The sequence below is a fragment of the Quercus robur genome, chromosome 4, assembly GCF_932294415.1.
Source record: "Quercus robur chromosome 4, dhQueRobu3.1, whole genome shotgun sequence".
Classification (NCBI taxonomy): Eukaryota; Viridiplantae; Streptophyta; class Magnoliopsida; order Fagales; family Fagaceae; genus Quercus; species Quercus robur.
In genome coordinates, this window is record NC_065537.1 from 78,422,107 (window position 1) to 78,710,464 (window position 288,358).

Here is a 288,358-nt window from a genome sequence, read left to right on the forward strand (position 1 = left end):
AAGAGAACAAGTATATCACCGATATTGCCTTCGACATGTTGCTAGCAACTTTAACAGACACTTTGATAACCCGACTCTAAAGGCATTGGCCTTGAAAGCTGGATATGCGAGTCATGAAGCTAAATTTGAGTCCATAATGCAAACCATTAAGGAGGCTGAGATTAATTTACTGAGTAGTGTAGACCCTACTGATTGTCGGATTGAACGTTATATGCCATACACATATCTAGTGAGTGAGGATGTGGAGAAATGGACCCAGTCACATGATGGTGGAAGACGTTACGGGGCAATGACAACCAATATCTCTGAGTGCTTTAATGGAGTACTTAAAGGTGCCCGCGGTTTGCCCATTGCTGCAATGGTTCAGTTCACTTGGTGCAAACTTGTTGCATATTTCCACGATTGACATAAACAAATTACTTCTGATCTCTCTCGAGGTAAGCTGTGGAGTGATTATGCAATGAAGATCTATAGCAAAAATGAGCAGAAAATTGCAAGACACACTGTGAGGAATTTTAATCATGCAGAGGGTGTATATCAAGTGGTTACCTCGTACAATGACCATAGAGGTGGAGGGGGAAACCACAGTCATGAAGTGCGCATATTTGCTAGACATGTGGTTGCAGAAAGTGGCAAAACATGAAAATCCCTTGTTCACATGCAATTAAAGTTCTTCAAGGTCTGCATCTCAATGCGACCAGCTATATTGACCCATGTTACAGTTTGAACAACGCCATTCTCACATATTCACATAATTTTGTGGTGCCAAAGTCAGAGTCATTGTGGAGGGACGTTTCCGGACCACGATGGGTGCCTGGCCCACTACAGTTGCGGGGCATAGGTCGTCCTGTGAAGTCAAGAATAAGGAATGAAATGGATGGGGTACGGCGAGAACGGGAAAGCCGGAGGGAAGATCCGGACTTGAGGGAGACTTAACCGAGGCAACGATGCGGAGTGTGTCATCAAGAGGGGCATAACCGTAGAAGCTGTCCCAATTCCCGTGGGGCATCGACAAGTAGTAGTGCTATAAACTAGGCAAGTGCCCTCACTGTTTTTATATAATATATTCAGAATTTCATTTTGTTATTGTTCTTTGCATTTGGAAACTAATGACCGTATTTTAATTTTTGGCAGGCAAGCGGAGACTCGATTTTGCTAAGTGACATTGTACGTGGGACTTGTGGTTATCTTCTGTATGGACAAGTGCTAGGTGACTATGTAGAGTACGTTGTATCAGTATGGACAAGTGCTTGGTGACTATGTAGAGCATGTTGTATCAGTATGGTTTAGTATGGACAAGTGGTAGGCGAATATGTAGACTATGTTGTATTTATTAGTTGTTATTTTGGTTATTGTTGAATGTTGTTGTAATTGAACTATTTGCTGTCCATTGTACTTGTTACATTAGTTGCGTTGTGCAGCTTTTGCCTATAATGCCAGCAATGATATTACTTTGGCATTAGTAGCTACTACTTTGGCAAATTCAACCACAGGGCCCTCCTTTGAAGCGATGATAGCTAGTATTGAATGTTTTTGTGCGTTAACAGGGAACCTATAATGCCCATGAATAGTAACTGTTTTAATCCAGTTGTTTGCATATGATGTACGAGCCATTGACCAGTATCATCTGCTTGTATCTACTTGTTTACCGCTACTCATGTTATGTGTTCTGGATCTAGTTTACTGCTGCAGGGGAAAGGAAACCAATTCTGGTTTACTGCTGCAGGAGTAGCTGCCAAAAAAAAAAAAAAAAAAAAAAAAACCCAGTGGAACTCGAGTCTTTTATAGTTGATTTCCTTAAATGGAAATCGACTCTCTGATACTCGATTTCCTTAAATGGAAATCGAGTATAAGATGGTCGACTTCCACTGCGAATTTTTTTTTTAATCCCAAGTTGAGAACTAATTTCAACATGCAAGTAAAAAGGGGTATTTTTATAACTTATTGCTTTAAATAGAAACGTATAGATCTAAAAAGTCACGAGAAATATAACAATTAAGAAAACTTTTCTATTTTGTGTATAAAACTAACTACAATGCAGAAATTGCAAGAGTCAAATTCAATGAATTAGGTTATTTGTCTCCATATATTGCAAGGAAAAAATAATGAAATTATAGACTAAAGAGAACCACACCAAGTCTAAAAGCTCAAATTTGAAATTTGTTTACTTTATCACACAGGCTTTGATATAAGGCTTTGATAGACGGTACATTGTAACCATTAGAAAACAGGTACTAAGCATAAAAATAGAATTCAAACGCCACTCATTTCAACGAATCATGCTATATTATTCAAATATTTGCGTTCATATTCATGATAAAATCACAAGGCTGGTACAGTTTATGTGCCAAAAGAGAGAAAAAAATTTGAGTAATATGACAACAGAAAACAGCTTAAAGCAGCTCACTAAGACTTTTGAACAGCCAAAACGAGAAAGTAAACCATCTATGAACTTTCAATTTCAAGAAAAAAAAAAACACTATTTGTCAACACTACAAGTATTAATAAAAAAAACAACCATCCACAGTTCATTATGTAATGAAAACTATCTCCACTAACAGCTTCCAAAAATAGCTTTTAACTGAAAACCAGTCAATATATTGTGAAGAACCAAATTCCTGCAGCTGCAATCTATAGAAGCCAGTCTTGTGTACATTGAAGAAAAGATTATTTCTCCGAGAAGATACCCACACAGGTGAAAAAATTCCAATCCAGGAAACAGATCTTAGAACGATTCCCCGTGCCTTCGTTAATTTATTCTGACATTCTGCCTTGTCTTGATCATTCGCTTTACTGTAGCTAGCCAGAAGTTGCACTCATCCCACTCACTAGTCGGAAGTAGTACCTGAACCAGGCAGAAACAAAAGCAAACAAATAGAATTTAATATTTCAAGTTTTGCAACCTAAATGAAGTGTGTGAATGTTAAAAAAATGTACCTGGATTTGAAGAGCAGTACTGAAATCGCCACCATCCAAAGCCTGGCAGAGCTGAACAAGCTTATCGGAAGCATTTTTCGATATGTCCCCACTGTTGAGTTTTGCAAACAAGGTACCCAATTTCCTTGAATTGTCTTCTATTTCACGCTTCTTTGCTAGATTTGCACGTGAACCTCCCAGTGCTTCTGATGTCTCATTGAAAAGTCTTGTCAATGTTGCAATGACAGATTTTTGGTGCACTGGGGCAAGTTTAGCAATAACAAACATAGGGCATTAAATAGTGAAGTGAATGATAAGAGCATAGGAGGAAAACAAATAAAGCAGAAGCGAATTTTTATTAGGATAAATATTCAGTTTTCAGAAATTTACCTAGCTGAAACTAACTCAAGATGTTAACCATAGACCACTCAACCGAAAATTATAGTAAACAATTGTCAGTAGGCGTGGAAGCATGGAAGGGCTTCAAAAGAATCAAAACACCATGCAAGAGTAATAAGATACTTGTTTAGCTTCTTTTTAGTTAATCACTTACTATTTTCTTTTTTGCATGATATGAGACAAAATGTCAAAACTGGTGACCAACAATTATTTCAACCAAAATGGCCTACTTCCAAGATTGGTTCCATGTATGAGAACACTATTCTGTAAAAAAAATTTATGAAATCAATAAAACCCAGCTAACCTAGCAAAACAAATCATCAGTACAACACACCGAGACCCAAAATTCCAAAATTACTAGGAGAAGCAGAACCAGAATGGAATAAATTCTGACCACACAGGACCAATCCAACTTTTGTTTTTCTAAACCACCATTTTGCTTGGACCAAAAAAAATAGAGAACATGAAAAAGCCTTTTTTCTGCTTGCATGCATGGTTTATCAAGATCCAAGATCCAGCTTTTCCCTCAGGTACATCTGTTTAGATGTCAAAAGATGTGCAGAAATAAAAAATGCATAAAAACCTCTATTGATAACATGAGACATGCATCCCATTAATTAACAAACTAGTTTGTATTACTATCCAGACTGTCTAAATTTTTAAACACAAAACCTTGAGACAGAGAAAAGATTGCCACTGCTACCTGTCACCACTCACTACCTTAAGAGTTCCTACTGTTGACATCTAATGCCATCAGAATCTCCAGGATAGTGTGTAATGCTGGCTATTCTTTTTATATTTTTATTATATTAGTTTTTGAACAAGCAAGGCTATGTGAAAGTAAATTTTATTATTCAAAGAATCAATGGATTAATCAAGTAAAATTTATAAATATATAAAATAAATACCTGGCACATTTGAAGTATCAACTGTCTGTACGGTAGGTGGTGGAGCTGCAGGTGTAATGGTGGGTTGCACTGATGCTGCCTGAGTGGGACTGTGTGGTTGCATTGAACCCATACCAGATCTTTGAACAACCGCTGAATTAACTGGCATAAATCCCTTCAGGGATGGGGTGGGAGCTACAACATGTGGCAATGTATGGCCAGGAACTGAGCCTGGTTGTGATGTAATAGGGGCAGCTGGAACATTCCCATATGGTACAAACTACAAGTAGGGTTAGCAGTTCCCTGAAACATATACAATGAATTTTTCGGTATATCACTCACAAGTTGCTTACAATATTGCATTTTGACATCAAACTACAAATCTCACACACGCACACGCATCAAAAGGGAATATACTTACAGGATACAACTGAGAACCCAATGTGGGCTGCTGATATTGCCCTGCATTTTTCAGCATAGCAGGAGTTGTGGGAATAAAGGGCCTCGCAACAGGCGCAGTAACGGGAGGTGCAGCAAAATTTGGCTAGAAGAGTAACAAAAAAGGTCATAAAACTCATGTCTAAAAGTATTATTTATAGCAAGTGACAGGAAAAATTTGTAAAATAAAATCTAGACAAAAAATATGGTGAGAATTTCATGACCAACATTATGTTAAATGCCAGAAAGGACAACCCAGAACAACTTTATAGATTATAAAACACAGATGGAAGGGAGATTAAGTTTGATTCAGAAGATTTATAAGTGAACTACTACCAGCTCGGACAGACAGGATATAATTGGTCCATGTAATAGTTGGGCAGCATATAAATACGATACAAACTACAAATAAGCATAATTTAGCAGGTCTATAACATTGCTAAGAAATTTTATATACTAAACACCAAATAAAAACCAATACTACTAGATGAACCATATAACAAAAAATACCTGGGAAGGTGTCTGTGATGGAAGGAATATGTTTGGGGGCTGATAGGGAGCAGGAGTTCCGTATGCTCCATAAGGAGAACTTGAGGGAGGTTGATAATTTCCACCATATGGACTGCTGGGAACACTAGGCTGCATTTGTGATGGCGCAGTTTCCTAAACAATACACATTAAAAAAATTCAAAGGATAAAAAAAAATTACACATTAGAATAACTGGGAGAAATGCAACAACGTTTGCAATTAAACAGCAGCTGAGACAACAATATCACACAGAAAAGAGAGTCACAAATAAACACCTGATAATATGTTTGAGAGGTATCATAGCCATAATTGGATTGATCAGCACCATACACTGCTGCACTTTGTGTTTGAGAGTTTTCAAGAGGCATAGCCCTGGCTTGTTTCTCTGCAACAAACAAAATCATCAACTGAAACCATATATTGAGGCAAAAAAAAGCTATATCATAGAGCTGGCCCCATTAAAATCAGCATATTCAAAAGAACAATTTTAGCATCCAATTCTATGCTATTAAAAGTCATCTATATTCAAAAGATTTGATGGAAACTAATTTGTTCTAATTACCTAGTGAAGTAGATCTCCTAGTATAATAAATGAAACTAACCAGGTCTCTTAGATGATGGTTGCTCATCCCATGTCAATGTAAATGAGATTCTCCCAATTTCTTGATATCATTATGTATGGCAGATTGGAAACAGAAATACAACTATTAAACACTAAAAAACAATTTTCCATGAGAGATAAAAGATCACACATGGGGGCTCCTAGTTGGTCAAAACCCACACCAGTTGGCTAAGGCAAAGGCCATGGGGCCAGACATTTCAATTTTGACTCACCATCTTATTCCATTCATGTCATTTTTTGGGTTTGCGTTCAGGAATTAGCCTCTCCAAAACAATTGAGGGTAAGGCTCTTTACCATTCAGTTTTTTTGATTGATAAGGCTGCCTACCAATCACTTTTCTTTTTCCAGTTCCACAAAGGTGACTGGAAGCCACTGCTTACATAAAAACAGCAGCATAAGAAAAGCAAGAATGATAGTGTTTTGAAAATAAAACATGCCAAAATTATATGAGAAAAGAATGAACCACAAATTTCATCCAGCAACCACCAGGGTTCTAACACTACACGAAAACAAAGATGCACAAGCTTACACAAAGATGCACTAAATCGCTTCTGCCCAATTGCCAAGGCAAGGACAATAGTCTTTTCCATCAAATCCTAATCAAATGATTAAAAAAATAAATAAGTATTGTGGCCAGAGGTATATCATAATTAAACTCCAAAGGTACAATGATCAATGAAATCTAATAAGTTTGCAAAAAGAGAAACGTTTCAGAACTTTTTATGAAAAGAATTGATAAGTCCTTAATTTATTTTACATTGCTTACAGAGACATGTGCAAGACTTTTCCATGACAGACCGAGAGTAAGGTTAATTCTAAGTAAAAGCAACAGAGATATACTTTCAAATTTGAACAGTTTAAGGTTATGCACAAGATAGATGTGACATTCATGTCCAAAGGTGCCTGGCACTCATTCATAAACTCAAGAATTTCAGAGCAACATTTGTTTCATAGTGATAAATTACCAATTGTTCCAAAAGCTTAAACTGTTAGAAAGTGGTTAATTTAATCATTTAACTAATATTCTTACACTCCCCTTCATGTGTGGGCCGAGACTCCCCCTTATTAAGTGGGACCTAACCCATGGGATTTTTAACTTTTTAGATGGTAGGAAGAGCAAAGTTAGAGTTCGAACGCAAGACTACCTTCTCTAATACATTGATAAATTACCAATTGTCCTAAAAGTTTAAACAATAGGAGCTAGTGAATTTAATCATTTAACCAATACTTTAACACATAATTCAACAAAATTATGAGTGTGTCATGTGTTTTGTCTAGTAACTTTACACAATTATTACTTCCATTCATAAATTTAAAGAAATATTTTTCAATTGTAATTCTTTCGGCTACTTTATGTTTTTCTTCATAAAGTAATCTCTTTTCAATAAAGTTATTCTTACCTATAAAAATAAAAACTTTACACAATTATTACTTTCATGACTGTTAATCATTTATTCTTCTTTTGCACACAAAAATATATTTCAAAATGTAATAAGCCATGTTCAATATTATCAAGTTACAAAGACACATATGGCTGTTTACTTGTGTGTGAATTTTTGTGAGTTGTCTCTACAAATGATAGGTGCAAACAAAATACTCCCTCCGTTCCAAATTGTTTGGCTTGTATTCCATTCTGGGATGTCCTAAAATTCTGTCCTGTTTGAAAAGTCAAACACCATTAATTTATTAACATTCCCTTTATATCCTTAATTTATTTGTGGGAGCATTTTTTTTAAATTAAAAAAATTAGAAACCTAAATTTTGAAATCCACTAAAGCTATTGTTTTGCAACCAGTAGAGTTTCCAGTCTCCTGTATTAAAATTTGATTTAAAGATAAAGATTGAATTTGGATTAGGCTTGGTGGCCATAGAATTCAGATTTGAATATAGGTTTGCAAATTGTAAGAGTAGTACACTAATTGAATTTGAAATCTACAATAACTTTGAAAATTGCTTGGCGCCACCAATAGAGTTTCCAATCCACCTCTTAAAATTTGATTTAAAGATAAAGATTGAATTTGGATTAGGCTTGGTGGCTATAGAATTCGGATTTGAATATAGGTTTGCAAATTGTAAGAGTAGTACACTAATAAAATTTGAAATCTACAATAACTATGAAAATTGCTTGGCAATTGGCGCCAATACTAGAAATGTTTTTGTCTTAAATAATTTTTTGATAAATTTGTTTAAGGGTAATTTAGGAAAATTTTAACTTTTTTTTTTAAAGAGATAAGACAGTTAATGATGTTTCCCTAAATAATTGGGTTTTTCTAACTAGGCCAAACATTGGGACGGAGGGAGTATAATCTAATTGATTTTATATCCTTCTCACATTACAATGGCTAGCCTATTTTATAATGCATTGGTAATCAACAGATCAACTACATTATTGATACAAACATTACCTTTCCTCTCCTTCCCTCATAAACGTTTGTATCTGATCTAGAGTGGTGGGACTTCGCAGTTATTTCAAAGCTTGAGTTTGGGTTGAATATGATTATATCTGCATCAGATCCAGGAAGAATCGCTCCTTTTCTTGGATATATATTGAAGATTCTAGCACTGAAAAAATTGCTGATGGTGAGATAACTTCAACATATGTCAGACAGCTTAGTGGGGATCAGATCATAAAACGCATAATCCCACACTTTCTAGGATAGATTCTAACTCAAGCTGATTATTTTGAAGGAATGAGCAAGAAATCCATTGCAGCTTACCACCATTATATCCCATACCATATGCATTCTCTCCTCAATACCTAAAGATTACCAATTGCCACAGAGAAGTATTAGAAAGTGTAATACAGTATTGACCCGAAATAATTAGTCAGAACAATGTCATTTCAGAAATAGCAGGGACTAAAACTTGTGATTACCATTAACACCATTTGGAATATTTCGGAAATCATCAATCCCTACAGCTTTCTGTGTAGAATTAAAGGAACAATGATCGGTTCCTACAAGCTGCAAAATGCAAAAGTTTCCTGAGAAACAAGTTCAAAGATCTCCATAAAACCAATATATTAAAGGTCACATTGTAGGCAATCAATCAAAAGAAAATATTCTGAATTTGAGGTTATATGGTTTGCTAGCACATAGTTATAAGCTAAAATTTTGGAGAGTACTTGTATAGACAATTGTTTATTAAATTCATGTCACAGATAATAAGAACACCAATGTTTTTTTTTTACTTATCAATAAAAATAATTTTTTTCTTGTGTCTTTAAGGTCCCAGCTGTTATGATTGCACTATCTTCTCTAATGGTGAGGTAGGAACCTGCAGAATTCCTGTTGAAAGGGCAGCTTGAAGGGCCTTATCATGTCCAGATGCCCTAATAGGCGGACTCATGACAAACCTGAAACATGAAGATGATACTGTTTGTAAAAGTTGACAGAATATATCTAAATATAAAGATACAAATAAATAAAAATGAAAAATGAAAAGTAATGCAGGATCTTACTTTGCTGCAGTGACGAAGTCAGGATCCCAAACCCCAGATTCATCAAGGGCTAACCCAGAAACTACTGGTTCTCCAATAACCCTCTGCCCTGCAATTTAAAGACGAGTTCTTTATCTTCCTTCAAAAATAAATCATCTAAAAAAAAAGAAATCTGGAGATCAGCATACGTGAGTTCTAGAGCTGAAGGCCAATGACTTGAAGATGACACTTAAACGAAATCAATCAGCTAGGATGGGGGAAGATAAAATTCTTGGGGTCTTGATCACCCGCGTACATATTTATTGGGTGTTTGAGTGTGTGTCTATATCAGTGTCTGTGTGTCTAGTTCATAACCTTTAGAGCAATATGAAAAGCATTTTAAACTTATGACCACATCCTATGAAAATCGTTTTCATGTCTTAGATTAATATTTTGTTAAGAATGTTTGCAAAGAATGTTCCCCCAAAAGAAGTGAAAGCCCAATTTCAAATGTAAAGATGCAACTTTTACTATTAATAAAATGATTCTCCATAATTGTAGAATAAAGCTGCCATCAAATAAACTTTATTAAATCAAACAGAATTTGTAAGATAAGAGAATTGAAGACCTTTTCTCCGAGCTGTAGCTATTTCTTCCATAGCATCAATGCTCATTACATGAACTACATAGAGAGGAGTATTCACAAAACCTGCCAAACGAATTGCTCGAGCAGTTGCCTCTGCTTCCAGCTGTACTGGTATTATTATGGTCAAATCATACAAGGAGAATTTCTCCAAAGATATTCATGGAATAAATTTTTAAGGAAACAACCATGATAATTAGAACAGATCAACTGCTTTATTCATTAGTCTGACCACAGCATATGTAGGAATCACAGACAGAGGGAAAAGCCCAGTGTGTCTGTGTCCATGGAGTCTGGCAAAAACAAATTTTTTTCATTTTTGCCATGGTCAAGAGAAGCCTGGGACACGGTTGCAACACGGTCCCAGCCGTGTCTTGAATGAGAATACAGGAACATAGAGCAGATTCACTTCTAAGATGAATCTAGATGCACTGGTTTCATCTTGGAGTATCATTGTTACCTTACCATCAGACATCTCAGCCTTCACTGATCTCTCCTAACTAGGTCTTGAATATGAAAGCAGGAATATCAAGATCCAACTCTCAACCTGAACTTGATCACCTCCTTCACCAAGAAATACTCACTAACCACTCCCAAATAGGATGCTTGCTCAATGTTTCCAAACGAAAAAAATAAAGGTTGATCTTCCCTTAATTTAAAATCAAGGTTGTTTTCACTCACTATCCTCTATAGGATAATTTCCTTCCCACATTTTGAGTGTTGTCTACAGCATGTGGCACAACCACATGTATCGTATGCTCCTCACTAATTTATAATTAATTGTCCTCCTAATGCATTAATGTAATTGGTGAAACAGTGTAAAGTCCCTACAAAGCTTGAGCGCACATAACTCATTCTTTTCTGTCCTTCATATACCGCATCTCCATTTTCTGCATGGACCATAGCCAAAGCACCAAGGGACTTGCACTTCTTAAACCCTTCTAATAGAAGCTCATCATTAATCATAAGTGCCCCCTTGTAGGCCAGGAAGAACTTGAAAGAGTTTATACCTATAAGATGGCATATACATGAAAAGAGGAAATCAAAGAAGCATTCGCAAAGGTCCAAATAAGAAGAAATCGGGACAGTACAAACAGAATATATAAGAAAACTAACCTTTCTCCTTAACCATGATTTCCACTTCTTTTGAAACAACTTCATCCCATTTTGTAATTGCCATATGGAAACCATAATCCATGCAAGATTTCTTTGCTTTCTTTTCGTAGGCTTCAAAACCTGCTGTTAAACTCCCACTAACTGGAATAACAAAGTCAATGTGCATTGTTGTTCCACCAACTAAGGCTGCAGCCTGACCACTGAAGAAGTCATCAACTGTCTCGGTACCCATAAACTCAAAAGCTAGGTGTGTGTGAGGATCAATTCCACCTGTTGAGGTAACAAATGTAGTCATAGAGTACATCAGGATCAGATCTACGTAATTACAAATTGGTGTTGGAAACAGAAAAGAACTAAGCTATTAAACTCAGATAAAATGAACAGACCTATCAAAAATAAAATAAAATAAACTGAAAACCCAACTGACAGCTTGTGATTATTAATAATAAATCTTGTCTTTGAGAGGATGAGTGCAGACAGGCTGAAGAATAAAATTAGGAGCTATTGCCAACATGCAAGAAAGACTGCAACTCAACTTGATGGATCCCACCATGGTGGCATGCCATGCAAGACCAGAAACTATTCATCCAACTTCATAAGATATGGCAAAAGGGACATTGTGGATCTGGAAGCCTTTTGAGTATGAAATTTTCCATCCCATTTCATATATGAGGTTCAAAATAAATACAACAAAGAAGAAATAATCTATCTCTTCCATTTAGATTGTAGAGTGTATGCTGTATTCTGAAACTGTAAATGTCATTGAAAAGTATTACATAATAGTACACTTAGGTTCCAAATGCTCCCACCATACTCAAAAGAGTGAAGTCACTTATAGTGATCTAACCTGTAATTATTTTTATAATAAGAAAAAATAACCTGGCATGACAAATTTTCCAGTGGCATCAAGCACAGTAACATCATCACCAACCTGCAAAAGGCCATCAGACAAGTCAGACATAAATCAAACAATAGAAAGCATAGAATAAAAGATTTTTTTTATAAAATTAAGAAAAAAAAATGAAAGGAAACATAAAGGTAAACAACCAACTAGGCAAGAAAGGGGTATATATGCATGAAAGAAAATTTATAACAGGGTAATTATTGCCTAAAAAAACATTTGTGAATGGAAAAGGCATGTGTTGATAATGCATGGGAGCTTAAAATCTTAGTCTGCCAGTAGCCTAGAGCTACAATGAGCTAGAAATTGTTTCTTTTGGTATTTCAGTGCCCTATGACAGATGAGTTATTTATTTCGCATTTTTTTTTTTCAATAAGAATGAACTCAGTATTGTATAGTACACCAAAAGTGTGGATCTTAAAGGGCTATTTTCAAATGTCTCCGCATGGCTGGCTGAAATAGCCAATAGCATGAAATATATCATCCACCTTTTTCAACATTAGTTACTCTAAGAGAAGGGAGACAGAAAACATTCAAGGAAGCCATCCAGCCCAAGACAAAACAAGAGCTTGAGCATGTCCAAAGGAGCTCAACACCCTCAAACATGTTATTACTATTTTTTCTACCACAAAGATACCACAAAAGTATCAATGTATAGCTTTAAAACTTCACAAAACCTCATGCGCTTGAACCCTATTTCCAACTAGTTGGAATATAAACCATCAGCAAGAATACATTAACCAGAAGCTCCTGAAAATAATGAGACCACATCTCCGAGCTACAAAACAATGTACCAGAATACAACTATCATCCCTTTGCTACACTTAAATGCAATACCAAATGATAGTTAACTGTCTTTGGTAAACAAAATTCTCCACCATAAGAACCTTTTCCAAACTAGCCAGCATCTCAACTACCACCCTCAGAGTTACCCATGAGATCCTAGAAAATGAAATTGTAGAGACCAAATCTCCCTTAAAAATAATAAAAGAACAATGTAGCAGAAGATGATCCATCCTCTCTCCATTGTGCTTACATCTTACACACTCTTCTAGATTCTCCATCATAAGAATCTTTCAAAAAACAACTATCCATGCAAAAAGAGTCACTTATAGGGAATGTCAACACAATTATACTCTTCCACAGCCACACACACACACAAACACATAAAACACCCTGGAATGCCCCCTTTGGAGTCCTTGTATACTTTAGCTTGCTATCCTGTACCGATCTAGCTCAAATGTCTAGAAAAGCTGCTTTAAGTAAAGCCTCCCCATACAAAAATCATGCCAAAATTGGAATTTCCTACCATCAACTACATCTTACACAAGAATCTTATGGACTTCCTAGCCACTCCTAACATCATCATAAGGACATCCTACAAGAACTTTCCATAAAAGCAGTCCATCAATCCAGCTCTTCCCACATTACAAACCTAGAACATGCCTCCAAAGTGTATGTCTCACTTATACAGACCACTATAAGAGTTTCCCTAAGAGAGTTTGGTTATGTGTAGTGTAAGGTAAGTTCTATAGTACCCCCAAGTTTCTTAATTGAATAAGGGAAAAAACTATCTTCCAGTCTGCCAACTGGTTTTTAACTCAATTTCACTAACCATCCAAAAGACATTTATTCTTCGACTTTTCTAGTCTGTCAGCCAACAAATATATGCATCAGGAAAACAGACCAAAAGAAAAGAAAGAAATATGTAGGAGTGACAGCTGAGTGAGTCCAACAAGACAGCCAAATAGCCCCTGAATAAAATTTTGGGTTTTCCCTACAACATTTATTTATTTATTTATTTATTTGTAAGTAACATCGTTTTGGTTCTATGCTGAACACCTTCAAGATATGCATACAGGCATACAAATGAAAGATGGATAAAAAATTCATACAGGGTCACAAGACTAACAAAACATCTGTCATACTACATGGACAATCTCTAACTACATCTGGAAAGGTAAGAGCTTGTTCAAGCTTATGCAATTGAGGTCACAAATGCAAAAACACATATAAAAAGAAAGATAAATTATTGAGGATAACAAATTTAACATAATCTTCTTTATACTGTAATTTAACACCTCAAGCTGTAATAGGAAACTTGGGTAAGGACCAGACAAGTTTATAGCTAGTCCTTTTGTCATCTTAGGTCTGTCCTAAATTTATCTGCGTGGTTGGATTAAACTGGTTCCTAAGCTGATGATCCTAGCTTGGCTTAGTTTCAACTTTCAAGTATCAATGCAACTAAGTTTTGATGGCAATATACCCAAACCAAAACAACTTTACCCTTTTGAGTTGTAAAGACAAAATGCCCAATAAATTCAAAGTACATTCATTGAAAAAGGGGTAACACCTTTACTCCTCAAGTTAAATAACAAGTGCTTCAAGACAGTCACGATTTCCAAGAGAAAGTGAATACGGATTTTATGAATCATAAAACCAGGTAAAGCAATTGTAATTGAATTTGCAAACAAATGATAAACAAAAAGCTGATGAATGCAAACCTTAATAGAGAGCCATGACCACCCACAAGAGAATTTTGAACGCAGGGAGGGCTGCACCAGCAGGATAAAACAGCACATTATAAGATCAATTATGCAGCTCTATACAGAAAAATACTGAGCAATATGCATTCAAAACAATAAGAGTGATATATATATATATATATATATTCCCTGATAAGTGAAAATATAAAGAATTCTTCTAGATTAGTTGAGAAGCGATCATTTAAATTGTTAGAAGAACATTGACATGTAAGGGAAACATAATCGCCATTGACATCTTATTTTTATGTATATTCAAGTCAAAGTCATCACGTGTTGTAACATTAACCCATTGTCCAAGCACACTTTTTTACTAAGTTTTAGTACTACACATAATGATTTATTGGCAGCTTTATTCAATTGACCAGCATTGTCCCAGTTCTGTTTAGTGTGAAACGAAAAATTTACCATTGCTTGGGGTAGATACCCCATCTGCCAGATCTGTAAGATGGTAGTAAAGCTGGAAATGTTTATCCTTATAAAAATGATAGGCTAACAAGAAAAGGCTAATGACCAAAAAGGAGAGCATAAGAACAACTGATACCCCAACTTTTGCATGAAGTACAAATTCAAGCAATAAAGATTAATTACCTAAGCCACAGATGTTGCACCATGCCGTTTTGACAGCTTACTCTGATCAGGTGCAATAATTGGGCTCTCAAAGTTACTCATGAGTTCATCTTTTGGAGGTTCATATGGAGGCACGTTTTCAAGTTCTGCTTCAACAGCAGCAAGATAAAGTTAGCTTTAATGATTCTTTGTTGCCGAGATTCTTCTTGCAACCTCACGTGTTCCACTTTTTTATATTTCTTTCTAGTACCCCCTAGGAAAAAATATAAAGAAATGGAAGACCTGAGGAAGCAAGAAGAATCTCGGAAACATAGAATCATTAAAGCTAACTTTATCTTGTTGCTGCTGAAGCAGAACTTGAAAACGTGCCTCCATATCAACCTCCAAAAGATGAACTTGTGAGTAACTTTGAGAACCCAATTATTGATTTATGCTTCAGGTCGTGGGTTATGACGTGAACCCACGACCTGAAGCTTTAAGCCCATTTTGATGAAAAGATTTTTCAGTAAAAAAAGATTAGAAACCTATTAGAAATAAGTCATGCCATGGAAAACAACACACCCACCAACCATTTACAAATTTAATTGTATTAAGTAACCAACCTCAGTATTAATCCTTGCTTTGGATATGGCATCATCCTTGAGCAACTTCTTCAATACCTGCACAAAGTTCACTAACCATTAGCATCACAAGTTGAAAATCTCTATACACTGCCAATAACCAAAAAACCTCAAAACATAGTCACTTGCCTTAGGAAATGGAGAAACTATAAATAAATAGAAGAGCTGAGGAAACAAGAAGAATATTGTCAACAAAGAATCATTGATGCAACAAGTTTGCAGCTGCTGTTGAAACAAAACATGAAGCAAGATAGTTAGCTCTCGTTAATGCATGCACACGGAAGCGGGAATTAAACTTGTATTCATTAAGAACAAGAGAACCATAGATAACCACAAACACATGAATATGTACCTCCAAGATAACAGCAACAACAATTGTATCATTCACAAACACATGAATATCTACCTCCAGCTAATGTCCCAATTGTATCATTCACCTAGTTCCAATAATGTACATTAAAACCATTTTGGCCACAAAAATAATTTCATGAACTTTTCAACACCAGCTTGAAATGTCCAGTTAAAGGAATAAGGTATCATTTGAGTTACCCTTTTTGAACCTTACGCTTTCTCGTATAATGAGGAGGAGGTCTTGCATGTCCTTCATCAGATGCCTTGGGCCTAGCTTTGTGTCCATGTTTGTGCCCCCCTGTCCCACAAGGAGGTGCCTTAGATATGCGTTTTGGCCGACCTTCTGCCGCTGCAGCTAACCCAACAAGCTGCTCAGCCTGAACATAGGGTGGGTCGATGGCTGAAGAAGGGCCAGTGGACGTACTATGGGAAGGTGGGTCCTGTTGCAAGTCAGGAGGGGTTTGATCAATACCCAGGTCAAAAGATAGAATAGGTGACAGCTCAGGAAATGACCGTGGGGTGGGTGGATGAATGTCAGACCCAGGACAGGGATGTGGGGTGGGTGGAGGGATGGTAGGGTTAGGGGACTCATGTGGAGTGGATAAAGGGATGGTGGAGCTAGGGGATGGATGTGAGGTGGGTGAAGGGATGGTGGGGCTAACGGATGGATGTAGGGTGGGTGAAGGGATGGTGGGGCTAAGGGATGGATGTGGGGTGGATGGAGAGGGATCGAGGGTAGAGACAACCTGAGGGGTAGCAACAAGCAAACGAGAGCAACGTCTGGCAGGAGCTGTGCTCGTGCTTGGGCTCTCAGAAGTGCTTGGCCTCTGAGTAGGCGCTGCCGTAGGAGTAGCTACCTCCTCGTTCGGGGCCTCAGGTTTCGGAGATCGTACACGGCCAATCTCATGCACTACCTCCAGCACATCAATAATGTCCTTGTGGTCCTCCGTGCCCACTAGGTGACGCCTCAACATACGGACATATCCTTCAATCTGCACATGGAAAAACCAAGTATATTAGTAATGCAATATCAAAATGAAGAAAGCCAATCAATAGTAAAATAAAGGTTGGTTCCAAATTGATACGGCAACTAATAATTGCAAATTATAGGGACACCAAGTGTTACATTGGACTAAATTGAAATTATCTTTTGTATTAAAGATGTAGTTAGCGGATATCGTGTTCTCAAAAATGCAAATTAAAAATTCAAATGAGGAAAAAATTAAAAATAATAAAAATGGAAAGAAGAATGTATACCATAACTCTAAAGGCTGAAATAGGAGATATGACCTTAGAACATCCCAAATTAGATTTGTATATGAACAAAGTTCTCTATAAGGTAAATTAACAAAATTGTCTATAAGCAATCTTAAGCAGACAACAATTTAAAAGGGAGGTTTGATGCTAAGCAGACATTGGACCACATAAGAAGAGTTCTCTAAACAGTGGTAAACTAAGTAACAAGTACGGTAAGACGTAGAACACATGGAGAAGTTACCATTAGAATCAATCTAGCACCGGGGATATCGATGAACCTTTGAGTTACCATTTTGAACCAACCAAAGTACTCGTGCTGTAGAGGCATATCACCAAGCATTGCTTGACAACACCGTTGAAGGCGATGACCCCACTCCGTGATATGCATAGCATGTCTCCGCATCCAATCAACACCGACCTTCCCCCTCAAATCAATGGCATGAAGCACTGTGTCCGTGTCAACATGGCGGGGAATTTCTTGGATCATCCCAAATTGCCGAACGACACAATCCGGTGTATGTATCTCTACTAGATGGAAACAGACAAGCGGCACCATTGTTGTCCACATTGCCCTCCCTGCAACGCACCACGGCGGAAGGTTCTCGTATTCATCTTCATACGGCTGCCACACCACCTACAACAGCCCAAAAACAAATATGCAACACATTAGGCAACTATCTTTATATTTCAAAGTTCAGCAAATGTATATCTTGTTCTTGAACATGTTGAACAAAACATTTTCATACCTTGCTTGGCAACATTAAAACTATTTGCTCCCGATACCTATCCCTGAAGACCTGGGCGGACCTATTTTTCTTGTTTGGGACCCACACCCACCTACAATCAAGAATAGGGGATCAATATCTACAACTTCCCAAGTAAGATAATATTATGATTAAAACTATAATGTAATCAGATATAACTACTAAGAGAATCTTATAGAAATTTACTCAATTAATAATATCACTAGAATAAAAAAAGTCCTTATAAAAACAGAGCACATACAAGTCATATGACAATCACAAAATTAGAGTATATTAACGTAATCATATATATTGAAACTCTGTTTAACATTTTTAAATGTTGACATAAATGATTCGTACAACCCTTTTAAATAAAAATAAAAATTTATATTTTAAGTTACATGATTGTAGGCTTAGGTAATGATCACATATTGTATATGAAGTTACTAAGGTACAGACTTACTTAAGGGACAGTGGACCATGCATTGGAGGACCATAAGCACCCACTGGTGGGCCATGCTTAATTGCTGGGCACAAATAGGGGAACCTGACCCACGCCCAATACTGGACCAACAATAAACACCCACCAATCTGACTGGCTTTCTTATCACTTGCCCTGCATAACTCTCGGTACAACCATGCAAGGCAAGCACTTCCCCAACTATACCTTCCTGGGTTGCGAAGGTCTTCCAACTGCTGCACCCACATTAGATGCACCCTATCACCGGATTTGTCCATGAAGATTATGTCCCCCAATAGCGCTAGGATGTAGCATCGTGCGTACTTATGCAGTTGATCGTCTTCAGCATTAGGCGGCAATGGATCGGCAACTTGCTCCAAAAGCTGTTTGATGAGAATCCTCTGGCCAGTAAGTTGTAGATGGTCTTGATTTGTAGGTCGAAAGCCAAGGTACTCATGGCACACATTCTCCCATTCTTTTTGTGTGCTCCCTATTATAGCGTCACCATCAACAGGAAGCCCAAGAAAAACCTCCACATCCTGCAATGTGATGGTGACCTCACCATGCGGTATGTGGAATGTGTGAGTCTCAGGCCGCCATCGCTCCACTAAGGCCGTTATCAGGCCATGATCAATCTCTCTACTCGGAGTCCTGAGAAGTCCCTCCAAACCAAGTGCTTTAATGATGTCAATGACTCGATCGTCCACCATTGGCTCTCGATTGGAGAACTCTTCACTACGGGTACGACAGGTAAGGGACCCTAGATCCTGCACAAAACATAACCATGGATTAACAAATGACAGCAAGTGCATGTACATTGTATGAATTAAATGCATGTACATTCATTAAATCTTTAGTGGTGTGTTTTACCTGCCCATTCCAAATAGCTTCTGATCGATGGTTGGGCTGCAACGTCAACACTAACGTGTCAATGGGGCCAGGCTGCACATAGTTAATCTGTCCAGCATTTGCAGCAGCCATATTGCACAAGAATGATAAGCAATTAGCACATACTAGACATTATTGAAAATAAAAACAAAAACAACCTAAGAAATATTGTCAATAATAATACATAATGAAACAAGGAAAATGGATCGAATGAACTTATTACTATAAGATTCCCCTAAAAAAAAAAAAAAAACCAAAAATTTATAAGAATATCATGTTGTACTTGTACAAGGTCAAAATGTTACTACATGTAGTAGGGAAGAAAGTGATAATTAAGATATATTACATATATGATATAACTAGTCATGGACCTATGCGATGCGCGAAAATTTTGAAGATTTTTTTTTTTAAGTGAAAAATGAAAATATTATATAAGACTTATAAGTGTTAGTTCCAAACCCTTCTTAAAATGATATGATTATTTTCCAACAAAGCATAATTGATACAATATATTATATTTTTTAAATTAAGCTATCTGTATTTTTTTTTAAGTGTTTTAAATATTATAAGTTTTTTTTTAACGAAACATAATGCATTTTAAATTCATATATTACATAAAGAGAGATATTTTGTAAACAATATAATGTGTGGTAGAAATTTTTTTCTAGTACTCCTCAGTCCTTACAAATGGTTCATCCTCTATACATCTTGAATAGCCTAATTAAAGAAGAAGCATATATAAGTTCATCACTTATATTATATAAAAAAATTTGAGACTTTAATAATGTAAAATAAAAAATGTAATTCAATTAAGAACCTATCAACATTATGCTGAAAATGTGACATAATTGTCAATGAAGCATATTCCCTTTCAACATAAAACCTCTCCTCCCAAAGCATCACTAAAATAGACCAAAATGAACCAAAGTGCACTGAAGTACGCCACAGTGGACCAAACTAGACTAAGTGGACCAAAATGAACTGAACTAGAACTACTGCACCGGCTTGACCAAGTGGACAAAAGTGAATTGAACTAGAGCGAATGGACCAACTGGACTAGACCAAATGGACAAAAGTGGACCAAAATAGATTGAATTGAACTAATTGGACCAAAGTATACTAAATTGGATGGAATTGACAAAAATGCTACGTTGATGTGACTCAACAAAAGTGTAGCAACAATAAATGCTATATTTTCAGTTCAGCTTTTAGATATTTTATAGATTATAAATTAAAGAAGTTAAAATGAAATAACTAGTACTATTTTTTTTTTTATAATAAATTGATAACACTAAAATAAAACTTTAAATATGTATTCTGGTTTCTCTCTTTGATGATTTTTTCTACTTGATGTCCTCATAAAAAACTTCATCCTATCCATGGATCTTATTGCGGATGAAGACTACACCATTGTCAAATCTCCATTATCTCATCATAACTTTCAAACCATTAACTCTTGCTCCACAAACCATGTTGTCTATATTTACACAGACATCATCGTCGAGACTTGCTTTAACATTATCGAGGAGCCAATATGAGTATATGACTGTCTCTAGCTGTTGATACTTCTACAAAACCCAAGGTTCCAACATTCACTATGATTGACTTGAAGATGTTGGACGCTTGTTGTTGAATGTTACCGATGACGAAGGTCAGGCCAAAAGCTATGGCTAGCATAAGAATATCCCAATGGCAATGAGTTGGTTAGTTGAAGGAGAAAAGTATCTAAAAGTGAAGGTTCCTGACTTTTGGGGAATGAATAGCTATCGCTCAATTTTGGAGAACTACTATTATTCTTTAACTATATATATATATATATATATATACATACATATATACATACACACACATATATATAGCCAAAACTTAAAGAAAATTCAATTAGATTTTAATTAAATTCTCAATTTTATACTACATATCCCATTTGATTTTTAATTTTGTGTCAAGTAAATTATTAAGTGTAAAAATCGAAGAGTCCAAATCCAATTGGATTCTAAATTGAATTTTAATTGGAGTCCATTTATCTACCGTGTCCATCTAAGGTTTTAATTTTTGTGGCAAGTGAATTATTAAGTGCAAAAACCGAAGAATCTAAAATCAATTAAATTCTAAATCACATGTATATAATGAGAAATCAATACATATTTTAGAAATGTATCATTTAAAAAAGTGTAAGCTAAAACCATGTATAATTTGAACCTTTTCTAAAATATAAATATATATATATATAATTTGAACTGTATAATTGTAATTTTTTTAATTATACTCGTGCATGTGCATATGCATAGGACTACACACTAATTTTCCATAATAGAAGTACAATCATACAATTGAATAGTTATTCAAAAGTGATATTATTCCATTGTGGAGTTTATTCTTATGTATCAAATAAGTGCCAGAGTATAACAAAACAATTGAACAGCTACTATGTTCACATTTTACAAGAAAATCCATATCTACCTATTTTCAAGAGAATCCATGTTCCAACAAACCATAAGGTTTTGTGACAACTGACAACCCGATTACTTGTAGGCAACTAGATTCCTTGAGCTAAAATGCAGTCAAATAACAGAGGTCTGAAAATAAATTTTAAGAATCTAAACATATATCACAAACCAAATATCAGTTTAGAATTACCAACTGATATTACCAAATATCAGTTGTTAATTGAGCCTTATAGCTCAATTAACAATTCCTAGTGTTTCAAAGAAGACATTAATGGTTCAAATTCCCCCACTCCCATTGTAACTACATCAAATTGCGTGTTCAATTTGAATGTTTGGCCTCCCCTTGCATTAGAGAGTATCTTGCATAAATTTTCCATTAGGGAAGAAAACAACAAAACCATTTGGCCAGAGAGACTAGCTGTCTAGATTCGTAGCAGGTACTAATTGGTACTAATTATTGTAGCTGCATGTTTTTTTCCACCTAATTGATTGATTTAAAACTAGTCTTTTTTGGAGCTTCAATCATTTATAAAATCCCAATAACACAATAATATAACACCGACTCCCTGCTTCAATACAGTCCAAAACGAGTTGGCTCACTTGAAATGAGTGTATCATCATTTAGCAACCTAAAACATCACAACATTAGTCAATTTTTTTTAATCTACCTTCTTTGTCCAATCTCCATATTTCCCGAATCATGTAGCTTTTCACTTTATATAAATATTTGTTTTCATAGTTAATGTTCAATTAATGTTTGAGTACATATGTAGGATCCAAGACCATTGAACAATCGACACCAATCAGTCAATTAGGTTGAAAATGAATTACCAACCTCTTTAAAATATTGTACTTACCCACATATGGGTAAACATAATTACTCTTGAGCTTGTTGGACAGAAGAAAACTAACACATTTGCAAGATAAAAGAATGAAGATAAGTTGATTCTGCCTCGACCATACTTAGCACACTTTCAACAAAAAGCTAAATAAGCTAATGCCAAATGCACACTAAATTGCAGCTTTAAAGCTGAAACGCAATCTATTAATCCTTATATTTTTTGATAAGTTATGAAAAAATAAGAAAAAAAAATGTACGAGCATCTAAATGCAAAAGCCACATAGAAGTGAATTCATGGCAAGTGCAAGCATATCTGCTTGCATCAGTACCCAAAGTACTAAAAATGATTTCGGCAACCAAAAGGGTGCTGTATACACTATCCATCTCAAGCGCATCAGTGATGCTAACTAATTGCCTTTTTCTTAAACAGAATGCCCAACAAAGCTTATCTTCATATACATAATACATGTACTAGTCTAGAACTTAATTTCAGACAGAGAGAGAAGCATATGCATAATTCTTCGAAAAGATCTATGAATGAGCCATGAAGGTGGCTCTGCTGTCCTTTGGTCAACTATTAATCCTAATATTAAAACCAATTTATCTCTTTTATCATGCAGAATTAACATACTCTAGCAACATATCATACAACAAAAAACAACTTAAAATACCAATTTATAGCAAGTGGAGTACACAGTTTTTTTTTTTTTGCTGGATATGTAGTTAATTAAGTAATCAGTACAACAACCATTAAAAACTAATGGTAAAACAAGAATATTTTACCTCTATTAGAAATTCAATACAGAAAAAAAAAAAAAAAAAAAAAAAGAACTGATTACATTGCAAAATGCATAAAGGGACTCACCTTTTTTTCTTCTTTTTTTTTCAAATACTGCGTAGACTGGAGACTGAGTGACAGTAGAGGGCGAGTGAGAGAGTAGAGAGGGTGACAGGGACGTGCGACAGTGGGTCGGTGAGCGAGAGAGTGAGAGGGTGACTGAGACTGGGTCGGTGAGGCTGAGAGGGTGAGTGGGTTGGGGTCGGCATTGGCGACGGTGACGCTGAAAGAGTGAGAGAAGGAGAGGGTGAGTGAGAGTGGGTCGGTGAGGCTGAGAGAGTGAGAGGTCAGACCGGTGAGGCTGAGAGGGTGAATGGGTGAGTGGGTCGGTGTCGGTGACGGTGACGCTGAGAGAGTGAGAGAAGGAGAGAGTGAGTGAGAGTGGGTCGGTGAGGCTGAGACTGAGAGAGGGGTTTGATTGATGAGGGAGAGTGAGTGGGTGAGTGAGATTGGAGAGAGCGTTAAATTCAAAAAATTCATATTAGAAATCGAGTGTCATAGACTCGGTTTCTAGGTGGCTTCCACGTGGGTCCACGTCAAGGGCACGTCACACCAAAATGGAAATCGAGTCTCTAAGACTCGATTTCTAGATGGATGCCAACTAGCAATAACGCCACATCAGATGTCATCGACCATCAAAACCGACTCTGTGAGACTCGATTTACACCCCCAAAATCGAGATGTTAGTAACTTAATTTCTTTCGAAAACGGACCTACTAACTAGATAGTTGGGAAATTATGCCTAATTTCCCATTTCGTTCGTTCTCAGCCTCCACCACGTTGTAAAAAACCAAAGGCGAAAAAAGAAAAGAAAAAAAGAGTACAAAATAAACAAAACTACTTCTTCGTTTGGTTCTACCGTTCAAAATGGAGTTATTACAGAACTGAGTTTCGTTGACCACAAAACTCAATCCTCTGAAGAACACAATCAAACCAAACCAAACCCATGTCTAATTCCAACTCCCTCTTTCCACTTTTGATTCTCACACTCACACTCACATTGCTACTACCAACAGCTTTAACTTTATCACAGCCAAAACCAATACAGTCTTTGCTCAAACACTTGGACTCAAAGAGGGCATCTCCTTCTGTTCAAGAAGCTGCAGCCAAAGCTGTTCTCAAGAGATTGCTTCCTGAGTGCTATGTACTCAGTTTCCAATTCAAGATTGTCCCTCGTGTAATGTCCCATTTTTGGCGTTTTGTTCATACTTTGAATGCTTTATTATTGCTTTGTTTCATCTGGGTGTTCTTCAATTTTTGTATTCTTGTATGCTGTACTGTGTTCTTATATACTGCTTTTGGTTCTAAAAGATGAAGCTTTGCTTAATACTCTCATGTAAGTTTTGATTGTTGCTTATTTGATCTGGGTGTCCTCAATTTTCTGTGTTTTTTATTTGCATGCATTAATGCTTAGAATTAGAAAATCCAGGAATAGAATAGAAATTTAAGTTATTTAACTTTGGATGGTTCATTTTTAGTTAAAATAGTCTACTTCTGTACCTATTTTTTATTTTTATTTTTCAAAAATTTTCCTTGCATCCTAGTGCTACGAGAATAGTAAGGGGGATTTTGTTTTATGTTTTTCCCTTGACTTTAAAGAAAGAAGAAGAAGAAGAAGTTCAACCAATTGCTCATTAGTCCATTTAGCCTCTTTTGAGGATTTTATCTTCAAGACTTCAACTCTTTTACATTTCTCTATTAGACTGCTTTATGAATGCATGGCTTAATTTCTATAAATTATTCTTGGCAAAGTATCATCATAATAATTATACTGACAGTTTCAATTTCAAATATCAGGATGTTTGTGGTGGACAAAGTTGCTTTTTGATAAGTAATTACAATTCCTCAAGCAAGAATGGGCCTGAGATTGTGTACGTTGGATATAATTCTTGCTGAAGATTTTATCCCTTTATAATATTTATTTGTTTTGTCATTTAAGGATCTTTATTTGTCCATTTCTAGCAATTTTCATCTTCAAGAATGTTATGGCTGATATAATTAATCCCTCCCATTCCCCCTCCTCTTGGGCTCATTGGATGAACTGATTTGAACTTAAAGTTTTAAACCTTTAAATTTATTGTTTTGTGCATCGGAAGATGTCACCATTGAAAGAGTTATTTTTTAACCCCTTCTAAAGGATAGGTAGGTATCTGGCTATGAAAGATTCCTGCTGGTTTTTCTTTCAGTCATATCTTACACTACCCCCTTCTCCCCCAAATGAGAGAAAGCAATATATACATTCTGTGAGCATTTCTCTTTCAGGATTAAAGGAACCACAGCTGTAGAAATTGCATCTGGCCTCTATTGGTACTTAAAGTATTGGTGTGGTGCTCATGTTTCATGGGACAAGACTGGTGGTGTTCAGATAGCTTCCATCCCCGAGCCAGGATCACTGCCTCTTGTAAAAGACGATGGGATGATGATTCAGCGGCCAGTCCCATGGAATTATTACCAGAATGTTGTTACATCTAGTTGTGAGTATTGAATCTTTGCTTACCTTTTCAGTTCTACCAAAATTTTGGAACTAAATGTGCTATTCTTCAGATTTAAGTGATTGAGAGGACAGGAACTGTAAAATAGATTATATATTAATTAGGAATTCAAGAATTCACCTATTATACACTTTAGAGAATGATATGAAGTGGACTACTTTAGAGAATGATAGTGTACTATTTTGTTACTTCAGCTAATCTTTGTTGTAGTAAATTTGCTGGTGAGCTCTGACTCAAATGTCAATACCTCCTCACACAAGAATGGTGAAGAGTGAGGTCATGGGTTAAAAAAAGCCAATGGGTGTGCATGTAATTTACCAATCCAAAAACCAGAGTTTATTGTAGAGAATTCCTTAGGTAATTTCACATTTTTTCTTTGCAGATTCCTATGTTTGGTGGGACTGGGAAAGATGGGAGAAAGAGATAGATTGGATGGCTCTTCATGGGGTGAACCTGCCTTTAGCATTTGTTGGCCAAGAAGCCATTTGGCAGAAAGTTTTCATGGTGAATGATTAAATGCATCATTATAGGTGTCAATGGTATTCACCCATTTGTTGTGTGCCACTTTATAAGCCTCCCACTGTGTAGCAACTTGTACATAGAATTCATATATATTCTATAGCTTGACTGTTAAGAGTTTAAGTTATTTGGGTAAATTACACCAAACTTCCTCGAGGTTTGGGGAAATGTCAGAAACGCTCCCCTATTTTCATAAACAACACTCCACAGTTGAGGTTTTGATTTATATAACAAATAACCCCTACGTCCATTTTTGTGTCATTGGATATTGAGTCAAGATACATTTTTTTCAAATTAAATTTTCACCCATAATAACCTTAAAATAAATAAATAAATAAAAATAACTTCAAGGGTCTAAGTGTCAAATTGGCTGCCAAAAAAAGTTTATTTATCCAAAAAAATGATCTTTGTTATGGAAATATGAATATGACATTCAAGCCTAAAGCATGTCACAGAAATTTGAAATTCAACCCAGAAGGCTCCATGAAATTATCACTAAATAACTTTAACGAATATGCTCCTCTGCTTATATGATGTGGAGAATCACTTTATTATATATATATATATATATATATAGACACACATTGAAGAACATGTGATGTGTATCAGCTTTGAGGATGCCAACGAAGTAAGAACTAATTCTATATTCTGTTAAGAATTTTATATTATGAATACAACCAGTGTGCTTTCTTTTTTATATAAGTACTGAAGCCTTGTAGATCTGGTCTTGTCTTCTCTTTCAGCTTTTGAGATAAAAGAGGCAGTGTCTCTATTTGTAAAAGATGAATTAATTACTTCTATTTTTCAATTTTTTAATATCATGAGTTGTTATATTGACTGGTATTTGTTACTTCCATATATGTTAAGTTTGACTTCTACTTCTGATTTTTGCCATGTGACTTGTATTTTTTATTGTAGGATTTTAATATTAGCAAGGATGATTTGAATGATTTCTTTGGTGGACCTGCTTTCCTTGCTTGGGCTCGCATGGGAAATTTACATGGGTGGGTTTGCATGATATCTATTGTTTGTCTAGTGGTGTTTCCTTAGCAAGTACTTGAACTGTGGACGAGAGGATGATGTTGGGTCAACAATCCTGTATTACATTTTAAACATTTATGTCAATCATTTGGATACCATCCTCTAGAATCATGCTTATGGGAGATTAATTAGGATATTTAATTAATCGTTAGTTTTAACACATACATATAGACATACTGACATATATGGGTGTGCATTTTTAATCATCTGTGAATAACCTCTGAAAGATGTTGATAAATGGTTTAAAAAAAAATGTGGAGAATTGTTGTTGGGGTTCTGCTTATATCATAACCATATCTCACTTAAAACCTTGCATACAATTCTTCTGATTGGTCTTCCACCCATGCTTATGGTCCTCTTATACAGGTGGCTGTGTAGCTGTGACATGGGTTTATGATTAGTTCAGCAGTCCAATTTATTATTAAGTGATACATTTGGGCCAAGTTGAAATTAATTGTACCTGTTTCAAATTTTACACAATGTTATTTTCACTTATGGATGATATATTCTGTGGATGAGAAGTATATAGATCTGTCATGAATCTTGGGATAGTATCACAAATTTGAAAATTTGAATTCTACTTAGTTGGATGCTGTATATGAGTATCAATGATGATGTTGTCATTTGAAGTTTGACAATAAGACTGCCAGCTGGTGACTGACAGTAAATCATATATCACGTGACTTGTTCATAAGTTTGCCATATTGAGATGGCACTACATGTGACTCGGGTAAGGGTGTCCCCACTGTGTGATGAGTGGAGCCTAATAACATGTAGCTTGGTGTAGTTGCCTAGTTGAGTGATGGTTGCAATTCTTGTCCAACAAAGGTACAAAGCATCAGATTCTGTATTGGAAACATGCAGTGTTTATTTGATGTCCCTTAAAGAAGGATGATTAATTGTTATACTCTCAGCTCTCAACCAAATAAGAGAGACCATTATTGCTCCTATTTTTTTGTGATTGGTTTTAGAGGTGTAAATTTTTACGCATATAACTTACGAAGTCACATGTTTTGAGATTATGCATGTACATGAGATTCGTGAAATGCATTTTAACATCTTTTGCTGGACAGGCTGGATGTTATGCTGCTTGTTGTCTTTATCATCTTCCTTGAGTTTACAAAATCTAATATTTATTCTATCATAGGTGGGGTGGACCCTTAACTCAAAATTGGTTAGATCAGCAATTAGCTCTACAGAAACGGATATTATCTCGGATGCTAGAGCTAGGAATGACGCCTGGTATTGTTACCATAACTGAATTCCACAGCAACTTTGCCTGACTAAAATTTTTTGGGAGATGTTTTTTAGTTCTTGTTAGATGAAAAGGTTTTTTTGAATTGACAAATTATTATTCCCAATGTGATGACGTGGCTAATCAAAAGTAATGTCTCTTTGTTTCAGTGCTGCCATCATTCTCTGGGAACATTCCAGCAGCCTTGAAGAAGATATCTCCTTCAGCAAACATAACTAAACTTGGAAACTGGTAATTCATATTTCTTGTTCCTTGATATGCGTTGTATGACTTGTGGTCTATGAATTCCAATTGTCTGAAGTATTTTATATTAGACAACATGAATTAGACAAATCATATATGGGGTTCCTGAATATCTTCCATCTGATTTGGAGTCTGTTGTGTGAAAATGTCATACTATTCAATATGTTGAGGTTTTCCATCTTTTGTCATTAGGAACTCTGTTGATGCTAAGTGTCGTTGGAGCTGTACTTACCTTCTGGATCCCTCTGATCCTTTATTTGTTGAGATTGGGGAGGCTTTCATTAGGCGACAAGTTAAAGGTGCTCCTTTTTTCTGTAGATCGTTTACTTGGAATAGCACTATTCTTCGCACTGTAGCATTAACAAAGTTTTCCATATATATGCGTGTGTCCTATAATCACTTCATTTTAGTCCTTCACGACTGCAATGGAAAAATGATTTTAGACATAAAACTCGAATCATTTGATAGAAGATGATTTTAATCAGAATTTATTCGCTTTTTAAAAAAAAGGTTGTACCTTGTGCACAAAGCTCCCACTAGAGGTCATGGAAGGCAGTCTTACCTTGGCCAATTTTCTTTTTTTGGAGAGAATGTATTCATAGTCTATGAGTTTCAAATTCAGTTCAATTTCTAGTCTTCTTGGTGACTTAGTGGACCATCAGTTGATTCACTTTTTTGCTGCCAAGTAGCACATGAATGGGTTTGCATAGTCTTTCATGGAGACCTTGGGATTGGACTGAGTTTCATTGGTATAATGATTATCTGTAGAAACTTGGAAGTGGGCTACAGTTTCACACTGATTGATACTATGAACGTGTATCAACCTTTCTGTAAATGAATATAATGATGGTTTAAAAAAAATTGTTTTAGTTACTAAAGGATCTCTCCTTTGAGTACAGATGCTTTTAGCTTCATCAATGATATAATTTTAATGGTTCAGTTGTATATGAAGAGTTACTCTTAAAAGATGACTTGAATGGACTAAAGTCGTAATTTTTTTTTTCCTTTCTAATTTAGTGACTGATTTTGTTAGTCATGTTTGTATGCATTGATTACAGAATACGGGGATGTGACAGACATTTACAACTGGTAATTTCTCTCATTCAGATTCTTAGTAGAATGTTTCTTAACATTTTTGGATATATAATTGAACACGGTTTCTCCAAGTTACCTAACTTTTCTTTGTATTAAGTTGATTTTCTGTTTTGTTCCCCCACCACCACCCCCCCACCCCGGCGGTGGTATTTTTGGAAGTAGTTTTATCAGTAGTTTATTTTGGCTAATATATATATGTGTGTGTGTGTGTGTGTGTGTGTGTGTGTGTGTGTGTTTGTGTGTGTATGTATATATATTGTTTTGGCAAATATATTGTTTAGTTTAGGACAAAAACAAAATTTGTGAAAACTTTTGGTATAGAAGCAATAACTTAGCCCTTTTTTATTTTTTATCTGATGTATCTTTAGCACTCTCACTTGTTACAGAAACTTTTTCAGAAGTGCAAATCTATGAACATGAAACAGATGTGACCAAATCTATGTGTGTATGTGTGTGTGTGTGTGTGTGTTTGTGTATGTATGTATATATATTGTTTTGGCAAATATATTGTTTAGTTTAGGACAAAAACAAAATTTGTGAAAACTTTAGGTATAGAAGCAATAACTTAGCCCTTTTTTATTTTTTATCTGATGTATCTTTAGCACTATCACTTTTTACTGAAACTTTTTCAGAAGTGCAAATCTATGAACATGAAACAGATGAGACCAATTTTTTAGGATTGGTAGAGATATAAAAAGATAATTTGATAAGTAAGTTTGATCAAGCCAGAGATTTTCTATGCAGCATTCTGCTCCTATAAATGACAAACCTGTGGTACATGGTACATGTACACAAGTTGTTCTCATGATCATTATGTCAAACTGAAGCTTGGGCATTTGTGTTATCAAATTCTGACATTCCAGAAGTTTTTATTTGTAATTAATATAACCAGTTTTATAGAGGGTGAATGAAATGACTAAAAATCCTCTTTCAATATGACATCATTGTTGTTTGATGCTCACAGCGTGGATCATGAAAAACTGAGGAATTAGGAGCCTTTCTTATTTTTGTGATTATATACATGAACAATCTTGTGTCTTGTTGGATAGCGTGAGTCCAGTGGCAATGCTTTTTCTTGAAGGTTTCAAATTTTAAGTGTTGACATGTAAAAGTTGGGTTTAAGAGTGATTAATCATTGGGTTCTTTGAAACTTGCATTCTTAGAGTTTGTCAGTTAGAATAGTAACATTTTGTTCTCTGGAACCTAAGGTTTGAAAGATGATGTAGTCAGTGATCTAAGTAAGATTCATAAAGCAGTTCTTAGTGAAGCTTTTCTTTTTTTTTTTTTTTTTTTTTTTTTGGTGGCCTTTTACTGTTGAAATGGTTTTGTTAGGCCAACAAATTAATCTTAGTTACCAAATGTCTGTGGCTTTAATGGGACTTGAAAAAAATGTAATTTCACTTTGATATTTTCATTTCACAGCTTTGGCTTCATAGTTATAGTTCATATTTAGACCTGTTTCGTTGTGGACCTCCTATCCAGATCATTATTGTGTTCTTCTATGCGGCCGTTGTGCATCCTATTTCTTCTTTGTGCTTTATTTAACAGTTGAAATAAGGCAATTTTTTCCCAAGCAATTGGGGGAATAATCTTACTAGCAATTATTAGATTGTTCTATGCCCTTTTCTTCTTTGGTGTGTTTATAGCATACTTGCTAATGTGGGTCACTGAATCCCCTGTTACCATGTCTTCTATTTAGTGATACATTCAATGAAAATTCCCCACCTACAAATGATCCAACATATATATCGTTGCTTGGAGCTTCTGTCTACAAAGCAATGTCCAAAGGTGACAAGGATGCAGTGTGGTTAATGCAGGTAAGCTCCTGAAGTTACCAACCCACCCTCCCCCCAAAAAGGCTTATCGGAAATTTTGTTGGAGAATGTTATGTGATTTACTTGTCATGTTTAGTCAATTACTCAATTGATATTCAAACCTTAAGAACCTCATTGTTCAAATGATGTAGCAAGTTCAGAATGATTAGTGATTGTGATGGTGACATTGTTTTCCTATCATGCATTCTGCCTGGTTTGCTTATTGTGTAATGTGATAAAATGTTTAAAGAGATAACTGGGTTTGTAAAATAATACCCCTTTACTAGATGCACTAAGTACTTCTATATAACTTTCAGTTTTATTGCACCTTTAACTGCCTACTAAAATATGTGAATGTGCATTGGATATGCGCATTTGAGTGTATTTTATCAATGTGTCGCTCTCATGCTTATCGGAACTTTTTCTATTAAATAGTTAAAGCATGAAAATAGAGGTCAAATGTAGAATATCTTTGGAATTAAAAAAGAACATCAACTCAAATGATTATTCCCTCTTTAGTTAAAATACTGATGCTTATCATTTCGAAGTTTCATCTTGTTAAATGAGCTACTCAAATGCCCACTCTTGGTTGCTGTACTGAACAGAGGTTTTCTTTTTGCCGATTGATAAAAATCAACTACAAAATCTAAAGTGAATATATATGGTGGTTCAAGAAGTGGTTCATGTGAACCTTGACATTGTATAATCATAGATATTTATAGTTGACAGTTTTATGAATGTCCAGGGTTGGCTCTTCTCTTCAGACTCTGCATATTGGAAACCACCTCAAATGAAGGTATGTATGTACATAAGATGAACTATATTCTAAGCATTCTGTTTTTCTTAGTTGTGATAAAGATGTTTTTTTCATTAAATGGGGTGCTGCAAACAGAATACTTAAAATCATTTTTATTTCTAAAGTATGTGTGATTGTGTAATTTATTATTTGGTAGTATGTAAAGATTATCTCTTTTTCCACGGCAGTCTTACATTGTTTCCTAAATCAAGTTGCAAAGCCTTCCAGATGGCTAATCGAGAGTCTAAGCTCTCTTGGGCAAGTTGAGAAGTATCAGCAGATAAAAGGTTATTGTGACATTTTGTTTACTGTACTGACCCATCCTCTTTGGGGGATATAAAAACTGTTATTCTGCCAAGTGCCAGTTTGTTTGCTTCTTTAGAGCAGCGACTTCATGCATTCATGCTGAAGGTTCAAACTCTATCCATATTACTCCTACTGTGACCCTGCTTCTCACATTGCATAATTATATTCTTTGACAGAATGGATATAGCTTCCAATTTAGAATCACTTGGCAGTCCAATAATCTTAGGAAATTCATTTTTTGGAGAATTTGTAATCTTTGTCTCAAATCTCTATGATAAAAGTGCTCCATGATTGAAATCATCAGAGTTAATAAAATTATTCTCTAGTATGCTATTGTTCCCCGTTTGAAGCACTAGGGATAAAACTGTGATTAAGAAGAACATATAGGAGGTGATAATGCCAAAGAATGGCCTGCAAAACTGTCTGTCAATTAAGATTAATACCAAAAATGGTATTTAACTTCTTCAAGGGTGTTTCTAGTTTCTAATTACACAAAACCTAAGAACAATGGCCTGATAGACCAGTAAAAAATAATGCTGATGAACACTCGAAGTGTTCAACAGCACTTCCATGGAATACGACAGGGCTTTGGTATGGCAGCACCAGAGTAAAGAGGGCATGGTATTAGTGAAATAAATGGAGAACAGCTGTCCTCTAAAAGAATTATGGGGATAGGTTGAAAAGCTACCCAAAGAGAAGTTATCAAAAACCTTCAGGATTTGTATAAAGTGGTTTTGAAAACGGGATCTGATGATGCTATTTTCCTTCAGTTTCTGAAATATATTTGTCACTCAACTTCTTAGATTTTTACATTACACTTACTGATCCCAGAGAAAAATGATATTGTGCTATAACTTTATTCCTTTTGCATTGGGGTGGTTGCTAATGTTTTCTGCTGCCACACGTTTTGTGTGTGTGCTATAACTTCAGTTATGGTGATTAACTTTCAACTTGGTGATATCTGCAGGCACTTTTACATTCTGTTCCATTTGGGAAAATGATAGTTCTTGATTTATTTGCTGATGTCAAACCAATATGGAAAAATTCATCTCACTTTTATGGTACTCCTTATGTCTGGTAAGTAGCTCTTTAACATAGTAGCTGTTATTTAATTCTCAAAGGAGATGTTTAATCTTCATGAGATCTCACCCTGGAGATTTAATTTTATAGTAAATATATATACTCATAATATGCTCCAGGTGTATGTTGCATAACTTTGGTGGAAATATTGAAATGTATGGCATCTTGGATGCGATCTCCTCAGGTCCAGTTGATGCCCGTGTCAGTAAAAATTCAACCATGGTATGTTCTACTATTGTGAAATTCAAATATTGTTCCTAGCATGTATAACTTGAAAGCCTAAACTCCAGGAATTTTTTTATTTTTGATCTAGACTTTCTAACATTGTAGTAAATTTGGAAAAGCAGTTCAATTGCTAGTTCATATTTTATACAGCAAAGTATCTGATTCATAACATTTGCTATCTTCTTGCTTAGTGTGCATTTGGCATTGGCTTAAAAAGCCAGTTTTTTTTACTATTTAGTTAATTTTTGCTACTATTTATGGGTCCCATTATACTTTTTGGTACTATTCATGGATTTTACTGTACTATTTCAGCTATCTTTTAGCTTTATTTATGGTACTTTCAGCAAAAAGTTTTCAGTTTCAGCTAAATTAAGCTGTTCCAAACAAACTCTTAATCTGCACTTACTTCCACTGAAAAGAACACTGGTTGTGAAAATTATAAACCTTGGTACTCGTTTCTTTTGTTGCTGTAGTTTTGTGACTTTTTTAGAGCAGGTTGACTTAAAAACTTATTATAACAGGTTGGTGTTGGTATGTGTATGGAAGGGATAGAGCAAAATCCAGTTGTTTACGAGTTGATGTCTGAAATGGCCTTTCGGAGTGAAAAAGTTCAACTTCTGGTAATTATAGATTTTCAACTTCTATTAATTATTTGTTTTGGGCAGGACTGCTATTCAATACTTATTTTAGCAAGGACTATTCAGTAATTAGCATAGAAGGGTGCAGAAACTTTTTAAGACTCACACATGTATTAAAAAAGTTTTTATACCTTCTGTCCCCCTTACCTTGCTTCACCATTGGTTCTTTCTGTATGTTACTCTAATAGTCTAATGTTATTTCCTCTCTTTTTACTACGAAGTAATCTATCCTCCAGGTTATGTCAAATTGTGAATGTATAGCAGGATTAATATTGGATCATTATCAATTCCAAAAGCTTAAGTTGTTAGGAAGTAGGCCAACATTGTAAATTATTCATACGATATGCTTACTCCCTCCTGCACATGCAGGCCCACCCAAAACCCCTCAACTGATTTGTGGGCCTTGCACGTGCAGTCAAAAGAAATCACCAAGAAGAGAGACACTAAAATTGGTAAACAAGACTAGAAGGACTAAGGAAGCTTGCCATATTGGTAAAACATAAATCTTAAAGCTTAGGTTGTTAGGAAGTAAGAAGAAAAATCTTTATCAAGCCTACCACCAACCGTTACAGAATAAGGATTTATTTAACTTTTGTGTATTACCTCGTATACTGTTTTGACAATTATTTTTGTATACATAATTGGGCTAGATTATGCGGCTACTTGGCATTTTTTAAAAAATTTTAATTTTAATTTTTAATTACTCGCAAATAGGTGCACATGAAAAATGCATGCTAGATTCAGATGAGTGTAAAAAATGCTTCTACTATACTTATCAAAAAAGAAGAAATGCTTCTCTGATGGTTCACGATTGCTGACATTTTAATGCTGTATGGTTGTAATTTAATGTTATTACTATTGTAGGAGTGGTTGAAGTCCTATTCCCACAGACGCTATGGCAAAGCAATTCATCAAGTTGAGGCAGCTTGGGAAATTCTTTATCACACAATTTACAATTGTACGGATGTCATAGAAGTATGTTTTTTTTATTATTAAATTTATTGGATAGGATATCTCAACGTCATTTTTATCCCTAAGAATAATTTGAAAAAGATGACTAGAAAGGGAAACATAATATAGTGTTCTTTAATATTTTGGTTCTTAACATAACAAATTTGTATTGCAAACAACAACCACCAAGCCATAGTCCCAAAGTTTTGGGGTTGACTATGGATTATCAACAAATTAGTCAAGGCCACATTTATTTTTTTCGCCATTCTATTCTATCCAAAGTTAGGGTGGTTGTTAAATTTACAACTTCTAGTCAAGGATATCCATTCCATATTTAGTTTCTTTTGAGAGCATATAAACTGAAATGTAGTGATGAATCCTTGAAAGAAGAAATTTTAGCGTTGTTCTCTGAACTCGTGGAATGAACAATATAATATTTCTTGTCAAGAGATGAATACCAGTAGGTGACCTTAATGTGGTGATCATTCACAGCTTTTATTTGCAATAATCAAACTTTGTTGATTGCTGCTAGTTACTTCTCTTCTCTTAAGGCCTTATCCCTGAAGTAATTTTCTCTTCTCACAAATGCTTTAACATGACTTTCATTCTAATAGAGGATTTGCAAGAATTCCCTATGATGTTTGCTTGTGAGTTCACTGTAATTATACCAAAAAATTTCACCATGCACTGAGAAATATGATGCTCCTTTTGTTGCTGCAGAAGATATTCAATAATATTCCTATTAAAATAATTGAGCACCAAGAAAGAACTTGTCTACTTCTTTGAAGAAATGATTTTAAAAGTATCTTTGAGAACTGTAAATAAAGAGTAATCTGAGGCTGATTCTTTTCCTATGAAAATATTCTAAAGTTTTAACGTCATGAAAGATTCTTTAGTGAAAATTTCTCTATGACTTATTATAGTTCTCTGTGTAGGTGATTTATTGCTTTTATCTTCATGGTGTCTTATAAACATAAAAGGAAAAAAAGAAAAAGAAAAAAAAAAGACGCTAATGTTGTTGTGTGGACCAAGAATTAAAGTATTATTTGGTTATGTAAATGTATTGTGTTTTCTTCTGCTAAAGATTTTAGTGATTCTATGATCTTTTTGAACATGATCACTTTGAGGTATACTTTTATGAAATGAGCGTTTGCTATAATATAGATATTCATTCAACATTCCAACTTAATAAATTACATTCATCAGCTATGACAACTGTTGCTAACTTTTTGGCTCCTGTAGTTAGGACAGCATCTTACTAAATGCTTATTACGTGGCCTTTAACTCATTGCAGGATCATAACACTGATTTCATAGTCAAATTCCCAGATTGGGATCCATCAAATACCAGCTCTCCTTTGCCTCAGGCACATTTATGGTATTCTACTCAGAAGGTGATCAAAGCCTTAAGACTTCTAATTGATGCTGGAAATAATTTTGCTGGAAGCATTACATATAGGTAAAATAGAAAAGATTATATATCCATAAGTTGCAATACTCTTCTTCTCTTTCCCTGGCATGATCGTAATGATCCTGCATAAAGTGAATTCTTTTGAATTGATCCTTCTGCTTCCATTCCCTAATCAACATGTTTTATTTTATTTGGTCATAAAAGCTTGATAACATGCCATATTTGTGATGTGGTTTAGTTGGATCAACTCTTTTTATATTATGCTACATTCTTATGATACAAAATACATGGTAACTAATCTTAACTTGCCTTTATCGACTTGTGATAGTGTCATTTTCCCCCATTTATGAAGAGTGAAGAGATAAGCAGAATAAATGAGCTACGGTGCATAAATACTACTTAAACCTGAAATTCTAAGTCACTAAGTAGCACTTTGCACATTGGATCTGATATGTGAACCTTTATGGTATCAGTGACCCAACAAAAACTGCTCAGAGTTTCTCAAACTTAGGTACGGATCTATGTAAAGTGTATCTGCACAAATTTAAGCAGCCTCTAAAAAACCACTCAAATTTGAAGGCAACCACCACACAAACACAAGCTGCCTAATCTAAAACTCTCTAAATATATAATTGGGGTTTTATGCAGCTTAAGCTATTCTATTGGGCACCTTCAGGTCCTGAATAATGCCACATGGTCTTTACAATTAAGCTGTGAGTGAGCATGCCTCATTGTTATGTATGAAATAATTTTCTCTTCCTTCATGCTAAAGTCAGGTCCCTCTTCAATATGTACATTAATGGATATCATGATTCAATTACATGGATACCATTGGGTTTGTGGTTTTTGTGTCTATGATCAATGTATCTTTTTCTTCTCTGAAAATTCCTTCATACTCGAAATCACTTAGAATTTAACATGGTTAGAAGTTTATGTTGAATGTCATGTGCATCTAAGAATCAACATTGTATTGTTGTCTTTTACAAACTGTGATTGTAAGATGTTGATGCTAGGTTGCGCCCATAATAAGGGAACTGTGGCAGGATTTTTCTAGTTGACTCTGATGATTGAAAGGTCAACTCTTGACCTAGATAGAGCATCAGAAAATAATTATTAGGCAAAGAATAGAATCCATTTTAATTATCCAAGGAATTTTGACAGGTATGACTTGGTGGACTTAACACGGCAAGTACTATCAAAGCTAGCAAACCAAGTATATTTGGATGCTGTGACTGCTTTTCGACAGAAGGATTTAAAAGCTTTAAATCTTCATAGCAAAAAATTTATTCAGCTCATAAAGGATATTGATATACTTCTTGCTTCTGACGACAATTTTTTACTTGGAACGTGGCTCAAAAGTGCAAACAAGTTGGCAAAGAATCCTCATGAGTTGAAGCTGGTAAGAAAAGATATCTTTATTGGCATATTACTTAGCTAGAGCATAATTGAATTTAATTGGGAATAATAACATGTTTCAACTTCATACATATTGACAATCCGCAAGATCCTTAGACCTTACACAAGTCACAAGGTATGGAGGTCAGCTATACATTATCCTTTTTTTTTTTTTTAATGTGAGGATTGTCGGGCCTATGTGCTATACTGGGGAGGTAGCCTTCTCTCTTCCCATCTCTTTTACAGTGTCATGAGACATTATCAGTTGAACCAACTTGCACCTTCTAGGCTTCTATACATTTTTGTTTTACCATATCTGATCTATCTAAATAGGATTAAATATTGGTTAAGTAAAACGCATCCTTGTCTTTGTGCATGAGTTATCTGCACAGTATATTTCCCTTGCCCACAAAGCTCCTCCAAAAGAATTGTACCACTCATGTTCAATGATTTACTGTGCATTACAAATCTTTGCTAACTTCAGGCACCTAACAGTCTCTCTTGCTTCTTTTATTTGACTAATAGAGAAGTGGTTCTGTCTTATCTCTAGTAATACCAGCATTTTTTAGAAACACTTGGTAGATAAGATGATTTGGATTGATTGGATGTACTTTCTAATGCTCTCTTTCAGTATGAGTGGAATGCAAGAACGCAAGTCACAATGTGGTTTGATAACACAGGAACCATACAGAGCAAACTTCATGATTATGGTAATCTTTACATTCCATCATATATTACTACTTTTAGTGGTTTTTATTGGATGTCCCTGAAGAGACTGTCATATATTATTTATGTAATGCTTCATCATTTTGTTACGTAACATTTTTGCCTGGCCCTAATCAGCAAACAAATTCTGGAGTGGACTACTTGAAGGCTACTATCTACCTCGAGCTTCAACCTATTTTGATCATTTGTTAAGAAGCATGAGAGAAAAAGAAAACTTCAAGATGGAGGAATGGAGAAAAGAATGGATTTCATTTTCGAACAAATGGCAAGCAAGCCAGGAGCTTTATCCGGTGTCGGCTGAAGGAGATGCACTTGCTATTTCTAAAGCCTTGTATGAGAAATATTTCGTTAAGAAGGATAGGAAAAAGAATAAGTATCATTTTGAAACAAGCAAGCGGGTACTGCACTTTACCCAGTGAAGGCCAATGGATTGCACTTGCCATTTTTAAAGCCTTGTATGAAAATATTTTATGTTACATACTTGGGGGGTTCTTTATAAGGTCAAATATGACAAAAGGATGATGCAAATTGTTAAATAATCAGATATGTTCTTGATATCTTTATTTAGTAATAATCTTACTCTAAGACCTTCAAAATTCTGGGGCTAGTAATTAACTCTCATTGTCATCTATTTTTGTAACTTGACACGACGATATGAGCAATTTCTGTGACTACTGCATATGGATTTCAAAGATTTTGGGACTACTATGGTAGAAAGGCAAGCGGAGTGTTTGTAGAGGTTTTATAGAGAGTCTAGCCTACGAAAGGGGCTTTGTAATTCCTTGAATATAGTAATTGTTCTTTATATAGATGTTATTGTTCCATTGGAGAGATTCACCTTTAGTCTTCCACTTCTTAACTAAATTGCTTCAAGGAGCGTTTGGTAGTTAAATTTATCAATTCCACATTATAAAACAAGTAGGGTGTTAACTAGTATTTTTCATTATTGCTATGATATTAGTGGGTCAAATTTCCAACTCTCAATTTCTTTTCACATGTGATGGTGGGGTTTCTCCTGATGTGAATGCTCAAAATTTGTTGACAAAAGCTCTGTAAGACAAAATAGATTCTTTATAGATTGCGATAGCCTCTGCCTTTTGAAGTGGCTTATTATAAAAGACAAAACACCAATTTGTGGTCCTTTTTTGCTTTTTGATACTCGCTTTTCAATTACACAATGAGAAAAAGAAAAAGGTGTGGTCCCTTTTGCTTTTTGATACACACTTTTCAATTGCACACTGTGAAAGGAAAAATTTGTGGTCCCTTTTTCTTTTTGTCACGTAGTTTTCAGTTACACAATGTGAAAAGGAAAAAGGGGGCAATAATACCGATAGAAGGAAAGGGACTATAAGAGCCTTTACATGATTAAAAGGGAGGAGAATGACAATTCTGGCCATATAACAAGACAACATATTTTTTAAATAATCTTATTAATTAGAGTCCCCGCACAATTATGATTTGTGCAAACCTTACCCTTTTTTTTAGGGCAAAAAAAATGAGACATTTAGTGTGGATTTAAAGACCTAATGTCACGTGACGTTAATGAATAATATCACGTGTACTGTCCTGATAGAACCATCACTAGAACTGCTCACTAAGTGAAGTGATATGAGAACTTCTACCATCAAGTCACGCTTTTATGATCTCTTACTTTTGCGTCATGTGGTCACAAGTCAAAGTCTTTATAAATTTGAAATCAAGAGAATAAACTAGTTTAAGGTGAATTAGCTCTAATATAATTTAAATATTAATACCAATGAAGTGTGAAGTATATGAGGGCCAGGCCAGCTCCGCAGCCCATGTGATGCTTTTTTGACTAGTCAAACATGGCATACAGCCATCTAAACAGTTACGTCCAAATAATTATTCTTTGTATATGTTGATCACTCTGCCTAAGCCAGTCTCCTCACAAACCATTGCTCTCATCTTACCTACCTTTAACTATTTCAAGGATTCATTTCATTCACCTTCATTGAGAAATGGCTGAAGGAGCTCTCTTCATCGTAGCTGAAGGAATCATTGGCCAACTGGGCAACCAAGCTCTCAAAGAGTTTGGACTGATCTGGGGTGTCAAAGAGGAGCTTCAAAAGCTCGAGGACACTGTTTCAACCATCAAAGCTGTCATTCTGGATGCAGAGGAGAAACAGGCGCAGAATCATACCATCAAGAATTGGCTGGGAAGGCTGAAAGATGCACTTTTTGAAGCGGACGACTTGCTGGATGACTTTTCCACTGAAGTTTTACGACGGGAAGTGATGACTAGGAATAAGAAGGCGAAAGAGGTACGCGTCTTCTTTTCCAAATCGAACCAACTTGCATATGGTCTTAAAATGGGTCATAAGATTCAGGCCATTAGGGAGAGACTAGATGCTATTGCAGAGGATAGGAAGAAGTTCCACTTAGATGAACGTCCTAGGGAGACACAAGTCACAAATCCGATTAGGGAGACTGATTATTTTGTACGTGCTGAAACTGTTATTGGAAGGGAGTTTGATAAGAAAGTGATCTTAGAGCGTTTATTGGATTCCAATATTGAAGAAAATGTTTCAGTTTATTCAATAGTTGGAATCGGAGGGCTAGGCAAAACCACATTAGCTCAATTAGTATTCAATGATGAAGAAATCAAAAAAGAATTTGAGAGAGAATTTTGGGTGTGTGTCTCTGATGATTTTGATGTAAATATAATTGTTAAGAAAATCCTAGAATATGCAAAAGGTAAGAAACTAGAAAACCTTGAAAGGAACGCATCAATAAATGATCTTCAAAAAGAGATTGATGGAAAGAGATTCTTACTTGTATTAGACGATGTGTGGAATGATGATATAGAAAAATGGGATAGGCTAAAAGAAATTTTACTGGGTGGTGCAAGAGGCAGTAGAATATTGGTGACTACACGTGAGGAAAAGGTTGCAGAGAGTTCAAAAACTATTGAAACACACCGTTTAACGGGTTTAAATGATGGGGACTCTTGGTCTTTATTTAAGCAAAAGGCATTTAAAAAAGGACAAGAACAAGAAAATTCAAAATTTAAGGAAATTGGAATGGAAATCATTAGTAAGTGCAAAGGAGTTCCAATTGCCATAAAGACTATAGGAAGCCTATTGTACTCTAAAAAATCTGAAGAGGAATGGTTGTCCTTCAAAAATAATGAATTTTCAAAGGTAAATGAAAGTGATATCCTACCAACCCTAAGGTTGAGTTATGATCATCTCCCATCACACTTGAAACAATGTTTTGCTTATTGTAGTTTATTTCCAAAGGATTATGAGTTTGAAAAAGAGGAATTAATTAAGCTATGGATGGCACAAGGGTTCATTAGGCTATCAGGTCAAAACCAATGCTTAGAAGATGTTGGTCATAAGTATTTTATGGAATTACTTTGGAGATCATTCTTTCAAAAAGACAGAAGATCTATATTCAAAATACATGACCTCATGCATGATCTTGCGATATTAGTAGCGGGACTAGAGAGCACCACTTTTGAAATAAATGGGAAAAGAATTGAAGAAAAAACCTATCATGTGTCATTTGGTTTTGATTTAGGCTCATCAAAGCAAATTCCAAACTCATTGTTTAAAGCAAGCAGGATAAGAACATTTCTTTTGCCTAGTCAAACTTATGATCCAAATCAAATGGTATGGAACAAGTCAACTTGTGATGCATTTGTTTCAAGTTTTAAGTTCTTACGCTTGTTAGATTTGAACAGGACTGGCATTAGGAGTGTTCCACATTCTATTGGAAAGTTGAAGCATTTAAGGCACCTTGATCTTTCATTGAATGGCATAAAGATGCTTCCTAATTCAATTACAAGGTTGCAAAATTTGGAGATACTAAATCTCTATAACTGTGATGAACTTGTAGAATTGCCAAGAAATATTTCTAGATTAGTCAATCTTAGGCATCTTATCACTGTAAGATGCTATAGATTGACTCATATGCCACGTGGACTTGGGCAATTGACTAATCTCCAATCACTAGCTGAGTATGTGTTGAGTACGGACTCTAAGAGTGGTAGTGGGTTGAAGGAACTTCACGGATTAAACCAGCTGAGAAAAAATCTAAGGATTAAAAATCTGAGACACAAGAAAGATGCTGAATTAGAATATAAGTCATGTTTGAAAGAAAAACAACACCTTAAAGGTTTGGTGTTAGAGTGGATAGAAAGAGAAGTGGATGTTGAGTACGATGAGATGTCAGTCGAAGCTTTGGAACCAAACCAAAATCTTAAAAGTTTGGAATTAAAAAGCTACAGGGGAGTAAAATATCCAAGCTGGCTTTCTTCACTTAAAAATCTTGTAAGGCTTAAGTTAGATTCATTGAAGAATAGCCAAGATGTGCTACCATTGCATCAATTTCCTTCTCTCAAAACTCTCTATTTGAAGGATATTCCTTCTCTTGAGTACGTAACAGAGAGTTTTAAACTTCCACCCCTAAAATCCCTCGAAATTTGGAATTGTCCTAATCTAAAGGGATGGTGGAGGAGGAGCGACTCCATCGAGGAGGACGAAGATGACGCCGATAATTACGGTGAAATATCGACGATAACAGCAAAGAATTATTCTCTTCCTTCATTTTGTCACCTTTCCACTCTAGACATTTTTGGTTGCCCTAAACTATCTTCCATGCCTTTATTTCCTTATCTTGAAAAACTAAAGCTGCGAAACTCTAATTTGAGGCCATTGGAGCGAACAATATCGATGGGAATGATAAATACGACATCTCAGCAAAACCCAACAACAACAGCAGTAGCAGAGTCAACCTCGTCTGCTCGTTCTTATTCTTCTTCAACACTTGCCGCCTCATTCACCCCTCTCTCCAAATTAAAATATTTGAATATTGGTATGATAGAAGGCAGTGATGGTCATGTCCTTCAATCTATACATCTGACTGCACTTGAGGAATTTTGGTTATATAATTATAATGGGGATGGGATGGAATTGGAATGGCTTCAACAGGCCACCTCTCTGCGAAATCTCAACATTTATATTTGTCCAAGTTTGACGACATTGACGGAGTGGATCTGTGAAATCATATCTCTTCAATCACTCAGTATTTATGGTTGCCCCAATTTCACTTCATTGCCTGCCCTAACGTCTCTTCAATCACTCTCTATTTCTGGTTCCCCCAATTTCACTTCATTGCCTGCCCTAACGTCTCTTCAATCATTCAGTATTTATGGTTGCCCCAATTTCAATTTCACTTCATTGCCTGCCCTAACGTCTCTTCAGTCATTCAGTATTTATGGTTGCCCCAATTTCACTTCATTGCCTGCCCTAACGTCTCTTAAATCACTCTCTATTTCTGGTTGCCCCAATTTCACTTCATTGCCTGCCCTAACGTCTCTTCAATCACTCGATATTTCTGGTTGCCCCAATTTCACTTCATTGCCTGCCCTAACGTCTCTTCAATCACTCCATATTTTTGATTGCCCCAATTTCACTTCATTGCCTGCCCTAACGTCTTTGAAGACACTGGACATTCGGAGGTGTCCCATTTTAGTAGAAAGTTGCAAGAGCCAGGATTGGGTTGCTCGCATCGAAAACTTGAGAGGAGATCTAGCTCCACCAAAAGAAGAAGATCCAGGTATTGAATTTCATTATGCAAAACAAAATTATTCTTCTTCACCATCTTTAATTATATAGCTAATTTTTTCCTGGCTATTTAATTTCATTATGCAGAACAAAGTCGGGGCTTTACCAAATTTTTTGGGCGTTGCAGTGGTTCAACAAGTCAATAGCTCAGTGGTGAATAATTATAATTATTTAGAGGTGGTTTCTTGTTTTATTTATCTTTGCCAATAGAATTTTCATTCCTCACATGCATGCTTTCTTCACATATTAGGATAAAGAATATGGAATTCTTTCCTCTGTTTCTTTTTGTATCTCAAAATAAGTTGATTTGGTGATGTATTTTGGGTGTTTTTCTTCTCATCTTGTCAGGTGAGGATCATCAATTGCTGATAAGGAGATAATATTTGTGGGGAGAAGTATATCTGGCAGAAGAATTAGCTTATGCAGGTATTTTTTATGCTTCGGTTATAAGCTCCACCATGTTTTCTTTTCTACAATTGAATAAAAAAAATATGTTTTATGTTTTTTTTTTTCTGGCTTGTGCATGAGTTGTTTCATATTGAATCACAAATGTTTCTTTCCTATCTTTTTTTTGTCTTGTGCAGGAATGAGTTGTTTCATATTGAATCACTAATGTTTCTTTCCTATCTTTTTTTTGTCTTGCTTAGCTTGCGTTGGATTTAGATCATAATTCATAAGTTGATATTCGTGGTAGCAACACTTGGATAAAGGAAAAGTGGTTGCTTATTGGCTTTCTCCTTGAATTCAAATGCTACAAAGGTAAGCAAATAATAGTCTTTTATTTACTTTTACATTATCATTCTTTGTTCGAAGGGGAAAAAAATAAAGAAAAAGATTTTCACTATGGCAGATTCTTCATAACGCTTAATACTTTATGATCAAAGTTGGGATCTAGTGTCTTTTTATTACTACTCTTATCCATATAGATACAAGTATTGCCAACAGAACTAGATGCCTCATTTTCAAATGTGTGCTGTAGGCTTTGATCATCTTCATTTATAATTGCAACTTCTCTAACAATCTCTGGCTTGTAATCGATTTTGGTTACTTTGGTTCTTAGAAGTCTTCTAGTAACCAAAATATAGGGTAAGTCATTAATCATATATTAGGTTTCTCGACCTTTCCAAGAACTTTGAAACCAGTTAATAAATCACTCTCCAGAAGTCCATTTTTCTCCTGTTTTCTATGTTTCTTCCTTCTCCAAACAAGAACCTGCTTGACATTCAACTGTATGCCAATTTATCTGGGTATCCGGGGCTATCTTCTTACATACTAAAAGCAGTTCTCATTTCATTGTAAAATATGAAATGAAGATCAAATATGAAAAAGTGATCTTTGGTAGTGGTTCTTTTCACATCTTTTGTGAGAGGTGAGCTCTAGGATTTTAAAAACTTAATGGTTTAATTGATGATTCTGCATATTTAAGCTTATGAGATTTACTGTCAGTAACTTCTATTTCATAGAATAGTTTGCATCAAAACACAGCTTAAATTTAATGAAGACATGATATTTTTGAGGAATGGTATTCATTTTATGCCCCTGGTTAGTGAGAAACTTTGGGAAGACAATGATTATACAATCCTAACTTCTGTTTTTTTTTTTTTTTTTTAGTCAAACTCTATAAGCATCCTGCAGAATTCTTATTTGAAAAGAGGAGCTTAGATTCTGAAATCCATACTTATTGAATGATGCCAGGTGAAAATGCTCCGGAATGACCTGAGACAGCTTATATCCCTGAGACTAAATTGAATGTATATAGACCGACCAATACCATAACTCCATAAAAAGGTTGAGTGCCACACTTCATTTTGTTAGTTTACAAGTTATTTTGAGTTCTAAACTTTCTCATGTTGGATGACAAGACCGACCAATACCATCCCCTAGAGTTGTGAGATTGCCAACCCAATAGTTTTAGAAGTGCTCAATTTTTTTCTACAGTAGAGTGGCAAATAAATGTTAAGGGAAACTAACTATCTAACTTTATCATCTTTTTCTTCTCTTTAGATGACTGATACTAATAGCATGCAACTTCTCCCATGATTCCCTTTTATATGCAGGCATTTAGCTAACATTTTGGTCACATGTTCAGGCAGATATGTAGATGATAGCCACAACCTAAATGCAGTGGATAGTCACCTGTGAAATGTAGAAAAAGCATCAATTCATGGGAGGAGTGTGGAAATTATTGGGATTCTACAATGTGCTTGGATATGACAGCCTTCCTTCTTAATAGCATTCAGCCTATTGATTTCACACATCATCAAAAAGAATAAGTATCACTGGCTATCCCAATTATGGCTACAATGGTAGAGGCAAACAGGAAAATTTTGGCATAAATCTGTTCTTATATTTGACTGTGGAACTGTATTTATGAGAATAAGATTCAGGATTTGTTGCATCTTTGACTTCTTTTGGTACGTATGTTAGTCATTAACTTATTTGTCAAAGGATAAAACACAATGAGGAAATGTCAATGCTATGCTTTCTTTTTTATTATCAGTGATTTGATATTTTGAGTATTTTTCACTTGTCTGATTTCATATGCCATATTTCTCAATTTGTTACCCTGCAACTTTGCAATACATTGAAATTACATTTCTTTACTTTCATATGAAAATTATTCATCCTGAATTTGATTTCTCATGTGTGATGTGGAAAAATATGCTGGCTAAATTAATACTTTAATAATTATTATTTGGATTACAAAATGATCTCTGCTGCATGATCTTTCTCTTATTGACAGTAATCTATACTTATTTCCTATCTTGGATTTTTTTTAGGTTTAAATCCTGGTTTTTGTTTATCTTTTGTTGCCTTTTCCAATCTGAAACAAGTTCAATGTTAGTTTGTACATCAGTTATGACAATGGTGGTGGCAATTATCTCTTGTTAATTGCTGTGGTGTTTTTTAAAATATTAGCCATTGATGCTCTGACATATCTAGCCACTGTTGCACTATTTTAAATTCTACAAGTGGTTGCATCATCACAAGTTAATAAAGGAATAAGTAAGTTTTATCTATTTTAGACTGCAAGATTCCTGCACTATAATTCCAACCTCATTCTCATAAGTATTCAATACAAATTTTGCTTTACTATGTTAGGATTTTATAACTATCAAATTTAGATCTTATTGACCTATTTGGACATTATTGTGGTCTATTTGGGTTCTAAGTACGAGTGGTTGTGTTCATGGATTAAATTCAGTGTATTTATTGGAAAGTTTTGAGCTGTTTTTGAGTTTATTCACTTGGTTCTTTGATTATCAGTGGGAAATGTAGAGACCAGCAGCAATTCAGGAGGTGGATGGGGAAATCAGTGGGGGGATTCTGCAATTTGCTTGAACCAGATTCAGAATTTTCTGCCACTTTGACTTCTTTAGGTATGTATGTCTATCATTAACCTAGATCCTTCATAAAAATATATATTGTAATCTTGTGTGTTTGGAAAGAAAAAAAACAAATTGAAATGTCAATGTTATTCTTTCTTTTCAATGTTGCTATCATGTTATTGCTGAAAATGACTCAAGTGCTCCTATATCGTCCTAAATCCTTTTTGTCTTGATTTTAAATTTTGGCTTCTAGAATCAATTTCCCCATGTTCTTCTACTTCTATTGTGCATCGAGATCATCCCCTTTTCTCTAGACCCTCTCCCTGCTAAAAAAATCTTATTCTGCAACAGAGTCCAATGAGGGAGTTCAAAACTGAATCTAGTTTTGACCCTCATTGAGGATACCAAGGAATGAGGCAAAGCCAGAAGAGGTGCCCCTAATGAGGTATTTGGATAATCATCCCCTTTTCACTGGACACCCCAATGAGCCTCATTTAGATTGGATTAATGCACTATTTTGACATTTCAAGTTAGATAATAAAAAAAAAATAGTGATGGATTATTTGAATTTATGCACCATTTGGTTACAGAAAAAAGTATGAGGAAAAAGAAGAGAAAAAAATTGAAATAAGAAAGTCTTAAATTCTTTATCATGGGGAACAAGAAACTACAATGAATACTACTTGTAATGATGAGTTCATTTTCTTTTAGTCAACAAAACATCATTGTACAGGTTTATACATTATATGAATCCATGTGACTGTTCAAATCCAAGACATAGAAACTAAGACCATTAGGATCTAAAACTCCTAATACTTGTATAGGTTCATTCATATCATTTTAAACTCAGTACTCTATAAATTTCCAAATATAATTGAACAACTTCACTGTTGTTTTTTGTTTCAAGTATTGCTGATTTTTATTATATCTGATTATGCCTATTCTTCCAACTGGGTTGGTTCCACAGTTATACATGCAGAAATAGAAAAAAGAAATTGAAAAAAGAAGTATTAGATACATTATTGGCTTAAGTTCCTTGATGAAGATGTGTGCATGCACAACATATGAATGCATGTGTGCTGGTATTATGCCTTTTTTTTTCTCTCTCTCTCTCTCTCTCTCTCTTTATTACCACATGGATGTTTCAGGTCTCTAGCCTGGCGGCTTCCTACACAAGTGCATTTTCTTCGAGATGAAACTACAAACTTTAAGATGTATGAAACCCTTAAAGAGGAGGTCAGACATTGATGCTTATGACGCAATAGGAAAGATATTAGATGACATAAATGTAGATACAGAAGTTAATTATGTTTATTTCAGTCAATTAACTTTATTGAATCAGAAAATATAGTTAATTGATTCTAATTCTATATTCCAGCTGGCAAAACTTGAGCTTTGGCTGGATAAATCAAAAGTGGGAAGCCAATAGTTATCAGTTCTCCAAATTGATACAATGATCTTCAGGTGGGCAAAGCTCTTATGGATAATATGAATCTCAAAAAGTTTCAGATTAAATGGAGTAAGGTAAATTTGGTCTTGTCAGCCAATTGACTAAAAGTTCAAAAGACAATGTTAATACTTTCAGCATTACTGTTTGACCTTGTCTGAGAACATAGACCCAAGTAGCAAAAGACAAAGCTTTTGATGCTTCCTTATTAGCAATGATAGATTCAAAGTACAGGGTACAGGATGAGCTTCATCATGTAAGCTTTAGATATCCAACTAGGCTGGATATTCAGGTTTTCCAAGGCCTCATCTTTGCCATTCATTTTGGCAAAGTTAAATTTTATTTTCAAATTGTGTTTTACTACCTTTTTACTTCTATACAGCTTTAGCACCAAAGCTTTGCTGGATTTTTTTTTTTTAAATGATCAAGTCATAATTGAAAAAAGAAAAAAAAATGAAAGATTCATCAAGTCATAATTGTATTGTTGTCACTCTCTTCCTTCAATAAGTCACAATTGTTGGAAACAGTGGAAATGGGGAATGCATAGTGACTGCAATATTTCAAAGATCTTTTAATCCTAAATCCTTACCTGATGGAATTGAAAATTGTAAGGTTAAATGGAAGTGGATGAGCTGGTAGATTGGTCTTGTCAGTCAAAAATCATTTTTGTTCAATGATGCATCCATGCCAACACTGCATATGAGAGAAGGAAATGCAAATGAGGTGGAAAGCAAAGCTGCATCAAAGTTACAAGCGCGCAAAGGTTTGTTAGTAGCTTCCGACAGGTTAGTACAGTAAAATATTTTGCTAAACTCATCATTTGATAGTTCTTAATGATCCAAGTTACTAAGTCAATTGAGCTACTTTAGAGTAAAATAACATTAAATAGCTTTCAATGGATAAAGCAAAAGTGGAAGTATTATTACTTCAATCTTTTTCCTCTCTACAATTGATAAATGTAGGATTATAATTTTTTTTTTCTTTTTTTGGAGTTCAGCATTTGCTTGTGACTCTTACAGACTCATTGGACCATACTGCTTCATTTAGTTTCTGTCAAATAAAATGCAGGACTGTCATATCATGGTAATACTATGACAATTCCAATTATCCAGCAGGCAGACGAAACAGGTAGCCACCAGTTGTCCAAGATACTGCTTTAAATAAGGCTACAAATACACTCAAAGCTGAACCTGAACGAATAATTCAAGATGCACTGAACCAAGTGATGGTGAACCAGGCTACAACTGTCATGGCCTGTCCATTATCTGAAGGTGATCAAAATTAAATTATCAGAGAGAAAGGAGAGCTGGAGATTTTGATTGTGAATTTACCAACTTGACAAACTGAGAAGGGCCAGCATTTTCTGCTGCGGAGTTGCGAATAATAATAAGGTAGAAATTAATTAGAAACAACTCTATCAAGTACTTTTTAAATGATTGATCCTATGTAACATGCAACTTGTCTCATGGTTGAATTTCAGGTCCAGGTATTTCACAAACATTTAGGTCACATGTCAAGAGGATATGAAGTTAATTGCTATCACCTAGTGGTGCAATCGGATGCAGACAAATCTGTTACTAGCTTAATGGAAATTCATCTACTATCAATGTTCTTGCACTTCAATTCTATAAGAGAGGGAAACTATATACCTAGTTATTAATCTAAAAGCTAATGAGGAACAACTGGAGATTAGATCTCACAGAGTCTTGCATGTGTTCAACAAAAGAAATACTCCTAATACACTCTGCAGAGGCACCCTCCCACAACCAAGTGCAGAGCTAAACCTGAAACAATGTCTAAGCCTTTCAGGGGTAACAGTAGGTGTGTCTCGTCTACATAGCATTGTAGTACCATGCAGGCAGAGGAGAGAGGACATTGAGGGAGCAAAATGTTTCGTTCGCATGTAACAATGGCCTTGGCCAATAGAATTTTACCTGATGTGGTGTACACTCTTCGCCTTCCCTTTATATAAGAGGAAGGAAAACTTGTATTAAGACATACCTTAAGAAAATAGTGCACAAGAAGACTGGCTTGAGCCCGTGGTTTTTCTCTCTATGTTCCTTTTCATAGAGTTTTCCACGTTAAAAATTGTTGGTTGCTCTCGTTTTCCTTTGTTTTTCATTTATTTTTCATGTTACTTCGCATTCTCCTACAAACCATTTGAATTTGGACGTCCAAGACATTGCTATATAATGCTACAAATGCAATCAATCACTCAATTTTAATAACGGTGGTTAAAAATAGTGTTATATAATACAGAAAGGGAAGCTTGAGACTTTGATTATGCTACAAATTAGTGTTTCTCTACAGTAGTGACAAATAATGGTAATGCGATTATTAATTAAATACTTTTTATTTTTTAGATAAGTGATTATTGTACCTAATGTGCAAATTGTCTCATGATTGTCATTTTGGTCCAGGCATTTTTAGCAAACAATATTTTAGACTTTTAGTCATGTTCAAGAGAGTATCAAATCCACAGTTATGTAGTTTTGATCCTAAGAGCTAGTAGCATAGAGCACATCTGACAAAATTGCCAACACTAAATTTTGGTCATCAATAAGAGTTGTGATTTACGCTATGTACCATTTTTTTCTTCATTTAGGAAGCTTTATTTCCAGTCGGCTTGATTCCAACTTCAAGTTGCCAAAATCAACTTTTTCTCTGAACCATTAAATCACCATTGATTCCCACTTCAAGTTGCCAAAATCAACTTTTTCTCTAAACCATTAAATCCCCAAAAAGGCAAATATTAAATTAAACTCCCAAAATAAATATATCAAATTAAAGAAGAAAATTCTCATTGTTTGATCTTTAGTTGATTTAGTGCTTCTTGATATTACAGACCAAAAAAAAAAAAAAAAAAAATTAAATTAATAAAGAAAATTCTACTGTTATTTTGAATTATTTGATATGTCGTTGATTTAGATTTTCTTGATCTTAATCCAATTGAAAACTTTTATGTTTTATTAATTGAACAATAGTTTCCAAAAGCAATAAAAAATTTGTGTCTCATTTTTTATGTTCCACTTTATGTACCACCAACCACAGTTTGCTACATATAAATATATTTTTTTCTTTCATTGTAAGTTGTAATTGGTGAAGTATAAAGTAGATTAGTTTATACTCCTAGTCCTAGCATCTCCTAGTGTTTCTAATAGAGTTGGAGGTGAAATTTGTCTTTTTCCTTCTAAATTAACAATTTAAGCATTTTGTCATTTTCAAGGAAAATTATTAAATATTTCTGGAATGAATGGTTATTTCATATTCGAAATATGACCAATAATGGATCCAGTTCTCAATCTTAAAAAATAAAATAAAACAAAATAATGAATCCAATTTTAGTATTTTTATCTCAACTTGATTTATTGGTGTTATTCTAATAACTTAAATGACAAAAATAGATTTGGTGTTCAGCAGAGTATAGTATCAACCATCAATTACTAATTGAATTTATTAATGTCAGAGGGGCCTCTAAAAAATCATATTTTTAAAATTTTTTTTTTATAAATTAAAGCAATGACAAAAAGAGTATGATTGATAAATAACTCAAAAAGAGTGATTCCTCCTACTCTTTTTGCTTTTTGTTCTTCAGATTGCAAATAAAATACACAATAGACTGCGGTATTTTGGACATCATAAGCAAATTTTGAATGTGCAATTCTGGAGTCCCCCTTACAATAGTGTGTCTTTCCTTACTGAAAATGGAAAAATCAAATAAAATCTATAGTTTGTTATCTTGAAAAGAATGTGTGTGCGTGTATATATATTGTAGAAGCTAAGGTTTCTAACAGGTGGTCTTTTATAATTTATAAATTCACCTCAGATTTTAGTACACAACATAGGCAAATTGAAAATTTCTCACATATTAATAGCTTGAACAACTTAATGATTAGAGATGATTGGATAGTTGCTGTAGCTGCAACCTGTTATTCCACCAGCGTGGCACTAGAGTAGTTTTTAATCCAAAAGCTAGCAAAAAACATTATTAATACTACCATATAATATTAATTCCTGCAATCCTGATTTTTCTTTTTCTCTGGTTGATTTTCCATTTTAAAGCATGTTCAATTGTAAGCTAGACCATGAGCATTCATAATAAGTTGCTTATTTCTTTAATTTAAATCATTCAGATTTCGTTTAATTTGTTTTATGTATTTTATTAAATTCTATTATTAGTATATGTGTTATTGTTTTATCAAATCGTGAGGAGAGTAGAGAATAATATCTATACAATTTAAAATTAGTCTATTAGAGACCAGGCAATGTTAACAATAGCTCTAATAAGTAACAAGAGGGAAAGAAACATGAATACGAATATGGATACAGATATAATATGATATCTGATGTTATAACTTTTGCACTTTAAAATGATGGGCTTTAAGTTCAGAGGACCCAGGTTGAATGGCTACATGAAGTGGTTTTTGTATTATTATGGACCTTATGGCAGCTTGAGTAATTGACTTGGGCTTTATAAATGGGCCTTCATGTCACAGTTGCACTACCTCTTCAATAAGCAATTGAGTTTTAGTTGAGTAATTGAAATAATGAATGCAAGCATCTTGAAAATGATGATAAGTAGGAAACACCGAAAGCAGATCAACTTGAATGGGTAATTTGCACATGGTTGTCTATATGCACAAAATTCACATTTTTGCAAGGTCTGGAAATCATAGACCATTTCTAAATTGATGAGTAGTATTAAATCATAGACCATTTTCTAAGTAGCCCAAAAAATAACAAATAATTAATTGAAGGCTTTTGTTAATGAATATTCCATTGCACTCGTAAAAAACGAATCAGGTGAGTCCAACTTTATTGGAATGTAGTAAAAGTTAATTAACAAATATCTCTTTTAATTGAAAGCTCTTCCTCAAAATATATATATATATATATATATATTCTCAAAATTATAGGGAATCAAATTATTTTCTCAAAAAATAGGTTTGGCTAAAAGCTATAATAAATAAGGAATATATTTATCAACTTCTTTTTACTTTTGTGTATATATAAATAGGAAAAAAAATATTGTTTTCATCCCTAAAGTTTTCATGTCATTTTTCTTTTGTTCCTAAACTTTAGATAGTTATTTATTTAATTTTTTTTTTTTGTTTATAAATTGTTGAAAACATTACATTTTTTCTCCTTAAGCTTTCATACCATATGTCACTGGTATATGGTTTCGTGCTACTAGTTCACCTCCTGTGTCTTTTTTATTTATTTATAATGTAACGTAATGATGGGATCATGTAGGAAAAACGTGTCAAACTCTCTAATGCTAAAGATAATGCTACTTAATTAGACATGTAGGATTAAAGTTAATGAAATTCGACAGAAGAACCAAAAGTATAATGTTTTCTATAATTTAAGGACAATAAAAAAAAAAAAAAAAAAAAAAAATTTAAGTTTAGGAACTAAAATCAAACTTCAAGCTCTTTATATGGACTAAAATATATTTTAGAAGTATAAATACAACGACAACATTTTCAATAAGAAGAAAGCCAAGTTTTGCTTCACTGAATTTACTGTCACTAAACCTCAGATATAGGGGTATATTATGTTATTCAATTAAATTCAAATATATATTTGTATTAAATTTAATTATTCTTAGAAAAGATATAATTGTTTATATTTTATTGGTTAATGAAACCATGTATTTGAATTTGATTGAAAAACTTAATATATTACACCTAAATTTTGCCATAAATATAATGAGGAATTTGTTACTCAAAAGAAAGGCAATTTTTGCTTTTCTAAATTTACTGCAATTAAGAGAAAAATCATACGTGTACCCTCAAAAAAGAACAGAGGCAAAATGGATAGGTAGAGTGTTCTTAAAGGAATCCTAAGCATGCAATTGGTGATAATGATCAGCATGAGTGATGCTTCACCAAATTACTTTGCTCCTTCACTTTTAGAAATAAAAATTGCATGCATTTGAAATATATCTTTAAGGGTTACATTTTTAACCTAAACCATAACATGACTATATATAGGGTGTGTTTGGATAGAACTTATTTTGCTGAAACTGAAAACTGAAAACTGAAAACACTGTAGCAAAATAATTTTTAAATGTGTGAATAGTGCTGTGGGACCCATTTTTAATGAAAAAATTGATAAAAAATGAAATTTGTGGGTCCATGAACAGTAAACGGACCCACTGATTGACAGAAAAGTCAAAAAAATCAGGCCAAACAGTACTAAACAGTGTGCTACTGTTGCGCTTGTCTCCTGAAAGTCTGAAACGCGTGTAGTAAAAAAAAAAAAAAAAAAAAAAAAAAAAGGAAGCAAAACGCAAAACGCAAAACGCAAAACTTGGACGTGGATCCAAACCCAGCCATAGTAGACTAAACCCTAGACTAATTAATATACTTTTAGTACAAGTAGGATTCTTAGCTTGCACACATAGAAGGATTGGAGTTGGCTCTATGCTATGGTTGGTTAACTAAATGAGAGCTACCAACTAAATGAGAGCCATTCCAAGATTGACACCAAACCAATAAGTTGGACAAAAAAAAAAATCACCAGCCCACCACATCCTAACTGCGTGTCTTAATTCTTATATTTAATCTTCAACCATTTTATTATTATTGCAATTAGTTGTGAGCTCATAAAGTTAACTAGTACTTCCTAGCATTTTTAACAAAAACTTTTAATTATTTATTTTAAATATTAGCGTTGATATACAATGTTGAATAAGCTAGAATAAATGTAGAAGTGGAAGCATAAAATAGAGAACACAAGAATACACAAAGATTACGTGGTTTAGCTTAATGGCTACATTTTCAACATATGAGAGTGTAGTACAAATCAACTTCTAGTTGCCAAAATCAACTTTTTCTTTGAACCATTAAATCCCTAAAAAGGCACATATTAAATTAAAACCTCAAAAAACATATGTTAAATTAAAGAAGCTAATTCTCCTTGTTTGATCTTTAGTTGATTTAGAGTTTCTTAATATTATAAACAAAAAAAAAAAAAAAAAAAATGAAATTCTAATGTTAATTCGAATTATTTGATCTATCATTGATTTGGAGTTTCTTGATCTTAGTTTAATTGATACTTATTGGTGTTTTCATCTGAAATATTTATGACTCAAATCTCTCATCTCTTGACGTAATTATCAAATTATTATCTCTTAAGAAAAAACAAAAACAAAAAACCAAAAAGTGGAAATTGAGTCGTTTTATTCAACCTATTTCTCAAATTCATCTAAAATAGAGCCCAAAACCTATTTGTTTTATTCTTTACCTACCTATAATAAGAAACAGTGCAAGCAACTCCTCCTAATATTAAACAGGGCCCTTTTTGTACCTGCTAGTGCAAGTTTGAGTTGTTTCATACTGAATTGCTAATGTTTCTGTCTTATCTTCAGTTTGCGTTGAAAGCAGAATGTAGAACACTTTTGTGGGGATGGGGGGGGGGGGGGGGGAGGGGTAAAAGACTAATAGGCCCATGTCAATGTCTACACTGGGCCAGGTGCCCAGCCCAAGGAAAACCCCTCCTCGGCCATGGGAGAATCCTCCTCGACTGAGATATAGCTTAGGGAAAAAGAGGCAACATACCACCAGTAGCGACACTCCATATCGTTCCACGGGGTAGGAAAAACACTAAAGCAGAAAAAGACAACGGAGAAAATGGAAGCGTTTAAGGGAAAGGCTGCCACTATTGCATTCAGTGCCTTGTGCCTGATAGAGCCATACTTCTCTGTCCTTACAACCACTCTCAACAACTGAAGGGAGAGGCTGATGGGACAAATACCTACCCTAGGGACCCTATTCAGGAGGAAGAAAACGACTATAAAAAGGGAATAAAGAGAAATAGAAAAGGGGATCCTCCCCTCCCAACATACCAGGGATGCCAGGAAAAGCTCCTCGGATCATGCCGATAACCAATTTTCTTTGGCAAACTCGGCCTATGAGGAACATCGTGATAATCGTTGTCCATGAGGAACATCGTGATGATCGTTGTCCATACACTAAAGCCTAACTCTTTGGCCCACTCTCTACAAATTCATTGTATTAGGCTCACTGGTCTAAGGTCCTATGCATCTTGGGCTTGGCCTGAAAAACGTGTCCCTACAATTGGCGCCGTCTGTGGGAAGAGCTCGTGCGTTAGCAAGTGCAACGGCTAATCACGGTGGGATCAAGCTCCTGCCAGTAGGAGTCCATCAGGAAGACCGTTATGGCGATGGTACAAACTACACGAAAGCCTCCCTCTTACTTCCTAAAACACATCGTCATTGTCGTTACTCAGCTTCCACCCAGGCCCACACTTCGAAGCGTTGATTACGTGGGAAGGGTTGTTAAGCAAAATGTGGTCCTAGGGGCTTCTGACATCAGACGTATGCCTCAGGCACCTGACAAGGGGCTAATTCTCGCGGGCCTAGTAGTCCAGTCCGCTGGATCCCCTTCCGAGAGAGAAGTTGATGGTCAAACCAAGTGCTAGACAGAACCAAGTGCTAGATAAAACCAAGGTCTTGCATGGTCTTCGGACTCAAGCCTATGGGGAAACTAGACACTGTAAGAGCCTAAGCCTAAGTGCTAGACAGAACCAAGGTCTTGCATGGTCCTTGGAATCAAGTTTATGGGGAAACTAGACACTCTAAGAGCCTAAGCCTAAGTGCTAGATAGAACTAAGGTCTTGCATGGTCCTCGGACTCAAGCCTATGGGGAAACTAGACACTATAAGAGCCTAATCCTAAGTGCTAGACAGAACCAAGGTCTTGCATGGTTCTCGGACTTAAGCCTATGGGGAAATTAAACACTGTAAGAGCCTAAGCCTAAGTGCTAGACAGAACCATGCTAGACTCAAACCTATGGGGAAACTAAACACTCTAAGAGTCTAAGCCTAAGTGCTAGACAGAACCAAGGTCTTGCATGGTCCTTGGACTCAAGCCTATGGGGAAACTAAACACTCTAAGAGTCTAATCCTAAATGCTAGACAGAACCAAGGTCTTGCATGGTCTTCGGACTTAAACTTATGGGGAAACTAGACACTGTAAAAGCCTAAGCCTAAGTGCTAGACAGAACCAAGGTCTTGCATAGTCCTCGGACTCAAGCCTATGGGGAAACTAGACACTCTAAGAGCCTAAGCCTAAGTGCTAGACAGAACCAAGGTTTTGTATGGTCCTCGGACTCAAGCCTATGGGGAAACTAGATACTATAAGAGCCTAAGCCTAAGTGCTAGACAGAACCAAGGTCTTGCATGGTCCTCGGACTCAAGCCTATGGGGAAACTAGACACTGTAAGAGTCTAAGCCTAAGTGCTAGACAGTGGCGGAGCCAGGATTTGACTCGAGGGGGGGCAAAATTTATATACACTATGCATGCATATTGAAACACACACATATTACATATATGTTGGATAGTTGTAAAGGAATTTTTTTTTTTTTTTTTTGCATAAATAAGCCATCTTCTTTTTATATATATATATATATATATATATATATATATATATATATATAGTAAAAATTCCATTTATAAATGAAAATATTTTTAGTAATTAAGTATGAACACCAAATACAACTAACGTAAGTTTGTGTTATTATATAATTATCTCAAAGTTTTGGTTTATTATACAAAATTTTATGAAGTAGGATAATTATTACATAAAGAATTTTTTTTAGTAAGGATCCACAAGGTGAAGTGGAGAATTGACACCAAGTCCCAGCCAAAGCTAGAGAAAGAGATGCAACTTTGAGATGTATATATTGTCAAACCAAATACAAACCTTCTTCTTACTAAAATTTAAAAGCCACCCTACTATTTTTTTTGCCGAGCCAGGGGGGGCAGTTGCCCCCCCTCGACCCCCCTGGCTCCGCCCCTGGTGCTAGACAGAACCAAGGTCTTGCATGGTCCTCGGACTCAAGCCTATGGGGGAAACTAGACACTCTCAAAGCCTAAGCCTAAGTGCTAGACAGAACCAAAGTCTTGCATGGTCCTCGGACTCAAGCCTATGGGGAAACTAGACACTCTAAGAGCCTAAGCTTAAGTGCTAGACAGAACCAAGGTCTTGCATGGTCCTCGGACTCAAGCCTATGGGGAAACCAAACACTCTAAGAGTCCAAGTGCTGAACAGAACTAAGGTATTGCATGGTCCTCGGACTCAAACCTATGAGAAACTAGCAACTTCAAGAAGGTCCTAAGTCTTAGGCAGAATGGAGGTATTGCATGGTCCTCGACCTCCGGCCTTGTGGAAACTAACACATAATGGTGCATTTCTAAGTTTAGACCAGGTACAGTCACACCTCGGTCCTCGGACCATACACTTAAAACAAGTTAAAGCTACAAATTTTTCGGAAACGTGGAAAAGAACCCTAATACCCAGCGACCCCCTTGGACGGTTTATTTCGGATTACACATCCTTAGGCGGTCACCCCGTTCGCAATACAGAACCTGCGGCTATTATCCCGGTTAGTCTTGTATAGTTAACTTATTTAAAGTCGGCACTGTTGTGCTCGTCGATTTCGATAAGTTTAAAGTAATAACTCTACCGACGAAGGCATCGGTTCTAAGTATGGTTCGAAAGAAAAGACACCAACACATCCATTCACAAGATAATTATTGCAGAAGAGAAAGGATACGTAAGATGCAATAAAATCATCTTTTATTAGATAAAGAGATAGTACAATATACATAAAAGGGCTTAGACAAGCCTGTAATCTTAAGCTAACTAAAAAAAAAAAAAAAAGGAATACACAGGGATGATAGATCCTTCAATTTTGCTCTAACAACGACTAGGCAAGTCTAGATGGCACCAGTGATGGAAGAGAAGAAGAAGCAGAAGCACCTGGGTGGCACTAGTGATGGAAGAGAAGAAGAAGCAGAGGCACCTAGGTGGCACCAGTGATGGAAGAGAAGAAGAAGCGGAGGCACCTGGGTGGCACCAGTGATGGAAGAGAGGAAGAAACGGTGATGCCCAATCCCTATACCTGCTCTAACATCAACCAAGCAGGTATCATTCTAGCAGCAATCGAGCAAGCATGGATGGTACTGGTGATGGGAAATCCAGGCCCTCACGTGCATGACATACGACACCGGATGGAGGTCCTAATGCTATAGCACCAAAAATCTGATGCGACCTCCACCCGCTTCGGATTTTGGCTGAAGGAAGAAGAGGCTCCTTTCTTGCCTTGTCGAGGAGAAAAAAGGTCTTGAGCCTTTGTCTCCCTTGTCCAGACTGGGCCATTCTGAATCTCAAAAACACCCAAGGCTTCTGAAGAGGGTTTGTTTCCTTCACCCTCACCCTAATAATGACCATTTCACTCCCTAAATCTCAGTCACTCTCATAGTAAGGACTTTGGGAACATTTGGGGAGTTAGAAACCTGAAAAACTCAAGGGTCTGCAAATAAAGGGGGACTATATCCCGCTGCGCGTCTTATATAGGGGACGAATATGGAGGCAATCAATTCGCCCCAAAACCCCAAGAAGGAATTACAAATAAGATCATTCTCGCTCGAATTCCAAAGTAGTCTTCAGCCATTGGATTTATGTCACCTTGTGAAAGGGCCCTAATTAAAGTACACCTCATGTACCGAAACGATAGGGACATGGCTTGGATAGATTAAAAGAATGTCTCACAGCCAGGAACGCGCCTCGGGCAAACGAAGAGACTCTGGCATTAATGGAGGGCAAGATTTGGCAAACCGTGACAGAGGCCCGATGTCACCAAAACCATCCTCTCTGTCCGAGAAGCTGGACAGCAGGATTTTGAGGGGTTATTGTGTGGGGGGGGCAAAAGATTAATAGGCCCATGTCGATGTCTACATTGGGCCAAGTGCCCAGCCCAAGGAAAACCCCTCCTCAGCCATGGGAGAATCCTCCTCAACTGAGATATAGCCTAGGGTAAAAGAGGCAACATACCACCAGTAGCGACACTCCATATCGTTTCACGGGGCAGGAAAAACACTAAAGTAGAAAAAGACAATGGAGAAAACGGAAGCGTCTAAGGGAAAGGCTGTCACTATTGCATTAAGTGCCTTGTGTCTGACAAAACCATACTTCTCTGTCCTTACAACCACTCCCAACAACTAAAGGGAAAGGCTGATGGGACAAATACCTACCGTAGGGATCCCATTCAGGAGGAAGAAAACGACTATAAAAAGGGAATAAAGAGAAACAGAAAAGGGGATCCTCCCCTCCCAACATACCAGGGATGCCAGGAAAAGCTTATCGGATCATGCCGAGGACCAATTTTCTCTGGTAAACTCGGCCCATGAGGAACATCGTGATGATCGTTGTCCATACACTAAAGCCTAACTCTTTGGCCCACTCTCTAAAAATTCATTGTATCGGGCTCACTAGTCTAAGGTCTCATGCATCTTGGGCTTGGCCTAAAAAACGTGTCCCTACAACTTTCATCTTAATTTTTTTAATTAATTCTTATATGGTAGATTGCGTTGGATTTAAATCATAGTTTCATGTTCATATCAGCTAGTATTGACAATGGACCTTGATAACTCATTTTTATTTGTAAGCTTTAGGCTTTGATCGTCTTCAATTACAATTGCAACTTCTCTGACAATCTCTGCCTTAACAGGTTGATGACTTGGCCTTCCAAAATATCATCTATTGCCAACTCACTGCTTCACAGAGAGAGAGAGAGAAAGAAATTCTTAGTATGCGTTTGACATTAGCTTAAAAAGCCTCTTTTTTTTTACTATTCAACTTATTTTTGGTACTATGCATGGGTCCCATTGTACTTTTTGGTACTAATTATAGGTCTCATTATACTATTTTAGCTATATTTTAGTTTTATCTACAATACTTTCAGCAAAAGTTTGTAGCTTTTGCCTTTTGCAATATTAATGGACGGACTCTATATATTATGGGCTCTATGTTCAGAGGCCTTAAGAGTTAGGACAAATGGTTACATGGTGCGGTATTGGTATTGTCATGGGCCTTATGGCAGCTCGAGTAATGAACTAGGCTTTTATAAATAGGCCTTCACGTCACGTCCCAATTGCACTTCATTGAAAATGATGCTAGCTGGGAAACACCGAAAACATATGGTTAGATCAACCTGAATAGGTAATTTGTACATTGTTGTCCTAATGGAGAATGCTAAAGGAGTGAGTAATTTTATTTTATCAGTAGATGCCATAGGATGAAAATATTTCTAAAAAAATTAAATTAAATAAATAGAACTTACAAATTGATGTAATAATGAATATAATTAATGGGCTTCATCAACCACCCAATAAATAAATGTTTGAATTTTATTTATTTATTTATAATTTTTGGCATATAAGTTCTGTAGTGACACAATCTATTTGTCCGCTTTGGGGATTTTCGCCTCACCTTAGGCCAAGGGCTTGCCTTGTAGTCGATATTGGATTTTGGCTTGACACCCGCACGGCTTTGTCCTCTTAGCGAGTGTGGGCATGCTCATTGTGCAAGAGTCCCACATCGCTTAGAGAAGCGCTCCCCCTATGCCTTATAAGCTTGCGCTGAAGGCAATAGGGCAATAGGGTACCCTATTGCCTTCAGCGCAAGCTTATAAGGCATAGGGGGAGCGCTTCTCTAAGCGATGTGGGACTCTTGCACAATGAGCATGCCCACACTCGCTAAGAGGACAAAGCCGTGCGGGTGTCAAGCCAAAATCCAATATCGGCTACAAGGCAAGCCCTTGGCCTGAGGTGAGGCGAAAATCCCCAAAGCAGACAAATAGATTGTGTCACTACAAGTTCAATATGGTAAAGCTTGTAATACGCCTAACATCACTTTGTCCTTAATATTTCCAATATGAATTATGTTTCTTCCATTGGGGTCGGTCCTACCACTAGGCCAATTAGGTAGTCGCCCAACCTTCCTAAGGCCCCCAAATTTGAATCAATAGGAAAATTTCTATACCAATAAGAGTATAATTGAAGCCTAAAATATTAGCTAATAGATTAAAAAAAATGTAATGATGTGAACACAATAAAATTTCACAATAATTTTACAACATTCCTAAATTAACATGTCAACTCATTCATGGGCCACCATAAATCTCTAATTTAAATTTCTCGCTATGCTAATTTAAGAATGTGGTGACATTTAGTTGAGTCCCTAACATTTCTCAATAGAAATTGTTTTTTTAATGACAACGACAAAAAAAAAAAAAAAAAAAAAAAAAAAAAAAAAAAAAACCCTAAGCTTAGTTGGACGATGGACCACAATCCACTCATTTCTTTGTTCTTTATTTTTATTTTTATTTTTTAATTTATCTTTGTAGTTATATATATATATATATATATATATATATATATATATATATATATAACACACACTAGTTGTTAACAACAACAACAAAAATCAAGTTTTGTGAAAATTAATTAAGTCTCAAAAGGGTTCACTAGATAATTTGTTGGTAGCATTGAACAAAATATTATAAATAAATATAAATAAATAAATATATATATATATATATGTATGTATGTATGTATGTATATAAATTAGGTGAAATCACACAAACAAATAAGAATTTTTTAAAAAAAAAAAGTTAAAAAAAATTTAGATGAACAAATCACAAATGAATAAGAAATTCAACAACAAAAACTAAAAACTTTTGCATCTAAACAAATTAGAAGAATTTAAAAATAAAAAAAATTTAATATATAAAAGCTTCAATTTAGATGTTGCTTGAGGCCCAAAATCCCTTTGGTCGCCTTGTCTTCCATGCATGATTTTTGTTTTGCAATAGCTAGCAAATCCAATTAGAGAGAAAGAGACAGAGATAGAGATTTGAAGGGTTTTTCTTTTCATCTTATTTCATTGTTACTAATTTTAAAAAATAAAATAAAATATTTATACTTAATTGGGCACTCTTTTGTTTCATTATTTTTAAGTAAATAAAAAGGGTTTAACTAAAAAAATAAGTGTTCCCTCAAAATTATAGAGAATCAATATAGACTAATTCAATATAATAAAATATTTATACTTAATTATAAATCTCTTGATAAAAAGTCAAGATTTTGCTCTTTTTATAATGTGAAGTTATCCATTTTCATCATTAGGGGCGAAACTAAAATTTTAAAAATGAGGGGTCAAAATAATAAACAAATATAAAAATTTAACCAATTTAATTTAAGGTATTGATAAAAGAAATATGAAGAGTTCTAGGGAAGAGGGAAACATATATTTGTTAATAACAGGGGTGAAAATTTAATTCTTGAAAAGTTTGGGGGCCTTAATCTTAGAAAAACACCCTTTCGACCTTGAAAGATAATGCAATAAAATATTAAGATACAAAAGTCATTGAAAAAACACTAACTAAAACAGATAAACAAATATATACTCTTTGCAAAGGAAAAAAAGAAAAGTTTAATTTTGATTAATTGTTTGACTAAGAACAGCTATGTTACAAACTATGAATCTTTCTTTTAAATAACTAGTTTTTCTATTCATGTCTTCAAAACTCCATGTCTTGTAGATCGAGTTGACGAGTCATCAAACTTAATCAATATCCATATCCGTAACCGTATCCGAATCCGAATCCAAATCCATATCCACAACCGAATCAACATCCGAGCCCAAATTCAAACCTGAATCAACTCGACGAAAACGATTTGAGCCCGAATTAAAAACTTGAACGCGATACGGACCGAGAAAGTTGGCATAAGTATGTTCTCTTATATTTGATAGTGGAACTGTATTTGTGAGAACAAGTTTCAGAATTTGTTGCACCTTTGACTTCATTTAGTACATATGTCAATCATTAACCGAGATCCTTCATAAACACATATATTCTATTGTTATTTGTCAAGGATAAAACACAAGAATGAAATCTCAATTTTATGCTTTCTTTTTATTATTCTTTATAAGCGTTCTGACGTTTTGAGTATTTTAAACTTGGTCTGATTTCATATGCTGAATTTCTCAATTTGTTACCTTGAAACTCTGCAATACATTGAAATTACATTTCTTTACTTTCATATGATAATTATTCATCCTGAATTTGGTTTCTTCACGCATGATATGGAAAGTATGCTGGCTGAATTAATACCTGACTACTTATTATTTGGATTACAAAATGATCTTTGCTGCATGATCTTTCTCTTATTGGGGGTAATCTATACTTATTGCCTATCTCGGATTTTTGTTGTGTTTAAATCCTGGTTTTTGTTTATCTTTTGTTGGCTTATCCAATCTGAAACAAGTTCAATGTTAGTTTGTAAAGCAGTTAATGACAATGGTGGTGGCAAACATCTCTTGTTAATTCTTGTGGTGTTTTTCAAAATATTAGCCATTGAAGCTCTGACATCTCCAGCACTGTTACCTGCACGTTTCATATCTTATTTTACTTTTTTTTTTTTAAAATTCTACAAATGGTTGCATCATCACATATTAAATAAAAGAATAAGTAAGTTTTATTTGTAATAGACCACAAGATTCCTGCACTATAATCCCAACCTCATTCTCCTAAGTATTCAATACAAATCTTGCTTTACCATCTTAGGATTTTATAACTATCGAATTTAGATCATATTGACCTATATGGACATTACTGTGGTCTAGTTGGGTTCTTACTACGAGTGGTTGTGTTCATGGATATAAATTCAGTGTGTTTATTGGAAAGTTTTGAGCTGTTTTCAAGTTTATTCGCTTGTTTCTTTGATTATCAGAGGCAAATGTATAGGCAAGTAGCAATTCAGGAGATGGTTGGGGAAATCAGGGGGGATTCTGCAATATGCTTGATTATGATAACCTCACTTCTTTAAAGAGATTGAGTATTTTTTACTGACTCAAGTTGTTGCTAAGATGGTAGAGTCAAACAAGAAAGATGTGGCATAAACCTGCAACCTTTTATTTGTCAATGGAACTGAATTAATGAGAACCAGATTCAGAATTTACTGCCACTTTGACTTCTTTAGGTATGTATGTTAATCATTAACCTAGATCCTTCATAAAAGGATATATAGCAATCTTGTTTGTTCTGTAAAAAAAAAAATGTCAGTGCTATTCTTTCTTTTCAATGTTCTAAGGAGGTGATGTATTTGGCTTGACTTTTGAGCCTCATTGAGAATACTAAGAAAAGAGGCAAAGTTGGAAGAGGTGCCCCCTAATGAGGTATTTGGGTAATCATTTAGATTGGATTAACACATAATTTTGACATTTCAAGTTAGCGTCAACAATTTTAGTGATTGATTATTTAAATTTAAGCTCCATTTGGTTACAGAAAAAATGTAGGAGGAAAAAAATAAGAAAAAAAATTGAAACTAAAAAGTCTTAAATTCTTTATCAGTGGAACAATAAACTACAGTGAATACTCACTTGTAATGATGAGTTCATTTTATTTTAGTCAACAAAACATTTTATACATCTCTTTCTCTCACTTATCAGTAAAATGCCAGGCATTAATGGGCAAGGTTCATAGGTTACATGAATCCATGTGGCTACTCAAATCCTAGACATAGCAACTAAGACCATAAGGATCTAAAATTCCTAATACTTCCACATGTTCATTCATATCATTTTAAATTCAGTCCTCTATAAATTTATCAATTATAATTGAACAACTTCATTATTGTTTTTTGTTTCAAGTATTGCTGATTTTTATTGTATCTGATTATGCCTTTTCTCCAAATAGAGTTAGTTCCAAAGTTATATATGCAGCAATAGCAAAGTATTAGATACTTTAGTAGCTTAAGTTCCTTAATGAAGATGTGTGCAACCACAACATATGAATGTACATGTGCAATTATTATGCCTTTTTTTCCTTTTTTTCTTACCACATGGATGGTTTAGTATTGGTCTCTAGGCCTTGCGGCTTCGTACACAAGTTCATTTTCTGCTGGATCAAACATCAATGCCTATGACGCAATAGGAAAAATATTATATCACATAAATTTAGAGACACAAGTTAATTATGTTTATTTCAATCATTTAACTTTATTAAATGAGCAAATATATTTAATTGATTCTATTTCTATATTCCAGATAGCAAAACTTGAGCTTTTGTTGGACAAAGAAAAAGCGCGGGAAGTCAGCAGTTATCAATTCTTCAAAGTGATACAATGATCTTCAGGTGGGCAAAGTTCTTATGAATAATATTAATCTCAAAAATTTTCAGATTAAATGGAGTAGGGAAAATTTGGTCTTGTCAGCCAAGAACCCTTGTTCTTTGCATATGGAAAGGTGGTGCAAGAATTGAAGAAATAAGAGCTGCACCTGAACTTGCCTATGCTGGTCTTTTACTAATACATTGCTTGAGGTTCTAAATTCTGGTCCATGACTGTACTTTAGATGATCCTTTCATCTTGATAATCATCTAAATTGTTAATATATTTTGGAATTTGCAGCTGAGTGGACTCCATGGGTGGTGAAGCACAAGACTAATTTGTCTTGTGGATTTTAACTTTTAAATGTCGCTGAAAGTGCATTTGACGCTGGTTTTGAGAGAATAGCACAATAGGCATTGGACATGAATGTACGCAAACTATTGTTTTGATTGCTTATCATTTGAGCATGATCGAGAATGCCAATATGATTGATGTCTTTCATAGACGATAGATGTTTGAAAAAGTAATGTTAAAAGTATAGTCATAACATACTCTCTTTAATCACATCTTGAGCCATTTTCACGTGTCTCAACTAGTAATTTTATTTTCTATAAACTATAGTCTTTGTTCACCATAGCGGCACAGTATATCTTTTGACCTAGGTATATGAATTCTGAATTTTACGTTTTAACAAAAAGAAACTATAATATTGCATATAATTACTTCTTTACATTATCTTTATGAATTATTGGTCTATGTCCTAGATATTGATAGCATTTCTTTTTTTCTCCCAAATTTTTATATGAAGTAACTCAATTGACTAAAAGTTCAAAAGACAATATTAATACTTTTAGCATTACTGTTTGACCTTGTCTGAAAACATAGACCTAAGTAGCAAAAGACAAAGCTGTTTAAGCTTTTTAGGTTGAGGGGATATTTTGGTAATTTTAGTGGTTTTGGGGCATTTTAGAGTTGGGTGATTTGTAGAAATGATAGTTGGATCATAATTGGGTTAATTGGGTACCCAATTAAAACCCAATAAAAATTAATGTTAATTGGGTTTAATTGGGTTAATACCCATTTAATCCAATTAATAATTGGGTGGATTTGGGTCTAATTTAAGTGTGTAGGTTTGGGTGGGCAAGTGGGTTTGGGTGGGCAAATGGGTTTGGGTTGATTTTGCCACCCGTACTTATTAGCAATGATAGATTCAAAGTTAAACATAGACCTAACTAATGAGTCCAGGATGACAATGAATCATACAAGGGAAAAATTGACCTTCATCATTTATGCTCTAGATATCCATCTAGGCTAGATATTCAGGTTTTCCAAGGCAAAGGTTAAATTTTATTTTCAAATTGTGTTTTACCACCCTTTTACTTCTATACAGCATTAGCAACAAAGCAGTATTAGTTTTTTTATTTTTTTAAATTGCTCAAATGATTTTGGAAAAAAAAAAAACAGATTAATCAAGTCATAATTATAATGTTGTCACTCTTTTCTTTCAGAAAGTCATAATTGTTGGAAAAATTGGAAATGGGTAATGCATAGTGACTGCAATATTGCAAAGATCGTTTGATCCTAAATCAGGTCACCTGATGGAATTGAAAATTGAAAGGTTAAATTGAAGTGGATGAGTTGATAGATTGGTCTTGTTAGTCAAGAATTAGTTTTGTTCAATGACTCATCCATGCCAACACTGCATATGAGAAAGAAGGAAATGCAAATGAGGTGGAAAGCAAAGCTGCATCAAAGTTACAAATGCACAAAGGTTTGTTAGTGGCCTACGACAGGTTAGTACAGCAAAATATTCTCCTAAACTCATCATTCAATAGTTCTTAATGATCCAAGCTACTAAGTCAATTGAGCTACTTCAGAGTAAAACAACATTTAATAGCTTTCAATGGATAAAGAAAAATGGAAGCATTATTACTTCAATCTTTTTCCTCTCTACAATTGATAAATGTAGGATTATAAATTTTTGTTTTGGAGTTTAGAATTTGCTTACAGACTCATTGGACCATATAGCTTCATTTAGTTTCATCCAAATAAAATGCAGGACTATCATATCATGGTAATACTATGAGCATTCCAATTATCCAGCAGGCAAAAGAAACAGGTAGCCATTAGATGTCCAAGATACCAAATACACAAGCTGAATCTGAACGTATAATTGAAGAGGCACTGAATTGAGTGATGGTTAACTAGGCTACAACTATTGTGGCCTATCCATTATCTGCATGGTGATCAAAATAGAATTATCATAGAGAAAGGAGATCTTGAGACTTTGATTGTGAATTTGCCACCTTGACAATACAAGAAGGCCGTGTGTTTTTCTGCTGTTGAGTTGCAAATCATAGTAAGGTAGACATTAATTAGAAACAACCCCTTCAAGTACTTTTAGATGATTGATCCTATGCAACATGCAACTTGACTCATGGTTGCATTTCAGGTCCGGTCATTTTTCAAACATTTAGGTCACATGTCAATCAGATATGAAGTTAATAGCTATCATCTAATGGTGCGATCGGATTCTCAGACACATCTGTTAATAGCTTAATGGAAATTCATCTACTATCAGTTTTCCTGCACTTCAATTCTGCAAGAGAGGGAAACTCTATACTTTGTTATTAATCTAAAAGCTAGCGAAAAGCATTATTAGGACTATAATATAATATTACGACTTGATCCTTTCTTACAGTCATCTACAAAAAATTTCCTATACCAAATTTTTGTTATATTTCAGGAGGTAAACTTGCAATCCTGATTTTTTTTTTTTTTTCTTTGAATATGTTTTCCATTATGGAGCATGTTAAATTGTAAGCTAGACCATTAGCATTCATAAGTTGATTATTTCTTCTTTAGTTTATATTATTCATATTTATTTTTATCGTGATTGTTTTATTAAATCATGAGGAAAATTAAAATCTGTATAATTTTAAATTCATCAATTGAATCTTTGACTTCAATCAGCTTGATTTTAACTTCTACTTATCAAAATCAACTATAGTTTCTTTTTCTTTTTGGAAATTGTTATTGGGTTCCAAATCATTCATGAAGTGGCAACCAGAAATACCAATGACAATCCAATCCTTGTTATAGGCAAAAATCATAAGAAGAGGAGTTCAGTGACATTAATTTCAACCACGTTTGAATGCGTCTATATGCATACTTTTTTCTTTTTTTTTTTTGATAATCTGCAATGATATTGAAACTCAAGAAAGAGAACAAACGGGGGATTCTTTTTTACAAACAGACTCAATGACCTCAGGAAGATTACCCTTATTAAAACACAAAAAAGGACTAGAAAGTAAAGCAAACTTGGCAGTAGCATGAGCTGCTGCTGCATTACAACTTCTCCTGACCCAAACGAAATTGCAACAAGAAAAGGAGTGTGCGCATCTATATGCACACTTTGACATTAAGGATGAAGGAACAACAAGATTTTATAATTAGTCTCTTCTTTTTCACTTATTCAAGAGGACAAATGAGAGCCATTTTTGTTTTACGCGTTAGAGTTTTCTTTAAAATACCAAAGTCACCTTGACACTTTATATATATATATACACACACTATTTTTAAGGAATTCATTTTTAGTAAAGAATTTTGAGGAATTCACATAGAAACATTGTTCAAAATCAAACATATTCTATACAGTTATTGTCCATATGTTTATAATGTACAGAAATTGTGTCTTTCAAGTTTCAACCTCTTATATAAACATCTTTCTTCTTCATATTTTTCTATTTTAGTGACCAAAACCTCATCTTTAAATGGACACTATCTAATTTATTATATAACGCCAAAAAATGGAACAAACAAGCAATATTGACTAACTAATATGCAAATTAAAAACAAAAAATAAATAGAGGAAATGGATAGCTCAAGGCTTCTTATTTCTTTCCATGAACGTATGAAATTACATTACTAGGAAGCAATATTGTAAAAGGAATTTTGTTGAACTCTAAAGTCATACTCCATTTATTTATTTATTTTTGAGATAAATAATTTTTATTATTAAATTAATGCTATCTAAATAAATACTCAAAATAGTGACAATTGATTCAAGTAAAATTAAGATATAATATATAATATTATATTTGGTTCTAATACATAACTCTTTACTTAAAACAACAAAAATTAAGACATAATTTCTAATATTATATTTGGTACATAACTCATTTGGATTCTTTTTTTTTTTTGGGGGTGTGGGGAGAGAGGGGAACCCTCTCTTTTAAAACTTTTACAACCTAAAAACACATTGATTTATACTTTTTTTTGTATAGATAAATTGGTAGTTGGTGAAGGAATTTGGATCCTAACGGTCTCTATTAAAAACACCAATAAATAACAATTAAGTTACAAAACTCTTAACGATTTAAACTTTTTTAAATACAAGTATTTTGATATGAATTTTAAAATGTATGACATCCTAACCTCTATAAAATATAAGTTTTTTTTTTTTTCCCCTTGTCACAAGTAAATATTTGGGTTTATGGTATCAACCTTGAGGCCCATTAAATTACTTTTGGGCCCTCAATCTCACGACTACTTATGGGCCCTTATTCTCAAATTGCCCAAGAAAAAAAAAAATGTATATGGAGGCCATTCATAAGGAATAAATGTACTACAAGAGATCCTCTTTATGGCCATAAAAAATGGATGTATTCCTTTTTTTTACTTTCTCTTTTTAAAAATACTTATTGTCACATTCTTAATGTTAATTAAAGACAGTTAACTTAATTGATAAAGTTTTTTTAATCATAAAATAATTCATTATCTAAAACTAAAATATTTAACTTAGGAAAGTGAGACAACGTAGCTTTGCCCTACTTAAAGCCAGCCCTAACATTGGGCCTATTTTCCCTTTAAGGAAATCAAAAACTAAGCAAGTTAGGTATGGAATTTTTCAAGCTTGGAATTGCACGATCACAGCCCAAAATTTCATTACTTTTCCGCATTATTATATGGAACATTTGTCAAGCTTCTTCCAACCCCCCCCCCCCCCCCCCCCCCCTCTCTCCAAATTCAAGGAAGATGAACCTCATTCCTCGATCTCTTGTACAAATGTCAAAAAAAATATTAACTTAACTTGATGGTATTTTCATTTCACCTTTCACATCCTTAATACTTATTCTTATTTATTTGTTTTCTGACTTGGTTCTTATAAAGGACAATAAGTCCATTCCCCTTTATATAATAGGCTTACCTGTTTTTTGGTAGAAATAATGTACTTACCAGAAGTTTGATACTTAGTCCTTTATTTATTGGTGTGTTGAAAATGTGGTGTTCAATTTTTAAGGTAACTACAGTGCTACTTATCAATTACAAGGACAAAGTTTACCTTCAAATTGAGTTGGAGGAATCTCCTCCTCATAAATTAGTATGTCATAAGACCATCCATATGTATTAAATCACATGATTCATTAAAATATTTAAAAAATTCATATAACTATTGAGTAAATCATATGACTTCAAGCAAATACCAAAAGAAAAAATCAAACGACTAAATATAAACATGGAGAGTCTGTTAAGTTGCCATGTGATGGGTTAGAAGAACATTTCTCCAGTTTGGAAGTAAACTTTACCCAAATTCATACATAGTCTTTCACACTGAAGCCAAAATTATAAAGAAAAAAAGAACTCACCACCACCATACCTAAAAACAACAATGGTAAATTTATGCTAAGGACAAATATATATTGCATTGAATTTTAAATTACCTTTTTTTGAATCTGAGTCTACAATGATAAAAGTATTAATACACTTATGGCCTCATTTACTAGCTTAAAATTAGATTGCCATTGGGTTTGATGGGACGAATTAGAAATCTCTGCATAATCAATTATTCAAATAGAATTAGAAATAAGAGTGGGTCAAGTGAGACTTGGTACATGTAAAATTAGAATTGTAAGGCCTTTCCTATTCTTAATCTCAGTCCTTCCAATAAACAATCTTTTATACGTATGCCCAAACCAAAATCCCTTCAAGAATCCAAAACTCGGCTCTATTATGATCATGAATGTAGCAGCTACACATATGGTCCAAGCAACCTTTTGCATTTCTTCCGTAACCTGCCTTTTGTATCTCAATTCATCCTAGCATATGGATGGACTCAAGGGCTTGAACTGAATGCAGAACCAAATCCATTAGGCAAGCAGTCTCATTGGTCATATTTTTATCGTCATCATCATCATCGACAAAGTGCCATTTTTGTATAGGTCCATATAGTCACAATATAGCTTCTGGAATATTGAGTTTCCCACTAAGATATAATTGAGTGGGAATATCACATTTGTGCAGACTTGAGACTGCATCTGCTTGCGTCAAAGTTAACGACCCAGTCAATGCTAACAAGGGCTCTAACAAATGATTTTGATTCTCAGTTTTTCTTTCTTTCCTTATTTCATCCAACAGAGCTTTACTAGTGTCGATACCCGGTTAGTTGATCAAGAGAATAACATAGCCCGAATAAGATGTTAGAAGTCATCCTGATAATTGGAACCTACAATTCAAAAATACAAGATACAATAATCTACTTACCTGCTAAGTATCCTCCATGGACATAACCACTAAATTGTTCACTTGTGTGTTCACCGGTGAAGAAGATGCGTCCCACTGGGGACTTAACAAAAAGCATAAAACAATTTCAATACAAAATCATAATGAAAATTTTTTAATTAAGTTCAAACTTTTTAACATGATTTTCAGACTTTAAACAAGAATTGCATAATTCCTCCCACTCTGTTTTGCTTTCTATTCTTCAAGTTGCAAATAAAATACATAACAGATATGCACTATTTTGGGTAGCAGAAGCAAATTCTAGAGTCCCCTTACAATAGTGTGTCTTTCCTGTCTGCTAAGGTTTCTTATCCATAGCTTCTTATCTTGGAAAGAATATATATATACGTTGAAGAAGCTAAGGTTTCTAGCTGGTGGTCATTTATAATTTATAAATTCAACTCATATTTAGTACCCAACATAGGCAAATTGGAAATTTATCACCTATTAAAAAAATTTATGGAATGTAAGTAAGAAACTATACCTTAATATTGTGAACAAGTTGATTATTAAAGATGATTGGATAGTTGCTGTAGCTGCCACGTTGGAACCTGTTTTTATACCAGTGGGGCACTAGTATATCTGTGGCATTAGGTATGTTGGGTTCAAACATGTTCTTAAGAACCCCCATAGCTTCTTTCAATGTTTCTTCATCTGACTGGGCTTCTACACGTTTTGATTCCCCATTCGTCAACGTTACAACCAGGATATTTGAACCAGGGAATGCATTCTCCATGTGCTGATGACATAGCAACAGATCAGCAACAAAGTTGGATAATTCAATGATTAATTAAGAATGAATAGTTGATCTAATCCCATAACAATATTATATGATATTGTGTTTAAAAAACTTTAACACACTTTATTTGTTATATTAAAAATAATTAGGATCTACTTATACTGCATAAAAAAAAAAAAAAAAAATGAATTTGATGGACATGTGAGATCCTGAAGTGCCTGCACAAGAGGCCACATATAGTCCTCTAAATAATTCAATCTTCTCTTAATTAAACAGAGAATTTTGTTTAAAAATGCATGAGTCTAGAAAATTTAATTATACTTTTTTTAAAAAAAATTTCAAAGTTCTCTCAAAACGATGGAAAGAAAAGAGTCAAATTAAGATTTTCCAATTGGTTCCCATCGGGCAATTAATATTGCCAGCTCCAAGAGAGTGACAGAAACATCATAGATGAAAAAATCATTCAAAAATAATTAATATTTCTTATCAAATCATAAATGGAGGCACTTGCAACAAGACTATGAAAAACGCGCACAATACTTTGAATGGTCAACATTCTAATTAAGAAAGAAGTCAAAATTATCTTTAAAAATGATGCAAACTAGGGGGACTAACTCAACCTAAACCTATATTCCATATCAAACAATAACAAGATGTCTTCTTTGATTATTGTTACAGATTTTGCATTTTGAAATAATATACTCAAGAAAGCTACAATGATAGCTAGCTGCAATCATATGACACACTTGAATGAGATGATTCCATCCATCTGAGAATGAGTTTTCCATAGGCTTATAGTGATAGTAATCATAACAGATCACAAGAATTATGTGAAGCCTGTGATGCAATAACAAAGCCTGATTGTTATCAATGCACTAATCATGTGGCAATAGGTTAATGATTTGGTAATGATGCAATTTAATATATTAAAATTAAAGAAAACAGCAAGTGCTGGAAGTTAAAAATGCTAGATCAAAACACATGTACCCCTCATCTACATTACTTTATATCCTATATATCATAATGACAAATTTAATAAGATACACCTAAATCCCAATTGCAAGATATGAATCCAATTATTAATTTTGTTGATGTTGAAATAGTTTAGGGTGCATATCAAAGATATGATGCATTTGTCTTCACATCTGACCAAAAGCAGCAGCCAACTATGATCCTATGCTAACAAATGATATGTGTGTCGGTGACAATCAAAAGTAGTAATTGAAGATATCATGTTGAGGTTCTTCTTTAATTCTTTTTTCTTTTGTCAATTGCACTCAAAATCAAGGGTAGTAATTAAAGATATCATCTTAAGGTTCTTCCTTAATTCTTTTTTCTTTTGTGAATTGCACTCAAAGTCACAGCAAACCACTTCCACTCCCCTCCTCTCTGCCTTTAACTATAGCTACAATACATAATTGACCACCATTGTGAATTTGCATAAACTCCCAGAACAAGCTTAACTCACATACAAAGAACACTAGCAGTACATAATGACTCAAAATCCATTTAACTGATGCAGCAAAAGCCGGCATTGGACAAAAGACATTTCAATGTTAGCTGGAAACAATAAAAAAAAAAAAAAAAAAAAGAACATATATATATATATATATATATAAACAAACCTGCCAGAACATGTAGTATCCCCCCCTCTCGTGAGCATACATGAAGAACTCTTTTCCGGGTCCACATGACAAGAACTTATGTGGAAATTTTAAGAAGATCTTTGTGTACACCATCACTTCACATGTCTGTATGGCCTCCATTTTCCACCTCTGTTTCATTATTTTATTCATTATGTTAATATTTAATCCAACAATTATAATATTAATTGGAACTTCCCAGCAACAAAGCTTAGGCCAAGGGACCATAATTTATATACTGAGAGTCCCAACAAATTTGATATATATTTATATAATAATAATAATATAATAAATAAATAAATAAATAAAAATAGAGTCCCAATGGATTTGTTTAAGCACATATATGTAAATAGCAGATCATGTGCATCAGTTAGCCACTTAAACACCCAAAGCAATGAATTTGTAAGCACCCTAACTCTGGCAGTAAAATTTTCACAGCATATGGAAGAACTTACACAATATTGAATTTTTGTTAGCTCTTTTAGCATTGAAAGTCTAACATGTTTATTTCTCAGCCTTGTTTCATTTTAGAGTGAAGCACCAATCGCTTACTTGCAGCCTTGTTTCATTTTTTCCAGCAAGAATACACAATAAACCCAACTAGTGTCTAATTCTTTACCAAACTATAATCTATATAGCATGCAATTAGACACTTCTATCATTGGGGCTCCGTCAAGTACTCAAGTATCAATGTTCCTACAATTCTATAAGAGGAAAATTTTAAATTAAAAGTAGTTTTTAATCCAAAAGCTAGCGAAAGGTATTTTTAGGATTAAAATATAATACTACTATCTGATCCGATCATCTTACTAGACTTATCTACAAAAATTTCCTATACCAGATTTGTGTGTTTTTTTTTTTTTTTTTTTTTGAGAAAGACCGGAAAATTTTATTAAGATAAAATAGTTAAATCGGCCTAAAATATAGAGTAAACATGTTGGTAGAACATCTTTCATTCACACAGTACAATCTAATACATAATTGACAAATCTAGCTAGAGCAATTTTACTACCATCTCTCTTAGTGTGAGAGTACAGTAATTTAGTAAAAGAAAAACCATAAGAAGCTAGCTCCCTGTTCTCATTAGCCATACTTGTGTTTTATCTAGGGAGGTAAACTTGCAATCCTGATTTTCTTTAATGCAAATTGTGTTTGGTTGGGGTGAAAACAGGGAAGATGGAAAATAGAGAGAGGAAAATAGGGTGAAAAATGTCATTTTCCACTGTTTGGTTGAAGAAAGAAAATAGGAGAGAAAGTTTTCCCTCCAGGCCCACTTTTTTTATCCTCCCAATTTGGGAGGAAAATGGAGAGGGAAAAGTGCTGAGAAATGCATTTTACACAAAATGCACTTTATTCACGACCTGATGACTCTTGTCTCTTCTCAGTAATGTTGCTTTGGCTTTTTTTTTTTTTTTTTTTTGGGAACGTTGCCTCTTTTTTTTTTCTTCTGATTTGCTAGGCTGCCTTTTTTCTTCTTCTCGGTAGAAACGTTGCCTTTCTTTTTTCCTTTTTTTTAAGGCCTGGGCGTGCCTTTCTTTCTTCTTCTGGTGGTAAAGTTGCCTTTTTTTTTTTTTTTTTCCTTTTGATTTTCTATGGGCTGGGAGTGAGTTTTTTTTTTTATTATTAATTTTTTTTAACTAGACGTGATTTTTTTTTGGGACACGATTTTTATTTTTTTAATAAATTTGAGAGATTGTTCTTTTTTTTGTGTGGTTATTTGTCACTTTTTTGTTTTAATTGGACATCATTCTTTAACAAGGGTATATGAGTAAAGTTATTCAAACCCATTTTTTCCATATCTCCACTTTTTTCACTCTCAACCAAACAAATAGGAGAGAAAATAAAATATTTTCTATTCTCTCACTTTTCTATTCTCCCACCATTTTCTATCCTCTCACTTTTCTACTCTTCCAACCAAACGAACTCTTAGGGCCTGTTTGGGTAACCTTTTTTCATCATTCAATTTCCGTCACTCAATTTCCATCACTCATCACTCATCACTCATAACTCATAACTCATCACTCATCACTCATCACTCATTTTTTCACACTCATTTGGCAACATCACTTTTATTTTCATCACTCAATTTTTTCACACTATTCATGGGTCCCACACCTGTCAGCCAGTACAGTAGTTTTTTTTATTTTTTTTTATTTTTTTATTTTTTATTTTTATTAATACCCAACTCACCGAAGCTTAAAAAAAAAAAAAAAAAAAAAAAAAAACCGAACAGCCAACCCAGGAAAAGAAAAAGAAAAAGAAAAAAAAAAAAAGAACAACGCCAACCCAGAAAAGAAAAAAAAAAAGGAAAAGAAAAAGAAAAAAAAAAAAAAGAACAACGCCAACCCAGAAAAAAAAAAAAAAAAAAAAAAAAAAAAAAAAAAAAAAAAAAAAAAAAAACAGCCAACACCAACCCAGAAAAAAAAAAAAAAAAAAAAAAAAAAAAAAAAAAAAAAAAAAAAAAAGTCAAAAGGTGGTCAAAAGTTGCGGCTGTGGGTCCCTCATGTGTGTTTATTTACGGAAATGCCATTGAGTTATGAGTTATGGAAACTGAAAACAGCCTTTTGTTGTTTTCAGTTTCCATAACTCATAACTCAAAAATCAGAGAATTGAGTGATGGAAACAGAGTTATGGAAACAGAGTTATCGTTTGGCCAAACAACCTTTTTACTATGGGTCCCACCATTTTTGAGTTATGAATTATGGAAACAGAGAATTGAGTTATCAAAAAACTCAATCCAAACAGCCCCTTAGATTTCGTTTTATTTTTTTCCTGTATTTTATTAAGATAATCCAATTATTAGTACGTGTTATTGTTTAATTAAATTGTGTCGACAGTTGGGAATAATAGCTGTAAAATTTTAATTCGTATTAGAGACCCAGACAATGCTAATAATGGGCTTTAAGTTCAAAGACCCTAGGACAAATGGCCATATGGAGTGGTTTTGGTATTGTCATTGGTTTTAGTTGAGTAATTGAATGCAAGTATAGACCATTTCTAAAGTGATGAGTAGTATGAAATCATAGACCATTTTTAAAGTGAGCCCAAAAATTTAGATATATAATTAATGAGATGGGTTCAAGTTACACCTGGTGTAACTTTAAAGAGTTACACATGGTGTAACTCTTTTAAACTATTGGATTTAAGTAGATCTAACAGTTAAAAAAAATCTTCATTATTACAAATATTTTTATTAGAATCTCATTAATTATCTTCATTTATTATATTCTAAACCTATTTCTAAACCCAACAAAATTTGACCTCTGACTCTCTCTCTCTCTCTCTCTCTCTCTCTCTCTCTCTCTCTCTACGTTTCTCTCACTCTCTACATTCTAACCTACGTTTCTCTCTCTCTATCTCCTCCTCCATTGCTCCTCCACCATTGGATGCCTGAGCTTGAGCGCCAAGAAGAGGTTGCTTTGGCTGTCAAGGTCTTGAATTTTTGCTTCCGTTGTACTTTCTATTTCACATTCTCATTTGGGTTGCTTTTAGATTTTCAATTTTTGGGTTTATGATTGGTCACTCTCTCACTCACAATTGAAATAGTCATTGCTGGTCTTCTGGATGGGGAATTTACTTCGTATGATATGCAAACAAGTAATTTTTTGTGACCAAGTATATTAAGAAGAGCAGCAAATGGGGATGTCCTGGAAGTGTTTGATAAAATTCTTTAAAGAAAATATCTGCTCTTGGGAACTTCTAATATGCTTTGATTTGATGATTGTTGAGAATTATTTTACTTCCCTGTAAAATGGAGGCTTCATAGAAAAAGGCAATCTAAACTATGTCCACTGAAAGAGGTCCTTTTAGTGGTCATTTCTATTATTGTCAGGGGCGTAGCCAGGAATACATGCTTGGGGGGGCCGGGTTGTAACAGAGATATACCAAATATAATTTTTAAGTCTATTGGATACAAAATTATCAACTTTTATATATTATTATATACTTGAACATGTTGGGAATTCAACCGAAATTTCAAACCTGTGAGAAACAAAAAAATAGAGAAAACAAAACGCCAAAAGTAAAACAATCACACGCGACCTAATCTTTCACCTTTTTCCAATTATTAAAACCTGTTGAAATGAATACATCTGATCCGAGACGACCTATTGGTTTCTTACTAAAAAGGTAGCAAGGTAGACAATATAATGCATCCGTTGTAGGTGAGTATTCCAACCAATCCTTATGTGAAACAAACCATGAAGGTTGAAATCAACGACGATGAGTATCATCATTGTATGGACAGACTATATCTTCAGGTTGGTATGGACCTTTTATGAGATAAGCTCGTCGAATTTCATCTTGTTTGTTGATAGGAAATTCACATATTTGTTTACGTGTTCCTGGATCATGATCTATCTCTTCAGATTGAAGTTTTGGACATTTGGAGGTGTGTTCATCAGGCATCGAAGTATTAACATTTGTTTCTACAGCCACAGGTATCCTAATTTCTGAATTGCTAACATCTTTTTTCTTAAAGAATGCATCAATTGTTTTTCGTTTGCTCATAATTCTTTTAGCTTTAAGAATATGACTCAATTAACCTGAAAAGAATTCTATAAAATAAAATTTTAATTAGAAATTTTTGCTTAGTTATATGAATATTATTCATACTCAAGGAAAAAACAAAATTTTCACTATAATTTAAACAGTCAACCCATTTTTAATACAACTTTAATTAATAATAACCCCTTAAATAATTTAATTAATTTATCTTTTATAATGTATTGGTTAATTTAATTATATAACTTTAATTATTGTTGTTTAGCATAACAATAAACTATATTGCTTTAATTTATTTGTCATTAATTATAATGCTTTAATCCTAATTGGTAATTACGCAATATAGTTTTAATTTATTTGTCATTAATTTTAGCATAACATATCCTTTGTTACAATTCCTAAAATATAGCAATAAATAATTAAACAATTCTTAAAAAATTGCAATAAATAATAGCTAATAATTTAATTATTAAATTTTGAATAAATATTAATTATTATTTAATAATGTTGGTTTACACTAAAAACCAACACATTGACCATTGACCAACAATGAGGAATAACCGGATAAGATAAAGACAAACAGGAAAAAAAAAAAAAAAATCAACCAATGAATGATTGAGATGTATTCAGCCAAAAAAATAAAAAGAATGAGTGAGAATGTGAGATGATATTAAAGTTAAAAGAATAAAAGGGCTCAGGCAGAACAGGATTCATAAACAGTCTAAACCATTCGGAGAGAGAGAGAGAGAGAGAGAGTCAGAGAGAAAAACCTTGAGGGAGGGCCGGGCTGCCGGAGCCGGAGCGGAGGAAGCAACTAGTCAACGGCAGATCTCCGACGGCGATGAGTGATGACCGATCTACCGTCTGGCGTCGACGATCTACAAAGATTTCGTTCCATTTTTCATTTTAGTGACAGTGAGATAAAGAGAGAGAGAAAAAGAGAGAAATACCTTGACGGAGGGCCGGAGGGAGCACCGGAGCAGAGGCCGATCTCCGATCTGCGATGAGGGGCGAGCGACGACGAGCGAGCTGCGGCGTCGCGGAGACGTGACCGTGGGTTTGCTGGGGTTTGGTTTTTATTTGTGTATTTGGGAATTTTTTTTTTTTTTTAGATAAAAACCTCTGTCTCTCTGTGTTCGTTGTGTTTCTCTCTGTGTTTGGTTTGCTGTTGAGTGTTGAGTTTGGTTTGCTGTTGAGCTTGATTTGCTCTGTATAGGCAGTATCGGGCATTGTGGTATCTGCCACCGATTTGATTTCTCTGCCAGCGACATGATGGTTGGATTTTCTGATTCTCTGTAATATATATATATATATATATATATATATATATATATATATATATATATTTTTTTTTTTTTTTTTTTTTTCGGTTGAGAATGCGTGGGCTTGCCGTGAGCGAGCTACTGGGCTCACCGTGGGCTGAGCTTGCCGTGGGCTTCTCTGTGAATTTTTTTTTTTTTTTTTCAGATTTTAGTTCAATTTTTTTTGGGCTTTTTTTTTTTTTTTTTTTTTTGCTTGAAAGTAGAACAGATAATTTTTTTTTTTTTTTTTTAATCTGAGGATGTTACTAATTTTTGATTGAGGCCTGGGAGAATGGGTGAGAAATTGGGAGGGGGGGCCGGCTGCCTAAGGTTGGGGGGGCCTAATTATTTTTTCTTCATAGTCTAATGGGAAAATTTTTTTTTTTGCAGGGGCCTCGGCCCCCCCAAGCCACTATGTGGCTCCGCCCCTGATTATTGTGACAAGGTCATAACTCTGTTTTGGACCTGCTTGGGAGTAGAAATGGAATTTGATACCAACCTGAACCTGATTGACTTGGTGCCAGCCAAAAACCACCCACCTTATCAGGTTATCAAGATAATATATTGAAGATAATACACGAGCAGTTTAAAGATGTCTAGAAAATAAGCCAAGAAAAACATTCTGTAAAAGACTAAAAGTTGCTTCCTCCATTTCTTTTAATAATAGTAGAAAAGATACGCCCAAAGCTTTTAACATTTGGAGACAGCATTCTAGTACATAATTGTCTTACTTCCGTGATATCATTTATGATAAACAAATTCAATTACTCCTTACGACGATAAAATACTCAAAAATTTATATTGAAGAAAATATTTTCTGCTGCCTCTAAGATTGACCTCAGAATCTTAATTAACTGCTTCATACTTCAGCCTTATGGTGGGCTCATGCTGGTTTATTACTCATGCAACTTTTTGTTGTCCTTTGAAGCGTGAATGCATCACACTTATCAGCTTGGTTAAGTAAATGGTGGTCTGAAATTGATGACAGATAAATCGTTACTTCTCATGTATTCAACATGTAGCACTGGTTTGATCATTAAATGAAGCCAGAGCTTTCCTGTTCCAATTATTGCCCACATGCCTATGTGTTAGCCAGTGCAGTCTTGCATCGTGCTCTTAGTGGTCAGAGCTTGGATTATCAGACAGTTGGATTCATCTAGTATGCAGATTGGTTTCTTTTTTTATGAGGACATGATCAAAATTCATTTGAAGATAAATTATTATCCTCTTTTTCTTTTTCCTTTTATTTTCTTCTTTAAAGGGACTTCATTTTGGTTTCAGGGCTTGCTAGTTATCCCTCATATTATTGAAGAGCATGGTCAAATCTGAACCAGTGAATGGTTGACCCTTATTTTATAGGAAAAATGGAAACTAGAGACGGACAGTTGATGCACATAGATGAAGCATTGCTATATTTTAGAGCTCCTATATTTGGATTTCTGAGCTTCACACCCCTCCCCCACCAACCCAAAAAAAAAATAAATAAATAAATAAATAAAAAGGAAATCTTTTGAGTAATCTGTAATGTATTGCAAGGGACTTTTTGCCCACCCCCTTCCTGAATAAAATGCCACAAATTTCAAGCATCAAATCAAAAAGTGTTGTAACCCCACCTTTGAGCGACTGTAGACTTGTTCAAAAGTGAATTAATGTGGAACTAGTCTTTACAAATAATCAGATCATTACACATGTATATAAATCACAGCTATCAATTAAAAACTAATCCTAAAACTACAGGTAGTATAGCTACTTTAAGTTACTGCATTGTCTGCTCTGTTTACTACACTTTTTACAGCAATGTTTGCACTGTCGTTTAGACAGTCTTGGCTTGAACTCTTCCAATGCACTATTCTGGCATTCTGCCTTTCTGCCTGAGTCTCTGTCTTGATACACTCCAATACCAGGAGCAAAAAGCCTTTCCCCGTATGTACAAGACCTTGTGCAATTCGCACCTATAAAAGAGGCAAAGGAACTCCATCATTTTCATAATACATATATTAAAAAAAAAAAAAAAAAAACTCCATGAAATACTGTATAGAAAAGTATAAGGAATTCAATAGAAGCATCACATAGAATTGACTATTATTGTCATTGGAAGATTAGTTCCAGAACCGTATATTTCTTTTATGCTAGAAAGAGTTGAGTTCTCCTCAACCCATTCAGGAACTATGTATCCAAGATTGTAGTGTGGCCAGGGCTCTTCATTTTACATTGCTCCATTGCTGAATATGTATGGTTGAGCACTAACCAAAAACTATGGTTGAATACACTCTTGAATCCAATTCTTATAAAGTATAAAATAAGCTAATTAGAGCCACAACATCACATATCCTGCCCAACCAATAGCTTAAAGGAAATATAAAAAATCAATTTTATCTAAATTCTAATAGGTTCATACTTCCAACAGCTTACTTGAGTATTATTAACTGGTAATCATCATTAAAATTGTGCATATAACCATAGTAAGGTTGACATAGAAGTGATTTCACAAGCATTAAGAGAGGGAAAGAGCTCTAATGGAACGTTGATTGTATTGCTAATTTGCAATCTAAAAGGAAAAAAAGAGGTTCAACTTATTTCTACATCTTTCTATTGTTATTTTTAAAAGAACACCATGGGTTTTCCAACCTGAGAAATTTGTTGGAATCTCAATCTTACAATCAAGAAATTTTCAGGCTTTCTCAAACACATGAATAGAGATTATAAAAAAATTTTGTTTCCTATCAATTCAAATCATAACTATTAATCTACACTTTCAATAATTCTGTTACAACTTGGACCTAAAAGCTTACACCACAAGTTCCTCAGAGGGCTCTGGAGACTTCATCATGTCTTCATATATGTTCATTGCATCTGCAGGAGATCCTTGCCTCAAGAACCCCCTTATCATTTCCATGTATGTTTGACAATCAGGGAACAAATTCTCCTATCTAATGTCTTCCCACAACTGCATTGCGTCATCCATTTTTTGACACTTTGCTAATGCAATAATCTAGTCCTTATACAGATAAGCATCAGGCCTGTACCAATATTGCTTCCGTATCACTTTAAACACCTGGAAATTCATTGAGTTGCTTGTAAGCTCAAGTGTATGGTCATAGTAAATGGAATGAGGCATAATTTGATGTAATTTGACAGAGACCACTTTATTGAAATAGCCTATCCAAACTGTGCATTCTAGACTATGAAGAAACATAACTTTAAACAATATAAAGCCCACAATAAAATTGCAGAAATGGAGGATGGCAGGCAAGAGCGAATAAAGAAAAGTAACTATAAAAGTCATTATTTCCATTGATATTGAAGGAGCGTACTAAACCCAAAATGTAAAAACAAACCATCTCTTTTTCAATTGCTAATAATTTATCAATTTAGAATGATTTAAAAGAGGGGAAAAAAGACTTCTTTTATGATCTTTTATTTCTTTGCATGTTAACTAAGATCCTTGTTTGAGACAAAGAACTGACAGACGCAATTGACAATATCACAATAATAGAAATGACTACTAAAAGGACCTCCTTCAGTGGACATAGTTCGGATTGCATTTTTCTATGAAGCCCCCATTTTACAGGAAAGTAAAATAATTCTCTACAATCACCAAATCAAAGCATATTAGAAGTTCCCAAGAGCAGATATTTTCTTTAAAGAAATTTATCAAACACTTCTAGGACATCCCCATTTACTGCTCTTCTTAATATATTTAGTCACAAAAAATTACTTGTTTGCGTATCATACGAAGTAAATTCCCCATCCAGAAAACCAGCAATGACTATTTCAATTGTGAGTGAGAGAGTGACCAATCATAAACCCAAAAATTGAAAATCTAAAAGCAACCCAAATGAGAATGTGAAATAGAAAGTACAATGGAAGCAAAAATTCAAGACCTTGACAGCCAAAGCAACCTCTTCCTGGCGCTCAAGCTCAGACATCCAACGGTGGAGGAGCAATGGAGGAGGAGATAGAGAGAGAAACATAGGTTTGGGGGGGGGAGAGAGAAAGAGAGAGAGTCACATGTCAAATTTTGTTGGGTTCAGAGAGAGGTTTAAAAGGTAATAAATAAAGGTAATTAATGAAATTCTAATAAAAATATTTGTAATAATAATGGTCTTTTTTTAACCGTTAAATCTATTTAAATTCAATGGTTTAAAAAAGGTGTAATTCTAAAGAGTTATACCAGGTTTAACTTGAATCTCATAATTAATTGAATATTTTTGTTAATGGGTTTTCCATTACACTTGTTAAGGAAGAATTGAGTGTCCAACTGCATTGAAAAGTAGTAAAAGCTAATTAACAAATATTCCTTTTAACTAAAAGCTAGAACTTTCGCATAGAGGAGTATCTATATCACGCATGATATTTCCTCCGATCTTTAAACTACTCAAAAAGAAGATTTGCCTTTTTTATATATTTTTTAAAAAAAATTTATAAGAATGTTGTGTGACTCCCTTGAAAAAAAAAATTTGATTGCCAAAAAAAACCTCAACCTTAACCAATATACTTTGAAACTCATTAACTGGATCTTTAATTAAGTTGAATGAGTCAAGCATGCTAAATTGATTCCCTATAGTTTTGAGAAAATAAATACTTTTTAGTTAAAATGTTGGGGATTGATGCGGCACCTTCCACCAAAAAATAATTGGAGAATTGATCTATTAACAAACCCTAGGGAAAAAAAAAAAATTTCTCAAAATTTTAACTAAAAAAATATTTATTTTCTCAAAAATATAATTTGCTGTTTTTATAATCTAAAGTTATTCATATCATTCCCATAATCTTAGAAAAACACAATGTTTTCAAGTTGAAATGCTATAAAATAAAAGAACTATATTTGTCAACTTTTTTTTTTTTTAATTTTGTGTTTATACTTTTGTGTACATACGTAGAGGAAAAAAATATATATTGTTTTTTTCCCTAAAATTTTCATAACATTTGTTTTTTGTTCTTACACTTTATATAATTCTTTTCTTTTTTTTTTTTGTTCATAAATTATTGACAACGTACACTTTCTCTCCTTAAACTATCATGCCATGCATGTGACTAATATAAAGTTTCATGTTACCAGTTAACCCCATATGTCTCTCTTTTTTCTTTTTTTTTTTTAATTTTTATGTAATGGGGCAATCTTGAAGGTTAGACGCATCACCACTGCAAACCCTTGGTGCGATGGTCACTCCACAAGTATAAGTGCTTGTGGGGTATGGGGGGCAAGGGCTAGGTTTCAAGTTTCCAGGAGAGAGCTTCACACACATATTTATTTAGATTAGGTCAGAGTAGAATTCTATCTTATAACAAAAAAAAAAAAAGGTTAGATGCGTCAAAATTCTCTAACGCTAAGGATAGTTCTACTTTTTTTTTTTTTTTTTTGATGATCAGGATAGTTCTACTTAATTAGACCTGTAGGATTAGAGAAATTACAAGGTTCATATGATGGATAAGTGACGTGGTCTATTATTCCACTAAAAGACTCTCACTTATTTAAAATTGTTGAGTTAGAAATTTTTTTTTAAACAGAAACTAATTACTAACTCAGCAATTTTAAACAAGTGAGAATTTTTAAGTGAAATGATGGACAAGTGACGTGGTACACCATAACACTGCATAATTTCTCGTAATTTCTGGTAGGATTAAAGTTAACGAAAATTGACAGAACAACAAAAAGTAGTTAATGACATTGACTATTGAGCATGAAATTATGAACCACGTTTGCAGTGCTTGAGCCCATAAAAATAAATTGCATTAATTAAGTGAAAGGCTACCAGAGCCTAGAAAGCTACAACTCATGTTTGTTAATTAAATGAGAGCTACCAATAACCAATTAACCAATGCACATACAGTTGGTTAGGGCTGGGGTCCCGCGAGAGCCATTCTGACTCCTGAGATTGACACCAAACCAAGTTGGGCAAACCAGCAACCACCACCACCATCCCAACTGTCTTAATTCTAACATTTAATCTTCAACTATTTTCAATGCCCCACTTGGTTGAGAGTTCGCGAAATTAATAAGCTAAAAGTTTTGTAGGTGAATTGTTACTGTGTTTCTAACAGAAATATCCAAGTTCAAATCACCTTTATGGTTACGGCAATGGAAAGATAGTGATACGTGGTCAAATGAGCGTCTTACGTACACATATGCTCATAAATAACCATTAGTACATTATAAAAACCAGAAGTTTAGAATAGAACCGGCAAGCAAATCACTCAGCCTAAGTCATCCTACTTTCAAACAATTATTCTCATATCTTACCTGCATTTAACTGTTTCAAGTGAGAAATGGCGGAAGGAGTTCTCTTCAACGTAGCTGAGGGAATCATTGGCCAACTGGGCAACCTAGCTCTCAAAGAGATTGGACTGATCTGGGGTGTCAAAGATGAGCTTCAAAAGCTCAAAAACACGGTTACAACAATCAAAGCTGTGATTCAGGATGCAGAGGAGCACCAGGCGCTGAGCAATGCCATCAAGGATTGGGTGGAAAGGCTGAAAGATGTATTTTTTGAAGCGGATGACTTGCTGGATGACTTTTTCACTGAAGTTTTACGGCGGGAAGTGATGACCAGGAATAAGAAAGCGAAAGAGGTACGCATCTTCTTTTCCAAATCGAACCAACTTGCATATGGTCTTAAAATGGGTCATAAGATTAAGTCAATTAGGGAGATACTAGATGCTATTGCAGCGGATAGGAAGTTCCACTTAGAGGCACGTCCTAGGGAGACACAAGGCAGTAGTAGGGGGAGAGAGAGTCATCATTTTGTACGTGCTGAAGATGTTATTGGAAGAGAGGTCGATAAGAAAGTCATCATAGAACGTTTATTGGATTCCAAAATTGAAGAGAATGTTGCAGTCCTTCCTATAGTGGGAATTGGTGGACTAGGTAAGACCACATTAGCTCAATTTGTATTCAATGACGAAGAAATTAAAAGTTATTTTGAGAAAAAATTGTGGGTGTGTGTTTCGGATGATTTTGATGTAAAAACAATTGTTGAGAAAATCCTAGAATCTGCAAAAGGTAGTAAACTAGGAAGCCTTGAAATCAACACAATGATAAATGATCTTCATAAAGAAATTGATGGAAAGAGATACTTGCTTGTATTAGATGATTTGTGGAATGATGATTCAAAAAAATGGGATGGTTTAAAAGGACTTCTTAAAGGTGGTGCAATAGGTAGTAGAATATTAGTGACTACACGTGAGGAAAAGGTTGCAAAGATTTCGAAAACTATTGAACCATACTTTTTAAAGGGTTTAAATGAAGAGGAGTCTTGGTCTTTATTTAAGCAAAAGGCATTTGAAAATGGACAAGAACCAGAAAATTTAAGAATTAAGGAAATTGGAATGGAAATTGTTAGTAAGTGTAGAGGAATTCCACTTGCCATAAATACTATAGGAAGCCTGTTGTACTTTAAAATCTCAGAAGATGAATGGTTGGCCTTCAAGAAAAACGAATTTCCAAAATTAGATCAAAAGGAAAATGATATCCTACCAACACTTAAGTTAAGTTATGATCATCTACCATCACATTTGAAACAATGTTTTGCTTATTGTAGTTTATTTCCAAAAGATTACCAGTTTGAAAAACAAGAATTGATTAGGATATGGATGGCACAAGGGTTCATTAAGCTATCAGGTCAAAACCAATGCGTAGAAGATGCTGGTCATGAGCATTTCATGGAATTACTTTGGAGATCATTTTTTCAAGAAGATAAAGAAGATTGGTGGAACACAAGACCTATTTTCAAAATACATGACCTCATGCATGATCTGGCGATATCTGTAGCGGGACGGGAGAACATCTCATTTGGCATAAATGGTGAAAAAATTTGTGAAAAAACACATCATGTGTCAATTGGTTTTGATTTAGCCTCATCATCCCAAATTCCTGCCTCATTGTTTGAAGCAAAGAGGATAAGAACATTCCTTTTGCCATGTCAAACTTGGCATCCGGAAAAAATGGTAGTGAACCAGTCAATGTGTAATGCATTTGTTTCAAAATTTATGCTCTTGCGCAAGTTAGATTTGAATAGTATTGGCATTAGGAGTGTGCCACATTCTATTGGAAAGATGAAGCATTTAAGGTATCTCAATCTTTCAAATAATCGTTACATAAAGATGCTTCCTAATTCCATTACAAGGTTGCAGAATTTGGAAACATTGAATCTCGGTTATTGTGTCAAACTTATAGAATTGCCAAGAAATATTACTAGATTAGTCAATCTTAGGCATCTTAACATTGATAACTGCAATAGTTTGACTCATATGCCACGTGGACTTGGGCAATTGACTAATTTCCGGTCACTAGCTGAGTATGTGTTGAGTACAAACTCTAGGTGTGGTGGTGAGTTGAAGGAACTTCACAGATTAAACCAGCTAAGAGAAAATATAAGGATTAAAAATCTTACACACAGGAAAGATGCTGAATTAGAATATAAGGCTGCAAATATGAAAGAGAAACGAAACCTTGAAGGCATGGCATTAGAGTGGATAAAAGGAGATGTCAATGAAGTGGATGTTGGGTACGATGAGAAGTTACTCGAAGCTTTGGAACCATTCCAAAGTCTTAAACTTTTGGAATTAAATGGCTACATGGGAGTGAAATATCCAAGATGGCTTTCGTCACTCAAAAATCTTGTGCGCCTTACGCTATATTCAATGAAGAATTGCCAAGATGTGCTTCCATTGCATCAATTTCCTTTTCTCAAAACTCTTAGGTTGAATGATGTTCCTTCTCTTGAGTACGTATCATTAATGTCAAAGAGTGTTAACCTTCCACCCCTAGAGTTACTAAAAATTATGAATTGCCCTAATCTAAAGGGATGGTGGAAGAGGAGGAGCGACTCCATCAAGGATTATGAAGATGACGATGATAATTATGGTGAAATATCGATGATAAAAGCAAAGAATCATTCTCTGCCTTCATTTTCTCGTCTTTCTACTCTACACATTTATGGCTGCCCTGAACTATCTTCAATGCCTTTATTTCCTTATCTTGAAGAACTAGATCTAGAAAACTCTAATTTGATGCCATTGGAGCAAACAATATCGATGGGAATGATAAGTATGGCATCTCAAGAAAACACAAGAGCAGCAGTAGTAGCAGAGTCAATCTCTTCTGCTCGTTATTCTTCTTCTTCAACACTTGCCAACTTATTCACCCCTCTCTCCAAATTAAAATCTTTGCGTATTATTCTGATAAAAGGCAGTGATGGTCATGTCCTTCAATCTATACAACATCTCACTGCACTCCAGGAACTTTCGTTATCTAATTATATTGGGGATGGGATGGAATTGGAATGGCAAGGCCTGAGGAAGCTTCAGTATCTAAGTTTATATGATCATCCAAAATTGGCCTCTCTTCCAGTGGGGCTTCAACAGGCCACCTCTCTGCGACATCTCACAATTTCAAATTGTCCAAGTTTGACAACAATTCCGGAGTGGATCTGCAACATCATATCTCTTCAATCACTCGAGATTTTGCATTGCACCAATTTGACATCATTACCTGTTCTTACTTCTTTAAAGAAACTGGAGATTTTGGATTGTCCCATCTTAGCGGAAGGTTGCAAGAGTGAGGATTGGCTTGCTCACATCCAAAACTTGAAAGGAGATCTAGCTCCACCAAAAGAAGAAGAATCAGGTATTGAATTTCATTATGAAAAACAAAATTCTTCTTCTTCATCCTCTTTAATTTTTTCCTGATTATTGAATAATTATGCAGAACAAAATGAAAGTATGAAGAAACATGAACTTAAATCTCAGCTCTTTACCAAAATTTTTAGGCATTGCAGTGGTTCAACAAGTCAATAACTGAATGGTAATTATTTTCATTCTCACATTCTTTGATCACATATGGAAATTATTTCCTATGTTTCTTTTTTTTATCTCAAACCAAGTTGATGTGGTGATGTATTTTGGGTGTTTTACTTCTCATCTTTTCAGATGAGGATCATCAATTGGTGATAAGGAGATAATATTTGTGGGGAGAAGTATATCTGGCAACAGAATCAGCTTGTGTAGGTATTTTTTATGCTTTGATTATAAGCTCCACCATGTTTTTATTTCTACAATTGAATAAAAAATATGCTATATGTTTTTTTATGGATTGCGCGAGTAAGAGTTGTTTTATACTAGAATCACTAATGTTTCTTTCCTATCTTTTTTTTGGCTTGCTTAGCTTGCGTTGGATTTAGATCATAAATTGATATTCAAGGTAGCAACACTTGGATAAAGGACAAGTGGTTGCTAATTGGCTTTCTCCTTGAATTCGAATGTTACAAAGGTAAACAAATACTAGTCTTTTATTTGCTTTTACATCATCATTCTTTGTTTGAAGTGGACAAAAATAAAGAAAAAGATTTCACTACGGTAGATTCTTAAATAATACTTAATAGTATATGATGAAACTAGGGATCCAATGTCTGTTTATTACTACTCTTATCCATATAGACACAAGTATTGCCAATAACTAGATGCCTCATTTTTAAATGTGTGCTTTAGGCATCGATCATCTTCATTTATAATTGCAACTTCTCTAACAATCTCTGGCTTGTAATGAATTTTGGTTACTCTGGCTCTTAGAAGCTTCTAGTGACCTAAATAAAGGGTAAGTCATTAATCATATATTAGGTTTCTCGACCTTTCAAGAAATTTGAAACCTGTTAATAAATCACTCTCCAAAAGTCCATTTTTCTCCTGTTTTCTATGTTTCTTCCTTCTCCAAACAAGAACCTGCTTGACATTAAACTATATGTCAATCTATTTGGGTATCCAGGGCTATCTTCTTACATCTCATTTCATTGTAAAATATATGAAATGAAGATCAAATATGTAAAAGTGGTCTTTGGTAGTGGTTCCTTTCTCTTCTTTTGTGAGAGGTGAGCTCAAAGATTTTAAGAACTTAATGGTTTAATTGATGATTTTGCATCTTTAAGTATACGAGATTTACCATAACTTTTATTTGATAGAATAGTTTGCATCAAAACACAGCTTAGATTTATTGTAGACATGATATATTTCAGGAATAATTATACAATCCGTCTTCATTTTTATAGTCAAACTTGAAAAGCATCCCGCAGAATTCTAATTTGAAAAGAGGAGCTTAGATTCTGAAATCCATAATGGTACTTATTGAATGATGCTAGGTGAAATTGCTCTGGAATGACTTGAGACAGCGTATATCCCTAAGGCTGAAGTTGAATTTAGAAGGATCCATCATTATTCCATAAAAAGGTTGAGTGCCACAATTCAGTTTGTTAGTTTACAAGTTATTTTGAGTTCTAAACTTTCTCATGTTGGATGACAAGAGCAACCAATATCATCCCCTAGAGTTGTGAGCTTGCCAACCCAACATTTTTAGAAGGGCATGTTAGGGGAAACTAACTATCTAACTTTATCAATTTTTTTTTTCCTCTTTAGATGACTAATACTAATAACGTGCAACTTCTCCCATGATTCCCTTTAATATGCAGGCATTTAGCAAACATTTTGGTCACATATATGTTCAGGCAGATACGTAGTAGATAGCCACAACCTAAATGCAGTGGATAGTCACTTGTGAAATGTAGAAAAAAGCAGCAATTTATGAGAAGGGTGTGGAAATCATGGGGATTCCACAACGTGCTTGAATATGACAGACTTCCTTCTTAAAAAGAATGAGTATCATTGGTAATTATTCCACATTTCTTTACTTTCATATGATAATTATTCATCCTGAATTTGATTTCTCACATATGATATGGAAAAATATGTTGGCTAAATTAATACTTTACAAATTATTATTTGGATTATAAAATGATCTCTACTGCACGATCTTTCTCATATTGACAGTAATATATACTTATTGCCTATCTTGGATTTTTGTTGGGTTTAAATCCTAGTTTTTGTCTATCTTTTGTTGGCTTTTCCAATCTAAATCAAGCTCAATGTTAGTGTACAGCTATTAATGACAATGGTGGTGGCAATTATCTTTTGTTAATTGTTGTGGTGTTCATGGATTAAATTCAGTGTGTTTATTGAAACGTTTTGAGCTGTTTTCAAGTTTATTCACTTCGTTGTTTGATTATCAGAGGGAAATGTAGAGACAAGCAGCAATTCAGGAGATGGTTGGGGGAAACGTTTTGAGCTGTTTTGGCAAATGGATTCTATTTCCCCATGTGCTTTTACTTCCATCATACCTCAAGATCATCCCCTTTTCAATGGACCCTCTCCCTGCTTTAAAAAATCCTATTCTGCAATAGAGTCCAATAAGGGAGTTCTAAACTGAATCTAGTTTTGATCCTCATTGAGGATACCAAGTAAAGAGGTAGAGCTGGAAGAGGTGCCCCCTAATGTGGTATTTGGGTAATCATCCCCTTTTCTCTGGACCCCCTAATGAGCCACTTTTAGATTGGATTAACACATAATATTGACATTTCAAGTTAGCATCAACAATTTTAGTGATGGATTATTTAAATTTATGCTCCATTTTGTTACAAAAAAAATGTAGGAGGAAAAAGAAATAAAAAAGAAACTATAGTGAATATTCACATATTAGGAGAAAGAATATGGCAAATATTTCATATGTTTCTTCATTCAAATAAATACATCCTTGTTTCTCAAAGCAAGTTGATGTGGTGATGCATTTTGGATGTTTTACTTCTCATCTTGTCAGAGTGAAAATCAGCACTTGGTGATTTTGGGATAATATTTGTGGGGAGAAGTATATCTCGTAACAACACTGCAGAATTAGCCTGTGCTGGTATGTTTTTTGTTTGAATTCTCTGTTATACATTGTGGTGGGTAAAGTCTGTCAGTTGATGTTGGGCCGTAACTCATGTACCAAGCCCAGCCGCGATAAAGAAGAAAAGGCATGGGCGTAGGATATCCCGTCTCAATCATGATGGGCCGGGCCTGCTAAGGGGCGTCCGAGGAGGAACACCTCCTCGGACTCACCTAGTAAGCATCCAATTTGCACCCCATACTTAGCGAAAGGTCGCCCAATACGAAGAAACAATGCGTGACACTCAGGAAGGAGGAGGGGACAATCACAACTGCCGCATTAAATGCCAAGGAACTACTTTTCCAGCCGCATTAATGTGGAAGGGACAGGAACGCAGAATGACCTTGGCCAGTGCAACTCACAGAAAGGAGGGAGGATGACTTATGGGACAGGCACTCGAGTGGAGGATCGGATGACTGACAAGTGTAGGGACATGATCTCAGGAAGGGTGCTATATAAGGGAAGGAGACCCCCATGGAAAAGGGATCGCAAGCAGAAAGAAGAAAGGATAAAGAAGGAGAAAAGAGAGAAGTAGCAGGAACAGCCTCAGGGACCGTTACTCCAAAAGCTCGAAGGAATATCCCTACGTCCAACTGGTTGCATGGCTTGGTCGTAGCTTCGTTTCTCCTGTCAAAGACCTAGTTCTATAACCTGCTCTCTACAAATTCATTGTTGAGGGACTTTTGGGCCAGAATCTCCCACCTGTTGGGCCTGAACCCCAAATTCGTCACCTTACAATTGGCGCCCACCGTGGGGAGAACTTGTGTCTCGACAAGTGAAACAGCAAGGGATGGAAGGATCAGGTCCACACCAAACCGGACGTAACGAATCTCAACGACAGGACAACTTTGTAAACCTTGAACGAGCAAAAGACCAAAATGATCAACGAGAGGGCAGTGTGAACACCGCCCACACGAGTAAAAGTCGCTCGAAAGGGAAAGACCATGCATCCCACCAGCACAACGAGCAGAAGGCTCTGCAGCAAGAGATTGAGGATTTGAAGAAAAGGCTGCGGCGAGCCCAACAAAAACGTCCTTTGCCCATTTCGGATACTAGCAGTGGTGAGGATGATGAATACAGACGAAGTAGGAGGACCCCCCCGAGCGAGACGTTCTCCTATGAGGAAGAGAGGCCTCACAAACGCGGCCGCAAAAGCCCACCTTACCAAGGCTTAGTCAATGACGCCATGAGTAAGGCCCTGGATCGAATCTCCCAGTCGCCATTTACCCGTAGGATAGAGCGGGCGGTGCTCCCTCGGCGATTTAATCAGCCAACGTTTAGCCTGTACAATGGTCGAACTGATCCAGTGGAGCACGTGAGCCAGTTCAACCAAAGGATGGCCGTTCACTCCAGGGACGAGGCGTTAATGTGTAAAGTGTTCCCCTCCAGCTTGGGGCCCTTGGCCATGAGATGGTTTGATGCCCTCCCACCAAACTCTATAGACTCCTTCAAACAGTTGACGCAGGCCTTTGGCTCCCGCTTCATCACCAGCACTAGAGTCCCTCGGCCCCTCGATTCCCTTTTATCTCTGTCCATGCGAGAAGGAGAAACGCTAAAAGCCTACTCGGACAGATATTGGGAGGTGCACAACGAGGTAGAAGGGAGTCACGATGACGTCGCCATCAGTGCCTTTAAAAGGGGCTCGCCGACAGAGCATGGCTTGAGAAAGTCTCTCACAGGGAAGCCAGCCACCAGCGTGCGGCAACTTATGGACAGGATAGACAAGTATAAGAGGGTCGAGGAGGACCAGCAAACCGGGAAGGGAAAGGCGAAGTTTGTCCCCCAGGAGAGAAGGGACTTCAGGTCGGACCGCTTCAGTAACAGTAATAAGCCGAGAAGAGATTATGCAGAACAGTCGGGATCTACAGGGGCTCAGGTAGTCCACGCTGTGTTCCGAGAGCCATTACACGTGATCATGGAAAAAATAAAGCACGAGCCCTATTTTCAATGGCCAAATAGGATGGCAGGTGACCCCTCAAAACGCAATCAGAACCTATATTGTGCGTATCACCAAGAGCCCGGCCACGTCACGGACGAATGTAGGAATCTGAAGAACTATGTGGATCGACTCGTCCGAGAAGGAAAGATAGGGCATCTGTTGCAACGCCCTGAGCAGTCAAATGTCGATACCAGGCAAAGCACCTTGAGGCCACCCATCGGCACGATAAATGTCATTCTTGCCGCACCTGGGAGAACCGGTTCCGGCCCATTCAGAGTAATGTCAGTAGGTAGGTTCCCGACAGAGCCAGGCGAAAGGGAATCCAAGAGGGCTAGAGGGAGAGTGCCATTAATTGGATTCACGAAAGAGGACAAGGAGGGAACTATTCAGCCCCATGACGACGCCCTAGTCGTGACACTCAGAATAGGAGGTTATGACGTGAGGAGGGTGTTAGTTGATCAGGGCAGCGCCGTGGAGGTGATGTACCCGGACCTATATAAAGGGCTGAATTTAAAGCAAGAGGACCTGTCGCCATACAACACTCCTCTGCTTAGCTTTGAGGGAAAAATCGTCATCCCTAAGGGCATGATCAGATTGCCTGTGCAAACAGACATAGAAATAGTGGAAGTAGACTTCATTGTGGTGGACGCATACTCACCCTACACGGCTATTGTGGCACGGCCATGGCTTCACACGCTAGGGGCTGTGTCGTCTACCCTGCACCAGAAGGTGAAGTATCCCTCAGAGGGCCGGATCAAAGAGATAGTGGGGGATCAAGGAATGGCCAGGCATTGCATGGTATCGGCCATTGCTCGACGATTAAGCGACGCGCCTTCCACTTCAACCGGGAATACCTTATAGCAATCAAAAACCCCGGTCCAAGTTGCAGGTAATGAAGGGCCGGACATGGAGGTGAGTTGTGAAGAGCTAGAGAAAGTGCTCGTCGGATCAGACCCCGAAAGGTTTTTCCAGATTGGCTCGGAGCTACCAGCACAGGAGAAGTCGGCGCTAATTGATTTTCTGCGTCGAAATGAGGATGTATTCGCTTGGGATCCTTATGAAGCCCCTGGGGTTGACTCAGACCTAATACGCCATCACCTTAACGTTAACCCAGCTATTACCCCAAAGAAGCAGCCCCCTCGGCGCCCGTCAAGGGAGCATGCAGACGCTGTGAGGGAAGAAGTGACGAAATTGAAAAGAGCTGGGGCTATCAAGGAAGTGTTCTACCCCGAATGGTTGGCGAACACAGTCGTGGTGAAGAAGAAGAGCGGGAAATGGCGAGTCTGTGTGGACTTCACGGACTTAAATAAGGCTTGCCCGAAGGATCCTTTCCCAATGCCGCGAATAGACCGACTGGTCGACGCAACTGTCGGGCATCCCCGAATGAGTTTTTTGGACGCTTTCCAGGGCTACCATCAGATATCCTTGGCCACGGAAGACCAGGAAAAAACTGCCTTTGTCACCCCAATTGGCAACTATCATTACAAGGTGATGCCTTTTGGCCTGAAGAATGCCGGTTCGACCTATCAAAGGATGATGACCAGGATGTTTGAACAACAGATGGGAAAAACTGTCGAGGTGTATATAGATGATATGGTAGTAAAGAGCAAATTGGTGACTGACCACATCAGGGACCTTGACGAGGTGTTTCACATCCTGAGAAGGTACAGGCTGCGACTGAACGCTTCCAAGTGTTCATTTGGAGTGGGATCGGGAAAATTCCTTGGCTACATGGTGACCCATCGGGGGATCAAAGTTAACCCTGACCAAATAAGGGCCATTCATAGTATGCAACCGCCTCAGAATCCCAAAGAAGTCCAGAAGCTTACCGGCATGATAGCAGCTTTGAACCGTTTCATCTCCCGCTCGGCGGACCGATGCCGACCTTTTTTCCTCCTATTGCACAAGTGGAAGGGTTTCGAGTGGACTGAGGAATGTGACGTGGCTTTCCAACAGCTCAAGGAATACCTCGCCCGACCTCCGATCATGTCCAGCCCTGAGGCCGACGAGGTACTCTATGCATACATCGCAGTCGCCGATCATGCAGTCAGCCTAGTACTGATCCGAGAGGACAACGGCACGCAACGGCCCGTGTACTACGTAAGCAAGTCGCTACAGGAGGCAGAGACCCGGTATCTCCCCCTCGAAAAGGCAATATTGGCTGTCGTGCAAGCTACAAAGAAGCTTCCCCACTATTTTCAGGCGCATACAGTGGTTGTGCTAACCCAACTTCCATTGAAATCAGTCCTCCGCAGCGCCGACTACACTGGGAGAATCGCTAAGTGGGGAACCATCTTAAGCGCCTTTGACATCAGATATATGCCGCGCACCGCCATAAAAGGTCAAGTCCTCGCTGATCTGGTAGCTGAATTTGTGGAACCAACCGTGGAAGGGATGGACGTGTCGGAATCACCGAATAATGATAGGAGACTGGTCAGCACGATCTCTGTGCAAGAGCACGATGAGTGGAGAGCATACATTGATGGTGCAGCGAACCAAAAGGGGTCCGGAGTGGGGCTCGTTCTAATCTCTCCCGAAGGTATAACCCTGGAGAAGTCGTTGAGACTGGGATTCCCAGCAACGAATAACGAAGCTGAGTATGAAGCACTGCTAGAAGGGATGTCGATGATCCGGAAGCTGGGTGGGAGATGCGCGAGCATATTCTCGGATTCAAGACTCGTAGTGGGGCAAGTAAGCGGGGAGTTGGAGGCGAAAGACGAAAGAATGCAACGGTATCTTGCCCAAGCTAAACGCCTACGCGCCCACTTCGATGACTTCCGTTTGATGCATATACCCAGAAGCGGGAATACTCACGCCGATTCTTTGGCAACACTGGCCACATCCTCGGCTCAGCCCCTTCCGCGGGTTATCTTGGTCGAGGACCTCTGTCGCCCCACGGAAGAGGAGGCTAAAGGTATTCGGATACACAATGTCGGCGAGGGGCCAAGCTGGATGGACCCTCTTGTCCAATTCTTGAAGAATGATTCCTTACCAAACGACAAAGTCGAGGCCGACAAAATCCGGAGGAGAGCTTCTCGATTCTGGTTGTCCGAGGACTCCAAGCTCTACAGACGTTCATTCTCGGGGCCATACTTGCTGTGTGTACACCCAGGCGCAACTGAACTCATTCTGGAGGAGTTGCACGAGGGGATTTGTGGGAGCCACACGGGGGGCCGGTCCCTCTCCCATAGGGCTATAACGCTGGGTTACTGGTGGCCAAGCATGCATAAGGAAGCTCTGGAATATGTGAAGAAGTGTGACCAATGCCAACGGTTCGCTCCGAATATACATCAGCCCGGTGGGGTACTTAACCCATTGTCCAGCCCTTGGCCATTTGCACAATGGGGCCTAGACATATTAGGTCCGTTCCCCAAAGCTGCCGGGAACAAGAAGTTTCTTCTCGTCGGCACCGATTACTTTACGAAATGGGTTGAGGCTGAAGCGCTGGCAAACATTAGGGATGTTGATGTCAAGAAGTTTATCTGGAAAAACATTGTCACCCGATTCGGTACCCCACACACCCTAATCTCGGACAATGGCCTGCAATTTGATAGCAAGGCCTTCAGGGAATATTGCAGTGAATTGGGGATTGTCAACCGGTACTCTACACCAGCCTACCCGCAGGGTAACAGACAAGCCGAGGCAGTTAACAAAACCATAGTGAATAGGCTGAAGAAGAGGTTAGACGACGCGAAAGGGAGGTGGGTTGAAGAGCTCGCCCATGTTTTGTGGACGTATCGCACCACGCCCCGCCGATCCACGGGAGAAACCCCCTTTTCGTTAACCTACGGGGCCGAGGCCGTCATCCCATTAGAGATAAACTTTCCCTCCCAGAGGACTGCTACATTCGACCCTATTGTTAACAACTGGCTTCTAGAGAAAAGCTTGGACCTCCTTGAAGAGAGAAGAGATTGCGCGATGGTGCATCTAGCTCAGTATCAGCAAAAGCTCAAGCGGGGCTATGACGCCAAGGTGAAGTCAAGGCCATTGACGCCTGGGGACCTAGTGCTGAGGAAAGTCCTCGGCAATGCTAGGAACCCTGCATGGGGAAAACTCGGGCCGAACTGGGAGGGTCCATACCGTATCACCTCTGTGGCTGGCATTGGAGCATACTATTTGGAAGACTTGGACGAACGTGCAGTGCCACGTCCATGGAATGTAAATAACCTGAAAAGGTACTTTTATTAATGAAGAATATTTTACTTGATGTCGTTCTACTGTACAATTTTCAGTAAGCGTTAAACAGAACCCAAGTCCTGCATGGCTCCTCGGACCACAGACTTGGGGGAAATTAACCTCGCAGCAATTTTCAGTAAGCGTTAAACAGAACCCAAGTCCTGCATGGCTCCTCGGACCACAGACTTGGGGGAAATTAACCTCGCAGCGATTTTCAGTAAGCGTTAAACAGAACCCAAGTCCTGCATGGCTCCTCGGACCACAGACTTGGGGGAAATTAACCTCGCAGCGATTTTCAGTAAGCGTTAAACAGAACCCAAGTCCTGCATGGCTCCTCGGACCACAGACTTGGGGGAAATTAACCTCGCAGCAATTTTCAGTAAGCGTTGAACAGAACCCAAGTCCTGCATGGCTCCTCGGACAACAGACTTGGGGGAAATTAACCTCGCAGCAATTTTCAGTAAGCGTTAAATAGAACCCAAGTCCTGCATGGCTCCTCGGACCACAGACTTGGGGGAAATTAACCTCGCAGCGATTTTCAGTAAGCGTTAACCTCGCAGCGATTTTCAGTAAGCGTTAAACAGAACCCAAGTCCTGCATGGCCCCTCGGACCACAGACTTGGGGGAAATTAACCACACAATTCCTTCATCAAGGGTTAACCGTTTATGTTTCACGAAAAGCGTTAAAGGGAAGCCAAGTCCTGCGCGGATTCTTAGCCACGGACTTGGGAAAAAATCAGCATTGTAATCGTTGTTGCTCGACTACAAAGTGTCGCAATTTTATCGTCTTTATTCATTATTGTTCGACTTTAAGCAGTAAAAGGGTAAGACCGATATCCATTCATGATGAAAACAAAATAAAGTAAAGCAGCGATATATGTAATTAAATAACTTTTGTCATATAATGTTCAAAGTAATTCAGTCCAGAAATATTATCAAGGATCAAACAAAACAAAGTACAAAAGCAGGACAGACGAATTCCTATTCTACGTCCCTAAGGGCCCTGAGTTGGGGCGGGCTGATCATCCACTGCTGGGTTCTCCGGGGCGATCTCCTGGGCCTGGGCAAGGATCTCACTGATGCGAAGACTGTCCTCGGGTGACTGGCCCTGCGTAGCTTGCTCCATGCCTCCAGTCTCGAGAATGGGGGAATCTGCTGGAAGAGGTTCAGTGGAAACGACCTCCCCAGGAGTCTCACGTATCTCCGCAGGGTAAAAGATGTTCTCAGCTTTCCTGAGATCAGAATCTGCGGGGACGGCTGCCCTATCCATGGCCAACCCCCAGGTCGAGGTGACATAATCCCTGCAGACAGTGGCGATTTCCTCGGTCAACCTTTCCTCAGTATCGTGAACCCCACGTTCATACGAAGCCGCCACAGCCTTCTCGGCAGCCTCCCTGGACAAGCGGGCTTCCTCCTTAGCCTTTGCAAGCTCAGCCTTAAGCTCCGAAACCGCTTGTTGCTCTGCTGACAATTTTTCCTCAGAGTGTCGGAGCTGCTTGCGCAGCTCTTCGGTTTGCTTTTCAGCAGTCTTCAGGCCAGCCTCTGCACTCGCATTGGCCTTCTTCACCTCTCTTAACTCATGATCCTGACGATCAAGATCACGTTTGAGATCGCTCGCGGCCCTCTCAGCTGTAGCATGGGACTGAGCCTCCCTATGCACATCCTCACGAGCTTGTTTGGCCCATTCCTCAGCAACATAAATTTGTTGGGTGACCTGCACTCAAACGGAAACGAAGACGATACCAAGATAAGACGATGAGAAGGTTCTCAACACAAAAATAAGATAGAAGATTCCACTTACCACAGCCATGTCCCTCTTCAGTGACATGAAAAGCTCTGGTTGACGAATCTTCCTGAGGCCTTCCATATCACGGGGCAAAAGAAGAGGTTGCTGCAATGCTTCAGCTAAGAACGAAGCTGGCTCACGCTGGGTCTCCCATAGGGTCGCATCCCAGAGGATTGGAGCGCCATCTAGCTCGATCCGAGGAGACCATGTCCGAGGTCCTCTCTGAGTGACCGCCTCATCTCGGCTCTCAGTGGACTTTGTTCTTTTTTCCCGGGGCTCTTTTGTTTCCTTGCTCTTCTTTTTAGGCCCGACCTTCTCGCGGGCAACCTCTCCCTCCTCTGCCTCTTCTACAGGCCTTTTCCGCTTTAGATTAGGCATAGGCTTCAGCGCCGCGCCCGACGAGGGAGGGGGAGGAAGAACGGGGGCTTTGGAGACGACCTGTCCTTTTGAGGTCTCCTTAGAGGTCTGCCCTTTGGACCTGTTGGATAAGAGACCCCTGAGGCCAGTCCTCGGCTGGAGGTCCATTCCTTCTTCTTCCTCGGTATCCTCGCTAAGATCAGGCTGTGCTATGACCAAACCAGTACCAGGAGCCGCTGAGGCACGGTCCAAATCAGCGTCAGAGTCGGAGATCTCTACTACTCTGACCGAGGCCTCCCCTTCCTCAGAAAATTGGAACCGGTCTATCTGATCCTCTAAGGATGAATGCGAAGAGCCGGACTCCACCTCCGGGATAACTACTGGGGGAAAAGCGTGTTGGGGGGGTAACTGAATTGGAGGCAAGTCTGTATCAGCAAGGAACCCTGGTATGGACACGTCAATCCGTGCTAATCTCGGACTACCGGCCCTTATAGCTTGTCCGGCTTCTACCTGGGCTCGAGTGAGCGGAGTATAATCCAAAATTAAAGGAGCCGACCGTAGTTGTCCGTCCCTGCTAACAAAAATCTCGGACCTCAGGAGGTAATTTAGAGCCGGGACATTGACTAGGCTCAGCCGAGGAGTGGTTCGCTTCTTGTCTGCAAAGGCCGTCAAACGATTTATGTTAGTCCGAGGAGACATGCAATCAAACCAACAAATCTAAAGCAAGTAAAAGAAAAAGGGGTGGAGGAGCTTGAAACCAGAATCCTCCCCACGACATCTAATTCTACGACACCCCACCTGGTTTTCCCTCCCTAGTCGGACAGTGAGGGCCGTCAGACCATGGCCCGGAGACGATCAAATGGTCGTCCTTCAGGCCTTTGCTAGACTTCGAAAGGCAAGATATCAACCTCACTGCGTCAACCCTAGACTTTAGATAGTATGTGTCGCCGAGCTTATGGCATTCGTAAAGATGAACCACGTCGTGCCATGAGAGGCCGAGGTTCATCTGATCGTTCAGGGTTTCGACACACCCCACGATCCGGAATACATTAGCGGTGCATTGATGGGGGGCCAACCTATGACCACGCAGATAGTCCCTAGTTATTCTCCCCATCGGAATAGTCATTCCTCCTTCCACGAAGGCTATCATTGGAATTGCGACTTCTTCTGTTCTCCGTTTCATCAAAATGTCCTCCAGATGACAGTACTCTAACCCTACCTCCGGTGGGATACGATACTTCGCCCTGAAGCCCGCCATACCGGCCGGAGAATCTACCAGTTTCTCAAGCCTACCCATCCCCTCTAATCCTAAAAACAACTTGAAGGCAGTATGATTAATGAAGAATAATGGAGAAGAAGCGCGAACTTACGGGTAAGAGGTTCGAAGGAGTCTTCAAGAGAATAGCAGCGGAAGCAAGAACAGACTGAAGGAATAGGTTCTGAGAAGTTCTGAATATTGGAAAACTCGTCAAAAATGAGAGACGAACGCCCTCAAGACCTATTATACTCGGTAGAAGTCGAACAGACGCGCTCGCGTCTAAGGCATGCGAGACGCTGTCCACCGTAGATCCTGCCTCCAACCGTTGGATTGAGCGAGTGTAAAACCCCAAAAGCTGCGGTTACTTCCCCCTGAGTCACCAACTGCCCACCGCATTAATGAAGCACGTAAAGGCGTGCCTTCCCCCTTCCACGTGTGAAGCAGTGGTTCGCCACGAGCCGTCTAGTGGGTATCAAAATCCCGCCTTTTCTCCTCGGACTCAAAAAAGGCCGGCATTTTGAGGGGCTATTGTGGTGGGTAAAGTCTGTCAGTTGATGTTGGGCCGTAACTCATGTACCAAGCCCAGCCGCGATAAAGAAGAAAAGGCATGGGCGTAGGATATCCCGTCTCAATCATGATGGGCCGGGCCTGCTAAGGGGCGTCCGAGGAGGAACACCTCCTCGGACTCACCCAGTAAGCATCCAATTTGCACCCCATACTTAGCGAAAGGTCGCCCAATACGAAGAAACAATGCGTGACACTCAGGAAGGAGGAGGGGACAATCACAACTGCCGCATTAAATGCCAAGGAACTACTTTTCCAGCCGCATTAATGTGGAAGGGACAGGAACGCAGAATGACCTTGGCCAGTGCAACTCACAGAAAGGAGGGAGGATGACCTATGGGACAGGCACTCGAGTGGAGGATCGGATGACTGACAAGTGTAGGGACATGATCTCAGGAAGGGTGCTATATAAGGGAAGGAGACCCCCATGGAAAAGGGATCGCAAGCAGAAAGAAGAAAGGATAAAGAAGGAGAAAAGAGAGAAGTAGCAGGAACAGCCTCAGGGACCGTTACTCCAAAAGCTCGAAGGAATATCCCTACGTCCAACTGGTTGCATGGCTTGGTCGTAGCTTCGTTTCTCCTGTCAAAGACCTAATTCTATAACCTGCTCTCTACAAATTCATTGTTGAGGGACTTTTGGGCCAGAATCTCCCACCTGTTGGGCCTGAACCCCAAATTCGTCACCTTACATACATAAACTCAAATGTGTTTTTATTTCCATAAAAGAAAAATGTATTTTTTTTTTCTAATATAAGTGACGGATTTACTTATATCTAGTTCCTTTTTAGGTCATTCAAGATGGATGAACCTTTTGTAAGTAACACTAGAAACGAATTGTAAGTATTAATAAGTATCTTATTTCTTCAATAATTTAAATCATTCATACTTTGTCTTATTATTTTTTTTCCTGTATTTTATTAAATCCAATGATTAGTATGTGTTTTTTTTTTTTTTAATAAAAAATCATTAAAAAAAAAAATTTACCTAGTCAATGTTAACAACATTTTTTTTGCCTTTTGCGATATTTTTTGGACAGATTATATATACAATGGGCTTAGGACGAATGGATACATAGAGAGGTTTAGGTATTGCCATGGGCTTAGGCAGCTTGGGCTTTATAAATGGGCCTTCACGTCACAGTTGCACTACCTCTTCAAATTTAGATCATATTGACCTATATGGACATTATTGTGGTAAATTCAGTATGTTTATTGGAAAGTTTTGAGCTGTTTTCAAGTTTATTCACTTTGTTCTTTGATTATCAGAGGGAAATGTAGAGACAAGTAGCAATTTAGGAGATGATTGGGGAAATCAGGGGGGATTTTGCAATATGCTTGATTAAGATAACCTCACTTCTTTAAAGAGATCAAGTATTGTTGACTGACTCAAGTTGTTACTAAGATGGCAGAGTCAAACAAGAAGTGGCATAAACCTACTCCCTTTTATTTGATAGTGGTACTGAATTAATGAGAACCAGATTCAGAATTTACTGCCACTATGACTTCTTTAGGTATGTATGTTAATCAGTAACCTAGATCCTTCATAAAAAGATATATAGCAATCTTTTTTATTATGTTAATAAAAAAATTAAAATGTCAATGCTATTCTTTCTTTTCAATGTTCTAAGGATTCTCCTGCAACATGCAGTAAGATGACAAGCTGGAAATTGTGTCTCACTACTTTCATTATCATAATATGTGCTTTCCGCATTTATAGGAGATGAAATAATATGTAAAATGTATTAGTACTTATTTTTTGACTTTGACAATTTCCTTTTACTTAATAAAGAAAAAAAATGGTTACTTGAGTTTTTATTCAAAAGTTTGCCAACGAGGTAACATATTTGGCTTACTTTGTTGATCTTTTCAAAGGTATAATGATAATATGGTTGGAAATTCAAAGCTGGCAACAATAGCGTAAAGTACTCCTGGAATCAGCATCTTAAACAGTGGGCTTGTAATGATCTCAAAGATCAAAATGCACTTAGAGTTCAAATGGCAGTACACAGGTAAGGGGAGGATCTATAGGTTTTTGTGAAAGAAATGCTCCTATCACATTATTGCTGGAAAGGACTGAATTGCTCCTATGTCATCCTAATTCATTTCTATCTTGATTTTAAATTTTGGCTTCTAGATTCAATTTCCCCATGTGCTTCTACTTCAATCGTGCATCGAGATCATCCCCTTAACTCTAGACCCTCTCCCTTCCAAAAAAATCTTATTCAGCAACGAAGTCCAATGATTGAGTTCTAAACCGAATCTAGTTTTGAGCCTCATTGAGGTTACCAAGGAAAGAGGCAAAGCTCGAAGAGATGCCCCCTAATGAGGTATTTGGGTAATCATCCCCTTTTCACTGGACACCCCAATAAGCCTCATTTAGATTGGATTAATGCACTATTTTGACATTTCAAGTTAGACAAAAAAAAAAAATTTAGTGATGGATTATTTAAATTTATTCTCCATTTGGTTACAGGAAAAAAAGTAGGAGGAAAAAGTAGAGAAAAAAATTGAAATAAGAAAGTCTTAAATTGTTTATCCGTGGGAACAAGAAACTATAGTGAATACTCCCTTGTAATGATGAGTTCATTTTCTTTTAGTCAACAAAACATCATTTTATATCTCTTTCTCTCACTTATCAGGAAAATGCCAGGTATTAATGGGCAAGCTTCATTCATTATATGAATCAAAATGACTGTTCAAATCCTAGACATAGAAACTAAGACCATAAGGATCTAAAACTCCTAATACTTCTACAAGTTCATTCATATCATTTTAAACTGAGTCCTCTATAAATTTCTCAATTATAATTGCACAACTTCACTGTTGTTTTTTGTTACAAGTATTGCTGATTTTTATTATATCTGATTATGCCTATTCTTCCAACTAGGTTGGTTCCACGGTCACACATGCAAAAATAGAAAAAAATTAAAAAAGAAGTACCTGATACTTTAGTGGCTTAAGTTCCTTAATGAAGATGTGTGCATGCACAACATATGAATGTATGTGTGCAAGTATTATGCCTTTTTTCCTCTTTTTCTTACCACATGGATGTTTCAGGTCTCTGGCCTGGCAGCTTCCTATATAAGTTCATTTTCTTCTAGATGAAACTATAGACTTTAAGATGTATGAAACCATTAAAGAGGAAGTCAGACATTGATGCTTATGACGCAATAGGAAAGATATTAGATGACCTAAATGTAGATACAGAAGTTAATTATGTTTATTTCAATCAATTAACTTTATTGAATCAGCAAATATATTTAATTGATTCTAATTGTATATCCCAGCTGGCAAAACTTGAGCTTTGGTTGGACAAATCAAAAGTGGGAAGCCAACAAATGTCAGTTCTCCAAATTGATACAATGATCTTCAAGTGGGAAAAGCTCTTATGGATAATATGAATCTCAAAAATTTTCAAATTAAATGGAGTTGGGGAAATTTGGTCTTGTCAGCCAATTGACTAAAAGTTCAAAAGAAAATGTTAATACTTTCAGCATTACTATTTGACCTTGTCTGAAAACATAGACCTAAGTAGCAAAACACAAAGCTTTTGATGCTTCCTTATTAGCAATGACAGATTCAGTTAAACATTGACCTAAGTAATAAGTACAGGATGAGCTTCATCATGTAAGCTTTAGATATCCAACTAGGCTGGATATTCAGGTTTTCCAAGGCCTCAGCTTTGCAATTCATTTTGGCAAAGTTAAATTTTATTTTTAAGTTGTGTTTTACCACCTTTTTACTTCTATAAAGCTTTAGTACCAAAGCAGTGCTAGATCTTTTTTTTAAATGATCAAGACATAATTGAAAAAAAAAAAAAAAAAAACAATTGTTGTCACTCTCTTCCTTCAGAAAGTCACAATTATTGGAAACAGTGGAAATGGGGAATGCATAGTGACACAATATTTCAAAGATCTTTTGATCCTAAATCAGGTCACATGATGGAATTGAAAATTGAAAGGTTAAATTGAAGTGGATGTGTTGGTAGATTGGTCTTGTCAGTCAAGAATAATTTCTGTTCAATGACACATCCATGCCAACACTGCATATGAGGAAGAAGGAAATGCAAATGAGGTGGAAAGCAAAGCTGCATCAAAGTTACAAGTGCGCAAAGGTTTGTTAGTAGCTTCCGATTGGTTAGTCCAGTAAAATATTCTCCTAAACTTATCATTCGATAGTTCTTAATGATCCAAGTTACTAAGTCAATTGAGCTACTTTAGAGTAAAATAACATTAAATAGCTTTCAATGGATAAAGCAAAAGTGGAGGCATTATTACTTCAATCTTGTTCCTCTCTACAATTGATAAATGTAGGATTATAATTTTTTTTTTTAGGAGTTTAGCATTTTCTTGTGAGTCTTACATACTCATTGGACCATACTGCTTCATTTAGTTTCTATCAAACAAAATGCAGGACTACCATATCATGGTAATACTATGAGTATTCCAATTATCCTGCAGGTAGAAGAAATGGGTAGCCACTAGATGTCCAAGATACTACTTTAAACAAGGCTATAAATACTCTCAAAGCTGAATCTAAACGAATAAATCAAGATGTACTGAACCAAGTGATGGTGAAGTAGGCTACAACTGTCATGACCTGTCCAATATTTGAAGATGATCAAAATAAAATTATCAGAGAGAAAGGAGAGCTTGAGATTTTGATTGTGAATTTGCCACTCGACAAACTGAGAAGGGCCAGTGTTTTCTGCTGCAAAGTTCAAATAATAGTAAGGTAGAAATTAATTAGAAACAACTCTATCAAGTACTTTTTAAATGATTGAACCTATATAACATGTAACTTGTCTCATGGTTGAATTTCAGATCCAGGCATTTCACAAACATTTAGGTCCCATGTCAAGCGGATATGAAATTAATTGCTATCGCCTAGTGGTGCAATCGGATGCAGACAAATCTGTTACTAGCTTAATGGAAATTCGTCTACTATCAATGTTCCTGCACTTCAATTCTATAAGAGAGGCAAACTAGATGCCTAGTTATTAATCTAAAAGCTAATGAGGAATAACCAGAGATTAGATCTCATAGAGTCTTGCATGTGTTCAACAAAAGAAAAACTCCTAGTACACTCTGCAAAGGCACCCTCACACAACCAAGTGCAGAGCTAAACCTGAAACAACATCTCAGCTTTTCAGGCGTAACAGTAGGTGTGCCTTGTCTACATAGCATTGTAGTACCATGTAGGCAGAGGAGAGAGGACATTAAGGGAGCAAAATGTCTCGTTCGCATGTAACAATGGCCTTGGCCAATAGAATTTTATCTGATGTGGTGTACACTCTTCGCCTTCCCTTTATATAAGAGGAAGGAAAACTTGTATTAAGACATAACTTAAGAAAATAGTGCACAAGAAGACTGGCTTTAGCCCGTGGTTTTTCTCTCTGTGTTCCTTTTCACAGAGAGTTTTCCACGTAAAAAATTGTTGGTTGCTCTCGTTTTCCTTTGTTTTTCATTTTTTTTTCATGTTACTTTGCATTCTCCTACAAACCATTGGAATTTGGACGTCTAAGACATTGCTATATAATGCTACAAATGCAATCAATCACTCAATTTTAATCATCGTGGTTAAAAATAGTGTTATATAATATAGAAAGGGAAGCTTGAGACTTTGATTATGCTACAAAATAGTGTTTCTCTACAGCAGTGGCAAATAATGGTAATGTGATTATTAATTAAATACTTATTATTTTTTAGATAAGTGATTATTGTACTTAATGTGCAACTTGTCTCATGATTGTCATTTTGGCCCAGGCATTTTTAGCAAACAATATTTTAGTCATGTTCAAGAGAATACGAAATCCGCAGTTATGTAGTTTTGATCCTAAGAGCTAGTAGCATAAAGCACGTCTAACAAAATTGCCTATTGTAAATCTTGGTCATCAATAAGAGTTGTGATTTACGCTTTGTACCATTTTTTTACTTCTTCTAAGAAGCTTTATTTCCAGTCGGCTTGATTCCAACTTTTAGTTGCCAAAATCATCTCTTTCTCTGAACCATTAAATCCCTAAAAAGGCACATATAAAATTAAATCCCCAAAATAAATATACTAAACTAAAGAAGAAAATTCTCACTGTTTGATCTTTAGTTGATTTAGAGTTTCTTGATATTGCAAAAAATTAAAAAAGAAAAGAAAAGAAAAGAAAAGAAAATTCTAATGTTATTTTAAATTATTTTGTATGTCCTTAATTTGGAGTTTCTTGATCTTAGTTCAATCGATACCTTTTATGTTTTATTAATTGTACAATAGTTTCCAAAAGCATTAAAAAATTTGTGTCTCATTTTTTATGTTCCACTTAATGATTGAGGGGCCTCTCAATTAGTTCTTTTTTTTCTTTCAAAAATCACAATTTTATAAATTAAAGTAGCTAGTCGCAGACCCGCGCGTTAAGCGTGATAATTTTGTTAGAGTTATCTTATAAATATATATATATATATATATATATATATATATATATATATATATATATATATTGTTATTATTATTATTGTTTTACTATTGTCTATGTAACCTGTGTAAAATTCTTATATGATAAAATAGTCCAAATCATGCTATATAATAGAATAATATTATATTCTTTATAATGCAATAGGATAACATTTAAAAATCAAAGAGAATAAAAAAGAAAAAAGAAAAAAAACTTAAAATACAAAACTAAATTGCATCAACTCAAAGTAGAGTTCTTAAAAATACAAAAAATTAATAACCTAAAGTAGAGATGCAAGAAAAATAAAAATAAAAATCCACTAAAAAATTGAGAGAGAGAAATAACCTTTTTTAAGAGGGAAAATTATGTATAGAAATATAGGATAGAAAAGATAATGAAAATTTTATAATAGGAGGATAAGAAGAAGAAAAAACAAAATAAATGAAGATAAAGGGAAAGATGAAGAGTGATATGAAAGGAATGAGAAATATTGGAGAAAGTGTAAATGTTAAAAAAATTGAGTACGATTTTATAAGGAAATTTTTATTTATTTGTATTTAATTAAAACATTAAATGTTTAATTTTTAAAAACTAAAAAAATGAGAGAAAATATTAATAATTTAATGATATAGAGGGTATGGCTGAATTAAATGATCAATTGTAGTAGTGCTATTGATGTTAGCTTGATTATTTGAAACATGAAAAATGATAAACCCTATCCATATAACTAAATTGAAGTTATTTTATGATGTTGAGTTAATAGAATGAATTTGTGGTTACCAGAAAGCTAAGCATTTTTTTTTTATTTTATAAAAAGAATAAACTTGAAAGCTGAACATAAATTGTCTTGTTTTATTGCTTGTTATTTGGGTGAGATTGAAGCCTCACATAAATTAATAGAGCCACATAAATTTTGAATACGCAATTCTAGAGTCCCCTTACTGAAAGCACGAATTTGTGTGAAAATACAAGAGTTTGTTTAGATCCCAAATTAAAATTACGGCTCTGTTGATTTTACTCTAACTTGACTAAGTGCGGAATAAGAGTAAATGCGAGTGAACAAACAATAAAACTACTCTAAGCCATATTCGTCAAATATCGACAATAAAATGAAAACTAAAAGGGTAGGGAAGAATGATGCAAACACAAGATAACATCGAGACATGTTATTGAAGAGGAAATCGAAGAACTCAATGAAAAGCCTCTTCGCTGCCCTCCAAGCGGTAAATCGATCCACTATAGAATAAGTTGGAGTACACGAATAACAAAAGACCCTCTAAGCCTAGTCTACCCAATGTACTTGAGCCCTCCAAGCTCTTGCTACCAACTGCCTTGACGAAGTATTGTCTTCTCTAGCTCTCTGGATCACGCAATTCAGCCCGATTGCATCCACCAAACGATTGACTCCTTCCAATGCTTCCCAACAGCACCAAAACCTCACTTTACACTCAGAATGGCTGTGGTAAGTGTTTTGGCTATCAACCTTTCAAGGATATGGATATGAAAAGATAGGAGTTGAGGAAAACCACAAAGGATTGTGTAGAGAATTATGAGTATGACAATCTCTAACTCTCAAGGGTAATATCTAGGGTCTTCTCTCTAAAAGCACTCCTTACAATATGTGGGTAATGAGAATATAGGTGAAGATATGGTGGAGTAGATATGCCAAAATAGCAAAATAGAAAGTTTCACGGGTATTTCGCGGGAAGGCCTTACCCGCGAATTAGTCGCGAAAACCAACTGTCATGACTCTTCGCATTCCAGTTATGTGCTCTGCACGTGACTCACTTCGCAGGAAGGCTTCTCGTGAATCTTCTTGCGAAATCCACTTTGTCTTCAATAGGAGTTTGAGTCTTCACACTCTCTATCACGCACACCCCATACAATAAAATCCCACATAAAATACAAGGTAAACATGATTAAACAAAATTACAATCAAATTTGGCACGAAATTAAAACCAACACAAAATAGTTGTAAATAACAACTTTACACTTACAATAGTGTATCTTTCCTAACAGTCAAATAGAAAAATCAATTGAAATCTATAGTTTGTTATCTTAAAAAGAGTTATCTTGAAAAGAATATGTGTGTATATATATATTGTTGGGTTTTGTGGAGCCTAGTTGTGTTTGATCCTGATGACGACCCGGCCCAAAATGATGTTGCGTGGTTTTTAATGGGAGATTTTCTGAGGCTTAGTCCATGGAGTGGAGGATATAGAAACCATTGCTTTGGTGATTAGAGTTTCTTGATGTAGTTTTTGAGAGAGAGAAAAACTGTACTGCCGCACTTGGTTTTTTTTCCCCTGATAATAGTGAAATCCCTACAACTCTGTGGACGTAGGCAAATTGCCGAACCACGTAAATACTGTCTTGTGTGTGATTGTTTTTTTCTTTGGCGTGTGTTTTTCTCTATGTTGTTTCTCACAGGTTTGGGAATTTCGTGTTAATTCCCTACATACATACATGTATACATATATATATACACTATACTCTGAGCACAAGCTCACGCGCATGCTCAAAGGCTCCTCTATTTTTTGGGTAAGGGTTAATTTAGAGCATTTATTATAATTTGTGATTACTATATGTTCCAATCACAAAAATATCCAGGGGTGGGATGATATTTATACCAAAAAATTATTTCACTCACAAATGCATAAATCTCATTACACTCCTAAACATTTTTGTGATTGAAAAATATAGCAAATTTGAATTATGATTAGTAAACACTATTAACCTTTACACAAAAAATAGAAGAGTCTCTAAGCACGCACTCACGTGCGTGCTTAGAGGCTACTTTAGTATTAACCTTTTGGGGGAGGAAAAAAAAAGACCATCTGAGCAAATCTTATAATGTTCTATAAAGTGAAAAAATTTACAAAAGCTATTAAGAAAAAGTTGATAAATCAATGTAGAAACTTGAAATATTTACTGATGGGATTGACGAACTCAACCTTCCTGAACGATCCCATCGAGACCGACGAGGCCGTCCTCCGAGACGAACTAACCCCATGTCCATATCACTAACGAAAGTAACAAAGCCATTCAATGTAGCCAATAATGTCCCAAGCGGTTACAAAACCAACTGTACAAACTGTTAGATGCATCATTAAGGCACACATTACTGAGCATGAGGTGTTACCAAGGGAGAGATTAAAGCCACATTAACAACCACAACGACTAGGTGCTGTGGAAACATATATAAAGTCCTCACAGGCCCAATACAAGGTAAATAGACACACCTAGAAGCACTACTAGTTATTCTGATACTTTGTTATTTCCTAAAAGCTTTCTTATATTGACTTTGGCATCGAAGACGTTGTGGCGGACACCGAACCGGTGACCACCTTAAGGGAGCTACCTTACCATTTTCCCAGTGACACAGATGAGGACTAGACTCCATCTAGACACACTTACAACAACTGACGAATCTGCACTTCATCATTTACATCAGGTCAAATTGAAAAATAATTCACTACATTAGAGACATGGAATTGGTCAGATTGTTAAATGAAAGATCCACATTTGTTTTTGTTTGAGTGTTGTTGTAGGTGTTGTTTTTTGTTTTTTTAATTTGATTTTATTTAAAATGTAGTATTTTAATCCTAAAATTTAGCCATGTACTACACATCCATACCAAAAAGTTAAGAAGAGCTTAGATTTAAAATTTAACAACTGCCATTTTTTTTCTCTTTTATGATAAAAAACTCAAATTTTTTTTGTTTTATTTTATTTTATTTTTTTTTGGTTATCCACATTTTTTTCTTTTTAGTGGTGTTGTTGTTCTTTTATTTATGATAGTTATCAAGTTGTATTTAATCCTAAAATGTAGTGTTTTAATCCTAAAATTTAGCCATGTACTACACATCCATAACAAAAATTTAAAAAGAGCTTATATTTAAAATTTAGCAACTACCTTTTTTTTTTTTTTTTTCTTTTACAGTAAAAGGCTCAATCTTAATCCTAAAATTTAGTGTTTTAATCCTAAAAGTTAGCTACTTGCTACACATCCATACCAAAAGTGAAAAAGAGTTTAAATTTCAAATATATAAACTACCTTTAAAACTAAGAAAATGTACGTAACATTTTTTATGGAGTAGTAAATTAATAATTATAAAAAAAAATGTAAATTGAATTTCACATAGAAGTATACAAATGATAAATATAGTTTATTTTACAAAAGAATTTTTTTTTACAACAATTTCTTATATAACAACCACTTTATGTGAGGTTTGAATCACACAATAATTCTTGTAAATTCTGTCACCCGAACTTATCTAATATTCCGTATTCCATTCTAATGCCTCCTCAATGCAATCCAATAAATTTGTGCATACGTCAACCTGAAAGAGATAAAAGAGTTAGAAAAAAAAAAACTTTAATAAAACAAAAAAAGAGAGTTTATGTTTGTTTTAAATTGAAAATCCAATGAATTGAAGTAGCAAATATTTATTGATTGGATTAATCATGATCAATGGATAGTAGGAAAATTTTATTCTTATGGATCACAATGTGACACGCTATTTATAAAATAGGATTACAATTTATGTGCCAGCCAAGGCGAGCCTTTTGTATTAAAAAAGAAAACCCAGTAAATTAAGAAACGAAAATTTTACAATTCACATCTTAAGTAATATTGATACGTGCTACATTAACCAAGTTTTCAATTCAATTTTGTGAAACATTATTCAACCAAATTACTTTTCCATTTACACATCTTGTCAATGTGGGACTAACCATACAGTTCAATGCAGAATCACTATATATAAAAAGGCTTATCACAGTGTGATGAAAGTTCTCACCATTATATATAGTTCAAGTCGGAGGAGGTCCACGGAATGAGTTTTCGGCTCTTGAACTGAAGAAGAAAGTCATAGCCATTGCAAGGATCCAAAACACGAAACGAAGAAACACTATTTGTGTTTTATGATCTATCACTGCAAACCAAGCAACGTAATCCCCTAAAAAAAAAAAGCATAAATTTCAACCAAAAAAAAAAAAGGCAAAAAAGAGTTTGTGTTTAATTCTAGGCCAAAACAAAAAGAAAGAACCCTTACCAATATTCTTTTTCAAGGAGTTAGTTCAAGCACAAACCATCCTTTTGAAATTTCAAAGTCATCCACGGGTAATAACCCACTGTCAAACACCCTTGAATCCCTAATCACTTTCACCCACGGGTAAGTACTCCTCAAACTATGATAAACAAAGAAAGTTAATTATAAACAAAACAAAAGAAATGAAAACAAAGAGGAACTTGGAAAAGAATAGAAAACAAAGAGGAACTTGTAAAAGATAGAACTTGAAAAGTTGATGAAGTCTTTGATAGTGTCTATTTAAATTGTTTAGAAAAAGAAAAGAAAGGAGAATGTAGAGCTAAACTGAATGTCTTCAATTTGAAGAAGAATGAGAGATAGAAACTGAGAGATAAAAAGTGATATAGAAACTGGCAAAATGTACGTGAGTTTGTAGGTCTTAAAGTGGAGGAGTTTTAATTTACAAATTTATCCCTGTTAGTTGAAAGCTTGCAAGTAGGTCTGATGAGGATATTTTAGGCATCAAAATTGAGGAATCTAAACAGAAAAAGCCCCTTAAATAGTAGTATATAGTGTGTGTGTGTGTATATATATATATATATATATTGTAGAAGCTAAGTTTTCTAACAGGTGGTCTTTTATGAGTAATTTATAAATTCACCTCAGATTTTAGTACACAACATAGGCAAATTGAAAATTTCTCACATATTAATAGCTTGAATAACTTTATGATTAGAGATGATGATTGGATACGGATATGGTATCTGATGTTGTAGCTTTTGCACTTTGCGATAATGGGCTTTTAAGTTCAGAGAACCCAGGTTGAATGGCCACATGAAGTGGTTTATGTATTATCATGGACCTTATGGCAGCTTGAGTAATTGACTTGGGCTTTATAAATGGGCCTTCACGTCACAGTTGCACTACCTCCTCTTCAATAAGCAATTGAAGAGGTAGTTTGTTTACTGTTCTGACCCATCTTCTTTGGGGGATATAAAAACTGTTACTCTGCCAAGTGCCAGTTTGTTTGCTTCTTTAGAGCAGCGACTTCATGCATTCATGCTGAAGGTTCAAACTCTATCCATATTACTCCTACTGTGACCCTGCTTCTCACATTGCATAATTATATTCTTTGACAGAATGGATGTAGCTTCCAATTTAGAATCACTTGGCAGTCCAATAATCTTAGGAAATTCATTTTTTGGAGGTTCATTGTATATTTGTAATCTTTGTCTCAAATCTCAATGATAAAAATGCCCCACGATTGAAATCATCAGAGTTAATAATCTTATTCTCTAGTATGCTATTGTTCCCCGTTTGAAGAACTTGGGATATAACTGTGATTAAGAAGTATATATAGGAGGCTATAATGCCAAAGAATGGCCTGCAAAACTCTGTCATTTAAGATTAATACCAAGAATGGTATTTAACTTCTTCAAGGGTGTTTCTAGTTTCTAATTACACAAAACCTAAGTACAATGGCCTGAGAGACCAGTAAAAAATAATGCTGATGAACACTCGAAGTGTTCAACAGCACTTCCATGGAATAAGACACGGCTTTGGTATGGCAGCACTATAGTAAAAAATGATGGAGAACAGCTGTCCTCTAAAAGAATTATGGGGACAGGTTGAAAAGGTACCCAAAGAGAAGTTATCAAAAACTTTCAGGTTTTGTATAAAGTGGTTTTGAAAACGGGATCTGATGATGCTATTTTCCTTCAGTTTCTGAAATATATTTGTCGCTCAACTTCTTCGATTTTTACATTACACTTACTGATCCCAGAGAAAAATGATATTGTGCTATAACTTCTATTCCTTTTGCATTGGGGTGGTTGCTAATGTTTTCTGCTGCCACACACGTTTTGTGTATGTTATAACTTCAATTATGGTCATTAACTTTCAACTTGGTGATATCTGCAGGCACTTTTACATTCTGTTCCATTTGGGAAAATGATAGTTCTTGATTTATATGCTGATGTCAAACCAATATGGAAAAATTCATCTCACTTTTATGGAACTCCTTATGTCTGGTAAGTAGCTCTTTAACATGGTAGCTGTTATTTAAATCTCAAAGTAGATGTTTAATCTTCATGAGATCTCACCCTGGAGATTTAATTTTATAGTAAATATGTGTACTCTTAATATGCTCCAGGTGTATGTTGCAAAACTTTGGTGGAAATATTGAAATGTATGGCATCTTCGATGCGATCTCCTCTGGTCCAGTTGATGCCCGTGTCAGTAAAAATTCGACCATGGTATGTTCTACTATTGTGAAATCCAAATATTGTTCCTAGCATGTATAACTTGAAAGCCTAAAAAGCAGGAAATTTTTTTTTTTTTTTTTTTGATCTAGACTTTCTAACATTGTAGTAGATTTGGAAAAGCAGTTCAATTGCTAATTCATATTTTATACAGTAGAGTATCTAACTAATAATGTTTGCTATCTTCTTGCTTAGTATGCATTTCGTATTGGCTTAAAAAACTAGTTTTTTTTACTATTTAATTTTTTTTTTCTACTATTTATGGGTCCCATTATACTTTTTGATATTATTTATAAGTCTCACTATACTATTTCAACTACCTTTTAGCTTTATCTACAGTACTTTTAGCAAAAAGTTTTTAATTTTAACTAAATAAACTATTCTAAACAGACTCTTATTCGGCACTTACATCCACTGAAAACAACACTGGTTGTGAAAATTATAAATATTGGTACTTGTTTCTTTTGTTACTGTAGTTTTGTGACTTTTTTAGAGCAGGTTGACTTAAAAACTTATTGTAATAGGTTGGTGTTGGTATGTACATGGAAGGGATAGAGCAAAATCCAGTTGTTTACGAGTTGATGTCTGAAATGGCCTTTCGGAGTGAAAAAGTTCAACTTCTTGTAATTATAGATTTTCAACTTCTTTTAATTACTTGTTTTGGGCAGGACTGCTATTCAATACTTATTTTAGCAAGGACTATTCAGTAATTAGAATAGAAGGGTGCAGAAACTTTTTAAGATTCACACACGTATTAAAAAAGTTTCTATGCTCTTCTGTCCCCCTAATCTTGCTTCACCATTGGTTCTTTCTGTATGTTACTCTAATAGTCTAATGTTATTTCCTCTCTTTTTACAACGAAGTAATCTATCCTCCAGGTTATGTCAAACTGTGAATGTATAGCAGGATTAATATTGGATCATCATCAATTCCAAAAGCTTAAGTTGTTAGGAAGTGGCCCAACATTGTAAATTATTCATACCACATGCTTACTCCCTCCTGCACATGCAGGCCCACCCAATACCCCTCAACTGATTTGTGGGCCTTGCACGTGCAGTCAAAAGAAATAACCAAGAAGAGAGAAACTAAAATTGGTAAACAAGACCAAATGGACTAAGGAAGCTTACTATATTGGTAAAACATAAATCTTAAAGCTTAGGTTGTTAGGAGGTAAGAAAAAAAATCTTTATCAAGCCTACCATCAACTGGTATAGAATAAGGATTTATTTAACTTATGTGTTTTACCTCCTATACTATTTTGACAATTATTTTTGTATACATAATTGGGCTAGATTATGTGGATACTTGGCATTTTTTTTTAATTTTAATTTTTAATTACTCAAAAACACATGTGCACATGAAAAATGCATGCTAGATTCGGATGAGTGAAAAAAATGCTTCTACAATACTTATCAAAAAAGAAGAAATGCTTCGCTGATGGTTCATGATTGCTGACATTTTAATGCTGTATGGTTGTAATTTAATATTATTACTATTGTAGGAGTGGTTGAAGTCCTATTCCCACAGACGCTATGGCAAAGCAATTCATCAAGTTGAGGCAGCTTGGGAAATTCTTTATCACACAATTTACAATTGTACGGATGTAATAGAAGTATGTTTTTTTTTTATTTATTAAATTTATTGGATAGGATATCTCAATGTCATTTTTATCCCTATTAAGAATAATTTGAAAAAGATGACTGGAAAGGGAAACATAATATAATGTTCTTTAATCTTTTGGTTCTTAACATAACAAATTTGTGTTGCAAACAACAACCACCAAGCCATAGTCCCAAAGTTTTGGGGTTGACTATGGATCATCAACAAATTAGTTAGGGCCACATTTATTTTTTTCGCCATTCTATTCTTTCCAAAGTTAAAGTGGTGGTTGTTAAATTTACAACTTCTAGTCAAGGATATCCATTCCATATTTAGTTTCTTTTGAGAGCGTATAGACCGAAATATAGTGATGAATCCTTGAAAGAAGAAATTTTAGCGTTGTTCTCTGAAATCGTGGAATGAACAATATAATATTTCTTGTCAAGAGATGAATACCAGTATAGAAAGGTGACCTTTATGTGGTGATCATTCACAGCTTAATTTTATTTGCAATAATCAAAACTTTGTTGATTGCTGCTAGTTACTTCTCTTCTCTTAAGGCCTTATCCCTGAAGTAATTTTCTCTTCTCACAAATGCTTTAACATGACTTTCATTCTAATAGAGGATTTGCAAGAATTCCCTATGATGTTTGCTTGTGAGTTCACTGTAATTGTACCAAAAAATTTCACCATGCACCGAGAAATATGATGTTCCTTTTGTTGCTGCAGAAGATATTCAATAATATTCCTATCAAAATAATTGAGCACCAAGAAAGCACTTGTCTACTTCTTTGAAGAAATGATTTTAAAAGTATCTTTGAGAACTGTAAATAAAGAGTAATCTGAGGCTGATTCTTTTTCCTATGGAAATATTCTAAAGTTTTAACATCATGAAAGATTCTTTAGTGAAAATTTCTCTACGACTTATTATAGTTCTCTGTGTAGGTGGTTTATTGCTTTTATGTTTATGGTGTCTTATAAACATAAAAATAAATAAATAAAAGATGCTAATGTTGCTGTGTGGACCAAGAATTAAAGTATTATTTGGTTATGTAAATGTATTGGGTTTTCTTCTGCTAAAGATTTTAGTGATTCTATGATCTTTTTTAACATGATCATTTTGAAGTATACTTTTATGAAATGAGCGTTTGCTATAATATAGATATCATTCAACATTCCAACTTAATAAATTACAGTCACCAGCTATGATAGCTGTTGATTACTTTCTCCTGTAGTTAGGACAGCATCTACTAAACGCTTATTACGTGACCTTTAACTCATTGCAGGATCATAACACTGATTTCATAGTCAAATTCCCGGATTGGGATCCATCAAATACCAGCTATCCTTTGCCTCAGGCACATTTATGGTATTCTACTCAGAAGGTGATCAAAGCCTTAAGACTTCTAATTGATGCTGGAAATAATTTTGCTGGAAGTGTTACATATAGGTAAAATGGAAAAGATTATATATCCATAAGTTGCAATATTCTTCTTCTTTTTCCGTGGCATGATCATGACGATCCTGCATAAAGTGAATTCTTTTGAATTGATCCTTCTGCTTCCATTCCCTAATCAATATGTTTTATTTTATTTGGTCATAAAAGCTTGATAACATGCCATATTTGTGATGTGGTTCAGTTGGATCAACTCTTTTTATATTATGCTACATTCTTATGATACAAAATACGTGGTAACTAATCTTAACTTGCCTTTATCAACTTGTGATAGTGTCATTTTCCCCCATTTTTGAAGAGTGAAGAGATGAGCAGAATAAATGAGCTACGATGCATAAATACTACTTAAACCTGAAATTCTAAGTCACTAAGTAGCACTTTGCACATTGGATCTGATATGTGAACCTTTATGGTATCAGTGACCCAACAAAAACTGCTCAGAGTTTCTCAAACTTAGGTATGGATCTATGTAAAGTGTATCTGCACAAATTTAAGCAGCCTCTAAAAAACCACTCAAATTTGAAGGCAACCACTACACAAACACAAGCTGCCTAATCTAGAACTCTCTAAATATATAATTGGGGTTTTATGCAGATTAAGCTATTTATTCTATTGGGCCCCTTCCAGTGCTGAATAATGCCATGTGGTCTTTACAATTAAGCTGTGAGTGAGCATGCCTCATTGTTATGTATGAATTAATTTTCTCTTCCTTCATGCTAAAGTCAGGTCCCTCTTCAGTATGTACATTAATGGATATCACAATTCAATTACATGGATACCATTGGGTTTGTGGTTTTTGTGTCTTTGATCAATATATCTTTTTGTTTTCTGAAAATTCCTTCATATGTGAAATCACTTAGAATTTAACATGGTTAGAAGTTATGTTGAATGTCATGTGCATCTAAGAATCAGCATTGTAATGTTGTCTTTTACAAACAGTGATCGTAAGATGTTGATGCCAGGTTGCATCCATAATAAAGGAACTGTCGCAGGATTTTTCTAGTTGACTCTGATAATTGAAAGGCCAACTCTTGACCTAGATAGAGCATAAGAAAATAATCATCAGGCAATGAAAAGAATCCATTTTAATTATCCATGGAATTTTGACAGGTATGACTTGGTGGACTTAACACGGCAAGTACTGTCAAAGCTAGCAAACCAAGTATATTTGGATGCTGTGACTGCTTTTCAACAGAAGGATTCAAAAGCTTTAAATCTTCATAGCAAAAAATTTATTCAGCTCATAAAGGATATTGATATACTTCTTGCTTCTGATGACAATTTTTTACTTGGAACGTGGCTCAAAAGTGCAAACAAGTTGGCAAAGAATCCTCATGAGTTGCAGCTGGTGAGAAAAGATATCCTTATTGGCATATTACTTAGCTAGAGCATAATTGAATTTAATTGGGAATAATAACATGTTTCAACTTCATATATATTGACAATCAACAAGATCCTTAGACCTTACACAAGGTATGGAGGTCAGCTATACGTTTTCCTTTTTTCTTTTCTTTTTTCTCTTTTTTTTTTTTAATCTGAGGATTGTCGGGCCTAGGCGCTATACTGGGGAGGTAGCCCTCTCTCTTCCCATCTCTTATACAGTGTCATGAGACATTATCAGTTGAACCAACTTGCACCTTCTAGGCTTCTATACAGTTTTGTTTTACCATATCTGATCTATCTAAATAAGATTAGATATTTGGTTAAGTAAAAGGCATCCTTGTCTCTTTGCATGAGTTACCTGCACAATAGATTTCCCTTGCCCACAAAGCTCCTACAATAGAATTATACCACTCATGTTCAATGATTTTTACTGCGCATTACAAATCTTTGCCAACTTCAGGCACCTAACAGTCTCTCTTGCTTCTTTTATTTGACTAATAGAGAAGTGGTTCTGTCTTATCTCTAGTAATACCAGCATTTTTTAGAAACACTTTGGTAGATAAGATGATTTTGATTGATTCAATGTACTTTCCAATGCTCTCATTCAGTATGAGTGGAATGCAAGAACGCAAGTCACAATGTGGTTTGATAACACAGGAATCATACAGAGCAAACTTCATGATTATGGTAATCTTTATATTCCATCATATATTACTACTTTTAGTGGTTTTTATTGGATGTCCCTGAAGAGACCGTCATATATTACTAATGTAATGCTTCATCATTTTGTTACATTAACATTTTTGCTTGGCCCTAATCAGCAAACAAATTCTGGAGTGGATTACTTGAAGGCTACTATCTACCTCGAGCTTCAACCTATTTGATTATTTGTTAAGAAGCTTGAGAGAAAAAGAAAACTTCAAGATGGAGGAATGGAGAAAGAGAATGGATTTCGTTTTCGAACAAATGGCAAGTAAGCCAAGAGCTTTATCCGGTGTCGGCTGAAGGAGATGCACTAGCTATTTCTAAAGCCTTGTATGAGAAATATTTTGGTAAGAAGAATTGGAAAAAGAATAGGTATCATTTTGAAACAAGCGGCAAGCGGGTACTGCACTTCACCCAGTGAAGGCCAATGGATTGCACCATTTCTAAAGCCTTGTATGAAAACATTTTATGTTACATACCTGGGGGATTCTTTATAAGGTCAAATATGAAGAAAGGATGATGCAAATTGTTAAATAATTAGATATGTTCTTGATAATCTTTATTTAGTAATAATCTTGCTCTAAGCCCTTCGAAACTCTGGGACTAGTAATTAGTTCTCATTGTCATCTATTTTTGTAACTTGATACGACGATACGAGCAAATTTCTGAGATTATTGCGTAAGATGTGTTTGTAGAGGTTTATAAAGGGTGTAGCCTACAAAGGGGTTTAGTAAGTCGTTGAGTGTAGTAATTGTTCTTTATATATATGGCATTGTTCAATTTGAGAGATTCTCGTTTTAGTATTCCACTTTGGAACCAAATTTCATGATTATATTATTTGTTGCCTTTTTTATTTGGTTTATTGGATATCTGTGGTTTATATCATATTAATCTGCTGGATTTCTCTTTGAAGGTGCGTTTGGTAGTTAAATTTATCAATTCCACATTATAAACAAGTGGGTCTTAACTAGTGTAAATTTTTTCATTATTGTTATGATTTTAGTGGGACAAACTGTCCAAACTCTCAATTTCTTTTCACATGTGATGGTGGGGTTTTAACAACTCTCAAATTGTTAGACGTGGCAAAACAGTTGGGTTCGGTTTAGGTCGGGTCAATCGAGTCACAGGTCGAAACAGATCATTTTTAAATGGGCCAATCAGGTTGTGGGTTGGGTCGGGTTGACCCGTATTTTTCAAACAAGTTTTTTTTTTTTTTGAAATAGATGCAATTTGTCAATCGTTTATGAGTTCCTTAACTGTGATTAGATTGATAGATTCTCATTGGTTATACTGTTATCAATTACCACTAAACACTTGATACTCAAATTTGGTATAACTCTTTTTCCAGCTTTCTAGAAGCTAATTTTGGTATAATCTTTGATCTGTTTAAAGTTGGAAGAGAAAATGAAGGTGGCAAGTAAAAAATGACAAACTATAATAGAGTACAACCAACTGATGTATACATCCAATTTAGTAATTTACCAACACGTATAACATGCACATGCATTGTACACTAACATTAAGGGGGTGTTTGGTATACCCACTCAAACACACATTTTTAGTTTTTAAATTACATTATACATATTTTCATACACTTTTTCACTAACACATATTTTCACACATGTTTTCAAACACATTTATCAAATACCCCTTAAATAATTAGGATTTCCCTTGCTCCTCACCAAATCCAAAGGACACTACGGTGCTGAAGTGAACTCATCAAAAGCACAATTCGTGCGCTTAGTCTCTAGAACCTCGATTCATTCATTTTGGTCACGTTTCAGTGTTTCATGTTTGTGAATTGTACCTTTGGCTTTGGACTACAGCTAAGCTAGTCAATTGAATTAGATTTTTTCTTTTTTTTTAATGGTTGTGTTGTGTCGTCTAAGTTTTGTCTCATTCTCTCATGTCATGTCTGTGGAGGTAGTGGAGCTGAAGCTTTATTGGTTGTGAAGCCCTCAAATAGTCAAATTGCATGTGAAGGCTAAAGCTATTGTCTTGTCTTGTAATTTATTGACTATTGGTTCGGTTTTGGTGTTTTGTGCTTTATGCACCTAGTATATGTAGTTTAAATATTTTTTTAGCGATTTTTTTTTTAACGAATCTGATTATGAGTTATCCGTATTGGGTCGGTCGACTCGTAAAAAAATCAGATCGGATCATGGGTATGTTTTACCATGACCTGTTTTACTATGTATACAAATTGTCCAACTAGATGTCATGACAAAATGTTGTGGCTTTTAATACAAAAGCTGTGTAAATAGATTCTTTATAGATTGCTATTGCCTTTGCCATTTGAAGTGTCTTGTTGTAAAAGACAAACCCCTATTATTAGATTACATCAATTGGTGGACCCTTTTTGCTTTTTGATACTTTTCTTTTTCCTTTTTTCCATTTTTGCTAAGAGATACTTTACTTTTCAAATACACAATGTGAAAAGGAAAAATTTGTGGTTCCTTTTGCTTTTTGACGCATACTTTTTACACAATGCGAAAAGAGAAAAGGCTCTATCACTTCTGTCCTCCAAAAAAAAAAAAAAAAGGGAAAAGGAAAAGGACTTAAAACCTATTTACTAAAGATAATATCTATTCAAAAAAAATTATACTAAAAATGATAATAAATGATATTATCTTCCAACAATAAATAATTAAATTTTAATAAAATATTGTTACAATATTTAAATTTTCGTAATAAATAATGATATATGCTACAATTGAAACTCTTCATCAAATTAAATACCTACAATCATTTGCAAGGAATATTTTGTTATTCATTCTTCATTCTTTATCATTGTATTTTATGAGCCTAACTGCAATGCTTAGCTTACTTAATTTTTAATAAACACATTTTTAAGAAAGAAAACATATAAAAAAAAGAACAAAATAACAAAAGAAATATGTCATTGAAGTTTCTATTAGATAAAATTATAAATTTAGAAGATTTAAACCACTAATAAATTAGTGTTCTCTAGGAGGTAACAAATAAAATAATACCATATGTGGGGCCAGAAAGATTATGACCCCAACCCATTTCATGTTAAGGCCCAAGGTCTGCGCCGAGGAGATACAGGGCAGAGGACACACCATGAGAGTCGAGGACGGTCTAAGGAAATGGCCGAGGACGAGCTCCTGCTCGGCATGCCATAAATGCCCCTAAAAGGAAGAGTGATCACAATGTGGAACAGCACGAGTAAAAGGCTGTCAGAATTGCAATAAAGCATTCTGCACTTGACAGAGCCATACTTTTCAACTTTTACAACCACCCCCAACCACTTTGGGTATGGGCTGATGGGACAAGTATCAGTTGTGGAAAAATCGATCCTGCACGTGGACGAAGGAGAAGGAGTACAGACTAATATAAAAAGAGGAACAAGCAATCCGGATGAGGGGGCTGGGAAAAATGGCCAAAAACCAAAGCCTCCCAGCCCGCCTCCTGAAGAAAGGCTCCTAGAACGAACACGATTTAATTATGTACGAACACCATGAAAAACCACCATCCGGTGACCAGGGACTAGCCTTTCAAACCCACGCTCTACAAATGATATTGTTTGGGCCTTTTTACGTGCGAACCCAAAATTATTATGGGTCGTTACAAATTGTGTCCTTACAATTGGCGCCGTTTGTGGGAAAGGCTTGTGTCTTGGCACAGGTGGTGGGTTGAGATAATCACTCACATCATTTCCAACAGCCGGGTATAGTGTTTTAGCGTAGAGTCCCACTAGGGGCTACGTTTCTTCACTAAGGGCTATGTTTCTTCACTAGTGGCTGCGCTTCGTAGCGTCAGCAGCGCGGATGGTTCTAAGGGCTTGGCCGAGGAGCTAATCCCCTTAAACCAAGGTCCCACGCCATAGCTGAGGGGTTAATTCCCCCAACTACTTCCCCAACTACTTAAATATCAAGTTTTGGACAGAACCAAGGTATTGTATGGTCCTCGGACTCAAACCTATGGGAAAACCAACTACTTAAATATCAAGTTTTGGACAGAACCAAGGTATTGCATGGTCCTCGGACTTAAACCTATGGGGAAACCAACTACTTAAATATCAAGTTTTGGACAGAACCAAGGTATTGCATGGTTCTCGGACTCAAACCTATGGGGAAATCAACTACTTAAATATCAAGTTTTGGACAGAACCAAATTATTGCATGGTCCTCGGACTCAAACCTATGGGAAAACCAACTACTTAAATATCAAGTTTTGGACAGAACCAAGGTATTGCATGGTCCTCGGACTCAAACTTATGGGGAAACCAACTACTTAAATATCAAGTTTTGGACAGAATCAAGGTATTGCATGGTCCTCGGACTCAAACCTTTTGGGTATGTATCGTTTTCTCAGGTCGGCATTATTGTGCCAAACAACTCTACTAAGTTCATAATAATATCTTTTTCTTAGCAAGGGTTTCGGCCCTAAGTATCATTTGTTCAAATCGGCATTATTGTGCCGGACAACTCTCATAAGTTCGTAATAACATCTTTTTCTTAACATCTTTTCCTTAGCAGGGGTTTCAGCCCCAAGTATCATTTTTTTTAGGACGACATTATCAAGCCGAATAGTCCGATAAGTACAGAATTACATATTTCTCTCAAACAAAGGTTTTTTCCCTAAATATCAGTTGTTCAAGTCGACATTGTTGTGCCGGATAGTTTCAATAAGCACAAAGCAAGGTCTTTTTATTAACTGTGATTTCGACCCTAAGCATCATTTAGAGTACAAAAAATAAAAAAGAAGTCATACGGTAGTACGTCTATTCATGGCATAATTATTTTAAAAAGAAGAGGTAGAATGTACAAAATAAAACAATGTTGACTTTTATTAATATAAAGATGTATTACAGCGTACAATGAAGGGCTTAAACAAGCCTATACAGAAAACTAATTGCAAAAACAATAAAAGAAAAAACAACAAACAACCAGAAGTCTTTTTAAGCTCTGCTCCGAAGTCTTTCCAAATTTTGCCCCAATAGCATCCATATTGAGAGAGGACCTCCCTTAGTGGAAGAAGAGAAGAAGAGGAAGAAGGAAAAGCACCAGGATGGATCTGGTGATGGTAAAGAAGAAGAAGGGGAGGCAAAAGGAGGCACCAGTGAAGGAAGAGAGGAGGAAGCAGGGATACTTAGTCCTTGCGTCAGCCCTGACTCCTAACACGCTGATGTCATATTAGCTATGCTCATAAGAGAGTGGTTGGTACTGATAATGGGGGACCCCAGCTCAGTTGCACCAAAAGTTTGGCGCGATGAGCTCCTGCTTCAGATTTTGGCTGAAGGGAGGATGAGAGGTATCTTAAGTCTCTGTCATCCCTGTCCTGACTGAGCCATTTTAAACTTCAAAAGAACATGATATTTCTAGGAAGGGTATGGTCCCTTTAAAAGAACATGACATTTCTGGGAAGGGTATGGTCCCTTCATTCCCACTCTTATCTCAAACGTATCACAATTCAAGGTGTAAACTAGCAGGTAAAGGAAACTCTGGGGGAGGTAAGGGTTTCAGACCTTAAAAGGATTAAAAGGTCTCTGTGTAAGAAAAGTAACCTCTTGCCTTTCTTCTTATATGAAGACGAAACGGGAGGCATTTAATCTACCCAAATTTCCAAGGAAATCTGTAAATGAGAATATACCCACTCCATTTCCCCACTCCGTCAGAAACCGTTGAATTTAAATGGTCTCGTAAAGGGAAATCATTAAAGGCGCGTTTTGGATAATGAAACAGCAGGAATGCAACGTGAATGAATTCAAAGGAATGTTTCGTAGTCCGGTGTGTTTTCTGGATAGATGAAGAGACATCCCCATTGATGAAGGGCAAATCTAAGCAGACTGCAATAAAGGCGTGACATCACCCAAAACCCTCCTCTCCGACCAAGAGGTCGGATAGTAGGATTTTGAGGGGCTATTGTGGGGTCAGAAAGATTGTGACCCCAGCCCATTTCATGTTAAGGCCCAAAGCCTGCGTCGAGGAGATATAGGACAGAGGATACACCATGAGAGTCGAGGACGGTCTAAGGAAATGGTCGAGGACGAGCTCCTGCTCGGCATGCCATAAATGCCCCTAAAAGGAAGAGTGATCACAGTACGGAACAACACGAGTAAAAGGCTGCCAGAATTGCAATAAAGCATTCTGCACCTGACAGAGCCATGCTCTTCAACTTTTACAACCACCCCCAACCACTTTGGGTATGAGTTGATGGGACAAGTATCAGTCGTGGAAAAATCGATCCTACATGTGGACGAAAGAGAAGGAGTACAGACTAATATAAAAAGAGGAACAAGCAATCCGGATGAGGGGGCTGGGAAAAATGGCTAAAAATCAGAGCCTTCCAGCCTGCCTCCTGGAGAAAGACTCCTAAAACGAACACGATTTAATTATGTACGAACACTACGAAAAACCACCATCCGGTGACCAGGGACTAGCCTTTCAAATCCACGCTCTACAAATGATATTGTTTGGGCCTTTTTACGTGCGAACCCAAAATTATTATGAGTCGTTACAAATTGTGTCCTTACACCATACATCACCATTTTTACTTTCTAAGTATAACTAACACATAAAACTCAAAACACAAAAAGAAAATTTTTTGGACATTAAAATTTAGTGAGGCATTTTAAATATTACACAATGAAATTTTCTAGGAACCATAAGATTTTGTTAGGGCTTAACTAAGAGAGTAACAACAAGGACTATATACTTGTCTATAAAATATAAAGGTGAAAATTATTCAACTTTAAAGTTGGGGGATGAAACTACCCTAAACATAAAGGGGGAAAATACTTTTTTCCATGATTCTTTTGTAAAACTATGTGTTTTTTTACTTTAAATAATGTGTAAAAAAAAAAAAAGTCTGCCCAAGAAAACTGTTCGTAAAATTATGAATTTTAGCTTAACAAATTGGCTAAAAAAAAAAGTTAGGAACACAATAGATGTCATGATATTTTCTCAATATCTTTATTTTAGCTGTGGTGGGCCCTAGTATGATATTTTATAATTTTATTTTAGAGTAATGCTATATCCACAATATTTTTACAACAAATCCTTAGTGATAAATTATTATTGGATTTTAATTGAGACAACCACTTTAAACTATTCATTAAAAAAAAAAAAAAAACAACAAACAAAAAACCAACAGAAGAAAATTATGCGTGAAACAGTGAATTTTTGTTCACCAAATTTGACTAAACCAAAAAAGAAGTGTAGAAACACAACAAAATGTCACAATATTTTCACAATACTTTTATTTTCAACTGTGGTAAGTTTCGGTATGATATATTATTATTTATTTTATAGAAATGCTATCTTCATAATACTTTCATAACAAATTCTAGATGACAAGTTGTTACTGATTTTAAAATGAACTCACGATTGATATCACTTTTTTATCCCTCAATAGTAGCTTACCTATGATTTGTTGTGAAATTACTGTAAAAATGTTGAGAACTTAAGCATTTTTTTATTTGATTTATAAAAAATTGAGATCTTAACAATTGTGAAAATATTGTAATAATAACAAGTGTTACAACATTTTTACAAAATATTTATTTTCAATTATGATTGGTCATAATCTCATATTTTATTATTTTATTTTGACTTATAAAAAATTGACACATAATTATAAAAATATTGTGAAATTTATTGAGTTAGTATAATAATATATATGTCAACTCATCTATATATATATATAAAACCAAAGCCTCTGCTCGCACCACAATTTTCCACATCAGCACAATATTTAAAACGCACCACAATATTTAAAAAATAAAAATAAAAACATTATAACACCTCAAAACCCTAGCAACCTTACTCCTCTCTCAAGTTAAGAAATATAAAGCCATAGTTTATGCAAACTCTCTCTCTCCAAACGTAAATATCAAATTCAACCCCTTTAATTTCTCTTTATATTTTTGAGGCTTCTATAGAGTTATAGTGAGTTATGCTGATTTTGTTTTTTGTGTGTGTGTGTATAGATGGTCATAATACTCCGGTATTCCAAGAGAAGTTTGTGTTTTCGTTAATTGAAGGCCTTAGAGAGATAAGTGTTGCAGTTTGGAACAGCAATACAAAAGACGATTTCATTGGCAACGGAAAGTAATTACTTTGTCTCATATTTTTGTTTTTTGAATTGATTTTGTGTGCTTTTTAGACCCTTTTAGATCAATTTTGTTAATTGGGTGTTTTTTTTTTTTTTTTTTTGATAGGGTCCAATTGGGGAAGGTTCTTTCAAAGGGTTACGACGACCGCACTTGGTGTCTGTATACTAATAGTGGGGGGTAAATGCTATAAATCACTAACCCTTTTAAGTGTATAATTTGTTTCTAAAATTATCTATAATATTTTGTCCTCCGAAAATTTTATCTCTTTAATTTTAGTATATTGTGTTTCTTAAGCTATAGACAGATTTTCTTTGTTTCTTATTTTCAATAATAAATTATTTTATTGCAATACCGGTAATTGTTTGAGAAATCCAATATGTTCATATCTCTATAGAATAGAGAATAGTAGAAGCCAATTTTATTACAACTACTTAAATTGAGTTGACTTAATTCCGTACAATTACAAAGTATAGCATGAAAGATAATAGAATCAATTGTTGTAATTTTTATTTTTTTTCCATGTTTTTATTGTTGATGAGAAATTAAGGCTCAGTTGCATAATATGTGTAAATTCTTCAGAAGACTACTTTAAATAGTAAGTCCATGTGTCTCTTACATTTGGGTATTAGTTAGAATTATTTTCAAATGATTGTACCAATAAAAGTGAATGTGTATAAATTTTGTTTAACTATCCCATGCATCGCACGGATTAGCGACTAGTATAAATAATAATAAAAAAAGAGAGCACAAACAGATGAGTGGCTGTCCAGCGGGCCAGAGACCCGGTCAAACTGACCGAATCCGACCGAACCGAAGTCCAGCTGGTGGATCCAAATGGCCTGGTCTGTCCGGTACAGGTCTAATTTCTTTGAAAACTGAAATTTCGCCTCGGGTGGCGGGTTGAAGATCAGAGACCTGCATAAAGCCATAAACTGACCCGACCGAAGAGCATTTGAAATGTGTTTTAAATTTCTCTCCCCCCATGTGTCTTCCTCTCATTGGTAGAAAATCTACCATCTTATCTTCCAAAAATTATATTTTTTTCAGCCCTCACCGGTTTTTAGGCTTAAAAAAATTTCCAGCACATGTCTTTCTCTCATTGGTAGAAATTCTACCACCTATCTTCAAAAATTATTATTTTTTTCATCTCATTAGTTCTTAGGCAGGTTGTATACAGCTGATTTGCACTTTAGTATCAGACTTGCACGCAAAATAAAAACATCAACTCAAACCAAAAATAAAAAAATCCGAATTACTGTCTTTAGTTTTCGGTTTTCACTTCTCACTTTTCAAGGTCTCTCCAGTCTCGAGACTGTTCTCCAGCTGCCTCTGTCATCAGATGTGATGGTGGGGTTAACCACTCTCAAATTGTCCAACTAGATGTCATGACAAAATGTTGTGACTTTTAATACAAAAGCCCTGTAAATAGATTTTTTATAGATTGAGTGTGTGTTTGTATTGAGCTTTTGCGTTTACGTTTTGCGTTTCCTGCGTTTCAGTTTTTTATTTTTTTTTTTTTAGCCGCACTTGTTGACTTTTTGTCCGTGAACAGTGCATTTGTGCACTGTTCATGGACCCACAAATTACACTTTTCAGCAACTTTTTCATTAAAAATGGGTCCCACGATACTATTCACACATTTAAAAATTATTTTGCTACAGTGTTTTCAGTTTTCAGTTTCAGCAAAATAAGTTCTATCCAAACACACCCTGAGTTTTTGTGCTCGTTTGGATAACACTGAACTTTGCTACGTCTGCGTTTTCAAACTTTTTTTTTTTTTTTTTTTTTTTACATTTCACGCGTTTTGCAGAAAATGGAGACAAAAAATACTGTAGCGGTACTGTAGTGGTACTGTAGCAGTACTGTTTAAGGGACCCACAGTCACTTTATTTATTAAAAAATATTAAAAATAGGTCCCACGATACTATTTACACATTTAAAAATTATTTTACTACATTATTTTCAGTTTTCAGTTTTCAGTTTCAGCAACAATAAGTTTAATGCCATTTCTTTTGAACCAAAAAAAAGAAAGAAAGAAGTGGCTTATTATAAAAGACCAATTCGTGGATTCTTTTTGCTTTTTGATACTTTTCTTTTTTCTTTTTTTCGTAGAGATACTTTACTTTTCAAATACACAATGTGAAAAGGAAAAATTTGTGGTTCCCCTTGCTTTTTGACACATACTTTTTTTTTTCACAATAATAAAATAATTTTTAAATATATAAATAATAAACTTATTTTTAATAATTTTTTTTTTATATTAGCTCAAAAATAATTTGAATATTAATACGGATGGAAGTGTGAAGTTTATGAGGGTCAGGCCAACTCCGACAGCCCATGTGATGCTTTTTTGACAAGTCATACATGGCATATAGATATCTATACTGTTACGTCCAAATTATTGTTGCCCCCACTTAGTTGAAGTTTGTGAAATTAAAAAGCTAATTAGAGTTTTATAGATCAATTATCATTGTATTTTCAACCGAGATATCCAAATTCAAATAACTTTTTTCTATTATAACAATCGAATTTATTAACCCACCAAAAAAAAAAAAAAAAAAAAAAAAGTTCAGCCACTTACCACCGATGTGATGCTTGTGGTAATGGAAAAACAGTCATGTGGCCAAATGAGCGTCTTACGTACGCATATGCTCATAAATACCGCTAGTTTAATATAAAAATCAGAAGTTTAGAACAGAACCTGCAAGCAAATCATTCTGTCTAAGCCATCCTACTTTCAAACAATTGTTCTCATCTTACTTGCATTTAACTGTTTCAAGTGAGAAATGGCGGAAGGAGTTCTCTTCAACGTAGCTGAAGGAATCATTGGCCAACTGGGCAAACTAGCTCTCAAAGAGATTGGACTGCTCTGGGGTGTCAAAGATGAGCTTGAAAAGCTCGAAAACACGGTTTCAACAATCAAAGCTGTGCTTCAGGATGCAGAGGAGCAGCAGGCGCAGAGCCATGCCATCAAGGATTGGGTGGCAAAGCTGAAAGATATACTTTTTGAAGCAGACGACTTGCTGGATGACTTTTCCACTGAAGTTTTACGACGGGAAGTGATGACTAGGAATAAGAAGGCGAGAGAGGTACGCATCTTCTTTTCCAAATCAAACCAACTTGCATATGGTCTTAAAATGGGTCATAAGATTAAGGCTATTAGGGAGAGACTAGATGCTATTGCAGCGGATAGGAAGTTCCACCTAGAGGAACGTCCTAGGGAGACACGAGTCAGTAATAGGGTGAGAGAAACTCATCATTTTGTACGTGCTGAAGATGTTATTGGAAGAGAGGTTGATAAGAAAGTCATTATAGATCGTTTAGTGGATCCCAAAATTGAAGAGAATGTTTCGGTCCTTCCTATAGTTGGAATTGGAGGACTGGGTAAGACCACATTAGCTCAATTTGTATTCAATGACGAAGAAATTAAAAATCATTTTGAGAAAAAATTGTGGGTGTGTGTCTCTGACGATTTTGATGTAAAAATAATTTTTGAGAAAATCATTGAATCTTCAAAAGGTAAGAAACCACAAAACCTTGAGATGAACACATTGATTAATGATCTTCGAAAAGAAATCGGTGGGAAAAGATACTTACTTGTGTTGGATGATGTGTGGAATTATGATTCTCAAAAATGGGATAGCTTAAAAAAACCTCTATTATGTGGTGCAAGAGGTAGCAGAATATTGGTGACTACACGTGACGAGAAGGTTGCAAAGATTTCAAAAACTATTGAATCTTACATTTTAAAGGGTTTAAATGAAGAGGAGTCTTGGTCTTTATTTAAGCAAAAGGCATTTGAAAAAGGACAAGAACCTGAAAATTTAAGAATTAAGGAAATTGCAAAGGAAATCATTAGAAAGTGCAAAGGAATTCCACTTGCCATAAAGACTATAGGAAGCCTATTGTACTTTAGAAACTTAGAAGAAGAAGAATGGCTGTCCTTCAAAAATAACGAATTTTCAAAATTAGATCAAAATGAAACTGATATCCTACCAACACTAAAGTTGAGTTATGATCATCTCCCACCACATTTGAAACAATGTTTTGCTTATTGTAGTTTATTTCCAAAGGATTATGAGTTTGGAAAAGAGAAATTGATTAAGCTATGGATGGCACAAGGGTTCATTAGGCTATCAAGTCAAAACCAATTAGAAGATGTTGGTCATGAGTATTTTATGGAATTAGTTTGGAGGTCGTTCTTTGAAAAAGCTAAAGATCATTGGTGGATCACAAGACCAAGATTCAAAATGCATGACCTCTTGCATGATTTGGCGATATTAGTAGTGGGACTAGAGAGCTCCACTTTTGGCATAAATGGGGAAAACATTGGTGGAAAAACTCATCATGTGTCAATTGGTTTTGATTTATCCACATCGTCCCAAATTCCAGCCACGTTGTTTGAAGCGAATAAGATAAGAACATTTCTCTTGCCATGTCAAGCTTGGCATCCACAACAAATGGTATTGAACCAGTCAACGTGTGATGCATTTGTTTCAAGTTTTATGTTCTTGCGCCTGTTAGATTTGAACATGACTGGCATTAGGATTGTGCCACATTCTATAGGAAAGTTGAAGCATTTAAGGTATCTTGATCTTTCAAGTAATGATTACATAAAGATGCTTCCCAATTCCATTGAAAAGTTGCAAAATTTGGAGACACTGGATCTCTCTTATTGTTATAGTCTTATGGAATTGCCGAGAAATATTACTAGATTAGTCAATCTTAGGCATCTTAACATTGATGACTGTAATAGTATGACTCATATGCCACATGGACTTGGGCAATTGACTAATCTCCAGTCATTAGCAGAGTATGTGTTAAGTACGGGCCCTAGGCGTGGTGGTGAATTGAAGGAACTTCACGGATTAAACCACCTGAGAGAAAATCTAAGGATTAAAAATCTGAGACATGAGAAAAATATTGAATTAGAATGCAAGGCTGCAAGTTTGAAAGAGAAACGACACCTTGAAGAGTTGGCATTAGAATGGATAAAAGGAGATGCCAATGAAGTGAATGTTGGGTACGATGAGAAGTCAATTGAAGCTTTGGAACCAACCCAAAATCTTAAAAGTTTGGAATTAAACAGTTACTGGGGAGTGATATATCCAAGTTGGCTTTCGTCACTCAAAAATCTCGTACACCTATTGTTAGTTTCAATGAAGAATTGCCAACATGTGCCACCATTACATCAATTTCCTTCTCTCAAAACTCTTAGATTGTGCGATTTTCCTTCTCTTGAGTACATATCAGATAGTGTTAACCTTCCACCTCTAGAGTTCCTCCTAATCAGAGATTGCCCTAATCTAAAGGGATGGTGGGAGAGGAGGAAGGACTCCATTGTGGAGGATGAAGATGACGACAATGATTATGTTTTTCTGCCTTCATTTACTCATCTTTCCTCTCTAAGGATTTTTTATTGCCCTAAACTATCTTCTACGCCTTTATTTCCAGAACGCTAGAGTCATCATTGCGCAGAAGTAGCAACTCTACATGTCCAGAACTATCTTTCCAGTTACAAAGGATGTTGCCAGAATGATGCAGCCAATAAAGGGCTGTAAACCATATGAGAAGGACGTTGTTGTGTTTGCAGCAGGAGGGTTTCCAAACCCGAAAACTGTGGTACCGGAAGCTGGGTTGCTTGTATTCAACACTGAAGGTGGAGTACCAGAGCTGCAAGTAGAGATAATAAAACAGAAACACCTAAAAGGTTATTCTTTCAGTGTTAGTAGTAATGAAAAGTTTCCATAAACATGAGATCATAACACATTACCCTGATACACCTGTATCTGGTGGTGATGATGTTGTTGGTGTTGGTGTTGGAGTTGTTGTTACCGTTGGTGTTGGAGTTGCTGTTGCTGCTGGTGATGATGATGTTGATGATGATGGGAAAATGCAAGAACCGGTGCCTATTAACAAATTCAAATTGGTTTCAGATATGATTTCATTTTGTAAAGCATATGTCAAAAAAGTTTTACAAGAAACAAAAAAGATCAAATGATCAATGGAACTGATGATCTTACTTGGATTTGAATTAACTATCACAGCTGCCCCTCCAAAGTCACAGCTAGTTGGCACTGGATTCTTTTGATAATAGCTGTTGAATGCGTATGAGGCATGGTTTTGAAGTGTATTTGGATTGTAACAACTGCCACTCTGCTGGATTTGTGAGCAGTCTGCACCTCCCATTCCACATGCATAGTCCAGTGCTGATTGAAGTGCTGTCTCCATTGCTCCATTCTTGGCAATACACCAGCTTTGTCCTGGAATTGCTGGAGCATTTGTTGTTACAGGAGGTGCTACCGGGTTTGTCACGGGGGTAGTTACTGGAACAGCTCCTGATGGGGCTGGATAAGTTGTTACAGGATTAGTTATTGGTGGTGTCGGAACAACGACAAGGTGTCGCCGGTCATGAAGGCGTTCTCGTAGACCCCTGTTCAACAGAAACTCAACTCCATCGCCGTTCGAGTTCACGCGTAAGCCTCCCCACAGACGGCGCCAATTGTAGGGTCACGTTCTGAAATGAACCATAACAGTTGTTGGGTCAGGACGTGAATGGGCCCATACAATATCATTTGTAGAGAGTGGGATCGAAAGGCTAAGTCGTGTTTACCCGGCGGTGGTTTTTGTTAAGATATTTATGCATGGTTCAGGTGTATTCGCCTCTGAAACCCTTTTTTCTTTCAGTGGGACTGGGGAGGCCCCTTTTAGGTTACATATTTTTTCTTTTATACTCGCATGCGTTCAATTTCCTTCGTCCACGTGTAGGGTCGACCTTTTCAAGACTGATACTTGTCCCATCTGTCCCAGACCTAAGTCGTTGAGAGTTGTTGATAAAGTTAATGGATGAGGCTCTGTTAGGCGCAGAGATATGCATGGGGCAGATGGCAAAGGAAGCATTTTTTAGATATTTTAGATTTCCCTCCAAGCATGTCCCTTTACCGTTTTGCCCCTCTTCTTGGTGGATCTTTGGGTCAGCCGAGGACTGCACTGTCCTCGGCTGCTTCTCCGGGCCAATTGGGCCTTATTATTCTTGAGCTCGGGCCATGACCTTTTTCGGCTTAGGCCTTTGGACCCTCCATCAGCAAGTGGGCCTGGCCCGTCAATTATTGGACCCCACAGATAATAAATGTTATTATCTTCCAACAACAAACAATTAAATTTTAATAAAATATTGTCATAATATTTAAATTTTTACAATAAATGATGACATATGTTATAATTGAAACTCTTCCTCAAATTAAATACCTACAATTATTTGCAATGAAAATTTTATTATTCATTCTTCATTATTTATCATTGTATTTTATGAGCCTAACTGCAATACTTAGCTTACTTAATTTTTAATAAACACATTTTTAAGAAAGAAAACATATAAAAAAAAAGAACGAAATAACAAAAGACATATGTCATTAAAGTTTCTATTAGATAAAATTATAAATTTAGAATATTTAAACCACTAATAAATTAGTGTTCTCTAGGTAACAAATAAAATAATACCATACATCACCATTTTTACTTTCTAAGATGAATAACACATAAAACTCAAAACACAAAAAGAAAACTTGTTGGACATTAAAATTTAGTGAGTCATTTTAAATATTACACAATGAAATTGTCTAGGAACCATAAGATTTTGTCAGGGCTTAACTAAGAGAGTAACAAGAAGGACCATATACTTGTCTATAAAATATAAAGGTGAAAATTATTCAACTTTAAAGTTGGGGATGAAACTACTCTAAACATAAAGGGGGAACATACCTTTTTCCATGATTCTTTTGTAAAACTATGTGTTTTTTTTACTTTAAATAGTGTGTCAAAAAAAAAAAAAGTCAGCCCAAGAAAACTGTCCGTAAAACTATGAATTTTGGGTTAACAAATTGGCTAAAAAAAAAGTTAGGAACACAATAAATGTCATGATATTTTCTCAGTACCTTTATTTTAGCTATGGTGGGCCCTGGTATGATATTTTATAATTTTATTTTAGAGTAATGCTATATCCACAACATTTTTGCAACAAATCCTTAGTAATAAATTGTTATTGGGTTTTAATTGAGACAACCACTTTAAACTATGTATAAAAAAAAACAATAAACAAAAAACCAACAGAAGAAAATTGTGTGTGAAACAGTGAATTTTTATTCACCAAATTTGACTAAACCAAAAAAGAAGTCTAGGAACACAACAAAATGTCACAATACCTTTATTTTCAGCTGTGGTAAGTTTCGGCTTGATATAGTATTATTTATTTTATAAAAATGCTATCTCCATAATACTTTCATAACAAATTTTAGATGATAAGTTGTTACTGATTTTAAAATGAACTCACGACTGAATATCACTTTTTTATCCCTCAATAGTAGCTTACCTATGATTTATTGTGAAATTATTGTGAAAATATTGAGAACTTAGCATTTTTTATTTAATTTATAAAAAATTGTGATCTCAATAATTGTGAAAATATTATGATAATAACAAGTGATAACATTTTTACAAAACATTTATTTCCAATTATGGTTGGTCATAATCTCATATTTTATTATTTTATTTTAACTTATAAGTAATTGACACCTAATTATAAAAATATGGTGAAATTTATTGTATTAATAAAACAATATATATGTCAGCTCATATAAATAATAATAAAAAAAGAGAGCACAAACAGACAAGTGGCTGTCCAGCGGGCCAGAGACCCGGTCAAACCGACCGAATCCGACCGAACCGAAGTCCAGCGGGTGGATCCAAATGGCCTGGTCGGTCGGGTGCGGGTCTACTTTCTTGGAAAACCGAAATTTCGGTTCGAGTAACAGGTTGAAGAATCAGAGCCCCGCATAAACTGACCCGACCGAAGTGCATTTGAAATGTGTTTTAAATTCCTCTCCCCCATGTGTCTTCCTCTCATTGGTAGAAAATCTACCACCTTACCTTCCAAAAATTATATTTTTTTCAATCCTCACCGTTTTTAAGGCAAAGTGATAAGGTTAAAAAAAATTTCCAGCACATGTCTTTTTCTCAAAAATCTGCAACCGACCTTCAAAAATTATTATTTTTTTCATCTCATTAGTTTCTAGACCGGTTGTATACAGCTCATCTCATTAGTTTCTAGACAGGTTGTATACAGCTGGCTTGCACTATATGAGACTTGCACGCAAAATAAAAATATCAACTCAAACTAAAAATAAAAGAATCCGGAGCTCTCCTGTCTTTAGTTTCTACTTTTTAGTAGTTTTACTTCTCACTTTTAAAGCTCTCTCCAGTCTCGAGACTCTTCGCCAGCTGCTCTGTCATCAGATGTGAAGGTGGCGTTATAACAACTCTCAAATTGTCCAACTAGATGTCATGACAAAATGTTGTGGCTTTTAATACAAAGTCCTGTATAAATAGATTCTTTATAGATTGTGATTGCATTTGCATTTGCATTTGCCTTTGGTTTTGAAGTGGCTTATTAATAAAAGACAAACCTCTATTATTAGATTACACCAATTCAGCTCCTCAAAAAAAGAAAAAAAAAAAAAGAAAGATTACACCAATTCGTGGACCCTTTTTGCTTTTTGATACTTTTCTTTTTTCTCTTTTCCATTTTTTTTTTTTTTGAAAAGTTCTCTTTTCCATTTTTACTGAGAGATACTTTACTTTTCAAATACACAATGCGAAAAGCAAAAATTTGTGGGTCCTTTTGCTTTTTGACACATACTTTTTTTGAGAATGAAACGGAATACTTTTTTGGATGGGCCTATTTAGTTACGTGGTTCTAAACACATTTTTACATTTTAAATAATTTTATATATTTTTTCATCTATATATATTAAAAACATTCAAACAATATTATTCAAATATTTCTACCAAACAGACTTATTAGACTTGGTTTGATATGTAAGTTTAAATACATATTTTTAATTTCTAGACAATATTACAAATATTTTTATCTACTTTTTTACCATTAATATTTCAAAAAAACTATTATTTAAACGTGCGTACAAATGGACCTACTATCAGATGAATTAGCTCAAAAATAATTTGAATATTAATACGAATGGAAGTGTGAAGTATATGAGGGCCAGGCCAGCTCCGACAGCCCATGTGATGCTTTTTTGACAAGTCATACGTGGCATAGAGACATCTATACTGTTACGTCCAAATTATTGTTGTTGTATATATTGATCACTCTGTCTATAGCCATTCTCCTCAGAAATCATTGCTCTCATCTACCTAGCTTTAACTATTTCAAGGATTCATTTCATTCACCTTCATTGAGAAATGGCAGAAGGAGTTCTCTTCAACGTAGCTGAAGGAATCATTGGCCAACTGGGCAAACTAGCTCTCAAAGAGATTGGACTGCTCTGGGGTGTCAAAGATGAGCTTGAAAAGCTCGAAAACACGGTTTCAACAATCAAAGCTGTGCTTCAGGATGCAGAGGAGCAGCAGGCGCAGAGCCATGCCATCAAGGATTGGGTGGCAAAGCTGAAAGATGTACTTTTTGAAGCAGACGACTTGCTGGATGACTTTTCCACTGAAGTTTTACGACGGGAAGTGATGACTAGGAATAAGAAGGCGAAAGAGGTACGCATCTTCTTTTCCAAATCAAACCAACTTGCATATGGTCTTAAAATGGGTCATAAGATTAAGGCTATTAGGGAGAGACTAGATGCTATTGCAGCGGATAGGAAGTTCCACCTAGAGGAACGTCCTAGGGAGACACGAGTCAGTAATAGGGTGAGAGAAACACATCATTTTGTACGTGCTGAAGATGTTATTGGAAGAGAGGTTGATAAGAAAGTCATTATAGATCGTTTAGTGGATCCCAAAATTGAAGAGAATGTTTCGGTCCTTCCTATAGTTGGAATTGGAGGACTGGGTAAGACCACATTAGCTCAATTTGTATTCAATGACGAAGAAATTAAAAATCATTTTGAGAAAAAATTGTGGGTGTGTGTCTCTGACGATTTTGATGTAAAAATAATTTTTGAGAAAATCATTGAATCTTCAAAAGGTGAGAAACCACAAAACCTTGAGATGAACACATTGATTAATGATCTTCAAAAAGAAATCGGTGGAAAAATATACTTAATTGTGTTGGATGATGTGTGGAATTATGATTCTCAAAAATGGGATAGCTTAAAAAAACCTCTATTATGTGGTGCAAGAGGTAGCAGAATATTGGTGACTACACGTGACGAGAAGGTTGCAAAGATTTCAAAAACTATTGGATCTTATATTTTAAAGGGTTTAAATGAAGAGGAGTCTTGGTCTTTATTTAAGCAAAAGGCATTTGAAAAAGGACAAGAACCTGAAAATTTAAGAATTAAGGAAATTGCAATGGAAATTATTAGAAAGTGCAAAGGAATTCCACTTGCCATAAAGACTATAGGAAGCCTATTGTACTTTAGAAACTTAGAAGAAGAAGAATGGTTGTCCTTCAAAAATAACGAATTTTCAAAATTAGATCAAAATGAAACTGATATCCTACCAACACTAAAGTTGAGTTATGATCATCTCCCACCACATTTGAAACAATGTTTTGCTTATTGTAGTTTATTTCCAAAGGATTATGAGTTTAAAAAAGAGAAATTGATTAAGCTATGGATGGCCCAAGGGTTCATTAAGTTATCGAGTCAAAACCAATGCTTAGAAGATGTTGGTCATGAGTATCTTATGGAATTACTTTGGAGATCATTCTTTGAAAAAGCTAAAGATGATTGGTGGAACGCAGGACCAAGATTCAAAATACATGACCTCATGCATGATTTGGCGATATTAGTAGTGGGACTAGAGAGCACCACTTTTGGCATAAATGGGGAAAACATTGGTGGAAAAACTCATCATGTGTCAATTGGTTTTGATTTATCCTCATCATCCCAAATTCCAGCCATGTTGTTTGAAGCGAATAAGATCAGAACATTTCTCTTGCCATGTCAAGCTTGGCATCCACAACAAATGGTATTGAACCAGTCAACGTGTGATGCATTTGTTTCAAGTTTTATGTTCTTGCGCCTGTTAGATTTGAACATGACTGGCATTAGGATTGTGCCACATTCTATAGGAAAGTTGAAGCATTTAAGGTATCTCGATCTTTCAAGTAATTATTACATAAAGATGCTTCCCGATTCCATTAAAAAGTTGCAAAATTTGGAGACACTGAATCTCTCTTCTTGTTGTAATCTTATGGAATTGCCGAGAAATATTACTAGATTAGTCAATCTTAGGCATCTTAACATTGATGATTGTAATAGTATGACTCATATGCCACATGGAGTTGGGCAATTGACTAATCTCCGGTCACTAGCACAGTATGTGTTAAGTACGGACCCTCGGCGTGGTGGTGAATTGAAGGAACTTCACAGATTAAACCACCTGAGAGAAAATCTAAGGATTAAAAATCTGAGACATGATAAAAATATTGAATTAGAATGCAAGGCTGCAAGTTTGAAAGAGAAACGACACCTTGAAGAGTTGGCGTTAGAGTGGATAAAAGGAGATGCCAATGAAGAGAATGTTGGGTACGATGAGAAGTCAATTGAAGCTTTGGAACCAACCCAAAATCTTAAAAGTTTGGAATTAAACCGTTACTGGGGAGTGATATATCCAAGTTGGCTTTCATCACTCAAAAATCTCGTACACCTAATGTTATTTTCAATTGAAAAATGCCAACATGTGCCACCATTGCATCAATTTCCTTCTCTCAAAACTCTCAGATTGTGCGATTTTCCTTCTCTTGAGTACATATCAGATAGTGTTAACCTTCCACCCTTAGAGTACCTCCTAATCAGAGATTGCCCTAATCTAAAGGGATGGTGGGAGAGGAGGAAGGACTCCATTGTGGAGGATGAAGATGACGACAATGATTATGTTTTTCTGCCTTCATTTACTCATCTTTCCTCTCTAAGGATTTTTTATTGCCCTAAACTATCTTCTACGCCTTTATTTCCCTGTCTTGAAGAACTAATACTAGATAACTCTAATCTGGGGCCACTGAAGCGCACAATATCGATGGGAATGATAAGTACGGCATCTCAGGAAAACCCAACAGCAGCAGCAGTAGCAGAGTCAACCTCGTCTGCTCGTTCTTATTCTTCTTCAACACTTGCCGCCTCATTCACCCCTCTCTCCAAATTAAAATCTTTGGATATTGGTATGATAGAAGGCAGTGATGATCATGTACTTCGATCTATACAACATCTGACTGCACTTGAGCAACTTAGTTTATCTAATTATAATGGGGATGGGATGGAATTGGAATGCCAAGGGCTGAGGAAGCTTCAGTATCTAACATTATCTGATCATCCAAAATTGGCCTCTCTTCCGGTGGGGATTCGACAGGCCCCCTCTCTGCGATATCTCAATATTTCGAATTGTCCGAGTTTGACGACATTGCCGGAGTGGATCTGCGAAATCATATCTCTTCAATCACTCGATATTTCGAATTGTCCCAATTTGACATCATTGCCTGCCCTAACGTCTTTGAAGACACTGGAGATTCGGAGCTGTCCCATCTTAGTAGAAAGTTGCAAGAACCAGGATTGGGTTGCTCGCATCGAAAACTTGGAAGGAGATCTAGCTCCGCCAAAAGAAGAAGATCCAGGTATTGAATTTCATCATGCAAAACAAAGTTATTCTTCTTCATCATCTTTAATTGTATAGCTAATTTTTTCGTGATAATTTAATTTCATTATGCAGAACAAACTAAAACGAATGAGGAATATGAACTTAAAACTCAGGGCTTTACCAAAATTTTTGGGCGTTGCAGTGGTTCAACAAGTCAATAGCTCAGTGGTGAATAATGTGAATAATTATAATTATCTAGAGGTGGTTTCTTGTTTTATTTATCCTTGCCAATAGAATTTTCATTCCTCACATGCATGCTTTCTTCACACATTAGGAGAAAGAATGTGGAATTCTTTCCTCTGTTTCTTTTTGTACCTCAAACCAAGTTGATTTGATGATGTATTTTGGGTGTTTTTCTTCTCATCTTGTCAGGTGAGGATCATCAATTGCTGATAAGGAGATAATATTTGTGGGGAGAAGTATATCTGGCGGAAGAATTAGCTTATGCAGGTATTTTTTATGCTTCGGTTATAAGCTCCACCATGTTTTTTTTTTTTTTCCTACAATTGAATAAAAAAATATGTTCTATGTTTCTTTTCTGGCTTGTGCAGGTATGAGTTGTTTCATACTGAATCACTAATGTTTCTTTCCTATCTTTTTTGGTCTTGCTTAGCTTGCGTTGGATTTAGATCATAAGTTGATATTCGTGGTAGCAACACTTGGATAAAGGACAAGTGGTTGCTTATTGGCTTTCTCCTTGAATTCAAATGCTACAGAGGTAAACAAATAATAGTCTTTTATTTACTTTTACATTATCATTCTTTGTTCAAAGGGGAAAAAAATAAAGAAAAAGATTTTCACTATGGCAGATTCTTCATAACGCTTAATAGTTTATGATCAAAGTTGGGATCCAGTGTCTGTTTATTACTACTCTTATCCATATAGATACAAGTATTGCCAACAGAACTAGATGCCTCATTTTCAAATGTGTGCTTTCAGCTCTGATCATCTTCATTTATAATTGCAACTTCTCTAACAATCTCTAGCTTGTAATTAATTTTGGTTACTTTGGTTCTTAGAAGTCTTCTAGTGACCAAAATAAAGGGTAAGTCATTAATCATATATTAGGTTTCTCGACCTTTCCAAGAACTTTGAAACCAGTTAATAAATCACTCTTCAGAAGTCCATTTTTCTCCTGTTTTCTATGTTTCTTCCTTCTCCAAACAAGAACCTGCTTGGCATTAAACTGTATGTCAATTTATCTGGGTATTTGGGGCTATCTTCTTACATACTAAAAGTGGTTCAACAAGTCAATAACTCAGTGGTAAACAATTATCTAGAAGTGGTTTCTAGTTTTCTTTTTCTCCGCCAATAGAATTTTCATTCCTCACGTACTTGCTTTCTTCACATCTTTCTCTGTTTCTTTTTTTATCTCAAATCAAGATGATTTGGTGATGTATTTTGGATGTTTTACTTCTCATCTTGTCAGATAAGGATCAGCACATGGTGATAATGAGATAATATTTGTAGGGAGAAGTATATCTGGCAACAGCACTGCAGTATTAGCTAATTTAGCTTGCACAGGTATTTTTTATCATTCAATTACAAACTCCACCATGTTTTTATTTCTACAATTGAATAAAAATATGGTTTATGTTTTTTTTGGGCTTGTGGAGGTATGAGTTGTTTCATACTGAATTGCTAATGTTTCTTTCCTATCATTTTTGGCTTGCTAAGCTTGCATTGAAAACACAATATATACCATCTTTCATCTTACTTTTTATTATTATTAATTTTTATATGGTAGATTGCATTGGATTTAGACCATAAGTTGATATTCATGGTAGCAATTCTTGGATGAAGGAACTTGTCCCAAGTGGTTGCTTATTGGCTTTCTTCTTGAATTCAAATGTTACAGAGGTAAACAAATACTAGTATTTTATTTACCTTTACGTAATCATTATTTGTTTGAAGGGAAAAAAAATAAAGAAAAAGATTTTCATTATGGCAGATTCTTCATAATGCTTACTGTAGTGATGATGAAAGTGGATCAATGTCTGTTTATTACTACTCTTATCCATATAGATACAAGCACTATACTTATCCATATAGGTATTGAGTCTATAGTGACAATAGAACTACATGCCTCATTTTTATATGTATGCTTTAGGCTTTGATCAACTTCATTTATAATTGCAACTTCTGTAACAATCTCTGGCTTGTAATGAATTTTGGTTACTTTGGCTCTTATAAGTCTTCTAGTGACCAAAATAAATAAAGGTTTCTCGACCTTTCCAAGAATCTGAAACAAGTTAGTAAATTGTTCTACAAAAGTCAATTTTTCTCCTGTTTTCTATGTTTCTTGCTTCTCCAAACAAGAACCTGCTTTACATTAAAATTGTACTTCAATGTGGGTATCCAGGGCTATCTTCTTACATTGTAAAAGCAGTTCTTTTTTTATTGTACAATAGATGAAATGAAGATCGAATGTGTAAAAGTGGCCTTTGGCAGTTGTTCTTATCACTTCTTTTGTTAGTGGTGAGCCCAAAGATTTATATAACTTAATGGTTTAATTAATGATTATGCATATTTAAGTATATGAAATTTACTGTCAGTAACTTTTATTTGATAGAATATTTTGCATCAAAACACAGCTTAGATTTTTTCTAGAAATGATATATTTTAGGGATGGTATTCATTTTATGCCCCTGGTCAGGTGAGAAACTTTGGGAAGACAATGATTATAAAATCTTAACTTCTATTTTTTCTTTTAAGCCAAAATTGATAAGCATCCTACTGAATTCATAATCAAAAAGAGGAGCTTAAATTCTGAAATCCATAGTGGTACTTATTGAATGATACCAGGTGACAATGCTTCGGTATGACCTGAGACAGCATATATCACCATGAGGCTGAATTGAATTTAAAAGGCTCCATCAGTACTCCATAAAAAGGTTGAGGGCCACAATTCAGTTTGTTAATTTACAAGTTATTCTGATTTTTGAGTTCTAAACTTTCTCATGTTGGATAATGAGCAATCAATATCATCCCCTAGAGCTGTGAGCTAGCCAACCCAACAGTAGAAGGGCTCATTTTTTTTTTCCCTGTAGTAGAGTGGCAAATAAATGTTAGGTAAACACTTACTATCTAACTTTATCAACTTCTTGTTTCTCTCTAGATGACCAACTTCTCACATGATTACCTTTTATATGCAGGCATTCAGCAAACATTTTGGTTCTGGCAGATACATAGTAGATAGGCACAACCTAAATGCAACACATGGTCACTTGTGAAATGTAGAAAAAAGCAGCAATTCATGAGGGGTGTGGAAATGAAGGAGAATTCTACAATGTGCTTGGATATGATAGCCTTCCTTGAGTGTCAGCGGCTATCCCACTTATGGCTACAATGACAGAGGCAAACAGGAAAAAGTTGGCATAAGTCTGTTCTCTTATATTTGATAGTGGAACTGTATTTGTGGGAACAATATTCAGAATTCGTTGCATCTTTGACTTCTTTTAGTACGTATGTCAATCATTAACCAAGATCCTTCATAAACACATATATTCTAGTATTATTTTTCAAGGATAAAACACAAGAATGAAATCTCAATTCTATGCTTTCTTTTTCGTATTCTTTATAAGCATTCTGATATTTTGAGTATTTTAAACTTGTCTGATTTCATATGCTGTATTTCCCAATTTGTTACCCTGCAACTTTGCAATACATTGAAATTACGATTCTTTACTTTCATATGATAATTATTCATTCTGAATTTGGTTTCTTAACACATGATTTGAAAAAATATGCTGGCTGAATTAATACCTGACTACTTATTATTTGGATTACAAAATGATCTTTGCCGCATGATATTTCTCTTATTGGGTGTAATCTATACTTATTGCCTATCTTAGATTTTTGTTGTGTTTAAATCCTGGTTTTTGTTTATCTTTTGTTGGCTTATCCAATCTTAAACATGTTCAATGTTAGTTTGTGCAGCAGTTAATGACACCAGTGGTGGCAAATATCTCTAGTTAGTTGCTGTGGTGTTTTTCAAAATATTAGCCATTGAAGCTCTGACATCTCCAGCACTGTTACCTGCATGTTTCATATATTTTTCTTTTTTTTTTCTTCTTTTTTTATTTTTTTATTTTTATTTATTAATTCTACAAATGGTTGCATCATCACATATTAAATAAAAGAATAAGTAAGTTTTATTTATAATAGACCACAATATTCCTGCACTATAATTCCAACCTCATTCTTATAAGTATTCAATACAAATCTTGCTTTACTATGTTAGGATTTTATAACTTTCAAATTTAGATCACATTGACCTGTATGGACATTATTGTGGTCTAGTTGGGTTCTTACTACGAGTGGTTGAGTTCATGGATATAAATTCAATGTGTTTATTGGAAAGTTTTGAGCTGTTTTCAAGTTTATTCACTTGGTTCTTTGATTATCAAAGGGAAATGTAGAGACAAGTAGCAATTCAGTAGATGGTTGGGGAAATCAGGGGGGATTCTGCAATATGCTCGATTATGATAACCTCACTTCTTTAAAGAGATCGGGTATTATTGACTGAATCAAGTTGTTGCAAAAATGGTAGAGACAAACAAGAAAGATGTGGCATAAACCTGCTCCCTTTTATTTGACAGTGGAATTGAATTAATGAGAACCAGATTCAGAATTTACTGCCACTTTGACTTCTTTAGGTATGCATGTCAATCATTAATCTAGATCCTTCATAAAAAGATACATAGCAATCTTGTTTATTATGTTAATAAAAAAACTAAAATGTCAATGCTATTCTTTCTTTTCAATGTTCAAAGGATTCTCCTGCAACATGCAGTAAGATGACAAGTTGGAAATTGTGTCTCTTTACTTTCATTATCATAATATGTCCTTTTCGCATTTATATGAGATGAAATAATATGTAAAATGTATTAGTACTTATTTTTTGGTTTTGCCAATTTCCTTTTACTTAATAAAGAAAAATATGTTACTTGAGTTTTTATTCAAAAGCGTGCCAAGGAGGTGATGTATTTGGCTTACTTTGTTGATCTTGTCAAAGGTATAATGATAATATGGTTGGAAATTCAAAGCTGGCAACTATAGCATAGAGTACTCTTGGAATCAGCATCTTAAACAATGGGCTTGTAATGATCTCAAAGATCAAAATGCACTCAGAGTTCAAATGGCAGTACACAGGTAAGGGGAGGATCTATAGATTTTTGTGAAAGAAATGCTCCTATCACATTGTTGTGAAAAGGACTTAAATGCTCCTATGTCATCCTAATTCCTTTTTGTCTTGATTTTAAATTTTGGCTTCTAGATTCAATTTTCCCATGTGCTTCTACTTCCATCGTGCATCGAGATCATCTTCTAACTCTGGACCCCCTCCCTGCTAAAAAAATCTTATTCAGCAACAGAGTCCAATGAGGGAGTTCTAAACTGAATCTAGTTTTGAGCCTCATTGAGGATGCCAAGGAAAGAGGCAAAGCTGGAAGAGGTGCCCCCTAATGAGGTATTTGGTTATCATCCCCTTTTCACTAGACACCCCAATGAGCCTCATTTAGATTAAATTAATGCACTATTTTGACATTTCAAGTTAGACAAAAATAATAATAATAATAATAATGATGATGTATTATTTAAATTCATTCTCCATTTGGTTACAGTACAAAAAGTAGGAGGAAAAAGAAGAGAAAAAAATTGAAATAAGAAAGTCTTAGGGTTTATTTGGTTGGGAGGATGGAAAATATTTTAGTTTTCCTCATTTGATATCAATAAAACTTATTACTTATCAAAAAAAAAAAATAGTTTCTCTCATTTGTGTTTGGTTGGGAGGGTGGAAAAGTGGGGGATAGAAAACTTTGTTGTTTGGTTAAGATGAAAAATGAGAGGATTGAAAATAGAGTTGGTATAAATTTACCATAATGTCCCTATTAAATAAAACAAAAAGTAACACATTATATACTTTTAAAAAAATTGTGTATAGAAAGGAATTTCATTAAAATGAAAAAAATTAAATGCAAAAGGTCAAGAAATTAATCCAAAACTGTTTTCTAAAAAAGACAAAAACAAAAACCAACAAAACTGAAGAGAAAAGAGACAAAAAAAAAAAAAAAAAAAGGGGGGAAAGAAGAAGGCAACGTCCAGAAAAAGACAAAAGAAAAAAAATTAATAATAAAAGAAAGAAGAAGAAGGCAACGTCTAGAAAAATGCCAAAAAAAAAAAAAAAAAAAAAAAAAGCCAAAAGCCCTAACGTCAGAATGTATGCTGGGGTATATTTGTCCAAAAGCAACAAGGAGCAAGCTCCTTGTTTTCTCTCCTATAATCTCCCCAATTTGGAAAGATTGATTTTTGGTGGGCCCGGGGAGAAAACACCCGGACCCCACCAGTTTTCTCTCCCCTCTCCCCTCCCAACCAAACAACCACTTAAATTCTTTATCAGTGGGAACAAGAAACTACAGTGAGTACTCACTTGTAATGATGAGTTCATTTTCTTTTAGTGAACAAAACATCATTGTACCTCTCTCTCTCACTTATCAAGCAAATGCCAGGCATTAATGGGCAAGGTTCATTCATATCCTAGACATAGAAACTAAGACCATAAGTATCTAAAACTCCTAATACTTCTACAGGTTCATTCATATCATTTTAAACTTAGTCCTCTATAAATTTCTCAATTATAATTGCACAACTTCACTGCTGTTTTTTGTTTCAAGTATTGCAGAATTTTATTATATCTGATTATGCCTATTCTTCCAACTGGGTTGGTTCCACAGTTATACATGCAGAAATAGAAAAAAATTGAAAAAGAAGTGCCTGATACTTTAGTGGCTTAAGTTCCTTAATGAAGATGTGTGCATGCACAACATATGAATGTATGCGTGCAAGTATTATGCCTTTTTTCCTCTTTTTCTTACCACATGGATGTTTCAGGTCTTTGGCCTGGCGGCTTCCTACACAAGTTCATTTTCTTCTAGATGAAACTACAGACTTTAAGATGTATGAAACCATTAAAGAGGAAGTTAGACATTGATGCTTATGACGCAATAGGAAAGATATTAGATGACCTAAATATAGATACAGAAGTTAATTATGTTTATTTCAATCAATTAACTTTATTGAATCAGCAAATATATTTAATTGATTCTAATTGTATATCCCAACTGGCAAAACTTGAGTTTGGTTGGACAAATCAAAAGTGGGAAGCCAACAGTTGTCAGTTCTCCAAATTGATACAATGTTTTTCAGGTGGGCAAAGCTCTTATGGATAATATAAATCTCAAAAATTTTCAGATTAAATGGAGCTGGGGAAATTTGGTCTTGTCAATCAATTGACTGAAAGTTCAAAAGACAATGTTAATACTTTCAGCATTACTGTTTGACGTTTTCTGAAAACATAGACCTAAGTAGCAAAAGACAAAGCTTTTCATGCTTCCTTATTAGCAATGACAGATTCAGTTAAACATTGACCTAAGTGATGAGTATAGGATGAGCTTCATCATGTAAGCTTTAGTTACCCAACTAGGCTGGATATTCAGGTTTTCCAAGGCCTCAGCTTTGCAATTCATTTTGGCAAAGTTAAATTTTATTTTCAAATTGTGTTTTACCTCCTTTTTTACTTCTATACAGCTTTAGCACCAAAGCAGTGCTAGATTTTTTTTTTTAAATGATCAAGTCATAATTGAAAAAAAAAAAAGATTAATTAAGTCATAATTGTATTGTTGTCGCTCTCTTCCTTCAGAAAGTCACAATTGTTGGAAACAGCGAATTTGGGGAATGCATAGTGACTACAATATTTCAAAGATCTTTTGATCCTAAATCAGGTCACACGATGGAATTGAAAATTGAAAGTTTAAATTGAAGTAGATGAGTTGGTAGATTGGTCTTGTCAGTCAAGAATAATTTTTGTTCAATGACACATCCATGCCAACACTGCATATGAGAAAGAAGGAAATGCAAATGAGGTGGAAAGCAAAGCTGCATCAAAGTTACAAGTGCGCAAAGGTTTGTTAGTAGCTTTCAACAGGTTAGTACAGTAAAATATTCTCCTAAACTCATCATTCGATAGTTCTTAATGATCCAAGTTACTAAGTCAATTGAGCTACTTTAGAGTAAAATAACATTAAATAGCTTTCAATGGATAAGGCAAAAGTGGAAGCATTATTACTTCAATCTTGTTCCTCTCTACAATTGATGAATGTAGGATTATAATTTTTTTTTTTTTTTAGGAGTTTAGCATTTTCTTGTGAGTCTTACAGACTCATTGGACCATACTGCTTTATTTAGTTTCTATTAAATAAAATGCAGGACTATCATATCATGGTAATACTATGAGGATTCCAGTTATCCAGCGGGCGGAAGAAACGGGTAGCCACTAGATGTCCAAGATACTGCTTTAAACAAGGCTACAAATACTCTCAAAGCTAATTCTGAACGAATAAATCAAGATGTACTGAACCAAGTGATGGTGAACCAGGCTACAACTGTCATGACCTGTCCATTAGAGAGAAAGGAGAGCTTGAGATTTTGATTGTGAATCTGCCACTTGACAAACTGAGAAGGGCCAGTGTTTTCTGCTGTAGAGTTGCAAATAATAATAAGGTAGAAATTAATTAGAAACAACTCTATCAAGTACTTTTTAAATGATTGATCCTATGTAACATGCAACTTGTCTCATGGTTGAATTTCAGGTCCAGGCATTTCATAAACATTTAGGTCACATGTCAAGCGGATATGAAGTTAATTGCTATCACCTAGTGGTGCAATCGGATGCAGACAAATCTGTTACTAGCTTAATGGAAATTCATCTACTATCAATGTTCCTGCACTTCAATTCTGTAAGGGAGGGAAACTATATACCTAGTTATTAATCTAAAAGCTAATGAGGAACAACCGGAGATTAGATCTCATAGAGTCTTGCATGTGTTCAACAAAAGAAAAACTCCTAGTACACTGCGGAGGCACCTTCCCACAACCAAGTGCAGAGCTAAACCTGAAAAAACGTCTCAGCCTTTCAGGGGTAACAGTAGGTGTGCCTTGTCTACATAGCATTGTAGTACCACGCAGGCAGAGGAGAGAGGACATTGAGGGAGCAAAATGTTTCGTTCGCATGTGACAATGGCCTTGGCCAATAGAATTTTACCTAATGTGGTGTACACTCTTCGCCTTCCCTTTATATAAGAGGAAGGAAAACTTGTATTAAGACATACCTTAAGAAAATAGTGCACAAGAAGACTGGCTTGAGCCCGTGGTTTTTCTCTCTGTTCCTATTCACAGAGTTTTCCACGTAAAAAATTGTTGGTTGCTCTCGTTTTCCTTCGTTTTTCATTTATTTTTCATGTTACTGCGCATTCTCCTACAAGCCATTGGAATTTGGATGTCCAAGACATTGCTATATAATGCTACAAATGCAATCAATCACTCAATTTTAATCACGGTGGTTAAAAATAGTGTTACAAAATATAAAAAGGGAAGCTTGAGACTTTGATTATGCTACCAAATAGTGTCTCTACAGTAGTGGCAAATAATGGTAATGTGATTATTAATTAAATACTTATTATTTTTTTGATAAGTGATTATTGTACCTAATGTGCAACTTATCTCATGATTGTCATTTTGGTCCAGGGATTTTTAGCAAACAACATTTTAGTCGTGTTCAAGAGAATATGAAATCCACAGTTATGTAGTTTTGATCCTAAGAGCACGTACCATTTTTTACTTCATCTAAGAAGCTTTATTTCCAGTCGCCTTTGATTCCAACTTCTAGTTGCCAAAATCTACTCTTTCTCTGAACCATTAAATCCCTTAAAAAGGCACATATTAAATTAAATCCCCAAAATAAATATATTAAATTAAAGAAGAAAATTTTCATTGTTTGATCTTTAGTTGATTTAGAGTTTCTTGATATTGCAAAAAATTTAAAAAGAAAATTCTAATGTTATTTTAAATTATTTGATATGTTGTTAATTTGGAGTTTCTCAATCTTAGGGGTTTTTTTTTTTATGATAGCCTCAATCTTAGTTCAATTGATACTTTTTATGTTTTATTAATTGTACAATAGTTTCCAAAAGCAATAAAATATGTCTCATTTTTTTTGTTCCACTTTATGCGCTACCAATCACAGTTTGTCATATGTAATTTTTTTTCTTTTATTGTAAGTTATGATTGGTGGAGTATAAAGTAGATTAGTTTACACTCCTAATCCTAGCATCTCTTAGTGTTTCCAACAGAGTTGGAGATGAAATTTTTGTCTTTTTCCCTCTAAATAAACAATTTTTGCATTTTGTCATTTTTTAATGAAAATTATTAAGTATTTCTAGAATGAATAGTTATTTTATTTTGAAAATATGACCAATAATGGATCCAATTCTTGCTAAAATAAAATCAAATAAAATAATGAATCCAATTGGAGTATTTTTGTCTCAACTTGATTTTGAAGAACATAAGGTAGCAGAGGATGAAGCCATTTCTGGTGATGAAGACGAAGAACCTTTAGATGCTATCAGACTTGCAAAAGGCAAGATGAAAACGGTGTCGTAGTGAGAAGAAGTCATACGCACCGTATTACTAAAACTCAATGCAAAACGCAGCGTTTGGTTAAGTCAGTCAGTTAGGCTTAATGCAGTTATATTCAAATATGTTAATGGTGGTTAATTAGTTATAACAACCTCCATGATTTACGCTTTCTCTCACTCTCTCTCTAATTATGTATATAAACTTAGCACAGCTCAGTGATGTGTGTTGGGGATTACATTTTCAGAAATAATAGAATTCTAGAACTCTCTTTTCTTCTTTTTCTCTCAATTACTCTTTCTCTGTTTTCTTCTTTGTTTCTCCGTTCAGATTTATTGGTGTTATTCTAATAACTTAAATGACAAAAATAGATTTGGTGTTCAGCATAGTGTAGTATCCACCATCAATTACTAGTTGAACATATTAATGACTGAGGGGCCTCTCAATTACTTTTTTCTTTCTTTCAAAAATCACAATTATTTAAATTTTTATAAATTAAAGTAATGACGAAAAGAGCATGTTTGATAAATAACTCAAAAAGAGTGATTCCTCCTACTCCTTTTGCTTTTTGTTCTTCAGGTTGCAAATAAAATACACAACAGACTGCAGTGTTTTGGGCGTCATAAGCAAATTTTGAATATGCAAATAATGCAATTCTAGAGTCCCCTTACAATAATGTATCTTTCCTAACTGTCAAATAGAAAAATCAATTGAAATCTATAGTTTGTTATCTTAAAAAGAGTTATCTTGAAAAGAATATATATATATATATATATATATATATATATATATATATATATATTGTAGAAGCTAAGGTTTGTAACAAATGGTCTTTTATAATTTATAAATTCACCTCAGATTTTTGTACACAACATAGGCAAATTGAAAATTCCTCACATATTAATAGCTTGAACAACTCGATGATTAGAGATGATTGGATAATTGCTGTAGTTGCAACCTGTTATTCCACCAGCGTGGCACTAGAGAAGTTTTTAATCCAAAAGCTAGCAAAAAAACATTATAAGACTACAATATAATATTGATTCCTGCAGTCCTGATTTTTGTTTTTCTCTAGTTGATTTTCCATTTTAAAGCATGTTCAACTATAAGCTAGACCATGAGCATTCATAATAAGTTGTTTATTTCTTCTTTAATTTAAATCATTCAGATTTTGTTTAATTTGTTTTTTGTATCTTATTATATTCTATTATTAGCATATGGGTAATTGTATTATCAAATCGCGAGGAGAGTAGAGAATGATATTTGTACAATTTAAAATTAGTCTATTAGAGATCAGACAATATTAACAATGGCTCTAATAAGTAATAAGAGGGAAAGAAACATGGATGCGAATACGGATATGATATGATATGATATATGATGTTGTAACTTTTGTACTTTAAAATAATGGGCTTTAAGTTCAGAGGACCCAGGTTGAATGGCTACAAGAAGTGGTTTTCGTGTTATCATGGACCTTATGGCAGCTTGAGTAATTGACTTGGGCTTTATAAATGGGCCTTCGCGTCACAATTGCACTACCTCTTCAATAAGCAATTGAGCTTTAGTTGAGTAATTGAAATAATGAATGCAAGCATCTTGAAAAAGATGATAAGTAGGAAACGCCGAAAGCAAATCAACTTGAATGGGTAATTTGCACATGGTTGTCTATGTGCACAAAATTCACATTTTTGCAAGGTTTGGAAATCATAGACCATTTCTCAATTGATGAGTAGTATGAAATCATAGAACATTTTCTAAGTAGCCCAATAAATAACAAATAATTAATTGAAGGCTTTTGTTAATGAATATTCCATTGCACTCGTAAAAAACGAATCAGGTGAGTCCGTCTTTATTGGAATGTAGTAAAAGTTAATTAACAAATATCTCTTTTAACTGAAAGCTCTTCCTCAATATATATTGTGGGGATCGGCCCAAAATAACAGGTTGGGCCTTGGACCTGTCCGAGGACCCCAGCCCATCCGAGGAGCCAACATGACTCAAGCAATCCATGTTCAGGCGTCATAAGAAACAAAGACGACATGTCCGAGGAGTAATTTCTCCTCGGATACTGAAAATTCAGAGCAAATGTACATCCCAGCCACTGAGACCCCTATCTTGGATACATGAACAGGAGGGAAAAACGAAATATCTAAGTTAAAGCTGTCACCGCCACATTGAATGCACTATAACTACTCTCCTGGCCGTATTAATGTGGAGAAGACCCCTGAACAGTGCTACCTTGGCTTCCGCTACTCACAAAGGACTGAGAAGGGTGTTTGATAGGACAGGTGCTCAAATAAGGGTTTGGATGATCGACAAGTATAAAGCTAAGATGATAAGAAGAGGCCTAGATAATGTGTATAAGTCCTCGTAAAAAGGGGCAGAACGGAAAAGGAGAGAAAAAAGAAAAAAGAAAAAGAGAGAGAAAAGACTATTGTATGAAAAAAGATCCTGCTGCATCACTTTGTATCCGGAAATTAGTTTTTATCCTAATCCTTCCAGGAGATTTTGAAACATAATGACTTTATTTTTTGTTCATTCATTCCTTCAACCCATGCAGTAATCCGTTTAACTTACTTAAACCTAGTTCTTAAACCCATACTCTACAAGAATTCATTGTGTTGGACTTTTTGGACCAAGACTTGAACGACAAGGACTGGACCACCGAATTGTTCCCCTACATATATATATTCTCAAAATTATAGGGAATCAAATTATTTTCTCAAAAAATAGGTTTGGCTAAATGCTATAATAAATAAGGAATATATTTGTCAACTTCTTTTTACTTTTGTGTATATATAAATAGGAAAAAAAATATTGTTTTCATCCCTAAAGTTTTCATGTCATTTTTATTTTGTTCCTAAACTTTAGATGGTTATTTTTTTACTTTTTGTTTATAAATTGTTGAAAACGTTACATTTTTTCTCCTTAAGCTTTCAGACCATATGTCACTAGTATATGGTTTCGTGCTACTAGTTCACCTCCTGTGTCTTTTTTTTCTTTTAATTTTTTTTTTAATGTAATGTAATGATGGGATCATGTAGGAAAAACGTATCAAACTCTCTAATGCTAAAGATAATGCTACTTAATTAGACAGGTAGGATTAAAGTTAATAAAATTCGACAGAAGAACCAAAAGTATAATGTTTTCTATAATTTAAGGACAATAAAAAAAAAAAGTTTAGGAACTAAAATCAAACTTCAAGCTCTTTATATGGACTAAAAAAATATATATATATATATATATATATATTTTTTTTTTTTTTGAGAGATAATTACAACATGCTGCTAATTCCGCAGCTTGAACCCATTCCCCCCTAAAACCCCCAAGCACTTTGTGCATGAGGAAGTGCCAATTCAGCTACAATGCCTTTGGCGACTAAAATATATTTTAGAAGTATAAATACAATGACGACATTTTCAATAAGAAGAAAGTCAAGTTTTGCTTCACTGAATTTACTATCACTAAACCTCAGATACAGGGGTATATTATGTTATTCAATTAAATTCAAATATATATTTGTATTAAATTTAATTATTCTTAGAAAAGATATAATTGTTTATATTTTATTGGTTAATGAAACCATGTATTTGAATTTGATTGAAAAACTTAATATATTACACCTAAATTTTGCCATAAATATAATGAGGAATTTGTTACTCAAAAGAAAGGCAAGTTTTGCTTGACTAAATTTACTGCAATTAAGAGAAAAATCATACGAGTACCTCCAAAAAAGAACAAAGGCAAAATGGATAGGTAGAGTGTTCTTAAAGGAATCCTAAGCATGCAATTGGTGATAATGATAAGCACGAGTGATGCTTCACCAAATTACCTTGCTCCTTCACTTTCAGAAATAAAATTACATGCATTTGAAATATATCTTTAAGGGTTACATTTTTAATCTATGAGACTGTAATACAAATCTTGTGTTTCAATAAATCATAACATGACTATATAGTAGACTAAACCCTAGACTAATTAATATACTTTTAGTACAAGTAGGAGTCTTAGCTTGCAAAGGTAGAAGGATTGGAGTTGGCTCTATGCTATGTTTGGTTAACTAAATGAGAGCTACCAACTAAATGAGAGCCATTCCAGGATTGACGCCAAACCAATAAGTTGGACAAATCAGAAATCACTAGCCCACCAAATCCTAACTGTGTGTCTTAATTCTTACATTTAATCTTCAACCATTTTATTATTATTGCAATTAGTTGTGAGCCCATGTAGTTAACTGGTACTTCCTAGCATTTTTAACAAAAAAATTTAATTATTTATTTTAAATATTAGCGTTGATATACAATGTTGAATAAGCTAGAATAAATGTAGAAGTGGAAGCATAAAATAGAGAACACAAGAATACACAAGGATTATGTGGTTTAGCTTAATGGCTACATTTTCAACATATGAGAGTGTAGTACAAATCAACTTCTAGTTGCCAAAATCAACTTCTAGTTGCCAAAATCAACTTTTTCTTTGAACCATTAAATCCCTAAAAAGGCACATATTAAATTAAATCCCCAAAAAACATATGTTAAATTAAAGAAGTCAATTCTCCTTGTTTGATCTTTACTTGATTTAGAGTTTCTTAATATTACAAAAAAAAAAAAAAAATTAAGAAGGAAATTCTAATGTTAATTCGAATTATTTGATATATCATTGATTTGGAGTTTCTTGATCTTAGTTTAATTGATACTTTTTGGTGTTTTCATCTGAAATATTTAGGGTTCAAATTTCAAATCTCCCATCTCTTGACATAATTATCAAATTATTATCTTTTAAGAAAAAACAAAAACAAAAAACCAAAAAGTGGAAATTGGGCCGTTTTATTCAGCCTATTTCTCAAATTCATCTAAAACAGAGCCCAAAACCTATTTGTTTTATTCTTTCACCTACCTATAATAAGAAACAGTGCAAGCAACTCCTCCTAATATTAAACAGGGCCCTTTTTTTACCTGCTAGTGCAGGTTTGAGTTGTTTCATAATGAATTGCTAATGTTTCTGTCTTATCTTCAGTTTGCGTTGAAAGCAGAATGTAGAACACTTTCATCTTAATTTTTTTAATCAATTCCTATATGGTAGATTGCGTTGGATTTAAATCATAGTTTCATGTTCATATCAGCTAGTATTGACAATGGACCTTGATAACTCATTTTTATTTGTAAGCTTTAGGCTTTGATCGTCTTCAATTACAATTGCAACTTCTCTGACAATCTCTGCCTTAATAGGTTGATGACTTGGCCTTCCAAAATATCATCTATTGCCAATGATATTGCACTTCATTGCTTCACAGAGAGAGAGAGAGAGAGAGAAATTCTTAGTATGTGTTTGACGTTGGCTTAAAAAAGCCAAATTTTTTTTATTACTATTCAACTTATTTTGGGTACTATTTTTGGTACTATGTATGGGTCTCATTACACTTTTTGGTAAGACTGTGCAAACTAGTACTGGAGCCGACAAGACCGACTGGCGCTAACCTTCCCACACCGCCACTACAACTGACCGACAGAGCCGTTGCCAGCGAACGGAACGCGAAGAGAGTTCCGACTCCAGTGCGGTGCAGTAATCGGAGTAGCAAATTCGGAACCGAAGCCTTGCCGAACCGTACCGACCCCTGTTTCAGATGTTTGGAACTTTGGATACGGCGTCGTTTTACCGAGATTTTGTCTTTTAAAAAAAAAAAAAAAAAAAAAAAAAAACCCATTTATGGTCTCCACCGTGTTGCATGCCGCCGTTCTTCTTCTTCTTCCACTTCTTCTTCTCTTCTTCGTTTTGCATTGGTTCTTCTTCCTTCTGCAGTGCACTGGTCTGGTCTTTTATTACTCTTGTAATTTCTAGTTTCTATTGTCTTCCAGAGAGATTAGTACTCTTTTAATGTTTCAACTTTTATGACCCCCACACGTGTTTGGCTTTGGAAATGACAAAAGAAAAGTTTAAAAGAAAAATCCAAGTGTCAAACTTAGATATTACTCTATTTTCCCACCACTGTGTAGGTCTACTGTATAGGTATAGTGGTGTATAATATATATTAATATTTATCTATACTTAAAAAAAAAAGAATCATTATTAGTGCTACGTTTACAATATTTTAACAATAGAAGCTATAAACAAGTAAAAATAGAAGCTATAAACTATAAACTTTGTAATATTTATCACTTTTTTTTTGAGTAAAATGTTTTTTTTTTTATTATCAAATTTTCAGCACTTGTTTGGACTTTGTAGTGTTACATTGTTACTTTAGTCCCATTGAACACTGAATAGGTTGAAAGGATTTTTTTTATACATAAAAATAAAAAATAAAAAATAAAACTAGAATTTTTAATGTTTCAAACCGACCAAACCGATTAAACCGAGCCGATCAAACCGCATTGCTATAGGTAGGAAAACCGACCCTAATCGGTATGAATCGATTTTAATTATGAGAAAACTGATCCCTATCGGTTCGGTAACAATTTTGAGAAAAAACCGAGCCGACTGAACCGCGCACACCCCTACTTTTTGGTACTATTCATGGGTCCCATTGTACTATTTCATTTACATTTTAGTTTTATCTATAATACTTTCAGTAAAAAGTTTTAAGTTTCAACTAAATAAGTTGTTCCTTAATTTTGAATGCAAGAGTTTGTAGCTTTTGCCTTTTGCAATATTAACGGACGAACTCTATATATTATGGGCTCCATGTTCAGAGGCCTTAAGAGTTAGGACAAATGCTTACATGGTGCGGTATTAGTATTGTCATGGGCCTTATGGCAGCTCGAGTAATGAACTAGGCTTTTATAAATGGGCTTTCACGTCCCAATTGCACTTCACTACATCTTGAAAATGATGCTAACTGGGAAACACCGAAAACATATGATTAGATCAACCTGAATAGGTTATCTGTACATGGTTGTCCTAATGGAGAATGCTAAAGGAATGAGTAATTTTATTTTATCAGTGGATGTCATAGGTTGAAAATATTTCTAAAAAAATTAAGTTAAATAAACAGAACTTACAAATTGATGTAATAATGAATGTAATTAATGGGCTTCATCAACCACCCAATAAATAAATGTTTGAATTATTTATTTATTTATAATTTTTGGCATATCAATTAATAAGTTCAATATAGTAAAGCTTGTAATACGCCTAACATAACTTTGTCCTTAATATTTCCAATATGAATTATGTTTCTTCCATTGGGGTCGGTCCTACCACTAGGCCAATTAGGTAGTCGCCCAACCTCCCTAAGGCCCCCAAATTTGAATCAATAGGAAAATTTCTATACCAATAAGAGTATAATTTAAGCATAAAATATTAGCTAATAGATTTAAAAAAAAGTAATGATGTGAACACAACAAAATTTCACAATAATTTTACAACATTCCTAAATTAACATGTCAACTCATTCATGGGCCACCATAAATCTCTAATTTAAATTTCTCGCTATGCTAATTTAAGAATGTTGTGACATTTAGTTGAGTCCCTAACATTTCTCACTAGAAATTGGTTTTTTTTTTTTTAATGACAACGACCAAAAAAAAAAAAAAAAACTAAGCTTAGTTGGACGATGGACCACCATCCACTCATTTCTTTGTTCTTTATTTTTTAATTTTTTTTAATTTATCTTTGTAGTTATATATATATATACACACACACTAGTTGTTAACAACAACAAAAATTAAGTTTTGTGAAAATTAATCAAGTATCAAAAGGGTTCTCTAGGTAATTTGTTGCTAGCATTGAACACAAAATGATATAAATATATATATATATATATATATATATATATATATATATATATATGTGTGTGTGTGTGGGGCCCGGCCCAAAACAATGGGCCACCTAAACACAGGCCCGTCCGAAAAGCATCACGTCCGAGGAGAAGTCATAGCCAAAACGTTATTCAAGCCCAACTACGGTAAAGGAAACTTGTCCGAAGAGTAACATCTCCTCGGACGCTACAAAGTCCAGGCCAAGAGCTCGCCCCTACCACTGCAGCTCATCCTCCAAGCATATAAAAAGAATAAAACCCAAAATATCTCATGGAAAGCTGCTACCGCCACATTAAATGTGCCACAACCACCCTCTTGGCCGCATTAATGAGGAAAAGACCCCTGAACAGTACTGCCTTGGCCACTGCAACTCACAAGGGGATGATAAAGGTGTCTGATAGGACAGGTGCTCAAGTGGGGGCTTAGATGATCAACAAGTGTAAGGTTCAGATAGGAATAATAGAGCTATATAATGTAATAGAATCCCTCAAAGAAGGGGACGGAAAAAACTGTATTCATCACTCAGGAAATAAAATATTCTGGGGAACATTCATTCCGGTGTTTTTATCACTGCTCCAACCTTCTCCATACCCAAGGCCGACTAGGTTCACTGAGGCTAAGTTCTTTCACCCATCCTCTACAAACATTTATTGTGTGTTGCGCTTTGGGCTAGGGCCTGATCAAAAGGGTTTGGGCCAGAAAAATCGTGCAACTACAATATATATATATATATATATATATATATATATATATATATATATATAAATTAGGTGAAATTCTCACAAAGGAATAAGAAATTTTTTAGAAAAAGTAAAAAAAAATTTAGATGAACACCTCACAAATGAATAAGAAATTTAACAACAAAAATGAAAAATTTTTAAATCTAAACAAACTAGAAGATCTTAAAAAAAAAAAAATTAAATATATAAAATCTTCAATTTAAATGTTGTCTGAGGCTCCAAAATCCTTTTGGTCGCCTTGTCTTCCATTAACAGGCATGATTTTTGTTTTGCAATAGCTAGCGAATCCAATGAGAGAAAAAGAGGCAGAGGTAGAGATTTGAAGGGTTTTTCTTTTCATCTTATTTCATATTTACTAATTTAAAAAATAAAATAAAATATTTATACTTAACTGGGCACTCTTTTGTTTCATTATTTTTAAGTAAATAAAAAGGTTTTAACTAAAAAAAAAGTGTTCCCTCAAAATTATAGAGAATTAATATAGACTAATTCAATATAATAAAATATTTATACTTAATTATAAATCTCTTGATAAAAAGTCAAGATTTTGCTCTTTTTATAATGTGAAGTTATCCATTTTCATCATTAGGAGCGAAACTAAAATTTTAAAAATGAGGGGTCAAAATAATAAACAAATATAAAAATTTAACCAATTTAATTTAAGGTATTGATAAAAGAAATATGAAGAGTTCTAGGGAAGAGGGAAACATATATTTGTTAATAACAGGGGTGAAAATTTAATTCTTGAAAAGTTTGGGGGCCTTAATCTTAGAAAAACACCCTTTCGACCTTGAAAGATAATGCAATAAAATATTAAGATACAAAAGTCATTGAAAAAACACTAATTAAAACAGATAAACAAATCTATACTCTTTGGAAAGGAAAAAAGAAAAGTTTAATTTTGATTAAACTTTTGTCAGTGCTATTCTTTCTTTTCAATGTTCTAAGGAGGTGATGTATTTGGCTTGACTTTTGAGCCTCATTGAGAATACTAAGAAAAGAGGCAAAGTTGGAAGAGGTGCCCCCTAATGAGGTATCTGGGTAATCATTTAGATTGGATTAACACATAATTTTGACATTTCAAGTTAGCGTAAACAATTTTAGTGATTGATTATTTAAATTTAAGCTCCATTTGGTTACGGAAAAAATGTAGGAGGAAAAAAAAAAGAAAAAAAAATTGAAATTAAAAAGTCTTAAATTCTTTATTAGTGGAACAATAAACTACAGTGAATACTCACTTGTAATGATGAGTTCATTTTATTTTAGTCAACAAAACATTTTGCACATCTCTTTCTCTCACTTATCAGTAAAATGCCAGGCATTAATGGGCAAGGTTCATATGTTACATGAATCCATGTGATTGCTCAAATCCTAGACATAGCAACTAAGACCATAAGGATCTAAAATTCCTAATACTGCCACATGTTCATTCATATCATTTTAAACTCAGTCCTCTATAAATTTGTCAATTATAATCGAACAACTTCATTATTGTTTTTTGTTTCAAGTATTCCTGATTTTTATTGTATCTGATTATGCCTTTTCTCCAAACAGAGTTGGTTCCAAAGTTATATATGCAGCAATAGCAAAGTATTAGATACTTTAGTAGCTTAAGTTCCTTAATGAAGATGTGTGCAACCACAACATATGAATGTATATGTGCAATTATTATACCCTTTTTTTTTTCTTTTTTTCTTACCACATGGATGGTTTAGTTTTGGTCTCTAGGCCTTGCGGCTTCCTACACAAGTTCATTTTCTGCTGGATCAAACATCAATGCTTATGACGCAATAGGAAAGATATTAGATCACATAAATTCAGATACAGAAGTTAATTATGTTTATTTCAATCATATAACTTTATTAAATGAACAAATATATTTAATTGATTCTATTTCTATATTCCAGATGGCAAAACTTGAGCTTTTGTTCGACAAAGAAAAAGCATGGGAAGTCAGCAGTTATCAGTTCTTCAAAGTGATACAATGATCTTCAGGTGGGCAAAGTTCTTATGAATAATATTAATCTCAAAAATTTTCAGATTAAATGGAGTAGGGAAAATTTGGTCTTGTCAGCCAAGAACCCTTGTTCTTTTCATCCTCCATCAAATATAATATTGCATATGGAAAGGTGGTGCAAGAATTGAAGAAATAATCATCTAAGTTGCTGATGACGTCGAAGAATTGTCACCAATGGGTCACACCGTACTCGCGACTCGAAGCGAACCTGCACGACAGAAGCAATCGAAAGAAGTCCTTCAGAGAGCACCGGTGTGGTGCCGGCCAAAAGCTCTCCGACGGTCAAGTTAGAATTCTTCTATTTTACTTAGAGCGTTAGAGAGGGTCAATTAAAGCGTACCTCGATTTCTGAGGGTGTTAGGCCTTTTATAGTGATAAAGGGTTGACTTTTCTTCTTGGTTTCCAAATCTTTTCCATGTGGGACTCTAATACAAATTCCTCTGAGCGTGGTGAGCAGGGATTTCCATTTTTGGATCTTAGGGCTTTTCTAGGCGATATGGACTTCGGATCATGGGCCCTTACTACGTCTGTCAGCAATGGGCCTTCAAAGTGCAGGGGATCATCTTTATACAGGCCCAGCAGTTCCGATCCGTCAGGCCCATTAAGGTAAGCCCATCAGGCTCTATATTTTACCATCTTCAGTTGCCCCCTTCACCCCAATGGTCCGTCACCTTTTAGGTCAAAGGATCAATGGGGTGACGATTCTAACGTATGGGTATGACGGGTATTTTATGACGGAGTGAAATCCGCGGGACAAAAGAAGGTTTCTAGTTTGGTCACAACTGGTTGACGGATTTATGCAAGATAGGATGACGGTTCTACATGGATCAACCCGTCAGAGGAAGATTCATCAAGTTGACGGTTACATGATGGGTACAAATCTGTTGGTGCGTACTGACAGGTTGTCAGCATTTATTAAGCGTGCCACGTGTCACTCTCTGAATGGCCGTTGTATAGGATCGAAGCGTCGCTTCGTCTTCCGTGCATCTCCTATATATATAAGGCGCCTCACTCTCTCATTTCTTCAATTTTCAATCAGAAATCGTTTGTCAGAGCGAAGCCGTCAATCTTGTCAGAACAATCCGTCGAGGACGAGCATCTACTGATTACACCAACCGTCACCTCTCCTCTGCTAAGTGTGGTAAGTACTTCTAATACTATAATCAAGTTACATTTCCGTCCATGCATTGTTGTTAGGCTTTCCATACCCGTCAATACTTTCAAACCCGTCGGTCTTAGGTTTCATCGTCAATTGTAGGAAATGTCTAGTGCGTCAAGTAACCAGTCGGTGGTTCGTGATGGGACGGAATACGAGGATGTATACCCGTCCAGTCATAAAGACCAAGAGAGCCCCGGCGAAGATAGGAGTCCGTCTGCCTCTTCTTCATCCTCAACAAATGAGGATGTGGAGATAGTTGAAATAGAGGGTTCTGATGACGACGGGGATCAAGCACTGGAGTCCGTTGTAGGTGCTGATGGACTAAGGCAATTCATCATGTTGCCAGAGTGGACGGTGCATAGGTTTACATCCGTCATCAGGGAGAAACATTTTAGCACTTTCAGAACCAACTTCCAAATCCCGGACTACGTTTCTATCCGTCTACCATATGTGTCGGAGAAGTGTTACTATGAAGGGGTAGGCGGTGTCGGAGTGTACGAGCAGGCATTGAAGGCTGGACTTCGATTCCCGCTTTCTACACTTCATAGGGAACTTTTGCACTATCTGGGGTTGTCCGTCACCCAGATATCCCCTAACGCCTGGAGGGTCTTCATAGCCATGGAGATTCTTTACGATGCAATGTCGGGTGGGGAAAGGAGACTGACGGTCCGTGAATTTCTTCACTGTTACCGTCCAGACGAGATTTCCGGATTAAGGGGGATGTATAGTTTTGCTAGTCGGAGCCCCTTGTTGAAGGTGATCTTTGAGACCCCAGACTCAAATAGAGACTGGAAGAGTCGCTACTTCTTCCTGGAGGGTGACAGCTGGATGAGCCGTCCAGGAGAGACGGAGTACATGCCCGTCGACACAACCTGGGCAGTGATAAATCAATCGTGTATGCACCCGTCTTAATTTTGTAATGCTTTTCGTATCCGTCCATTTTTATGTGTATATCTTGATCACCTTTCTCTGCAGGTAGACGGCGCCCACAAGTCAGCCTTGAGGAATTTAGTTTCCTTGAAAAGATTTGCAAAAAAACTACGCCGGAGGAAAGGACTTGGGTTAAGTTGGTGAACCCGAGGACCATACATTGGTACTGCGACGGTCCTGAGCCCACCCAAGAGGCAATTAGATACGACGAGCGAGTTCATAGACGTAAGCCCGTCGACTTTACTTTGCCATTTAACTGACTTTACTTAGTTTTAATTTCATCCGTCATTATTTGCAGAGATGGAAGACGCAAAAAGGAGAGCTTTAATTAAGTCTCAAGCCGTCAAGAGGAGGGAATCCGGCGAGGTGGTACCTAGGGTGTCGGCTTCTGCCCCGAAGAGGAAACCGACATCAAAATCCGACCGTCCATTTAAGCAACCAAAGGTCTCTCTTGAACCTGTGGTTGGTTTAATGGCTGAGGGTAACAAGACCGTCACCCCAGCTAAGCAGGGGACGGGAAAAGGATTGATGACGGCCCCAGACGGTAAGCAAGAGAGACCTCCTTCCCTTCTCCGCGACGACTCCAAGTATGCGTTGGAGAAGCTGTCGTCTATCATCATGGCGGAAGACTATGAAGATCTTGGAAATCATTCGACGGAGGCCATGGGGGAGACGGGCCTCTTTGCCGTTGCTCAGGTTGGTTATACCCGTCAAATATGTTTTTTTTTTTTTTCTTTTTCGTTGTTATTTACATTATGTGACGGGCTCTTTTCTTGTTTGCAGTCCTTGGTCATGATGAAGGGATTACTGGACCGGTGTCTCAACCGTGAGAGTACCTTGGACCGGGTGCGCGCGAAGGCGGAGCAGACGGAGGAAGAGCTTGGTCAACTCCATAAATGGAGGTCCAATATGGAGAAGAAGCTGGAGCTTTCTGAGAAGGCAAGGAAAGAGCTGGAGGAGAAGACGGTCGATGCGTTGACGGTCATAGAGAGAAAGGAGGGAGAGATTAAAGAACTCAAGGAAGAGATCCGTCATGCGAAAGAGGTAGCCGTCAAGGAGTACCGCGACTCAGAGTCCTGTTTGGGCGAGCTGTCGGAGTCTTTCCTTCAAGGCTTCGATGATTCTCTCTGTCAGGTCAAGAAGGCCTATCCAGAGCTGGATTTGTCAATGGTCAAACTTGAGGACCAAGGCCAGCTTCTGCCCTCCCTGTCGCCTCCGAAAATACTGAAGACCTTTTTGGCGAAGACGCTGTTCAAGGTGACGGAGAATCCGTCCCGTCGAAGGATGTCCAAGTCGCTGATCCAAAGAAAGATTAATCTCTATGTAATTTATTTTGAGAACAATCCGTCCTTTCTCTTTTTTTTTTTCTTTTTTTTTTTTAATTTACTTTTAAGAACAATCCGTCCTCTTTAATTGTATTAAACACTTGCCTTCTGGGCTTTTGGCTTAGTGTTCATATGCTTTCTATCATTGTTTGGAACTTGTTTAAAAGTCCGTCCTCCTTCTTGAGGAATGATTTTTATGAGAATATTTGTTTATCCGTGATACTCCGTCCACATTGCAGACTTATTATTTTGTGTTGATTGAGCATTTACATCCGTGAGGATTTTCCTTCTCCGTCTATTTTTAGAGGTTTATTATGAGGATCCGTCCACTTTGTGGCGTTGTATATCACTTTTAAATGTACCGCCTATTTAATGGACTTGTAAAATATTTTAACGTAGTCAGTGGTCCGTCCACTTCGCGGACACGTTCTTCTATTATTTCCGTCCACCTTGTGGACTTGAGTCATCATCCCTGTAGGATGGCCCGTCGGCCTTGTGGACTTTATTTCATGTCCGTCCATTTAAGGACTTACAGTGATCGTCCTCGTAGGACGATCCGTCCGTCTTGTGGACTTTCGATTGTATCCGTCCACCTTGCGGACTTGAGTTATCATCCCTGTAGGATGATATCCTCCCTGTAGGATGGTCCGTCCATCTTGTGGACTTTGGCTACTATCCTTGTAGGATGATCCGTCCATCTTGTGGACTTTATTTTGTGTCTGTCCATTTTATGGACTGACAGTGATCGTCCTTGTAGGGTGATATCACCCCCGTAGGATGATCCGTCCATCTTATGGACATTTTGTGTCCGTCAATTTTGTGGACTGAGGGTGATCGTCCTTGTAGGGCGATCCGTCCATCTTGTGGACTGCATTTGTATCTGTCCATCTTGTGGACTTGAATGATCATCCCTGTAAGAGGTTATCATCCCCGTAGAATGATCCGTTCATCTTGTGGACTGCATTTGTATCCGTCCATCTTGTGGACTTGAATGATCATCCCTGTAAGAGGTTATCATCCCCGTAGAATGATCCGTCCATCTTGTGGACTGTATCCGTCCATCTTGCGGACTTTATTTAGTTTCCGTTAATTTTGTAGACAATTATAATGACATTCAAGTAGAAGATCAAAGTAATATCTGATTATAGAAATGCGTAAAGGAAAAAGTGCCTGCCCCCTTTGGGCTTAAAAAGGGCACGACAAGATTGTAGCAAAAAAAGACAGTTAGAAGAGAAACTTATAAAAAGCTTAAACAAAAACTGGTTGCCGTGTCACTACTACTGGTAGTATTTCCTCAAATGCTCGGCATTCCATGGATGCGGTAGCTTCTCTCCATCTGTTGTCTCCAGGTGGTATGTTCCTTTCCTTTTCCATGACGTAACTCTATAAGGTCCTTCCCAGTTGGGGTCGAGTTTTCCCTGTGCAGGGTCTTTAGTTGCACCCATGACCTTCCTGAGTACGAGGTCTCCTACTTAGAAGTTTCTGTGTCGGACCCGGGTGTTGTAATGTCTGGACATGCGATCCTTGTATCTAGCGATCCTTTGCTCCGCCGCCGACCTAACCTCATCTATCAGGTCCAGCTGTAGCCTCATGGATTCGTCATTCCTGCTTTCGTCATGGTTGTGAACCCTGTAACTTGTGAGTCCAACTTCTGCTGGGATGACCGCCTCGCTCCCGTATGTCAGTCGAAATGGCGTCTCTCCTGTCGAAGTCCTCGCCGTTGTCCTGTATGCCCATAGTACGCTCGGCAATTCTTCGGGCCATATGCCCTTTGCCCCCTCGAGCCGAGTCTTGATAATCTTTAACAGGGATCGGTTCGTGACTTCAACCTGGCCATTAGCCTGAGGATGGGCGGGTGATGAGTAGTGGTTTTTTATTCCTAGCTGTGTGCAGAAATCCCGGAAGTGGCCGTTGTCGAACTGCCTCCCGTTATCTGAGACAAGAACTCTAGGAATACCGAACCTGCATACGATGCACCGCCAGGCAAAACTTCTAATGTTCTTTTCTGTAATGGTGGCCAAGGCTTCCGCCTCTACCCATTTTGTGAAGTAGTCAATACCCACTACCAAGAACTTCAGCTGCCTTACCGCCGTTGGGAAAGGTCCCATGATATCTAGTCCCCACTGAGCGAACGGCCATGGAGCCGTTATAGGGGTTAGCTCCTCAGCTGGTCGTTCGATGAAATTGCTGAACCTTTGGCATTTGTCGCAGCTTTTAACGTAAGATTCGGCATCCTTCTGCATGGTTGGCCAGTAATACCCAGCTCGTACCAGTTTGTGCACTAAAGACCGCGATCCGGAATGGTTCCCGCATATTCCTTCGTGTACTTCCCTCATTACGTAGTCTGCCTCTTCAACCCCGAGACATCTTAGATAAGGACGGGAGAAACCTCTCTTGTAAAGAATGTCTTTTATTAAGACGAACCTTGCCGCTTGGACTTTTAGCTTTCTCGCTGCCTCCTTCTTTTCTGGCAATATCCCGTCCTTTAAGTATGAAATTATCTGTGTAGTCCAGTTTCTTTCGAAGCGTATCTCCTGCATGTTGTCGGGGTCTATTAGTGGAAAGATTTGAACAAAAGAAAGTACATTACCCGGTGTCATCATATGTTCTGCTGAAGCGGCTTTGGCTAACCGATCGGCGAACTCATTTTCTCCCCTGTGGATCTGGACGACCATTGCTTTTAGCCCGTCGACTCTCGCCCTTACTTGGTCAAGATATCTCTTCAACCTTTCCCCCTTGCATTCATAATCTCCGTTTACTTGATTGGTCACGACTTGAGAGTCGCAATACACGACCACACTTTCAGCTTCGGCGGCTTTGGCTAGGTCGAGTCCTGCCGCCACCGCTTCGTATTCTGCTTCATTGTTGGTAATGGGGAAGTCGAGACGGACCATACATTCAATCTTGTCTCCTTCAGGTGACAGCAATACTATGCCGGCTCCTCCAACTCGCCGATTGGATGATCCGTCGGTGTAGATGTTCCACTGGGGGGGTTCTTCTGCCCCTTTGTCCTCGTCACGCGTAAACTCTGCTATGAAGTCGGCTACAGCTTGTCCTTTAATGGCCACACGTGGACGGTACTTGATATCAAACTCACTCAATTCTATTGCCCACAGCGTCAGTCGACCTGCGGCTTCAGGATTACTCAGTGCCCTTCTCAAGAGCTTGTCGGTCATTACGTTCACGGTATGGGCTTGAAAGTAGGGCTTGAGCTTGCGAGCCGCCGTGACCAATGCAAAAGCGAGTTTCTCCATAGGTTGGTATCTTTCTTCGGCACCGCGGAGCGCCCGGCTGGCGTAGTACACGGGCTTCTGTGCCTTGTCCTCTTCTCTGATTAAGGCCGCGCTGACAGCCACCGGGGAGACAGCCAAATAGAGGAAGAGTTCTTCACTGGTTGCGAGGGGCTCAGTAGAGGTGGTGAAGATAGATAGGTTTTTAACTCCTCGAAGGCTCGCTGACACTCGTCCGTCCACTCGAATGACTTTTTCAATGTTCGAAAGAAGGGTAAACACTTGTCCGTCGCTCTCGACACGAATCTATTCAATGCCGCTACCTTGCCGTTAAGGCTTTGTACTTCCTTCACGTTTCTCAGGGGGGCCATCTCCATTATGGCTCGGATTTTGTCCGGGTTAGCTTCAATCCCCCTTTGAGATACCATGAATCCTAGGAATTTGCCTGTCGTTACACCGAATGCGCACTTTCCCGGATTGAGTTTCATGTTGTAGGATCGAAGTGTGCCGAATGTTTCCTTGAGATCTTCCAAGTGGTCTTCCTCCTGCCGGCTTTTCACCAGCATGTCGTCGACATAGACTTGGACATTCCTCCCGATTTGCTGTGCGAACATCTTGTTCATTAGTCTTTGGTATGTTGCCCCTGCATTCTTCAGGTCGAATGGCATTACTTTGTAACAGAAGAGTCCTTGACTGGTTACAAACGAAGTCTTCTCCTGATCGTCCTCGTGCATGCGGATCTGGTTATAACCCGAGAAAGCGTCCATGAAGCTTAGCAATTGGTGTTGAGCTGTCGAGTCTACTAGGACGTCGACCCTTGGAAGGGGATAGCTATCTTTGGGGCATGCTTTGTTAAGATCGGTGAAGTCCACGCACATCCGCCATTTGCCGCTCGCTTTCTTCACCATTACCACATTCGCCAGCCAATCGGGGTAGTAGACTTCCCTGATGAAGCTTGCCTCTTGGAGTTTGCGGACCTCTTCCGCTATTGCTTGGTCTCGTTCCGGGGCGAATACTCTCTTCTTTTGTCGGACGGGTGGAAACGAGGGCAACACATTCAACCTATGTACCATGACCGAGGGATCGATTCCTGGCATATCGTCATGGCTCCAAGCGAACACATCCTTATTGCTCCTCAAGAAAGCTACGAGCTCTTGACGGATTGCGGGTTTGGCAAGCGTTCCGATCTTGGTGGTTCGGTCTGGATTGGAACTGTCGAGAGTTATCTCCTCTAGCTTCTCTGTAGGTTCTGCCGTCGTTCGGTGTTCTTCTATGTTCAAGGCCTGGAGCTGGTCTTCCACCTCCATCATAGCTACGTAGCATTCTCGTGCGGCAATTTGACTTCCGCGTAGCTCTCCTACCCCATACTCCGTTGGGAACTTGATCATTAGGTGGTAAGTTGATGTTGCCGCCTTCCACGAGTTGAGCGTTGGTCGTCCAATAATAGCATTGTAGGCTGACGAGCAATCGACCACCAAGAATGTTACGTCCTTGGTGATTTGTTGGGGATAATCTCCTATCGTCACCGATAACGTGACCGCGCCCAAAGGGAATATTCTACTCCCTTCGAAACCAACGAGCGGGGCGTTTGTCGGTATCAGCTGCTCCCTGTCAATCCTCATTTGCTGGAACGCCGGAGAGTACAAGATATCGGCCGAACTACCGTTGTCGACCAACACTCGGTGTATATTGTAGTCGCCTGCCCGCAAGCTGACGACAAGGGCATCGTCGTGTGGATGGTGTAGGCGTCTTGCATCCTCTTCCGAGAACCCGATAATGGGGCCTTCCCTTCTTGCCATCTTTGGCGCTGTACCCGCCAACTGGACATTCTGTACCATCCGAAGGTATGTTTTGCGAGCCTTTTTCGACGATCCGGCCTCGGCTGTTCCTCCAATTATCATCCTTATGTCCCCTAATGGGGGCCTTGGTCGCTCGTTTTCTCGACGGGGGTGTTGTTCTTGTGGGGGTTGATCCGTCCTCTCCTTGCTGACGAACTTCTTCAGCTTCCCTTGTCGGATAAGGGCTTCGATTTGTTGCTTCAAGTCGTAGCAATCGGCCGTGTCGTGACCATGGTCACAATGGAAGCGGCAATATTTGTCTCTGGACCTTTTGTTGGGATCACTCTTCAGCTTTCCCGGAAACGTCAAGGATCCTTCGTCCTTAATCTGCATTAGGACTTGGTCTATCGGAGTGGTCAACGGGGTGAAACTTGTGAACCTTGCGCCCATGGGTTTTGGACGTCTCTCCTCCCTTCGATCTCCCATCCTTCCTTTCTTCCGCCCCTGGTCCTGTCGGGGATCCTCTTGTCTGTCTCTTTTCTTGGGTCTATCTTCTCGGGCTAATAGTGCGTCTTCAGCGTTCATATACTTGGTTGCCCTGTAAAGCACCTCCGACATGGTCTTTGGGTCGTTTTTGTATAGGGAGAACAAAAACTTACCCCCCTTCAGCCCGTTCATGAACGCTGCCACTAGTATCTTGTCGTCGGCTTCGTCGATCGAGAGCGCTTCTTTATTGAAGCGTGATATGTAGGCCCATAACGTCTCCTCCTCTCTCTGCTTGATATTCATTAAACAAGCCGTGGATTTCTTATACCGATGTCCTCTGATGAAGTGCGTAGTGAATTGAGCGCTCAGCTCCTTGAAGGTGCCGATGGAGTTTGGTGCTAGCCGGCTGAACCAAATCCTTGCTGCGCCCTTTAGGGTTGTGGGGAATGCCCTGCACATAATTGCGTCTGCCACTCCCTGAAGGTGCATCAGGGTCTTGAAGGTCTCTAGGTGATCGAGAGGGTCCTTGATTCCGTCATAACTATCCATACTTGGCATGCGGAATTTACTTGGCAGGGGGAAGGAATTGACGGTTGCCGTAAATGGCGAGTCAGTCCGGTTGACCAGGTCGTCAAGATCACTGGACACTCGCCCCTTGAGAGCGTTCATCAGTACTTCCATCTGTTCCTTCATCGCCTGCATCTCCGCGATGATGGGTTGTGGAGCTGTATCCGTCACTGAAGGGATGCTAGCGTCCCTTCGCACTTGTTTGCTCGGGGCGTTACTCTCCTGTGGTCCGTCATGATTCCTCCTTTCAGCGCTGGTTCCTTCTTGATCCGCTCCTTAGTTATTGACCGCCGCACTCTTTTGGTTCAGCTGCTCTTCTAGGTCGTGGTTTTGTTTTGTGAGGCGCTCCACGGCTGCGGCGAGCGTCCTGACCTGTCTCTCAAGGGCAGTCGTTGGGGCTTCCTCTTCTTGAACGTCGTTAGTGGTTGCCATCGAGCGTGTGAGTACCATGTAACTCTTTTGTCTAGGAAGCGATAGTGCGCTACGTTTGTTCCCACAGACGGCGCCAACTGATGACGTCGAAGATTTGTCACCAATGGGTCACACCGTACTCGCGACTCGAAGCGAACCTGCACGACAGAAGCAATCAAAAGAAGTCCTTCAGAGAGCACCGGTGTGGTGCCGGCCAAAAGCTCTCCGACGGTCAAGTTAGAATTCTTCTATTTTACTTAGAGCGTTAGAGAGGGTCAATTAAAGCGTACCTCGATTTCTGAGGGTGTTAGGCCTTTTATAGTGATAAAGGGTTGACTTTTCTTCTTGGTTTCCAAATCTTTTCCATGTGGGACTCTAATACAAATTCCTCTGAGCGTGGTGAGCAGGGATTTCCATTTTTGGATCTTAGGGCTTTTCTAGGCGATATGGACTTCGGATCATGGGCCCTTACTACGTCTGTCAGCAATGGGCCTTCAAAGTGCAGTGGATCATCTTTATACAGGCCCAGCAGTTCCGATCCGTCAGGCCCATTAAGGTAAGCCCATCAGGCTCTATATTTTACCATCTTCAGTTGCCTATGCTGGTCTTTTACTGATACGTTGCTTGAGGTTCTAACTTCTGGTCCATGACCGTACTTTAGATGATCCTTTCATCTTGATAATCATCTAAGTTGTTAATATATTTTGGAAATTTGAAATTTGCAGCTGAGTGGACTCAATGGGTGGTGAGGCACATGACTTATTTGTCTTGTGGACAGAAGCAAACAACTTCCATGACAAGAGAAATTTCTAAACACCGATGGATTTTAACTTTTAAATGCAGCTGAAAGTGCATTTGATGCTGGTTTTGAGAGAATAGCACAAGAGGCATTGGACATGAATGTACACAAACTATTGTTCTGATTGCTTATCATTTGAGCATGATCAAGAATGCCAATATGATTGATGTCTTTCATAGACGATAGATGTTTGAAAAAGTAATGTTAAAAGTATAGTCATAAGATACTCTCTTTAATCACATCTTGAGCCATTAGAATAAGATGTTAGAAGTTAAAAAAATTTCACATATTAATATCTTAAACAACTTGATGGTTATTCCACCTGATTTTGATCCAAAAGCTAGCAAAAAACATTATTATGACTACAATATAATATTACTAACTGCAATCCTGATTTTTCTTTTTCTCTGGTTGGTTTTCCATTTTTAAACACGTTCAATTGTAAACTAGACCATGAGCATTCAATTGTAGCTTTTGCCCTTTGCAATTATGGGCTTTAAGTTCTGAGGCCCTAGGATGAATGGCTATCTGGAGTGGTTTTAGTATTATCATGGGCCTTATGGCAGCTTGAGTAATTAACTAGGTTTTATAAATGGGCCTTCACGTCACAGTTGCACTTGAAAATGATGCTAAGTAGAAACACCGAATGCAGATCAATTTCAGTAGGTTATTTGTCAAAATATGCATAATGCCTCAATAGATTCAGCCCATTTCTTGAATTGTTATATATATATATATATATATATATATATATATATATATAACAAGTTGCATATATCATGACTAGTGGACTGAAGGAGCAATCACTGTTGGATTAATTGACCATGACTATAATACGGGTTGTAAATGTTTCCAAATGCATCTTGAAATCAATAAACCATTTATGGAATTATGTACTAAAAATTAGTGCTGCATTTTAGGTTTTATTAATTGTGTAATAATTTCCAAAAGTAATAAACATTTCGTATCTTGTTTTTTATGTTTCATTTTATGCTCCATCAATCACAGTTTGCCACTTATAATTTTTTCTTTTATTGTAAAATAATAAAAGTTTAAATTGGATAAAATTCAAACATACAATAAGTTGTAATTAGTGAAGTATAAAGTAAATCAGTTTATACTCCTAGTCCTAGAATCTCCTAGTGTTTCTGTTTCCAATAGGGTTGGTGATGAACTTTTTGTCTTTTTCCCCCTAAATGAACAAAATATGCATTTTGTCATTTTCAAGAAAAAATTATTAAGCATTTCTGGACTAAATAGTTATTTCATTTTCCAAACATGACCAATTATGGATCCAATTCTCGCTAAAAAAAAAAGAAAATAATGAATCCAATTCGAGTATTTTTTTTTAGCAAGATTTAGGTACAGTACTTAGGTGTTGTTTTTTAAGTTCCCCTTTTAAGATTTTACCATGTGGATTTTTTTAGATTTTGCCATGTGGATTTTTTTTGTTAAGTAGTCACATGACTGAATCTTAAAATAGTAACCTAAGGAACAACACTTAAGGTACTATACCTAAGTTTTGTCCTTTTTTTTTTATAATCTAAACTTGATTTATTGATGTTATTCTAAAAACTTAAATGACAAAAATAGACTTGGTGTTCAGCATGGTATAGTATCAACTATCAACTACTAGTTGAAATTATTGATGACCGAGGGGCCTCTTAATTAGTTTTTTTTTTAATACAAAAATCACAATTTTTATAATTTTTATAATTTAATAAAGTAATGAAAAAAAGAGCATGTTTGATCAATAACTTACAACATATGCAACGGAAACTTATTCAAAGAATAACTCCTAGAGTTTCTGTGATAGATAAATTCAACTCCCTCAAGAAAGTATGGTTGGAAACCTAATGTGTTGGATAAAAATTGCTTTCTGACCATCATAGACAAAAAGAATTCTATTGGAATGAAATTCCTATTTTTCTAGGTAAATATATGTTCTAATTAAAAATTAATCTTGTTAAGAAATTGTAGAAATCTCCTAGAAGAAGTTCCTAAACCAAGTAATACTTAGAGGAAGCAATGCCAACCAAAACTATGTCTCAAATATTTTATTCTCTGGAAGCACCTTTCATTTCAAAAGACAGGGAATAAAAAATAAATAAAAAAAGTCGTCTTTGGGCTCAAATTCAAGTTGAAGTTGGTGCATGTTACAATATTTATTCTCAAAAGTTGAAATCAGTTTCAAATGGTAAATTGTTGCATTTGATATGTTTACATCTTTTTCTGGAAAGAATTTGGTTAAAAATCAGTTAAATAAGTATGCCAATCAACTGATAAGTTAAGTGATTAAATTTATTATTTTCTAATTATTTAAGTTTTTAGGAGAATTTAAAATGTTGAAAATCTCACTTCTTGGGTACCACATTAAGGGAGAGTGTTGAAATAATGGTTAAGTCAAAAGTGAGGGGAGATTTGAAATTATAATAAAGTGATTAAATTCACCATTTTCGAATAGTTTAAACTTTTGAAAGAATTTCGTTAATTTATCAATGAAACACAAACGCACAATCAAACTTAATTAGCTATAACACCTAAATGAATTGCACCAAAGTTTTTCCCATAAAACACAATTTATCATCAATTCCAAAGTAAAATTCTGGTGCTGAATGTTGAAGCATTTTCTTTCCTCATCATGTCCTCTAATTGATTCACTTTCACATTCCATAAGAAATGTATTATTTATTTATTCTTTCACCCACCGATAAGAACAGTCGAGCAGCTCTATCTCTTTTTCTATTTTTTGCCTGCTAATTTTAGTTCTGTAAATATTGGAGAAAGGATCATTGAAACAAAGCAAATCTAATTCTTTATCCGCTCAGACCTCATTGCCAGCTGCAGAACCTTGACAATAGAGATCCTGCAGAACTTTGAACGAGTTTATACTTTATACTACTCATGGAGGTCGTATATAGGAATAGGAGTAGTACTTAAACAAGTTGCCTTTATCATAACCTAGTCTTTTCATTATAAAGAATATTTTAATAGGAAGAGGTCACTTGCAAAATTGAATTGAAAAAAATTTTGGGGACCTGTACAGTGTAATATTTCCAAATCATTGGATTGGCAAATTGTTTTGCTGAACATATATACTTCACTAATTTAGGGGGCATGAAGATTAGGTGCACTGTTATCGAGCCACCGGTCATAATGATCACCTTGAAATCAAGACAATACTTAGCTCTAATTGTTTTTGTGAAATGCAAACGATCAACCAATGCCTATAATGTAGCATATTGTTTAAGTAGAGCAGCACATACAATTTGTCATAAAATATGTGAGTAGTGTACCTAGTCAAAGTCGCCACGTATGAACTCGCAGATGATAAACTATTTACAGAGTCTTAACATTAAAATAATCTGAACTATTACATGATGGATTGAATTTGATAAGAGCAAGTACCGACCACCCATGAGATGCTTGTGATTATTACAAAAAGTCATACATGGCCAAATGGGCTTACACCAAAATATATTATTTTATCTTTATCACAACATAACATCCAAGCAATCTAAACAGGGTCTTGTATGTATTGATCGTTCTTCGTAAGCTGTCTTCCCCACAAACGATCTTTCTCATCTAGTTATCTATATTTACTAGTCTAAAGAGTGACCATTTAGCATTCATTCACCTGCTAGTGTGCAATGGCGGAAGGAGCTCTCATCAAAGTTGCTGAGGGAATCATTGGGCAATTGGGAAACCTAGCACTCAAAGAGATTGGATTGCTATGGGGTGTCAGAGCTGAGCTTGAAAAGCTTGGGAACACGGTTTCAACAATTGAAGCTGTGCTTCTGGATGCAGAGGAGCAACAGTGGCAGAATCATACCATCAAGAATTGGTTGGGAAAGATGAAAGATGTACCATATGAAGCGGATGACTTGCTGGATGGCTTTTCCACTGATGTTTTACGACAAGAAGTAATGACCCAGAACAATATGGCAAAAGAGGTACGCATCTTCTTTTCCAAATCAAATCAGCTTGCATATGGTTTTAAAATGGGTCATAAGATTAAGGCAATTAGGGAGAGGTTAGATGCCATTGCAGCTGATAGGAGGTTCCACTTAGAGGAACGTCCTAGGGAGACACAAGTCAATAGGGTAAGGGAGACTCATTATTTTGTACGTGTTGAAGATGTTATTGGGAGAGAGAATGATAAGAAGGTGATCATGGACTATTTATTAGATTCCAATATTGAAGAGAATGTGTCAGTTCTTCCGATAGTTGGAATTGGAGGTTAAGGGAAGACCACATTAGCTCAATTGGTATTCAATGAAGAAAAAATGCAAAAACATTTTGATAAAAAATTGTGAGTGTTCGTCTCTGATGATTTTGATGTAAAAATAATTGTTGAGAAAATTTTAGAATCTGCAAAAGGCAAAAAACTAGAAAACCTTGAAATGAACACATTGATAAATGATCTTCAAAAAGAAATTGATGGAAAGAGATATTTACTTGTATTAGACGATGTGTGGAATGATGATTCACAAAAATGGGATAGTTTAAAAAGTCTTCTACTAAGTGGTGAAAGAGGTAGTAGAATATTGGTGACTACACGTGAGGAGAAGGTTGCAAAGATTTCAAAAACTATTGAACATACTTTTTAAGGGGTTTAAATGAAGAGGAGTCGTGGTCTTTATTTAAGCAAAAGGCATTTGAAAAAGGACAAGAACTAGAAAATTTAAGAATTAATGAAATTGGAATGGAAATTGTTAGAAAGTGCAAAGGAATTCCACTCGCCATAAAGACTACAGGAAGCCTATTATACTTTACAGACTCAGAACAAGAATGGTTGTCTTTCAAGAATAAGGATTTTTCAAATGTAAATAAAAAAGAAATAGATATCCTACCAACACTTAAGTTGAGTTATGATCACCTCCCATCACATTTGAAACAATGTTTTGCTTATTATAGTTTATTTCCAAAGGATTATCAGATTGAAAAGGAGACGTTGATTAAGCTATGGAAGGCACAAGGATTCATTAAGCTGTCAGGTCAAAATCAATGTTTAGAAGATGTTGGTCATGAGTAATTTATGGAATTACTTTGGAGATCATTCTTTCAAGAAGTTGAAGAAAATTGGCAGGACGATGTACCTAAATTCAAAATACATGATCTCATGCATGATTTGGCAATATCAGTAGTTGGACTAGAGAACATCACTTTTGGTATAAATGGGGAAAACATCGGTGAAAAAACCCATTACGTCTCATTTGGTTTTAATTTAAGCTCATCATTGAAAATTCCAACCTTGTTGTTTAAAGCAAATAGGGTGAGAACATTTCTTTTGCCAAGTCAAGCTTGGCATCCACGTCAAGCGATATGGAACCAATCACGAGTATGGAACCAATCAACTTGTGATACATTTGTTTCAAGTTTTAAGTTCTTGCGCATGTTAGATTTGAATGGCACTGCCGTTAGTAGTGTGCCACATTCTATTGGAAAGTTGAAGCTTTTAAAATATCTCGATCTTTCAGGGAAAAATTACATAAAAATGCTTCCTAATTCCATTACAAGGTTGCAAAATTTGATGACATTAAATCTCTCTTGTTGTAGAGGACTAATAGAATTGCCAAGAAATTTTACTAAATTAGTCGATCTTAGGCATCTTAACATTGATGGGTGCTAGAGCTTGACTCATATGCCACGAGGACTTGGGCAATTAACTAATCTCCAGTCACTAGCTGAGTATGTGTTGAGTACGGACTCTAGGTGTGGTGGTGAATTGAAGGAACTTCATGGATTAAACCATTTGAGAGCAAATCTTAGGATTAAAAATCTGAGACATGATAAAGATACTGAATTAGAATGTAAGGTTGCAAGTTTGAAAGAAAAGGAACACCTTGAAGGCTTAGCATTAGAGTGGATAAAAGGAGATTTCGATGAAGTGGATGTTGGGTATGATGAGAAGTCAATCGAAGCTTTGATATCACCCATAATCTTAAACATTTGGAATTAAAAGGCTACATGGGAGTGAGATATCCAAGTTGGCTTTCATCACTAAAAACATTAGCAAAGTCAATCTCTTCTGCTCATAATTAATCTTCTTCAACACTTACTGCCTCATTGGCCCCTCTCTCCAAATTAAAATCTTTGCATATTAGTCTAATGAAAGGCAATGATGGTCTTCTACTTCAAACTATACAACACCTCATTGCACTTGAGGAACTTGTGTTATTTAATTATAATGGGGATGGGATGGAATTGGAATGGCAATGTGTAACGCCCCAAAATCATAGGCAATAAAAGTCTATTTAATCTGAATAATCCATAAAAAATATTAAATAAAAGGAACTAGCAACCTTGAATCTGATTACAAAAGTCAGATCTCTAATTCACCAAATACAAAACATCCACAAAATAATTCTCCAATACAAAGTTTAATGCCATAAAATAATAATAAAAATTCTCAGTTCCACAAAAATAGTTTGTAACTTCTGTCTCCCAAGAATCTCTACTCTAGTAATCCACCTAATGTATTTGTAATGGGAAATAAAGGGGGGGTGAGATAATTCAATAAGTGGAATTCACTAACATTGGGGTGTGGGAACAAACCTTTCAAATAAATAATTCTTTCAACAGATTCACAATTTATAACTCACCAATATTTTGTCATCAACTATTTCATGTAAAAGAAAATAATATCTTTATATTGTGAGCCATCATAATATATATATGGATACCATCACATAAACAATTTCCTAGGCTTTTCTTGTGATCAACGTTTACGCCCCGTTGACAGGGTTGTGCTGTCCCCTTTTTGGGACTGGAACCTCATTTCATCCCATTTCTCAAGGATGGCTCCTTTGGAACCTAAAGGTACACTCCCTTGCTAAGGAGCTTCCTTTTGGATCCTCAATAGTATGCTCCCTTGCTAAGGAGCTATCAAATGTGCACTGTCCCCTTTTGGGACCGTTCCTTGCTAAGGACTAGCTGCAGCATGATTGTCCCTTGCTAAGGACTAAATACCATACTGAGCTTCTAATCACGACTTGCCATAGGTTTTCAAAACATATTCAATATGCTCACAAAATAATCCATTCATACTTCTCAAAATATAAAGACATATTCACACATACAAGTTTAAATAAAATTAGGTTGTCCCACAAGTTTTTCGTAAAACGAATAGCCAATGTGCACATCAAACATTTGTTAAATATTTATTTATGTATAGAATATCAACATATTTCTTTCATAAAAATAGTATAATAATCAACACTGTTTTGGAAAAATCCCCAAAATTAGTAAACACCACTTACCTCTTAGTTGCAAAAATAAAGGAAATCAACCTCCCTTGAATCACAACAATTCAGTAGAATTAGAACCTAGCAATACCAAAAATAGGTTCATCAATACATAAATTCCCACTTAAAAATCTATTTTCACACTTAAAATGGTTTTATCCTAGACAACATTGATTTATCCAAAATCCTCTATTTATTCACCTAACTATCCAATTTACTTTCAGCTTCGATCAGATTTTTGGACTTATAAATATTGCTGCCTAATTAGAATATTCATGAAACTTCAATCAATCTCAGAGCCAATAGAGGTATGACTGTACATACTATTCATACATAATCAAATTTCAAAGCCTGGACCATACGGCTATATAAACAATTCTTATTATAATATTATAATCATCACTCCAAAGACCCAAAATCTATTACACGGTTGAACTAGTGTGAATGCAAAATAACTAGTCAATAATTGTGGCTTAGTGTGAATGCATAATAACCGGTCAATGGCTTAGTGTGAATGCAATAACAACCGGTCAACAATTGTGGCTTAGTGTGAATGCAATAACATAAGCATTCTTTTCACTTTAACATGGTGACCAAGTCCAAACATATTACTCTATTTGGTTCAATCTCACGTCTGTGTTCCTTCCTGACATATTGACCAAATCTTTATCTAATATAATACAATTATAGGAACCCTTTTTCTATTAGAATAATGATAATCTAGGTTCCTATCAATTGCAAGCTATTTGACTAATCAAACTTCCTAAATCTTGAGCATGAGAAACATCATACCTGAAGACTCCAACTCAACGCCACAGTGAAGAAATGCAGAATTCAATAGTCGGCTGAAGCAAAAAGAAATCCCATCACCAAAAACACGTGTGACCTAAGAGGAAAAAGGCTAGGGTTTTCAAGGCCCATATATGTACTTATGTCACCTCACCTGGGCTTCATAATCCATAGCATTTATCTTCTTTTTAATACCTTAGGCCCAAATTAATTTAATCCATTTTAATTATAGGCCTCCATTAAAAATTTACGTATAATAATTTAATTGGTATCAATTTATGGGGTGTTACACAATGCCTAAGGAAGCTTCAAAATCTAAGATTGTATGATCATCCAAAATTGGCCTCTCTTCTAGTGGGACTTCAACAGGCCACCTCTCTGCGAAATCTTAGATTTCAAATTGTTCGAGTTGGAAGACTTTGTGAAGTGGATCTGCAACATCATATCTCTTCAATCACTTGAGATTTGGGATTGCTCTAATTTGACATCATTGCCTGGCCTTACGTATTTGAAGACATTAACAATTTGGAATCGTCCCATCTTAGTGGAAAGTTGCAAGAGTGGTGATTAGCTTGCCCACATCCAAAACTTGGTTGGAGATCTAGCTCCACCAAAAGAAGAAGAAAAATCTTCTTTTGCACCCACTTTAAATTTATAGCTAATTTTCCCCTTGGTTATTGATTTTCATTATGCAGAACAAACTGAGAAAAAAAAAAAAGAAAAGAAAAAGGAATATGAACTTAAAAATCAATTCTTTACCAAAATATTTGGGCATTGAAGTTGTTTAACAAGTCAATAACCCAGTGGTAATTAATTATCGAGCAGTGGTTTCTTTTTTTCTTTGTCAGCTAATAGAACTTTCATTCCTCACATGCTTTCTTAACATATTAGGAGAAAGAATATGGCAAATCATTCATATGTTTCTTCATTCAAATAAATACATCCTTGTTTCTCAAACCAAGTTGATGTGGTGATGCATTTTGGATGTTTTACTTCTCATCTTGTCAGAGTGAAAATCAGCCCTTAGTGATGTTGCGATAACATTTGTGGGAGAAGTATATCTGGTAACAACACTATAGAATTAGCTTATGCAGGTATGTTTTTTGTTTGAATTTTCTGTTACACATAAACTCAAATGTGTTTTTATTTCCATAAAAGAAAAATGTTTTTTTTTTTCTAATATAAACGACGGATTTACTATATCTGGTTTCTTTTTAGGTCATTCAAGATGGATGAACCATTTGTAAGTAACACTAGAAACAAATTGTAACCACATATTACATTATTTACAAAATATCTCGCCTTATATAATAATTAAATGTAAAATACTTTATGATTCCTTAAAAAAAAATAAAAAATTAAAAAAAAAACTTATAAAATTTAAAACACTTTCAAATAACAAATATAAATAGTTTAATTTAGAAAATCTAATATATTTTAGGCATAAATGCACTTTTAGTCCCTACATTTTGGCTTTTTCCATTTTGGTCCCTACATTTTCATTTTATCACTTTTAGTCCCTAAACCAATTAACACATGACATTTAAGTCCTTACCGTCACCCAATTAACAGAAAAAGCTGACGTGGCTAACGGCACATTAAAATAATAAATAAAAAATCTATTTTGGCATTAAAAAATGCCACATCAGCATCTAAATTAATTTTAATTAAATAAAAAAATTAAAAACAAAATGAATTGAGATCTAAGAACATAAGAACTTGTTCTTCAATGTTCTTCTCAAATCAAGAAATAAACCTAGCAAAGACCTCAAACCCAGAATCAAAGAGCAAACCCAGATTGAATATCAAAGACATCAAACCCAGCAACGACATCAAACCTAGGAACGACATTTTCCATATTCGCTAACTGGTCATTTTTTATTTAAATTAAATGAAGCTCTCTCTCATCAAACCCAACAACAACATCAAACCCAACAACGACATCAGCGAATATGATCAAATACATTTTGGTCATTGCTCATCCACTAGATTTAACTTACTAAAGCTCTCTCTTGTCTAAAATGAAGCTCTCTTTCATCTAAAGCTCTCTCTCTCTCTATCTCTCAGATCAAAATCTCTATCTCTATCTCTCTTTCGGCTTTCTCTTTGGATCTGGGTTTAGAGAAAGAGATGGTGGGTGCTGGGTTCGATTGGGTTTGCTGGGATCTGGGCTTTCTCTTTGGCTTTAATCAGTGATCGTTGGTGGGTTTGATCGGATCTGGGTTTGATCGGATCTGGGTTTAGAGAAAGAGATGTTGGTGGGTGCTGGGTTCAACTGGTTTCGTTGGTTGGGATTGCAGGGTTTTTTATTGTTATTGGTCTGATTGGTGATCGTTTCTAGACATTTGGGGTTTGGGGTTTGCTGGAGATTTGGTTTTGGCGTTTGCTGGGAATTTCGCATTTCGCATTTTTTATTTTTTTAAGTTATTAATTTGTTGTGGTATTCAAAATTTCTTTGTTTATGGTTTGGTTTGGGAGTAGATGAGTTGGATGCTTTGCTGGGTTTCTATTCTTTGGATGGTTTGGTTTGGTTGTGGTTTCGTGTGAGTTTTCCTTTGTTTGCTCTTGTTCATGCTCTTTGATTTGGTGATGTTCATGTTTTTCATTTTTCTTTTTTTTCCTGTAAGTTTGATGTTCATGTTCTTTTATTCTGGGTTTGCTCTTTGATTCTGGGTTTGATGTCGTTGCTAGGTTTATTTCTTGATTTAAGAAGAACATTGAAGAACAAGTTCTTATGTTCTTAGATCTCAATTAATTTTGTTTTTAATTTTTTTATTTAATTAAAATTAATTTAGATGCTGATGTGGCATTTTTTAATGCCAAAATAGATTTTTTTTAATTATTATTTTAATGTGCCGTCAGTCATGTCAGCTTTTTCTGTTAGTTGGGTAACGGTAAGGATTTAAATGTTACGCATTAATTGGTTTAGGAATTAAAAGTAGTAAAATGAAAATGTAGGAACTAAAATCGAAAAAAGCCAAAATGTAAATACTAAAAGTGTATTTACATCTATATTTTATCAACTATAATTTGTCGTATATCTCAAAAAAAAAAAAAAAAACTATAATTTGCAATATTTAAGAACGTCTTGGAGATTAATATTTATAAGTCTCATCTATTATTTTCATTTTCACTTAACAAATAAAAAAAATAAAAAAAGTTGTTAAAGGATTTGGGACTAGTGGTTGTGAACTTACCAACTTTGTACTTCGTTTTATTATTATTTTTCCTGTATTTTATTAAATCCAATGATTAGTACGTTTTTATTTTTATTTTTAATTATCATCAAATCTTGACGTGAGGAGTGTTGGGAATAATATCTGTACAATTTTAAATTCGCACCTAATCAATGTTAACTATATGACTACGGATATGGTAGCTTTTGCCTTTTGCGAGATTTCTTGGACAGATTATATATACAGCGGGCTTAGGACGAATGGATACATAGCGAGGTTTTGGTATTGTCATGGGCCTTATGGCAGCCTGGGCTTTATAAATGGGCGTTCACGTCACAGTTGCACTACCTCTTCAATAAGCAATTGAGCTTTAGTTGAGTAATTGAATGCAAGCATTTTGAAAATGGTGCTAAGTATGAAACACCGAAAGCAGATCAACTTGAATAGGTTATTTGCATATTGGTTGTTCAGGGCCTCCAAGCACAAGATTCACATTTCTGCAACACTTGGAAAATCATAGGCCATTTTTAAAGTGATAGAGTAATATGAAATTGTAGACCATTTTCCAAGTAAACTAAAAAAGATACAAATAATTAATCAAAGGCTTTTGTTAATAGGTGTACTATTGCACTTGTTAAGGAAGAATCGAATATGTCCAACTATACTGAAAAGTAATAAAAACTAATCAACAAATACTTTTTTTTTTTTTGAGATAATTACAATACGCTAAATCCTGTAGTTTGAACAATTTTCCCACAAAACTCTAACTCTAAGCACTTTGTGCATAAGAAGATACTAATTTAGCTACAAGGCTCATCTTTTAACTAAAAGGCAAGACATTCAAATAGAGGAGTATTTATATCATTCATAGTTCTCCACCGACCTTTAATTTGCTTAGAAAGAAGACTCTGTCTAAAAAAAAAAAAAAAAAAAAAAAAAAAAAAAAAAAAAAAAACAAAAAACAAAAACAAAAACAAAAAAAATGAAAAAACAAAAACAAAAAAAAAATACAAACAAACTCAACCTTAACCGATACACTAACACTCACTAATTGGACCCTTAATTAAATTGAATGAGTCAAGCAGGCACCTACCACCTAGGTTCCTTTTTTTTTTTTTTTTTTTGAATCCTATATTCGTTATTTAAATGAGATTTACCCCAAACCAAAAGCCAGCCACCACATCCCACCTGTAGCTTAATTTCCACATATAATCTTCAATCGTTTTACTACCTCACTTGGTTATGAGCTCTAGAAGTTACTAGGTTCGTTTTCATTAATAATTTCAATAGTTATTATTATAGGTAACTTAAATAGTTTTATTGCTTATATCAATTATTAACCAAAAAGCATCCACAGCTCTGGGCAGGGAATATCACACTGAATGATAGTTCTCAAATAGATATTATGTAAACTTATATACCTCATATTGACAGAATAAACTCTATCATATGTACTTAAGGATAATGGACAAAGTGTAACCATCCCATAATGCAAGTGGTACTTTAAAAAAAAAATGAAATTTACAGAAAGTGGTTAGGGCATTTCCTCTATATTAATCATATCCCTAGAGTTGGTGATCTACTTGTTTGTCGAATTCCAAAAAAAAAATTAATTATGTAGTTATTAAAAACCTAAAATGTCAAATCTTGTATCTTTGAGTGTTTTTTCTTGCTATTATTTTATATTTCCCTTACTAATTAATTGTAATTTGAATGATAATTCTAGATAGCGATGCTTTTGTTATTTTGGCCACAGTCATACATGGCATATAGTCATCTAACCTTTATTTATGTCCAAAAAACACTGTTGTTTGTTTATTATTATAAGAACAGAATCGGGCAGGTTCAACCTGCAAGCATTATGGCGAGGAATCTAACATGGGGAAATACTGGTGTTTGGTAAATCATAGCTTTGTATGTGTTTGACACATGGATATAAAAGTGGAGAGAAAAATAAAACATATTGTGTTTCTTATTATATTCTTTTATTAGATTACATGTTTATCTTTCCTGCGAGGATTAAGTCACTCACATCTTCAGAACTCCACTGATTTTTTTTCCGATTTTAGTTTCTTCTCAACAAATTGGACCAGATGATAATAATAAACTTCTAACAATAGCAAACCAAGATCAAGATATTTAAAAAAAAAAAAAAATCAAGTGTCTCTTGATACAACATCAAGCTTATTTCTAGATTACGTCATTTAACTACAAAATAGGAAGAGATACATAACTTTCTCAAAAAAAGAAAAAAGAAAAAAAAAAAAGGAAGAGATATATAGCAACCCAGATGTTATCTTCATTGTATTCTTCAACTATACAACTTCCCTATTCAATATTATGAGAGTGAGATCATTCATTAATCAAACACTTCGGCTTAAAACATTTTCCCCTTACTTTCCTCCAATTTTGGAAAGATAAAAAGGTAGTAAATCCAAATAGAATAATCATCCTTCCATTTTTTCCCCCTTTCTTCCATCTTTTACTCTAGCAAATAAGAGAAAATAGTTATTCATCTTTCATTTTCTTTCCACCATATTCTATTCTCTTACTTTTACACCCTACAAAACATACTCTGAATTAATATGATCTCTATTTTAAAATTTAAACCAATTTTGTTAAAAAAATTTAAGAAAAACTCAAACATAATTTTTTTTTTTTTTTAAGGACAATTTTGATACACACTCTTTATAGCACCCTCCATATATTGAAATCTTTCTTCTTTTTTTGTTTTTTTTAAAAAAAAAAAAAATTTAAACTCGATTTCAATTAAAAATGTGAAATCTTGTTTTAAGGTAAAACTTTAAAATCATGCTTTTATCATTGCTCTTTTGTTTTTAAATGGTTTCTTTGAACCACAAGTGACAAGTACAATCATTATTTAGATTTCTATGAAAATGTTATATACTATTTCAATGAGCAAAGATAAAATATGAAGAACAAGTATTGTATTTTACAATTTTGTCAAACTAAGTAAATTTTTTTGTTTAAAGAAAAACTATAAATTGTTTACAGCAGCCTCAAATTTGTTGTAGTCGTTTGTCAAGAGCTCTCTCTCTCTCTCTCTCTATTTTTGTTTTATTTTATTATTAATTTTATTTTATTTTACGGAGTAGTTGGACAAGTTGTCCAGCACTATCTCTTCAACAAGCAATTGAGCTTTAGTTGAGTAATTGAATGTTAAGTAGGAAATACCAAAAGCAGATCAACTTGAATAGGTTATTTGTACATGGTTGTCCATTGCACAAACTTCACATTTTTGCAAGGTCCGGAAATCATAGACAATTTCAAAAGTGATGACTAGTATGAAATCATAGGCCATTTTCCAAGTAACCCCAAAAAAATAACAAATAATTAATTGAAGGCTTTTCATTATAGATGTTTAATTGCACTCCTTAAAGGAAGAATCAAGCGAGTCCAACTATATTGGAAAGTAATAACAGCTAATCAATAAATACATCCGTTTAATTGAAAGTCAGAACATCCGTATAGATCAGAAATATCTATATCAAACATGCTTCTCCGCAGATCTTTAAACTACTTAGAAAGAAGACCTTGTCTTTTTTATTTTTTAACGTTGTGCAACATCCTTAAAAAAAATAAATAAATAAAAATGATTGCCAAAAAAAAATCTCAACTTTAACCACATTTATTAACTGGACCTCTAATTAAATTGAATGAGTCAAGCATGCACATATCACCAAGTTCGGTTTTTTTTTTTTTTTTTTTTTTTTTTTTTTTTTTTTTTTTTTTCGGGTGAGAATCCTATATTCTTTATTTAAATGAGAATTACACCAAACCAAGTTGGACAAACCAGCAGCCACCACATCTCTCACCTGTAGCTTAATTCCCACATATAATCTTCAATCGTTTTAATACCTCACTTGGTTACGATCTCAAGAAGTTAACTAGGTTCTTCTTCTTCTTCTTTTTTCTTTTTTTTTTTTTCTTTTTTAATTTCAATCGTTCTTAATTCTTATTATTTGTAACTTAAATAGTCTTTATTGGTTATATCAATTATGAACCAAAAAGCATCCACTGCTCCTGGCCTGCAAGGAATATCACATATAGTAGCTCTCAAATAGATAATATGTGAACTTATATATCTCATATTGAATATTGAATAAACTCTATCATATGTTCTTAAGGATATATAATGGACAAAGTGTAACCATCCCATAATGCAAGTGGTCTTTTCTTTTTCTTTTTCTTTTTTCTTTTTTAATGAAATCTTACGGCAAGTGGTTTGGGCCTTCCTCTTTATTATGTAGGATTATATCTCCTTAAAGAGAATTTTATGTGGCCCACATTTGAGTGAAGATGAAACTCATGTCTTAAGTTTCTTATTTCATGTCTTAAGTTTCCTATTTGTGAAAGTTACATGTTAGATGTAACATCCTTTAGTAACTCTCAAATGGTGTAACCCATTTGGTTAATAAACACCATGAAATTACAACTTTTAAACTCCTTGATGGAAGGAGAGTTATGGAAATCTTCATTTAAAAGGGTCCCTAGTCTAGCCTATGTATATAGCCTATCTCCATCAAAAGGATATATGTAAAGTAAAGGTCATAGACTAGAAGCCACATTTTATAAACACTATTATCATATAGTGAGTCTTCTTTTTCTCTAAACACTTAAACAACTATACCTGAAGGTATGTCTATGTTATTTTGTTTCCGTTGCACTCTGAATTTTGTCTTACATTTGGTATCAGAGCCATCCTTCATGATATGTTGTTTAGTGATTTTAGTTTGAGAAATTTCTATTATTTCCAATCATGGTATATTTTTGTACCATTTATGGTTAAAGTTTGTATGCACTAATTTAATTTTGGGATGAAATTTAAGTTGTGCTGGATGCAAATATAGAGCATGTGTCCTCTAAATTCTACATAACAAGTTTTGTTTTGCATCTTTATTAGTATATGTGTAACAAATTACCATTGAGTTTTGAGATTGGAAGTATTAATTTGGAATCCATGTGATTATTATCTATATAGAACTAGACATGTTCAATGGTAGTTACGTTGTATGTATTTGTTTTTCATTACATGTGCGACTCAAGGATTTTGTTTTCTCTAATCTTAAATTGTCCACATATAGTATTTTACAATATGCCAATGTGGACTAGTGGGTAATTTGACTAAAATACATGCCATGGCACTTAAAGTGTTCATAAATTTGATTTTGATTTTGATATTCATCAAGTGCTCATCCAAGTATTTATGTTTGTTTCCTAGATAGAAAACCTTAATTATTTGGAAAATAATTAGTAACAGTATGGTGGTTCATATGACAAACATGCCTCAATAATTTGTACAATTTTCAATTGTAAATTGCTTTAGAGACAATTTTTTGTGGATCAATATATTTGGCATGATAAAACAAATGATCCTTATATTTTGGAAACCATAATCTTTTACAATAAATTATGGGGATAAATGTGTTGCATGTAAGTTTGAAATTATTTCATAAAGTTTATTGTTACACTTACATATGAGATTTGGATCATTCAAGTGAGTAATTTATTTAAGTGCATTTTAGGTTTCTTTGCACTTATCATGTATTTAAGTATTATTTCATGTCATTTTGGAGTGCATACTGTCATGATCAATATTAGGATTGGTTGATCTTTATGATGCTACTTGAAGTGGTGAATATCAAAATGACATGGGAGTGGCCATAGCATCCTAAGCCATGATGATAATCACATCAAGAAATTTTTACAAGACTTCATTAGGTACAAAGGCATCTAAGTGGCAATTAATTCATGAAGATAATGACTTGGCCCCATAGGGAGGTTATTATTTTTATGATTTAACTGGAATAAAATGGTGAATGTAGCATTAAGATGAGATTTTTCCTAGGCCCATAGGTATGGAAAATTTGATTCTTAGTGTTTATATTTACTAGTTTTATGAATAAAGTTTTATAGTAAATTCATGCATGATGCGCCTCTATCCATAGGAAGGTCGAATTTACTACTAAATTGGCATTGGTTAATTTAGAATTAAAGTTTAAGTTTCATAGCATTAAAGTTTATATTCTTTGGGTTTGTGGATCTATGTTTTGGTACTCACGTGGATGAATCACCCATCTTATTGAATAAAATATGTCAAATGAGAAATTAAGTACAAGGGTGGGAGTGATCTAATTGCTCAAGAGTAAAAACTTGAGAATTTATTCCTTTAAGGTAAAGGTTTTGTGAAAGTTATTTATATTAGTTTACAAGATCCATTAAGGTTTGACTCCCAATAAAAGTTTTATATTGCAAAATTTAGGCATATAGGCATCCTACTAATGGTATATAAAGGTACACCAACTTTGTTGTGCCATTTGGTTTTATTGGGCACATTGTTAATCAGTGTATATACCTTAAGATTAGTGGGAGTAAATGCATTGTTTTTACGCCTAAATATGTGACATACTACTTGGAAGTAGTGATTTTATTTTGTCATGTAAGATATCCTACATGCTATGAAGTTATAAGACAGGCATTATGGATAGGTCTTAAGGTTGTCGATTTTATGATGAGACCTTTAAAGATTTTTTCAAAGATAACTTGGCTATAATTTTCTTCTCTAAGGACAATGAATGTGAAAGCCGAAATAAACATATCGACATAAAGTAACTCAGACTAAGAGAGAGTTTTAAGAAATTAAAAGTGTCCATTGTGTTAAAATTATTGAGCTAATATATATTAATTCCATAACTAAAGGTTTGCCGGCAAAGCAATATAAAAGTCTTTTGGACATAAGGAACCTATTAGCTCATTTAATGTTTAATTTCTCTCTAATTATTCTATGTTTTGGACACATATTTGGTTATTTTTGGAGAAGAAAATATATGATTTTTATTTTGTGCACATAAAGTATATATATATATATATATATATAAAGTTTATTTAATCCATGGGGATAAATAAAGAACAATATCCGTGGGGATGTTTAGAGGAGGACCCGAATGGCTAATAGGTAGTCCATTCATAAAGAATTAATGGCCCATAAAGTACTCACGTAAATATTACCATACATTGTAATACATGGAAGGAAGTACTCGTTATAATTAAGGGTATTACCGCCATGATTCATGTATTGGATTCTTTATTTGAGTGGGAGCATTTCACAACTAGTGACATGGATAATATCATGGCTATAGCATAATGATAATCACTTATTGAGTTATTTAAATTTCATGTGGGCCAAGTGGGAGAATGTAGGATTATATCTCCTTAAAGAGAATTTTATGTGGCCCACATTTGAGTGAAGATGAAACTCATGTCTTAAGTTTCTTATTTCATGTCTTAAGTTTCCTATTTGTGAAAGTTACATGTTAGATGTAACATCCTTTAGTAACTCTCAAATGGTGTAACCCATTTGGTTAATAAACACCATGAAGTTACAACTTTTAAGCTCCTTGATGGAAGGAGAGTTATGGAAATCTTCATTTAAAAGGGTCCCTAGTCTAGCCTATGTATATAGCCTGTCTCCATCAAAAGGATATATGTAAAGTAAAGGTCATAGACTAGAAGACACATTTTATAAACACTATTATCATATAGTGAGTCTTCTGTTTCTCTAAACACTTAAACAACTATAGTTGAAGGTATGTCTATGTTATTTTGTTTCCGTTGCACTCTGAATTTTGTCTTACATATTAATCATATCCCTAGAGTTGGTGATCTACTTTTTTGTCGACTTCGAAAAAAAATTAATTATGCTGTTATTGAAAATATCTCTGAGGATTTTTTCTTAATATTATTTTATATTTCCCTTATTAATTTGCATGACAATCCTAGATTGCGATGTTTTTGTTACTTTGGCCACTGTGTACATGGAATACAGTCATCTAGCCTTTATGTCCAAAGAACACTAATGTTTGTTTATTTTTTATCAGAATAGAACCGGGCAAGTTCAACCTGTAAGCATAGTATGGAGAGAAATCTTCACATGTTGCAAAGAGCATGGTTTTTAGATCCGGATCGTTTAAAGAAAAAAAAAGTTTAAGATTTTTAAGGTTCGACTGAGATTGACCGAGGTTGAACTATGACGATGTTATAATTAATTTAGTAATTAATTAAAATACAAATAGAGGTATATTAAATTTATAAATACTAGATGAATATACTAAAAATAATTGAAACAAAATTTATAATAAAATTTCATGATATTATAAGTGTGGGAGCCAGTTAGCTAGAAGGTACTATTAAAACTGTACGTATTGGGCCTATGACCCAATCTGAGGATATTTACTAGTTCGAGGATGGTCATATAAGGTTATTATGGGAATGGTAGAAGAAGAAGAAATAAAGATTGTATATGATAGTCCAAAATATGTCCGAAGAGAAAAGTCATATCAGAAATGGAGATCCGAGGTCAGTAGGAATGTCCTATCATCCTGAAATATTCTTCAAGGTTGCATCATGGTTAGAAGTCAGATATTGGATAAGAGAGGAGTAGAGGGAGGCAACAAATATCTACAAAAGCTGCTACCTCCACATTAAATGCATCCTATCTAACTTTCTGGCCGCATTAATATGGAGGTGATACCTGAATAATGGTGAAGTAGCCTTATAGCTACTAGTTGAAGGTTCTAAGAGGTGTTGGATGGGACAAGAAGGAGTTCCTAGAACCTAACCTACACGTGTGTGGTGGGGATAATACCAAAATTATAGTATATAACATGGAAAGGTGGCCTAAAGAAAAGGGATCGGAAAACCAAGAAATCTTTGTAATAATCCTTCAAACTCTTGTAATCTTGATCATCAATTTAACATTATAACATAGCTCTTCGGACTGTGCTGATGACAGATTTTCTTACCTTACTTGTTTTTGATTCTCTTAAATAAACTACTGTTATTGTCTTTATTACTGAATAGAACTAGTTCTTTCACCCACGCTCTACAAATTCATTGTTTGGGCTCGTTGGACTAAAACCCAATCATATATTGGGTCCAATCCAAATTCAATCCTTACAATAAAGTTAATATAAAATAGTACAACATAAATGAGCCTGGAAAAAAAAATTGTATAATAGTCTATCAAGTCTAAATCATTTTGATTAAATAAAAAAAATCACTTTTAATTATTTTAGTAAATTTTCATGCAAAGGCATTATTCTTAAATTGCAAGTAAATTTATCAAAGAAATAAAATTTAGTAATATTTAATAAATTGAGAGAAAGGTAATGGAATAAGTTGAAAAATTGTAAATAATATAAATTTAAAATAAATATAATAATACTTCAAAATTGTTCGCAAGAAACCTAAATGGTGTGTTACTAGGTCAGAGCACCAGCTATGGTTCTTATATTAGGCCTGAGGTCTCATGTTTTCGATTGCATTTGCTTTTTGAAGTGCCTAATCAAAGTCCATAGCACAGTTATGATTTTGTTTTCATTTTTATTTATTTTTATATCCTGTTCTTACGAAAGAAAATTGAAAAGCTACATCATTTTTAATTAACCAAAATTAAATAAAAACCATTAGGTCTAAGTACACTATAAAAGATATCATGTGTTTTCAAAGTTCCATAGTTAAGTTTGAGCGTTACTTAATGCAGCAAGTTATTTTGTATTTGCACTACAAAAAAAAGGTTCTATGGCCGCGTTTTTAAAACGTGGCTATATGTCAAAAAAACGTGGCTATAGCCTATAGCCGCGCTTTTTTAGGCCACGCTTTCTAGTGTGGCCTAAAACCTGTGACTATAGGACTCACGGTCCTATGGCCACACTTTTTAACCGCGGCCCAAGACCAGGTCCTATAGCCGCGTTTAAAACGCGGCCTAAGGTTGTGGTCTTGGGCCGCATTTTAAACGCGGCCTAAGGTTGTGGTCTTGGGCTGCGTTTTAAACGCGGCCCAAGGTTTAACCTTAGGCCACGTTTAAAACGCGGCTATATACCCTTAAATTTTTTAAAAAAAAAAAAAACTTTGATTACCAAAAATTAATTTTCGGTAATCAAAAGTTTTTTTTTTTAAATTAAAATTAAAATTTTTAAAATTAATGCTTTCAAACTTTAAAATTTCAATTTTAAATAAATAAAGAAATTCAAAACAAAAATACAAACCCAGCAAATTCAAATTCAAACAAAAACCCAGAAAATTTCAAAATTAATCAACCACAACATGTTCTAAAATACAAGAAAACAGTACAAGAACACAAACAAAACATCTCCTTCAACGAAATCAACCCAAACTGAACACAAACTATTCAAGGAAAACAAAAGCACAAGCTCAAAAATACAAAAATCCCCATAACAAAAACACAACCAAAAAGAGTCCATATGCTCAACCAGAGAAATAGAGGAGATGAAAAGGTTATAGAAACTCAGTAGGCCAACGGCGGCGCTCAAGCGTCGCGATCGACGCCGATCGCCAACGCTCGGCGTCGATCGACGCTTGAGCGTCGCGATCGCCAACGGCGGCGCTCAAGCGTCGCGATCAACGCTTGAGCGACGCTTGAGCATCGCTTGAGCGTCGCTTGAGCGTCGCGATCGCGACGCTTGAGCGTCGCGATCGCACACTTGAGCGTCGCCGTTGGCGATCGACTCTTCAGCGCTGGCGTCACCGTTGAGCGTCATCGGCGACGGCTGAGCTCAACGGCGACGGTGTTTGTGGTTTGTGTTTGTGTTTTTTTTTTTTTTTTGACCGAAATGGCTCTTGGTTGAAATGTTTTGTGGCTTTGGGTTTCTTTTTGGTGTGCTATTAGTATTGAATGGCCCCAGTTAAGGAAAAGAAAAAAAAAAAGTTTGTCAAAAAATAAAGTACGGAGGTCCTTAGGCCGCGTTTTTAGCTCAAAAAAACGCGGCCTAAGAACCCGTCTATGGCCACGCTTCTAAAACGCGGCCACAGTTAAGGAAAAGAAAAAAAAATTTGCCAAAAAATAAAACACGGAGGTCCTTAGGCCGCGTTTTTAGCTCAAATAAACGCGGCCTAAGAGCCCGTCTATGGCCACGCTTAAAAAACGCGGCCTAAGAACCTGTCTATGGCCTCATTTTTAAAATGCGGCCATAGTTAAGGAAAAGAAAAAAAAAATTTGCCAAAAAATAAAACACGGAGGTCCTCAGGCCGCGTTTTTGGCTCAAATAAACGCGGCCTAAGACCCCGTCTATGGCCACGTTTAAAAAACGCGGCCTAAGATCCCGTCTATGGCCCCGTTTTTATGAAACGCGGCTTCAGTCCATCTTGGGCCGCGTTTTTTATAGCCACAGCTTAAAAAACGCGGCCTAAGACCCCCGCGTTTTGTAGTGTTGGTATTGAATATGGTTATTATGTTTGTTTGTTTTGTCATTTAGGAGACTAGTTTTGACAAACCAGCAACCATCACCACCACATCCCAACTGTATCTTAATTCCTACATTTAATCTTCATCCATTTTTAAAGCCCCACTTAGTTGGAAGTTAGTGAAATTAAAAAGCTAATTAGAGTTTTGTAGTTCAATTATTATTGTATTTTCAACCAAGATATCCAAATTCAAATAATTTTTTTTTCTATTATAACAATCGAATTTATTAACTACTACCGGGTCTTGTTGCCTAAGTGGTATCCGGTTCACCTAGTAACCATTAGAGCGGGTGTTCTATTTCCCGCAATAAACAATTACCCAGCAAAAAGGAAAAAAAAAAAAAAAAAATCGAATTTATTAACCCACAAAAAAACAAAAAAAAAGTTCAGCCACCAACCACCCATGTGATGCTTGTGGTAATGGAAAAACAGTCATGGCCAAATGGGCGTCTTACGTACGCATATGCTTATAAATACCGCTAGTTTATTATAAAAATCAGAAGTTTAGAACAGAACCTGCAAGCAAATCATTCTGTCTAAGCCATCCTACTTTTAAACGATTGTTCTCATCTTACTTGCATTTAACTGTTTCAAGTGAGAAATGGCAGAAGGAGTTCTCTTCAACGTAGCTGAAGGAATCATTGGCCAACTGGGCCAACTAGCTCTCAAAGAGATTGGGCTGCTCTGGGGTGTCAAAGATGAGCTTGAAAACCTCAAAAACACGGTTTCAACAATCAACGCTGTGCTTCTGGATGCAGAGGAAAAGCAGGCGCAGAGCCATGCCATCAAAGATTGGGTGGCAAAGCTGAAAGATGTACTTTTTGAAGCAGACGACTTGCTGGATGACTTTTCCACCGAAGTTTTACGACGGGAAGTGATGACTGAGAATAAGAAAGCGAAAGAGGTACGCATCTTCTTTTCCAAATCGAACCAACTTGCATATGGTCTTAAAATGGGTCATAAGATTAAGTCAATTAGGGAGAGACTAGATGCTATTGCAGCGGATAGGAAGTTCCACTTAGAGGCACGTCCTAGGGAGACACAAGGCAGTAATAGGGGGAGAGAGAGTCATCATTTTGTACGTGCTGAAGATGTTATTGGAAGAGAGGTTGATAAGAAAGTCATCATAGAACGTTTATTATATTCCAATATTGAACAGAATGTTACAGTTCATTCAATAGTTGGACTCGGTGGACTAGGTAAGACCACGTTAGCTCAACTAGTCTTCAATGATGAAGAAATTAAAAGTCATTTTGAGAAGAAATTGTGGGTGTGCATCTCTGATGATTTTGATGTAGAAATAATTGTTAAGAAAATCCTAGAATTTGCAGAAGGTAAGAAACTAGAGAACTTGGAAAAGAACAAATTGATAAATGATCTTCAAAAAGAAATTAATGGATATAGATACTTACTTGTATTAGATGATGTGTGGAATGATGATTCAGAAAAATGGGATAAGTTAAAAGGACTTCTACTAGGTGGTGCAAGAGGCAGTAGAATATTGTTGACTACACGTGAGGAGAAGGTTGCAAAGATTTCAAAAGCTATTGATCTATGGTTTTTAAGGGATTTAAATGAAGAGGAGTCTTGGTCTTTATTTAAGCAAACGGCATTTGAAAATGGACAAGAACCAAAAAATTTAAGAATTAAGGAAATTGGAATGGAAATCGTTAGAAAGTGTAGAGGAATTCCACTTGCCATAAAGACTATAGGAAGCATATTGTACTTTAAAAACTCAGAAGAAGAATGGTTGTCCTTCAAAAATAATGAATTTTCAAAAATAGATCAAAAAGAAACTGACATCATACCTACGCTTAAGTTGAGTTATGATCATCTCCCATCAAATTTGAAACAATGCTTTGCTTATTGTAGTTTATTTCCAAAGGATTACCATATTGAAAGAAATAAATTGATCAAGCTATGGATGGCACAAGGATTCATTAAGTTGTCAAGTCAAAACCAATGCCTAGAAGATGTAGGTCATGAGTATTTTATGGAATTACTTTGGAGATCATTCTTTCAAGAACCTATAGAAGATATGTATGGCAATATACGTGTATTCAAAATACACGATTTGATGCATGATTTGGCGATATTAGTTGCGGGACAAGAGAGCACCACTTTAGGAATAAACAAGGAAAACATTGTTGAAAAAACTCATCATGTCTCCGTTGGTTTTGATTTAGGCTTATCATCACAAATTCCAACCTTGTTGTTTAAAGCAAAAAGGATAAGAACATATATTTTGCCAACTCCAGGAAAAATGGTGTGGAACCAGGAAACGTGTGATGCATTTTTATCAAGTCTTACATTCTTGCGCATGTTAGATTTGAGCCGGACTGGCTTTAGGAGTTTGCCACAATCTATTGGAAAGTTGAAGCATTTAAGGTATCTTGATCTTTCACATAACTATGCCATCCAGATGCTTCCTAATTCCATTACAAGTTTGCAAAATTTGGAGACACTAGATCTCTATGCTTGTTTTGGACTTACAGAATTGCCAAGAAATATTACCAAATTAGTCAACCTTAGGCATCTTGACATCTCTCATTGTAGCAAATTGACTCATATGCCATGTGGATTGGGTCAATTGACTAATCTTCAATCACTATCTCAGTATGTGTTGAGTACGGACTCTAGGCATGGTGAATTGATGGAACTTCAAGGACTAAATGGTTTGAGAGAAAATCTAAGTATTAAAAATCTGAGACATGAGAAAGATACCGCATTAGAATGTGACGCTGCAAATTTGAAAGGGAAACAAAACCTCCATGGCTTGGAGTTGGAGTGGATAGAAGGAGGCGTAGATGACGTGGATGTTGAGTACGATGAGATGTCACTCAAACATTTGCAACCACACACAAGTCTTAAAAAATTGAAGCTATATCGGTACAGAGGAAGGGTATATCCAAGTTGGCTCTTGTCACTCACAAATCTTGTAGAACTTTGGTTAAGTGCATTGAAGAATTGGCAACACATGCCACCATTGCATCAATTTCCTTCTCTTAAAAGACTCATCCTAAGCAACCTTCCTTCTCTTGAATACATATCAAACAGTGTTAACCTTCCATCCCTAGAGTTGCTCAATCTTTTGTTTTGCCCTAATCTAAAGGGATGGAAAATGGACTCCATTGAGGAGGATAATGATGATGACAACAATCACTCTCTGCCTTCATTCTCTCGTCTTTCCATTTTAAATATTAGGGAGTGCCCTAAACTCTCTTCCATGCCTGTATTTCCGTGCCTTGAACGGCTGGGGCTGGTGAACTCTAATTTGAGCCCATTAGAGCAGACAATATCGAAAGGAATGATACATATGGAATCTCAAGAGAACCCAACAATAACAGTAGCAGACTCAACCTCTTCTACTTCTTCAACAACCTCCTCATTCGTCCCTCTCTCCAAATTAAAATTTTTGACTATTGGGCTAAAAAAAGGAGATCGTGATCGTGATCGTTTCCTTCGAAGTATAGCACATCTCACTGCAATTGAGGACCTAGGATTTCAATATTCTGATGAGATTGATTTATTTAATAATGGGAATGGGATGGAATGGCAAGGGCTGAAGAGGCTTAGGATTACCAGTTGTCCGAATCTGACTACCATACCGGAATGGATATGTAACTTCACATCTCTTCAATCACTTTACATTCAGCATTGCCCCAATTTGACGTCATTGCCTGAAGGAATGCCTAAATCTTTAAGTACACTATACATTGCGTATTGTCCCAAATTATTGGAAAGATGCAAGAGGGAAAAGGGTGAAGATTGGCATAAGATTGCCCACATCCCAAACTTTCAGTATGAAGATGATTCAGGTATTAAATCTCATTATAAATAACAAAATTTCCTCTTTCACCCTCTTTACTTTTGTAGCTAAATTTTTCCTAATTATTAAATTTCATTATGCAGAACAAACTGATAAGAAGAAGGAACCTGAGCTTAAGACTCGGCGCTTAACTAAAATTTTGGGGAGTTGCAGTTGTTCAACAAGTCAATAACTCAGTGGTAATTATCTAGGAGTGGTTTCTTGTATCTTTTTGTCAACTAATAGAATTTTCATTCCTTACATGATTTATTCATGTCCCAAACAACACTAAGGAGAAAGAATATGGGAATTCCTTCCTCTGTTTCTTCATTCAAATAAATTATGTGCTTTTATCTCAAAGCAAGTTGATGTGGTGAAGTATTTCAGTGTTTTACTTTTCATGTTGTAAACAGAGTGAAAATCAGCACTTGGCAATATTGGGATAATATTTTTGTGGAGAAAATCAGCCCTTGGCAATATTGGGATGATATTTTTGTGGAGAATTATAAGTGGCAATCACATTGCAAGATTAACTTGTGCAGGTATTTTATTGGTTCAATTCTTTCTTATATATAAACCTCACCAATTTTTTTTTTTAATTTCTACCAAAAAAAATATATGAAAATCACAAGGGAATGCGTTCTTAGTACTAATGTTTCATTCCTATGTTTTAGGCTAGCTAAGTTTGGATTGAAAACACACTATTTACCATATTTCATCTGACTTTTTTGTTATAATATGATAGATTGAGTTGGACTTAGACCATAAGTTGATGTTCCTGGTAGCAATACCTGACAAAGGAACCTGCCATTTCCCAAGTGGTTGCTTATTCACCTTCTTGAATTCACATGTTATACAGGTAAACAAATACTAGGTCTTTTATTTACTTTTACATCTCATTGTTCGTTTGAAGCCAAAAAAAAAAAAAAAAAACACTATTTTCACGATGGCAGATTCTTCAAAATGATTACTGTAGTTTATGATGAAAGTAGAGATCCAATGTCTGTTTATTACTTCTCTTATCCATACAGACACAAGAAAATTACATTCTCATTTGAAGAGAGGAGCTTAGAGTATGTAATCCAAAATGGTACTTATTGAATGATGCTCGGTGAAAATGGTCCACATTGAGCTGATACAGCTTATATCCCTGTTGCTGAAATCGAATTCAAAAGGATTTATCAGTACTCCATATAAGGATGAGGGCTGCATTTCAGTTTGTGACAAGAGCAACCAATATCATCCCTTAGATCTGTGAGCTTGCCACCCCAACAGTTTTGGAAGGGGTTAAGTGTTATTCTACAGTATAGTGGGAAATAAATGTCAGGTGGATATTAACTAACTTTATCAGCTTTTCTTTTCTCTTAGATGACTGATTCTAATAACGTGCAACTTCTCCCATGATTATCTTTTATATGCAGCCATTTAGCAAACATTTTGGTCACCTAAATGTAGAGATAAGCACCAATTCATGAGAGGGTTGCGGAAATCATGGAGGGATCCTGCATCATCCTTGGATATAACAGCCAGGCTGTAATTGGAAAGGTTCATACATCCAAGAATGAATCCAAGTGACTGCTCAGACCCTAGAGAGAAATTAAGACCTTAAGGATCTTACAGTCCAAATGCTTCTATAGGTTCATTCATATCATTTTAAACTCAATCCTCTATAAATTTATCAATTATAATTGACCAACTTCATTGTTGCGTTTTGTTTCAAGTATTGTTGATTTTACTTATGCATGTGGAAGGAATAGGATCTTTGAATAATAAAATGGTTAAGAGTTTACTAGTAGATGTTTCTTCAAATAGAGTTGGTTCTACAATTATATATGCAGCAACATAAAAAAATTGATAACACTTTAGTGGCTAAAGCTCCTAAATGAAGACATGTGCATGCACAACACATAAATGTATGTACTGATATATGAATATCCTCTAGGCCTGGCTTCTTCCTACAAGAGTGCATTTTCTGCTGGTTGAAACTACAGCCTTTAAGATGTATGAGACCATTAGGAGGAAGTCATTGATACTTATGAAGCTATAGGAAATATAAAGTTGATATAAATGGAGATGTAGAATTTAATAACGTTTATTTCAGATATTTAACTTTACTAAATGAACAAATATATTTAATGGGTTCTATTTCTATCCCAGCTGGCAAAACTTGAGCTTTTGTTGGACAAAGCAGAAGTAGAAAGTCATCAGTTACTAGTTCTCTAGAGAAATACTGTGATCTTCAGGTGGGAAAACTTCTTATAGATGATATTAAACTTAAAGAGTTTCGGAATAAATGGAGTGGGGGAAATTTGGTCTTGTCAGCCAAGAATCTTGGTTCATTGTGTCAACCATCAAAGATAATATTGCATACATAAAGGATGGCACAGCTACTGAAGAAATAAGAGTTGCAGCTGAACTTGCCAGTGCGTTGTTTTACTGATATTTCCGGAGGTTCTAAGTTATGGTCCATGACTGTTCTTTAGAAGATCCTTCCATATTGGTAATCATATAAGTTGTTAACATATTTTGAAATTTGCAGCTGAGTGGACACCATGGGTGGTGAAGCACAAAACTCATTTGTCTGGTGGACAGAAGCAAACTGTTTCCATAGAAAGAGCAATTTCTAAACACCCATGGATTTTCACTTCTAGATGAAGCTAAAAGTGCATTTGATGCTGATTTTGAGGGAATAGCACAAGAGGCATTGTACATGAAGGTTTGCAAACTACTGTTTTTGTTGCTCATCATTTGAGCATGATCAATAATGAGTTAATGACAATATGATTGCTGTCTTTCATAGGGGATAGATGTTTGAAAAAGGAATTTTAACAGTATGGTCATACCATATTCTCTTTAATCACATCTAGAGTCATTTTCATGTGTTTGATCCAGTAATTTTATTCTGTAAACTATAGTCTAGTTCACCAATGTGGCACTATATATCATATGATTTAGGTATATGAATTCTGAATTTTACATTTTAACCAAAAGAAACCTATAGAATTGCATATAATTAATTCTTTGCATTTTTTTTTAATGAATTATTGGTCTATATCCTGGATATTGTAAGCATTCCTTTTTCCTTCCAAACTTTTCTATGAAGCTAACACAATTGACTAAAAGCTTATAAGACAATTTTAAGACTTTTAGCATTAATTTTCACCCTTAAATTTGTCTTAAAATATTTTATTTTTTCTGATTCATTATCATATCGCAAATTCCAACCCTATTGTGAGAAGCAGGATATACACTATGAACTCGTCAAGGATCCTGATCATGAGGCATACATCCAGCTTATACAATTGCAAGAAGTTAAGGAGTCAAAACAAGCTGCACATTGTCGGCAGCATCACAAAGTACTATTAATCTTTCTGATAGTCAATTCAAAAAATGTTAGTCTTACATCCATAAGCCAGGGATCATTTGAAGCTCAAATAGCTGCCTTGACTTAGCAAGGTGGCAAAGCAACATCCTCAGGTGTTTCGCAAGTAAGTAGTCCTTTCAAAATTTTCAATCTTTCTTCCAACACTAGTGAAAGTTTCAAGAAGCAGGATATTCATTCCCATCAAATTGGTCAATAAGTTTTAGAATTATATTTAGTTTGTGTTTTCTTTGCTTTAACCATGCCACCATCCATGGAAGCTATGGCAACCAAGTTTTACGGCTATTGATTCTAGCAAAAGCCAAAGTTATTGCTGCTTTTTTATTAACAATGATAAATTCAAAGTTAAACATCGACCTAAGTGATGTGTCCAGGATGATAAGGAATATACAAAGAGAGATATTGAGCTCCATCAAGTAGGCTTTAAGTATCCATCTAGACTAGATATTCAGGTTTTCCAATAACTCAGCTTTGCTATTCATACTAAGTACTAGAGTTAATTTTTCAACAAAATGATCAAGTCATAATTGTATTGTTTTGACTCTTATCCTTTCAGAACGTCATGGTTGTTAGAAAAGGTGGAAATGGAGGATGCATAGTGACTACAATGTGCAAAGATTTTTAATCTTAAATCAGCTCATTTGATGGAATTGAAAATCTGAAAGGTTAAATTGAAGTGGATTGAGTAGACTGATTGGTCTTGTCAGTCAAGAATCAGTTTTGTTCAATGACTTTATCCATGCCAATGCTGTAGATGAGGAAGAAAGTGCAATGAGGTGGAAACCATAGCTGCATCAAAGTTTCATTAGAGACTTACGACAGGTTTGTAGAGAAAAATATTCTACTAAATTCATCATTCTATAGTTCTTAATGATACAAGTAACAAAGTCGATTGAGCAACTATTGAGTAAAACATCTCTATAATTGATAAATGTAGGATTATAATTTTTTTTTTTTTTAGGAGTTTAGCATTTTCTTGTGAGTCTTCCAGACCTCATTGGACCATACTGCTTCATTTAGTTTCTGTCAAATAAAATGCAGGACTATCATATCATGGTAATACTATAAGGATTCCAATTATCCAGCGGGCAGAAGAAACGAGTAGCCACTAGATGTCCAAGATACTATTTTAAACAAGGCTACAAATACTCTCAAAGCTGAATCTGAACAAATAAATCAAGATGCACTGAACCAAGTGATGGTGAACCAGGCTACAACTGTCATGACCTGTCCATTATCTAAAGGTGATCAAAATAAAATTATCAGAGAGAAAGGAGAGCTTGAGATTTTGATTGTGAATTTGCCACCTTGACAAACTGAGAAGGGCCAGTGTTTTTTGCTGCAGAGTTGCAAATAATAATAAGGTAGAAATTAATTAGAAACAACTCTATCAAGTACTTTTTAAATGATTGATCCTATGTACCATGCAACTTGTCTCATGGTTGAATTTCAGGTCCAGGCATTTCACAAACAGTTAGGTCACATGTCAAGCAGATATGAAGTTAATTGCTATCGCCTAGTGGTGCAATCAGATGCAGACAAATCTGTTACTAGCTTAATGGAAATTCATCTACTATCAATGTTCCTGCGCTTCAATTCTGTAAGAGAGAGAAACTATATACCTAGTTATTAATCTAAAAGCTAATGAGGAACAACCAGAAATTAGATCTCAGAGTCTTGCATGTGTTCAACAAAAGAAAAACTCCTAGTACACTCTACAGAGGCACCCTCCCATAACCAAGTGCAGAGCTAAACCTGAAACAATGTCTCAGCCTTTCAGGGGTAACAATAGGTGTGCCTCGTCTACATAGCATTGTAGTACCATGCAGGCAGAGGAGAGAGGACATTGAGGGAGCAAAATGTTTTGTTCGCATGTGACAACGGCCTTGGCCAATAGAATTTTACCTGATGTGGTGTACACTATTCGCCTTCCCTTTATATAAGAGGAAGGAAAACTTGTATTAAGACATACATTAAGAAAATAGTGCACAAGAAGACTGGCTTGAGCCCGTGGTTTTTCTCTCTGTGTTCCTTTTCACAGAGAGTTTTCCATGTAAAAACTTGTTGGTTGCTCTCATTTTCCTTCGGGTTTTTTTTTTTTTTTTTTTTTTTTGTGCATTCTCCTACAAACCATTTGGAATTTAGACGTCCAAGACATTGCTATATAATGCTACAAATGCAATCAATCACTCAATTTTAATCACGGTGGTTAAAAATAGTGTTATATAATATAGAAATTATGCTACAAAATAGTGTTTCTCTACAGTAGTGGCAAATAATGGTAATGCGATTGTTAATTAAATTACTTTTTATTTTTTAGATAAGCGATTGTACGTAATGTGCAACTTGTCTCATGATTGTCATTTTAGTCATGTTCAAGAGAATATGAAATCCTCAGAGCTAGTAGCATAGAGCACATCTAACAAAATTGCCTACACTAATTTTTTTTTTTTTTTTTTTTTTTTGAGAAACGCCTACACTAAATTTTGGTCATCAATAAGAGTTGTGATTTAGTGCTCTGTACCATTTTTTACTTCATTTAGGAAGCTTTATTTCCAGTTCCAACTTCTAGTTGCCAAAATCAACTTTTTCTCTAAACCATTAAATCTCTAAAAAGGGAAATAGTAAATTAAATCCCCAAAATAAATATATCATAATTAAAGAAGAAAATTCTCATGGTTTGATCTTTAGTTGATCTAGAGTTTCTTGATATTACAGAAAAAAAAAAATTAAAAACGAAAATTCTAATGTTATTTTGAATTATTTGATATGTAGTTAATTTAGAGTTTCTTGATCTTAGTTCAATTGATAACTTTTACGTTTTATTAATTGTACAATAGTTTCCAAAAGCAATAAAGAATTTGTGTCTCATTTTTTATGTTCCACTTTATACACTACCAACCATAGTTTGCTACATATATATATATATATATATATATATATTCTTTCATTGTAAGTTGTAATTAGTGGAATATAATGTAGATTAGTTTATACTCCTAGTCCTAGCATCTCCTAGTGTTTCCAATAGAGTTGGAGATGAAATTTTTGTCTTTTTCCCTCTAAATAAAAAATTTAAGCATTTTGTCATTTTCAAGGAAAATTATTAAGTATTTCTGGAATGAATAGTTATTTCATTTTCAAAGTATGACCAATAATGGATCTAGTTCTCGCTCTTAAAAAATAAAATAAAATATAATAATGAATCCAATTTTAGTATTTTCATCTCAACTTGATTTATTGGTGTTATTCTAATAACTTAAATGACAAAAATAGATTTGGTGTTTAGCATAGTATAGTATCAACCATCAATTACTAATTGAATTTATTAATGTCAGAGGGGCCTCTCAAAAATCATAATTTTTAAAAATTTTATAAATTAAAGCAATGACGAAAAAGTATGTTTGATAAATATCTCAAAAAGAGTGATTCCTCTACTCTTTTTGCTTTTTGTTCTTAAGGTTGCAAATAAAATACACAACAGATTGCAGTATTTTGGGCATCATAAGCAAATTTTGAATGTGCAATTCTGGAGTCCTCTTACAATAGTGTATCTTTCCTAACTGTCAATAGAAAAATCTATTGAAATCTATAGTTTGTTATCTTGAAAAAATAAATATATTGTAGAAGCTAAGGTTTCTAACAAGTGGTCTTTTATGAGTAATTTATAAATTCACGTCAGATTTTAGTGCACAATATAGGCAAATTGAAATTTTCTCGCATATTAATAGCTTGAACAACTTGATGATTAGAGGTGATTGGATAGTTGTTGTAGCTGCAACCTGTTATTCCACCAGCATGGCACTAGACTAGAGAAGTTTTTAATCCAAAAACTAGCAAAAAATATTATCAAGACTACAATATAATATTAATTCCTACAATCCTGATTTTTCTTTTTCTCTTGTTGATTTTCCATTATAAAGCATGTTCAATTGTAAGCTAGACCATGAGCATTCATAATAAGTTGCTTATTTCTTCTTTAATTTAAACCATTCATATTTTGTTTAATTTGTTTTATGTATTTTATTAAATTCTATTATCAGTATATGTGTTATTGTTTTATCAAATTGTGAGAAGAGTAGAGAATAATATCCGTACAATTTAAAATTAGTCCATTAGAGACCAAGCAATGTTAAGAATGGCTCTAATAAGTAACAAGAGGAAAAGAAACATGGATACAAATACGGATATGAATATGATATGATATATGATGTTGTAACTTTTGCACTTTAAAATGAAGGGCTTTAAGTTCAAAGGACCCAGGTTGAATGGCTACATGCAGTGGCTTTCATGTTTTCATGGACCTTATGGCAGCTTGAGTAATTGACTTGGGCTTTATAAATGGGCCTTCACATCACAGTTGCACTACCTCTTCAATAAGCAATTGAAGAGATAGTTTGTTTACTGTTCTGACCCATCTTTGGGGGATATAAAAACTGTTAATTCTGCCAAGTGCCAGTTTGTTTGCTTCTTTAGAGCAGCGACTTCATGCATTCATGCTGAAGGTTCAAACTCTATCCATATTACTCCTACTGTGACCCTGCTTCTCACATTGCATAATTATATTCTTTGACAGAATGGATGTAGCTTCCAATTTAGAATCACTTGGTCTTCAAAAAAAAATTAGAATCACTTGGCAGTCCTATAATCTTAGGAAATTCATATTTTTGGATATAGGTTGATGATGTTGATGGATACCTCTTCCTTCTTGTTGATGGTGCACAACGTGTCTTCCATCTTCTTCTTCTTCCTCTAGAGGCATGGCAAATCGGCAAAGTGGACACCATCGGCGAACACGGAGCCAATTTTGGATACACGCAGAATGAAACTTATGCTTACATGGCATCTCTCTGGCCTCACTACCGACCTCAAACTGTTCCAAACAAATCGAGCAGTCTTGAGACTCCTCCGCCATCACTGTCACACTTGGCATGGACTACCACCGAGTTGTCATGGTAGTCAGATGGAGAGAGAGAGCTTTGGTAGTGGTTCTTATCACTTCTTTTGTGAGAGGTGAGCCCAAAGATTTATATAACTTAATGGTTTGATTAATGATTATGCATATTTAAGTACATGAAATTTACTGTCAGTAACTTTTATTTGATAGAATAGTTTGCATCAAACCACGGCTTAGATTTTTTTCTAGGAATGATATATTTCAGGGATGGTATTCATTTTATGCCCCTGGTCAGTGAGAAAGTTTGGGAAGACAATGATTATAAAATCCTAACTTCTATTTTTTCTTTTAAGCCAAAATTGATAAGCATCCTACTGAATTCATATTCAAAAAGAGGAGCTTAGATTCTAAAATCCATAATGGTACTTATTGAATGATGCCAGGTGAAAATGCTCCGGTATGACCTGAGACAGCATATATCACCATGAGGCTGAATTGAATTTAAAAGGCTCCATCCATACTCCATAAAAAGGTTGAGAGCCACAATTCAGTTTGTTAATTTACAAGTTATTTTGAGTTCTAAACGTTCTAATGTTGGATAATGAGCAATCAATATCATACCCTAGAGCTGTGAGCTTGCCACCCCAACAGTCGAAGGGCTCTTTTTTTTTTTTCATGTAGTAGAGTGGCAAATAAATGTTAGGCCGATACTAATTAACTACCTAACTTTATCAACTTCTTGTTTCTCTTTAGATGACCAACTTCTCACATGATTACCTTTTATATGCAGGCATTCAGCAAACATTTTGGTTCAGGCAGATACGTAGTAGATAGGCACAACCTAAATGCAGCACATGGTCACTTGTGAAATGTAGAAAAAAAGCAGCAATCTATGAGAGAGGTGTGAAAATCAAGGAGGATTCTACAACGTGCTTGGATATGTGCAAATATATTTAATTGATTCTATTTCTATATTCCAGATGGCAAAACTTTGGTTTTGGTTGGACAAAGCAAAAGCGCCGGAAGTCAACAGTTATCGGTTCTTCAAAGTGATACAATGATCTTCAGGTGGGCAAAGTTCTTATGAATAATATTAATCTCAAAAATTTCAGATTAAATGGAGTAGGGAAAATTTGGTCTTGTCAGCCAAGAACCCTTGTTCTTTTCATCCACCATCAAATATAATATTGCATATGGAAAGGTGGTGCAAGAATTGAAGAAATAAGAGATGCACAAGAACTTGCCTATGCTGGTCTTTTACTGATACATTGCTTGAGGTTCTAACTTCTCGTCCATGACTGTACTATAGATGATCCTTTCATCTTGATAATCATCTAAGTTGTTAATATATTTTGGAAATTTGAAATTTGCAGCTAAGTGGAATCCATGGGTGGTGAAGCACAAGACTTATTTGTCTTGTGGACAGAAGCAAACTGCTTCCATGGCAAGAGCAATTTCTAAACACCAATGGATTTTAACTTTTAAATGTAGCTGAAAGTGTATTTGATGCTGGTTTTGAGAATATAGCACAAGAGGCATTGGACATGAATGTACGCAAACTATTGTTCTAATTGCTTATCATTTGAGCATGATCAAGAAGGCCAAAATAATTGATGTCTTTCATAGACAATAGATGTTTGAAAAAGTAATGTTAAAACTATAGTCATAACATACTCTCTTTAATCACATCTTGAGCCATTTTCACGTGTGTCTCAAGCAGTAATTTTATTTTCTATAAACTATAGTCTTTGTTCACCGCAGGGGCATAATTTATCTTTTGACCTAGTTATATGAATTCTAAATTTTACATTTTAACAAAAAGAAACTATAATAATGCATATAATTACTTTTTTTATATTATCTTTATGAATTATTGGCCTATGTCCTAGATAGTGAAAGCATTTATTTTTTTCTCCCAAACTTTTATATGAAGTAACTCAATTGACTAGAAGTTTAAAAAACAATATTAATACTTTCAGTATTACTGTTTGCCCTTGTCTGAAAACATAGACCTAAGTAGCAAAAGACAAAGCTGTTGATGCTTCCTTATTAGCAATGATAGATTCAAAGTTAATGAATCATACAAGGGAAAAATCATGTATGCTTTAGATATCCATCTAGGCTAGATATTCAGGTGTTCTAAAGCCTTAGCTTTGCCATTCATTTTGGCAAAGGTTAAATTTTATTTTCAAATTGTGTTTTACCACCCATTTACTTCTATACAGCATTAGCAACAAAGCAGTACTAGTTTTTTTTTTTTTTTTTTAATTGATCAAGTGGTAATTGGGAAAAAAAAACAGATTAATCAAGACATTATTGTAATGTTGTCACTCTTTTCTTTCAAAATGTCATAATTGTTGGAAAAATTGGAAATGGGCAATGCATAGTGACTGCAATATTGCAAAGATTGTTTGATCCTAAATCAGGTCACCTGATGGAATTGAAAATTGAAGGGTTAAATTGAAGTGGATGAGTTGATAGATTAGTCTTGTCAGTCAAAAATCAATTTTGTTCAATGACTCATCCATGCCAACACTGCATAAAAGAAAGAAGAAAATGAGAACGAGGTGGAAAGCAAAGCTACATTAAAGTTACAAATGCACAAAGGTTTGTGAGTGGCTTACAACAGGTTAGTACAGCAAAATATTCTTCTAAACTCATCATTCAATAGTTCTTAATGATCCAAGTTACCAAGTCAATTGAGCTACTTCAAAGTAAAACAACATTTAATAGCTTTCAATGGATAAAGAAAAATGGAAGCATTATTACTTCAATCTTTTTCCTCTCTACAATTGATAAATGTAGGGTTATAAATTTTTGTTTTGGAGTTTAGCATTTGCTTACAGACTTATTGGACCATACAGCTTCATTTAGTTTCTGCCAAATAAAATGCAGGACTATCATATCACGGTAATACCATGAGGATTCCAATTATCCAACAGTCAGAAGAAACAGGTAGCCATTAGATGTCCAAGATACCAAATACACTCAAAGCTGTATCTGAACGTATAATTGAAGATGCACTGAATCGCATGATGGTGAACCAGGCTACAACTGTCGTGATCTGTCCATTATCTGCATGGTGATCAAAATAGAATTATCAAAGAGAAAGGAGATCTTGAGAATTTGATTGTGAATTTGCCACCTTGACAATGCAAGAAGGCCGTGTGTTTTTCTGCTGTATAATATAATATTACGACCTGATCCTTTCTTACTAAAGTCATTTGCAAAAAATTTCCTATACCAAAATTTTCTTATATTTCAGGAGGTAAACTTGCAATCCTGATTTTCTTTTTTTTTTCTTTGATTTTATTAAATTGTAAGCTACACCATGAGCATTCATAAGTTAATTATTTCTTCTTTAGTTTATATTATTCATATTTATTTTTATTGTGATTGTTTTATTAAATCATGAGGAAAAATAAAATTTGTTTAATTTTAAATTCATCAATTGAATCTTTGAGTTCAATCAGCTTGATTTTAACTTCTACTTATCAAAATCAACTACAGTTTCTTTTTCTTTTTGGAAATTGTTGTTGGGTTCCAAATCATTCATGAAGTAAGTGGTAACCTGAAATACCAATGACAATTAAATCCTTGGTATAGGCAAAAATCATAAGAAGAGAAGTTCAGTGACATTAATTTCAACCGTGTTTGATGACATCTATACGCACACTTTGACATTAAGGATGAAGGAACAACAAGATTTTATAATCAGTCTTTTCTTTTTCACTAATTCAAGAGAACAAATGAGAACCATTTTTGTTTTTCGAGTTAGAGTCTTCTTTAAAATACCAAAGTCACCTAGACACTTTATATATATTTTTATTTTTATACACTATTTTAAGGAATTCATTTTTGGTAAATTATTTTTTGGAATTCACATAGAAAATTGTACAAAATCTAACATATTCTATACAGTTATTGTCCATATGTTTTTTTTTTTTTTTGAGAAACTTGTCCATATGTTTATAATGTGCAAAAATTGTGTCTTTTAAGTTTCAACCTCTTATATAAACCTTTTTCTTCTTCTTATTTTTCTATTTTAGTGACCAAAACCTCATCTTTAATTGGACACTATCTAATTTATTATATAACGCTAAAAAATAGAACAAACAGGCAATATTGACTAACTAATATGCAAATTAAAAACAAAAAACAAATAGAGGAAATGGATAGTTCAAGGCTTCTTATTTATTTCCATGAACTTATGAAAGTATCTACCTAGGGAGTGATATTGTAAAAGGAATTTTGTTAAACTCTAAAGTCATACTCCATTTAATAATTTTTATTATTAAATTAATGCTATCTAAATAAATACTCAAAATAGTGACAATTGATTCAAGTAAAATTAAGATATAATATATAATATTATATTTGGTACTAATACTTAACTCTTTACTTAAAAAAAAATTAAGACATAATTTCTAATAATATATTTAGTACATAACTCATTTTGAAGCTTTTTTTTGGTTGGGGGAGGGGGTCATTGGAGGTTATGGGCAGTATAATTCTCTCCCTTCCTTTAAAACCCTCTTGCTTAAAACTTTTATAACGTAAAGACACATTTATACATTTTTTTAGATAAATTGGTAGTTGGTGAATGAATTTGAATCCTACCTGTCTCTATTAAAAACACTAATAAATATTAATTAAGCTGCAAAACTCTTAACGATTTATACTTTTTTAAACACAAGTATTTTTATATGAATTTTAACATGTATGAAATCCTAACCTCTCTAAAATATAAGTTTTTTTTCCCCTTGTTATCAGTAAACATTTGGGTTTATGGTATCAACCTTGAGGACCATTAAATTACTTTTGGGCCGTCATTCTGACAACTACTTATGGGCCCTCATTTTCAAGATGCCCAAAAATAAAATATATGTATACATATGGAGGCCAGTCATAAAGGATAAAGGCACTACAAGAGATCCTCCTTATGGCCATAAAAAATGGATGTATTCCTTTTTTTTTTTTTTACTTTTTCTTGTTAAAAATATTTTGTTGTCACATTCTCAATATTAATAAAAGACATTTAACTCAATTGATATAGTTTTTTTTTTTCATAAAATAATTCATTATCCAAAACTAAAAGATTTAACTTAGGAAACTAAGACAACATAGCTTTGCCCTACTTAAAGCCAGGCCTAACATTTGGCCTATTTTCCCTTTTAGGAAATCAAGCACAAGGCAAATTAGTTATGGAATTTTTCAAGCTTGGTATTGCTTGATCACAGTCCAAATTTCATTATGTTATTTTCATTTTACCTTTTACATCTTTTAGAACCCTTGATACTCAGTCTTATTTTTGTGTTTTTTGACTTAGTTCTTATGAAGGACAATAAGCTCATTCCCCTATGATACTTAGGCCTCTATTTATTGGTGTGTTGAAAATGTGGTATTTAATTTTTAATACAACTATAATACTAATTGTCAATTACATGGACAAAGTTTACCTTCAAATTCAAATTGGACCGATGTGATCTGAAATGGACCAAATTGGACTGAGTAGACCTAAATGAACTGAATGGACCAAATTGGACCGAATAGACCTAAGTGGACCGTATGAACTGAATATACCTAAGTGGACCGTATGGACCAAATTGGACCGAATTGACCTAAATGGACTGAATGGACCAAATTGGACCGAATAGGCTAACTGGACCGAATAGACCTAAGTGGACCGTATGAACCAATTGGACCGAATTGACTTAACTGGACCGAATTGGCCAATTGCACAGAATAGACCTAGGAGGACCGAATAATGCAAATTGATTATTCTAATTTGATGCAAGCAAATGTACTTCTATTTCATTTCAATTAAGTGATCTATAAGTATGAACATTTCATAAATAAAATAGTCAATTGGGCTAAAAAGTAGTCAATTTTTTTATTTTCAGAAAAGTAAGCCACTGCATTTCCATCTATCACAATCAGGTAAAAGTAAAAACTGGTGTGAAAAGTAACAAATCCTTGATTTTACCCAAAATAATACAAATGTACAAGTAGTTTTCTGAACAAGAAGAAGTTAGAAGCAAACAACTAGACCAACACAAATACCTAACCCACTTAAGGGCAACAAGATGCCACTGTGAAGCCTTTTTTTATCACATGATACTGTGTGTGGTGATAAACAAGATTTGGAAGCCCATTCAAGGACAGGACACACACTGTAAAATTAAACCAGCAGCACCATGCATGACTGCTATAGGACTAGTTCTGTTTTTTTTATTTGAATACTTTCCACATAATCACCAAATATAAACTAATGCTCTGTTTTGAAAATACAAAACAGAGGATGATTATTCAAAAAATAGAACCTATCAACTAATACTCGTAATAAATTAGTCCCAACCCTAGTCCTAAACGGATTAGGAAAGACTGGTTAAAAAAAAAAACACAAAGTCGGTGTATCGAAACACCAAAAACAAAGTCGGTGCTCAGTAGTGTTTTCAATTGTAAATAAGTCAGTCTTGAGTACAAATTAAAAGCAAAACTCCTTAGTCGATAGAACACAAAATCAATCATGGGTGAGAGCTTTAGAAAAAGAAGAAAAATTTTGGGTGAGAGGTTTAGAAAAAGAAGAAAAATTTCAAGCAAAGCTGTAACAGCCCCACCCCAACTGTGTGAGAGGTTTTGTTTTCCCCAGGTTGTGCTGGAAAAAAGGCCTCTACACATCGAAGGAAGGTCACTTCTTATAAGCACATCTCCATGTTCTTCCCTAGGCAATGTGGGATTTCATGGATTGCAACACCCCTTTCGGGTCACTACATGTCTGTTCTTCCTGGAGATCCGCAGCTACACAATCACAAGCAGAGTCTCATTCCATTCAAAGTACTCCGTGGCTCATGCTTCCTAGCGACCAAGAAGGTGACTTTACAACAAGCCGCTTCTTTAATCTTGCAGAAAAGAAGGTTTACAAGATGAAGGATGCGTTTGGGGCTTTTGGTGATGATGTTTAGTGTGTGGGTTCTTGTCACGGCTGGCTGGTAATGTTGGATGATGAAGCCAACCCAGTTCTCTTTAATCCCTTCTCCAGAGTTCATATCCAACTCCTATTGATTCCTGTTGAATTCTTCAACCCAATTGATAGGTCCAAATTTGCCCAAATTAAGAAGGATTTTATCAGCGAAGCTATCTTGTTTGCAGACCCATCACATTCCAACAACTTTGGGGTGGTGGTGATGATCTACGGCACTCTCTCAAGCCTTGCATTCTGTAAGCAAGGAGACACAACATGGACCAACTTTGCAGGTGAAAATCGAGGCTACTATGACATTATATGCCATGATAATCGGCTTTACGCATTAAGATACAATTGTTCAGTGGAAGTGTGGGAGTTTCAGAGTGCTCTTCCAACGAAAATCTTGATTATTGAACCTACAACAACACTGAAACATGTTGATGGTAAACTTCCCAGAGACAAAGTTTCAACTCAGTTGTATTTGGTGAAGATATCAAGTGACTTCTTGATCATCCAACGCACCATTGGAAATTTTGTAAATGCAGAAGGAGATGTTGTTGATGAATCTTACTTACTCAGTTCCAGTGACACACAGCCTTTGGTTTGTCCATACCGTACAAAGTTGTTTTGTGTCTACAAGTTAGATTTGAGCAAGAAAAAGTTGGTAAAGGTGGAGTCTTTGAAGGATCAAGTTGTGTTTTTGGGCGGAAATCAGTCGATGTCATTGTCTAGTCATGATTTTTCAGAGTGCATATCAAATTCAATTTATTTCACGGATGATCGATGGTCTGAGATGGACGTGGACTACATGTATGGTGGCCATGATTTTGGATTGTTCAATTTAGATGATGAAGAGATTAGGCCAATTTACCATTCTGATTTGGAGAAATTTGATCCGCCACCTTTTTGGATTACTCCTAATCCATGGTGATATACAATCAATATAGTGTGATCCACTGGTTCATCCTGTATTGTTATTAATTGCCTTTGTGTAATATACAATCAATATAGTGTGATCATCTTTCTGTCAATATGGTGAATGCTTACTTTGTTTTAAATGATTTATAACAACTTTAAGAATCTCATACCAGCTTGCCAGTTTTAGGAACATTTGATTCTTGCTTTGAGCATGTATCTTGGCCAATTCAATCCTCTTACATGTTCAATGTGTTAATTCAACATGGTGAAATGTGTAAAATTGGGTAGCAAAAACTTAAAACATTTTAGAGAAGCATTCTCAAGCCTTAATCCAGAAGTAGAGTCATTGAAGAGAATTGTTTTCAGCGTAGAGTTCTCAAGCGCGGGTACAGCTTTTTCTTTTTCTTTTCTTTTTTTGTCAATGAAACTACATCTTCTAGAGGACAAATACAATTGTAAGAAGGATACATAAGTCGATGCCTTACCACAAAATAATCAATTTTTATTCTCGTTGTAGCTCAAAGAAACTGGATGTTTCATGCATTCAACATTATCATTTGCAATTGCATTTGTTTTCCCACATTTTTGCAACAAGAAATTGTTGAAGTACTGCTCTTAGGTTTGAAGTAATGTAAGTTAATGCTAGATTGTTTCTAGAAATCACTCACAAAGACATCAAAGAAATTCTACCGTGTGATACAATAGCAAGATTGGTACATGATAAACTTATCGAATGAAATGTATTCAGTTTTTCCAATATTATTATTCTTTCGATAGCTTAGTTTCATAAATTTATTCTTATGGGACCTACTTTCACATTTTCTTATATTTCAGTCCCTATTAATTGATCCAGCAGTGCAGGGCACACTTAACGTTCTTCGATCATGTGCAAAAGTTCCTTCTATCAAGAGAGTGATTGTAACATCTTCCATGGCTTCATTTATGTTCAACAAAAAACCCGTGAACCCTGATGTGGTATTGATGAGACTAGGTTTTTGGATCCGGTTGCTTGCGAGGAGTTGAAGGTGTGTATTTCAGTAGTTACTATTTCCTTTTTGTGTATCTTTAATAGGACTATTATATAGCCTTAATCTTAAAATACCTTTAATGAAAGATCTAAGGTAATGTTTTGATGACGATTTTAGTAGAAAGTAGAAACATAGAGCTATAATATTTTGGCTTTATATATCCAGTAACTTGCTTTCTTAGGGAGCATATCCATGTCAATGTCTAGGCTCTTTTTACCATTTCTTGTAATCATACTTTTCTCTAATGTAATTAAAGTACCTAATAATGATTTTTATGTTCTAGTATCAAATATATGTTGATTTTATAGGTTTCGATGTTTTCAAACCTAAATTATTTAGGTTCCCATGCTGTTCTTAATCAAATCAGAGACATATCATATTTTGTTTTTTTTAGTCCTATATTTCATTCCTTTTTGACCAAGAAATGTTTCCACTTAATAGGTTTGGGTTTTTCAGCAATGGTATATGCTTGCAAAGACCTTGGCTGAGGAGGCTGCTTGGACATTTGCTAAAGAGAATGGCGTTGATTTGGTAAGAATGAATCCAAGCTTTGTAATTGGTCCACTCATTCAGCCAACCCTTACTTTAGTCTTGAGGGGTTTTTGAAGATCATAAATGGTACTCCCTTGCAACCAAAGAGGACTATGTGTATTGTGTTTCTCTCTACATAAATTCTAAATATTCAAGTATGATTAGCATATCATATGACAAATTAAAGTCATAACTGGTTTAGTGGATGAAGCATGACAGGTGTTTATAGGCTTATTCCAGTAAATTGTGAGTGCTACAACTTTTTAGAATACTATGAGCATGGATCCAACATTAGAACTTACTAGGTATTTTTTGAGTGATAAGTGACCATTTTATGAGACCTAGTCCTTTGGAAATTACTTGTTCTCTCTCTAACTCAAGGTTTTACTTAATTCTAGTCCTCTTAACTTGGAATGTAAAACTCTCTATTACTTAAGAGTTCATTTGAAAACAAGGAGGTTTTAAATTTGACCTTGATCTGCAAGTGCCCACCCCTCTAATGCCACCTGAAATGTATTCAACCTATGTTCCATGGATAATAAATCATCTATCTGAACATACACAGCTTGGGAATATGCTTTATAACTTATATTTATCTTGTACAATTTGAGGACGATAATCAGCATCCGCTGAAAGCAGGGTATACCTACTATATAAGGTGAACTTTTCAACAATGATCTCCAAGCATATTTTTTTGATAAAATGGTCAATTGATCAAAATGAAAATTTTTTGTTTAACTATATTGGCCTATTGAAATTCACTCTCTCTAACTACGTACATCATTCCATATAATGCTATTGATTAACTTATTCACTCTTTTCCATGTGCAGGAACTCAAATAATCCCCGATGGAATATATAGAGATGTTGCAAATGCATGTATTCAGGCATTTGAGATTCTTGCTGCTAGTGGGAGATACTGTTTAGTTGGAGAAGTTACACATTATTCTGAAGTTCTCAAGATATTGCACAAATTTTACCCTAGTTTGCGCCTACCTGAAAAGTGAGTTATTTATTTGCATGATACTAAATGTCCCTTATTGGTACCATTTTTGTAAGCTATGAAATTATATATATATATATATATATATATATAATTATTATAGGTATCCCGCCGCCATATGGCGTAACGTATCTGCACACTAGAAAATCACCAACTCACACAAAGCAAAGCAAAGTCAGAGCTTTTCCCACTTCTTCACACACAACTTCAGAGAGAGAGAGAGAATGAGTAGAGAGGAGAAGGTGGTGTGCGTGACTGGAGCTTTGGGATACATAGCTTCATGGCTTGTGAAGCTCCTACTCCAACGTGGGTATACTGTAAAAGCTACAGTTCGTGACACAAGTCAGTGTTCTCTCTCTCTAAATTATATCAACCTGTTACTATGTATTGTGTCTTCATTTTAAATCCATTCTTTCAGATTTTATTTGTTTAGATTTAGTCATGATTTTATTTATTTGGATTGAATTTGTAAAATATAATCTTTACCATGAAATGGACGAAATGGTCTATGTATATACTATTGGTGCAAACACAATAATAATGAAAATAACACAAAAGAAAAACTAAATAATATTTCTGAGTATTATTAATTTAAAGAGAAAATTACACAACACTATTTGAACTAAGGCGCACTCTCTTTAAGGAAATTCAAACCTTTGGTTGGCTAAACTTTGTAACCAATGCAAACCTTTTCTGACTTGTCTCCCCTTTGTGCACATATCTAGTCCAATATCTGAGTCAATTCATATTAGCCCATTAATTACCATAATTAAAAAGAATAAAATAGTATTTCTTATTTTCAATGTGAGATTAAACATTTTCACTAATTGCTTATCTTCCATACTCATTCCCACATATTTAAATTTATAGTATAATATTTATTCATTTTAATTAATTAATATCAAAATGCTCCAACATATACCTATCAATATGGTTATGTTGTAGTTGACTTTAGGAGAATGGAAAATTGTATGTAGTTTGGTTCTTTCTTCTTAGCATGAACCCAACTAGGCTTTGGATTGACTCATCCCTGACATGAAATTGATGTATGGAATACTATTTAAGAAAAGACCGAATTGACTTATACACAATAGATTGATATACAGATTGTGGTAAATGACCCCACCCACTTCATTTTGTTGATCAAAAGTGAGTAATTTTTTTCTACAAAGATCCACTCTGGAAGTTTTTACTACCTTCGACATGAACTATTTCAAAAACCTGTAAATTGCTTATCATGTGACCATAGAGACTCTGTGCACATGAAGTACCCAAAAGTGGTGGCACATAATGTGATGCTCCAATTTGATTGATTGTGTGATGTGTGTGGGTGTGGGTGTGTGATGAGTCCCACATTGGGTATTTACTGGGTAAATCTGGGCTTTATTAATAACTACAAGGAACCTCAATTGTGACTAGTCATTTTGAGATATAGCGTAAATGTGGCCTAGCGTTTTTCCTTGAGTCGTTACACATAAATTGGATAAACATGTTTTTAGCCCCCAAATGATAGGATATAGATAGTTTATGGACATAATTTTTGCCACAATTCAGATGTGAGATTGACTATAAGTGGTTGAGAAAAAGTAATAGATCCATGTGAAATGATTATTTATCACTCACAATTGACCACGTCCAAGTTGCAGTAAGTTATGTCACAAATAGAAGAATTGATACAGGATCTAATAGTAGATTTACAAACTCTAAATAATATTGCATATGTAGTGCATTGTTATTCTTTACTTATTTTTTTATTTTGGGTAAACTACGTATTTGTCCCTATTCTTTACATCATATTTCAATTTGGTCCTTAACCTTTCAATTACTTTAATTTAGTCTCTAACGTTTCAGTGCCGTGTCAATTTAGTCATTGCTATTATCTCTTGGATGGAAATTGTTGATATGACAAATGACCTAAATAAAAACAAAAAAAAAAAAAAAAAAATCATTTTTTTGCCACATCAATGGACACATGTACTGCCACATTAGTTTTTAAAAAAAACCATATCAAATATATATATATATATATATATATATATATATAATTTTTTTTTTTTTTTTTTTTTTTTTAATTAGAAAATTTGCTAATTTTATTAAACACGGTAGACCCAAATTAAATCTAAAACACATATCTCCCTAAAATCCAAAATCCCTAATGGTTTGGATGGTGGTGCCTTCTCCTTCTAGTGGCGCCTTCTCCTTCCAGCGGCGATCTTCTAGTAGCACCTTCAAATGAACAGCCACAAAAAACCCACGAGAACAGACATAAGCATAGAAGAACAACCATAAACAATCTGAGCTCCAAACAAAAGTATTATATGAAATCATCATCTAAAACGTATGATTGATGATAGATTGAGAACAAGTCACCAGTAGCAAAAATATAGAGGCAAGTCCTAATTTTGAAAATTTTCCGAGGCGACTATTCACATCAAAACATTTGTCAAGGAACCTTCTAAGTTCAGAGCCAAAATACCCCAAGGTGTCTCTCAGCTTCTAAGCTCAAAGCCAAAAAACCCAAGTTAGCTGAGATAGTTAGGGCTCAGCGGTGTAAAATTGAACTTTGAGATATATTTCCTGTTCTGAAAACTTGACAGACTAAGCTGTACATAATTTTTAGGAAGAAAATTGAACTTTGAGCTATATTTTATGGATTAAAATAATATTTTGGACCCTTTTTGTTTCGTCATACACTTCTATGTATTAAGTTTAAGCCACATTATAAGAAAAGGAACCATAAGATCCCCACTGAAATTAGTCACCAGCCACCAATTGTATTTCCGTTGAGACCAAGGGATGAGCATACGTGAGAGAGAGGGATTTTTTTTTTCCCCCTAAGCCTAGTCTCCGTGAGAACTACAATTTATTTATTTGTTTATTTTTAAATATTTTAATAAGATGTGGCTATACAATTGGTAATTGATTTGGTAGGTAAATTAATTCTTTATTATTCTATTTGACATATCAGATTTTTTTCATCCAAGAGATATTAACACGATACTGAAATGTTAGAGACTAAATTGATTCAATTGAGAGGTTATGGACTAAATTAAAATATGGTGTAAAATATAGGGACCAAATACGTAATTTATCATTTTATTTTTTATCAGCAAAATATATTATTAACAAGTAACAAAGTACAAAACCACACAGCTAAAGATTTCTAATCACCCCTTCATAGCCTCAGGCTAACTTAAATCTTTACAAAAACACACACAAATATCAATGAGAGAGTACTACCCAACTCCGCCAACAGCAAAAACACTCAAGTTCTGTAACATAAGAAAATAGAACTTCTTCAAAACAAATCAATGATTAATTCCCTGCTTAAGCTTTTTTATTAAAAACTTTTGCTAAAATACCCCATCCCAAGGAAAAGCCTCTGTTTAAGGCATAGTTTTAAAATTCCCTATAGCAGGCACATAGTGCTTTTAACTTCCCATTTTTTCCTCACCTTTATTTTTCATGCAGTGTTTGCTACTAATAATTCAGCCTTCCAATTGAAATTTATGCATTTATATTCCACAGATGATCCCAAGAAAACAGAGCATTTACTTTCACTTGATGGAGCTAAAGAAAGACTTCAGTTATTCAAAGCGGATTTACTAAAAGAAGGATCTTTTGATTCTGCAGTTGATGGATGCCAAGGTGTTTTTCACACTGCATCCCCTGTTATTCTCACAGCCAATGACCCACAGGTTCATCCCATATTATTATTTATTGCCTTTGTGTAATATATAATCAATATAGTGTGATCATTTTTCTGTCAATATGGTGAATCCATACTTTGTTTTAAATGATTTATAACAACTTTAAGGATCTCATACCAGCTTGCCAGTTTTAGCAACATTTGATTCTTGCTTTAAGCATGTGTCTTGGCCAATTCAATCCTCTTACGTGTTCAACACGTTAATTCAACATAGTGAAATGTGGAAAATTGGGTAACAAAAACTTAAAACATTTTAGAGAAGCATTCTCAAGCCTTAATCCAGAAGTAGAGAGGACATTGAAGAGAATTGTTTTCAGTGTAGAGTTCTCAAGCGCAGGTTCAGCCTTTTTTCTTCTTTTTTTTCTTTTTGTCAACGTTACATCTTCTAGAGGACAAATCCAATTGTAAGAAGGATACATAAGTCAATGCCTTCCCAAAAAACAATCAATTTTTATTCTCATTGTAGCTCAAAGAAACTGGATGTTTCATGCATTCAACATTATTTTCTGCAATTGCATTTGTTTTCCCACATTTTTGCAACAGGAAACTGTTGAAAGTACTTTCTGTTAGGTTTAAAGTAATGTAATTTCAAGAAATCATTCACAAAGACATCGAAGAAATTCTACTACGTGGTACATGATAAATATATTCAGTTTGTCCAATACTATTATACTTTTGATAGCTTAGTTTCATAAATTTATTCTTATGGAACCTATTGGGCTTTATGGAGCCTAATTTTGTTTGATTTGGTTTGACGACCCAATCTGACCTGAATAATATTCCGTGGTTTTTAACAGGAGATTTATTGAGGCTTAGTCCATGGAGTGGAGGCTTGGGCCGATTAGCCCATTGTGAAACCGACTTTGGTGATTAGGGTTTTATAGGGTTGTTGCCGTGTTTTTAAGTAGTGAAAAATATTGTAGCCGCATCTTGTATTTTCTTTTTTCCCTGATAATAGTGAAATCTCTGCAACTCTGTGGACGTAGGCAAATTGTCGAACTACGTAAATATTGTCTTGTACGTTTGATTATTTTCTTTGGCATGTGTTTTCTCTATTTTTTGTTTCTCACAGGTTAGGATTTAGGTTAAATTCCCTACAAAACCTACTTTCGCATTTCTTATATTTCAATCACAGATAATTGATCCAGCAGTGAAGGGCACACTTAACGTTCTTCAATCATGTGCAAAAGTTCCTTCTATTAAGAGAGTGATTGTAACATCTTTCATGGCTTCAGTTATGTTCAACAAAAAACCCCTGACTCCTGATGTGGCTATCAATGAGACTTGATTTTCGGATCCAATTGCTTGTGAGGAGTTGAAGGTGTGTGTATTGCAGTAGTTATTATATCATTTTAAGTTTTTAACTGTATCTTTAGTAGGACTATTAAAATATAGCATTTCTTAAAATACATTTAATGAAAGATCTAAGGTAATGTTTTGATGATGTTACTAGAAAGTAGAAACATAGAGATATAATATTTTGACTTTATGTATCCAGTTCTATAAGTATAGTTGTTTTCTGAGAAACATTAGAGATAATATCATCACAAGGTTTGTTAACTTGCTTTCTCAGTGAGCATATCCATGTCAGTGTCTAGGCTCTTTTTACTATTTCTTGTAATCATATTTTTCTCAATATTTTTTAATGTAATTAAAGCACTAAGTAATTATTTTTGTGTTCTAGAATCAGATATATGTTGAATTTATAGGTTTCAATGTTTCCAAACCTAAATTATATAGATTCCGATGCTGCTCTTAATCAAATCAGAGACATACTACATTTCATTCGTTTCTGACCAAGAAAAGTTCCCATTTAATAGTTTTGGGTTTTCTCAGCAATGGTATATGCTTGCAATGACCTTGGCTGAGGAGGCTGCTTGGACATCTGCTAAAGAAAATGGCATTGACTTGGTAATAATAAATCCAGGCTTTGTAATTCGTACAGCCAACTCTTACTCCTAGTATTGAGGCGTTTCTGGCAATCATAAATGGTACTCTATTGCAACTAGGGGTGGCAATTTTTATCCATATCCATGAACCAGCCCATTACCCATCTTATTTGGATAAGTCTTAACTTAACCCATTTGAATATTTGGGTTAAATGGATAAAAATCCATTTGGTTATTTAATTAAATGGGTTTAAATGGATAAACCCACTAATGCCCACTAAACCCATCTAAAATTTAAAATTAAATAAACCCACTAATAACCATAGAAACTTTCTAAATTCTAAAACTTAAATAAACAGACCTCAGTCTTACTTTCCCTCAGATTTTCTCAATAACCAAACACTTTCCCAAACACTTTAACCTCTAGATTTCTAAGCTCAAACAATTTCCCTCAGATTTTCTCAGTAATCAAACAAAAGGAAATTCTAGAAAGAGAACAGGGATGGAATCAGAGTTCACCATTCCACTCTTTTCCTTGTCATTCGATTTCCCAAAGAAACGTTAGTGCCCTAACCCCAAACAAACTCGCGTTCAAACACAAAGAAAAGAGAACACCACTGAGTCAATGCCTCTCAAGTCAACTCTTGACTCGCAATTTGCAACTAATGAGGACTACATGTATTGTGTTTCTTTCTACATAAATTCTAAATATTCAAGTCTGATTAGCATTTCATATGACAAGTTAAAGCCATAACTGGTTTAGTGGATGAAGCATGATAGGTTTATATAGGCCTATTCCAGTAAATTGTGAGCGCTACCACTCTTTAGAATACTATGAGCATGAATCTAACCTTAGAATTTACTAGTTATGTTTTGTGATAAGTGACTGTTTTATGAGACTTACTCCTTTGGAAATTCCTTGTTCTCTTGCACACAAGGCTTTACTTAATTCTAGTCCTCTTAACATGGAATGTAAAAACTTCTCTGTTATTTAGAGTTCATTGGAAAACAAGGAGGTTTTAAACTTGACCTTGATCTGCAAGTGCCAACCCCTCTAATGCCACCTGAAATGTATAGGTTGTGGTTCAACCTATATTCCGTGTATAAGAAATCTTCCATCTCAATATACACAGCTTGGGAATATGCTTTATAAGTTATATTTATCTTGTACAATTTGAAGACGATAATCAGCATCTGCTGAAAGCTGGGTATACCTGCTATCTAAGGTGAACTATTTCAACAATGATCTCCAAGCATTTTTTTTTTTTTTTTTTTTGATAAAATGGTCAACTGATCAAAATGGAAATTGTGTATTTAACTATATTGGCCTTTTGAAACTTACTCTCTCTAGCTACATCATCCATATAATGCTATTGATTAACTTGTTCTCTCTTTCCTATGTGTAGGAACCCAAGTTGTCTCTAATGGAATATATATATTTGTTGATGTTAGAGATGTTGCAAATGCACATATTCAGGCATTTGAGATTCCTGCTGCTAGTGGGAGATATTGTTTAGTTGGAGGAGTTACACAACATTCCAAAATTTTTAATACATTACACAAATTTCACCCCAATTTGCGCCTACCTGAAAAGTGAGTTATTTATTTGCATGATACTAAACATTATTGCTTATTGCCATTGTTGCCATTTTTGTAACTAACAAAGTATGACTCACTTGGAATAAATGCTTTGTTTAACTAAACGATCAGTTTAATTAAGAATTTTCTTTTAATAATAATAATAATAATAATAATAATTTGCTTTTATCACCGAAATCAATTGTTTTGACACATAAAAACAAGTTGAAGAGGAGTCAGTTGTATTTTCCATTTTTGAAGAAGAGTCAAATGTATTTTTCATTTTTGGCAGAAGTGAAGATGGCAAGCCTTTGCAACCAATATACAAGATATCCCAGGACAAGACCAAAAGTTTGGGTATTAGCTTCATGCCTGTGGAAGTGAGTGTTTCGGACACTGTTGAAAGCTTTAAGGAGAATGACATCCTCATTGTCTGAATTATGTTATTAAAAGGGAAGTGATTAAAATAAGTACAAATAATTTGTGTATTACCCATCCTGGCTAATGTTTGCCGGACTTGAAGGTTCTCATTGTGTTAAGATATATAAATTGTAATGCTTTTGGAAATAGTTTAGTTGCAAAACTTCTAAATCAAGTTTCACTCAATCAGAAATGAGATATTGAATTTAAAGTCCAAGTTTTCTAGAGACATTGAGCTAAAAACTCAAGTCCTCTGGGAAATGTCTTGAATATATGGATAGTGTCAGTCTAACTAGTGCTTTTTCAAATTGCTCACTTCCCTGGTATGGTAAGATTTTTGACTTCAAAACTTCAAAGGGTTGGATGTGATTTGCAAAAGTTCTCATACATTCCCAATCCTCCAGTAACTTTTTCTATCATATTATTGAATCTTCTACCACCAATTTCTGCCAAAGAATGGTCATGACTCAGTACACTTGTAGATCATATAATACAATTTCTCTACAAAAATGCACACATTCGTGAATATAAATATATTGTGATGCAAAGCTGCAGTTTAAAGAGCCTAAATTGGTTCTTTGTGGTATTAGAATTGATTTTGAAGTTCTGTTTTGAAAATGGTATCCAACTGTCTAGTAAGTTGTGGAGTATATGAGAAATTACTTTGAAACTTGTGTCCTAGGAATGTCTTAAGCTACTTCATAAGTTGTGTTAGAAACTATCTAGCATTTATTGTGTGTCTATTACAAATCAGATTATGTAATTCCTTATAAGCGTTAAGAAAAATATGATGAAAGTAGGCCATCTTTGACAGAAATTATCAATAACCCTTAATTGCTTCATTTTTTGCCTTTGAATTTATTTGATCTATGACAACCTAACAATTTTGCTATCTTATCCGAATGCATCATCCAATACCAGAGCTAGTGGGATTTATTAAGATGATTACTGTGGATATGGAATTAAGGGGACCAAAATGAAAAAAAACAAAAACAAAAACAAAATGCACCAAACTTATAGGTGTAAATTGTAATTTAACCAAAAAAAAAACAAGGGTGAATGCCTCACATGAGATAAAATAAAAGAAGAAAATGATGGGAGGTATTCTCTATCTAAATATATTTCCAACACTGAGTAACCCCATAATTGGAGTTGATGGATCTACTTGTTTATCCAATACAACAACCTTCAAGATTTTTTTTTTTTTTTTTTTTATAGGTAACAAAAAAAATATTATTAATCAAGAAAAAAGTAGCCAACCCCAGTACATTGGGGATGTACTATGGAGGCAAAAATCAAGAACCAAAATTACAATGATCAAGTAAAGCATGAAGGGAAAAACAAGAAAAATGCAACAAAACCACACCCCAAACAAGGAGAGTATGCAAGAAAATCAACAACCTTTAAGAATTTTTTAAAAAGAAACAAGGACAAATGCCTCACATGACATAAAATAAAAAAGAAAATGATGGGAGGTATAATCCAAATATATTTCTAGCAATGATTAAGCCCCATAGATTGGAGTTGATGGGCCTACTTGTTTGTCCAATACAACAACCTTTAAGAATTTTTTTAGTACAAGAACTGTGTTAGTCCTTGAAGATGAGTGGCTTTGTCGTATGATTGGGAAGGCATAAGGAGTACCTAAGGGAATTTTATATGTAGATTTTAAATACAGGTCCTCAAAAACTATTGTTCTTCATTGCTCTTATTATTATTTCTTATGGATTGCTTCCAACATTCATAGCATTCACAATATGTACTATAACAATATAATAGAAATCTCTGGCTTAGTCGTTAGATTTATGCCAACGGACCCTTTTTGATTGATCTTAGTATTGGGGTCTCTCGGATTGTTCTGCACTTATAGATTTTCTTTTGTCTCTTAGAATAGCTTAGTGAGTACTGTTTGTTTTTTGCTTTCTTTTTACTCTTTGTTCGCTATCGTGAACCTTGTATATTTTTCCAACTACTCCATTTTCAATAATATTTTTTCTTACCTATATATATATATATATATATATAAAATAAAAACAATATAACAACATGGCAAATCATTAGATAAATGGAACCCAAATCACTTGTCTCCATTTTTGTGAAAACCAATTGGTGACCAAACAGATCATCACCAATAAAAACCAAGACCTAAATGCAAAAACTTATATTGTTGAGAAGTTTTATTGACCAGTGACCAATATTTTGAAGCTCTTGAAGCCCAGTGTTTGAGGAAGCCCAGTGTCAAAAGACACATCACCTTAGTGGTAGTCATTTCTCTTTCCTCTTCTTCCACCTCCATTGCTAAGCTTCAAATTCCAAGTATGTGTTTGTGTGTGGAATTGAAGGGTTTTTGGGTTTTAAAGTGAAAGAAAGGGTTTTACGGGTTTGTCGTTTAGTGTTTGATTTGCTTGTCGTTTTTGTCATTGTTCACGTCATCTAAGGAATGGAATGAAAACGATAAAGTTGGAAACTTATAAAAAAAAAAATTTGGAAAACCAGAATCAAATAATTAAAGGTGGATAATAATTGGTTTCTAAGAATTTTGGACAAAAAATTTATTTAGTTTTGTACAAAAAAAATAGTATTTTTTAGAGAATAAAAGAATATAGGAAGTGATAATTGTGCAAATCAACAATAGTATATTAGAACTTAACAATAAATAATTTTTTTTCTTAAAAAAAAAAAAGTAATACATGTTGTTTTAGAGAGTTGTAACACTTGGCGTGCTTCTTATGATTTTTATTTATTGTTTATCATGAGACTAATAAGTAATATTAAGCTAACTAGAAGCCACACAAATAAATAATGTTATGTTGTTTCTTTTCAAGCAAAGTAAAATAAATAAATAAATGGGTTTAAAATGAGTTTAGATTCATTAAATAGAACAAGTTTGAGATCTATATTTTTAAATAAATTCGGATTTAGAATAAGTACTCTCAATCTACACATGGACCGAACGAGACAAAATAGACTGAACCAAATTAAACTGAAATAGATCAAATGAGACTGAATTATACCGAATAAGTTTATTTCTATTATTATTTTTTATTTAAAAATTAAATTGCACTTAAAAATAGTACATTTTTAAAAATTTACATGACAAATAAACAAAACAAAATAAACAAAGAATGACTGATATATTTCACCTCCACGTTGTAAAAAAAAAAAAAAAAAAAAGTACAAAATAAACAAAACTACCTCCTCGTTTGGTTCCAACGTTTTTAAATTCAGATCGAACCGTACAATTCGACCGGATTAACTATGAACCGTTCATCAAAACGGTTTTTTAAAGTAACAAAACCGAAAATATCAGTTTTTCTGTGAACCTCTCGAACCGCGAACGAACCGCCCAGTTTTGAAAACCGGTTTGGTTCTACCATTCAATATGGAGTGATTACAGAACTAAGTGTCGTTGACCACAAAACTCAATCCTCTGAAGAACACGGGATTTTTTAGAAAATAACAACAAAACCCAAACAATATCATTAGTTAGGAAACGTTTTAAACTATTTTGGTTTCTAGCAATTCGAGTTAAGCAGGGTCGATTTCTGAGTTTTTTATTTTATCATTTACCAGCAGCTCTCAGTTGGCGGAGTGGCCACGTAGGCAGAAATCGAGTTCAACGCTGTCGGTTTCTAAGCCTGAAAAACGAGTTTAATGAACTCGGTTTCCAGGCTTGGAAACCGACAACGTTGAACTCGATTTCCAGGCTTGAAAACCGAGTTCAATGAACTTGTTTTTCAGGCTTAGAAACCAACTCCTTTGAACTTGATTTCTTTGTCTGCAAAACCACTCGTTCCTGACTCAAGAATCAGAAGGTGCAAGGTGCAGGGAAAAATTGACAAAACCAGTCGTTCCAACACTCAATAAGAACAAGAAAAAATGAATTGCAATTGATCAGAAGACTCAAGAACAAGAAAAAATGAAATCAGAAGGTGCAGGGAAGAAAAAATGAAATCAGAAGGTTGAAATTCAACACTCGTACTGCATTAGCGTAACCAAGTCCAATGGACTCGGTTTCTAAGCTTGAAAAACGAGTTCACTGAACTCGGTGTCACTCATTGAGAGTTGGCAGAGACTGAGAGTGAGAGGGAATGAGAGTTTGAACTTAGTTTTTTTTGTGTGTGTTTGGTGTGTGCTGATTCTGCTGAAGTGCTTTGTGTGTGTTTGGTTTTTTTGAGTGCGTGAGTGGCCTGCGTTGACACGTACAAGGAGGGTGTTTTTTTTTTTAAACAAACCGAGTTCAATGAACTCGGTTTGCAAGAATGGAAACCGAGTTCATTGAGCTCGTTTTCCAGTCTTACAAAACAAGTTCATTGAACTCGATTTATATGTATCAAAATTTACTTCAATAAACTCGGTTTGCAAGAATACAAACCGAGTTCATTAATCTCATTTTCTAGTCTTACAAATCGACTCCTATGAACTCGATTTCTGGCATATCAGACCCACCTTGAGGACAGTGCAAAATAGGAAAATCGAGTAAACCATATTTTATAGCGTACAAATCGTCGCCTCTGAACTCGAGTTGTTATATTCCAAATTAGTTTCAAACGTTTCCTAACTAATGATATTGTTTGAATTTTATTGTTATTTTCTAAAAAAATCCGAAGAACACAATCAAACCAAACCAAACCCATGTCTAATTCCAACTCCAGCTTTCTACTTTTGATTCTCACACTCACACTCACATTGCTACTACCGACAGCTTTAACTTTATCACAGCCAAAACCAATACAGGCTTTGCTCAAACACTTGGACTCAAAGAGGGCATCTCCTTCTGTTCAAGAAGCTGCAGCCAAAGCTGTTCTCAAGAGATTGCTCCTGAGTGCTATGTACCCAGTTTCCAATTCAAGATTGTCCCTCGTGTAATGTTCACACTTTGAATGCTTTATTATTGCTTTGTTTTATCTGGGTGTTCTTCAATTTTTGTATTCTTGTATGCTGTACTGTGTTCTTATATACTGCTTTTGGTTTTAAAAGATGAAAGCTTTGCTTAAAACTCTCATGTAAGTTTTGATTGTTGCTTATTTCATCTGGGTGTCCTCAATTTTCTGTGTCTTTGTTTGCATGCATTAATGCTTAGAATTGGAAAATCCAGGAAAAGAATAGAAAGTTAAGTAATTTAACTCTCGATGGTTCATTTTTGGTTAAAATGGTCTCCTTCTGTACCTCATTTTTATTTTTATTTTACAAAAATTTTCCTTGCATCCTAGTGCTATGAGAATAGAAAGGGGGATTTTGTTTAATGTTTTTCCCATGACTTTAAAGATAGAAGAAGAAGAAGAAGTACAACCAATTGAAGAAGTCCATTTGGCCTCTTTTGAGGATTTTATCTTCAAGACTTCAACTCTTTTACATTTCTCTATTAGACTGCTTTATGAATGTATGGCTTAATTTCTATAAATTATTCTTGGGAAAGTATCATCATAATTATTTTGCTGACAGTTTCAATTTTAAATATCAGGATGTTTGTGGCGGACAAAGTTGCTTTTTGATAAGCAATTACAACTCCTCAAGCAAGAATGGGCCTCAGATTGTGTACGTTGGATATAATTCTTGCTGAAGATTTTATCCCTTTATAATATTTATTTGTTTTGTTATTTAAGGATCTTTATTTGTCCATTTCTAGCAATTTTCATCTTCAAGAATGTTATGGCTGATATCATTAATCCCTCCCATTCCCCCTCCTCTTGGGCTCATTGGATGAACTGATTTGAACTTAAAGTTTTGAACCTTTATATTGTTTTGTGCATCGGAAGATGTCACCATTGAAAGAGCGATTTTTTAACCCCTTCTAAAGGATAGGTAGGTATCTGGCTATGAAAGATTCCTGCCGGTTTTTCTTTCAGTCATATCTTCTGCTACCCCCTTCTCCCACAAATGAGAGAAAGCAATATATATATATATATATATATATATTCTGTGATTATAAATTTTGCATTTCTCTTTCAGGATTAAAGGGACCACAGCTGTAGAAATTGCATCTGGCCTCTATTGGTACTTAAAGTATTGGTGTGGTGCTCATGTTTCATGGGACAAGACTGGTGGAGTTCAGATAGCTTCCATCCCCAAGCCACGATCACTGCCTATTGTAAAAGACGATGGGGTGATGATTCAGCGGCCTGTCCCATGGAACTATTACCAGAATGTTGTTACATCTAGTTGTGAGTATTGAATCTTTGCTTACCTTCTCATTTCTACCAAAATTTTGGAACTAAATGTGCAATTCTTCAGATTTAAGTGATTGAGACGACAGGAACTGTAAAATAGATTATATATTAATTAGGAATTCAAGAATTCACCTGTTATACACTTTAGAGAATGATATGAAGTGGACTACTTTAGAGGAAGATAGTGTACTATTTTGTTACTTCAGCTAATCTTTGTTGTAGTAAATTTGCTGGTGAGCTCTGAGTCAAATGTCAATATCTCCTCACACAAGAATGGGTGAAGAGTGAGGTCATGGGTTAAAAAACCCAATGGGTGTGCATGTAATTTACCAATCCAAAAACCAGAGTTTATTGTAGAGAATTCCTTAGGTAATTTCACATTTTTTCTTTGCAGATTCCTATGTTTGGTGGGACTGGGAGAGATGGGAGAAAGAGATAGATTGGATGGTTCTTCATGGGGTGAACCTGCCTTTAGCATTTGTTGGCCAAGAAGCGATTTGGCAGAAAGTTTTCATGGTGAATGATTAAATGCATCATTATAGGTGTCGATGGTATTCACCCAATTGTTGTGTGCCACGTTATAAGCCTCCCACTGTGTGGCAACTTGTACATAGAATTCATATATTTTCTATAGCTTGACTGTTAAGAGTTTAAGTTATTTGGGTAAATTACACCAGACTTCCTTGAGGTTTGGGGAAATGTCAGAAACCCTCCCCTATTTTCATAAATAACACTCCGCATATGAGGTTTTGATTTATATAACAAATAACCCCTACGTCCATTTTTGTGTAATTGGATGTTGAGTCAAGATACATTTTTTTCAAATTAAATTTTCACCCATAATAGCCTTAAAATAAATAAATAAATAAAAATAACTTCAAGGGGCTAAGTGTCAAATTGGCTGCCAAAAAAAGTTTATTTATTAAAAAAAATGATCTTTGTTATGGAAATATGAATATGACATTCAAGCCTACAGCATGTTGCAGAAATTTGAAATTCACTAAATAACTTTTAACGAATATGCTCCTCTGCTTATATGATGTGGAGAATCACTGTATTATATATATAGACACACATTGAAGAACATGCGATGTGTATTAGCTTTGAGGATGCCAATGAACTGAGAACTAATTCCATATTCTTTTAAGAATTTTATATTATGAATACAAACCAGTGTGCTTTCTTTTTTATATTAGTACTGAAGCCTTGTAGATCTGGTCTTGTCTTCTCTTTAAGCTTTTGAGACAAAAGAGGCAGTGTCTCTATTTGTAAAAGATGAATTAATTACTGCTATTTTTTGATTTTTTAATATCATGAGTTGTTATCTTGACTGGTATTTATTACTTCCATATATGTTAAGCTTGACTTCTACTTCTGATTTTTGCCATGTGACTTGTATTTTTTATTGTAGGATTTTAATATTAGCAAGGATGATTTGAATGATTTCTTTGGTGGACCTGCTTTCCTTGCTTGGGCTCGCATGGGAAATTTACATGGGTGGGTTTGCATGATATCTATTGTCTGTCTAGTGGTGTTTCCTTAGCAAGTACTTGAACTGTGGACGAGAGGATGATGTAGGGTCGACAATCCTGTATTACATTTTAAACATTTGTGTCAATCATTTGGATACCTTCCTCTAGAATCATGCTTATGGGAGATTGTTTAGGATATTTAATTAATCGTTAGTTTTAACACATACATATAGACATACTGACATATATGGGTGTGCATTTTTAATCATCTGTGAAAAACCTCTGAAAGATGTTGATAAATGGTTTAAAAAAAAATGTGGAGAATTGTCGTTGGGGTTCTACTTATATCATAACCATATCTCACTTAAAACCTTGCACACAATTCTTCTGATTGGTCTTCCACCCGTGCTCATGGTCCTCTTATACGGGTGGCTGTGTAGCTGTGACATGAGTTTATGATTAGTTCAGCAGTCCAATTTATTATTAAGTGATACATTTGGGCCAAGTGGAAATTAATTGTACCTGTTTCAAATTTTACACAATGTTATTTTCACTTATGGATGATATATTCTGTGGATGAGAAGTATATAGATCTGTCATGAATCTTGGGATAGTATTGCAAATTTGAAAATTTGAATTCTACTCAGTTGGATGCCGGATATAAGTATCAATGATGATTTTGTCATTTGAAGTTTGACAATAAGACTGCCAGCTGGTGACTGACAGTAAATCATATATCACGTGACCCGTTCATAAGTTTGCCATATTGAGATGGCACTACACGTGACTTGGGTAAGGGTATCCCCACTGTGTGATGAGTGGAGCCTAATACCATGTAGCTAGGTGTGGTTGCCTAGTTGAGTGATGGTTGCAATTCTAGTCGAACAAAGGTACAAAGCATCAGATTCTGTATAGGAAACATGCAGTGTTTATTTGAAGTCCCTTAAAGAAGGATGATTAATTGTTATACTCTCAGCTCTCAACCAAATAAGAGAAATCATTATTGCTCCTATTTTTTCCTGATTGGTTTTAGAGGTGTAAATTTTTATGCATATAACTTACGAAGTCACATGTTTTGAGATTATGCATGTACATGAGATTCACGAAATGCATTTTAACATCTTTTGCTGGACTGCCTGGATGTTATGCTGCTTGTTGTCTTTATCATCTTCCTTAAGTTTATAAAATCTAATATTTATTCTGTCACAGGTGGGGTGGACCCTTAACTCAAAATTGGTTAGATCAGCAATTAGCTCTACAGAAACGGATATTATCCCGGATGCTAGAGCTAGGAATGACGCCTGGTATTGTTACCATAACTGAATTCCACAGCAACTTTGCCTGACTAAAATTTTTTGGGAGATGTTTTTTAGTTCTTGATTCTCAATTAGATAAAAAGGTTTTTTTGAAGTGACAAATTATTCATTCTCAATGTGATGACGTGGCTAATCAAATGTAATGTCTCTTTGTTTCAGTGCTGCCATCATTTTCTGGGAACAATCCAGCAGCCTTGAAGAAGATATCTCCTTCAGCAAACATAACTAAACTTGGAAACTGGTAATTCATATTTCTTTTTCTTTGATATGCGTTGTATGACTTGTGGTCTATGAATTCCAATTGTCTGAAGTATTTTATATTAGACAACATGAATTAGACAAATCATATTCGGGGTTCCTGAATATCTTCCATCTGATTTGGAGTCTGTTGTGTGAAAATGTCATACTATTCAATATGTTGAGGTTTTCCATCTTTTGTCATTAGGAACTCTGTTGATACTAAGTGTCGTTGGAGCTGTACTTACCTTCTGGATCCCTCGGATCCTTTAATTGTTGAGATTGGGGATGCTTTCATTAGGCAACAAGTTAAAGGTGCTCCTTTTTTCTGTAGATCGTTTACTTGGAATAGCACTATTCTTCGCACTGTAGCATTAACAAAGTTTTCCATATATATATATATATATATATATATGCGTGTCCCCTTTAATGACTTCATTTTAGTCCTTCACGACTGCAATGGAAAAATGATTTTAGACATAAAACTCAAATCATTTGATAGAAGATAAATTTTAATCAGAATTTATTCACTTTTTAAAAAAAAGGTTGTACCTTGTGCACAAAGCTCCCACTTGAGGTCATGGTAGGCAGTCTTACTCTAGCCATTTTTCTTTTTTCGGAGAGAATGTATTCATAGTCTATGAGTTTCAAATTCAGTTCAATTTCTAGTCTTCTTGGTGACTTAGTGGACCATCAGTTGATTCACTTTTTTGCTGCCAAGTAGCACATGAACGGGTTTGCATAGTCTTTCAACCTTTGGCATTGTATGGAGACCTTGGGATTGGACTGAGTTTCATTGGTATAATGATTATCTGTAGAAACTTGGAAGTGGGCTACAGTTTCACAGTGATTGATACTATGAACGTGTATCAACCTTTCTGTAAATGAATATAATGATGGTTTAAAAAAATTGTTTTAGTTACTAAAACAATCTGAGAAGAAATATGAATTACCACCTTGAGACTTTGATTCTTGAGACTTTGATTGTGAATTTGCCACCTTGACAATCTGAGAAGGCCTTCGTTTTTCTGCTACAGAGTTGCAAATAAATAGTAAGGTAGATATCAATTAGAAACAACTCCATCAAGTACTTTTTAGATGATTGATTCTATGTAACATACAACTTGTCTCATGGTTGCATTTCAGGTCCCGACATTTTGCAAACATTTAGGTAACATGTCAAGCAGATATGAAGTTAATAGCTATCACCTAATGGTGCAATCGGATGCTCAGACACATATTTGAATAGCTTAATGGAAATTCCTATCCCAAATTTTTGTAATATTTCAGGAGCTAAACTTGCAATCCTGATTTTTTTTTTCTCTCTCGGAATTTGTTTTCCATTTTGGAGCATGTTCAATTGTAAGCTAGACCATAAGCATTCGTAAGTTAATTATTTCTTCTTTAATTTATATTATTCATATTCTTTTTATTGTGATTGTTTTATTATTCATGAGGAGAATAAAATCTTTACAATTTTAAATTCATCAATTGAATCTTGACTCCAATCAGCTCAATTTGAACTTATACTAATCAAATCAACTAATTTTTTTTTTCCTTGTTGAAACTTGCTGTTGTGTTCCAAATCATTCATGAAGTAAGTAACAACTAGAAATACCAATGACAATCCAATCCTATGTCTTTCAACCTTTTATATCAACATTTTTCTTCTTGTTTTTCTATTTTAGTCACCAAAACCTCATCTTTAATCAGACACTCTTTTTTTTTTCTTTTTTTGCGTCAAATTAATAGGACCATCTTAAGAACAAAAAACAAATAGAGGAAATGGATAGTTCAAGGCTTCTTATTTCTTTCCATGAACTTATGCAAGTATCTACCTGGGAAGCGATATTGTAAATGGAATTTTGTTGTACTCTAAAGTCATACTCCATTTAATAATTTTTACTATTAAATTAATGGCATCTAAATAAATACTTAAAATAGTTCAATTGATTCAAGTAAAATCTAGATATAATTTCTTGGCACTGATACATTACTCTTTACTGAAAACAACAAAAATTATGACATAATTACTAATATTATATTTGGTACATAACTCTTAAAACTCTTACACCTAAAGACACATATTGATTTATTCGTTTTTCTTTTAGATAAATTAATAGTTGATGAAGGAATTTGAATCTTAGACGTCTCTATTAGAAACACCATGAGATGTCAATTAAGGAATAAGACTCTTAGTGGTCTATACTTTTTTAAAAACAAGGATTTTGATATGAATATTAAACCATATGACATCCTAACCTCTCTAAAATATAAGTTTTTAAAATTCTCTTGTTACAATTAAATATTTGGATTTATAGTGTCAACATTAAGGCCCATTAAATTACTTTTGGGCCTTCATTCTCATGATTATTGGTTTGGATATTTTATAGACCTATAAAAATCAAGATGACCAAGAAAAAAATTTGTATACATATGGAGGCCCATCGTAAAGGATAAAGCCCTACAAGAGATCCTCCTTATGGCCATAAAAAATGGATGTATTCCCCCTTTTTTTCACATTTTCTTTTTAAAAATACTTATTGTCATATTCTCAATATTAATAAAAGACAATTAACTCAATTGAAAAAGTTTTTTTATTGTGAAATAATTAATTATCAAAAACTAAAAGATTTAACTTAGAAACTAAGACAACATAGCTTTGCCCTACTTAAAGCCAGCCCTAACATTGGGTCTGTTTTCCCTTTTAGGAAATCAAGCACCAGACAAGTTAGGTATGGAATTTTTCAAGCTTGGTATTGCATGATCACAGCCCAAATTTCATTACATTTCCACATTACTATATGCAAAATTTGTCAAGCTTCTTCCCCCCTCGCCACGTAGCATTCAGCCAAAACTCCAAACTCGGTGAAGATGAGCCTCATACCTTAATCTCTTGTACAAATGTCACCAAAAAAAAAAAAAAACCTTAGTTTAATTTGATGGTATTTTCATTTCACCTTTCACATCCTTTAGAATCCTTAATAATCATTCTTATTTACGTGCATTCCAACTTAGTTCTTATGAAAGACAATAAGTCCATTCCCCTTTATATAATGGGCTTACATATTTCTTCGTAGAAATAATGGGCTTACCTGAAGTATGATACTTAGGCCTCTATTTATTGGTCTGTTGAAAATGTAGTATTCAATTTTTAACGTAACTATAGCGCTACTTGTCAATTTTATGAAAAAAGTTTACCTTCAAATTGAGTTGGAGGAATAGTATGTCATATGACCACCCCTATGCATTAAATCACATGATTAATTAAAATATTTAAACAATCTATTTTGAGTAACTCATATGACTTCAAGCAGATATAACCCAAAAAAAAAAAAAATTCAAACAACTAAATATAAACGTGGAGAGTTTGTTAAGTAGACACGTGATGGGTCAGAAGAATATTTCTCTGGTTTGGAAGAAAACGTTATGCAAATTCATACATAGTCTTTCACACCGAAGCCAAAATTATAAAGAAAAAAAGAACTCACCACCACCATATCTAAAAACAACAATGATAAATTTATGCTAAGGACAGATATATATTGCATTGAATTTTAAATTACCTTTATTTGAAACTGAGTCTACAATGATAAAAGTATTAATACACTTGTGGCCTCATTTACTAGCCTATCAATTAGATGGCCATTGAGTTTGATGGGACGAATTGGAAATCTTTGCATAATCAATTATTCAAATAGAATTAGAAATAAGAGTTGGTCAAGTGAGACTTGGTACATGTAAAATTAGAATTGTAAGGCCTTTCCTATTCTTAATCTCAGTCCTTCCAATAAACAATCTTTTATACGTATGCCCAAACCAAAATCCCTTCAAGAATCCAAAACTCGGCTCCATTATGATCATGAATGTAGCAGCTACACATATAGTCCAAGCAACCTTTTGCATTTCTTCCGTAACCTGCTTTTTGTATCTCAATTCATTCTAGCATATGGATGGACTCAAGGGCTTGACCCGAATGCAAAACCAAATCCATTAGGCCAGCAGTCTCATTGGTCATATTTTTATCGTCATCATCATCATCGACAAAGTGCCATTTTTGTATAGGTCCATATAGTCACAATATAGCTTCTGGAATACTGAGTTTCCCACTAAGATATAATTGAGTGGGAATATCGCATTTGTGCAGACTTGAGACTGCATCTGCTTGTGTCAAAGTTAACGACCCAGTCAACGCTAACAAGGGCTCTAACAAATGATTTTGATTCTCAGTTTTTCTTTCTTTCCTTATTTCTTCTAACAAAGCTTTACTAGTGTCGATACCTGGTTAGTTGATCAAGAGAATAACATAGCCCGAATTAGATGTTAGAAGTCATCCTGATAATTGGAACCTACAATTCAAAAATACAAGATACAATAATCTACTTACCTGCTAAGTATCCACCGTGGACATAACCACTAAATTGTTCACTTGTGTGTTCACCGGTAAAGAAGATGCGTCCCACTGGGGCCTTAACAAAAAGCATAAAACAATTTCATTACAAAATCATAATGAAATTTTTTTAATTAAGTTCAAACTTTTTAACATGATTTTCAGACTTTAAACAAGAATTGCATAATTCCACCCACTCTGTTTTGCTTTCTATTCTTCAAGTTGCAAATAAAATACATTACAGATGTCCACTATTTGGGCAGCAGAAGCAAATTCTAGAGTCCCCTTACAATAGCGTGTCTTTCCTATCTGCTAAGGTTTCTTATCCATAGTTTCTTATCATGGAAAGAATATATATATACGTTGAAGAAGCTAAGGTTTCTAGCAGGTGGTCATTTATAATTTATAAATTCAACTCATATTTAGTACCCAACATAGGCAAATTGAAAATTTATCACCTATTAAAAAAATTTATGGAATGTAAGTAAGAAACTGTACCTTAATATTGTGAACAAGTTGATTATTAGAGATGATTGGATAGTTGCTGTAGCTGCCACATTGGAACCTGTTATAATACCAACGGGGCACTAGAATATCAGTGGCATTAGGTATGTTGGGTCCAAACATGTTTCTAAGAACCCCCATAGCTTCTTTCAATGTTTCTTCATCTGACTGGGCTTCTACACGTTTTGATTCCCCATTCGTCAACGTTACAACCAGGATATTTGAACCAGGGAATGCATTCTCCATGTGCTGATGACATAGCAACAGATCAGCAACAAAATTGGATAATTCAATGATTAATTAAGAATGAATAGCTGATCTAATACCATAAAAATATTATATGATATTATGTTTAAAAAACTTTAACACACATTATTTGTTATAATAAACATAATTAGAATCTACTTATACTGCATAAAAAAATTGAAATTGAAGGACATGAGATCCTGAAGTGCCTGCACAAGAGGCCACGTATAGTCCTTTAATTAATTCAATCTTTTCCTAATTAAACAGAGAATTTTGTTTAAAAATGCATGAATCTAGAAAATTTAATTACACCTAAAAAAAATTCAAAGTTCTCTCAAAACGATGGAAAGAAAGAGTCAAATTAAGATTTCCAATTGGTTCCCATCAGGCAGCTAATATTGCCAGCTCTAAGAGAGTGACAGAAACATCATAGATTAAAATATCATTCAAAAATAATTAATATTTCTTTTCAAATCATAAATGGGGGCACTTGCAACAAGACTATGAAAAACGCGCACAATATTTTGAATGGTTAACATTCTAATTAAGAAAGAAGTCAAAATTATCTTTAAAAATGACGCAAACTAGGGGGACTAACTCAACCTAAACCTATATTCCATATCAAAAAATAACAAGCTGTCTTCTTTGATTATTGTTACAGATTTTGCATTTTGAAATAATATACTCAAGAAAGCTACAATGATAGCTAGCTGCAATCATATGGCACACTTGAATGAGATGATTCCATCCATCTAAGAATGAGTTTTCCATAGGCTTATAGTGATAGTAATCATAACAGATCACAAGAATTATGTGAATCCTGTGATGCAAAAACAAAGCCTGATTGTTATCAATGCTAATCATGTGGCAATAGGTTAATGATTTGGTAATGATGCAATTTAATATATTAAAATTAAAGAAAACAGCAGGTGCTGGAAGTTAAAAATGCTAGATCAAGATGCACGTACCCCACATCTACATGACTTCCATATCCTATATTTCATAATGACAAATTTAATAAGATACACCTAAATCCCAATTGTAAGATATGAATCCAATTATTAATTTTGTTGATGTTGAAATAGTTTAGGGTGCATATCAAAGATATGATGCATTTGTCTTCACATCTGACCTAAAGCAGCAGTCAACTATGATCCTATACTAACAAATGATATGTGTGTCGGTGACAATCAAAAGTAGTAATTGAAGATATCATGTTGAGGTTCTTCTTTAATTCTTCTTTCTTTTGTCAATTACACTCAAAATCAAGGGTAGTAATTAAAGATATCATCTTAAGGTTCTTCCTTAATTCTTTTTTCTTTTGTGAATTGCACTAAAGTCACAGCAAACCACTCCCCTCCTCTCTGCCCTTAACTACAGATACAATACACAATTGACCACCATTGTGAATTTGCATAAACTCCCAGAACAAGCTTAGCTCACATACAAAGAAGAACACTAGCAGTACAAAATGACTCAAAATCCATTTAACCGATACAGAAAAGGCCGGCATTGAGCAAAAGACATTTCAATGTTAGCTGGAAACAATAAAAATGATTAAAAAAAAAAGAAAGAAAAGAACAATATATATATAAACAAACCTGCCAGAACGTGTAGTATCCCCTCCTCTCGTGAGCATACATGAAGAACTCTTTTCCGGGTCCACATGGCCAGAACTTATGTGGAAATTTTAAGAAGATCTTTGTGTACACCATCACTTCACATGTCTGTATGGCCTCCGTTTTCCACCTCTGTTTCATTATTTTATTCATTATGTTAATATTTAATCCAACAATTATAATATTAATTGGAACTTCCCAGCAACAAAACTTAGGCCAAGGGACCACAAACATACATGACCTACTACCACCAAAATTTATATACTGAGAGAGTCCCAACAAATTTGACTTATATATTTATATAATAATAATAATAATAATATAGTAATAAATAAATAAATAAAAATAGAGTCCCAATGGATTTGTTTAAGCACATATATGTAAATAGCAGATCATGTGCATCAGTTAGCCACTTAAACACCCAAAGCAATGAATTTGTAAGCACCCTAACTCTGGCAGTAAAATTTTCACAGCATATGGAAGAACTTACACAATATTGAATTTTTGTTAGCTCTTTTAGCATTGAAAGTCTAACATGTTTATTTCTCAGCCTTGTTTCATTTTAGAGTGAAGCACCAATCGCTTACTTGTAGCCTTGTTTCATTTTTTCCAGCAAGAATACACAATAAACCCAACTAGTGTCTCATTCTTTACCAAACTATAATATGAAATAGTATAAAACTGACTGCCACAATATATAAATACCAATTGTATCTTACACCATATTATGCTAACCAATCAAGAACCAGAATTCAAAAGGCTAAGTGAAATGAACTATTTGTGGAGCACCAATAGCTGTAGTCATGGTCTCATTCTTTTTCAACAAGTATATACTATATAAAAAACCAGTTGTCACTCACAACATACAAATGCCAATACCCACCACCGTACACCGTACCAGTAGTCAACTAACAAATGAGTCTTAACAGACAGAGAGGATCCAATAGGCAAACTGTGGATTGCAAATACTGTGGATCATGTAACCCATATTTGCATTACAAGGACACTTCGAGAATCTGTCTTACGTCATCACAGAGTGAGCTTTTATTTAATACTATCCATGAATTCTGACACCTTCAAGTTAATGCTATTTAAATTTGTGGGTCAGAGCCTACACAGCCAGTAAACTGAGTAGAAGCTTCATTCTCTACAAGGGCCTTATCTCTATAGATTCACCTATGTTGGACCAAAATATTGAAATAATGTACGCACATTCAGGAAGTCATGAATCATTATTTTTTATAAGGGTTAAGGTCAATCATTCGTGGGGCTTTGGGGAAAAAACTAATCTGTCTCGAGCCTAACAACTGTGATTAATTGGCACAAAACAGTGAACATAGACCGATAGTGTATAATGTATATGATTTGACCCTACTTATATATAAAATATCTTATGTCACATGTCAGCGTAGTGTTATAAACACCCATTATACAATACCACCTTTTACTTCTTTCTTATATATATATATATAAGTAACTTATTAGTATAAAAGACTTATAACATTACATTACATTCTCAATTATCTAAAATTTTCAGATGATTATGTGAATTAATAAGGGTCAATATAGGCATCAGTTGTCCCAAGACAATGTTTACATACACAAATTTTTTTCAATAAATGCTAAGGCAGCAAGTTTTAATGATAAAGCGGTGTTAGAAATAATAAATTTGTGAAAAAAAAAAAAAAGAAAAAAAAAAAAGAGGGAAAGGTTAGAGCTGCTATAAATTTTACTACAAAAAAATTAGTACAAATTAAAGTGTTAAAATCACAATTATTACCACTTAAACAACATGATAAATTAATGTTTAAATTACTTTTGTGATTGATGACATAATTTTGTTAATTTTTTGCAAATTCATAGCTAGAATGCATGGACATATACTCGGATACGAATACGGTACAGTACATTACAATATAGTAACACAAACAATTTTTGAAAATTTATAATATGATATGGCAGATAAACATGGATATATTACAATACAATAACAAAAGCAATTTTTGAAAATGCATAATATAATATGATAGATAAACATAGATATAACGATCATATGATATCTCAAATAAAGTAGCTGTGCATTTTAAATTTATTCTATCAGTAGCATCACTCAAAAGAATTGCAAACATCATGTGTATTAGAGATTGCTACATCATGCAACTGTGTGGTTACTTATGAGTTATCAGTTATGTGACTTATGACTAGCACAGTGAGAACTTAGAACTTGACCATGAAAAACTTGAAAATTAAAAAAAAAATAGAAGGAAGAGGAAACGTACGGGCAAGGAGGGTCTGAAGGAAATGAGGTCGCTTTGTAGAACACCGATGCTGACAGAAAGAATCAAGTAATTGGCTTCGTAGACGCAACCATCCTCCGTTGTTACCGTCACGCCGTTTCTCGAGTGCTGTAACTCCCGAACTACCTGCTCCAAATCCGTGCATAGTAACACAACCATTAAATGTATTCATAAAAAAAATACATATATTGTGTTGATCTTAAAATAGTATTATCATTAACTAATAAAAAATAAATGTAAAAACAAAGTCCAAGGCAACAAATAAAAGACTCTGAGAAGTCAAACCAAGAAAATGTGTGCAATTTTGGAATTCAAAAATATGAAAATGGGAAAGATTTTAATGAAGAAGAATCTGTGTAGAGTTGAGGTACACATAACACACTACACAGACCCATTTACCGATTTAAAGGGAGCTTTCTAAACAGTAAAAAAAAAAGTGTGAATGAAATATAGCAAGCATTAGTGCGGAGATAGGTCCACTGGGTTCTGATTCTTTTGAGCATTCGAGGTAGCAAAGACAACAGCACCAATAAATGAAGAAAATGACAAGACCCCTTATTTTCATGTTCTTATTTGAAGCTGATATGACATCTCACCTCATGGGGTATTGTTCTTTGGTCATAATTCACACTGTGCAGGGTGATGGGAAATTGAAAATTTTTGGGTCCTACTAAATTTATGAGAGGTAAAAAAAGAAATGGGCTTTAATGGTTGCAAGCATCATTTGCCAATTCATAGCTATATGATTGAAATCAAATATATTGTTGATAGGTCAAATTATAGATGCAAGCTGGGGTCATCAAAACTCATAAAGTGTTTTCGTTTTTTAGCTTTGGAAATGGGAAGAGCTGGTCAAAGAAAATATCTACAATGAGAATTAAAGAAATCCAACATAGCCCATTATAGATCATATGAGTAGTTATTTGATTGATAAAAAAATATCTAGTTCAGTGTTTTGCTCATCTACGCTTTCAACTCTCACAAGAAAGTAACAAAGTTCAACTCACACAAGAAAAGCAACATATTAATTACATAAAAGTAGCTTTTAAAGAACCCCAATTTCAAAACCAAATGTTTGAAAGATAATCTCTTTTAATGTCATTAATGCTTCCTAATGTGTCTATATTCCTCAGTTTTTTCTATAGTGAATCATCAATGGTGTGACATTTGGTAAGGTTGAAAAATTAGTTAGTTTCACATCTTCGTTTCTCAAACTTATCTGCCTATCATCATGAAGGTCAGAGACCAGCAAACATCAAAGAAAACTCCTCTCAACCTACTTTGATTAGTAGTATTTTAATGAGAATGAGTAAATGGCAGTGAGATTAAGATCTTTCATTTATAATAATTATTATTATAAATAATAAAACTTTCACAAAACGTCATTATCTGCAAATTCTAAAAACAAGGTCAATACATCACTACTACAAATTGAAAAGTAGCACATGCATTCAAAAAGAGAAGTTGGAGTGGAAGAATCGGGTTCAAATCTCTAGATACTTAAATTAGGTAAGTGTAAAATTCTATCTCGACAAATAAAAGAAAAGAAATATAGTAAAAGAAAAATATTTATTCTACCTTGTTTAGTTGGAGTCGACTATCCAAGATTTTGCCCTCAGAGGTAAAAAGAAACTCTTCAGCCATTTTGTATAACAAATGCTCGAACCCTCTTTCATCTGCAACTAAAAATTCTCGTTCCCCAAAATCTACAAAAGTTGATATTGGCTCTACCTCTGTGTACCCAAAACCAAAACACAACATTCTCAATTTTTGATACAATTTTTTTACACTCCAAAATAAAACATTAAAAAAATAAATAAAAGAACTTTATCCACATCAACAGTGTCTTGGATATACTATTTAGCTCATTGACTTAGTTTACTTGAAACCAAGTCTGTCATTATTTTTCAAAACTTTAAACCATAAAATATGACACCACCCCTATTCATGTACAATGCCATTCATGCTTTATTCAATTACACGAAGAAAAAAGTTTTGAAGAATTTTTTTTTGGAAAAAAGAAAAAAACCCAGAAAGAATTACATAAAAATAAATAAAAATATAGTCAAAGCATTATAAAACTATTTGACTTTGTTGGGTCTAAGTTTATGGTTTCATCATTGAACAAGGAATCATTTAAAATATCCAAAATTTCGCTTTCTTTGCTTTTTATTATTTTCATCAATAATAATAATTTTTTAAAATTAAAAAAAATTATTAAAAAAAAAAAAAAAAAAAACAACAACAACAACGTAGCACGAGCTCTAATAAAATCTCACCTGCCATCTCAAAATCGTGTAGCAAGAAGTCAATAGCGTGCTCAAATGGCGTCCTCGGCGTACTAAGAATAAAAACAATAACCAAAAATTTAGAAAAAGATAATAATAATTCAAAATTTCAAAAACCATAAATAAATATAAAAAATAAAAATAAAATCTTTCTTGGATAAGTATAAGAAAGATATATATTAAGATTCACTTAAAATTAAATATAATAAAAGGTTGATTTTTCCAAAAAAAACTACCAAAGAGGGTCTTCCAAAGGCGGTTCAGTTACTCTGCTGACGTCACCACCACCACATCCACGGTTGTTCGATTCTTGGCTCCTGAGTGACCGAATCGCCGAGTCCATCTTCTCCTTCGCCGAGTCCACCGCCTTCTTGTACAACTCGTTCGCTAGTTTTCTCGGTATAATTTTCCCGCTGTAACAAACAACACAAAACAACACAACTCGTTCAGTAAATCAGTCCGATTCTCACCATACCCGGCGCATTTTAGCTCCACCGGATTTAGCAAAACTAAGATTCAATCAGTAACGGTAAAATGTAAACTGTGCCGGTCAAATGGTCAAAAAGTCAAAGAAAGAAAGAAAGAATGAATTTCGAAAATGCCACCATGTCACCCGGCGCAAAATAGCATTCAGATACGGCTACCGATACGGACACACCAATTTTTTTTTTCAAAAAAAAAATGCTGAGAGAGCGCCGCGTCAGATGTATTCGGATACGAATACGATACGATACCAAAAAAATAAAAATAAAAATCGAAATTTTCAAAAATGCCGACAGGACGCCACGTCACCGGCGGCGCAAGATAGCAAAAGGCCTATTAACGATCTCACCGGAAAAGAGAAAAGAGAACGAAATTTTGAAAAATACTGAAAAGCGCGCACATGTGACCCGCGGACACGGATACGGATACGGATTCGGATACCTGGTATCGTAGATGTTGTAGCGAGCATTGCTGTAGTCAGAGAAGCAAGTGCGGAGGCCGGAATTGTTAGCGAGCTCCCAAGCGGGATTGGACTTTTCGCCGCCAACTCCAGCGATCCACCCGGCCCCGAGCTCCACCGACACGCCGCCGAAACTTTCTTTCCGGATCCTACCGCCGACTCGGTCCGAAGCTTCTAGAATCATAAATTCCTCTATTCCGTTCTCCGCCAACACCTTCGCTGCCGATATTCCTGAAAAAAACACACACACACACATACGAAACACAAAAACGTGAGAAAACGAAACCGGAAAAAGTATGAGGAATCGGCGGTGGAGATGAGTTTCGGAGACTGTATGTACCGGAAACGCCGGCGCCGACGATGATTACGGAGGAGCGAGAAGGTGAGTCCATGAATGAAAGAATGAAATTAATGAATGGACAGAGTAGATGTGTAATTTGCGTGAGTTTGAGTATTTTTTCGGAGAGAGAGAGAGAGAGAGAGCTTTGTTTGCAAGAGAGTCAGAAATAGCGCGGTCTTATTTATATAGGTGTTGTCGCGTTGATGGTGTGTTTTTTTCTTTTTCTTTTTTTTTTAAATAATTTTTTGCGTCATTAGAGTTAACGGAAATCTTAAAAGTTAATTAGTAAAAAAAAATTAAAAAAAAAAAATAATTGTTAGATATAAATAAAGTATATTATTTCTATGTTTAGCATTGTGAATCTGAATACCCACCTGTTTTAAATGAAATCCACATTTCTACTAAAAGAAGATTAAAAAGGGAATCCAAATTCTTTATTCAATATAATTCTAATGAATGTGAACTTTGAAAAATCTACAGTTGGATAACTTTATTTATTTATTTTATATCTCTATGTTTTGCAAAATTTTCATAAAATTAAATATCAATATTTATGTCATAAATCAAATGTTTAAATTTCAACTCTTTTAATCTAAAATTATGGATATAATATAATTTTATTAATCAAATTGTAAATAACATTTGAATGGCATGAAATTTGACATGCATGTTAAGAATATAAAAAACATGCAATTCAACATTTATATTTTTAAAATATGTAGTTATGTTAATTTTTTTTAGTGAAAATTGTAGCCAATAGCTACAATCAAGTCTATAAAAAAAATTTAAAAAAATTTTATAGCTAAACTTTGTTTTTAAAAAAAAATTATTTTTTCTCATTAAAAAATTAGAAAATTACAACTTACCCACTTGTTGTTTGACTGAAATTTAAGTTGCTTACTTGTAATTTAAAATTTCACACTTTAAAATATCACACTTGTTGTTTGACTGAAATTTAAGTTGTTTACTTGTAATTTAAAATTTCACACTTTACCTACCTGATGTTTGACTAAAATTTAATTTGTTTATCTGTGATTTGAAATCTCATGATGCAAGTGTTTCGATGGATTCGTTTTTATCTTGTATTTTTATGTTTTTTGAGGAGAGATATAAAAAGTGGAGTAAAATTACATATTTAATAATGTTTTTAACATAAATGGGTTACAAAACTCTAACTGAGTTAACATTAGATAAGTAAAGTGTCAAATTTCAAACTACATGTAGGCAACTTAAATTTCAGTCAAATTATAGATAGGTAAATTATAATTTGCTCTAAAATATTTTTAAAAATACGTATCTATTAAATTTTTTTTTTCTATTAATATTTGCCTAACGGCAACCTCAACAGTACCTTGGGAGATCTTTGGCTCATGCTGTGTGTGTGTGCGCATGTGTGTAACACACAGTGTTTTTTTTTTTTTTTTTTTAATTTCATACTTCCACTCTGTTTCTACGAATTTGAAGTTGCGCGTAAATTGCCTCTTTCTCAAAAGGGTATAAATCATAATATAACACCCCCCCCCCCCGGGGGTATAATAGGATTTGTGGGAAGTTCCTACAGTTAACCCATGAATATTTTGTGTTTTAACTTGTAACTCAAGTTTTCTTTTTCTTTTTTTCTTTTTCTTTTTTAATGTGAGTATCAATAATTTATTAGTTGAATTTTAGAGATAGTAGCAACATTTGCCACTCCCCAAAGTAGATATCCCATCACCAAAAAAAAAAAAAAAAAAAATGATAGCTAACAAAGTACTCTATACCAATGAATGTAAGATGCATGATATATCAAATTAGCCTCTTCATATGACTTTCTAATTTTTATACCAATTTTTTATTAGGTTGTTTTGTTTTTATTAGGTCATCATTTATACTTTATTAGGAATGCCTTGTAATTACTCAAATAACTAATTTATTGGGCTTAGGTTTGTGCCAAATCAAATATTCTATTAATATATTTTTTGTCAAAACCTAATATTTTTAATTACGGTTGGTGTACACACACACATATATATATATAAGTGAGGTTATCAAAATTGAGATCCTACATAGGATCATTAGTCGTAGGTAGAATTATAAATCGTAGGATCAGATCGTGGATTGTAAGATCCTACATTATTTAAGGGGGGGAAAAAAAAACACATTGGTTTGTTAAATAATTACATAAATTATACATTCATTCATAAATTTGCATCTATTTAATGTAATTACCATACATCATCACATACATTTGTAAGTATCATTTAAAGATTCCAAAAATCTCAAAACGTGACACTTTATTGGAATGTTATTTTTCATTTGGGTCCAACTAACATTCTCTCTACATTAGAATAGCAAATTTGGTCTATTGGGATTTTATTTTTCATTTAGGTCCAATTGAATATTCTATTAAGTTAAAAAATATTACAAGAAACCAGAATCGTTTGGAATCGTCAGAATAATATGATCCTACCGATCCTGAATGATCACAAAGATACTTGAAAGATCCGGATCGTTATAGGAAGGTGAGATTGTAAAATCGTAGGATCATAAGGTCCAGATCAGGATTTTGATGACCATGTATATAGGTAAAGCTATGAGAACATCCAATTAAATTTCAAATTGGAATTCAATTAAACTCTAATTTTGCGCCACATATCCTATCTAATCTAAATTTTAAAATTTTTGTTCCAAGTGAGTTTATTCAGTGTAAAAATTGAATTTCAATTAGAGTTTAATTTTGCGTCACGTGTCCCATTTAATCTAAGTTTTTAAAAAAAAAAAATTTGTGCCAAATGAATTAATATAGTGTAAAAAAACGAGGAGTCCAATATAAATAAATCATAAAAAAAAATAAAAAAACATAATTTTTGAATGGTTTTATTTTTATGAGCCTTTTTTTTTTTTTTTGTATAGCTAAAAACAATTCAAGTTTATAAGTTATTTATGTAATATACCATGACTATGTATGATTCATTACTTGCTAGGTAATATATATATATATATATATATATATATATATATATATATATATATATATATATATATTTCTTTTAAAAACCAAATTTTAAAGAAAATTCAATTAGAATCAAAATTAGATTTTGCTTTTGTTAGTTTTCCATACAAATTAAATTATTTAGATTATTGCTGTTATTTTTTCTCTAAACTAATGAGCATATTTTTTATATCGTTTCTATTAATTAAGATATTTTGTATGCAAAGATATTGAATTTAACAAATTGTAATTGAACTGAACAATTCCATGCACTTATCCCTATTCAATTTAGGAGATACTATTTGACCAATTTATTATTTTATTTTGTGTTATATTTAGTAGAATTTTACAGACAATAATTGTGAATTAATATTGTATATGTAATATCCAATAGTGAAATTCAAAATTATATACGTAATAGCAATGTAATGAGAAGCTTGACATAAATGAAAATTGTAAGGAAAAACTATTTTAGTACCTCCAAATGTCTTTATCAAACTATGTCCTATTTGTTCAATAACACAAACTAACATCAATAGTACCACTACAATTCATTATTCATGTGCGTAAGTACGGGTTACATATTAGTGGAAATAATAACATCTCAAAGTTAATATTGACATCGTAAAAAATTGTGTACATCACGTGATTAAATCTATTGAAATACTAATATATGGAATGTTTCATTCGTCACAAAATCTGATGTCTGTACTGTTAATTACTTAATAATGAGGAGTGGATGAAAGACTTTATAAATTATAAGGACAAGCCGAAGTCTGTTTCAAAAGGATTTTTTTTTTTTTTTTTTTTTCCCCCCTTGAAATACAGGTCCATTTCAAAAGTTAACATTATGCCCGTGTCAAAGATGATTTGTTTTTAAACTAGGGCTACTTTGATGGATTATTCGCACATTTTTATTTATGTGAAAATTTGTATAGGGATTTGTAAACTAGTTTTGAGTTGAGAAGCTACAACCAGTATGAAAAGCAGTTCAAAATAAAAGTCTTTATTTGATTTGGGTTTTAGAGCATTAGTTTTGTTAATGTAAGGGATGATCCTCTTAGCCGCTTCACATAAATGCATCATCAAATAAATTTTATAGAGTTTCAATTAGGTAAAATGTTGAAACACCCTTTGAAAAGGATGACAAGTCTCATTAGTCATTAGAATAATTTTCAGTGCAAATGCAAGAGATAGAGGAAATCAAGTGACAGTTACAATTTACAGCATCAATAAAAAATAAAATAAAATATCTAATAATAATATAGTTTAGAAAAATGAATCTTTTGATCTTATAAATAAGAAATTCGTTATATCGACATGGGGATTCAAATATTTCTCTTTTGAAAATTTTATTAGATTTGAATATTATATTATCATTAGGTGATAAAATATAAAATAAAATAAAATAAATTATATTTGGAAAAAATTGACCTCCAAAGTCTAAACTGGTTTAAATTGATTTTCCTTTAATCAACTTCGTAGTAGTTGAAAGGATAATCCAGATAGATGGCGATAGTCATGCCACATGATGAGTTGGATGAGATTTCTTTAAATTATTTTTAAGGAAAATTATGTCATAGTAATTGCTGAGGTATGAATATGGCACACGCCTGTCTCTATCTCTCAAATGTTTGAACTCACTGTTCATCTCACCATGTTTTCTAAAATGGAAAACTTGTGATTTTGTATTGGTGCATTTTTTTATGGTTGGTGTTTGGTAAAAAAATATAGTGGAGTTTCTTTTGGGGGAAAGTAAAAATATATAGTAGATTTTAACTTGTAATAACTTTATTATGGTTTTGAAGAGGTTTTCGAAATAAAAAAAATTTTCATGTAGGCTTTTTTTTTGTTGTTAAGTGTAAAACTATAAAAGAGTGCAAGAAGGGGTTGGGTGTCGCAAGGCAATAAGGCTACCAGCAATTCGTCATGGAAGTAAAGGTATAAAGTGCTTTTTTTTTTTTTTTAATAATTATCTCAACCACAAATTTACAAAAAAAGGGATTTCAATTCATTCCTTTATTTTTTAAAAATTAATATTACTTTAAAACTAAAATTGAAAAAAAGATAGCTTCTCACCTCACTATCCTTTTCAAGCACCAACTCATCATATACTGAATTGATATGAGCTTTATCAACAATTACAAGAAACCTTAATTATAACTAGACTAATTCTTTTAAAATGTAACACGAATGTGATGTAAGCCTACATTAATTTGAATGAGGCATATGCACAACTTTATTATCTTGCTTTAGTAGTATGCACTAATTAAAATTATGATTCAAATTAAGGAAAATATTTATTGAAAAATAGAATGAAATCAATGGATGGTAAATATAGAAGTAAGAAGTACCTTCTTATGTTGCATTTGTATAAGTTCAAGCTTTTAGTAAAACCAAATATTATGACATATGTGAGTTCCAGTTTTTTTTTTTTTTTTTTATATTTATTTTTTATAGAGAGTTTCAACCTATAACTCAATTGATAAAGTCTCTAATAATTGAATAAGAAATGTGTGGTTCAATCTCTGCCTATATAAAAATCGATTAGTGTCTTGATCTAATAATAAAAAGTTATTATCAAGAGCGGACGACGGACGTCATAGATTTGAAACTCCCTAAAAAATACATATATATTATGACATATGATTAAAGTGTTGGGATTGGGGTTAGTATTTCAAACTACTTGCAACTTTAGTAATAAAAGTTCACCTATATATAGTAATTCATATTACTAATTTTAATATGCTTATAATGAATATATTTACTTTAAAAAAAAAAAACGTTGAATTGGCCCACACATATTATTATTATTATTATTATTATTTTATCGAGAAATGCCCCTTGTCAATTTGACTTTAAAATAATCAAATATAAAAAATAAAAATAAAAAAATCCTAAATAAGTGAGTTGACAATGCAAGCCGTGTTTAATGATTGCTTCTAAAAATAGGTTAATTACAAAGATTATTAACATGCATGATATATTGAAAATCAAAAGCTCCATGCATCTTCCACGGCTTCTCCTAGAGCCTCCACCCACCACAACCAAAAGCTCATAAATTATTCTTTTATAAGTTTTGTTAAGGAGTTTTTTTGACAACAACGTCTAGAACGTACTCAAATAAAAATATATATACTACCAAGGTTGTATGAGAGATGTTATTTTAATAAATGTTTTAAAATATAAAGTCAAATTATGAACAAATTTAAAAGAGCTTACATCCACAATGAGTTTGTCTATATACAATTTTACAACTATTTTATCAACCAATTAAGTTAACTCATTGAATGCTTCTAAAATTAAAAAAAAAAAAAACAAAAAAAAACTAATTGAATTAAAGTATATGATTGTATTGAACCATGCATAAAAAATAGTGTTATATTTTGTTCAATGACTATTAAATTCAATCATACAGTGTATTAGACAATGCAACCACATGTTTAATTTAATTGAATAACTCAAAGTACAACATCTAAAGATTTGTACATAAGTTTTACCTATGAGATTAAGATTGATGGATGTATTTTTCATTTCAAAATATTTGTTATGATCGATCCAAACTCATCAACGAATTTAGCATCGGACCGACATGTTAATACCAAGCTTGTGCCTAATATTAACATGAACTACATAACCCCATATGAATTTTTTTTTTAACATTTAAAACTTAAAACAATTCTATCTAACATCATGGAAGAATTTCATAGACCCACGATAGAGCATCTAAACCATCATCAATGAGAGATACATACTGCAGCATTGTCATTACATCTCTACAAATGTACTATCAATATAAACCTTTTACAACAGAAGCTAGACTATCACATAGAAAATGATATTATCGTGATTGCTCATATTTACACACGTCCTTTCAAATCATAAGATAAAGATAAGCTTCAAATTATGCCATCATATGCAAGTTTTATTACAATAGGATTGAGACCTTGCACTTGATGCAATTTTAATGGCAATTTTCAATCTTAACCATTAAATAAAAAATTATATCAAAAGGAAGTAAAAATTTAAAGTTAAAAAATCAAGAATGTAAAATTTTTTGTGAATGAAATGAAGTTAATTACACCGGATCTCAATTCATATATATGTATCATCCTTATATATGTTACAGCTCGTAAAAACACAAATTAAAATGTATTTATTCCATTAAATGATGTTTACACATATGTCAAGAGCACATGCAATATACACTTCATCTATACACATCATAGCTCACAAGAGCACAAATTAAGATTCATTTTAGTATTCTATTAAATGACATTTTACACAAATATCAAGAAAAGAACATATTTTCTAGACCAATTCGTAAACTTTTCCCTTTTATTATTACTAGCTAATTTTCCGATTGCCTTTGAGGTTCATATATTGCTATCATTGTTCAAATGCAACTACCATATATCCATATACCAATTAAGAGTCAAATTGTTAAGTTGCATTGTTTGATAACTCTCATAAAGTAGAATATGCATTCAAATAAGCTTCTCTAACTTGTTGGGAAGCAAACCAAAAAAGAACAAATTAAACACCAATTAAACCAATTCCCATTTATGTTTATAAGTATTAAAAAAAACATCCACCCAATCTTCAAAAATTAAGTTGGTGATGACGTGAATCTTAGTAAATTGCTTATGTTAAGAATTTCACTTTCATGACATGAATAATTTATTTCCGAGGGGGTAGGTTTTGAATCCTGGCTCTCTTCTTTCTCCTTGGTAAATTCCATACAATGTGTAGAAGCTATCTGTCTCCAAAAAAGGCCTCTAACTTACATATATAAATGGGTTTTAAAATTAAAAGAGAAAAAAAAAAAAATATATATATATATATATATATATATATATATATATATATATATATATATATATATATATATATATATATATATATATATATAGGATCATGCTAACGAGTGTCTTTAGGGCATTGGTTAACAATCCAGTTAAAGAAAGTTTTTATAGAAAAAAAAAAAAAAACAATTAATATTTTGATATATATATATATATATTTTTTTTATGTTTTAATTGGATATTTCAATAATTTAATTGACAAATTTTTTTTTATCACATCTGGTTGACAATTGGTTGAGTACGTAGTGCAATATTTGGTTATATAAACTTTGACAAATATTTGTTTTTACAAATTAAATTGTGATACTCTTTATGTTTTATAGTGAAGTCAACCATTTTTTTAATAGAAAACATATCTAACCCGGTTTAAATAACCAAGCTATCAAACCACCCTTTTTTTTCCTGAGAAAATCTTCCACCAGCGTAGGAGAGGATTTTGTATTGAATTGTACAACTTTGAATTGTATTGAATTTGTCCTCTGAGAAAGCAATGTTACAGGGATTTTGTATTTAGTTGAACACAACTTTGTCCACTGAAAAATCAATGCTACAGACAACAATTTTCACAATTGTTTTTCATAACAGTTGAGTTAGCAATTTTTTATTGATCCTTATTTGAATTTATTATTGACGTCAATTTTTTATCTACTGATAACAATTTATCATTTTAACAGTTGTCAATTTTTTTTGTGTGTTTACAGGCTTATTCCCGCTGGAAAAATTAATCTACAATTAAAATGATTTTCAAATGTTTAAAAAAAAATTAATTTGTGATTATTGACACATTACATCAATCAACTATAAACATGGCCAGCCCCAACCTATAAAATGCATTACGTAACTAAAAAATTAAAATCAAATGCATTACATGTGTTTTTGTGTGCAGTACATGAAAATGAGATGCATGATCATTCATTTGCACATGATTAATTATTATAATGATTTAAAACAGAAATTTGAGAAAGTGCTTTCCACATTCATTGGATATTTTTTCACGCTGGTGGGAAAAGTCTTGGGATATATATACTTTTAGTTTTTAAAATTTAGAGTTGTTTATATTTGATTCCATGAGGAAAGTCTCGGGATATATATATATATATATATATACACTTTTAGTACTTAAAATTTAGAGTTGTTTATGTTTGATTCAATTTACATATGTCAATAGAATCAAATATAAATTATTAAAATGAACTCTTTGAATTTTTTTTTTAAAAAAATGATGTGATATTTCAATTATTAGGATGATTTAAAACAGAAATTTGAGAAAGTGCTTTCCACATTCATTGGATATTTTTTCACGTTGGTGAGAAAAGTCTAGGGATATATATATATGTAAGGACTCAATTTGTAACGACCCCAAGTTGGTGTGTTGGGTTCGTACGTTAAAGGCCCAAACAATAAAATTTGTAGAGCGTGGGCTGAAAGGCTAGGTCTTGGTCACCAGACGGTGGTCAGTCATGGTTCTCGTGATAACCTACATGAGGGAGAACTTGGCATATCTGACTAGACTTTTTCCCGGCACGGCTTAAGTGGCTTCGGTCCTTAAACTTCGTCCGAGGAGCTTCATGCTCTTATTATCCTCCTTTTTTAGGGCTCCATGGTCCGGGAGATGATTTGTCCCCCCCCCCCCTTCATTCTTGGTTGCTTCTTCATCCTTTTATACTAGTTTTTCCCCTCTCTTATGGGTCCACGTGTAGGTTTCGCTTTTTAGGGATGGTACTTGTCTTTTCAGCCCATACCCAAAGTGGTTGGGGGTGGTTGTAAAAGCTGAAGAGCATGGTGAAGAGTATGGACCTGTCAGGCGCAGAGTACTTAATTGCAATATTGACAGCCTTTTATTTGGGCCGCTCTTCACTGTGCTCGCTCTTTCTTTTAGGAGCGCTCTGGGATGCCGAGGACAAAACCGTCCTCGACTATATCCCTAGGCCACTTAGACCTTCAATGTATGTCCTCGACAATGCCTTTTCTTGGCTCGGGCTTTGGGGCCCTAATGTCAAGTGGGCCGAGGTCATAAATTCTTTGGCCCCACAATATACTTTTAATCCTTAAAATTTAGAGTTGTTTATGTTTGATTCAGTTTACATATGTCAACAGAATCAAATATAAATTATTAAAATGAACTTTTTGAAATGTAGAAAAAAAAAAAAAAAAAAAAAAAAAACCAAATTGTAAGGATCAAAAACTACACGTTAGTTATTTTTTCTTTCCTTTTTAAAAGTGAATACTATAAATAAAAATATAATTAGGTGATTTATATATTATATTGTTGATGTGGTAGCAATCGCACCTCAATTTATTGTAGCAAATTCGGCCATGACTTTTCACAATTTCTTTGTAAAAAATAGATTCATATAAATTCTTCTACGTCATGTTGATTTGAAAGAGAGAGAGAGAGAGAGATATGTAAATTGACGTGTAAATTAAAAATATGTTAATGTGGAGTTATAGAATATACATGGTGGATATGAATATATGATGAGTGCATGCATGAACATGAGAACTATTAGTTATTTAAATGAAGATTAACATATATATTAATATATAATTAGTGGGCTGTATGCACTATGCACTTTAAAAAATTGAAGGGTATAAAGGTAATTTTTCACACCTATAATAAATTATAATTGGCAATTTATGTCAAAAAAAAGAAGGGTAGATTGGTCATTTAGAGGGGTATTTTTGCAATATAACATTGCTTAGAGAGAAAGGGTATAATAGCAATTGGATGAGGCCCTTATATTATAAGATAATATAACCGTGTGGGTCAATATCAGAACGTGAGAGGCATTGAAATTAGAGGCACAGTCGCAGAGGAAAAGAAAAAAATATATGAAACCCACAAGGCCACAACTCAAGGCACACGGCCAAAGTGGATTTGGAATTGGATTGCGCACGTGTGAGAATTTTAGTGCACAATTGTGAATTTGTTTTGCGGCGGCTTGATCGATTGAGAAATTTGGAATTGGAGCTGTCCTTCTAAGACTTCTAATGACACCTCAATCATGGCAACGTATACTTGGAACTTGGAGCTTTGAAAGTGTATCATTGCTTTTTCGTTAACTATAAATTTTGTCGCCTTGAAGTCAAATTCAGATTTCGTCATTGGTGATAATGATGATGAGAATGATCGGGATGTAAATTTAGATCGAACATGGGCACATAATTATATAGAATGTTCAATAGTTTTTATAACAATTGATCATAAATTTTCTTATCTTTGCTTTTCCGTTAACTATAAATTTTGCCGCCTTGAAGTCAAATTCAGATTCCCTCATTGGTGATGATGATAAGGAGAATGATCGTAATGCAAATTTAGATCGGACATATACACATAATTATAAAGAGTTGTTAAATAGTTTTTAAAACACTCAATCATAAATTTTTTAAAAAAAAATTCTATAGATCGATTATCCCATGTTATCTAAAGAAATAATAAGCTATCGTCACTTGGGTATTTATTTAAATGTTGATAACGGGGTACGAGTAATATTTAATTCATTAATTTTAAAATAAATTTATAGGATTTTAAATTTTCAATGATAAAGTAACTTTAAAAATTGTACTTCTAAAAGATTGTCAAAAAACCTGCTTGGATGCCAAGTTAGTTTTATGAGAAATGATTTCCATTAAATATTTGTTGACTTCTTTGATGTTACCAAATATATATTAATTTGCTTTTTAGAGTTACAAACTGCGATAAATTATATGAGTTTAAAATAATTAAAACTCAATATTTTGTATAAAGAAAAACCAACATGAAATCATTTGGATTACAATAAATTTGGTATTCTCTAAATCTTCTAATGACACTTCAATCATGGCACCGTATTCTTGGAAGTTGGAAGTGTATCATTGCTTTTTTGTAATTATAAATTTTGTCACCCTAAAGTCAAATCATTGTCTTGTCATTGATGATGATAACGAAATGATCAGGATGCAAATTTAGATTGGACATATACTATACACATGATCGTATAGAGTTGTTAAATAGTTCTTATAACACTTATCATAAATTTATTAAAATTCTGTTGATCTATTACCACCTATTTTTTAAAGAAATAATAAATTATCACCACTTGGGTATTTATTTAAATGCTAATAATGTGATATAATTTAATTAATTAATTTTAAAATAAATTTATAAAATTTTAAAATTTCAATAATAAATTAACTTTAAAATTTGTACTTCTAAAAGATTGTAGAAGAACTATTTTGGATGCCAAGTTAGTTTTATGAAAAATGGTTACCATTAAATATTTGTTGGCTTCTCCTAATGTTACCAAATATATATTAATTTGGTTTATAGAGTTACAGATTGTGATAAATTATATTAATTTAAACTATTTTTTTTTTTTTTGAGAATCTAATTTAAACTAATTAGAATGCAATGTCTTGTATAAAGAAAAACCTACATAGAATCATTTGGATTACAATAAATTTGGTATTCTCTAAAGTCAATCAGGGACGGATCTTAAGGGGGGCCATCTTAAGGGGGCCAAGGGGGCCCGGGCCCCCCTGGCCCAAAAAAAAAAAAAAAAAAGGGCCCCCCCACCCCCCGCGGTCCAAAGGGGAAGAAAAAAGATTTTTTTTTTTATGATTATATTTTTTTAATTTCTAGAATTGTGCCTCACCCTTCCAAAAACTTAAACTCTCCTCTTTTAATTAGCCTAGCCCAACTAGCAAGTACCTAACTCAAAAACTTAATAAAAATAAAATTTTAAAATAAAAAATAAAAAATCTTAGTCAACTCAGTATTAGAGTACTAGCATTAGGTGTTTTAAATGGTAAATATTTAGTATTTAGAACACCAAATATCAAAAACACTATTGTACAAGACATTTCAAATGATATATTAAAGTAGCAAAAACATGTTTTGGTTTGTGAAAATATTTTTTTTTTTTGTTTTTTGTTTTTTTTTTTTTTTGTTTGCAACAATTGATGCTCTTAAGAAACAATATTATTTTGTATTTTTTTTTTTTTTTGTCTTTGTTGGTAAATGATTGCATCTTAATGTATTAAGAAATAATGATTTTGTGTATTAATCTTGGTTGATAGTTTGTTATTACTATATAGATACTTATTTGGATTTTTTTTTCTTTTTATACTTCGGCCCCCTAGTTTGAAATCCTAGATCCGCCCCTACTTATAATGATACTTCAATCATGACAAAAAATGCTTGGTTGTTGGAAGTATATCATTGCTTTTCCAATAACTATACAATTCTTTCCCTTGAAGTCAATATGAATCCGTCATTGATAACAATAACGAGAATGATCAGGATGCAAATCTAGATGGAACATATAAACACAATCATATAGAGTTGTTAAATAGTTCGTATAACATTCCATCATAAATTTCTTTAATTATGTTGATATATTACCAAGCTTTTTTTTTTTAAAAAAAAGAATGTATTATCAAGTTTTTAAAAGAAATAATAAGGTATCACCACTTGGGTATTTATTTAAACGTTAACAGCTTGATGATGATATTTAACTAATTAATTTTAAAATAAATTTATAAGATTTAAAATTTTCAATAATAATGAAGCTTTAAAAATTGTACTTCTAAAAGATTGTTGAAATACCTTTTTGGATGCCAATAAATGATTGTCATTGATATTTGTTGTCTTCTTCCGATGTTACCATACATATATTAATTTGGTATTTAGAGTTATTATGAATTGTGATAATTATATGAATTTAAACTAATTAGAACTTGATGTCTTGTATAAAGAAAAACCAACATGGAAACACTCAGATTATAAAAAATTTTGTATTTTCTAAGTCTCCTAATGACACCTTAATCATGGAAACGTATACTTCGTTGTTGGAAGTGTATAATTGCTTTTCTGATAATTGTACAATTTGTCCCCTGCTTTTCTGATAATTGTACAATTTGTTCCCTTGAAGTCAAATTATGACTTAGTCATTGGTAATAATAACGAGAACGATCGGGATGTAAATCTAAATTGGACACATGCAAATGATCGTATAGAATTGTTAAATAGTTCTTATAACACTCCATAAATTTCTTAAAATTCTATTGATATATTACCGTGCTTTTTTCAAAAGAATGTATTATCCTGTTTATTAAAGAAATAATAAGATATCACCAATTGGGTATTCATTTAAATATTGATAACATGATAATATTTAATTCATTAATTTTAAAATTTCAATAATAATTTTACTTCTAAAAGATTGTAGAACAACCGATTTGGATGGAAAAAGTATCTTGTACCAAATGATACCATGTTATCTATGTCAAAATCCAATAAACGATAAAAATAGGTGCAAAAATAACAACCCACTAACATATCTTTTATTTGTTAATGGGGTAATTTTTTTTGTAGACATATCTCTCATCTATTGAATTTTGATACCACTGACATGATATCATTTTATACCAAATATCTTCTAGATTGGATTCCAATTTAGTTTTATGAGAAATGGTTGTCATTAAATATTTGTTGACTTCTTCTGATGTTACCAAATATATATTAACTTTGTTTTTAGAGTTACAAACCATAATAAATTATACGGTATTAATTTAAACTAATTAGAACTTAATGTCTTGTATTTAAAAAAATCAAACATGGAATGATTCCAAAATTGCAATAAATTTGGTATTCTCTAAGTCTTCTAATGACACCTTAATCATGAAAATGTATACTTGAAAGTTGGAAGCGTATTATTGCTTTTTTGGTAATTCTAAAATTTGTTGCCTTGAAGTCAAATTTTGACTCCGTCATAAATCGGGATGCAAATTTAGATCCTACATATACACATGATCGTATTGAGTTGTTCAATAGTCTTTTAACACTCCATCATAAATTTCTTAAAATTCTATTGATCTATTACCAAGTTATTTTTTTATAAATAAAAGAATGTATTTTTTAAAAAAGAAATAATAAGCTATTACCACTTGGGCATTTATTTCAATATTGATAACATGATAATATTTAATTCATTAATTTTTAAATAAATTTATAGGAACAAAAATTTCAATATTAAAGTAACTTTAAAAATTATAGTCCTAAAAGATAGAACAACTCGTTTGGATGCCAAATTAGTTTTATGAGAAATTATTTTACTTAAATATTTGTTGACTTCTTTTGATGTGTTACCAAATATTTATTAATTTGGTTTTTAGAATTATAAACTGCAATAAATTATATTAATTTAAACTAATTAGAACTCAATGTCTTGATTAAAAAAAAAAAAAACCAACATGGAAATGGAATAATTCAAATTACAATAAATCCAACATGGAAATGGAATAATTCAAATTACAATAAATTTAGTATTGTCTAAAGAAATTAGGCAGCAAATTCTTTTCTTGAAAATTTTTAACTTCACTTTTTATTTATTAATATTATCAAACCCCCCAGTATGTAGATTAGCAACTATTTAAGCAATATTATTTTTTACATAAAAAAAATAAACAAAATTAGTTTATTGTTTACATATAACCAGGGGGGTAGCTATGTGTAAGGGTGGGGGGCCATGGCCCCCCCAAAATTTTGAAATTTATATATATATATATATATATATATATAATTATTTTAATGTTTTCAACATTTAGTTTACAAAAATAAGAGTTCCCCCCAAAATATTTGATTTAGTCCAATGATTCTCTTAAAAAAAAATTTCTAATAATTATAGAGACATAACATTATTTTTCACAATTCTATTTTTTATTGTAAAATATGCTTTTATATCTGTTAAATATTTGATAAAGTTTGACACCAAACATATTTGAATCTATATCTATTTCAACCAGTTATGTGGCAATTAACAAGTTATTGACTCATTAAAAAAATAATGTCACTAAAACTACACATAAAATGTCTCTTTAGTTACTACATAATGGGTTAGAGCAAGATAATTTCAAATATGTTTGAGGCCTAACTGATTTCTCCAAGTTTTGGATCATTCATGTTTTTGAAAATTTCATTAGTTCAATTGAAAGGTTTTTTACTTACTTTAGTATAAAATTTGATAATTTGTATCGAAAATGAATTTTTTTAAGAATTTCACTATAATAATAGTAATTATGAATTTTTATTTTATGAAAAATTGCCACCAAACATAATTTTTATTGAAATTACTAAACTCTTTTTGTTGTTGTTTGGTGTGTGTATATATAACTTATCAAATAAAAAAGTGTGTATATGTGTATGTGGGGGTTGTCTTGATAAATATATTAGAGTTGTAACTTGGCCCCCAAACAAATATTCCTGGCTCCGCCCCTGCATATAACCATCCTATAATCATCTTTTCATTCATTCCTTTATTTGTCAGGAAATTTGATTTAAATAAAGGAATGGTAATCATGAAGCTTATATGTTTTGTTGATTAGAAAAAAATTCAGCAATGCAACACAAAAACTGAGGACAACAATCTCATTTTCTACTCCTTGCCAATTCAAAAAAACTCTGAATTCAATATTTTGATTGTTACATTAAGGAGGGGAAATTTAAATTTGGATGTTTTGAAAATAGCAAAAGGTACCAATCAGTTAAACTATAAGACTTTTGGCGCTTTAAATCTAATATAGTTGAAATGAGCCTGAATATCAAAACCACAAAGGGAAAAAAATGAGTGCAATTTTGTTTTTGCTATAGAAAGGTGTGCTTCAAAATAATAATAAAAAGGGAGAAATATAAGTTCTAGTTGCTTCAGCGTAATTGAGCTGCTAATTTTAGGTATTAGTCCATTAATCATCAAGACCAAGAGTTTAAAATTTGATCGAATGAAGAGGAAAAAGAAAAAAAAAAAAAAAATCAGATTTCGACTAGACTGATGAACTAAAGCAATAAAAAATGCAATTAATAAAAAATAAAAACAACAAATGAAAAAAGAAATTGATGATAATTTGAGTTTGGGGTGTGTATTGGTCGAGTTTGTGAATTGGTTTCCAAATTCATCAAAATCAATTCTTAAAATACCAATATAAATCAAATTAAATGACTATAATAAGAGCAATAATATATATATATATATATATATATATATATATATATATATATATATATATATATATATATATAATTGGATTTCATGGTTTTATTGAGTTTGTAAGTTTAGTGCAAACCTATATTTGAGGTCAAATTTGTGTTAAAATATTCACTTTTTTTTAGAATCAATAAACAATTGAATGCTACTTTTTTTTAAAAAAAATTTTATATTTAACCTTTGACATTATTCTATGATGATTTTCTTTTAAAATAAGAAAAAAAATTAGGAAACATTTTTTTTTTATGTACTTTAGATTTGATCCATCATGTTCCGTATTTGATGATAAAAATTTTGGGAAATGCTAATGAGTGCCCTTAGGGCACTGGTTAATAATCAATTTAAAGAAAGTTTTTATGGGAAATGAAAAAAAAAGTAATTAATATTTTGACAGTTTTTTTCATTTTTCATAAAAGTGATATCAAAACTTTCCTAAAATAGATTATTAATGAGTGCCCTAAAGGCACTCGTTAGCATGGCCCATAAACTTTATTAATTGAGGCAACCAATCCTTAAAAAAATAAATGAGCTAACTAAATCCAAGATAACTTGAAGACCCTGATTGTGATCTACATGTGTATTTCTTCCTCATTAATTAACTCAATGTAGTACAAAAATTAATTATAAATTAATTGATCTTACTGCATCATTAGTATTAGGAAATGAATGGCATAATCTGTTCTTTAAATTAGCTTTAAAAAAAAAAAAAAAAAAAAAAAAAAAAAAAAGAGTAAGCCCTAAAGCGGGAAAAGCCTCATACTTCTAAGCTGAAAAATGGTTGTGGCTTGCTTTGTACCATTTGGTTTTTCTGCTAGAATTCGTACAATTTGGTTTTCATTTTCTAGTGTATATATCATATGGGTCCTTTTCATGAGGTTGATTTCACAAAGATACGTTTAGTAAATGATACTCGACAAGATCGAATGAGGTTTGTCATTGGTTCACGAAAATGGTGCAATTTGTTGTGGCATGATTTGATATGTCCTTAAACTAAAGTATTTAATTATTCATTGAATTTCCTTTCACTTAATCTACTTTCGTTATGTGCCAAATAATTAAGATCTATAGAGTATCCATGTGGGAAAATAAAATTTAAAAAAAAAAAAAATAGATTAGGAGGAAACAACTACATATTATTATATGGTTGTTGTTGTCGTTGTAAAAATATGTATGATTTGAAGTTCCATCGTTCAATAATGGGTACTTTTTTCCATCAAATCAAGGCACATGAAGGTTAAATTATATATATAGAATTGGAACTTATATATATATATATATATATATATATATATAGAATTGGAACTTTATATTCATACGTTAGCTAAACACTCTTGCTATCATGCTACTCATGCTTGTATAAAAATGATATATTTGCCTCCATTTCATGCAGCTTTTTATTGAAAATTTATTTTTTTAATTTATTGAAAATTGATTGAAGTGTAATTATATTATATTTTATTTTCAAAAAATTATAAATTATACATAAAAAAATTAAATTAAAAAGCAATTGTCAAAGGTATGCTTAGAGGAAAAAGTTTTTTGTATCAAATGATACTAGAAAAAATTTGTATTAAATGATACCACGTCATCCATATAAAAAATCAATAAACTAAAAAATAACCACCCATTAGCATGTGTTTTTCATTTGTTAGTGAGTTAGTTATTTTTTGTATACATGTCTCTTGTTTATTGGATCTTGATACCATCAGCCAACTTGATATCATTTTATACCAAATAAATTAAAAAACATTGCCAAAGGCATGCTTAGAGGATAAAGTATTTTGAATTAGGACAAAACTTAAGTACAGTACCTTAAATGCTGTTCCATAAGTTCATCTCTTAAAATTCGACCATATGGCTACTTAATTAAAAAATACACTTCCATCTTATGAGAAAAAAATTCATATGGTAGAAATTTAAGAAGAGAACCTAAAGAACAACACATAAATACTGTACATAAATCTTGCCATTTGAATTAAATGAAACCAAAAAAAATATTTTATATCAAATAATACCACGTCATCTACATGTATCAAAATTCAATAAATTAGAGACATGTAATATGATATCATTTCATACCAAATAAATTAAAAAGCAATTGCCAAAAGCATGTTTAGAGGAAAAAGTATTTTGAATCAAATGATAACAGAAAATGTACTTTGTATCAAATGATACCACATTATCTGTATCAAAATTCAATAAACTAAAGACATGTGTATAAAAAACAATGTACTAGAGACATGCGTGTAAAAATAACTACCCATTAACACTTCTTTTTTGGGTTAGTGAGTTAGTTATTTTTTATATACATTTCTCTAGCTTGTTTATTGGATTTTGATACCACCGGCAAAAGTTGATTGAAGTGTAATTATATTATATTTTATTTTCAAAAAATTATAAATTATACATAAAAATAAATAAATTAAAAAGCAATTGCCAAATGCATACTTAGAGGAAAAAGTATTTTGTATCAAATGATACTAGAAAAAATTTGTATTGAATGATACGACGTCATTCGTATAAATAATTGATAAACTAGAGACATATGTAACAAAATTAAAACTCATTAATATGTGTTTTTCATTTGTTAGTAGGTTAATTAGTTATTTTTTGTATACGTCTCTTGTTTATTGGATTTTGATACTGCTGGCCAACATGATATCATTTTATACTAAATAAATTAAAAAACAATTTCCAAAGGCATGCTTAGAGGATAAAGTATTTTGAATTAAATAATACTGGAAAAAGTATTTTATATCAAATAATACCACGTCATTTACATGTATCAAAATTCAATAAATTAGAGATGTGTAATATGATATCATTTTATACCAAATAAATTAAAAAACAATTGCCAAAAGCATGTTTAGAGGAAAAAGTATTTTGAATCAAATGATACCGGAAAATGTATTTTGTATAAAATGATATCAGATTATCCATATCAAAATTCAATAAACTAAAGACGTGCATGTAAAAATCAATAAACTAGAGACATGCGTGTAAAAATAACTACCCATTAACACATGTTTTTTATTTGTTAGTGAGTTAGTTATTTTTTATATACATTTCTCTAGCTTGTTTATTGGATTGATAACGCCAGCCAACATGATATCATTTTATCCCAATAAATTAAAAAACAATTCCCAAAGGCATGCTTAGAGGATAAAGTATTTTGAATTAAATAATACCTGAAAAAGTATTTCATATCAAATGATACCACATTATTTGCATCAAAATTCAATAAACTAGAGACGTGCATGTAAAAATAACTACCCATTAACATATGTCTTTCAAATAATTACAAGTCTCTTTTTTATTATATTTTAATACTGCTGACGTATGTGGTATCATTTGATACCAAATACCTTCTTTGCTTAGAGAGTTAGAGTTGCTACAGGGTAGCATTAGGAGAAAGATTTCTCTTCATTTAGATTCAATGCTTCTAGCCATTGAATTTGATTATGGTAAGTATAATTTTAATCAAATCAAGACAAAACCTAATTCAAAGTGTTTTTTTTTTTTTTTTTTCAAATTCATGTAAAAACATTACCTTTATTCTGTAAATTGACATCTTGACATGTGGCAATGACAAATAACTACCTATTAATACATGTTTTTTATTTGTTAGTGGGTTAGTTATTTTTTGTATGCATGTCTCTGGATTTTGATATTGCTAACAAGATATTATTTGATAGCAAATATCTTCTCTGCTTATAGAGAGTTAAAAGTTGCTACAAGATTGCATTAGGAGAAAGATTCTCTTCATCTAGATTCAATGCTTCTAACCTTTGAATTTGATTTTGGATTCTCTTCATTTAGATTCAATGCTTCTAACCATTGAATTTGATTACGATAAGTATAATTTTTATCATATCAAGAAGAAACCTAATTCAAAATTTTTTTATATTTATTTTTTAAATTCATGTAAAACCATTATCATTATTCAGTAAATTGACACCTTGACATGTGGCAATGACAAATAACTAAAAGACCACATACAATGACAAAAGCTTTCAAGCCTTTCATCTCTACATTATCATTGAAACCATTTCGTGGTTGCCATATCTTCTCCTAGTTAACAATCATACACTTAAAAAGTTTGCTGAGCTCATTTACAATCATCTTATATATCTATCTTATACTATGCAGTAAAAGTTGGAAAAGATTATTAACAATCCCTATAGATGACATTAAATGTGATAGCCAAGGTTGAATATTGTGGCTGGTATTAGTCACTTCCCAATTAGGGCTTTTATTCATGACGTAGATATACGATAGCCAATATTGAAGCTTTTTTGAGTTTTTTTTCTCACCGACAATACGACAATTTGTGGGTAATGAAAGTTGAAAGATAGCTAGAGAGATTGGTCATTGACAACTCTAGTTTTCATGTCCTTTACTCCTTTTTATCTTTCTTTCCAAAAGAAAAGGAAAAAGAGAATAATGAGTTTTAGAGAGAAGTAGATAGCTAGACTCTAACCTGGAAAACAGGGAAAAGGTACCGAAAGGGCTGAGTCATACATGTATGGGGAGATGAAATTGGAAGCCTTATCACAAATCCTTTTTATGCAAAAGGAGTTCTCATTCGATCTTGACATTTTGTTTGTTTTCTGAGAAAAAGGAAAAGGTGGCATTAATGCACATGTGTGATGAAAAAGTACATACTATTATTGGCATTTTGATCTTTTTAGACCCCAAAGTCGTGATGGTAAATTAAATAGTTTCTATTTTGTTTCTACAAAGCAAAAGTTATATTCCTTTTTCTTTCTTAGGTTTTAGATCTTTTGGCAGGAATTATGCGTTTTCTTATCTTGATAAGTAATGTTAAAAAAACTCTATTTTTTTTCTTTTTTTCTTTTTTTCCAATAATTGATATGATCTTTTTTACTCTCGTGATATTTTATTTTTTCACATGAATATATAATGAGTTTCATTAATTAAATTCATGGTGAACTCTATCATGAGAAAATGCAATATCATGTTAATACATTGCAGGAGTATGGAATAATTTTTTGGAATAACATTACTTTCACTCGGATTCATTACTAAAGTCACTTTTATCTATACTGCTATTTAAAGAGCTTCTCCTGTTTGGGATTCTTATTTTTTTTTAGTTCAAAAATGTCCCTATCTCTATATGTTTAAGAAAAGACAAAACTAAAGGACAATCCGGTAAAAATATAATTTTAACTCCCACTAAAACATTGCCAAAAAAATAGGACCACTCTCCTGTAGATTTTCAAATTCTTTTATCCACTTATAAATTAGATTCTCAAAATAAAAATTATATATATATATATATATATATAATAAAAACACATTTTTTTTTTTTTGCTACAAACCAGGACCACAAAAAAAGGCGCCTCATCACACGCGCGAAGCGCGTGTGATGAGGCTAGTCTAAAATAATGGAAGTAAAAAAATATATGATGATATTTTTCTTTTCTTTTTCTCTTAAATATAATTTTAGTAATTAACTTAGGGTATGAAAAAAGATATGTGAATAAAAAGAAACAAAAATTGAAAAATGATCTATACTACTATTTAAGGGGTTTCCTCTGTTTGGGATCCTCTTTTTTTTTTTTTTTTTTTTTTGTTCAAAACTGCCCCTACATCCATATGTTTAAGTAGAGATAAAACTAAAGGACAATCCGGTAAAAATACAACTCTAACTTCCACTAAAATATTGCCAAAAAAATAAGACCACTTTCCTGTAAATTTTCAAATTTCTTTGTCCGTTTATAAATAAATTCTCAAAATAAAAATCATATATATAAAATAAAAACACAATTATTTTTTTCTTTTTGCTACAAAACAAGACCACTAAAAATAATGGAAGTAAACAAATATATGATGATATTTTCTTTTTCTTTTTCTCTTAAATATGACTTTAGTAATTAACTGAGGGTATGAAAAAAGATATGTGAAGAAGAAGAAAAAGAAAAAAAAAATGAAAAATGATCTATACTACTGTGGGGCCCAACAATATATGGGCCAGGCCCACTTGCTCACGGGAAGCTTTAAGGCCCAAGCCGAAGAAGGTGGTAGTCCAAGCTCATTAGTGTAAAGCACAAATGGGCCCGGAGAGGCAGCCGAGGACGGTGCAGCCCTCGGCTTGGTCCAAAGCTCCACCAAAAAAAGGGGCAAAAGCGGCATAGGGACAATCTTAAAAGAAAATCTGAAATATCTAGAAAAGGCTGCCCTTACTGCCTTTCCCAGACTGAGCTTTGCACCTAACAGAGCCGTGTTCTTTAGCTTTATCAACTACTCCCAACGACTTGGGTCTGGGACAGGTGGGACAAGTATTAGTCTTGGAAAGGTCGACCCTACACGTGAACGAAGGAAATTGAACGCATGCTAATATAAAAGAAAAAATATGTAACCTAAAAAGGGGCTCCAGTCCCACTGGGAAAAAAGAAGGGTTCCAGAGGTGAATACACCTGAACCATATATGAACACCTTAACAAAACCACCGCCAGGTAAACACGACTTAGCCTTTCGATCCCACTCTCTACAAATGATATTGTATGGGCTCATTCATGTGCGAACCCAACTCTACTGCGGTTTGACGCGAAACGTGTCCCTACAATTGGCGCCGTCTGTCGGGAGGCTTGCGCGTTAGCTCTAGCGGTGGTGAAGTTGAGCTTCTGTCGAACAGGGGTCTATGAGGGTGCCTTTATGACCGGCGACACAGTGTTGCTATTCCAACATAAGTTCCCATTAGGGGTACGTCTCACAGTGTCGATGGCATGAGCAAGTCTAGGGGCTTCAAACATCAGACTAGCTTCCCCCACCTTGTTCGAAGAGCTAAACCTTTGGAAGATAAATAAATAAAGAAGAATACAAGTTTTGGACAGAACCAAGACCTTGTATGGTCCTCGGACCCAAGCCTCTGGGGAAACCGAAACCAACTACTTAAAACGAGAATACAAGTTTTGGACAGAACCAAGGCCTTGTATGGTCCTCGGACCCAAGCCTCTGGGGAAACCAACTACTTAAAAAGAGAATACAAGTTTTGGACAGAACCAAGGCCTTGTATGGTCCTCGGACCCAAGCCTCTGGGGAAACCAACTACTTAAAAAGAGAATACAAGTTTTGGACAGAACCAAGGCCTTGTATGGTCCTCGGACCCAAGCCTCTGGGGAAACCAACTACTTAAAAAGAGAATACAAGTTTTGGACAGAACCAAGGCCTTGTATGGTCCTCGGACCCAAGTCTCTGGGGAAACCAACTACTTAAAAAGAGAATACAAGTTTTGGACAGAACCAAGGCCTTGTATGGTCCTCGGACCCAAACCTCTGGGGAAACCAACTACTTAAAACGAGAATACAAGTTTTGGACAGAACCAAGGCCTTGTATGGTCCTCGGACCCAAGCCTTTGGGGAAACCAACTACTTAAAAAGAGAATACAAGTTTTGGACAGAACCAAGGCCTTGTATGGTCCTCGGGCCCAAGCCTTTGGGGAAACCAACTACTTAAAACGAGAATACAAGTTTTGGACAGAACTAAGGCCTTGTATGGTCCTCGGACCCAAGCCTCTGGGGAAACCAACTACTTAAAAAGAGAATACAAGTTTTGGACAGAACCAAGGCCTTGTATGGTCCTCGGACCCAAGCCTCTGGGGAAACCAACTACTTAAAAAGAGAATACAAGTTTTGGACAGAACCAAGGCCTTGTATGGTCCTCGGACCCAAGCCTCTGGGGAAACCAACTACTTAAAACGAGAATACAAGTTTTGGACAGAACCAAGGCCTTGTATGGTCCTCGGGCCCAAGCCTCTGGGGAAACCAACTACTTAAAAAGAGAATACAAGTTTTGGACAGAACCAAGGCCTTGTATGGTCCTCGGACCCAAGCCTCTGGGGAAACCAACTACTTAAAAAGAGAATACAAGTTTTGGACAGAACCAAGGCCTTGTATGGTCCTCGGGCCCAAGCCTCTGGGGAAACCAACTACTTAAAAAGAGAATACAAGTTGTGGACAGAACCAAGGCCTTGTATGGTCCTCGGACCCAAGCCTCTGGGGAAACCAATTACTTAAAGGAAAAAACTGCGTTATATGGATTCTCTAGTTTGCCCTCAGATCCTCAACACTAAAGGGACCAGTATGGAAGGGAGTAACGTGTTTCCCAAAAGCATAATCGAAGTCATGCAATGCTCGGTCACTCCCTCGGATGAATTGTTTAGAATTCGTCGTTCTCAGACAGTACTCTCGCGCTTATTACAGTACGTTCAACCGTTATCTCGGTTAGTTTCCTAAGTTTAGCTTACTATTAGTTATTATTATTATGCCTGATAGTGTCGGTAGATTAGAATTAGTTGGGTTGTGTTTCAAAAGTTCTTGCTTTAAATACCGCCAAGGAGAAACACATACGTGGAGCACACCCATTCACAAAGTAGTGTTGCCAAAGGAACAGCATTCAAAACAAGTAAAGTAATTTCCAGTTTTTACTAAAGCAAAGAAATAGTACAGCATACAATGAAAAGCTGGAATCAGTTTGTGTCAAAGCTCACTACATAACCAAAAAGAAGGAAAGATACAAGAGAAGAAGGTAAAGCTGAGGAAGTAGATCAGAGGAGAGGTTGGCTACAGCGCCAAGACTTCGTTCTTCCTCAATGCTTTCGCATGCCCACAACTCAAACAGCAAAAGAGATCCAACTTGAGCCTGACTCTGCTGAAGGAAAGGTGCAGGGAGTTGGAAGTTGAGGGGCTTTCTCTAAATATTTGCCCGCCACAAGGCAGAGGCGCTGATGGTGGAGAATCTTTCTTCTGACACACCAGAATTCTGGCATGAACAGAACCTGCTTCGGATTTTGACTAAAAGAGGGAGAGACGTCTTTTCCCCTCGATCGAAATGGAGTATTCTCTTGAACTTGTGCTTCTTGTGCCCATACCTCACTATTTTGAGTTTTATGAGGGCACGGCGCTTCAGTGGCGGAGAGAGTTCCTTCTTCCCAACCCTCGCCTCAAACATGTTGTGCTAAGGGAGGACAGCACTGAGTATAGGAGCTGTGATTTGGGAGAAAATTAAAGAATTGGTGCGAGGGTGAAGTAACTTTCTCTCCTATTTATTTAAAGAGATAAGGTGGTGGCATTTAATTCACGCAGCGCCCCAAGGAACGCTACAGACAAGATGGCTTAGGCTCGATCTCCAACGCCACCTGCAACCAGGGGATTAAAGGAGTCTCTGGAAGGTGCACCTCGAACATTGGGACGCCAGAAAGTACCATGTAACCGAAAACTACGTAAATACCCTTTAAGTTGAGGGCCAAGTAAATTCACGGCCCAGACCTGTTCTGCATGGGGGCCCAAGGGCAGTGGCCCACACCGAGGAATAACCATTGCCGAGGACAACTTGCTGCTCGGCACCTCGTGAAATACCTGAGGAAAGGGAGAAACTGAACTCAAAAAGTCTTGGACAAAACCTAGGGCTTGCATGGTCCTCGGACTCAAGCCTATGGGGAAACCAAGTAATGAGAAAAAAACCTAAGTTCTGGACAGAACCTAGGGCTTGCATGGTCCTCGGACTCAAGCCTATGGGGAAACCAAGTAATGAGAAAAAACCTAAGTTTTGGACAGAACCTAGGGCTTACATGGTCCTCGGACTCAAGCCTATGGGGAAACCAAGTAATGAGAACAAATCTAAGTCTTAGACAGAACCCAGGCGTTACGAAGTCCTCGGACTCAAGCTTTTTGGGAAATCGACTACTCGAATGGGGAAGGTTCTCGGCTCAAATACTGTAAAAGGTTAAAGCCAGTGTGTTAAAAAGATGGCGAAACGACCCAACTTTCACTAACCTAAGGAAACTGTCCATTTGGCGAGTGAAATGTCCTTGGATAGTTATTTCCTACACTATATCGAACACTTGGTCCTCATCCTGGCTAATTCTAAGGTGAGTTTCGTTCCTCACTGGTCGGCTTTGCTATGTTAAATAATTTTATTAAAGTTATGGTGACACCTTTTTTATTAGCAAACATTTTAGCCTTAGTTATCATTGATTCAAATGCTATATTACGGTGCCGAGCAGCGTTGGTAAACTTGTAAAAACATAAAACATAACATATGAAATAAGGTAACAACAACTTTTATTATTGTGAAAAGTTATTACAACGTACAAAGAAGGGCTTAAACAAGCCTATACAAAAAATGAACTGTCAAAGCAACACTAGCATCCGCAGTACAGATAAGTAAATAGTCAGCTGCCTTTTAAACTCGCCTTCAAAGCTTTTCCAATCTCTGCCTCAGTGCCACTCGTATCAGGAGAAGAACCTTTTTAGAAAAAGATAAAGGAGAAGGAAGAAGAATTGGAACACATGGAAGCACTTCAGCAAGCTCTTGTCACCGAAGAGTGCAAAGGAAGAAGAAGATGGAGGACATGAGCAGAAGATGGAGGAGATGAATGAGGAAGATGGAGGACATGAGTAAGAGAATGAGGAGAAGAAGAGGGAAGAAATGAAAAGAAGGAGAAAGGAGCAAAAGAGGGAGAAGGAAAAGCCCCAGGATGGAGCTGGTGGTGGAAAGAAGAAGAAAGAAAAGTAAAGGGTGGCACCAGTGAACAAAGAGAGGAAGAAGCAGGGGCATTTAGTCCCTGCCCCAGTCCTGACTCCTAGCACACCGGTACCACATTAGATATGCTCATGAGAGAGCGGGTGGTGATGATGCTGTGTGTCCTCGACTCAGTCACGTCGAAGGTGCGACGTGACGAGTTCCTGCTTCGGATTTTGGCTGAAAGGTAGGCGAGACAAATCTTGAGTCTCCACCATCCTTGCCCCGATCGAGCCATCTCGAGCTTAGCCAGAACAAGGTATTTTTGGGAGGGAGAAGGTTTCTTCATCACCTATGACTGTGGCGAACGTATTACGAGTCAAGGTGTAATCAAAGGGTAAATGTAAATTCTGGGAGGAATCTAAAGACTTCAGTTTTCTGGGGGATTAAGGGATTCACATATGGAAGAAACAACTCATGTCCACCCTCTTTATATAAGGGACGAAAAGGATGGCATTAAATGTGTTCAGATCTTCAAGGAAATCTGCCAGCGAGAATGCGCCTGTTCCGCTCCCCCACGTTATCAGTAGCCATTGAATTTGAGAGGTCTCGTGAAGGGAAAACATTAAAGACCTACTTCGGGTAGCCAAACGGACAGAACGTATCAAGGCTAAATCAAGAAGGATATCTCGTAGATCGGAGCGTTTCCTGGGCATTTGGAGAATTGCCAACGCCAGGGAAGGGTCGAATTAAATGAGCCGTAATGAAAGCTCGGAGTTACCAAAACCCCCATTTCCAACCAAGAGGTCGGACAGCAGGGTTTCGAGGGGCTATTGTGGGGCCCAACAATATATGGGCCAGGCCCACTTGCTCACGAGAAGCTTTAAGGCCCAAGTCGAAGAAGGTGGTAGTCCAAGCTCATTAGTGTAAAGCACAAATGGGCCCGGAGAGGCAGCCGAGGACGGTGCAGCCCTTGGCTTGGTCCAAAGCTCCACCAAAAAAAGGGGCAAAAGCGGCATAGGGACAATCTTAAAAGAAAATCTGAAATATCTAGAAAAGGCTGCCCTTACTGCCTTTCCCAGACTGAGCTTTGCACCTAACAGAGCCGTGTTCTTTAGCTTTATCAACTACTCCCAACGACTTGGGTTTGGGACCGGTGGGACAAGTATCAGTCTTGGAAAGGTCGACCCTACACGTGGACGAAGGAAATTGAACGCATGCTAATATAAAAGAAAAAATATGTAACCTAAAAAGGGGCTCCAGTCCCACTGGGAAAAAAGAAGGGTTCCAGAGGTGAATACACCTGAACCATATATGAACACCTTAACAAAACCACCGCCAGGTAAACACGACTTAGCCTTTCGATCCCACTCTCTACAAATGATATTGTATGGGCCCATTCATGTGCGAACCCAACTCTACTGCGGTTTGACGCGAAACGTGTCCCTACAACTACTATTTAAGGGGCTTCCCCTATTTGGGATCCTTACTTTTTTGGTTAAAAAATGTCCCTACATCCATATGTTTAAATAGAGACAAACTAAAGGACAATCCGGTAAAAATACAACTCTAACTTCCACTAAAACATTGCCAAAAAATAGGACTACTCTACTATAGATTTTCAAATTTCTTTATCCACTTATAAATTAGATTCTCAAAATGAAAATTATATATATAAATAATAAAAACACAAATTCTCTTTTGCTACACGTGTGATAAGGCTAGTCTAAAATAATGGAAGTAAACAAACCTATGATGATATTTTTCTTTTCTTTTTCTCTTAAATATGATTTTTGTAATTAACTTAGGGTATGAAAAAAGATATCTAAAGAAAAAGAAACAAAAATTGAAAAATGATCTATACTACTATTTAAGGGGCTTCCCCTGCTTGGGATCCCCCCCTTTTTTTTTTTTTAATTCAAAAACACTCCTACATCTATATGTTTAAGTAAAGATAAAACTAAAGGACAATCCAATAAAAATACGACTTTAACTTCCACTAAAACATTGCCAAAAAAATAGGACTACTCTCCTGTAGATTATCAAATTTATTTATCCACTTATAAATTAGATTCTCAAAATAAAAATTATATATATATAATAAAAACAAAATATTATTTTTTTTGCTACAAAACAAGACCACTAAAAAAAAAGCCTCATTGTACACGCAAAGCACGTGTGATGAGGGTAGTCTAAAATAATGGAAGTAAACAAATATATGATGATTTTTTTTTCTCTTAAATATGATTTTAGTAATTAACTTAGGGTATGAAAAAAGATATGTGAAGAAAAAGAAACAAAAATTGAAAAATGATCTATACTACTTTTTATGGGGCTTCTCCTATTTGAAATCTTCATTTTTTTGGTTCAAAAATGCCTCTACATCCATATGTTTAAGTAGAGACAAAACTAAAGGACAATCTTGTAAAAATACAACTCTAATTTCTACTAAAACACTGCAAAAAAAAAAAAAATATATATATATATATATATATATAGGACCACTCTACTGTAGATTTTCAAATTTCTTTATCCACTTATAAATTAGATTCTCAAAATGAAAATTATATATATAAAATAAAAACACTTTTTTTTTTTTTTTGCTACAAAACAGGACCACTAAAAAAAAACTCTCATCGCATGAGACTAGTTATATACTAATCACTACATGTCATATCAACAATTATGAAAATAGGTGGGTTTTAGTTCATACAACTAGTAAAGTCTCTCTTGTCATTAGAGATCTAGAGTTCAATCTCCACTTACTCCAAAAAACCAATTGTTATTTTAGTTTGATAATAAATAGCAATCATCAGTATTGAAAGCCATGTATTGAAACTATCTCTTTAATTAATAAAAAAAAGTTATGAAAAAAGTTATAAATAATGGCGCGTTACTAAACTTATTGATAAATGTTTATGTCTCCTTTTCCTTTTTTTCTTCTTTCTTTTTTGAGATAATTTCAACTTATGGCATTTGCTCCTGATGATTACTCTTTATCATCAGATCAAGACACCAATCGATTTTTGGTGTAGACAGGGATTGAACCCCAGATCTCTTATTTAACCATCAAAGATTTTACCAGTTGATTGAGCTAAATGGAACCGACTATATCTCATTTTCCTAATTAATACCATTCAACCAAACTTTTTTTGGATAAAATAATCGATTGGTTTATTTCATTTTTACAAAATATAATTCTTCATCATCAACAATATATTTCTTAATGAAATGGGAGGTTTCCAATGGTCAAATCTCTTCTAGCTGTTTAGTTTGGGCCCCTAAAACCAGACATTTTTTATTTAATTAGTCACACACTTTTCTTGTACATTACCACCCTAAATTTTCAATTAAGTACGAAATTAATTTGATCTAAGCATCTTTGTGTTAACTACTATTTTTCCTTTTTTACCCTTGCTACCAAGAAAGAAAAAAAATATAAGCATTTTGCCGATTAATAATTAAGGACTGGGGTTAACCAGCTGTTATATTGCTTTGTAATATCTTGGCACATGTTTGGTGTTTTGTATTGCTTCAAAAAGACACTACATATTTGTCTATGTGCAAAAAGCATGTATCTTAACAAACTGATGCTTTCACAAATTAACATGCATCTCACGTCCAAGAATAGATGGAGAAATCAATTTGTTCAAGCCAATTAAATTATCAGGTCCTTGAATCACAAAATTATCATGTGGGATCGGTTTATAAAGTGTCTCCCTCATCTATAGAGCCCACCAAGATGAGAGTGATGTAGTCTCTATATATATAAGTCTGTTTCATAAGATATTTTCTCTCGTGATTATCATATCTGTGCTCGACATGTGTACGTGACTATTGAATTCACTTCAAATTGTTACCAACTTTGAATCTGAGTTTACGTACGACTAAATCTTCCAAACATTATGAGCTTTTAATTAAAGAGGCACATTGTTTTGTTTCTTTTTTCGAAATAATTGTACCATACTATAACATGGAAAGGACTTCCATTAACGAACAACCCAAAACCGCTTAACATGTTGAGACAAGGCCTCACGATTCACATTGATAACAACTGAAGGAAATGTTATCAGCATACTGTCCATAGAGAAAAGAAAATCCGTGGATGGTGATGGAGCAAGACAGGCATTGTCTCAGATAATGACGAATTTGTCTTTCATGATAGAACTGAAACCATTCATGCAAGTTGGGGACCATAAATGTATACACTGTGTCTGTTTGAGTTATGGACAAGAAAAATGTACCCCATTTTTGAAGACCACCATTTAGATCACCGTATAGTCTCTTATCGTCTTCAATCTTCAAATTTTTACTTTTGGAAATAGGACAAAAACGTAGGTGACACTTTTTTGCTTAGGTTAGCTAGGCTTTTATAATTTAATGACTCACTTTGAGTAGGTCAAATATATGGAAATCCTTTTAGAAATTATGACTTTGTTAGATGTATTGAATCATGAATGGTTTGAAAGTTGAAACTAATTAAGATGATGCGATAAACATAAGAGTTAAAACTCATTAAGAAAAGTTGATTTTGTTTTTAATGAACTTCCTATTTTCAACAAGACAAATGAAACTATTTAGGCCGTGAAAATCTATCTCATGAATTTCTTGAATGAATCTTAATTCTTAATTAATAATGTAACAATAGGAACCAAACTAAGTTTTATTATTAAAAGTGGAGGAGGTCAAGATATCAGCAAGTGAAGTTTCTGGGTATCATAGTGTGCATTTGGATTGGGATAGCAAATTAAAATTATTTTACTATTCAGCTTATTTTGCTACTATTCATGGGCCACACTTCACTTTTTGGTACTATTCATGACTCTACTGTAATATTTTAATTAGCTTTTACCTTTATTTACAGTACTTTTAGCAATAAGTTTTCAGTTTCAACAAAATAAGTGGTATCCAAACACACCCATAGAATGCATAACATGGTGGATGTAATTGAATGATATAGCAATGTTTTGAGATATAGTTTGAAATGTAGCAATGTTTTGAGAAAACGTCGCTATATTTCCATTCTTTAGCCGCATTTTGTAGAAGTGCCATAATACAAACTGCCACAATATAGCTCCTATAGCAGTGTTTTTAAGAGTGCAAAATAATAATAATAAATAAAAAACGTTGTTTAAACCCAGATTTTTTGTAGTGCATATGAAGCATTACAATTTATATGCCGAATATTAAACCACTAAAGATGAAGTGATGCATGTGTTAATATGAATTTATTCATATATATATATATATATATATATAATCCTACTAGTAGCCAGATACTTGTCTCAAAACTCATGAATCATACATTACCCAGTTTGAAACAACACAATATTGTAAATATATACCATATACCATACCCCATACCCTTTAGGATTCTATCCCTTTCATTATTAAGTTCTTTTTTATTTGATTCTCCAATTTTTTTTTTTAAAAAGGTTCTTTTTTATTTTTCATAATAAGCAAGCTATTTTGATATGTATTTTAGTGCTAGTATTTTTTATAGTCGTATCCCTTGCAAATGCCGCTTAAGCTAGCTACCTAGCATTTTCCACTTAAATTCATTCCATATGTTACACTCATCATGGGGGAATATCACTTCATTGTCATTTCATATATTTGTATTCATTCCAATTTGGATTCGTGTAAGAACTAAGACCATCTTCAGCTTTAGAAAATAATATTAATAATAATAATAGATTCGTGAAAGACCCATTTGGATCATACATGTTAAAAGTTCATTATCTTTGCATTGCATAATTCTAAGAACAAATTAAAACTATTGCAACTGATATACACTATATCCATACAGTGACTGGATGCTCATGCCCATTATATTCCTATTATGCCTTAAAGCTAATTGATAAGATGGGAATTTTTATTTTATTTTCCGACAAAAATCAAGAATTTTGCTGAGCAAGAAAAATGAATAGCTTTGGACAGTGGAGGCTTTGGTTGAGAATATTAAATTATTAATTCTATGTGCCACAAATCTGTGTCCAAAGCTTGTTGATTCTCTTGAGCCATTAAAAAATATTAATGGTTGGATCTAGGTTTGAAATTAGTTGCACCACAATGATGCTCGAGTATCATATCCAATAGCCAAAATTCCTACAAAATATGCTTTACAATGAGAGATGTTTGCTTTTTTGGTGCAAAAACTCCTTACAGTTCCTTCTGTACTACTTGCTTTTTGTACCGAACAAGTGGAACAACTTTGAATTTCATTTTTCAACATGGACTATGTCCTAGATTATGCCTTGTTGTTCAACTGTTCACACTTGGTAATGGGATTACAAATCACTAAAATATATGGTTTACACATGAATTAACTTTATGCCAAGTTCATAAAATATTGAATAAGACAGGTCATCACTTTTGGATTAATTTATAATTAGCTACTAAGAGTGGGAGCAAAGGGAAATTGCTTGTCAAATTCTTCTATAGGTTGGTTAAAATGCATATGACTTTCCAATCCTAATGCATATCCTATTCAAACTGAAAAAGGAATGAAGAAATTCCCATTATTTAAATTTTTCTTTAAAGAAAAAAAAAAAAAAAAAAACATTCCCATCATGTAAACTTCCTTTTTGTCCTTGCGAATTTGTACCCTTTAAATCTTGATTCTACAATCTACACACAGCACCAAATTCCGAAGTACCAAATACCAAGTTCAAAGAAGCATTATTGTGGTACCTTGAAAAAGAGGTGAAAAAAAAAAGGTGTGGATAATTGAAAATTAGGATACGCTATAAAGTTGATTGTAACTGTGGCCATAATTACAAAAGGAGAAAATGAGAGGCATAAAGATATAAGTCAATTTGCTTCTAGTAAGGTCTATGCTTTCGGTTAAGTTATTCACAGTTAATTGGGCACTTTCACTTTGGTTGAATTTTCAATTACCCTAGCATAAAATAACATGTTTCACATATAATATTCATGTAAAGGTTGTGCTTCCAAGCCAGACTGAACAAGATTCAATTTTTTAATAAGGAAAGGAAAATAGTCTGTTATATTAGAAAAAATATATGTAGAAAGGATATCACTTTTTTCAACATTTTCCCTTTCCATGATCTTTCTAAGAACTTTACCTAGTCTTGGAAAAGTACAAAAGGGGGAAAATTTTAAAGAGGAAAAGAAAGTAACTGACTTGGCGCCAAAGGTATCAGCAATACATTTCCCCATAGGATATGTTATGATAAAAATCAGCATGAAAAATGCTTAAAATACTTGAGAAAGATTGAGAAAGCATGTTGTTTTGTAATTTTTCAACATTTTCCTTTAAGTTTTCTTGATCTTTCCTAGAAGTGGAGCACCATAGAAAAAAAAAATAGTGAGCAACCGACTGATTTGACAAAAATATTTGGGCATCATATCCCCTTTGAAACTCTTATCATCTTGTTGTATACGTTTAGACAAGCTTAAAGCATGATCAATAAGGAAAAAAAAAGAAAAAGAAAAAACAATATCCTATAAGAAACTGGCTCATTTTCATGTGTTTTTTGTTACATGCATTCCATCACAAATGGATGGAATCACAGCGTAAGAGATAAGCAATTGGTTTTCTTTGAAAAAAACTAACATTTATTCATTCAATAATAAGAATATCAGTCTCACTCACTATTCAATATCAAACCATAAAATATACCACGTAATTCTCGTGGTTTTTTTTTTTTTTTTTTTTTTTTTTTTTTTTTTTTTTTTTTTTTGGGTTACAAGCGTTTCATCACAAATGGACGGAATCACAACGTAAGAAATAAGCAATTGGTTATCTTTGAAAAAACCTAACATTTATTCATTTAATAATAAGAATTCTGGTCTCACTCACTATTCAATATCAAACCATAAAATATACCGCGTAACTCTCGTGTTTTTTTATTTTTTTTGGTTACATGTGTTCCATCACAAATGGATGGAATCACAATATAACATATCAACAATTGGTTTTCTTCAAGAAAAACCAACCTTTATTCACTCAATAATGTATTATAAACTCAGTTTAAAACATTAATATTATTATATTTGTGTGTGTTCTAATAAGTATTACTGTTTACAAAAAAAAAAAAAGATGTTTATTCTACATTGGTTGTGTGTCTGGTGTCTACTATTTATAACTCCAGTCTACAACTATAAATGTTAGACCCTTTTGTAGTTGTATTTTGGTTAAATAATGTATTATAAACTCGGTTCAAAACACTAATATTACTATTTTCGTGTGTATTCTAATAAGTATTACTGTTTACTAAAAAAAATGGATGTTTATCCCACATTGGTTGTGTATGTCTAGTGTCCGTTGTTTATAATCTCAATCTACAACTACAAAGATTAGACCCTTTTCTAGTTGTCCTCTGATTAAATAATGTATTACAAACTCGATTTAAAATATTAATATTACTATTTTCGTGTGTGTTCTAATAAATATTACTATTTACTAAAAAAAAAAGGGTAACTACAATAATTAGACATTTTTGTAGTTGTACTTTGGTTAAATAATGTATTATAAACCCAATTTAAAACACTAATATTACTATTTTCGTGTGTATTCTAATAAGTATTACTATTTACTAAAAAAAACTATATAAATATTTAAAATTCAAAGAGAAATATAAGATATATTCAAAGATTGACTTAACAAATTTAATAATTTATCTCACCCTTGTTAATTTATCTAATTCTTAATATCAAACGCAACCTTAAAATGATAGATGGACGTAAAATAAAGACATAATAGTTTTTTTTTTTTTTTTCTTTTCTTCTTCTTCCTTTCCTTATTTAATTTGTCTCTTTGGGCCATGACACACACTATGTGTGAAGGAGAAGAAAACCAAAATAAATTATTCATTGCAGCCAGACTTCTAACTAACAGATAAGTTTGTCATTTGCTCTCAAAACCTCTGTATTTGCCTTCAAACATCTTATTCTGAAAACAAGCATGTAGTGATTTAGAAGCATTAAAAGAGCATAATAAGCTTTGAACAACTTGGGATATGCCTTTAGTTCTAACAGATAATTTTG

At 34.6% G+C, this 288,358-nt stretch overlaps 12 protein-coding genes, 3 long non-coding RNA genes and 2 pseudogenes across 54 annotated transcripts; 10 read left to right on the plus strand and 7 right to left on the minus strand.

Annotated features, from left to right (window-relative positions):
• Positions 1-2,267: 2,267 nt before the first annotated feature.
• Positions 2,268-6,340, minus strand: LOC126723857 (protein transport protein SEC31 homolog B-like). The gene is made up of 7 exons (XM_050427774.1): positions 6,321-6,340; positions 5,445-5,554; positions 5,151-5,303; positions 4,624-4,746; positions 4,224-4,505; positions 2,938-3,176; positions 2,268-2,845 (listed from the first exon to the last, which is right to left on the minus strand). The coding sequence occupies exons 5-7, from the start codon at positions 4,369-4,371 to the stop codon at positions 2,750-2,752; spliced, it is 483 nt and encodes a 160-aa protein (XP_050283731.1). The 5' UTR covers positions 4,372-4,505; positions 4,624-4,746; positions 5,151-5,303; positions 5,445-5,554; positions 6,321-6,340; the 3' UTR covers positions 2,268-2,749.
• Positions 4,398-11,932, minus strand: LOC126722684 (dihydropyrimidinase-like). Its single transcript, XM_050425840.1, has 15 exons — positions 11,848-11,932; positions 10,969-11,238; positions 10,619-10,862; positions 10,400-10,435; positions 10,110-10,225; positions 9,838-10,011; positions 9,252-9,339; positions 9,068-9,146; positions 8,667-8,754; positions 8,460-8,549; positions 8,197-8,321; positions 5,445-5,576; positions 5,151-5,303; positions 4,624-4,746; positions 4,398-4,505 (listed from the first exon to the last, which is right to left on the minus strand). Exons 1-15 carry the CDS (start codon positions 11,927-11,929, stop codon positions 4,398-4,400), a joined length of 1,908 nt encoding a protein of 635 aa, XP_050281797.1. The 5' UTR covers positions 11,930-11,932.
• A 12,296-nt stretch (positions 11,933-24,228) lies between these two features.
• LOC126723858 (alpha-N-acetylglucosaminidase) lies at positions 24,229-40,256 on the plus strand. Its single transcript, XM_050427775.1, has 19 exons — positions 24,229-24,604; positions 25,225-25,298; positions 25,690-25,901; positions 26,302-26,423; positions 27,357-27,442; positions 28,627-28,721; positions 28,884-28,965; positions 29,170-29,276; positions 30,036-30,066; positions 31,772-31,889; positions 32,632-32,682; positions 33,956-34,065; positions 34,188-34,290; positions 34,815-34,913; positions 35,796-35,906; positions 37,177-37,340; positions 38,454-38,691; positions 39,319-39,397; positions 39,531-40,256. The coding sequence occupies exons 1-19, from the start codon at positions 24,374-24,376 to the stop codon at positions 39,830-39,832; spliced, it is 2,415 nt and encodes an 804-aa protein (XP_050283732.1). The 5' UTR covers positions 24,229-24,373; the 3' UTR covers positions 39,833-40,256.
• Positions 40,257-41,294: 1,038 nt separating this feature from the next.
• Positions 41,295-70,378, plus strand: LOC126723859 (putative disease resistance protein RGA4). 38 transcript variants are annotated; one of them, XM_050427817.1, is made up of 11 exons: positions 41,296-44,996; positions 45,092-45,181; positions 45,353-45,430; positions 45,652-45,763; positions 46,700-46,792; positions 47,094-47,418; positions 48,272-48,384; positions 49,482-49,569; positions 49,712-49,797; positions 50,393-50,565; positions 69,823-70,378. In XM_050427817.1, the coding sequence occupies exons 1-2, from the start codon at positions 41,393-41,395 to the stop codon at positions 45,148-45,150; spliced, it is 3,663 nt and encodes a 1,220-aa protein (XP_050283774.1). In that variant the 5' UTR covers positions 41,296-41,392; the 3' UTR covers positions 45,151-45,181; positions 45,353-45,430; positions 45,652-45,763; positions 46,700-46,792; positions 47,094-47,418; positions 48,272-48,384; positions 49,482-49,569; positions 49,712-49,797; positions 50,393-50,565; positions 69,823-70,378. The 38 variants fall into 38 exon arrangements, with proteins under 38 accessions (XP_050283739.1, XP_050283774.1, XP_050283747.1 ...); XM_050427790.1 differs by lacking the exon at positions 69,823-70,378 and adding exons at positions 48,685-48,778; positions 51,261-51,778 and having other exon boundaries at positions 49,712-51,171; XM_050427811.1 differs by lacking the exons at positions 49,482-49,569; positions 69,823-70,378 and adding exons at positions 48,685-48,778; positions 51,261-51,778 and having other exon boundaries at positions 50,393-51,171.
• LOC126723866 (uncharacterized) lies at positions 49,710-68,767 on the minus strand. Its single transcript, XR_007654500.1, has 2 exons — positions 68,632-68,767; positions 49,710-49,932 (listed from the first exon to the last, which is right to left on the minus strand). It is a non-coding gene; the product is annotated as an uncharacterized LOC126723866 (long non-coding RNA).
• Positions 70,379-73,461: 3,083 nt separating the features above from the next.
• LOC126723864 (polyamine oxidase 1-like) lies at positions 73,462-76,927 on the minus strand. Its single transcript, XM_050427821.1, has 3 exons — positions 76,689-76,927; positions 74,809-75,063; positions 73,462-74,388 (listed from the first exon to the last, which is right to left on the minus strand). The coding sequence occupies exons 1-3, from the start codon at positions 76,857-76,859 to the stop codon at positions 74,299-74,301; spliced, it is 516 nt and encodes a 171-aa protein (XP_050283778.1). The 5' UTR covers positions 76,860-76,927; the 3' UTR covers positions 73,462-74,298.
• Positions 76,928-84,005: 7,078 nt separating this feature from the next.
• LOC126723865 (uncharacterized) lies at positions 84,006-86,487 on the minus strand. Of its 2 annotated transcripts, XR_007654499.1 has the most exons (3): positions 86,395-86,487; positions 85,303-85,565; positions 84,006-84,462 (listed from the first exon to the last, which is right to left on the minus strand). It is a non-coding gene; the product is annotated as an uncharacterized LOC126723865 (long non-coding RNA). The 2 variants fall into 2 exon arrangements; XR_007654498.1 differs by lacking the exon at positions 84,006-84,462 and having other exon boundaries at positions 85,078-85,565.
• Positions 86,488-88,326: 1,839 nt separating this feature from the next.
• On the plus strand, positions 88,327-209,323 carry LOC126723860 (putative disease resistance protein RGA1). The gene is made up of 15 exons (XM_050427819.1): positions 88,327-92,138; positions 92,220-92,315; positions 92,441-92,518; positions 92,676-92,780; positions 93,643-93,730; positions 93,970-94,165; positions 94,567-94,840; positions 95,151-95,237; positions 106,127-106,174; positions 106,375-106,848; positions 107,210-107,346; positions 107,472-107,664; positions 108,625-110,185; positions 154,569-154,882; positions 209,039-209,323. Exons 1-2 carry the CDS (start codon positions 88,781-88,783, stop codon positions 92,306-92,308), a joined length of 3,447 nt encoding a protein of 1,148 aa, XP_050283776.1. The 5' UTR covers positions 88,327-88,780; the 3' UTR covers positions 92,309-92,315; positions 92,441-92,518; positions 92,676-92,780; positions 93,643-93,730; positions 93,970-94,165; positions 94,567-94,840; positions 95,151-95,237; positions 106,127-106,174; positions 106,375-106,848; positions 107,210-107,346; positions 107,472-107,664; positions 108,625-110,185; positions 154,569-154,882; positions 209,039-209,323.
• On the plus strand, positions 97,477-98,058 carry LOC126722685 (uncharacterized). The gene has a single exon (XM_050425841.1). The coding sequence runs from the start codon at positions 97,477-97,479 to the stop codon at positions 98,056-98,058; it is 582 nt and encodes a 193-aa protein (XP_050281798.1).
• Positions 118,451-125,034, plus strand: LOC126723863 (alpha-N-acetylglucosaminidase-like; annotated as a pseudogene).
• LOC126722686 (putative disease resistance protein RGA3) lies at positions 135,080-137,755 on the plus strand. The gene has a single exon (XM_050425843.1). It carries the CDS (start codon positions 135,080-135,082, stop codon positions 137,753-137,755), a length of 2,676 nt encoding a protein of 891 aa, XP_050281800.1.
• LOC126722687 (PLASMODESMATA CALLOSE-BINDING PROTEIN 3-like) lies at positions 137,748-140,064 on the minus strand. Its single transcript, XM_050425844.1, has 4 exons — positions 140,055-140,064; positions 138,317-138,775; positions 138,067-138,202; positions 137,748-137,966 (listed from the first exon to the last, which is right to left on the minus strand). Exons 1-4 carry the CDS (start codon positions 140,062-140,064, stop codon positions 137,783-137,785), a joined length of 789 nt encoding a protein of 262 aa, XP_050281801.1. The 3' UTR covers positions 137,748-137,782.
• Positions 142,551-209,323, plus strand: LOC126723862 (putative disease resistance protein RGA4). Its single transcript, XM_050427820.1, has 11 exons — positions 142,551-142,960; positions 201,065-203,874; positions 203,969-204,064; positions 204,278-204,406; positions 204,610-204,723; positions 204,896-205,150; positions 205,286-207,352; positions 207,621-207,698; positions 207,803-208,068; positions 208,288-208,610; positions 208,700-209,323. Exons 1-3 carry the CDS (start codon positions 142,551-142,553, stop codon positions 204,055-204,057), a joined length of 3,309 nt encoding a protein of 1,102 aa, XP_050283777.1. The 3' UTR covers positions 204,058-204,064; positions 204,278-204,406; positions 204,610-204,723; positions 204,896-205,150; positions 205,286-207,352; positions 207,621-207,698; positions 207,803-208,068; positions 208,288-208,610; positions 208,700-209,323.
• Positions 209,324-210,246: 923 nt separating this feature from the next.
• Positions 210,247-214,758, plus strand: LOC126723867 (uncharacterized). The gene is made up of 4 exons (XR_007654501.1): positions 210,247-212,256; positions 212,931-213,208; positions 213,287-213,417; positions 213,514-214,758. It is a non-coding gene; the product is annotated as an uncharacterized LOC126723867 (long non-coding RNA).
• Positions 214,759-222,786: 8,028 nt separating this feature from the next.
• Positions 222,787-230,200, plus strand: LOC126724564 (phenylacetaldehyde reductase-like; annotated as a pseudogene).
• A 4,626-nt stretch (positions 230,201-234,826) lies between these two features.
• LOC126723868 (alpha-N-acetylglucosaminidase-like) lies at positions 234,827-240,817 on the plus strand (the record flags this gene model as incomplete). Its single annotated transcript, XM_050427823.1, has 9 exons — positions 234,827-235,048; positions 235,648-235,721; positions 236,136-236,347; positions 236,748-236,869; positions 237,765-237,850; positions 239,035-239,129; positions 239,301-239,382; positions 239,587-239,693; positions 240,525-240,817. Coding segments are annotated over 9 exons (1,029 nt in total), but the record flags the coding sequence as incomplete, so codon positions are not given.
• Positions 240,818-242,921: 2,104 nt separating this feature from the next.
• Positions 242,922-252,153, minus strand: LOC126723869 (polyamine oxidase 1). Of its 2 annotated transcripts, none has more exons than XM_050427825.1 (10): positions 252,006-252,153; positions 251,647-251,896; positions 250,959-251,135; positions 250,714-250,775; positions 250,013-250,116; positions 248,417-248,560; positions 246,120-246,269; positions 244,267-244,521; positions 243,766-243,847; positions 242,922-243,659 (listed from the first exon to the last, which is right to left on the minus strand). In XM_050427825.1, the coding sequence occupies exons 1-10, from the start codon at positions 252,055-252,057 to the stop codon at positions 243,454-243,456; spliced, it is 1,482 nt and encodes a 493-aa protein (XP_050283782.1). In that variant the 5' UTR covers positions 252,058-252,153; the 3' UTR covers positions 242,922-243,453. The 2 variants fall into 2 exon arrangements, with proteins under 2 accessions (XP_050283782.1, XP_050283781.1); XM_050427824.1 differs by having other exon boundaries at positions 250,013-250,167.
• Positions 252,154-288,358: the final 36,205 nt, after the last annotated feature.

Coding starts and splice junctions, on each gene's coding strand:
- LOC126722684 (XM_050425840.1), bottom strand. CDS start 11,929: ATGTCTGACTTGTCTGATGGCCTTTTGCAGGTTGGTGATGATGTTACT. Junction 10,436..10,618: donor GGACAATTAATTATAAATTA/GTGAGGAGCATA, acceptor GGGAGTGGTTAG/TGAGTATTTCTTGGTGAAGG. Junction 8,322..8,459: donor CTTCAAAATAATCAGCTTGA/GTTAGAATCTAT, acceptor ATCCAAGAAAAG/GAGCGATTCTTCCTGGATCT.
- LOC126722685 (XM_050425841.1), top strand. CDS start 97,477: ATGTCAGTAGGTAGGTTCCCGACAGAGCCAGGCGAAAGGGAATCCAAG.
- LOC126723869 (XM_050427824.1), bottom strand. CDS start 252,057: ATGGACTCACCTTCTCGCTCCTCCGTAATCATCGTCGGCGCCGGCGTT. Junction 251,897..252,005: donor CGTCGGCGCCGGCGTTTCCG/GTACATACAGTC, acceptor TGTTTTTTTCAG/GAATATCGGCAGCGAAGGTG. Junction 244,522..246,119: donor GATACTACACGTTCTGGCAG/GTTTGTTTATAT, acceptor CTATGTCATCAG/CACATGGAGAATGCATTCCC.
- LOC126723864 (XM_050427821.1), bottom strand. CDS start 76,859: ATGAATAAAATAATGAAACAGAGGTGGAAAATGGAGGCCATACAGACA. Junction 75,064..76,688: donor GATACTACATGTTCTGGCAG/GTTTGTTTATAT, acceptor CTATGTCATCAG/CACATGGAGAATGCATTCCC. Junction 74,389..74,808: donor AACTTGTTCACAATATTAAG/GTATAGTTTCTT, acceptor CTTTTTGTTAAG/TCCCCAGTGGGACGCATCTT.
- LOC126723859 (XM_050427782.1), top strand. CDS start 41,393: ATGGCTGAAGGAGCTCTCTTCATCGTAGCTGAAGGAATCATTGGCCAA. Junction 44,997..45,091: donor ACCAAAAGAAGAAGATCCAG/GTATTGAATTTC, acceptor TTCATTATGCAG/AACAAAGTCGGGGCTTTACC.
- LOC126722686 (XM_050425843.1), top strand. CDS start 135,080: ATGGCGGAAGGAGTTCTCTTCAACGTAGCTGAAGGAATCATTGGCCAA.
- LOC126723862 (XM_050427820.1), top strand. CDS start 142,551: ATGGCAGAAGGAGTTCTCTTCAACGTAGCTGAAGGAATCATTGGCCAA. Junction 142,961..201,064: donor GCTATTGCAGCGGATAGGAA/GTTCCACCTAGA, acceptor TGCAGCGGATAG/GAAGTTCCACTTAGAGGCAC. Junction 203,875..203,968: donor TCAGTATGAAGATGATTCAG/GTATTAAATCTC, acceptor TTCATTATGCAG/AACAAACTGATAAGAAGAAG.
- LOC126723857 (XM_050427774.1), bottom strand. CDS start 4,371: ATGCCAGTTAATTCAGCGGTTGTTCAAAGATCTGGTATGGGTTCAATG. Junction 3,177..4,223: donor TGATACTTCAAATGTGCCAG/GTATTTATTTTA, acceptor AACTTGCCCCAG/TGCACCAAAAATCTGTCATT. Junction 2,846..2,937: donor GTACTGCTCTTCAAATCCAG/GTACATTTTTTT, acceptor TGCCTGGTTCAG/GTACTACTTCCGACTAGTGA.
- LOC126723858 (XM_050427775.1), top strand. CDS start 24,374: ATGTCTAATTCCAACTCCCTCTTTCCACTTTTGATTCTCACACTCACA. Junction 24,605..25,224: donor AATTCAAGATTGTCCCTCGT/GTAATGTCCCAT, acceptor TTCAAATATCAG/GATGTTTGTGGTGGACAAAG. Junction 39,398..39,530: donor GAGCAAACTTCATGATTATG/GTAATCTTTACA, acceptor GGCCCTAATCAG/CAAACAAATTCTGGAGTGGA.
- LOC126722687 (XM_050425844.1), bottom strand. Junction 138,203..138,316: donor GATAGTTAATTCAAATCCAA/GTAAGATCATCA, acceptor ATTTGTTAATAG/GCACCGGTTCTTGCATTTTC. Junction 137,967..138,066: donor CCAGATACAGGTGTATCAGG/GTAATGTGTTAT, acceptor CTCTACTTGCAG/CTCTGGTACTCCACCTTCAG.
- LOC126723860 (XM_050427819.1), top strand. CDS start 88,781: ATGGCGGAAGGAGTTCTCTTCAACGTAGCTGAGGGAATCATTGGCCAA. Junction 92,139..92,219: donor ACCAAAAGAAGAAGAATCAG/GTATTGAATTTC, acceptor ATAATTATGCAG/AACAAAATGAAAGTATGAAG.